General features: G+C 52.1%; 6 protein-coding genes across 10 annotated transcripts; 4 read left to right on the forward strand and 2 right to left on the reverse strand.

Annotated features, from left to right (window-relative positions):
- The first annotated feature begins 46,002 nt into the window (after positions 1-46,002).
- EFCAB6 (EF-hand calcium binding domain 6) lies at positions 46,003-56,279 on the forward strand. The gene is made up of 7 exons (XM_039914013.1): positions 46,003-46,023; positions 49,982-50,224; positions 51,070-51,288; positions 52,174-52,372; positions 53,170-53,354; positions 54,841-54,990; positions 56,042-56,279. Exons 1-7 carry the CDS (start codon positions 46,006-46,008, stop codon positions 56,162-56,164), a joined length of 1,137 nt encoding a protein of 378 aa, XP_039769947.1. The 5' UTR covers positions 46,003-46,005; the 3' UTR covers positions 56,165-56,279.
- Positions 56,280-63,854: 7,575 nt separating this feature from the next.
- MPPED1 (metallophosphoesterase domain containing 1) lies at positions 63,855-91,100 on the reverse strand. Of its 2 annotated transcripts, none has more exons than XM_029079106.2 (7): positions 91,026-91,100; positions 81,617-81,904; positions 78,895-79,076; positions 77,342-77,567; positions 71,260-71,375; positions 66,327-66,440; positions 63,855-64,654 (listed from the first exon to the last, which is right to left on the reverse strand). In XM_029079106.2, the coding sequence occupies exons 2-7, from the start codon at positions 81,766-81,768 to the stop codon at positions 64,536-64,538; spliced, it is 909 nt and encodes a 302-aa protein (XP_028934939.1). In that variant the 5' UTR covers positions 81,769-81,904; positions 91,026-91,100; the 3' UTR covers positions 63,855-64,535. The 2 variants fall into 2 exon arrangements, with proteins under 2 accessions (XP_028934939.1, XP_028934938.1); XM_029079105.2 differs by lacking the exon at positions 91,026-91,100 and adding an exon at positions 85,837-85,985.
- A 28,612-nt stretch (positions 91,101-119,712) lies between these two features.
- Positions 119,713-208,439, forward strand: SCUBE1 (signal peptide, CUB domain and EGF like domain containing 1). 4 transcript variants are annotated; one of them, XM_029079102.2, is made up of 23 exons: positions 119,713-119,911; positions 123,485-123,607; positions 133,481-133,609; positions 150,031-150,165; positions 171,283-171,345; positions 174,358-174,474; positions 178,422-178,511; positions 184,587-184,703; positions 190,208-190,330; positions 192,109-192,225; positions 192,943-193,065; positions 193,494-193,616; positions 193,946-194,041; positions 197,112-197,228; positions 197,930-198,067; positions 199,033-199,236; positions 199,615-199,776; positions 200,462-200,629; positions 201,926-202,087; positions 202,973-203,170; positions 204,019-204,171; positions 204,365-204,444; positions 205,763-208,439. In XM_029079102.2, exons 1-23 carry the CDS (start codon positions 119,821-119,823, stop codon positions 205,913-205,915), a joined length of 2,982 nt encoding a protein of 993 aa, XP_028934935.1. In that variant the 5' UTR covers positions 119,713-119,820; the 3' UTR covers positions 205,916-208,439. The 4 variants fall into 4 exon arrangements, with proteins under 4 accessions (XP_028934935.1, XP_028934934.1, XP_028934937.1 ...); XM_029079101.2 differs by having other exon boundaries at positions 119,714-119,911; positions 171,283-171,408; XM_029079103.2 differs by lacking the exon at positions 178,422-178,511 and having other exon boundaries at positions 119,719-119,911; positions 171,283-171,408.
- A 6,063-nt stretch (positions 208,440-214,502) lies between these two features.
- Positions 214,503-228,284, forward strand: TTLL12 (tubulin tyrosine ligase like 12). The gene is made up of 14 exons (XM_029079064.1): positions 214,503-214,720; positions 218,287-218,462; positions 219,533-219,731; positions 220,158-220,317; positions 220,544-220,677; positions 221,268-221,344; positions 222,260-222,376; positions 222,547-222,741; positions 223,865-223,976; positions 224,462-224,613; positions 226,220-226,301; positions 227,254-227,322; positions 227,466-227,604; positions 227,799-228,284. The coding sequence occupies exons 1-14, from the start codon at positions 214,598-214,600 to the stop codon at positions 227,948-227,950; spliced, it is 1,887 nt and encodes a 628-aa protein (XP_028934897.1). The 5' UTR covers positions 214,503-214,597; the 3' UTR covers positions 227,951-228,284.
- A 215-nt stretch (positions 228,285-228,499) lies between these two features.
- TSPO (translocator protein) lies at positions 228,500-234,818 on the reverse strand. The gene is made up of 4 exons (XM_029079065.2): positions 234,710-234,818; positions 230,065-230,254; positions 229,501-229,639; positions 228,500-229,045 (listed from the first exon to the last, which is right to left on the reverse strand). The coding sequence occupies exons 2-4, from the start codon at positions 230,244-230,246 to the stop codon at positions 228,863-228,865; spliced, it is 504 nt and encodes a 167-aa protein (XP_028934898.1). The 5' UTR covers positions 230,247-230,254; positions 234,710-234,818; the 3' UTR covers positions 228,500-228,862.
- Positions 234,819-238,274: 3,456 nt separating this feature from the next.
- MCAT (malonyl-CoA-acyl carrier protein transacylase) lies at positions 238,275-243,097 on the forward strand. The gene is made up of 4 exons (XM_029078541.2): positions 238,275-238,623; positions 238,733-238,820; positions 240,864-241,081; positions 242,459-243,097. Exons 1-4 carry the CDS (start codon positions 238,303-238,305, stop codon positions 242,906-242,908), a joined length of 1,077 nt encoding a protein of 358 aa, XP_028934374.1. The 5' UTR covers positions 238,275-238,302; the 3' UTR covers positions 242,909-243,097.
- Positions 243,098-243,793: the final 696 nt, after the last annotated feature.

Genomic DNA, 243,793 nt, shown 5'->3' on the forward strand with positions numbered 1-243,793 from the left:
AACCTCCTCCCTCTTCATATTTGACAGGCTATCACTCTTCCCATCTTCAAAGCCTTACTGAAGGCACAACTCCTCCAAGAGGCCTTCCCTGACCAGGCCCTCATTTCCTCTGCTCCCTCTCCCTTCTGTGTTGCCCTAATACTTCGATTTGCACCCTTTATTCATCCCTCCCTTAGCTCCACAGCACTTAGGTACATATCCATAATTTATTTATTTACATCAACGTCTGTCTCTCCCTTTAGGCTATAAGCTCATTGTGGGAATGTGCCTACCAACTCTATTATATTGTATTCTCCCAAGTACTTAGTTCAGTGCTCTGCAACAGTAAGTGCTCAATAAATGTGATTGATTGTTTGATTGGGGTAGATACAGATCACTGAGTCCCACACGGTGCTCATAGTCTAAGTAGGAGGGAGAACAGGTATTGAATCAACATTTTTCAGAAGAGGGAACTGAGGCACAGGGAAGGTAAGTGACTTGCCCAAGGTCACACAGCAGGTATGTACTGGAGCCTGGATTAGAACCCAGGCTCTAACCCATAGAAGTAGCAAGGCTTAGTGGAAAGAGCCTGGGTTTAAGAGTCAGAGGTTGTGGGTTCTAATCCTTGCTCCACCACTTATCAGCTGTGTGACCTTCGGCAATTCACTTAATTTCTCTATGCCTTAGTTCCCTCATCTGTAAAATGGAGATTAAGACTGTGAGGCCCACGTGGGACATCCCGATTACCTTGTATCTACCCCAGCGCTTAGAACAGTGCTTGGCACATAGTAAGTGCTTAACAATTACCATCATCATCATCAACCCAGGTCCTCTGACTCCCAGGCCCATACTCTTTCCACTAGGCCATGCTGCTTCCACTCCATTAAAGCATTCCTCTTCTCTCTCACTTGGAAATATGATCAAACATCTCCTTTTTGTTCTTGAATCAAGCCTCCTCACTTTCTTTCTCTCTGCTGCTCCCCGGTATTTTGGATCGATCCTGGCATGGAAGTCAGGAGATCAGACCCAGCCCCTGTCCCACTTGGGGCTCACAGTCTAAGGGGGAGGCAGGACAGGTATTGAATCCCCATTTTACAGATGAAGAAGCTGAGGCCCAGTGAAGTGAAATGGCATGCTTAAGGTCATACAGCAGGCAAGTGGTGGTGTAAGGATTAGAACTCAGGTCTTCTGACTGCCAATCCTGTGCTCTTTCCACTAGGCCATGCTGCTTCCCCTCCATCAAAGCATTCCTCTTCTCCTCCATTTGGAAGTAAGAACAAACATTTCCTCTGTGTTCTCGAGTCAAGCCTCCTCTCTTCCTCTCTGCTGCTCACTAGTATTTTGGATTGATCCCAGCGCAGAGGTCATGGAAGTTGGCCCAAAACCCCAGGACCAAGAAGGTCAAGAGAAAGGAACCGGCCACGACAGTGGCCCACCCTTGGAGTAATAGCATTTATCAAATGCTTTTTGTGTATGAAGCACTGTACTAAACTCTGGGAAAGAAAGGAGGTCCTTACACCCCAAAGGGCTCAGAATCTAAGAATGAGGAGGGGAGGAGAGGGGTTGGTGACAGACTCGTAAGGAAAGGGGAACAAAGACACAAAGAGGATGATGACAAATCCCAAAAGATTCTAATCCTGGCTCTGCCACTTTTCTACTGTGTGACTTTAGGCAAGTCACTTTACTTCTCTGTGCCTCAGTTACCTCATCTGTAAAATGGGGATTGAGACTGTGAGCCCCATATGGGACATGGACTATGTTAAACCCAATTAGCTTGTAACTACCCCAGCACTTAATACAGTACCTGGCCCATAGTAAGTGCTTAATAAGTACCATAAAAAAAGAGCAGCTGAATTTCAGGCTCCACAGGGCTCAGACCGGCGGCTGATATGGACCATCACAGAGGAGGACAGTGACCGATCCGAGAGCAGGCGGGCACTAAGAGTGGGAGTGGGAGATGGTACACATGGATGCCACAATGGGAAGGTGGTGAGGCTCTGGGTGGATCCGCTCAGCCATCTGGTGGAGGCAGAGTGAGGGCAGCATGGCCTACTAGAAAGAGCCTGGGCCTGGAGTCAGAGTACTTGGGTCCTAATCCTGGCTCTGCCACTTGTCTACTGTGTGACCTTGGGCAAGTCACTTCACTTCTCTGTGCCTTAGTTACCTCATCTGTAAAATGAGGATTAAGACTGTGAGCCCCATGTGGAACGTGGACTGTGTCTAACCTGATTAGCTTCTATCTACCTCAGTGCTTAATACAGTCTCTGGCACATAGTGCTTAACAAATACCATAAAAAAGGCAGATAATTCATCCACCAATCTTTGTTAAAACTAAGCAGAATCTGAGAGGCAGTGGTAGGGGTGGGATGTACTGAATGCCTACTGGGTGCCAGACATTGACTGGACTAAATGTGTGGGAAAGAAGGAGTTACGATGCTTACACTGGGTGGAGTTGGAGGAGGCAGGCACAAAATGAGTCACAAGGAAAGTAATTTTTTTCAATGGTATTTATAAAGAACTTATTATGTGCCAGGCATTGTACTAAGCGCTGGGGTAGCTACAAGCTAATCAGGTTGGACACAGTCCATATCCCACTTGGGGCTCACAATCTTAATACCTGTTTTACAGAAGGGGTAACTGAGGCACCATGAAGTGACTTGCCCAAAGTCACACAGTATATAAGTGGCAGAGGTGGGATTAGAGTCCTTCTGACTCCCAGGCCCGTGCCTTATCCTCTAAGCCATGCTGCTTCTCTAGAATTCATCAGGGTGCAATTCTTTCTGGAATCATCCCAAGCTTTTTCTCTTACTTTGGATCTACGACCCCGGAGTGGTTCAAGGGCTGTAGCTGGGGAGGTATCCTCTCCTACCTGGCACCCTGCCCCAGGCAGAGACCTCCCTCCCTCTCTTCCCAGGAACGGTCAAGCCCAGCAGCACCTCCAAGTTCTTTGTAGATGCTTTGCGCCTTGCAGATCTGTTTGTTATGAGAATAAATCACCAACAGAGAGTTTCAGGCTCAATCCCAATCCGGAGACCTTGACCTTCCTGGCCCAGTGCTCCACAGACTCCTCCTCCTCCCTCCCTCCCTCCCTCTTTCCAGACACGCTTGTTTCTTTTTTTTTGAGCTCAGGATGGTGAAGAGGTGCTCTCCCGCCTTTGTAAAGAAGTGTGGTCCCTGTGAACTAAGTGTCAGCTTGAACCTAAGCCCAATTAGGCAGGCAGGTCATTGCCTTCTCATGGACTTCTGGATAGTTGACTTCTCCGCATGGGAATGCCTGTTGGAATTAACCATTGCAAGTCTATTTTAAGGAATTTTGGAAGGCCATCCCAAGGGCCTCAGCTGTGCTGTACTCTACCAATCACTTAGTATAGAGCTTTGCACACAGTAAGTGCTCAGTAAGTATGACCGACTGACTGACTGAATGAATGAATCTAAATTTTGAGAAAGTCCACTGGGTTAAAGAAGATGGTTAACTTTCAAGGGGAAGGTTGGGAAAGTTGAGTTTTGAGGTGAAATGTGGGCTTGGATAGCAGTCAGATCTGCTTCCCACTTTCTCTGCCCTAAAGGAAAAGGGGCAAGGCCAAAGTGTGTGAATCTCCATAAAAATAAGTTGGCCCACGATGACCGGAAACTTGAAACCTGAAGGCACCATTTCTGCCTTATTTTTATTTTGTCTTTAGAAGGCTCTAAGGGGCTTTGATAGTAGTAATAATAATAATAATGATGTATTTGTTAAACACTTACTAAGTGCCAAGCACTCTGCTGAGTGCAGGAGTAGATACAATGCAATCGGATTGGACACAATCCCTTTTCCACCCAAGGATCACAGTCTAAGGGGTTGGGAGAACAGGTACCATATCCCCATTTTCCCGATGGAGTAACTGGGAAACAGAGAAGTTCAGTGACCTTCTGACTGTCACCCTAGAGGGAAAGCCACTTGTCTGTTGTGTGATCTTGGGCAAGTCACTTACCTTCTTGGTGCCTCAGTTCCTAAATGTAAAATGGGGATTAAGACTGTGAGCCCCAAGTGGGACATGGACTGTGTCCAACCTGATCATCTTATATCTACCCCAGTGCTTAGTACAGTGTCTGGCACATAGTAAGTGTTTAACAAATAACATTTTTAAAAAGTGAGAGTTCAAGCTCAAAATTCTATGGATTCCCAAGGAAAGTGTAAATTTCAAAAAGAAAAATCTGCTGAATTTTGAGTCGATTTTCCAGAAATGCTTGATCTTCACTGGAGCACTGACCACCATTTCATTAACTGGAGCACTGACATTCATTAGCCTGTGTCAGTCCACGCCTGGATTGTCCTTGGCTGAGTCAGACAGAAGGGCAGCACTGGGTTAGATGATACTATTTAGTGATGGCAAAGTTGACTGGGACCCTGCTCTGCTGGGGTTTTGATTGGTCCCTGGCCCGTTCACTGAAAATCCCTTGTTCTGGTGAGGAGAGAGTAGCTGTGACCGGTTGGGGGGCCACGGAGTCACCCCCTCTGAGACTCCTGGCTAAATTTGGGTTCTTGGTCTCCAGAAGAACTGGAGAAGCAGCACTGCCTAATGGAAAGAGCACAGGCTTGGGAGTCTGCCAACCTGGGTTCTAATCCCGGTTCTGCCATTTGTCTGCTGGGTGAACCTGGGCAAGTCACTTCACTTCTCTGGGCTTCAGTTCCCTCATCTGTAAAATGGGGATTAAGACTATGAGGGTCATGTCGGGTAGGGACTGTGTCCAACCTGATTAGTTGTATCTACCCCTTAGTAGTTAGTACTTACCGCTTAGTACTGTGCCTGGCACATAGTAAGTGCTTCACTCAATCAATGCTATTTATTGAGGACCAACAGCATGCAGACCTTGGGAGAGTACAATAGAATTAGCCAACACAACCCTTCCCTCAAGCAGCTCACAATCTACTGTGTGCAGAGCACTGTAATGAACACCTGGGAGAAAATAATAGAATTAGCAGACGCAGTCTCTTTCCTCAAGGATCTTAAATACTACTGTGTGTGGATCACTGAACTGAACACTTGGAAGAGTGTAATAGAATTAGTAGACACAATCCCTGCCCTCAAGGAGCTTACAGCATGTGTTGGGGTACCCAGGGAAGAGGCTTCAGTCTGAGCTAGAAGTCCTTGCTCCAAGCACCCTGACCACTCCCTCCCCAACTCCCCCAACACTCCCTTCTCTAGTTAGGAATGTGAAATGTGAAATGGAGGATGGAGACTGGCCCCTCACCAGCCCCCACCCCCAACCTGCTGAAGGGACCCGGGGAAGTGACTTGTCTCTTTGGGAGCAGGAAGCCTGGGGCAGCCAACTGACATGGGGAAGATCTTTCTTGGCACTGAGGCATCTGGAGGAAGGGGCCGAGGGTGGAAGGGAGGGAGGAAGGGAGGGAGAGAGAAAAGGTGGGGATCGTGAAGAGTTACTCTTTCTGAGAAAGGGAGATGGGCAGGAAGCAAAGTTATCTCTTTCTTCTCCCTCTGGAGGGATTACCGAGCCAAACAGAGGATTTGGATTTGAATTTCTAGGATTTTTGCAAATCCTTCTTGGGATTTGAGAATCTTTGGGGCGAAAAAGCAAATTGTTCAGCTGCACAGCTGACAATGTGCAGACCCGCTGGTGCCTGGGAGGGGCCACTGTACATTCTCTTAAGAAAAATAAGCAAATGAAAAATTTGAACAAGTACTACGGGCCTGGAGACAGCATCAAGGATGAAGTAAAACCAGACTAATGGTGTGAAACATTACCCGAAACGGACTAGTCAAGGAAAGAATTTGCGAGCAGAATCACTGTCAGACCGAATTGCAGATTCTTAGGATTTAGCATGGATTTCCCAATTCCATAACACTGGTCACTGGTTTGGAAAAGACTCTGAGATGGTAATCTTGATTTCTAATGATTCCATTGAATTAACTGCATTCAATTATTTGCTTCTAAATAAGCTTTATTCATAGTGATGGAGGCCTAAAACAAACTTGCCGAGTAAGTGATGAACACGGAACATTAGGGTGGAACACTGGGTTGTGGACTGGAACGTGGTCCCAAGCTGCCCCACATTCAATCTTGTGGCCTCACTGCTCCAAGTGTGATTAGCTCTACCCTAGTGCTTAGTACGGTACTTGGCACACAGGAAACACTAAACAAGTACTTCACGTCTTCACTTCTCTGGGCCTCGGTTACCCCATCTGTAAAATGGGGATTAAGAGTGTGAGCCCTATGTGGGACAAGTACCATGTCCAACCCGATTAACTTGTATCTACCCAGTGCTTGGCAGTGATTGGCACATAATAAGCACTTAACAAGTACCATCATTATTAAATACTATTATTATTATTATTATCATTATTAATCCACATTATTTGAGTGTTTACTGTGTACAGTCTCAAGACTGTAGGTAGAGAATGTGTCTACCAACTCTGTTATATTGTTATATTGTACTCTCCCGATAATAATAATAATAATGATAACAATAGTTGTGGTATTTGTTAAAAACTTACTGTGTGCCAGGAACTGTACTTAAATTCTGAGGTGGATACAAGCAAATCAGGTTGGACACATTGTCCATGTGGGGCCTCACAGTCTCAAAACCCATTTTACAGATGAGGTAACCGAGGTCCAGAGAAGTTAAGTGACTTACCCAAGGTCACACAGCAAAGTGGTGGCACCGGCATTTAGAACCCATGACCTTCCGACTCCAAGGCCCAAGCTCTATCCTCTATGCCCTGGTCTGCACACAGTAAGCGCTCAGTAAATATGATTCATTGATCGTCTTCCTCCAACATCCCAACTCCTTACTGCCTGACAGAGGCAGGGTCTGCTTGATTTGCTTTGTATGGAGGGATGAGACTGAAGTGGGTGGCCGTCCTGCCGGGCAGCAAATTTGACTATGGAAATCTAGCCACTGCCTCTGCTGCCAGGAAGCCCTCAGGCCTGCCAATTGGTCCGGGGTCAACCAGTCAGCAGGAAACCCAGCGGGACTGGATGGGTGCCGGATGCCGTCACGGATCCTGGAGCTCAGTTCATCAGACGGGACTGTGGTGAGTGACCTCTGAAGGAGAGTGTGTTGTCTGGTTTCTGCCAGCTGTCTTCCCCGGCAGATTGCAGGCTTCTCAGGGAGGGGTCTAGGTTTGTCACTCCTGAGCTCTGTTCCAAAGTGCTCCGTCCACAGTTATTGTTGCTATTATTGTTAGGGAGTGGCCGGGAGTCTAGGGATTGGCTCATGGGGGCATTGGCCAGGGCTCTTCATCTCTTGGTCAGCTGGGTCATAAGGTCCAGAATTGGAAGCTGGCAGTGAAAGGCCTGTGGTTGCCACTCAGATTTTTCATGCACTCAAAAACCAAGTCTACCTGGGAAATAGGTGAATTATGCCTCCTGTCCAAAGTTTAAGTTCCATCCTCTGTTCATCTTTGGGTACTTTTAGGTGGAAGTGTAGCCAGAATAGATGTCATGACATTAACTCAACCTGAAAACCTGCTCAAAGCAAAGGAGAAGCAACATGACCTTTGGAAAGAGCTCAGGCCTGGGAGTCAAGAGACTTGGGTTCTAATCCCACCATTCGCCTGCTGTGTTTGCTTGGGCCAGTTATTTAACTTCCTGATGTCTCAGTTTCCTCCTCTGTCAAATGGAAGTTCAGTGTCTGGTGGTTAGCCCTTGGAATGTTGTTGGTTTTTTCAAATGGTAAGAATCTCACGTTTCATGGCTGAAATACTTTCATGGGAAATGTGCAAATGAGAAAAGTCCAAATTTTTTGTCTCTGATTAGTTGTTCTAATACTTTAGCTAATTCCTAAATGTATACCAGATTTGAATCTATACAATATCTGTTTATAAAGCATCCCCAGGTGATTGCCAGAAGCCTCAGTCAATCAACCATATTTATCAATTGCTGTGGGCAGATCACTGTACTAAGTGCTTGCGAGAGTACAATAGGACAGAGTTGGGTAGATACATTCTCAGCCCGCAAGGAGATTAGAGTCTAGAGGACTGTACTGTCCTTTCAATCTACAGTCTTAATACCCGCATTTGATTACAACACTCTTTATACACTGTAAATGATTCAAGAGCCTCAGGAGGCCACCTGGGGTTTTGCCAAACCTTATGTTGGTCTAGTGGAAAGAACCTGGGCCTGGGAGTCAGGAAACCTGGGTTCTAGTCCTACCTGTGCCTCTGACTTGCTTGGTGACGTTATGAAATGGCTTCTCATCTGAAAAATGGGTAGCTGCTTCTCCCTTCTTCAAAGGAAGGTTCTGAGACTTCGTGAGATGACTGATGAACCAGCTCTTTGGAAAATAAAAAAAAAGGTTCTACAAATTTGAGGCACTATTATTATTTATCACAAATATTGACATTCTGGGGGCAGAGTGGGTTGCCTAGCATCAAAGCTAGGCTTATCTTAACCCAACCATGCTGGATGGGACATGCTAGGAGAATGAGCTCCAGCAGGAGACCCAAGTAGCCACTTTCTTGAGAGCTGAAATCGGGAAACCAAAAGCCAGGAGGGCAGAGGAAGTGTTTTAAGCATTTACATAAGATAATAATTATAATAATTCAGTGGAATTGCTATTGAAGGAAATATTTCTTTGTATTTGCTTTTTATCAACTCAGATAGAGTTTTTCAATGGAAAATGAATAGAGAGGAAAAGTGACTGTTTGTGGGAACAGCAGCACTGTGAAAATACTAGTTTTCATTGATGTTAATGATATTATTATCCACTGATCACACAGATCAACTCGGGATTTGGAGCCCTGCCATGGAGGATGGCCAACGAGGAAGTCCAGGATTGTAGATCACCAAGGGAGAAGGCAACTAGACAAGACAAGCTCTAGTGAACTACCACTCTGGACTTCCCCCATCCCCCTTTCCCTTTCTCCTTCCTTTCCTCCTCCCCGCCACCCCAGCCTCCTTTTCACTCACTTCCCCCCTCCCCCAGCCCCTTCTTCTCCTCCCTTGTCCTCCACTCCCAGCTCAAAGCTCATGGTCAAAGGAAGAAGGGGAACCCAAGCCTCAGGAAATGGCAGGCTCAGGCAGCCCTCGTCTGCGCACCACCCCAGATGAGGCTGCAATGGCTCCCCTAGGGCTTTGCCAAAAACTCATGGAGACAGTGACTCCACTGGGCCCCTGGTGGTTCTCTTGGCATATTTTCAGTCCCACTGGGAGACCCCTTCTCTCTCCATCCTGGCCCCTGTAATGGGATGCTGTCCCGGCTGGGTGGCTGTGCTCAGACTGGGGCCACTGAGCGGCCATGCGTCCCGCCGGCAGGATGTAGCAGGACTGTGTAAGTGGGAAATGGGTGAAAACGGAAACAGTGGAAGGCGCTGAAAATCACGGACCAGCAGGCTGGCAAAGGACTATGTGTTTGTCCATATGTGTATGCATGCTTGCATGTATGTATGCCTGCATGTGTATATGTGGATCTGGGTGTGCATCTTTTTGTGTTTCTATTTGTGCCTGTGTGTGTATTAATAGGTAATATTGAAGTGCTTACCATGTGCCAAGCACTGTTCTTAACATGAAGGTACATAGAAGGCGATCAGGTTAGACATAATCCCTGCCCCAAAATGGGGCTTTCAGTTGAACTAGGAAGGGGGACAGTGAAGGGGGACAGTACTATAAGGTCACTGTGGGTAGGGAATGTGCCTACCAACCCTACTATATTGTACTCTCCCAAGTGCCTAGTACAGTGGTCCTCACACAGTAAGCACTTAATAAATACCATTGAATGATTAACTATTGATTCCCCATTCTACAGAGGAAGAAACTGAGACACAGGGAAAGAAACTGAGACACAGAGAAGACACGTCACTTGTCCAAGGTCATCCTACAGGTAAGTGGCTTAGAATCCATGTCCTCTGTTTACTAGGCAAGGCTCTTTCCACTAGCCCACACTGTCTAGTATTTGTACATGTGCATGTGAACGGTGAAGGTGGGATGGTCCATGGCTGCCAGCCTAATCTGCTTCACTTGCACCTGTATGTATGCATCAACATGGGTCATGTCATCTTCAAAAGTGAAGGACCTTTCTCTCTCTCTCTCTCCATATATACATATATATGTAAAATATAGTAGACCTAAAAATGAGGAATGCAGAAAATGTTTCCAATTGCAACAAGAAATTAAAAACTCTGACCCTGCTCTTTCAATACTTCGCTACTTTTCCACTTTCCACACAACTGTTCATTACAGACACAAGGCAGCAGGATTTGCTGCCATCATTCCAGAAATAAACAGAAAAGAGGTTCAGCTACTAAGCAATTTTCTTTCCTGCTGGGTAGGGCACACTCATGAAAAATATTGAAATGTTTAACTTGGTGGGCAAAGCAAATTGAAAAGAAGCAATATAAAATATATACGGAAGGAATGGAAGGTTAACCATTACGCAAAACTATTTCTTAGACTGAAATCTATTCCTAAATTTCCAACCCAAGTGCCTGGGGAAAATGGTCTCTAGGATATAGCACCAGTAAAAAGAATGGAATGAAAGGCTGTGTTTACTCATCCAAAGGCCACGTCAAAGACCAAGAATTCACAATGAGGCTCTCACGGCATCAGTACCTTGGGCCACATCCAGAGCTGTCCCGACCTTCCTGGGTGAAGGTGACACCCATTATCACGCTCCCCATCTTCAACTCCCTCCTAAGATCACACCTCCTCCAGGAGGCATTCCCAGATTCATCTCTCAACTCCCATCCTATACCCCCGCCCCCCGCCCACCACCCCACTGCTAATGCAGCACTGCTGAGCCAACTGAGTACTTGAGAAGCAGAATGTCCTAGTGGGAAGAGCCTGGATCTGCGAGTCAGAGGACCTGGGTTCTAATTCAGACTCTATTACTTGCCTGCCATGTGACCTTGGCCGAGTCACTTCATCTCTCTGTACCTCAGTTTCTTCATCTGTAAAATGGGGATTCATTAAAGTTCTCCCTCCTGCTTAGGCCATGAACCTCAGATGGGACAGGGACTATGTCCAACCTGATGTTCTTGTATCTACTCCACTACTTAGTCCAGTACCTGGCCATTATTAGTAGTGTCAATTCATACTCTTCCAAAACACTCCTGCATGAATCTTACGCAGATAATAATAATAATAATGGTTTTTGTTAAGCACTGACTATGTGCCAAGCACTGTTCTAAGTGTTGAATCTTCCCTTAACCACTATCTCATGTTCCGATCCCCTTTTCCTTTTTCCTACTGTCTGCTAATCATTTTAGAGTCCATCTCCCTGGCCAGATTGTCACCTCTTTGACAGCAGGGATCGGGCCTACTAATTCTATTGCATAAGCTTTCAGTTCAGTACTCTGTACCAGAGTAGGTGTTCAGTAAATACCATTGTTCAGTTGAATGACACAGCTGGCAGAGAGCTCTTATTCAGATATACAGGCATGGCTGAAAAAAGCTAAGGTATGACTTTTTTATAGTATTTGTTAAGCACATACTATGTACCAGGCACTATTTTAAGTGCTGGGGTAGATACAAGCTATTCAGAATGAACACAGTCCCCCTCCCCCATGGGGCTCACAGTCATAATCCTCATTTTGCAGATGGGTAACTGAGGCATAGAGAAGTGAAATGACTCTCCCTAGGTCACACAGCAGACAAGTGGTGGAGCCAGGATTAGAAGCCAGGTCCTTCTGACTTCCAAGCCCTTACTCTATCTACTTGGTCCTTTATCCCAGGTTGGGTTTAACAAAGCCCATGAGACACATGCAGAGAGCAGTCTCCATTACACTGAGAGGCCCTTCAGGACAGGGATCATATCTCCCATCTGTCTCAACAAATATCACCCTCATTATCATTATTATTATTATTTCTATTGTTATTACTGAGAAGTAGCATGGCCTACTGGAAAGACCACAAGCCTCAGAGTCAGAGAACCTGGGTTCAGATTCCATGGTCTTAGCACAGCACCATGAACACAGTAAGCATCCAGTCAAGTATCACTGACTAACTGGCTGGGCTGGGTTGGCTCCGAACCAGTTGCTTGTCCCTCTGGTCCTTCTGACTCGGCTGAGATCTGTGTTTGGACATGGCCAGTGACCTATGGACATATCATGGTCCCTGGATCCTTGGGGATGGTGATTTCCACCCCCTTCCCACCCCACCCAGACAGTCTCCACTAGAGTATGCCTCTGCCGCCGACAGAACAAGCATCTCAGCATGTCTCCTCTCTCGTCGGAGGAAAATATTAACATATCACAGAGTTGTTAGGACAGATTGTATCCAAGGCATTTTTTCCTCACTGCAGAAAAGCCCATCAATCATAACTGAATCTAGTGATTAATAATGTCACAGCTTTTATTCATTTGCCGATACGCAGCTAACTGAAGAGTAACGTTTACATTGAGATGTTGAGTATCTCAGAGCACCAAAAAAAATCAGTTGTCGGTTTATAAAAAAATGATATTAAAAATACCTCCGCCCTCAAGGCCTGCATTTGCTTCCATTATTGTTAATTTGCTTATGAAGAAGAACCTTGTCACCAAATATGGAAGGAGGGTGAAATATAATTGATGCTGGATTGATAGTGTAGTCTACTGACTAAATTTGGGAAGCAGCATTGCCTAGTGGGAAGAGCAGAGACCTAGTGGAAAGGTTCTAATCTCAGCTCCTTCATGTACCTGTTATGTGACCTTGGGCAAATCACTTAACTTCTTTGTGCCTCAGTTCTCTCATCTGCAAAGTGAGGGATTCAATACCTGTTCTCCCTTCTACTTAGACTGTAAGCCGCATGTGGGACCTGATTAACTTGTATCTACCCCAGTGCATAGTACAGTGCTTGGCACACAGAAAGGACTTAACAATTACCACAATTGCTATGATGATTATCATGATCATGATGATGTTGATGATTATTATTACCATTAAGAAGTAGCCTAGCCTAATGGAAAGGGCACAGGCCTGGGAATCAGAAGACCTGAGTTCTAACCCTGACTCTGCCACTTGCCTGCTTGGACAAGTCTCTTCACTTTTCTTTGGCCCCATTCCCACTTCTGTAAAGGGAGATAAGATACCTGTTCTCCTGACCTCTTAGACTGAAAGCCCTGGGTGGGACAAGTATGGCAGCTGATTTGATTGTATTGAATCTAGTCCAGCGCTTAGTACAGTGCTTAGCACAGAGTAGGTGCTGAACAGATAACACAGTTATTGGTACTATTATTGTTATTTCTGTTTTCATTATCATTAATATGGGAACCACTGAGAAGGTGCCAATGCCTCTGCCATCCTCAAGGAGAAATGCGAAAGCACATTCGCGAGCAACAATAGTTGGACATCTTAACCTCTCCGATGCAGGCAAAACCTTAGCCAGAAGCCAGACTGGCTCCTAAGGAATATCCCTGACTGGTTCCTGTGGAATGTTGCTGACTGGCTCCTAAGGAGTATCCCTGACTGCTTCCCGAGCTATTAATGACCAGCTCCTGAGGAATCTTCCTGAAAGCTTCCTGAGGAATATCCCTGACTGGCTCCTGAAGAATATCCCTGACAGGCTCCTCAGGAATTTCAGTGACCAGCTCCTGAGGAATATTGCTGACTGGCTCCTGAGGGATAGCTCTGATTGGCTCCTAAGAGACTATCCCTGAGCAGCATCAGCCCCCAGCCAGGCCCAAGGCATGTGATCTCTAGAGGGATGTCAGAGACAGGAAGAGCCTGCCTGACACATACTAAGTGCTTAACAAATGCCATTATCATTATTATTATTATTGTTATCAGACCTTCTGACAGTTCTGACAGGAACTGGGCTCACCTGGGCTCAGGCGGTACCTTAGGTTGTGTGTCTGCCCTTGAGAGATCATTGAGAATCTGAAACTGCCTTGGGATGGTGTGACTGACTGTGACTGAGCTGGGGGTGCCCTATCTGAGCTGAGGGTGTCTTGTCCGAGCTTAAGGTGCCCCGTCTGAGCTGAGGATGCCCAGGGAATTCATTTCCCATCGCCTGTGGAGAAGAGGGAATCCATCCCTGGCCCACATCCTCCCGCTGTCCTGGAATGCCCTCCTTCCTTACCTCCGCCAAACTAACTCTCTTCCCCTCTTCAAATCCCTACTGAGAGCTCACCTCCTCCAAGAGGCCTTCCCAGACTGAGCTTCCCCTTTTCCCTCTGCTGCCTCTCTGCCCCCCCTTCACCTCCCCTCAATTAAGGCCCCTTCCCCCCCTCTTTCCCTCTGCTCCTCTCCCTCTCCCTTCCCCTCCCCTCAGCACTGTGCTCATCCGCTCATTTGTATATATTTTTATTACCCATTTATTTTGTTATTAAGATGCACATCCCCTTGATTCTATTTATTGCTATTGCTTTTGTCTGTCTTCCCCGATTAGACTGTAAGACCGTCAATGGGCAGGGATTGTCTCTATCTGTTGCCGAATTGTACATTCCAAGTGCTTAGTACAGTGCTCTGCACATAGTAAGCTCTCAATAAATATTATTGAATGAATGAATGAATTCCTGCTCCATTCATTCTACGGTGCTGCCACAATGTAAAATCTGAGAAAGATGTTACCAAGGACCCTAAATCCCAGTAACAACATGAACTCCCTCCAGATCCCAGCCCCTACTTTCACTACCCCTCACCTGACCCAGCACTGCCCTGCCAACTGCCTTCCTTATTCTGCCCCAGCCCGTCCCCCGCCCCCAACCCCTGATCTTAACCCTACTCACCTCAAGCTTCCCAGAACCCTCCCCCCAGGCCTGTGCTCTCTCCAGGACCTCAAGCGTTGATTCTGGCTCCAGAGAGGTAAGGGTCTCCCCCTCCCTCCTCATAGAGCACCTTTGGGGGTCCAAGGTCTTTGGACAAGCAGGAGAGGAAGGGGACAATGACAAGAGGTTGTCGACATCTGGATCTGACCAGGACGGCCACTTCCATTAGTGTGGATGGCCCAGTGGCTGCCTCCTGCCCAGAAAACATTCAAGACAGCCATGTAGCTCCCTTCTGCCTTGGAAGGTGCAGGCTCAGACTAGCCCTGCCACCCTGATCTAGCTCACAGGGCAGAGGGGAGGTCTGAGAACCAGCCCCTATCACTGTAGTGGTCCCAGAGAGGGGGGCTGTAGGGGCCTTAGGGCACAGCGAGCAGTGGGTGGTAACCACATTCCAGGCGAGGCCACAGGTGAATGGGGAGAGGCAGATACAGGGTTATTTAGGGGCTCTCAGTGTCACCGAGCCAGGTTTCCAAAAACAGAAGTTGTGGGAAATTCTGTTGCTCCTGAAAACTTGACTTTTCATTTTTATGGTATTTCCTAAGTGCTCACTCTGCACCAAGCGCTCTACTAAGAGCTGGGGAAGATAAAGTACTCAATCTCCTTGCTCCCTCCTACTTCATCTCACTACTCTCCTACCACAACCCAGCCCGCACTCTTTGCTCCTCTAATGCTTACCTCTTGCCCAGAGCCTGCCTTGGGCCTGGAACACCCTTCCTCTTCACATCTGACAGATAAACAATGTCCACACCTTCAAAGCCTTATTGAAGTCACATCTTCTCCAAGAGGTCTTCTCTGACTAAGCCCTCATTTCCTTTTCTCCTGCTCCTTCTGCGTCACCCTGACTTGCTCCCTTTATTCACCACCATTCCCCACCCCAACCCCTCAGCATTCATGCACATATTCATAATTTATTTATATTATTGTCCGTCTCCCCCACAGACAGTAAGTTCATTGTGGGCAGGGAATGTCTGCTCTGTTGTTATATTGTACTCTCCCAGGTGCTTAGTACAGTGCTGGACACAGCATTCAATAAATATAATTGATTGATTGGGTTGGACACAGTCCTTGTCCCAAATGAGGCTCAGTCTAAGTGTTGTCCTCATCATAAATGACCCCATTAGAGTGTGAAAACCTTGGGGCCAGCAAACGTGCCTGGTGCTTCTATTGTTCTTTCCTGAGTGCCCAGTACAGTGCCCGGCACCCAGCAGATGTTCAGTACATACCATTATTGCCACTGCTAGTACAGAAGCAAGAGGAAGATGGAGTATTTATTGCAGTTAATCTCTGGCCCCGATTACCCCAAACCTGCTCTGTTTCTCCCCCAGCCTGTTTCTCTCTGGCTGGATATGGCCGGCCTGCTCCACGTGTCGCTGGCTTGCCCCTCAGCCTTCTTCTTTCCTCGGGACACCCCCAGCCAGCTCCACTTCTCCAGTCCGATTCCCCCCACATGCTCTGCTTTTCCTCCAGCCTGCTTCTCTCCAGCCCACTCCACTTCTCTCCAGCTTCTCCCTGGGCCTGCTCCACTTCTCTCCTGGCCCTGGGCCCGGGTTCATTTTTCCTGGCTGCTTTGCACGTCTGACTCCTCTTTTCCGGAAGCGTGTGAGCGCTGGGTTGGCGGCAGCAAAAACCACCGGCGGGGAAAGGATGGCAAGGCGGCCGCTGAGGCCCGGAGGGGTCCAGGCAACAGTCGGCCGTGGGCATGGCAGCATCACAGAGAGGAGCAGGCGGAGGGAGAGATGCTTTAACAAGTTTCCAGCAGCCACCCCCTTACCCCCTCCTCACCGACTGGGTCTCCTGCCTCCCCCACCCCCTCCTGCATCTCCTGCCCCGGAGTATGTGTTGAAGAGGGTCTGAATGTCGCCTAATTTTTCCTATCTGCTTTGGCCCAGCTCTACCAGCTGGTAAATAGGAAATGTTCACGCTAGGAAGCCAATCCACGGCAGTGTGTAAACAGATGGAATCAATATAAAGTGACAAGTCAGACTGTGCTACCCAGAGCACAGAGCCAAAACTACCACCATAACAGTCAAGATACTTATTTCGTTCCAGTTCATTTAGTCCTGAATGGCGCTTCATATCTGCACAGCTGTGTTTTCCTTTTTTCCTTTTTTAACTTTCTTTCTTCTGGGTTGATAATGACAATTTCAAAGAAAAACTTTAATTAAAGATTTTATAGAAAATGGCCAAAAGTAGAATAATAAGGAAGATGAGCATTGATGTGTTTATTGTCAGAGAAAGCTCTTTTCCTGTTTTATTTAAGTTTTTATTTTACTTCTTAAGCTGGGAGAGGATTTACTGCACATGACAAAAAGGAGAAGGGATGAGATGGGATTACTGAGGGAGGGTGGGGTCCTCGCCTCTGAAGTCGGGCCCCAAGGACAGGCTGGAGGGTGGGTGGGTGGATCCGGGCTTGGCCGGTTGCCTGACCACTGGGTCCGCCGGGACCCCCAGGCAGTGTGAAAGCATTTCCCAGGAGGGACGATGCCCACCTCTCCAGTGGTGGGAGTTCTGTAGGATGCTGTCTCTCTAGGCAGAGGTGAGGGGATGATGGTGGCATTGTCTACAGTGACAGCTGGTCCAAGCATTCAGTTCAGTGCATCACATCCTATAGGTGCTCAGTAAATAGCATTGTCCCCACCTCCACCAACTCTACCTCCATGGCGGCTATCACCTCCATCACCACCACCTCCACCTTCATCACCATCTCCACTGATTCTTGGACCCTGAAGATGGAAAAGAAGATCCACAGGGCTTGAAGGACCCAACTGTCATTGAGCTTAAAGGCCACCACTAGACACACTAGACAAGAAGTTGGCTGTCGATCAAAAATCAGTAGGATTGATTGAGCACTTACTACATGCAGAGCACTGTACTAAGTACAAGGGAAAAGTACAGCACTGGGAGCAGACCTGATCCCAGTCCTCAAAGATCTGACATTCTAGAGAAACAAATAAATTACTCGTGTGTAGGGAACGGGTCTGCCGACTCTGTTATACAGTGGAAAGAGCCTGGGCCTGGGAGTCAGAAGACCTGGGTTCTAATCCTGACTCTGCCATTTACTTGCTTTGTGTGACCTTGGGCTAATCACTTAACTTCCCTGTGCCTCAGTTCCTTCATTTACAAAATGGGCATCTTATACCTCTTCTCTCTCCTACTTAGACCTTGAGCCCCATTTAGGACCTGATTATCTTGTACCCAACCTAGTGCTTCATACAATGCTTTGCACATAGTGAGCACTTAGCAAATGCAATTATTATTATTCTTACTCTCTCAAGGGCTTAGTACACTGTTCTGCACATGGTAAGTGCTCAGTAAATACCACTGATTGCTAGATGTGGAGAGGTAATAGAGCATAAAGATGTGGGTAATAGTACTCCTGAGAGTGAGGAGTCGGTGATGTGGAAGTGCTGAAGTGGTCACTGTGGGGATGGAAATAGTGGAGGGGATGAAGGATTAGTCAGGGAAGACCTTCCAGAGGAGATGGGATTTCAGAAGGGCCTTGGAGATGAGGAGTGCGGTGGTCTGTCGGACGGGGACGGGGAGGGAGCTCCAGGCAGGAGAGGATGGTGTGAACAAGTGGCGAGAGCTACAGACTGTCCCACCTTCAAGCCAGAATCATCACTGCCTATCCCTTAGTTATGCCGTGCCGGCCGAGTCATCATCTGGCTGCAAACTGGCATCCTTGGCACTGGACTGGGGAGGGTTATTCAGGGTTATGGTCCTGAGCACTGGGGGAGGAGGGACGCTCTGAAGCACCCAATGGCCTGAGCAGGGATGTGCTTACTGTGTGCAGAGGACTGCACTAAGAGCTTGGGAAAGTACGGGAAGCAGCAGGGTTTAGTGGCAAGACCATTGGGAGTCAGAGGCTAAGGGTTCTAATCCTCCGCCACTTGTCTGCTGTGTGACTTTGGGCAAGCCACTTCACTTCTCTGTGCCTCAGTTACCTCATCTGTAAAATGGAGATTGTGAGCCCCACGTGAGACAACCTGATTACCTTGTATCTACCCCAGCATTTAGAACAGTGCTTGGCACATAGTAAGAGCTTGATAAATTATTATTATTATTATTATTACAATACAACAGAGTTGGTAGACCTGTTCTTTGCCCACAAAGAACTCACAGTTTAGTGGAGGAGCTCACTGTCTAGTCTGCCCCTCCCTCTAAGACTGTGAGCCTTGTGTGGGACAGGGACTGTGTCCAAATTGATAATGCCATGCCTTCCCTGGGGCTAAGCACATAGCAAGCACTTGATAAATAGTATCGTTATTATTTTTATTAACAAAATTAAAAACTCCCCTAAATATTTTGTCTGAGTGGTGAGAGGGTTACATGTCCATCACCCTCCAGGTCAGCACATAATAGGAATCGTTTGCGCTTCTTCAGCACGTGCACTGTCCTGGGAAAAACAAATATTTGGCAAGAGAGGATTCATTCCTCAGAGTCCAATTCTTTAAGTTTCAATTAGCCAAAAGAAGGCTTTTATAGACCTGGGAAAAGAATGGATGGTGGAGAACACATTATTTACCTCGGGAAGAGTTTTTGGCTTCACCAATACTGTCTACGGAGAAAATTGCCTGAAAAACACTCAATCAATGCAAAGTGTTGGGTCTGCAGAGATGAATCACTTTGCGGTGCTCACCACGGAGCTCCTTCACAAAGCACTTCGCTTTCAAAAACCTCTGCATCCCATGTGGCCATTCTCCTCTGAATCCTTAGATTTGGATGGCTTCAGCCAAGCATCTGAACTCTCGGATTTTGCAAAATCTTAGTCATGGTTTAGGCCGTCCGGGGCCTCCTTGAGGCGGGAGTTGCAGCGGGGGCAGCTGGAAAGAGAGGAACAGAGCTGGGGCTGGGGGCTTTGAGGCCGGCCCCTTGCAGTCCTGGGATATAGGACACAGGTTCTGGGGGCCACCCCCACCATTAATTATAAGAATATTATTATTATTATTATGAATACAGTATTTGTTAAGTGCTTACTATGTGCCAGGCAAAGTACTAAGCACTGGGGTGGATACAGGCAAATCGGTCTTACAGATGAGGTCACTGAGGCCCAGAGAAGTGAAGTGACTTGCCCAAGGTCACACTGCAGACAAGTGGCGGGGCCAGGTTTAGAATCCATGACCTTCTGATTCTCAGGCCTGTGCTCTATCCACTATGTCGTGCTGCTTCGCTACACCATGCTGCTTCACCATGCCATGCTGCTTCATTAGTGTGACCTAGCAGAAAGAACACCGGCCTGGGAATCAGAGGACATGGGTTCTAATCCCAGCTCTGCCACCTGTCTTCTGTGGGACCTTGAACAAATCACTTCATATTATTCTCTGGGCCTCAGTGACCTCATCTGTAAAATGGGGATGAAGACTGTGAGTCCCATGTGGAACAAGGACTGTGTCCAATCTAATTAAATTGTATCTACCCCAGTGCTTAGAACAGTGCTTGACACATAATAAGCACATAACAAATACCTCAGTCACTAGGGCACCATGGAAGCCCAGTCAAGGGCTGGGGGCAGCCAGAGGTGGATGAGGGGAGCACGTGGTGCTCTTTGTGATGGTAAGAAGTGCCGGCCCCTCCGGTGGGCAGTCGGGGAAACTTCGGGGTGGGGAGTGGCTTGTGGGTATCGGACCAGTTCCGATGGAAACAGCTCACCTGCAGTTCCATGGATGGAGTCGGGGAGGGGTTGTCAAGGGGGTGGCCGAGTAGGCGGCGGAGGAGGCAGATGGTGGAGGGGGGTGTTGTCTGGAGGGGAGAAGGAGGAAGAAGGGGGCAAAGGACCAGTCCCCCGTCAGCCAGTAGAAATCTCTCTGAGGGATAGTTCCTCTGTTCTTCAAAAAATATCTTCTCTCTTTATAAGCCACCCCACAATATAAAAGACATAATAGATGTTTTAATTTTTACATCTTTTCTAACTGGGAAAGTGTCCAGAATAAGATCCAAACAAAACAAATTAAATAATTTTGCGCATGCAATTATAGAACAGAAGCAACACTCTTCTAAAACAGGCAATCAAAAAACAAAACAATGTTTTATTTGACAATAAACCTTGTGTTTGGCACTGCCGTCTCCAACCTAGTGAAACTATAAAAAAGTGGTCCTGTCTGGTTCTGTCTCATAAGTAGAGCAAACTAAAGAACTCTACAATTTTTCATTTGTGATTGAAACCCCCAAGCAGCGCCATTTCCCGTGTAAATCTTGGGGAGCTGGACTTGGCAGGGCTGTTTTTCTTTGGCACGAGGAAAGTAGGAACCTAGTGCTACCATGAACTTCAAATGGCTCTGCTGTTTTCCCTGCCGGAAAGGAAGACAAGGAAGCCTCTGTGAAGTACCTGGGTAGCTCTTCTGCCTCCCATGGCCTCTGAGCTGAAGACCCCCCTGGGCTGAGAGACCCCCACTTCGAGGTAGGGTTGCTTAGCCCAAGTGAGGTGGCAGACTGACTGAGCCACCATCTGTTTGAGCCTTACTGAAGATACATTGCCTCCAAGAGGCCTTCCCTAACTAGCCCTCCTTTCCTCTATTCCCACTCCATCTGCATCACCCTGACTTGCTCCCTTTATTCATCCCCACTCCCAGCCCCATAGCACTATTGTTCATATTTGTAATATATTTATTTATATTAATGTCTGGCTCCCCTTCTAGATTGCAAGCTTGTTGTGGGGAGGGACTATGTCGATTTATTTTTACACTGTACTCTTCCAAATCCCCTCTCAGGATTTCACCTGGAGAGTTTTCAGTACTCTGCCAGTCTGAGAGTCAAGCAGAGGCACACCCATTCTATCCCTAGTTTGGGCAGTGTCTAGTGAGTGGAAGGCAATCTGTTACAAGTCAAAACTCACCCGTGCTGGGCAGAAGCGGCATGGGAGAGAGTTGAGAGCAGAGGTTCAAGTTTACTGCGCGGAAGGAGGCAATGATAAACCACTTCTGTATTTTTACCAGGAAAACTCTAAGGATACACTAATAATAATAATAATAATGTTGGTATTTGTTAAGCGCTTACTATGTGCCGAGCACTGTTCTAAGCGCTGGGGTAGACATAGGGGAATCAGGTTGTCCCACGTGGGGCTCACAGTCTTAATCCCCATTTTACAGATGAGGGAACTGAGGCACCGAGAAGTTAAGTGACTTGCCCAAAGTCACACAGCTGGCAAGTGGCAGAGCCGGGGTTCGAACCCATGACCTCTGACTCCAAAGCCCGTGCTCTTTCCAGTGAGCCACGCTGCTTCTCTACCAGAACGATTGCAGGTGGAGGTGGGGTGTCTCGGGAGAGATGTGTCCTTGGAGTCGCTATGAGTCAGGGACAACTCGGCAGCATAAAACAGGACTCTCCCAAGCACTTAGTGTAGTACTTTGCACACAATAAGCACTGAATTAATGCAACTGAATTAATGAAAGTTGAGCTGATCCCTCCAGAGAGCCTGACTGGTTGATGTGGGGTCCCCAAATTGTGTTTTGGGGTCTAAAGGACCTGGTTGTGCTGCTCCAGGGGGGAAATCTCCTGGATAATTACGCCATCCTCCTCTCTGCTTGGATCAGGCCTGACTCAATCAGATTGTCCTCTGTGCTTCCACCTAATAAGAATTTAAAAAACAATAATTGTGTTATTTAGTAGGTACTTACTCTGTGACAACCACTCTACTGAGTGCTGGGGAAGATACAAAAGAATTAGGCCAGACGTAGTTCCTGTCCCACATGGGGCTCACAGTTTAAGGGGGAGGGAGAATGGGTATTTCATCCCCATTTTACTGACGAGGAAACTGAGACTCAGAGCTGATAAATTCAGTCCCATTTGGGGTAGGAACTGTGTCTGATTTGATTATTCTGTATTTTACCCCACTGTTTAACACGGTGCTTGGCACAGAGTAAGCGCTTAACAAATACCACTATTATTATTAATTAACCATGGGCTGACTACCACCCTGCTCATTATGCTAACTTAACTCCTCTGTGTCTCAGTTCCCTCATCTGTGAAATGGGACTATAAGCCCCATGTGGGACATGGACTGTGCCCATCATGATCAGCTTGTATCTACCCCGGTGCTTGTTATAGTGCCTGGCACATAGTAAGTGTACAGTGAATACCATAAAAAAAAAAATGAATACCATTGATTGCTTGATTGATTTAGGTACTTTCTGAAGAAGAGCAATAGGTGAGATTGTTCAAAGCGAAAGAGATAAGCATCACAATGAAAAACATGGCCCCACTGTTAGTTATAATTGGAAAACAGAAAAATAACAAGTTCCTCAAGTGATAATGACTGGATTTTGATGTTTATCGAGAGGAGTCCCAACACAGATCATTATAGAAACCAACACATATGGAGAGCATGCAGCTGAACTCTTTAAAAACAGTCATTTTTACATTATCTGAGGTGTCACACAATATAGGATTGATCTGGAAAGACATTTCTCTAGTTACAGATTTGAATAAAGAAGAAACTTGTTTCTTCCTAATTGCCATATTTGAGACAGGATTTAGTCCTTCTTTGTGACAAATCGAATGTGCTCATGTCTTGAAAGACTTGGGCCCCATGCCCACCTCCACTCCCCCATGTCCACAGCTGGGTCTGGACCGGTTCAATTCTCCCCTTTGGAGCCATGATAGGGCTCATTTTTGCTCTGCTAAGTCACAGTCTTTTCCTTCTCTAGGATTCCCCCTGCAGTCAGGTCTCTCAAGGGTTGGGGGCCCAAGGAGTTTGCCAGTGTGCAGGGTGCCTAACCCCTCCCCCCCATCCAGGAGGACCAGTCCGGAGGGCTCCCAAGGGGAGGGTCTCCCTCTGCCAGCCCCACGATAGCCAGGAGAAAACAGGGTCCCTGGGAGCCGGCGTCATTAGCAATCCAAAGCAGATGCAGGGATTTAACAGGTAAGGAATGGAGAAATGAGGAAAGATCCCAAATGTTTGTCCAAGCTCTGAACACCAATCCCTACCCCCAGGGCCTTATCATGCCAGCCTTCGCTGCAATCAATATTCTTCCGTCCTTTCTGGCTTCCAGTAGCATTTCTCAGCTTTCTGAGAAGAGACAGGAAGGGAGGTTTTTAGGTAAAAGAAATCGCAAGCTTGCCCGGCCCGGAAGTGTTAGGGTTTAAGGTGAAATCTTGGTAATTCTAAAGGAGAAGAAGAAGAAGAGAAAGAGGAGGGGGAGAAGGAGACTGCTACAGGTTCTGCTAAAGATAGAGCAGTGAGAGGTAGAAGGAGCATTTGCAGAGAATTGGTTCATTTTAGCTTGCTCAGGCCCCAGTTTGGGGTGGCTCCTGAGCATTTTAGAGTGATCTTCTCTTAAAAATTTAAACTTTAAATAATGGTATTTATTAAGTGCTTACTATGTGTCGAGCACTTAATACAAGTGCTAGTGTAGATACAAGTTAATCAGGTTGGACACAGTTCTTGTCTCCTTTGGGGCTCACGGTCTAAGTAGGAGAGATTTAATACTCATTTTACAGTTGAGAAAGCTGAGGAAAAGATAAGTCCAGCGACTTGCCCCAGGTCACCCAGCAAGCATTCGGCATAGCCAGGATTGAAACCCAGGTCTCCTGACTCCCAGGCCCATGCTCTATCCATTAGGCAACACCATTTGTCTTCCTCCTTCCCTTCTTGCCCTCTTCCTCCTCCTCCTTTCCCTTCTCCCCACTCTCCTTCTCTTCCTCATCTCCTTTTCTTTCTCTCATCCCACCCTCATTGTAGGGCCAGGGCTGCCATCCAAGAGGCTTTGGGCCTGGGGATCTTCACTGGATTGAGTGGGTGGTGGCAAGACAAAATCTGGGGTCACTTCAGGATGCAGCATCATGTTCTGCTTTGCCCCAGTAGTGATAATACCTGTTATTTTATTTATTAAGTCTGTAATTTTATTTATTTATATTGATGTCTATTTGTATTGATATCTGTCTCCCCCCCTCTAGACTGAGAGCTCATTTGAGCAGGGATTGTCTTTATTGCTGTATCGTACTTTCCCAAGTGCTTAGTACAGTGCTCTGCACACAGTAAGCTCTCAATAAATACGAATAAATTGAATTAAATTGAATAATGATATTAATAATAGCTATTATGGTACTTTTTAAGCACTTACTATGTGCCAAGCACTGTTCTAAGTGCTGGGGTAGATACAAGTTGATTAGGTTGGACACTGTCCCTGCCCCACATGGAACTCAAACTCTTAATCCCCATTTTACAGATGAGGTAACCGAGGCACAGAGAAGTTAAGTGACTTACTCAGGTTCACACAATAGAAGGATGGTGAAGTCAGGATTAGAACCTAGGTCCTTCTGACTCCCAGGCCTGGGTTCTATCCACTAAGCCATACTCACAGTGAGCAGGGACATCCTTCCAAGGGGCTTTCTGAGAGCGATTAGGTGCAGCCTAACATTCAAAGTCATCGACTAATTGAAAGGGAAACATTTACTTGGGTTTCACAGCTCAGGCAACACAAAAAATCCTTATCTATTTTCTTAAGAATCAGGCTTAAGGGCTGCGCGGATTTTGTAGATAGCAGTCGAACAGCTTCTGTCGCCGCATTTCTGAAGAAAAAGAATATTGCCGCATTTCTGAGGAATTAAGGATATTGCCGCATTTCTCTGGAAATGCCACCAGTTCTGGCTCTACTGTGGCTTGTGAGAAAGGGAGCCCTCCTGAGGGATTTAAATAGCTCTGGTCTTCCTGTTCCTCTCATCCCTGTGGGGTCCCCGCTTGCCTCGGTGGGCCTGGGGTGAGGTGGGGCTGGGTGAGGGAGGAGGGGTGCTGGCAAGAGCCCTGACCTGGCTCTGGAGGCTCGGTCAGACTCACTCTCTTGACCCATCATCCTTCTGGTGCCTCTGACTCTTGGGCTTGACTCTGCCTGCTTCTATATCCTGCTACCTCTTGCCTCCTGCCTTTCTCCTGCTTTCATCCTGCCTCCCTCCTGCCTCCCTTCTGCCTCCTCCTACTTCCATCCTAGGCCCTTCTTGCCTCCCTCTTGCCTCCATCCTGCCTCCTCCTGCCTCCCTCCCTCCTGCCGCTTCCTGCCTTCCAGTTGGTGCTCTTTCTTCCAGGGCACCAGGAAGCCTGGCAGAGTCTGGCATGAGGTGCGGATGGGATGCTGCCCAGCTGTTTCCTCACTGTCCAGAAGATTAGGTCTGGGGGCTTCAGAGGCACTAGTGGCTTCCTTTATTTCTGGACCCTGGAGAGTTTCTCTTTTCTCCTGGCCCTCTGAGTCTCTGGGACTGGCTCAGGGAGGATGGCAGGCAGATAGGTCCTCTAGCAGACCAAAAGGTCTTACTAAAAATCCAATCCCGCAGTGCCCGGCACATAGGAAACTCCCAATAGAAATTAATCAATCAGTCGATGGTATTTATTGAGCAGAGCACTATTTTAAGTGCTTGGGAGAGTACAGAGTTGATAGGCACATTCCTTGCCCTCAACGAGTTTTCAGTCTAAAAACTGTAGGAGTATTTGTTAAGCACTTACTATGTGCCAAGCATTGTACTAAGCACTGGGAAGATACAAGTTGAACGAGTTGGACTACCCATAGCTCCCAATCTAAGTAGAGAAGCCAGTGGTTGACTGGAGCACAGCCTCAAGGTGTTTCAGGCCAGGTTCTAAAACTGGTTCAGTCTCTTGCCTGCTGTAGTTTTGTCTGGATCCGCTCAGCCACACCACCTCCTTGGTTTGTGAGAAAACACAGCACAAACCCCAGTCCCCAACAGGATGTGACATTTTGGAGAAACAAGGAACGTGAGGAGGAAGACAATCAAAACACTTGAAAGTCATTTCAGTAAGACAGGAGAGCCAAGCCAAAATTAAAAAATTAAATTGAATAATGGTATTTTTTAAGTGTTTACTATGTGCCAAGCACTGTTCTAAGCAATGGGATAGATACAAAGTAATGAGTTTGTCTCATATGGGGCTCATAGTCTTAATCTCCATTTTACAGATGAGGCAACTGAGGCAAGGAGAAGTTTAATGGCTTGCCCAAGGTCACACAGCAGACAAGTAGGGGAACTGGGATTAGAACCCACATCCTCCAACTCCCAAGCCCATGCCCTTTCCACTCAACAATGCTGCTTCTCAAGGCAAGTTAGGGGGTGAAAGGATGGTCTTCTCCTTTTATCTTTCTTAATTTTGAAACCCCAAGAGTGAAATGGGTCCCTCGCTCTGCTCCTCTTGAATATTTTTCCACAGTTCAGATGTCTTACTTTATTTTATTACAGTTCTGAAAATGCTTCGGTTAAATTGTTTAGCTAGAAATTTTTAGTACAAGAATTAAAAATGATTAAGATTCTTGCCCAATTAGACTGCTGGTATAAAGCGGACTTAATGAATCTATAAAAAATATCAGGCTGGTGAATGAGCTGGCTTGTCTTCATTTTGAAAAATAGGGTTTTGGGCAAATGAGAAATAATTATTTTAAGTTACTTTTTCATGGGTTGCAATAAATCCATTAGGAGATGAAAAGGAGATGGAAGTAGGGCCTTTTAGAGAGGGGGTTGTGCTTCGTTTCCTCCCTATCCCAAAGTTGTTAAATTGAAAGCAGGGGTGAGTCGAATGGCTGATGGATGAAATTCAAGGACCTCAGTATCAAAGTATTCTTAAAATTGCAGCTAAAATTTTATCAAGCGAATAGGTTATATTTTCCAAATTTGGATCTTTTCCCTTAGCTCTAAGAGAAAAAGGATAAATTGCTCAATTAATGAAATATGATCCATGAAGGGGAGCAGGAGAGAAAGCTCATTCCCCTAACCCCACCTCCAAAACTCAAAATATAGAAGTTCTGATGCCTGGAAAATTCACTCCATCATATAAACCACATCAGTGCTATCTACAGAAGATACTTTTTTTTTCCTGTGCCACTTTCTTTTATGGTATTAAGTGCTTACTGTGTGCCAGGCACTGTACTAAGTGCTGGGGTAGATACAAGATAATCAGTTTGAACACACTTCCTGTCCCACATAAGTCTCTTGGTCTGAATCCCCATTTTCAGATGAGGTAACTGAGGTGCAGAAAAGTGAAATGACTAGCCCATGGTCACAAGGCAAACAAGGAGTGGAGCTGGAATTAGAACCCAGGTCCACTGACACCCTGGCCTGACCTCTTTCTACTAGACCACTATACTTCTCTAGGTCACCACTTGATCTTAAGTTAAATAATAATTTTAATAGTAATATTTAGAAAGTCATTCAGTTTTCCCCCTCCTAGCTTTCCTTGCTGATTTCTTATGACAACTCAGCCCTCACACTTCACTTCTCCAAGACCAGTTTACTCACTGTACCTTGATCTTGCCTATCTCATCACTGACCTCTTGTCCACATCCTCCCTCTGGCCTGGAATTCCTTACCCCTTCAAATTCAACAGACCACCAATCTGCCCACCTTCAAAGCCCTCCAAAAATCATATCTCCTCTAAGAGGCTTTCCCCATTTAAATCCTCATTTTCCCTACTCCCTCTCCTTCCTACATCGCCTATGTACTGGATCTGCACCCTTTAAGCACTTGATATTCACCCAGCCTCAGTCCCGCAGTTCCTATCCATATATCTGTACTGAGCGCTTAGGAGACTACATTACTTAGTAGACGTGATCCCTGTGCTCAAGGAGCTGATGGTCTCTTGTGTGCAGGGCCCTGTATTGAGAACTTGGGAGACTACATTACTTACTAGATATGATCCCTGCCCTCAAAAAGCTTACTGTCTACTATGTGCGAAGTATTATACTGAGTGCTTGGAAGACTTAATAATAATAATAATAATAATGTTGGTATTTGTTAAGCGCTTACTATGTGCAGAGCACTGTTCTAAGCGCTGGGGTAGACACAGGGGAATCAGGTTGTCCCGTGTGGGGCTCACAGTCTTCATCCCCATTTTACAGATGAGGGAACTGAGGCACAGAGAAGTTAAGTGACTTGCCCACAGTCACACAGCTGACAAGTGGCAGAGCTGGGATTCGAACTCATGACTTATAGACATGTTCCTTAGTAGATATGTTCCAGCATGTCTTAGTGGCTAGAGCATTGGCCCGTAAGTAAAAAGGACCGGGGTTCTAATACTGACTCTGCCACATGTCTTCTGTGTGACCTTGGGCAAGTCACTTCATTTCTCTGTGTCTCAGTTACCTCAACTATCAAATGGGGATTAAGAGAGTGAGCCCCTTGTGGGACAGGGACTGATTACAAGGTATCTTCCCCAGCATTTAGAACAGTGCTGGGCACATAGTAAGCATATAACATGTTCCATAATTATTATTATGGTAATGGAATAATAATATAGTAGTACTAATGATAATAATAAAAATGTTGCCTGTCCTCAAAGAGCTGACAGTCTACTGTGTCAGAATGCTGTACTGAGTGCTTGGAAAAGTATAAAGAATTTCCCTCAAGGAGGTATCAATCTAATGGGGGAAATAGACAGGTAGAGGAAGCAATCCAGTACAGAGAATGAAGACGGAAACAGATGTAGGATGGAAGGCCCCACACCCAGAGCCAGAAGGACCCATGCCTGGTGCCGGGAGGACCAGGAATGACAGAGGGAAGTCTGGGAAGTCTCGGAGGAGCCCTAGAACCAACATCTGGACTGCTGATCACTGTTTCTGCCCTGTGGAGATCAGTCATCAGTATTGCTGTTTCCTGAACCCAGACACCAAATCCAATTGTTTTCCAAGTGGATATTTTGGGAAGTTATCAGGGAGGAGATCATGGTTTTCTTTGAAGTTGTTTGCACTTAGGACCTGCCTCTAGGGGCAAATCCAGGAGCAGGGAGGCTTATGTCCTATAAGAAACACACTTATGTCCATATCTTTAGATTCACTCATATCTCCACACCTTTTATTTTATGTTAGTGTCTATCTCCATGGCCAAACTGTCAGCTCCTAAAGGCCAGGGACTGTAGCTACAAACTCCACTGTAGTCTCCCAAGTGCTCAGCATAGTGTCTGCACACGGTAAACTGTAAACTCCTTGCTGGCAGAGAATGTAGCCTCCCATCATCTTAGTTCAGTCTTCTGCACACGATAAGTGCTCAGGAAATACCACTAATTAGCTGATGTTGACTAATTCTATTGAACTCTTCTAAGCACTCGGTACAAGGCTTTAAACACAGTAGACAGAAAGCTCTTTGAGAGCAGGGATTGTGTCTACTGACTGCTATTGTACTCTCCCAATTGCTCAGTACAGTGCACTGCACAGAGGAAGGACTAGATAAATACCGTTGATTGATTGACTGATTGATTGAGCACGCAGGCTGCCCATCGGTCGACAGACTGTGGACAGGTGGAGCCAAGCCCGTCTGGAAGCAAACAGGACAGGAGATGGGGACGGGTGGGGGCGGGAGGCCTGGAGGTGGGGTCCGCCATGCAGCTGGGACAACGAGAATGGGTTTTGGGGATTAATTCAGACCAGATGTGCAATCACAGACTTTAACAGGGTCTTTGAAACAAACAAGAAAAAAAAAACCCAGGGGAGATTAATGATCCCATTAAATTTAAAACACAGTTATTTATTATTTTTTTTTCCCCCTTCAAGACCCAAACAGAAGATTACGGATGCAGAACTAGCTTGTGAACAGCTCATTACTATCTTGTTACCAAAGCACAAAACAGATGGCCCAGCCTTGTGGGGTAAGCGAAAGAGAGTTTTCTCGAAAGGGAAAGGAAATCCATTTTACTGTTTGGGAGCTTACTAATGCCCTATGATGATCAGACTTCAAAAGCGATTTAAAAATTGTTTGCACCAGAGGAAAGTAAGAGGCAGCTTCTATTTGTGGTTATTGACATTTTTATTATGAGGATTTTTCTATTTTAAAACTTCTCTTTACATATTCTTTTCAGTTGGACAGGAGGGCAGCTAGACTCATTTTTCACCAGACCATCTGATTCTTCAGCTATTTCTTGGGATTTGGCCCCATCGTTCTGGTGAATTGAAATTTAATAACTTCAGCAGCTGTAGCTGATGTGAAGGAGAGAATAATAATGATTATGGTACTTGTTAAGCACTTCATCGTGCCAAGCACTGGGGAAGATACAAGATAATCAGGTTGGACACAGTCCCTGCCTAAGGGTCTATGTAGGAAGGTATAGGATTTAATCTCCATTTTATAGATGAGAAAATTGAGGCCCAGAGAAGTTAGGTGACATGCCCAAGGTCATACAACCAACAGGAGGAAGAGACGGCATTAGAATCCAGGTCCTCCGAGTCCCAGGCCCATGCTCTTACCACTAGGCCACAACACTTCATTATTCTCTGTCGGGAGTGATGGAGGCCTTGTCTGATTATAGAGAGTAATGGGAAGCAGATTTCAGGTTCTCCCTTCTGATCGCTCTGTCCTCATAACCCCCACCCATGTTTGTGGCTGGTCAGCATCCTCTAGTGAGAGGTTTGAGAAGGACATTTTGTTACTTGGCTACGGTGTGGAGACCGCCCTCTCCTGGCTACTGGCCCTGGAATCGGCCCTCATGGGCTCCGTGGCTACCGGCAGGACCCACCTTTGGCCGAGAAGGAGGAGGCCAACCGGCATCCCATGCTCAAACCAGTGGGTGTAGGCAGAGACTCTGTCTGCTTATTGTTCTACTGTACTCTTCCAAGCCCTTAGTACAGTGCTCTGCACAAAGTAAGTGAGAGGGCCGTTCTGGGAGAGATGTATCCATGGAGTTGCTATGGGTCGGGCATAAGACAAAACAGTGAGCTCCATGTGGGACATGGACTGCATCCAATATCATTAGCTTGTATCTTCCCCAGTGCTTAGAACAATGCCTGGCACACAGTAAGCACTTAAGAATAGCATTAAAAAAATATTCACACAGACTCATGATGTCAAACAAATGTTCTCTAAATCCGTAACAGTGTTTCAGCCAAAATAGGTAATGGAAACATGCATTATGGGAGAACTGGGGGGAAGCATGCATTATGGGAGGGAGGTCATCTTCACTCCCATAGATGAGGTGTCTGTTTTGTGTGGAGCACTGCACTGAGTGTTTATTGAGCATAGAGCACTGCATTTTTTTAATGGTATTTGTTAAGGGCTTACAATGTGCCAAGCCCTATACTAAGCACTGGGGAATCTAAGTAGGTTGGACACAGTCCATGTCCCACATAAGGTTCCCAGTCTTAATCCCCATATTACAGATGAGTTAACCGAGACACAGAAAACTTAAGTGACTTGCCCAAGATCACACAGCAGTCAGCAGGTAGGACTGGAATTAAAATCCAGGTCCCTCTGACTCTGTGCTCTATCCACTAGGGCACATTGTACTGGATGTATACTTGTGTGCAGAGTACTAAATTGGGCATGCCTGAGTTCAGAACACTATACTGAAAGCCTGGTGTGGGCTGAGCACTGTGTTGGGTACCTACTCTGTGTAGAGCTCTATCCTGAATGCATGGGTACATATAACAGAGGTAGAAGACATGGTTCCTGCCACTGAAGAGTTGAAGTGGTGTTTAACTATTTCCTTTTTTTACTGTTTACATTTTGAGCTCAATTTTAGTCTGTTTTTCTGTTGATTGGATCAGATCCTTATTGTTGGATTATTTTCTCATTGCTTTGTGGGTCTCTCCTCTGCCATTCACCATGTGAACTTTTGGGAAGCAGGGTGGCCTAGTGGAAAAAGTTCAGACCTGGGAGTCAGAGGACCTGGGTTATAATCCCAGACTTGCCACTTATCTGCTATGTGACCTTGGCCAACTCACTTAACTTCTCTGAGCCTCATTTCCCTCATCTGCAAAATGGGGATTCAAAACTGTTCTCCCTCCTACTTAGATTGTAAACCCCATGTGGAACCTGATGATTTTGTATCTACTCCAGTACTTAGTATAATGCTTGGCACATAGTAAGTGCTTAACAAATAGCACAATTATTATCTAAACTGAGTTTCCCCAGCCCTCAGCACAGTGTCAACACTTGTGCTGAAAAACATTGTCTTACTGCCCTCAAATGGAGATGAGGAAAAATGGGGCTTAGTCTGGGAAGGCCTCTTGAAGGAGATGAGCCTTCAGTATGGCTATGAGGTCAGTCTGGCAGCAGCTGAATTAAGGAGCAATAGCTGCCGTGGGTGGTAAGAGGCTGACTGCAGCCCCAGATATCCTCCCCAGGATTCTGGGCACATATGTCTGTATAGTCTCTGGGCCCAAATTGCTCTTCCTCTTAGGGATTTGAAGAAATTCTGGGCTTCACAGTTGCTCTTTAACATAGCGGGTTTGGAACTTTCAGAGGCTTTAATAATAATGGTGGTATTTGTTTAAAGCTTAGTAAGTGCCAAGCACTGTTCTAAGCACTGGGGTAGATACAAGGTAATCAGGTTGTCCCACGTGGGGCTCACAGTCTTAATCCCCATTTTATAGATGAGGTAACTGAGGCCCAAAGAAGTTAAATGACTTGCCCAAAGTCACACAGCTGATTAGTGGCGGAGCCGGGATTAGAACCCACTACCTCTGACTCCCAAGCCCATGCCCTTTCCACTAAGCCATGCTGCTTCTGCTTTAGCGGTACCTGTGTGAGTTTAAAGTCCAGCTAGAGTGTCAGGAGAAACCTTCACCTTTATTTCTGCTTCCGCAAAGACACTTTGTCTTCTCCATGAGTTTCATTAAACGAGGTCCACTAATGTTCAGCGAATCTTGTAACGTTAGCCAGGGTGGAGACTGGATGGGCCTGTGCTTAGCCCTGATGAAGGACCAGAAAAAGAACTCGCTGCTGGGAACAGGGAGAACTGGATTCTTCCCCAGCTCCATCAACATCAATGGTTTTTATTGAGTGCTTACTCTGTGCAGAGCACCATACTAAGTGCTTGAGAGGGTATAGTACAACAGAGTTGGCAGGCACGTTCCCTGCCCAAAGCAAGCTTACAGTTTATAGAAGGAGACAGATATTACTAGAAATAAATAATTGATAATATAGAATTTAAAGATATGTAATAATAAAAATTGACAATTATGGAATTTGTTAAGCGCTAGCTATGTTCCAAACACTGTTCTAAGAGCAGGGATAGATAGAAGTTAATCAGACTGGTCACAGTCCCTGTCCCATATTGGGCTCAAACTCTTAATCTTTATTTTTTACAGATGAGGTAACTGAGGCATAGAGAAGTTAAGTGACTTGCCCAAGATCTCACAGTAGACATGTGGTGGAGACGGGATTAGAATCCAGGACCTTCTCACAGCCAGGCCTGCGCTCTGTCCACTAAGGGACGCTACTTAATGGAGAGAGCACATATACACATGTACAATAGGCGCTGGAGCCGGCTAACAGGGACTGAGACCACCCAGGCCCTTTGCCGGTCACTGTGCCTCTGCCCACCTATGTGTCCAGTGCCCTCCCCCGGACTCAAGTGGTGTCATGTTCAGATAAGGCTCTTGTAAACTTGTTCTTGTTGACATGCTAATCTGTTCCCCTATGAGGAACCTGGAAGGAACATGGCTGCTGAATGAAAAGTGTCACAGTTTTCAAAAGAATTCTTTCTGGAATTCTGTCCTGGTCGGAAAGTGGATCCGCCTCAACTCCTCCCCCACTCTTCTTTCCTGAATTGTGACTTTCCTGTCTCCCACTTCTGCAATCTTGGTGCATTATGGGATGCCGCTGCGACAGTTACACGCTGAAATCACTTAGAGTGATGGTGGGTGAAAATCTGCAGCCCTCACTTACTCGATAGATTGGGGAGGAGCGGTCCCCTGAATTTGTCTTATTCACGCGCTCTTAATAATCTTAATCACTCATTCTCTTAAGGCAACTTCTTAGACACCTTCGCAAAATCATTTCTTTCATATAACCTTCAGTCACTCTGGCTTCCGGATATTTCTCCAGCAAGGTTTTTCATCTTGGTTTCACCCCTCAATAATAACGAAAAGCTAAAGCACTATCGCTCCCTCCCTCCCCCAGCTCTCCCCTCCTCTCTCCTCCCCTACCCCTCAGCCCCCCTGCCCACATCCCACCAAGAAAACCTCATTTTTCCAGGAGCAATGAGGCAGGGAGGATGCCGGGGAGGTGGCCGGGTGTGTGTGTGTGTGTGTGTGTGTGTGTGTGTGTGTGTGAGAGAGAGAGAGAGAGAGAGAGAGAGAGAAACATATTTCTATCCTCATGGGAAAAGATGCCGATCGAACAGGTAAAGTACCAAAGGAGAGAATCTGGGAAGCCTGAAATTTTCATTCTTCTCCTGTGCCCACAAAATTAACTTGAAGTGGGGAGAGTCCTGCTTGACCTGAGCCAGGAGAGCCTTTAGAAAGACCACGAGGGTGAGACCCTTGTGCCAGCTTCCAGTGGCCAGAAAGAAGCAGCAGAGTCACTGGTCAGTTAGAACTGGTTCCAGCTTTGGCTGGCGACATCCAGTCATAGTTGGTCCAGCCCAGTCAGTGGCGGTCAGTACTGGCTCCGTCCCAGAGTGACAAGTCAGAGTTGGTCTGGCTCAGCCAATGACAGTTGAGGACTGGCCCTGGTCCCAGAATAAGACTGAGTTGGGGTTGATCCAGCCCAGCCAGTGGCAGGTCAGGACTGGCTCCGTCCCAGAATGCTGAGCCAGAGTTGGCCCAGCCCAGCCAACATCTCCGCAGGATGGGCTCTGGTCCTAGAGTGACCAGTCAGCAATGGTTCAGTCCAGGCAATGGACCTATCAGAACTGGCTGCGGCCTCAGAGTGACCAGTCGGAGGTGGAAATGGAAGAGAGCCCTCACCACCTGTTTCTCGAGCTGGGAGTTCCTGCTTGACTGACTGTGGTCTGGATGCCCCAACTGTCACCTTTGACCCCACAAAGTTCTCCGGGCACCAGCAGTCTGACCCGGTCCCAAGCTTTACAAAGGGATGGGGAAGGATTGCTGTGCACAACTGTTGAGGGCTGTGGACAGCAGCAGCAGCAGAAGCAGCAGGGGTGGTAATAATAATAATAATGTTGGCATTTGTCAAGCGCTTACTATGTGCCAAGCACTGTTCTAAGCGCTGGGCTAGACACAGGGGAATCGGGTTGTCCCACGTGGGGCTCACAGTCTTAATCCCCATTTTACAGATGAGGTAACTGAGGCACCGAGAAGTTAAGTGACTTGCCCAAAGTCACACAGCTGACAAGTGGCCGAGCCGGGATTCGAACCCATGACCTCTGACTCCAAAGCCCGTGCTCTTTCCACTGAGCCACGCTGTGGTATGCCCTGAGCTCCCGGTGATAGGAGTAGTAGCAGTGTAGAATAGACTAAGCACCCACTGGGTGCCAGGTTCTTTAGTACAGATGAATTAGAGAACCAGGACCCGCTCACAGAGGCTCCTCCAACCTGATATGGACCCATTCTAGAATTCGTACAATGGAATTCATTTTGCTCCTCGTAAAGAACAAGACAATCCCTTCAGCACCATTTCTGGGTGGGATTTAGGCCATGGAACTTGACAGCGGGGGTGGGGGTTGGGCTGAACCTCTAAAAGCCTTGGCAGGGTGCAGGTAGGGGCATACAGAGGAGGAGGTCATTCCTTCCCTGAGGAGAAGCGTGTCCTTGTGGTTATGTATATACCTGTAATTTTATTATATTGATTCTCTCTCCCCCCGTCTAGAGTGTGAGCTCTTTGTGGGCAGGGATTGTCACTCTTTATTGTTGTATTGTTCTTTCCCAAGTGCTTAGTATAGTGTTCTGCACACAGTAAGCGCTTAATAAATAAGAATGAATGAATGAATGAATGAATGAATGAATGAATGAAAAAGCACTGGGCCGTAAGTCAGAGGACCTGGGTTCTAATTCCAGCTCTACACTTGTCTGCTGCATGACCTTGGGCGAGTAATTCACTTTTCTATGCTTAGGTTTCATCATCTGTATAATGAGGATTAGGTACCTATTATCCCCCTCCCTTGGACTGTGAGCCCATGTGGAACAGGGATTGAGTCCAACATGATTATCGGTTGATGAATTAGATGTATTGAGCACTTTCTGGGTGCAGTGCACTGTACTAAGGGTATGGAAGTGTACGGTAAAACAGAATCCATAGACATATTCCCCACCCGTGTGTCGTATCTACTCTACCCCAGTGGTTAATGCAGCGGTTGATTAATTTACTTTAAGACATTTAACTCTGTCACCAAATCCACTGTTCTTCCTCCAGCCCCCGCTATCTCCTGACCTTAATGACCCGCCCAGGTCATTAAAATTGAATATCATTAGGCATGATCTCTTCAAAATCGCCCCTACTCCTCTCCAGTCCCTCCCTCCTCCTTTCCTTTCTTCAACTGTCCCATCTTTCCCAGCAGTACCTCCAGAGGAGATCTGCCTTCTCTCAAAATCCACCCCCTCCTACCATTCCTCTCCAAACTCCTTGAACCAGTTGTCTACACCTGCTTTCTCCACTTCCTCTCCTCCAATTTTATCCTTGACTTTTTAAGTCCCATCTGGTTTTTTAAAAATTGTATTTGTTCTGTTTTCGCTATGTTCCAGGCACTCTACTAAGTACTGGGGTAATAATAATGATGGCATTTGTTAAGCGCTTACTATGTGCAAAGCACTATTCTAAGTGCTGGAACCAATACAAGGTGAGCAGGATGTCCCTTGTGCGGCTCACAGTCTTAATCCCCATTTTACAGATGAGGTAACTGAGGCATAGAGAAGTTAAGTGACTTGCCCAAAGTCCCACAGCTGACAAGTGACAGAGCTGGGATTAGAACCCGTGACCTCTGACTCCCAAACCCATGCTCTATCTACTGAGCCACTCTTCTTCTCCAAAAAAAATTAAAAATAGAGGTTTACCCAAGATCACACAGCAGACAAGTGGTGGAGGTGGAATACAAGTTAATCAAGTTGGACACAGTAGTCCATGTCCCCGTTTTACAGATGAGGTAACTGAAGCACAGAGAAGTTGAATGATTTACCCAAAGTCACCCAGCAGACAAGGGTTGGAGCTGGGATTAGAACCCAGGTCCTTCTGACTCCTAGGCTGATGCTCTATTCATTAGACCACGCTGCTTCAACCCCATTTACTCCATTGAAAATACCCTTTCAGAGGTCACCAATGATTTCCTTCTTTCCAAATCCAAATCCTCTATTCCTTGACTTCTCAGCTGCCTTTGACAGTGGATCACCCCCTTCTCCTGGAAACATTATCTAACCTCTGCTTCACTGACATGGTCCTCTCCTGGTTCTCCTATCCCTCTGGCTGCTCTTTCTCAGTCTCTTTCGTGGGCTCCTTCTCTGCCTCCCACCCACTAACTGGGAGTCTCTCAAGGCTCAGTTCTGGGTCTGTTACACCTACTCTCTTGCAAAAATCATTCACTCCATGGCTTCAAGAATCATCTCTTTGTGGATGACTCCCCAGTCCACACCTCCAGTCTTGACTTCTCTCCTTCTCTGCTGTCCCTCATTTCCTCCTGCCTTCAGGACATCAGGAGGGTTTTTTAAGATTAGGGATAAGGAAATCATCCCACTCACACAGCCCCCACCCTCAGCCCCACAAGACATATCCAAATCCATTATTTATTTATTAATATTAATGTCTGTAACCCCCTTTAGATTGTAAGCTTCTCATGGGCAGGGAATGTGTCTACCAACTCTGTTGTACTGTACTCTTCCAAGAGCTTAGCACAGTGCTCTTCATACAGTAAGAGCTCAATAAGTACCATTGTTTGATTGATTGATTGATTGATTCATGTATTCATTGACCTCCACTCTGACCCAGTCTAGTAAGGTATCACATTCCCACTTTCCCCACCTTCAAGGCCTTATTGAAGGCACATCTCCTCCAATAGGCCTTCCCAGACTAAACCCCACTTTTCCTCAACTCCCCCACCCTTCTGAGTTGCCCTGATTTCCTCCCTTTTCTCTTCCCTCCTCCCATGCCCACAACACTTATGCTCATATCTGTAATTTTATTTATTTGCATTGATGTCTGTCTCTGTAGAGATGTTTGTAAGCTTGTTGTGGGCAGGCAATGTCACTGTTTATTGTACTGTACTTCTCCAAGAGCTTAGTGCAGTCCTCTGCACACAGTAAGCACTCAATGAATATAATTGAATGAATGAAGTGAATATCGAATGCATAAAGGGTTCATATCCAAGTGTATAGGTCACTCAGAAGGGAGTGAGAGAAGAGGAAATGAGGGCTTAATCAGGGAAGGCCTCTTGGAGGAGATGCGGTGTCAATTAGGCTTTGATAGTGGGGAGGGTAATTATCAGTTGCATTTGAAGGGCGAGGAGGTTCCAGGCCAGAGGTAGGTCACGGGTGAGGGGTCGACGGTGAGTTAGAGATCGAGGCAGGGTGAGTAGGTTGGCGTTGGAGGAGTGATGCGGGCCGGTCAGGTTGTAGTAGTAATGCGTCACATTTCCATTCTGACCCAGACTAACAACGTATCTGACCTTGACTCCTCCAGCTCCACCCGGAAGCACCAGCCCCTTTTGCCATAAAAGGGCCTGATTTGGCAAAGCAGCTCTAGCCAGACATCTCCCCCCCACCACCACCACCCATTTACTCAGTGCACATGTTTACTGCTGCGAGAGGGATAATTACTGCTTAGAAACCATTATTCCGTCCAAGAAATGCTGAATGCCTCAATTTTCTAAAAATATGATTCTCAAAAAATGTTTTGCTTTTGCATCTTCATTTGCTTTGATTTTGAAGGATTAAGTGGAGGATAATGACGGGTAATCGCTCTGCCGGGCACCTGTAACGGAGCTCAGACTCTTGTCATCCCCAGAATCTGGGGACAAGATCAATGCAGATTGATGCTTGCACGCAGTGAGTGCTTAGCACATATGATTGATTGATTGATTGATTGATTGATTGATGCAAAGGGCTGCTTTCCTGGAGCCCCAAACTGGGTGCTGCCCAGGGTGGGCACTTCTAACAACCTCTATCACCACTTGGACTTAGCCCTGCCCTCACCAGTCCCATTCAGTTACAGAGTGGAGGAAGGAGCAAGACACCTTTTCCTTTTCATTCTGAATCTCTCCGTTATCTCTCCAGACTTACCAACAGTAATTCCATATTAAACATGACCGATCTGTCACCAAATCCTGTCAGTTCTACCTTCACACCATCAGTAAAAATCTGCCCTCTCCTCTCCATCCAAACTGCTACTATTCTGATCCAAGCAGTCAGTCAGTCATATTTTTTGAGCACATACTGTGCGCAAGGCACTGTACTAAGCTCTTGGGACAGTATAATAGAGCAGTATAACAGACATTCCCTGCCCACAACGAGTTTACGGTCGAGAGGTGGAGACAGACATTAAAACAAATAAATCCTATCCCATCTTGACTACTACATCTGCCTCCCCACTGACCTTCCTACCTCTCCCCACTTCAGTCCATTCTTCATCCTGCTGCTCACATCATTTTCCTACAAAATGGTTCAGCCCACATTTCCCCAATTCTCAAGAACCTCTAGTGGCTGCCCATCTACCTCCACATCAGAGACTCCTCACCCTTGACTTTAAAGCACTCAGTCAGCTCTTCCCCTCTTACCTCTCCTTGCTGATTTCCTGCTACATCCCAGCCCGCACTTACTCAATATACCTCAATCTCGCTTATCTCAATGCTGACACCATGAGCATGTCCTCCTTGTGGCCCAGAACTCCCTCCCCCTTTATATAGAAACAGACCACCACTCTCCCTACCTTCAAAGCCCTGAAAATCACATCTTCTCTAAGAGGCTTTCCCCAGCTAAGCCCTCTTTTCCCCTATTCCCTCTCCTGTGTACATCACCTAGGTGCTGAGTTCTGTACCCTTTAACCACTTGATATTCACTCCTCCCTCAGTCCCATAGCACTTACATATACATATATGTAATTTATCTTAATGTCTGCCCATCTAGACTGTATGCTCCTTGTGGACAGGGACCATATGTACCAACTCTTTTGTACTCTCTCAAACATGTAGTTCTGCACAAAGTAAGCACTCAAAAAATACCATAGATTGATCGACTGATTGATTGGAGTCCATTGTCTCCACTATGTGGTGGTGGGCAGTGGACAATGGAAGTCATCAACTTGTGAGGCTTCTGGAGCGTTGGCCCACATGGTTCTTGTGGCTCCCAGCTGATGCTCCCTGGGTCCAAGACTCCACGTGGGGCCAGGTCTGCCCGAGTCTCATCTTAGATCAGGCTCACCTCGGGTCCTTTTTCCCAGCCTGCAGGCCGGCTCATACTCCTGCACTGTGGAGATCCGCATGGTTCCAGCCTCCCTGTCCCAGCTCAGCTCTGATGACGGCAATGGGGGCTAAAAATAAAGGAGCAGAGAGTCCCATGATTGGCACTATAAGCGCTCAGTAAATATAATTGATTGATTGATTGCCTTCCATAATACTTCTGGGGAGAGCCAATCAGGACCACTGCTCTGGGTCCAGCTCCTTAGGGAACCACATCCCCAGGCTTTCAGATCTGAGCCAATTGAACTCTGGAACCAAAGATTCTGGGAGCTGGGCCCCAAGGGGAAGCACTTTAAGGGCGGGCTAACCTATTCATTCAACCGTACTTATTGAGTGCTTACTGTGTGCAGAGCAATGTACTAAGCCCCCTCAAACCTTCCCTTTGCCCTGGACCTAACGCCTGCTTGACTCCTCCCAACCAACCCACCCACCAGGACAGGTTCAGCATCATCCCTTTCAACATGAAACAGTTGGTGTTGACGCCAGGGGTCTCTGCCTGGGCCCAGGCCTGAGGTTTCGGGCATGTGATCTGGGTCCGGGGCCGTTGGGACATGGAGTCAGGTCTATGAGCAAACCTGCCTCCAACCTCAAAGATGCAACAGTGACAGAAAATGAGCCCCTGGGCACCGGAAGGACTGGAAGGATGGTGGGTGATGGCAATACCTTCCTAGCCACACAGAGGCAGATGGACCCTGCCGGGCCTGAGTTTGTTTTCTACTCTTGGATTCATGGCTCCCCACTCCAGATTAGCAGGGACCCAGCTGGTGAGTACAGAGTCCCAGTCCCAGGTCTTAAGTTCTATTATTTCCTACCTTCCCTTCCTCGTGGGCAGTGATGGTCTTATATCCGGAATTGGAGGAATTGGCTGGAAGACTCTGATCACCAGGGTTGCCTGTGGACTAACATTAGCCTTAGAATGAAGCTTTGTACATGAAAGAAACGCTTGCTTTTACCTTACTCTCTCTGTAATAGTTTGGGCGATTCGTTTCCTGGTGCCAACTGGGACTCTTGAATAGGCTCTGTTCCAGGGAGAAGTTTAGGGAACGTTACCAAGCCTTCAGCAAGGACTTCGCGAGACTGGATAAAAATAAAAGTGGCTGGTGTGGCCATAAATGGGATTCAGGGGCTGTTGCGAGGATTTAATTATCCCTTAACAAAGAGCAGTTCATCCATCTTCTGAACAGGTTTTTATGATTCTGTCACAACTGATTCTGCCTCTCGTGCTCCGAAGTGGGGAGTTGTGTCTTGGTACATATGTCCACCCCGGAAAAAACAGTTGTGTCTTCCAAACGCGCTCCAATTCTTTCCTGTTTCAGAACTAGTGAAGTTGAAACGGAAACTCACTTAACTTGTTTCATTTGTCAGAGCAGAGCCAAGACAGGCAAATTTTAAGCAAAAATTAACAAATCCCCATGGCTCTGAGATGCAGGCATTGGGTGGGTACCAAAGAGCTCCCTCCTGGGTGATGTTCCTCTAACTAGTCATCTTGCCTGTCCCTCAGTGGTTCCTGGAAGGTGTTCCTTTTTTTTATGGAATTTGTTAAGCACTTACTACGTGCCAGGTACTGTATTAAGTGCTGGTGTAGATATAAGCTAATAGGGTTGGACCCAGTCCATGTCCCACATGTGGGCTCACAATATATCCTTATTTTACAGATGAGGTAACAGAGTCACAGAGAAGTTAAATGATTTGCCCAAGGTCACACAGCAAACAAGTGGAGGAGCCAGGATTAGAACCCAGGTTCTTCTGACTTCCAAGCCCAGGCTCTTGCCACTAGGCCATGCTGGGAAGTTTACATGGCTCCTCCAACCCCAGCCACTTGCGGCTTCTCTCCTGGTGGGGTTGGCAGGGCCGAGGGGGCAGTTGGGGCAGAGCTGAATGATTTCTTCCCTGGGAGAATCCTGCCTGTTCTTGGACAATCCTCCTGGCCGCTCTCCCCTCCTGCAATTTCAGCCCTGTTTGACTTATATTGACCTAGCTGCTGTCATTCATTCATTCATTCATTCATTCAATCATATTTCCTACGGCCAGCCCCCAGCCAGCCCCTGCTCAGCCTCCAGTCATCCCCCCTGCTCAGCTCCTGGTCAGCCCCTGCTCAACCCCCAGCCAGCCCCTGGCCAGTCCCTTGCTCAGCTCGGCTAGCCCCCAGCAAACCCCTGCTCAGGCCCTGGCCGGCTCCTGATCAGCCCCAGCCAGTCCCTGGCCTGGTCCTGCTCAGCCCCTGGTCAGCCCCAGGTCAACCCCCAATCAGCCCCTGTTCAGCCTCCTGTCAGTCCTGGCCAGGCCCTGCTCAGCCCCAATTCAGCCCAAGGGAAGCTCCTGGCCAGGCCCCCAATCAGTCCCCAGCCAGCCCCTGGCCAGCCCCTGTTAAGCCTTCCAGTCAGCCCCCAGTCAGCCCCTGCTCAGTGTCCTGCAAGTCCCTGCCCAGTCTGCTCAACCCCTGCTCTGCCCCCTGCCAACCTCCAGCTATACCACTGACCACTAGTAATCTTACTCTAGGCCATGCAAATTGGACTGTAGCCACTCACTTGGAGAATCACTGTCAACCAGAAATCAATCCAAAGACCGTACTGGGTACTTACAATGTGCAGAGTGGTGTACTGCGGACCTATTGTGTTCAGTGTGCTGTATTTGGTGTTTTAATGTGGTCAGAGTGCTATACTGGGCATCTACTGTGCTCAGAGTACTGTACTGGGCACTTAAGGGGTACAGAGTGCTTTATTGGACACCTACTGAGTACAGAGCACTGTACTGGGAACCTGCTTTTTGTAGAGCACGGAACTGGGAGCCTCCTGAGAGTAGAGCACTGTATAAGTGCTTGAGAGAGAACAGTCGCAGGAGAAGACTGGATGATCTGTGGCTCCCGAGGAGATTCCTTCCTGTCTACCTGAGAAGTGGTGTCAGGTGTCAGCCTCTGCCTCTGCCGCCATGCCATGGGGTTCCTGAGTGAGATGGACCCGAGGTCCAAGACCCGAGGCCCGAGGTCCGAAGCCCAAGGCCAGCCAACCCATTCCAGGATCAGTTCTGGATAACCAGGTCATGGAGCAACAGGATTTCAAAGGAGAGAAGAAGACAGACGGTGGGGCTCACCTTCCTCTTCTTCCTCATCCGCTGGCCCTTGGAGCCAATGGACTGACCACCAAGAGAGGATGCATGAAAAATGAGGGAAACTTTAAAAATAATGTGAGGTAAAGAGTGAGGTCGAGGCTGACAGGGAGGATGTGCTGGATGGCTAGATCCACCTCTCTCTTTCAAGCAGAAGAAGAAACAGCAGGATTTTCTGGTTCTCCCTTGCAAGGGGGAGAACAATTTGTTCATGAATTGGACCCGCAATAAGAACTCATTTTTTGCTCATTCCCCATAAGTCCATTCTCCTCAAAGCTCCCTTGATGATAAACATCTCCGTTGTTTGTAATTATATGCAGATTACTCTTTTCTGAGTTGGAAATACACTTTTCTGAATAATATGAAGTAGATTAGCACGTGCTTGTGGATTTACTACTACACTTTAATACCAAGTTGTCAATTTCTCTTTCTACTGAAGGGGTATTGTTGATTTCCTCTTTCAGTGTCGGGGGCTTCAGCGTGGCGAGCACCAGTGTGGGAGGCTCCAGTGAGAGGTTCCAGCGTGGGAGGCTCCAGTGTTGGGGGCTCCAATATGGCGGCTCCAGTGTGGGAGTCGGTTTGCTGCTCCAGCCCCGGGGGTTGTTCTGTGGCGGCAACCCTTTAGACTGTAAGTAAGTTGGGGGCAGGGAACATGTCTACCTATTCAGTTATACTGTAATCAATGAATCAGTTGTGTTTACTGAGCAGTGGTGAGGAAGATGAGATGGAGGTACAGTGAGTAGGTTTACATTAGGGGAGTGAAGTGTGCAGGCTGGGTTATAGTAGGAGAGCAGGAGGTGAGGTAGGAGGGGGCAAGGTGATTGAGTGCTTTACAACTTATGGTAAGGAGTTTCAGTTTGAGCAGAGGTGGATGGTCAACTACCGGAAGTCCTTGAGGAGTGAGGAAAAATGGACTGAACGGTTTTGTAGAAAAATGATCTGGGTAGCAGAGAGAAATATGGACTGGAATGGGAAAAACAGGAGGCAGGGAGGTCAGCAAGGAGGCTGACACAGTAATCAATTTTTTATGATATTCGTTAAGCACTTATTATGTGCCAGGAATTATTCTAAGCATTATGTGTAGATACAAGGTGATCAGGTTGGATACAGTCCAACATGCATGTCCCACATGGGGCTCACAGTCCTAATCCTCATTTTACAAGTGAGAAGTAAGTGGCTTGCCCAAAGTCATTCAGCAGACAAGTGACGGAGCTGGGGCTAGAAGTCAGGTCCTTCTGACTCCCAGGCCCGTGCTCTATCCACTAGGCCATGCTGCTTCTCAATTGTACTCTCCCAAGTCTTGCTATAGTGCTCTGCACACAGTTAATGTTCAATAAATATGATGGATTGATTGGTGGCAAGAGGGCAAAACAACACCCCCAGGGGTATTTTCCACAGAAATGCCAGTAGCACTGGCAGAGCTCTAGACTGATGGCCATTCCTTCCCATCCTACTAATTATTATTAACAATAATAATGACTGGGGTTTCTATGAAGTGCTTACTATGTGTCAAGCCCTGTGCTGAACACTGGGCTTGACACGATACATTCAGATCAGACCCAATCCCTGTCCTATACGGTCCCTGTCTCACAGTATATGGAGGAGGGAGGGCAGGTATTTCATCCCCATTTTATAGATGAGGAAACTGAGGCCCAGAGAAATCAAGTGAAGTCAAGGTCGCCCAACGAACAAGAAGCGGAGCTGGGATTTGAACCCCGGTTTCCTGACTCTGAGTCCTGTGCTTTTTCCAGTGGGCCATGAAGATTTTAAGCTACACAGATAGGTAAATCTACAATTCCAAGTCAAAGTTGGGGGGCACACTTCCTCAGTAGGGAACACAAACTCATGGTATTAGGAGCTCCTGCTTACACGTTTTCCAAGTTGGGCCTTAACGAACCAATCAATCAATCAGTAGTATTTATTGAGCTCTTGTGCTGTCCAGAGCACTTTACTAAGTGCTCAGAAGAGTACAATACTACAGAATTAGCATCGTGTTCCCACAGCAGCTTCCCCTGCAAATATAAAAACAATGCCTTCAGCATAAATAAATTGAAACCAAAAAAAAGTCATCACCCAGTAAAAAAATCACATCCGTTTTTCTGCTTTATTACCATGGCAATAATAGAATTTAGAACAAAACGCATCGGTACCGAACCATGGGGTAATTAAATATTATGTCACAGTCAGGCAGCCAGAGAACCAATGAGCTCTCTGGACTTGGTGAGTCTCCCAGCCCACGTTGAGCATTAAATAACTCTAGGGGCTTTTTTTCTCTGCGAGAGAGAGAGTTGGAGATTGCTGTTTTCAACTGAAGGCGGAACCACAATCTACAGCCAAATGTTTGTAATCCGTTTTGACTTTCTACATCTCTGTCTCCCGCACAGGGTTACCTAGCTGGGCTTTCCCTTCTATTAGACCCGTCCAGGTGATGGTGGACACTGAGTTACTGCAACAAGAAGCGTCAGATCTTCTTATCGAGGGAGGGACCGATTGGAACTCTTTTTATGGAAAGTGCTTAGGAAGTTTTAGCAGTGAAGCCTAGTAAATAGAGCACAGGCCTGGGAGTCAGAAAGAACTGGGTTCTAATCCCAGCTCTGTCACTTGTCTTCTCTGTGACATTGGGCAAGTCACTTCACTTCTCTGTGCCTCAGTTACCTCATCTGTAAAATGGGGAATAAGATTGTGTACCTTATGTGGGACAGGGACTGTGTCTAACCCAATTACCTGGTATCTACCCCAGTGCTCAGTACAATGTCTAGCACGTGGTAATCGCTTAACTAATACCACACCTATTATTATTATTATTTTTATCATTCCACCAAGGCCTCAGCCTCCTCAAATCAGCTGGGCCTTCCTGCCTCCCCCCACCATGGGTATCTACTGGGCCTTTCTGCCTTTCCCCGGGGCCAGGGTTGGGGGCTGTGGGGGTGGTTCTCTGCTCCCACCTGCAGGCTGTGGGTCGGTCAGTGCCTGTGTGACCTCTCCACACAGGGGACCAGCAGTAGTAGGAGGCAGGATGGGAAAGGGGCAGGGCTTGCAGCCTGGCAATCAAGCAGTAACACTAGGCACCAGGCACTGTACTGAGCACTTGGGAAAATGGAGAGGGAGCGGGGCTGTGCGGGAGGCTTCTACATTTACCTGCTGTGGTGGGGCGGGCCAGCCTCCTTGGGGGATCTCATCCTAGGTTATCTTTCCCAGCAGCAAGGGGTCCCCCCTTTTTGTTCCTCTCCCCCGTACTCCCACTCAAGGGCTCCTTTAACATCTAGTTCAGTGGTTCCCACAGGGGAAGAACTTTGGAATAATCAATTGATCAAACAATCAGAAGTATTTACGAAGTGCCTGGCTCATAGTTAAATGCTTAACAAATACCATAAAAAAGTGTGTGTAGAGAGCCACTGTACTGAGCACTTAGATTATGGGTTCAGTGGCACACTGTGTGTAAAGTGTTAGTGGGGTATGGAGGGAGGGTAAGTCTGGGATTTTGATCTTTATCAGGGTCTTCAAGAGCTCAGGTTATGATCTACATACAGTAGGTGTCCAGCACAGTGCTCTGCATATATAGTGACCTGCACTCAGTCAGTGTTTAGTACAACACTCTGCATATGGTAGGCTTCCAGTACAGAGTTCTGTACACTGTAGATGTCTCATGCAACACTCGTCATGCAGTAGGTGCCCAATACAGAATTCTGTACCCAATAGACAACCAACACAGCACTCTACACACAGTAGCCATCCAGCCTATTGCCTGCCTGTAATAGCCACCCAGCAAAATGCTCAGCACACAGTAGGCATACAGCACAGTGTTCTGCATCGAGTTGTCACCCAGTACAGAATTCTACATACAGTAAGCACCCACCACAGTGGTCTGTACACAGTAGATGGCCAGGACAGCACTCCACAAAAAATGGAGGCTCAGCAAATGCTGACTGGACAAGGTACCCAACCGCAGTGGGAGCACCGGGTCCTGCTGTGAGCACCCTGAGCCTGTTATATATGTGAATATGTCAGTTATATTGTTGGGTGGCACTCTCCCAAGTGCTTAGTGCCCTGCACACAGTAAGCACTCAATAAAAATGATTGATCAGTTGATTGATTAATTGACTGAATGAGCTGGCCCTGCCCAGGCATACGAGGTAAGCCAACGACTGTGAGGTGATACGTGTTCATCAGATCCTCCTGGGTCTGTCCGGGTTCGTCTGCATCCGTCTGTGTCCATCCGGGCAGAATCCGGGAGTCTGGCTTTGTGGGGTTTGGGCTGCAGAGCCCATTCTGGTTTTGCATTTGGTTGGAGAACAGCTTGATTTTTTTTCCCTGGCAAACCTTTCTCGCTGCTGCTGTTGTTTTCAGCGATCATCTTCTCTCCGTAAATACAAATGAAGATACAATTAATGTCTTTGCAAATCAAAATATTTGATCAAATGAAACAAGTTTTCCATCTTCAGAAGGCAATTACTTCGCCTTGAAAACGAGTGGAGGATTGAGTTCTGAAGGGTTGCGGGAGCCTGAGCTGCCCCAGCCTGGCCTGGAGGACCCCCCAGGAGACTTCTTCCCTAGCAAGGTCTCAGGGGGTTCAGGGGAGACTCATGGGGTCCAAGTGGGCAAAGCAGGTTTCCTGGCAGCAAATAGTCCGACCTCTGACCCATAGAGAGTGCCTCCAGCTGTGGGGCTGGAGGCGGAAGAAGGTTACTCTCCACCCAGAGACAAGGTCCCAGGGTAGAGAATCCTCAAAGGTTGAGAGGCCCTACAGAAGGAGTTAACAACTGTAGCATTTGTTGAGGACTTACTGTGTGCCAGGCACTGTGCTAAGCACTGGGGCAGATACAAGCAAATCAGGTTAGACACAGTCCCTGTACCACATGGGGTTCACAGTCTCTGTCCCCATTATACAGATGAGGGAACTGAGGCTCAGAGAAGTGAAATGATTTACCCAAGTGAAGTGACAACAGACAGGTGTGGAGCTGGGATTAGAATCCAGGTCCTTCTGACTCCCAGGCTCTGTTCCACCCATTAGGCCACACTTCTCTGCACACCAACCCACACCCAATCACAACCTGACTGGAGCTGAGAGAAGAAAAGGAGGGAGGCAGGGAAGAGGAGGGAAGGAGAGGAGGCAAAGGGGGAGGAACAAGAAGAAGAGGAAGCAGAGGAGAAGGAGAAGGAAGAGGGGGAAAAGGAAAAGGAAGAGGAAAAGGAGAGAGAGAAGGGAGAAGCGGAGGAGAAGAAGGGGGGAGAGGAAAAGGAGAAGGGGGTGGTGGAGGAAGAAGAGAAGGAGGGAAAAAAATGAGGAAGACAAAGAGGAGGAGGAGAGTATGGTGGAAGGGGAGGAGGAGGAAGAGGAGGAAGGAGAGGAGAATGAAGAGAAGGGGGAGAAGGAGAAGAAAGAAGCAGTGAAAGAGGAGGAAGTGAAAAAGGAGGAAGAGGAGAAAGAGGAAAATGAAGAGAAGGGGAGAAAGAGAAAGAGGAGGGCATGAAGGAGAAAGTGGAGGAGGAGGAAGAGGAAGAGGAAGAGGACCCACTTAATGCAATGCACTGTACTAGGCATTGGGAAAAATAGAAAAGCCAAGTGATCCATTCCCTGCCCACACACAGCTTCCACTTTAGTGGAAGAGACAAACATGGTAATATTTATAACTGTGTTAAGATTCAGTGAGGACCAGATGTGAGCACAGAAAATTTAGTCACCAGTCTAGCATTCTCAGGAGAGAATCCTGGCTCTGCCACTGGCTTGCTGAGTGATCTTGGGCAAGTCACTTACCTTTTCTCTGCCTCAATTTCCTGTTTGTCCAGGGGTGATTAAGTGCATGTTCTCTCTCCCCCTTAGAATGTGAGCCCCAGTCAGGCAGCCACTAGTCAAGTCTCAATCAATCGATCAATTAATCGATGGTATTTATTGAGACTTTGCTATATGCAAAGCACTGTATTAAACACTTGGGAGAGTACAATACAATAGAGTTGACAGACAGGTTCCCTTCCCACGACAAGTTTACAGTCTAGAGGGGTAGACTGATGTGAATATAAATAAATGATGTATAGTATATTATTGAAAGATATATATATAATTGCTTTGGGGTTCGTCCCCCCTCCACTCATCTCCTGCCCACCCCTGCCCTTCACCCCCAACCCATTGTTGCCAGCTTCTGGGGTCATCACGCTTTAACCAGACACTCTTTCTCTTCAGCCCAGGCAGATGACGGGCAGCAAGGTCAAGGAGAAGGGGATGCCGGGGTCTGCTGGCCGAACACCCCCCCAGGGTCAGTCCAAGCAGGACCTCCCCACCAAGCTCCGTGAGACGCTAAGGGCTCACTCCACCCCGCTGGCCCAAGCTCTGGCGGACGCCGACCCCCCGCAAGCGGGGACAGTGACCAAGGAGGATTTTAGAGGCATCTGCAGCCTTCGATTCCCACTCTGGAGTGATGAACAGGTCAGGACGGTGGGGTCTAGGGTCAGCACATGGTCGGCTTCTGGCATTAATATAAATGAATTTATATATATATATACATATATTACATATTTACATATATACACAAGTGCTGTGGGACGGGGAGGGTGGTTACAGCAAAGGGAGTGAGTCGGGACGAGGTGTGGGGAGGGGGGGAGCTCCAGGAATGATTCTGGATGAGCTCTGAAAGAGGTCGATCCCCACAATGTGCCTGGTTCTGGGGAAGCTGCCAGGGTACCTCTGTGAGTGGAGGAAGGAAGGCCCTCCGGGGAGGGGGTGGGGGAGGTGCTCCAGTCACATCCCTTTCCCTCAGCCAAACCCCCACCTTCCCAGCTCTGGATTGTGGAGCAGCAGCATCAGCAACAGCAGCACACAAGTAAATACACACACACACACACACACACACACACACACACACACACACACATATATCCCAGCATCCAAGTGAATAAAAACTCTTCTTTCCCAAGTGCCAGAGGTGTTTCCAGTGATGGTTGGTGATAGATGGAAGTGGTAGGCCCAGGGGCTGTCGAACTCTGTTAAGAGCCCTGCTGGGGGCCACTGCTGGGTACTGACCTCTGGTGAGGGTAGCTCCCATTTCTTCTACCTAAAGCACCCTCCCCTCTGCCTCCCTCCCCCTGCTACCCTCCTCTCTCCCATTCCAGGGACCCCTTTCCTGCTCAGACCCTCCCCTCCCCGATCCTGGCCTCCACTTTCCGACCCTGGAGCCCCCTCCCCTGGCCTCCTCTCTCCCGCCTCAGGCCCCCCTCCCTGACCCCGGGCCTTCCAACCCACCCCCTCACACAGACCCTCATGCTTCCCAACAGTTTGAGAACCTGTGGAGCCACATGCCACTCGACACCAGCGGGAAGCTGAAATACCGTGACTTTTTGGCCAAGTTCTGCAGGAAAACGGCGACCCCACCCCTAACCTCCACCGACCCTGCTGGGGTTCCTGAGAGAGGCTCCAAGCCTGCCTCTCTGTCGGGGGGCAGCACCAGATCTCCGCAGTCCAAAACTGCACCTGCTCCGACCAGCCATTCCCAGGTGGGTGCCCTGGCAGGGTGTCCGAGTGGCTGGATTCCCCAGGGCCTGGGTCAGTGCTTGGCCCACCCCAACCCACTCTCGGGAGACTGGGGAGAAGGGACCAGGCAGGGGTGGGGAGGGGCTGGGCCAGGGCCACGCCTCGGTGGGTAGGAAGGCATGGGGCAACCTGAATTGCCAAGGAGGGGCATGGTCTGGGTTGGGGGCTTAGACGGTGACTCTGAGTCAGTCAGCCAATCAGTCGATCATATTTATTGAGTGCTTACTGTGTGCAGAGCACTGTACTAAACACTTGGGAGAATACAATATAGCAATAAACAAACACATTCCTTGCCCACAACAATCTTACAATCTAGAGGGGAAGAAAGACATGAATAAAATTAAGTAAATTACAGATATGTACATAAGTGCTGTGCTGAAAATGGGGATGACTACAGAGTGACTCAGAAGGGAGTGGGAGAAGTGGAAAGGAGGGCTTAGTCAGGGAAGTCCCCGATTAGACTGTAAGCCCGTCAAACGGCAGGGACCGTCTCTATCTGTTGCCGACTTGTTCATCCCAAGCGCTTAGTACAGTTCTGCACATAGTAAGCGCTCAATAAATACTATTGAATGAATGAATGAATGGAAGGCCTCTTGGAGGAGGTGTGTCTTTGAGGTGTCTTTCTGTGGGCTGAAATGGCATGGATGAAGGTTCAGGGAGTGGAAAGTGAGAGACAGAGGGGGACCCTCCACCGAGTCACGGAGGGGGTCCTCCACTCTACCTGCCAAAGATTGAAGGGGAGGGTGGTCAGGGAGGGAGGCGGAATGGGAATACAGGGAACTAATGGTTAGAACGGCTCCGCTTCTCAGCATGACCATAAGCTCAGAACATCTGCTCTTGGCCCTCAGACGCCGGAGCGTCCAGTGTGTCCAGAGCGCCTGGTGCCTTTGTCAGCTGCCCAGACCCAGGTACCACCCCTGCTGGCCTGTAAGTCCAGCGAATGGAAGCTGAGAAATAAAATTCAAAGCTGCTGGAAGGCCCTGCTGAAAGAATGCTCAGGCAAAGATCTTGACCAACAAGGAGAAATGGCCACCGCAGATTTCTGGGGTTTGTCTTCTTTTCAGTCAAGGGTGGGTGTCTTGGTCCAACTGAGTCCGGATTTGCAAGCTGCTAGTTGCCTAGTTATGGTTTTTATTCAACATTAACTCTGTGCTGAGTGCTGGGCTGATGCGGGATTGGACAGTCCCACCCAACAAGGGACTCCCAAACTAATAATAATAACAATAATGATAATAAAGTATTCATTAATTGCTTACTATGTGCCAAGCATTGTACTAAGCACTGGGGTAGATATAAGATAATTAGGTCATACACGGTCATCTGGGGCTCCCAGTCTAAGCAGGAGGGAGAACAGGTATTCAGTCCCCACAGTACAAGTGAGGAAACTGAGGCACAGTAATGTTAAATGACTTGCCCAAGGTCATACAGCAGACCAGTGGCAGAGCTGGAATTAGAACCTAGGACCTTTGACTCCCAGACCCAAGCTCTTTCTACTAGTTCATGACGTGTGGAGGGAGAGCAGAGATCTTGTGCCCAATTTACAAAGGACGATACCGAGGCCTAGAGAGGAGAAGTGACTTGCCCCAGGCCACATGGTAGGCCGAAGGCAGATCTGAGATTAGAACCCAGGGCTCCTGATTCCCTGCCCTGGAATCTTTCCACTAAGCCATATTGCCCCCATACCTCCTTAAGTGGTACTCTGGGATCCAATCAGCCCAACCAGCTGGAGTAACTGGAGCTTTGGTCGAATGGCCTGACTTGTGTTTGCACGGACACAGGCCGGCTTGTCAGAGGTTGGTCTCCCCTGATGCCCCCGGCCCAACGGGGCCGTTCCTGTGTTTCAGCTGTAGCAGAGAAGTTTGGCCTAGACCTCAGTAAAGATGATCAGCAGCAGCTTACGGCCAAATACGACAAGAAGAGCAATGGCCGGTTCGCCTACTGTGACTTCCTCCAGGGCTATGTGCTGCTGTTCACGGCCAAGAAGCCTTCACTGCTCCGAAGGCTTAAGATCCAGAAGTTCCCCACGCTGGTATGTCAGCCATGAAACAGGTTACTTGGCGGGAGTGGGAGGGCCTGGTGAGATGGCAGGAGTCAGCCTGAAAACCCTATTGGCTTCTCCCTCCCCTCCTGCTAGTACCCAGGTCTATGGCCACACTGATCATCCCACCCTCGTCCCCTCTGCCACAATGGCACTACCAGAATCCCGGGCTCCAGTTCCTTGACTAAACCAGAAGAAAACCCTGGGGTCTTGAATCGTTTTAGCCAAGCTGTCTGATGGTGCAGTGGAGGGGAGGGTGGAGGTTTGGGGGCTAAGGAAGGGTCAGCTATGTTTGTTGCGAAGTAGAATAGGGAATCTGGGGGAGGGACCACAGCAGGAGGGTCAGGCCAGGCAGTGACTTGGGAGTCCACAGGGGAAGAAGCGGACAGGGAGGGTAGGGACGGGAGCAATAGGAGCCCTGAAAGGCAGTGAGAGCAGGGGCAGGAATGCCAGGATCAGGAGAAAAGAAATGGAGGGATAAGGCCAGAAATAGGGTGAACCAGGTGAGGAGAAAGGCTTTGGATTTCCAGCCCTGGGGAAGGCCAAAAGGGAGAGAGGTGCCTCAAGCCAAGTCGGGCCAGGCCTGGCCCTTTGGAGATTCTGGTCAGAGAGTCCCACCATCCAGGCTCTGGGGAGTGGGGGAGTCTTCCCTGGGTGACCCCAAGGGGGAGAGGGCAACCTGGGGGCAGAAACCTCCAGAACCTAGCACTGGGAGATCCCCCATGAGGGGCATCTAGACATGTGGTCCTCTTTTCACACTGGCTGTCTCGCTTCCAGACCCAGGCTGACCAGGTTGACAGGCCCCCAGGCGTCTCCCAGCTCCCAGGCATAGGAACCCAGGCCTTTTCCTTTCCCCCTCCCTTCCCCTTCACCCCCACCCCCCACTGCCAGGGTGCTCAGATTCAAAATTCATGTAGCTTCAGGATCATTCCCGGTTCAAATTTTGCCTCCCTAAAGAGTGTCTTATAGTGTGGTTCACCTTTGTGATATGCAGCCGGGTCTAGGGTGAAATCATGCTCAAATAACTTGTTTTCAATCTCACAACACCTAAATGAAATAATTACAGTGTAGCACGCTGTCTAATTATGAGATATAATTACAACCTTTGAATGGAAAAAAAATCCTGTTCATTTCTACTCATCCGTTGGAAGCCCCACTGAAATCTGTTCCTTCACTAAAACCATTCGATGGCATATGGATTCCACCTCCCTTCTTCCCTTTCCACTGCTCCTCCCCCACCCAGCCCTCCTCTTCCTCTTCCTCCTCCTCCCCCTCCTCCTCCTCCTCTTTCTCTTCTTCCTCCTCCTCGCTCTCCTCCAGCCCAGCAGGGCGAGCAGGGTTGTTGTGGGCAGTCATTGGGGAGGGTGTGGGGGAGAGGGTCAGGGTGGTCCAGAAGAGAGGACCCCTCTGTGTGACCCAGAACCCAGTCTGACGGCAGTTTACCCCCAACCCCTGTGTCCCTGCATCCCCTCTACAGGAGGGCCCCAGTCCCCAGAGTCCGAAGCTTTTCGCCGCCCTACTCCGGATCCAGCCCCAAATCCTGCACTGCTGGAGACCTCTGCGACGCACCTTTAAACACTATGACCAGGCCAGGACGGGGATGATGGACGTGGCAGATTTCAGAGAGGTAAATCTGGCCCATCAGTTCTCACAGCCACAACCTGCCTCATCCTGGTTGTCAGAAAGCTGGAGGTGGGAGGCTGGGTTTACCCCCTGTGTGCACAAGATAGTCAGGTGTCTCCCCGGCCCTGCAATGTTTACATCCCAGTCGTGTCCTGTCTGTGTCAGCATAGTGGACAAATACTGTTCTGTTCCTCCAACTTCCCCAGACCCCGGTCGACCCCTGCCAATGACCCTGCCGGTGTCCCCTGTCTCAGTCTATATGTCCTGTCTGCCTCCAGTGCCCACCCTGCATCCCCTTTTGCCTTTGCACCCTCTGTGGCCCAGCCACAGGCCTCGCTGGTCCCTGCTCCCCTTGAGACTCGCTCTAAGTCCCAAGGCTAAAATATCCACTGTACCTTGCTGGTCTGGAGCCAAGCACCACCACCACCCTCCAGGGCCTACAAAGCCACAGGGCCTGCTCAACAAACCCCCTTGGGCTTCCACAGTTCCTATGTGCACCGCTCATGCCCCAGCCAGCACGGTCCTCTCTGTCTGCACCTTCAGTCATCCTCACTTGCCAGTCAATCAGTCAATCGTATTTATTCAGCACTTACTGTGTGCAGAGCATTGCACTAAAGTCTTGGGAGAGTACAATATAACAGATGCATTCCCTGCCCAGAGTGAGCTTGCAGTCTAGAGGAGGAGACAGACATTAATAGAAATAAATAAATTAGAGATATGGACATAAGCGCTGTGGGGCTGGGAGTGGGGATGAATAAAGGGAGCAAGTCCAGGTGATGCAGAGGGAATGGGAGAAGAGGAAAGGAGGGCTTAAGTCAGGGAAGGCTTCTTGGAAGAGATGTGCCTTCAATAGGACTTTGAAGTGGAGAGAGCAACTCTCTGTTCCTCTCTGCTCTCCGAACGCCTCACTCCAAACTGCCATCAATCAGGATCATCAACAACCAAGACTTTCACTCCTGTGGCCGTGGGCCTTGTCCACCCATTTTCCTACATATGACCATGCTGGCCTGCCCCAAGGGGTCCTCCCTGACCCTAGACTCCCATCTTTTTTCCAGGTTCTGCAGCAGTATGGGATTAGCCTCTCCGAGGAGGAGTTCTTTCACGTTAAGGAATATTATGACAGAACCTTATCTTCCAAAATAGCTTATAATGACTTCTTGCGTGTGTTCCTTCAGTAGGTCATGATCTGAGACCAACTCAGGCATCCTTGGCCCCTTGGAACTGTGGGCAGTGGGCCTGGCTCCTGATTTATCTCTAAATTTATTTCGTGACAAATAAAATCAAGAAAATGCAGCCCCTGGCTTGGCCTCTGCTGCTGTCCGGTCAGTGGCTTTAATCACAAGGGATGTGCTCGGGCCTGGGGAACATTTGAAGGTAATAGAAGAGCTAGGCAGGGTACTAAGAGAGTTCTGCCAAGACCTTGGAGATGTTCGAAGCCCTGGACAGAAACCCCTTCCTTCCTCCCTCTTCCCTCCGTCCCTACCTCCTTCTCCCACCTTTCTCCCCTCCTCTCCTTCTCGTCCTCTCTGTCTCCATGCCACCTTCTCCTTCCTTTCTCCCCCCCTTCCTCCCTCCCCCTCTCTCTCCTCCTTCTGTGGGTCCATGTCCCAGGCTGCAGGGAAGGAAGAAGCCAGGTTGGGGGCTCTCAGCTAAAGCCAGGTGACTCTGACCCTGTGTCACTTTTTCAGAATAATAGTAATAATAATGTTGGTATTTGTTAAGCGCTTACTATGTACAGAGCACTGTTCCAAGCACTGGGGTAGACGCAGGGTGATCAGGTTGTCCCACATGAGGCTCAGTCTTAATCCCCATTTTACAGATGAGGGAACTGAGGCCCAGAGAAGTGAAGTGACTCGCCCAAAGTCACACGGCTGACAAGTGGCAGAGCCGGGATTAGAGCCCACGACCTCTGACTCCCAAGCCCGGGCTCTTTCCATTGAGCCATGCTGCTTTTCTGGATCTGGAGGGCTTCTTAGGGTCCAGACCTGGTGGCCCTGAGCAGACTGGCTGGCATGTGAAAGAAGGAGCAGACAGATCCAAGAGTGGGTCTGGGTGGAGTGAGAAGTCCTGGGCCCTGGGGGGAGCAGGGTCTCCAGAGGGGATGGAGTTCAACTGGACTCAGGGAGGCAGGAATTGAGGGCAATGCTAATCTCTCTCCAGAAAGCAGAGGATGGCCTTGGGAACTACCAGTGCAGGAGGGGAATTAGTGACCGCCGGCCTCTGACCGGCTGACAGGGACTAGTGGAAATAGCATGGGTCTGGGAATCAGAAGGACCTGGGTTCTAATCCCAGCTCTGTCACTTGTCTGCTGTGTGACCTTGGGCAAATCACTTAACTTCTCTGTGCCTCAGCTCCCTCATCTGTAAAATGAGCCCTGTGTGGTACAGAGACTGAGTTGATTAACTTGTATCTACCCCTGCACTGAGTACAGTGCCTGGAATATAGTAAGCACTGAACAAATACCACAGTTATTATTATCCCTCACCATGACATCTCTGAGTAATGTCTCTGGCTGCAGTAGCTCTATCTGTGATATCTCTGACCATAATATCTCTGAATGTATCATCACTAACCTTGATATATCTGTCTGTGATGTCTATGACCATGCTATCTCTGTATGGAATGTCTCTGACCCCAATATCTCTGTCTGCAGTGTCTCTGGCTATAACATCTCTAGTCCAACCATATCTCTGATTTTGACATCTCTGGCCTGGTGATATCTCTGACTACAGTGACTCTAAATGCAATATCTCTGACCATGGTGTTTCTGACCACGATTCCTGACCATGACATCTCTGACTGGGATATCTCTGACCGTGATATCTGACTGTGGCATCTCTGGCCCAACAGTATCTCTGACTGCGATGACTCTGACCACAGTATTTCTGACCACGATGTCTCTGATCAGAATGTCTGACCACGACATCTCTGACTGAGACATCTCTGACCAAAATGTCTCTTTCACAGTGGCAGAGATCCAAGTTCCTTTTCTTAGCAATTTTGACTTGAAATGTGTTTTTCTCTCAAGAGATAGCAAAGCATATGGACAGATATTTAAAATCCGCTTGAATTGTCTTCTGTTTTTCCTTCACGTGTTTTGGAGTTTTTCCCCCTGAATTTATTATAATGCCACGTGAGGCTGGCAGAGCCAATGTGAAACCCACCCTCTACCTCGACAGGTCCTGGGATCGGCACCCCCAGCGGGAACGCCAGAAGTCAGGATGATCTTCCCGTGGGAACAATGTGGCAAATGGGGTTCGGCCCCTGTACCAAGGTCGGGCTCCCTGGGTCTGCCAAAATGAACCAGGATTGTGCTCACTGCCAGTCATAGGTGAGGGAGATAGAGGAAGACACAAAGAGATGGACAGGATGACTGAGAGACACAGAGAGAGAGAGAGATAAAGACTCAGAGAGACCAACTGAGAGACAGAGACTGAGAGCCAGAAAGCTTCAGTCAATCAACAATCACATTTATTGAGTACTTACTATCTGCAAAGCACTGTGCTAAGTGCTTGAGAGAGTACAATATCACCAGATTTGGTAGACATGTTTCCTGCCCACTAGGAGCTTACAGCCTAGAGGGGGAGACAGGATTAAAGTAAATTATGGATATGTTCATAAATGGTGTGGGACTGAGAGTGGAGTGAATACAGAAGGCAAATTCAAGTGCAGGGCAGAAGGGACAGGGAGTAGGGGAAATGAAGGCTTAGTCAGGGAAGACTTCTATGAGGAGCTGTGATTTTAATTTTTTTAATGATATTTGTTAAGTGCTCGCTTTGTGGTAGGCACTTCACTAAGCGCTGGGGTAGATGCAAGCTAATCAGATTGGACACGGTCCATTTCCCACAGTTTTCATCCCCACTTTGCAAATGAGGTAACTGAGGCACGGAGAAGTGAAGTGATTTGCCCAAGGTCACACAAAAGACAAGTGGTGTGGCTGGGGTTAGAACTTGGGTCCTGCTGACTCCCAGTCCTGTGCTCTATCCGCTCGGTCACCCTGCTTTGCAGTAAGACTTGAATAAGGCTTTGAAAGTGGGAAGAGTGATCATTCGTCAGATATGAAGGGGGAGGGAGTTTCATTCCAGAGTGAGGATGTGGATGAGCGGTCAGCAGGGAGATAGACGAGATCGAGGTACAGTGAGTAGGTTGGCATTAGGAGAGAGAAGTGTGCGAGCTGGATCGTAGTAGGAAATCAGCAAGGTAAGGTAGGAGGAGGCAAGCTGATTAAGTGCTTTAAATTGTAAGGTAAGGAATCAAGGATTCCTTTTGTGTGCCCTGCTCACAGCAGATTGGAAGCTGGCTCTGCCCCATGAAATAGAGCAGGATTACGGGGGACTCACTGCACCCAGACCTCGGGCCGAGTGTGTTGAGAGGTGGCCACCGTGCTGAGAAATGCCACAACCTGGCCAGAGAAATCTCAAACCCAAGCCCACTTGCCGTGTTTCAACATTTCCTCCGCCTGAGTGACTGCTTGCTTCCAGAGAGCTGCCCGCTAACTCTGGGAGTTTTGCCGGGAAAAGGAAAGGGTCCCTAGACACCCCACGTAGGCGGCAGCTCTGACAGTCCATCAACACTGGGAATATGCAAGTCTCTCTTGGTCAACCAACCCCAGGCACCCATCTGGCTGGAGTCGCCCACGTGGGGTGGGAGCAGGATTGCAGGCTGCAGCAGAACAGAGGAGGGCAGTCACCCAGCTGCCCCCGGCTCCTGAGAGCGGGTCCCTGCAGGGCTCAGGTGGTTGAAAGGGAAGAGAGGGGGAGAAGTCGGTGGCAGGAGGAGGCCGAGGGGCTGGAGGGACTTGTCAGAAGGTGAGAGATCACATGCTCTGGCAGGGCCCCATGTGGTTAAGGACAGGGAGTGGAGAGGATCAGCTGCAGTGTGAGACAGCCACAAGACAGCCCAGCCTGACTGCTGAACCTGACAGGACCTGCTGAAAAAAGAGCCTGGCCCTAGTGGAAAGAGCCCAGGTCTGGGAGTCAGAACACCTGGACTCTGATTCCGGCTCCACCACATGTTTGCTGTGGGACTTTGGGCAAGCCACTTCATTTCTCTGGGCCTCAGTTACCGCCTCCCTCTGATTTAGATTGTGAGCCCTAAGTGGAACAAGGACTGTGTCCAACCTGATTGTCTTGTGTCTACCCCAGGGCTTAGAACAGTGCTTGGCACACAGTAAGCGCTTAACAAATACCATAAAAAAGGAAGAGAAAGTAGAGCCAAATGTTCAGTACAGCACTCTGCATAAAGCGATGATGATTATGATGATGATGATGGTATTTATTAAGCGCTTACTATGTGCCAGGCACTGTTCTAAGTGCTGGGGGGATACAAGGTGATCAGGTTGTCTCACGTGGGTCTCACAGTTTTAATCCCCATTTTACAGATGAGGTAACTGAGGCACAGAGAAGTCAAGTGACATGCCCAAAGTCACACAGTTGACAAGTTGCAGAGCTGGAATTAGAACCCATGACCTTCTGACTCCCAAGCCCAGCCTCCTGCCTCTAAACCACACTGCTCTGTACTGTGCTCTGCTCTGTGGTGCTCTGTACAGAGCTCCACACCAAGTAGGCACTTAATACAGCCTTTGTTCACAGTAGGTGCCCAGGACAGAGCTCTGCATCCCGTAGGTGCTCAATCAACAGCAGGGACCGATGGATGGGTTGGTTGATTGGCCCCTCAAATCTGGGCCAGAAGGCTTCAGTCTCCTCTGGGCTTTTGCTGACTTTTTTTGCTGACTGTGGGGAAGCAGCATGGCGTAGTGAATAGATCATGGGCCTGGAGTCAGAAGGTCATGGGTTCTAATCCTGGCTCCTCCACTTGTCTGCTTTGTGTTCTCGGGCAAGTTACTTCACTTCTCTGGGCCTCAGTAACTTCATCTGTAAAATGGGGATTGAGACTGTGAGCCCCATATGGGACAGGGACTGTATCTAACCTAATTGGCTTGTATCCACCCCAGTGCTTAGTATAGTGCCTGGCACATAGTAAGCACTTATCAAATGTCACAGTTATTAAACAGCACAGTTATTTCCTCTTAGGAGCCACCGACTCCCAGGACCCTCCTCCATTTTGTGGGGCCCAGGACTGTGCCTGGCTCAAGCGCAGCCCCAGGGCCTTCTGCAGTCATGGCAGAGCGGGGGTAGGATGGGAGTTCGGTCCACCAAAGTGGCGCTGGTTGCCGTGGCTCTCTGGACTCCAGAGCCCAGACACTGGGTGTTGGGGGATGATGACAGGGGGAGGGGTAAGCCCAGCTCCCCAGGACATCGGAGCCCAAATGAGCATCAGGACGCGCCCGGCTGGACATGGCAGCAGGTTTTGGAAAGGTTTTATTGGTCCAACAGCGCTACGGAAACGTACAGCAATGACCAAGTCACACCCAGGTGACTGAAAGAACGTCTCCATCCTCCACACCTCAAGGGCTTCTCATGAATTTCATTCTGAAGGAACAGCTGCTTTCATTGCTTTTTGCACATAAAAATACACACTATTTTGCAGATACCTTAGGAAAAACGATTTTTTAAAGAGAATACTTTAGGATTGGCATAGAAATTTAGAAGAGGACAATAAAAGTGCCTCTTTTTCATCCCCCTCCCCACCCCCCACCAACATGTCTAGACTCAGAAGTGCTCAAGGGATTGTGGAGGCAGCCGGCTTCTGGAGCCTGTGGCTTCTGGGTCCTGTAGCTTCTGGGTCCTGCAGCTTCTGGATCTTGCGGCTTCTGGGATCTGAGGCTTCCTCCTAGCTGGGCAGATACAGCTGTGCCAACCATCACCAGGGGCCCAGGGGCCTGGGGAAGACCCTCAAGTGAGACATCTATTTGCCCCCTTCAGTACATCAGACGAACTTAGGGCCCAATCCTCCCCAAGTCAGTCCAGAGACAGCCCAACCACCTACTGCCTCTTCCCGGAGGTCTTTTCTGATTAATCATCTGCTCCCCAGGTCACTTCTTGCCTACTGCCACCTCCACAGCCATCCCTCCCAGCTACCTCTAGCACCTCTGGGCTCATCGACTTACACACATTAGTGTTTGAGCATGCACTCACCACCCCCTATCTGATTTTCCATTCTCTTCTTCCCGCTTCCCATCCAAAGGTTGACTGAGTTCTGTCTCCCCTACCAGCATGTAAGCTTCTTGAAGGCTTCTGACTATATCATACTCTCCCAGATGCTTGGTGCACAGCCCCACACACAGTAATAATAATAATTATGATATTTGTTACTCTGTGCCAAGCACCTTTCTAAGCACTGGGGTAGATACAGGGTAATCAGGTTATCCCAAGTGGGGCTCACAATTTTAATCCCCATTTTCCAGATGAGGTAACTGAGGCACAGAGAAGTTAAGTGAGTTGCCCAGGGTCACATAAGAGATTAGTGGCAGAGGAGAGAGTAGAACCCATGTCCTCTGACTCCCAAGCCCGTGCTCTTGCCACTAAGCCACGCTGCTTCTCAAAGCACTCAAGCACTCTAAGCACAGTAGGCACTCCATAAATACAATTGATGGATTGATGTATTAATTGAAAGACCTTTGTCATGGTCAAGAAGCTAAAGCTATTGAGCTTGGGGAGAGGATGTCCAGGGAGAAGTCTCAGACTTGAGCCCCAAATGGGGGTATCACCAACTTCCACATATATAACATCATAAACAAGCCTTCAGCCTTTCAGGCCCCTTTCAAGTATTTGCCACCGAGAGACCATGGAGAGGCCAAAGATGGATCATGGAGACCAGGAAGGGACCAAGAAGAGACCACGGAGAAACTGTGGAAAGACATGGGGAGACCATGGGGAGACTCTGGAGATACCAGGAAGAAGTTATGGAGAGACCAGGGAGAGACCATTAAGGGACCAGCAGGAGACCAAGGAGAGACATCGAAGAGACCAAGGAGACATTATGGAGAGACCAGGGAGAGGTCAAGAAGGGAACATGCATAGACCAAAAAGAGGGCATGGAGAAAACCTAAGTGACCATGGAGCAACCAGGGAACATGAAGAGACTCTGGAGAGGCCAAGAAGTTATGAAGAGGCCAGGGAAAGGCCAAGGAGGGAACATGAAGGGGCCATGAAGGGACCAGGTTGTGATGGTGGAGTAAAACATGCAGGACCCATGAGAGGCCCATGGAAAGCCTATGGAGGGACCATGGTGGGGTCAAGAAGGCCCCAGCTAGAGCCTATGGAGTGGCTAGGGACAGGCAGGCATTCTGAGAATTCAGATTCTGGCTCTCCCCATTGATTCCATAAACACGAAAATAGAAACCGGGTTTTCAAGAGAACTGATCAAAGACCATTGTGATCCCGATCAGTAAATAATGAAGTAGAACACCGACCCATCCCTGGCAGGGGTTTTACCATAACTGGTGGGTTGGGCAAAGAGACCAAGCTGCCCATCTCCTAGTCATCTCCATGTGGCCAACCAGCTCTTTCCCCTGCTCCCTCTACCTCATGGCTTGGTCACCCCATGGCTACTTGGGCTTGGGAGACACCCACCCACTATGCCTACAACCCACCCCCCGTGTAGCTCCCCATCAACGGTGACCCCAATGAGGTTTCAACGTGGCTGCTGCCTTCTGACCACCCAGGATGGAGACCAGCTGTTTTGTCTAAATGGTGCTGGTCAGAGCAGAGCCAGGGCCCAGCAGGATAGCTCTCTGTCCCCTTCCCTCCCTCCTCTGCCCATCCCCACCTTCCTTCCCCCTTCCTTGTTCTCATCCCTGGTTCCCTTTCCCTTTCCCTCTCCTCTTCCCTCCCTCCTTGTTCTCTGTCCTCCCTCTTCCTCCCCTTCCCTCTCCTCTTCCTTCCCTCCTTGTTCCCTCCCTTCCTTCCCTTCTCATCTCCTTTCCTCCCTCCTCACATCCTCCCCACTTCTCCCCTCTCCTCCCTCCTCATCCCCTCCTTCCTTGACCCCTTCTCTTTCCTCCCTCCTCCTCATGCCCAGCACTTGGTGGGACATGCCCCCAGTTTGGCATGAGAGGGGATCTCGACTTTCTAACAGGAGACAGCCAGTCAGTAGGCGAGGAGTGGTTGTCCCATGGGCTCATAGTTGGTGGCTCCACTGCCCTGTGGCTGCGAGAGTGGGACAGGGAGCCGGAGCGGGGCCCCAGGCCAGACCGCCCCTTGCTCACACGTGGATTCTCCCTCGTGGTCACAAGGCAGCCCCTTAACCAGTTCAACACACACACGCGCACACACACGTGCTTGACACACACACATACGCAGACAGGCACACACAAACACATGCACACACACCCAGAAAATCTGCACACTTGTGCTAGATAGTGGCTCAGAGTGTGACTCCTGAGACCAGTTGGGCCACAGTGGGCCGGAAGGAAGGAGCGGCCGGTTCCTTGGTGCCTTCGGTCAGACCCCCGACCCCCGGGATGTCTTCCTCTGCCCGGTCTTCTGGAGGCCGAGGGGAGCATGACCCTGTTCGTGTGATGGGACCCCCTCACCCAAAAGCCTCCGGCCTTGTTGCGGGGACAGATTGGTCCGGAGCATGGGTGGAAGGGACGGGAAGGGAGGGAAGGACTGGGGAGTGGGGGGAGGGGAGCAAAGCCCTCCGGGATCAGGAGTTGCGGGGAGTGGGCAGGTCGATGACGATGGGGGGGTTGACGGGCTGGTAGTTGACAGTGCAGGCGGACGCATTCACGTAGGTGGTGGTCCCGTCTGCCATGACGCCGTAGCCTGCAGAGGAGGCAGATTCTCATCAGTGATGGCGATGGCGACTGCAGGGGATCACAGGGGTGGGCTGTGGGGGGGGGGGGGAGATCACAGAGGTGGGCTGGAGAGGGGTTGGGGAGGGGTCACAGGGGTTGACTGGAGTGGAGGGGATCACGGGGCAACTGCGGCCAGTAGCTGCAGGAAGCTGTGGGGGTAGATTGGCGATGGTTGGCTGCAGGTAGTCGTGGGGGCTGCAGGGGGTCCCCAGGAAGGCTGGTGCAGGTGTTGCAGGGTGTCACAGGGGCAGGCTAGCACAAGGGTTGCGGGTGTCATGGGATGGGCTGGTGAAGAGGCTGCGGGGAGTGGTGGGGATGGGCTGGCTGGAGGCTACAGAGGGTCCCCGGGGTGGGCTGGCTCAGAACTCAGCAGACAGGTGTCTCCTAACCCTGGCCTGGGCCTGGGTTACCAACTGCAGTGCCGGTGCAGCATTGGCTGTTCTGGGAGCAGGAATAGCCATAAGAGCACCTACTGCCCTGGGGGGCCTTGCACAGTACTGAAAACTGGGGATGGCTCACCACAGAGCAGTGACACATTCCCCACCTTCTATCAGGGGAAACAGACAGAAAAATATTTACAAAAAGAGAAATCAGAATCAATGATCAACTGCACAACGAAACAGATCTGTGTACATAAGGGCAGAGGACGCGAATAAAAGAGTCCCTGAGTGTTAACAGTGGTTGATGGAATTATACTACTCAAGGCACCAGTAATTCATCGGGGAGGACTCCCTGAGAGGCTGATTGGCTAGAGAGCCTGGGAACTTTGGGGGCTGGGGAGTGGGAGCGGAGGAGGAGAGGGGCTAGAAAGGGAGACCAAGGGAGAGGAAGAAGAGGAGGAAAGAGAGGTAGAACAGGAAGACAGAGGAGAAGAAAGAGGAGGAGAGAGATAGGACAGAAAGGAAGAGGAGGAAGCGACAGCTGACCACGAGGAAGATGGAGTCAAAGAAACCTCCCATTTTTAAGTCCATCCCCAAGTTTCTCTCATTTGCAGCAGATCACTGGTGATAAGCAGGAAGGACAAGGGACTTTGATGAGGGCCTGGCCCACTTTTGTTGCCAGCCCCGGTGAACTATCCCCACACAAATGATCCCACCAAACCACCCCCCAGTGGTATTCAGAGCTGCCAGTTTCCCAGCTCTCACCTTCCTTTTATATACTAGACTGAAAGCACCCTGAGGGCAGGAAACCAGGTCTTGCTTCTGCTGCGTTCCCTGGGCATTCAGTGGGCACTCAATAAATACCACTGATAGAGTGATGGACCGAATGATAGACAAGGCAGCAGTATGTGGAGGGCCAGAGTAATCTCCAGTTCTGGGTGCAGCCATCTAAGTCTTGGCCATGTGACTGTGGACCCAGGCCTGAGCTGTAGAAATAGAGGTGAAACTCAAGATGGAGGAATGTTGAGGCACTGGCACTCCCTGGGAGTTACCCAAAGTGCCTGGTTATGAATCCCTGACCTAAAGAGATGCAGGGTTGGAGCTGTCACTCCCATTCTCCAATTTATGGAATATGATTACCCAGCCTCCAGTTTGATTTTTCCAAGGCTCAGGCCTAGGGGCCTGTGGGCCGGTACTAATTTGCAACGCTGGGCCCACCAGCAAGTCCCCAACATGTGCCTGCCTGGCACAGTTCCCAACCTTCGTGGATGTGGCCAAAGACATGGAGCCTTGGGTGTATCCGCCTCTGGACTGTGTTCAGCAGTTCCACGCACCCCACTCTCTGCATCTTCTTGGGGACCCAGTCGAGAAAGCCTGAAGAAGGAAAGAAGGGTGAAATTCCAGCCAGGCCCGACTCTGGGCTGTCCTAAACAGCCAAAGTCCAGGTGGGCCCAGTGGAGTTTTAACTCTGGCTCTTCTTTGCCTTCTGCTGCTTGAGCACCTCTGACCATAGCCAGACTTCAGGATCCAAGCCAAGGAGCTCTCTGACTCCAGGTTCTCCAGGAAAGGGAGGGCAAGAAGGGACTCAGTGCTGCTTTTGAGAACCTGCAGAGACCATGACCCTAATGGAGCCACCCCCACCGGGCATGGAGGGACAACAATTTCAGATTCTATCCTCCCGCCTGGTTGCCTTTCAGCCTGGCCTAGTTGATAGAGCATGGGCCTGGGAGTCAGAAGGAACTGAGGTTCTAATCCCAGCTCCATCATCAGTCCTCTGGGTGACTTTGGGAAAGTCACTTAACTTCTCTTTACTTCAGTTACCTCATCTGTGAGCCCCACGTGGGACAGGGACTGTGTCTAACCCAATTGCTTATATCCATCCCAGCACTTAGTACAGTTTCTGGTTCATAGTAAGCGCTTAACAAATACTACAGTTATTATTATTATTACTATCCTCATTCTCTTGCTTCTGCTGACCTCCACCTCCAGCCAACCCTGGTGAGGGCAAGCCACGGTCCTCCGCTAGCGCGCTCCCCCTCTCCACCCGACCCAGGAAGTAGCCCCTCTCCTGGGGCTCTTGTGCCTGGAGCATCATCTGGGACCTGCTCCCCAGGGAGGAGCGAAAGGCAAATCAGAACAGGAAATCTGCCTTGGTTGGATCATGGCAACCAGGATGCTAAAATTACCCTGTCCAAGTTCCAAGGAGGCTCCACTCCAGCCTGTCCCTGCAGGATGGATTTAGAGAGTCTGGCAACTGGAAATGAAACTAAAATGTTCTTCTTTGAAAATAGCCAAAGTGTGAAAGGATGTTAAAATGAAATCTTCCTGGCTGCTTCCAACGGGCAGAGCTCAAGAGAGGGAGGCCGAGGGAGCCCGAGAGAGAGAGAAAGAGAGACAATGGGAGCCTGAGAGACATTGGTGTAGGATCCCGAAAGAGAGAGATCATGAGAGCACAGAAGAGAGGCTGGGAAGTTTGAGAGAGAGAGAGAGGCTGTGGAAGCCTAAAAGAGAGAGGCCGAGGAAGCCTGAGAAAGAGAATGGGGAGGGCGGTCATGGGAGCCCTAACAATAATAATAATAATTATGGTACTTGTTAAGTGCTTACTATGTTCCAGGCACTCTATTAACTGCTGGGATAGATACAAGTTAATCAGGTTGGATTCAGTCCCTGTCCCACATGGGGCTCACACCCTTAATCCCCATTTTACAGATGAGGTAACTGAGGCCCAGAGAAGTGAAGTGACTAGCCCAAGATCACATAGCAGACAAGTGGCGGAAGCAGGATTAGAACTCAGGTCCTTCTGACTTCCAGGCTCGTGCTCTATCCACTAAGCATGCTGCTTCTCAAAAGAGAGAGGCCATGGGATCCTGGGAGAGAGCCTCAGGGAGCCCAAGAGAGAGGCCATGGGAGCTCAAAAGTGAGAGGCTTAGGGAGCCTGAAAGAAAGGCCACAAGGGCCTGAGAGGCTGTCCAGTACAGTTGGTCATGCAGAGTCCAGCCCTGTGCTGGTAAGGGGTATACTCCTGCCCTCCTTCGTCAATCTGGGCAGAAAGAACCAAAGTCATATTGGGCTGAGCACACAATGGGATCAAAGATTGGCACGATGCCCAGGCTGTAACTCCCCCATAGCACTGACATAAAGGCACTAATCTCTGCCCCCACCCCCAGAGCCCACTGGGGAAAAGAGATGTCCCCCATTCTTCCACTGAGGGCGGGGGTGACTGGAGTGACTGCCCTTCCAGGACCACCAATGCATCAATGGAGATGCTGGTTTGAGGATAACTCTTCAGCTTAGGTTTCCAAAGTCAGAGGGACAGGGCCGGGGCAAGATCGAGAGAAGAGTGGAGAGCGGAAGAATGCTCACAATCACCTTCCTGCACGGTTCTGGGTTCATGAGCACTGGGGTTAGCTAAACTGGCCATGGGGAGAAAATGCCCAGTGAGAAATGGAGTCTTTCTGTGCCAGAATCACAACTGAGTTATTGGAGGCCCAATCTGAGTGGCCAAGACTGTCTCTGCAAAGGCCTCTGGTGCCAAGACTGATCCCCCAGAGACTACTGGGTCCAAAGTTGATTGATTCCCTATGACTGTGTGTGATCTCAAAAGAAGAGAGTTTCATTTCAGAAACTATACAAGCAAGCTAGGAAATCTTAAATTTAGCTCCTTCACTAAGCTGAGCATTATTTCTCTTGCACGTGACCGGGAGACTGTGCCACCTCCTTCCTCCTGAAGCCCCCAGCCCTGTGGCTGGAGTCTACATGCACGGACATGGATGCACAAAGTGAGAGTAGCTGGCCACTTTTTTATGTTCACTTAATCAAAATGGCTTTCTGCAACTGTAGGGAAAGAATGGGTCACTCTTCCTCCCCGACTGCAGACATCTGGTGGCACAGAGAGGGGAGAAGTGGCCTGGTGGGGGAGAGAGACCCTCGTCCCACCCTGGGCTCTGAGCACCACTGGATGCTGTGGCCGTAAGAGTGGCCGTGCCTACAAGGAGAGGTCAGCAAACACCCCAACAACCTCTCCAAAGGCATCTGGCTGGGCAGGCAGCCCCCATCCTTCTGGGAGGGTCTTCCCTGGAGAGGTCAGGGCAGGAGGGTATAACTCATGTCCAGGCCTTCGTAAGTTGTTTAGGTTTGGTCAGTTACAGCAGTGAAGCCCGGGGGGATGGGGAGAGGCCGATCTGACTGGGTAGAGGTTTTCCACTCCTTTCTTCCCTTGTCCATGCAACCACCCAACTGCACTTTGACCCCGACACCCCAGGCCCCTGCTCCCACCTTCTCCCACTGTCAGGAAGTGGTCTGAGTCTCCCCGTGGGATGGAGAGTCCCAGGAGGGCAGGGGTCACATATTGGGCTACAACTGCTACTGTTGCTGCACTCTCCCAGGTGCTTAGCACAGTGTCTGCACAAAGTAGGCTTCCAGGAAATACCACAGAGGATGCTTATCCTGTATCAACCCCAGTGCATATCCCCTAGTAAGCGCTGAATCAGTTCCATGACTCCTGCTACTTCTGTTATTGGTAGACCACAGTTCTCTGCTGTCCTTGCCAGCTGTCCACTGGCCAGTGGAAATGATTGTGTCTTTGTGGCCAACTAATAATAATAATAATAATTATGGTATTTGTTCAGCACTTACTATGTGGCAGGGGTGGGTACAAGAAAATCAGGTTGGACACAGTCCCTGTCATTCATTCAATAGTATTTATTGAGCACTTACTGTGTGCAGAGCACTGTACTAAGCACTTGGAATGTACAAATCGGCAACAGATAGAGACAGTCCCTGCCCATTGACGGGCTTACAGTCTAATCGGGGTTCACAGTCTTAATCCCCATTTTACATATGAGGTAACTGAGGCACAGAGAAGCAAAGTAACTTGCCCAAGGCCACACAGCAGACAGATGGGGGAGCCAGGATTGGAATCCATGACCTTCTGGCTCCCAGGCCCATGCTTTATCTACTATGCCTTGCTCCTGCCCATAACTGGTTAGTGGAGTTGGGAAATGAGGGTCTGCTGGAACTGATCCCAGTGAACGGGGAAAGCAGGATCTGGAGATCCAGAAGGGATGGAGGTCTGGTGGAGATGAGGGTCTGGCAGGGATGGGGGAAGGTCTGGCAGAGACAGATGTCCAGAAGTGATGGGGGTCCAGCTGGGATACTGATGTAGGGGACTGGGTCCTGGCAAGATTGGGTCTGAGGAAATGGGGATCCAACAGGGATCCAACAGGGCCCAGAGGAATGGAGGTCCACTTCCAGAATAAGGGTCTAGAGGAAAAGCAGTCCAGTGAGGATAGGGTCTGTCAGGGATGGGGAGGATCTGGCAGAGACAGGGGTCTGGAAGGGCCAGGGGCCCGGCTGGGCTGGAGGTCCAGAGGGATGTTGGCTGGGAGGAGGGGGATGCAGCAGGGATGGGGCCCCAGGGGGAAAGTGGTCCAGTGGGTGGTGATGTGGCAAGATGAAGATCTGGAGGGAAGAGGGTCCAGCACGGTTGGGGGTCCAGCAGGATGACGGTCTGAAGGAGTGGAGAACTGGGAGGGATTGGGGTCTCGTAGGATTATGGTCCTGGAGGAATGAATTTCCAGAAGGGTTGGGGTTTGCCAAAGACATATATCAGGCTCAGGAAAACACCAGGCAGTATTTGTTTTATGATGCTTGTTAAGTGCTTACCCTGTGCCAGGCACTGTACTAAGCACTGGGGAAGGTTCAAGATAATAATAATAATAATGTTGGTATTTGTTAAGCGCTTACTATGTGCCGAGCACTGTTCTAAGCGCTGGGGTAGACATAGGGGAATCAGGTTGTCCCACGTGGGGCTCACAGTCTTAATCCCCATTTTACAGATGAGGGAACTGAGGCCCAGAGAAGTTAAGTGACTTGCCCACAGTCACACAGCCGACAAGTGGCAGAGCTGGGATTCGAACTCATGAGCCCTGACTCCAAAGCCCATGCTCTTTCCACTGAGCCACGCTGCTTCTCTAATAATCAGGTTAGACACAGTTCCTGACCCACATGGGGCCCACAGTCTAAGTAAGAGGGAGTAGGATTTAGTACCCATTTTATAGATGAAGTAACTGAGGCACAGAGAAGTGAAGTGACTTGCCCAAAGTCACACAGCAGACAAGTGGCAGAGTCAGGATTAGAACCCAAGTCTTCTAAATCCCAAGCCCACTCCCAGTCTGAAAGAGTGGGGTCTTACCGAGCGGTGGGCCGTGTGTGATGAGAATATCTGTTCCCTCCGGAATGAGATTCCATTTCTCTAGCAGGGCTTGGCCTCGCGGGAGATTGAATCCCCAGCCATAAAACCAGGGCTGCCTGCAAAACAGCAAGAAGGAGGAGAGGGCAGAGGGGTGGAAGGGAAGGAGGAGAAGAGGGAAGATGAGAGGAAGAGGAAGGAGAGGAGGGTTAATATCACCAGAGCTGACCACTGACCGCTTGCTACAATCTGGTTCTGGTCAAGCACGCATCTCAGTCTTGATCTCAGTCTCTGACTTTGGAATCCCGTTGGTGGGCAGGAAATGTGTTGCTTCTTTCTGCTGTTCTTCCCAAGTACTGGGTACAGCGCACTGCACATGGAGTCGCTCAGCAAATACTGCTACTGCTAATGCAGTTCTCCATGGGCTAGCTTGCCTTCACTGCTGCCACTTCCACCTTCACCGCCACCATCATTACTTCATCATTAGCACATCACCACCTCCATTTCCATCACCACTATCACCACCAACCTCATCACCACCATCATCCTCCAAACAATCACTCTTCCTCTATTCAAAGCCCTACTGAAGGCTCACCTCCTCCAAGAGGCCTTCCCAGACTAAGCCCCCCTTTCCTCAGTTCCCCCTCCCTTCCGCGTCACCTTGACTGTCTCCCTTTGCCTTCCCTCCTCGCTCAGACGCAATTATGTATGTATGTATAAATCTATAATTCTACTGATTTATATTGATGCCTGTTTACTTGTTTTGTTGTCTGTCTCCCCCCCTTCTAGACTGTAAGCCCGTTCTGGGCAAGGATTGTCTCTCTTTATTCTTGAATTGTACTTTCCAAGCACTTAGTACAGTACTGTACACACAGTAAGCACTCAATAAATATGATTTTTAAAAAATTATCACCTCTACCACCACCATCACTAACACCTCCACCTCCATCACCACTATCACTATCACCACCATCACCACCACTAACCACCTTCATAATAATAATAATTTTGGTATTTGTTAAGTGCTAAGTGCCAAGCACTGTTCTAAGCACTGAGTAGATGCAAGGAAATCAGGCTGTCCCCCATGGGGCTCACTGTCTTAATCCTCATTTTACAGATGAGGTAATTTAGGCTGAGAGAAGTGAAGTGACTTGCTCAAAGTCACACAGCTGATAAGTGGCAGGGCCGGGATTAGAATCCACGACCTCTGACTCCCAAGCCCGGGCTCTTTCCACTAAGCCACACTGCTTCTTCATCATCACCACTGTCACCTCCATCACCACCACCACCATCTCCATCACCATCATCACCTCCATTACCACAACCACCACCACCACCACCACTTCCACCACCTCTACCACCTTCACCTCCATCACCTCCACTACCACCACACCTCTGCCACCTTCGTTACCGCTACTGCTGCGATCACTTCCATTGCCCACATTCCTGCTCGAGGCGACTGTGCAGGTGGAGGTTTTTGCCCCTCCCATTCTAGGTCCCCTAAATGAGCTATTCCTCCAGCCACTTTCCCTGAGTTCAGCTTTGCCTGTCTCCCTGGCAGAGACAAAGAAGTGAACCTACAAAGCAGTGACTCTCTCTCTTTTCTGCACAGATTCTGTGAACCAGTCTCCTGTTCTTTCTCAGAAGCCCTGGGAAGGGCAGCAGAGCTGAGCGCCTCTGGAACCTGGCCCGCCCAGGAAGGGGACCCCAGCCAGGGGGCAAGCAGACCAGCGGGTTGGCAGACCTGGCTGCCCCAACCTAACCTCCAACCTCCCCACCTCCTGCCCAATTGTCCCCACCCTCCTTCGACCCTGGCCGACGTCCATCCCTCGTCTCTCTACACCAACACCGTCCCTCCCCTTCAAATCAGCCCACTCCCAAGGACCATTCTTCCTCTGGCTTTAAGAGCAGGATCCTAGGGAGGTACAGGCTGCCTGCACCCCTGGATCCAGTGCCAGCCCATCCTCAGCACCAAATAGGCTTCCAGCCTCGATCTGATCCACAACACTCTGGGACTGAGACCCTACCTGGAGGACTTATTTCTAGTGCCAGTGGCTTGTGCTCACTGGTCCCTGCCCAGTGTGTTCTGCTGGGGTCCAGAGCACAGTGAATGAGGAGGGTGAGTGGTGGTGTGATGCCCAGCACTGGCCCCGATCCAGGGGGCTCGACGGCAGGAACCCTTCTTAAAAAATGGCATTTGTAAAGTGGTTACTATGAGACAAGTCCTGTTCTAAATGCTGGGGTAGATACAAATGAATCAGGTTGGGCAAAGTCTCTGTCCCAGATGGGGCTCACAGTCTTAGTAGGAAGGGGAACAGATATTGAATCCCTATTTTCCAGATGAGAAAACTGTGGCACAGAGAGGTTAAGTGGCTTGCCCTAGATCACACCTCAAGCAGTTGACAGAGCCTGGTTTAGAACCCAGGTCCTCTGACTCCCAGGCCCGCATGCTTTCCACTAGGCCATGATGCTTTTCCTCCGGGGTCGATGCCCTGTGGCAGGAAAGATGGATTTATGAGTCGCCAGTGAGGGGTCAGTGGAAAGTCCAGGGCCTGGTATCCGCTGGCCCAATTAGCACCCAGGGGGCTCTCAGTCTCCTTCTCCCAGCATCCTGACTCCAGCTAGGCATGGAGCTCCATTCAGCCTCGCCCGTCCTCCCAGGGACCTCGCTCCCCGCCACCTCCTACGTACCCATCCTTGCTCCCTGTGCCGGGGCCTGCAGGGCCGGGGGGTAAACGCTTGGACACCCCGGGTTCTGTCGGCAGGTAACAGACCAGCTTGGAGAGGTTCTGAGAACAATCCTGAAGGGGCCATTTTTAGGAAAGGCTTTAATTCTCTAACGTTAGCTTTCCTCAACAGTCCAGGTTAAAAAAAAAAAACTGTCAGAAAGAGGGCGCCTCAGTACGTCTCAAAAGTTCTGTAACTCGCCCATACAGTAGAGTGCAACTAGCCCTTTTGTGTTCTAATGATCATTTATGTTGTGTTTATTGTTATACTGTACTCTCCCAAGCGCTTAGTACAGTGTTCTGCCCACAGTAAGCGCTCAATAAATTCGGTTGAATGAACCCTGTTGCCTCGAAGCCACCGCAGCACATTTCTGGAAGAGGGAGGCGGGAAGAGAAGGGGGCCGAGGCACACAGAGAGTCAGATTAGAGGGGCGGGACGGAGAGAGTCACAAATAGGGGCAGAGGCACAGAGAGAGAAATGGAATGAGGAGAGAGGAAAGGGCGGAGAGGGGGGAGGGGGAGACTCATTTCGGCGCTCGCTGTGCCAAAGACAAGCCAATTTCGCAAGCACGCAGGGATTTTGTAAACCGGCTCCCTTCCAGTGAAATTTTCATGACAAAACAGTCATCAAAGTTTGCGCGCGGAAAAAAAAAAAGAGGCGATTCCTGAGACGGAGCCTGCCGCATCCATCAACGCCGCTGCGTCTGTGTGTGTGCGTGTGGGAGGGGGAATGGGCGGGGGGTCGAGAGAGTTGGGGGGGGGGGAATAGCGACAGCCGGGCCCTTCCCCTCCCACCTCTCTGACCCCTACACCCGGGCCGGATGCTTCGGGGCTGTCGGCCCCCCGAGGGGAGTCTCCTGTTGTCCGTTGTTGGGTAGAGATTGTCTCTGTTGCTGAATTGTACTTTCCAAACGCTTAGCACAGTGCTCTGCACACAGTAAGATCTCAATAAATACAAGTGAATGAATGAATGATGTCACCCCGGGGGCTGCCCTGAGACTCCTCACCCCCGGGGAGGGTGGGGAGGGGAGAACGGACTGCACTGAGACCCTACACTTTGCGCTGCGCTTTGCTGCGCTGCTTCTCCCGCGTGCCGCCCCTCAGCCCCCGCCGAGGTCTGAGCACCGTGAGCCTGAGCTAAACCGGGCAAGACCAGACCTCCGTGCCTGTCCGGTCTGAGCATTCCCTTGTGCCGGGTTAGGCCGCCCCCCATGCCGGGTCGAAGTCCCCTTTCCCTGTCCCCCGATCCACGGAGAGCTATAACAGAGAAGCAGCGTGGCTTAGTGGAAAGAGCACGGGGTTGGGAGTCAGAGGACTTGGGTTCTAATCCCCTTCCGCTACTTGTCTGCTGTGGGACCTTGAGCAAGCCACTTCACTTCTCTGTGCCTCAGTTATCTCATCTCTAAAATGGGGATTAAGACCGTGAGCCCCAAATGGGGCAACCTGATTACCTTGTATCTATCCCAGCGCTTAGAACAGTGCTTGGCACATAGTAAGAGCTTAACAAATACCATAGTCAATGTTATTATAGTTATTATTACTCACGGCGCACTGCAGTGCGGCCAGGCGAGACACAGGACGGGGAGACCCCCGAGCCAACTCTCCCGTTTCTGGGCGGGAAAAGCCAACGTCGACGGCCCCGACCTGATCCGGGAGCCAGCTGGACAACAGCAGCCTCTAGCGGGACGCCTCAGAGACAGAGAGACAGCGGAACGCTTCAGAGACAGGGGGACAACCCAGCGACAGCACGACAGTTCAGAGATAGCAGGACACCAGAGAGACGGCGGGACACCTCAGAGAAGGTGGGACATTTTCAGAGACCGAGAGACAGCGAGAGACCTCAGAGACAGACACCTCAAAGACAACAGGACAACTCAGAGGTAGTCAGGACATCCCAGAGGCAGCGAGACAACTCAAAGATGGTAGATACTTCAGAGGCAGAGAGACAGTGGGAGATCTCAGAGACAGAGAGATAGCAGGAGGACTCAGGGATGGAGAGACAGGGAGACAACAAGGAGCCCGTGTCCAGGACAGCTCTCTGTTGGTCTGTGCAGAGCCCTAGGCCCAGCCCTCCCCCAAGCCCGGGCTCCCACCCCCACCCATCAACGAGACGGAAGCTGCAGCACCTGTGCCCATCCAGTGCAGATTTTTGCACCAAATTCCCGTCTTTCTGTTCTAAAGTCACCATTGGAATAATTTTCTTACAGAATGATAGTTGCCATGACAACCGTAGCAAATTTTCCTTTTCTGAAACAGATGTCTCATTTAGTTGAAAATTAGAATGTGAAAAAACCCATGGGAAAAATTAATTCAAACTTTAACAGAACACTGACTACAATGTAATCTGTTATAGGTTAACCCTTCCTGCCTCCCCGTGCTCCCCGCGTTACCGACCAACGAAGTCCAATTAAGGTGGCTTAATCGATCACAGTGACCCTTGCCCTCGGGAAGTCCCCAGTTTCCACCCAGCACGGACTCCTGCTTTCTAATCCCAGGGGATTTCCTGCCCCCCATCTGGGCTTGCTCTGCACCCCCACCCCGAGCCAACCACCGCCCGGTGGGCAGGAGACTTGGTCAGTAGACCCACCTGGTTAGGGTCAGACCCTGTCAGTGCCAGGAGGGGAGGCTGGTCCTCTGTGCCAAGGGAGCTCAGGACGGGGGATGGCAGGAACATGGGGCTGTGCTCCACAGTGGCAGCGGACACTTCCTCTCTGTCCTAGAGAAGGTTCCAACCCTGAGCAGTGGCGATTTGATTTTACCCATGAAGAGGCAGGCAGCATCTCACTTTTCCACATAGACAAGCTGGCAGTGCCTCACTTTTCTCCGTAGACAAGCTGGTAGTGTCCAGCTTTTCACCCACAGACAAACAGGTAATGTCCCACCTTTCCCCACAGACAATGTTTCACTTTCCCCAATGACTAGCAGGCAGTATCTCAGTTTTCCCCAAATACAAGCAGACAGTGCTCCGCTTTCCCTACAGACAAGCCAGCCATGTCCCGCTTTTCTTCACAGACAAGCAGGTAGTGTCCCACTTTTCTGCACAGACAAGCAGGCAGTGTCCCACTTTTCCCCATGACAAGCAAGAAGCATCCCACTTTTTCATACTGACAAGCAGGGAGCTTGTTGGCCCAGGAAAACATACAGTGGGAAGGAAAAGCATGTATTTTCTTGTAAGTCTGCTCCCCACCAGCCCCTCAGAGTGCCCTTCCTTACCTCTCAGGTGTCCTTCTCTCTTCCCTCCCCATTCCTTTTGCCAGTGCCCCTGCCCCCAGGATCACAGTTGTGCCCAGACTGGCGTATGGACAGGCCAACAGATGCCCCAGGCAGAGGCTGCACTTGGTGCTGCCCAGGCTGCTTACCATGGGGACCCATACACCCTGAAGCCCCTCACGGACACTTCTGAGTCCTGAAGGTAGATGCAGTTGGTGAGCAGAGACTGAACGTTCTCATAATTCTCTGGTTTCAGCTTGGACACAGAGGGAAAATAGTAAAAGTCTTGTTTGATCAAGTCGGCCATGAACTCCTGATCGAAGGTCAGTTCGTGGTTCCCGGCGATCACAATCTTATATTCGTAGGGGAGGCTCCCTAGAGTGGAAGAAAGTGGAGTGCCGTCACCTCTCCGAAAGCTCGGGCCAGAACCCCCCACCCCCCACTCACCGCCTATCCCCCATCCAACTCATTCTTGTGACCAAGAGCAGTGTGCCCTCTGGATGCCAGAGGGGATTTGTAGACAGGCAGTGCTGGGTGTTCGTAGATTTTCACTGTGGCTGTTCCAGCTACAGAAACTCCCCATGGCATAGGGCACTCCTAACGTTTCTGGGCTCCCTTCACATTCCTCCTCTGCTCCATGGCTGAGGGCACCGACCAGCCAGTAATTTTCCCAGGTCCTGGGAATGGAGTAGGCAGGAACCTGGCAAATTCCAATAGGGATCATGTTTCTTCCGGAACAGGGGCAGTTGGACAGAATCAGAAAAAAATCCATCAATTTCTGGTATTTACTCAGCATCTACTGAGTGTTACTGAATTTAGCACTTGGGAGAGCATAACAGAATTAGAGATAGAGAAACAGCATGGCTTAGCAGAAAGAGCCCCGGCTTAGGAGTCAGATGTCATGGGTTCTAATCCTAGCTCCGCCACTTGTCTGCTGTGTGACCTTGGGTGAGACACTTCTCGGTGCCTCAGTTATCTCATCTGTAAAAGGGGGATGGAGACTGGGAGCCCCACGTGAGACAACCTGATTACCTTGTATCTACCCCAGCGATTAGAATAGTGCTTGGCACATAGTAAGCGCTTAACAAATGTTATCATTATTATTAGTAGTAAACACAGTCCCTGCCCTTAAGGAGTTTTAGAGTCTATGGTGTGCAGAGCACTGGACTGAGTGCTTGGTAGAGCACAATGGAATTGTACAGCATGATCCTTGCCCTCAAGGATCTTAAAGTCTACTCTTGAGCCCTCGGGAGAGAGTACAAAAAGGTTAGTAGGCAGGATCCCTGCCTTTGAAGATCTTATAGTTGGCCTGGGGCAGAGCACTGTTCTGAGCACTTGGGAGCATGTAATAGAAGACCTGATCCCTGCTAGGAGCTTCCAGTCCAGTATACTTCAAGCCAAAAAAAAAACCCTTCTGCTTTTGCTAGTTGAGGAACTGTGGGCCAGGTATTTTAGGGGACCAGAATTATCTGGAGAGCCTGCCCATGTAGACCTAGCTTCCCCAGCACTGGGCAAGTCACTTCACTTTTCTGTGTCTCAGTTTCCTCATCTGTAAAATGGGGATGTAGACTGAAAGCCCCATGTGGAACAGGGACTGTGTCCAACCTGATTTCCTCGTATTCACCCGAGTGCTTAGAATAGTGCCTGGCACTTAGTAAGCTCTTAACAAATGCCACAGTTATTATTATCACCCAGCACTCACCTAACCACTCATTGAATTTCTTCACTTCACTCGGCAAGCCCAGCTCTGTGAAGTCACCAGCATGGATTAAGACATCTCCATATGGCATCTGGATGGGATCTGTCCTCGAGTGAGTGTCAGATACACAGACAAAGCGTGTGTAGCCAGGAGGCTTGGGAGCATCATGGGGCACTGGGTCCACCCTAGGAGAGAAAGTGACTATCCGTCAATTGATCGGTTGCATGCATTAGGCACTTAGTGTCTGTGGAGCACTCTATTGAGCACTTGACAATATGATAAAGTAGGTAGACCTGGTTCCTGCCCTCAAGGAACTTAGAATCTACTATGAGGAAAAGACTGAAATAAGCACTTGGAGTGGACAATATAATGGAGTAGGTAGAGACAATTGCTGCCCTCAAGGAACTTGGAGTCTACTATGTGTGGAGCACTGCACTAGGTGCTTGGAGAGCACAGTACAATAAAATAGGTAGCCACAGTCCCTGCCCTCAAGAAGCTTACAATTTAGTGACAGAAACTGTGATTCACCAAAAGGCTGCAGAGCCCAGAATTCCCTCCATTTCCCTCACTCAGACCAGGCCCAGTCCAGACAGACAGCAGGTCTCTCAATACAGGTCCAGGTGCTTCCCAGTGCCCTGGCTTCAGTCTCATGATGGCACAGTCCCAGTAGCCCTTCATCCAGACCCTTCAGACTCTGCTGGTTTCCCAGACTCAGCAGGCCAGTGCAAGATCCCCTTGGGGGGTTGGGGAGGGATCACTTAGGGCTGACTTAGACTGTGAGCCCAAGGTGGGACAGGGGCTGGGTGCAACCTGGTAAACTTATATCTACTCCAGTGCTTAGAACAGTGTTTGAAACATAGTAAGCTCTTAACAAATACCGTTAACCAAAACAAACAATCAAGGGGCAGTGGCCACCAGTCCCTCTTGTACAGTGCTGGGCACAGAGTCAGTGCCTGATTTTCCCCTTCCTCCCTTTCCCATCTCTTCCTTTAATCACTGGTATTTATTGAGCACTTACTGTGTGCCCAGCTCTGAACTCAGTGTGGGGAGAGTGCTTCCTTTTCCTCCCTCTCTGCCCACTCCCCTTAATCCTCCCTGGGCCCCACCCACACTAAGACCCACCTCCCTTGGCCCTTTCCCAACCCATTTACACAAGTATTTTTATAGGACCATTCTCGTTACACTGCTTAATCTTCCGGGGATCATTTTCACCCACATTTATAAAGCGCTTCCGGTGAGTAAAATGCTGGACTAAGTACTGGAATCACTTATATGGAAATTAACATGGAAATCAATTCAGAAACATCCCTGCCCCCACATTCACCATTTAAGTGTATGTGTGTGTGTGCGCACATGCGCGTTGAAGAGGGAGGGGGGAGACGTATGGGCAGAGACACAGCCACTGGCTTGCTGTGTGACCAGAGGCAAGTCACCTAATTTCTCTGGGCCTCAGTCTCCCCCTCTGCAAAATGGGGATAAAATAGACTGAGAGCCCCTCTTGGGCCTGGCACTGTGTCCGATGGGCTTACCTCACCTCTGCCCCAGTCCTGAGCACAGTACTTGGCCCATAATAGGCACTTAGTTAATAGCAGCATTATTAGAAACAGTAGCACCCTAACCCAATCGGCAATGAAAACAAGTTAAAATTCAACAGCGAAAAATATCAACAGTGAAACATGTTCACTCCACTGGGAAACGCTTCCAACTCAACAGACTGTGAGCACCATCCGAAGCCCATGAATTGCTCACACAGGAGTCGCCTATGCTGATACTGTGCTGTGAAAGCACAGGCCCACCGAGTTCCAGCTGTGTGGGGGACAAAGTGACCTCAGGTTCCAGCCCTGTGAGTAGTGTGGACTGGCAATCTTGGGTTCCAGCAATGGAGGTGGTGGGGATGGGGGTCTCCAGATTCCAGTTGTGGGAGTGGCAAGGACCAGTGACCCTGGGTTCCAGTATTCCTTGATTCCAGCTGTGAGGGGATTGGTACCAGTGTTCCCTAATTTCAGCTGTGGGGGTGGTGGGGATGGATGACCCTTGGTTCCAGCTGTGTAGGTGGTGGGCACCAATGCCCGTGGGCTTCAGCTGAGGAGGTGGTAGGGACGAGTGACTCCGGGTTCCAGTTGTGGGGGTGATGGGGACCAGTCTCCTCCGGGGTTCCAGCTGGTTGATAGTGGGAATCAGTATCTCCTGATTCCAGCTGAGAGGGGATTGGGACCAGTATCTCCTATGTGGGTAGTTGGGACTGGTGACTCAGGTCCCAACGTCTGGGTGGTAGGGACTGGTGACCTCGGATTCTAGTTGTGGAGGTTGTGGGGACTGATGTCCCCAGGCTCCAACTGTGGGGATGATAGGGATGGGTGACCCCAGATTCCAAATCTGGGGATAAAGGGGGCTGGAATGCCCACAGTGGCCAACACTGAACTGGTGCCCAGACTCACTGCAGAATTATAGAACAGCTGGAATTAAGCTGAAACTGCACCCACCATGACTCAAACCCTCTGCCTTTGTTTTGTGCCACAGTCCATGCCGATGTGATCCCAGGGTGGACAGATGGCAGAGCACAGTGAGGGTCTTGTAGGCTGATGGCAGGGGATAGCAGAAGGTCATGTGGACAAACAGCAGGGGATGGGGGGATCGTATGGACAGACGATGGGAAGTGGCGGGGGCCTTGTGGACGGGACGATGGGGGCCAGTGGGGGGCCAGAACAGCAGGACACACACTTACATCTGGACGTGCGGTGGCTGGAAGCGGCCTTGGTTGATATTGTAGAAGGTGAAGGCCTGCGTGGGGTTCGAGCTGTACTCATCCACCTCGATGAGGAGCCGGCCGTGCTGCACCCTGCGAGCCGCCATGATGTGTGACTGGGAGAAGGCCATCCTGGCGGGAGCCAATGGACTGGTGGGCGGGCAGCCGGCCAGTGGCTCCTCCGACTCTCAGCGTCCCTTCCTCTCCAGAGCATCAACAGGAGCCCAGGCCATCCCCTCACTTCCCCGCATGCGTGACTTTCACCACCTGTGAGCAGAAGGCAGAGAAGGAAGACAACCTTCAGTCAACCTGCCCACCAATAGTATGTACTGGGCACCTGTGGGCAAAGCACTGTACTGGATGCCTCCTGTCCTCCCTCCTAGGTCTGGAGAGCTACACTGGGCACCTAAAGTGTGCAGAGTACTGTATTGGGAATCTCCTGTATGCAGAGCACTGAACAGAGGTGTGCTGGGAGCCTACTGTGTGCAGAGTGCTGTATTGGGTTTGTTCCATGTGCAGAGTGCTGAACTGGTTGTCTTCTGTATCCAGAGAGCTGTATTGGATGCCTACTGTGAGCAGAAAACTTTCTTAACCACTTGGGAAAATGCAATACAGTTGGCATTTTGGTAATGATGGTAAGTATTCAACACTTACTATGTACTGAACACTAGACTAAGATCTGGATATTTTAAAAACATACAAGATTTTTTTTTCCTTAGTCTTCTTGTGGGCCGAAGGCTAATTTCTTCACTGCGTGTACCGAAGGAGAAAATGAGCCTGTTTCAGTTCCTCTGCAGTCATATTCCAAAGACATGTGAAATGAGGAAAAAGCCCCTTTTGCTCTCTGCTTGGAAGACATAGTCAGAACACAAATTAGATTAAGAAAATGACAGAAATTAAAAACTGAAGAGCACTTTAATTGTTTTCCAAGACAAAAAGGCGATTTCCCCAGTCATCAGGATCAGGGGACCCAAGGAGCCAGGTCCAAAGCACCCCAAGACTTCACTCTCGGCTCAGGCTGACTGCCTGAGACCAACCATCTCTACAGGGTCATTCTGTCCTCTCCCTCGGGCCCAGCTGCTCTCTGGAGAGGAGCACGGTGCTATCAGCAAGGCAACCAGAGGCTGGGGGGCCCTGGATCCTTCTGCCCGTAGCCTCCCCTCCCCAGAGATGACCCTCTAAGCCAGCTGACCTTGGTGCTGTTTCCCTCATCTCCAGCTGAAACTGTCTCTGGAAGCGGAAAAACAGCAGTGTGGTGCAGGGGACAGAGAATGGGGCTGGGAGCCAGGATACTTGGGTTCTAGTCCTGGCTCTGCTTCTAGCCTGCTGGGTGACCCTGGGGAAGTTGAGGCAGTGTGGTCTAGTGAATAGAGCATGGGCCTGGGAGTCAGAAGGACCTGAGTTCTAATTCCAGTTCCATCACTTGTCTGTTGTATGACCTTGGGCAAGTCACAACTTCTCTGCGCCTCAGTTACCTCACCTGTACAATGGGGACTAATACTGTGAGCCCCATGTGGGCCATAGACTGTGTCCAACCTATCTTGTATCTAACCCCAGGACTTAATACGGTGTCTGGTACACAGTAAGTGCTTAACAAATGCCATAAAAAAGAAAGCATAACAGGACTGTGCTGAGACTCTTTATTCATCGTCATTGGAAGGGGCATGTATGAGGTCGAAAAGGAAGGCAGAAGGGGAATTTTTCACCTTTGCGGGGGGGGGGGGGATTTGTTTTTTCCACCTCCTTTTCCTTCCAATTATTGTGTGGACTAGTTATCATTTCTTGTTAAAAGCCATTCACAGTCCAGCTAGAGGGAAATTACCATGAAGAGAAAATCAACTAGGGATAAATGTTCAATTAAGGGAAAAAACAAGTATTTCACCCATTACCCATAAAGGGAGTATTGATTAAGAGCCATCTAGGGCCAAACACTGTGCTAAGCACTGGGATGGATACAGAACAATAACTAGTGGAAAGAGCACAGGCCTGGAAGGCAGAGGACCTGAGTCCTAATCCCAGCTCTAACCGGCCTGCTGTGTGACTCTGGGTAAGTCACTTCGTTTCTCTTTTTTTCTGTTTCCTTATTTGTAAAATATAGACTCAATGTCTATTCTCCCTCCTACCTAGAGTGTGAGCCCCAAGTGGGACAGAAACTGTATCCAACCTCATTATCCTGTATCTGTTCCAGTACTTGGCACAGTGTTTTGCATGTAATAAGTGCCTAGCTATTATTATTATCACTTATTATTATTATACCTAGTCTCTGCCACAGTGGGGCTCACGGTGAGATCAGGGAACCAATTTTTCTCCATCGTACAAGGGAGGAAACTGAGGCTACAGAGATCTAGTGACTTGCCCCCAGTCACACAACAGATGAGGGCCAAAGCTGGCACCAAAACCCAGGTTTCCTAACTCCCAGGCCTGTGCTCTCTCCACCAAGCCATTCACTGCCTTTCTAACTCCATCCCGCCCCCTATTATGGCCTGGTCCTGTTGGCAGATTACAGCCTTCATGGCCTTCTCCCAAGAGAAGCAGCATGGTGTAGTGGATAGTGCACAAGCCTGCGAGTCAGAAGGTCATGGATTCTAATCCCAGCTCTGCCACATGTCTACTGTGTGACCTTGGACAAGTCACTTCATTTCTCTGTGCCTCAGTTACCTCATCTGTAAAATGGGGATTGAGACTGTAAGTCCCACGTGAGACAGGGACTGTGCCATCCCCATTAGCTTGTATAGTACAGTGCCTGGCACATGCACTTAACAAATACCAACATTATTATTAACTAATACCACAATTACTATTATTATTATTATTACCTGTCCTTCTTACTTTTTATACTGTGAGCCCCATGTGGGTCCTGATGTTTAGACTGTGAGCTCCTTGTTGGGCAGGGATTGTCTCTATCTGTTGCCAAATTGTTCATTCCAAGTGCTTAATACAATGCTCTACACATAGTAAGCGCTTAATAAATGTGATTGAATGAATGAACGATCTTGTAGCTTCCCCACTGCTTAGTTCAGTGCTTGGCACATGTAGGCACTTAACAAATACCACAATTATTATAATTAGTAGTAGTGGTGGTAATAATAATAATTTTTAAAAATCCAAATCCACCCCAGCTGATGGAAAGATGTTTGCCACTTAAAAGCCATTTTTATCCAGGATAACCCTTTGCAACACGACTACCGAATTTTACATTACACTTTTTAATCTCCAACCCCCAAAATACCATGGCTGCTATGGCTTCCAATTCCATACTTCAATTCCAGGATGACAAAGTGACCCAACAATGTAAAGAATCATGGCCAGAGCCCACATACAGTCACTGCTGCTTACTCCTTTCATTTTAGAATTAGTGCAGCCCGGCTACATCCGGACGCCTTCCTTCCAGGCTCTGTAGCTCTGTAGTGAACCCTCTTCCAAGAGATATTAGCACCAAATGACTTTTTTTAAACCCGTATTTAAATACACAGAGACATTCAGCATAACCCTCTGCCTAAAGCCCTAAATGACTCTGAGGCTGGTTCTCACTTGGTTCATCTCTGATTTTACCAGGAAGCACCATGATAGATGGATGGATATTCTGCCAATTGCCTATCAGGTTCCTTTGTTGAGACAGTGAACGGTTTTATGCTGGTTTTACATCCAGAATGAAACGGAGATGCCTGGAATCTGCTTAACTCCATCAGAAACACAGAATGAAAGATAAAGCAGATGTGTAAAATCCGCACGGAAGAAATCTCCCTTTCCATCCAGGCGGCCTGATCGTGTAGGCCCCCAGGGTTTTGGCGCTCAGATAAAACTCGTGCAGAAAGTCAGCGAGAATCTGCAGTCCTCGTGAAAACCTATTCAGCGGGTGTCACTGGTGTGTAATCGAACGGGGTGATTCTGAGGGACTTGGCGTTTCTCTGAGCAGCTAGAGATGAAAATTCAATCGTCCGGGAGGCTATGGGTAAGGACTCATTCTCCAAAGCAGGAGCATTTTTCTAGAGACTCCGAGGCTAGATTTCATTCTCCTTCATGCAGTGATACCCAATCAATCAATCCATCAATCAATCAAGAAGTGAACAATCTAGCAGGGGCCTGGCCCTCAGAACCCAGCATTCAGGGATGACGATTCCGAGTGGGAGAGTGAGCTGCTAGCCTCGGCTCCACGGAAATCCCAGACCCCAAATTCCCGGGACGGAGTGACAACATACCAGGTGTGTGGTCAAAACTCCTGATTCCCTGACGCCGGAATACTGCCTGACAAGGCTCCGCATCAAAGGGAAGGAGATGCCGCGGCTTCCGATTTCTACACCTCTCGTCTTCTCCCTCCGCACGAGCAGCTGAAATGGTCGACGCCCAAACTCTTTGCTCACTGCCAGCTTCCTGGCTGCAATGGCTCTTACGGCATATATGCAGGTGGCCCAGGGAGCCCACGCACAAGCACAAATATCCCGAGCTGGACAAGATGGGCATGTATCCGTCTGAGTACTCCGACTAGTGTGAGGGTCTGTCTGGATGACCGAATTAGTTTAAGAGGCCTGATCTACGTGAGGCCCAGAAGCTGGATGAGGTCTGGAGGGGATCATGTGCCTGAGCCTTGGGCTGGGGGCGGGTGGGGGGGAGGCATGTCTAAAGTATAACTGCCACACCCCCGCCCCCACAAAAAAAAGGAAATGGGAAATCTCCCGCATTGGGCTAGCAAGTCAACAGTAGCTGGCCCACCTTATGGGAGGCCCAGAGTCCACAGGGGAAAAAAATTCAGTGAGCAATTGTCTCCTGGGCGACAGGGTCTACAGTATGTGGAGGAGAGGCCCAGAGACTCCATGACCTTGACCCTGACCATGACCCTGACCTGATCCTGACTCTGACTTGGCTCTGATCCTGATCCCGACCATAACCTGACATTACCCTGACCTGACTCTGATCCTGACCTTGACCTGATCTGATCCTGAACAGCCCCTGACCTGACCCTAAACAGACCCAACCTCCTTTCCTGACTCTGACCTGACCCTGATCTGGCCCTGACCTGACCCTAGCCCTGATCTGCCCCAGAGTTGGCCACCCTAATCCTAACCTTGACCTGGCCCTGATTTGACCTTGACCTGCTCCCACTCTGACCAGACCCTGACCCCCAGAGGTTTACCACAGACACAAAGAGATTGGAGCATTGTAAAGAAATGGCCTCTAGGTCCTGGATTGGATAAGGAGGGAAAGAAACAATATGGTGTTGGGTTTTTTTCCACTTTGGCCCCCAGTTATTTTTTTTTCTAATAATAATTGTTAAGTGCTTATTACGTGCCAGGCACTGTACTAACTGCTGAAAATGATAAAAGCTAATCAGGTTGGATGCCGTCCATGTCCCACTTGGGAGCTCACAATCTTAATACAGTGAGGTAACTGAGGCACAAAAAATAAGTGATTTGTCCAAAGTCACAAAGCAGACAGGTGGCAGAGCAGGGTTTAGAACCCAGGTCCTTCTGACCCGCAGGCCCATGCTTTATCCATGAGGCCACGTTGCTTCACTTGGCCCCAGCCAATCCTCCCTGGAGTCTCCCTGAGATACTACCCTCTCCCAGAAGCCACATCCCACCTGTTCCAGTGGCTAGAGCTTGTTGGGGGTGCTTGGCCGGGTGGATATAGGGGAAGAGAGAGAATGCTTTCCCAATGCTCACAATGTGGTTGCCCCGGGCCTGGGAATCCTGTCCAGCCTAGCCAGTGCCACCACCCCTAGCCCTGCCCCACCTGGGCCAGGAGCCACCACAGGTGAGAGAAATCCCCAGGTATCCCCACCGAAACCAAGCCAACAGGGCCTGGGATCAGTGTCACCGAGCAGCTCAGATTTTCCGTGGAAACAGCGAGGGAGATGTGAGGAAGCCAAGGCCATTTCTGGAAAAACTTGCATGATTTTCGCAGGGAGAAAACCCAGCAGTTCTCATGGGGGCCTTCAGCTTCAGCCACCTCTGGGGCCAGCCCATGCCAGGGACCACCTGGTCCTCATGCACTCACTGAGACAGCTGGACTGGACTGAGAAGGGGATCCTGCTCAGCCGGCCACCTCCTTGGCTCTCTGCCGACCCCCGACCCCACATCAGGCAGGGAGACCAGAGTTGTGCAGCTAGGCAGAAAGACCACTTGGTGGTCCAGGGGCTGGGCTAGAGACTTTCAGGCCCCATAGCCATGGGCTGTCCTTGAACCATGGCCAGGGTGGGTCTGGTCCATCACCCAGAAGGGTCAAGCAGACACTCCAGGCTCTCCAAAGCCATGACAGCACGGCCAGAGTGCCCAGACATGAAATCTTACTCCCGCCACCCTCAGGAGAGACCTTTCTCCTGCATACCCGGGTCGGGATAGTTTCAGAACGGGTGAGATTTTCAGCCTCGGAGCTGAGCCTTCTCACTCTGGAACGGCTGCAGCTGCCGCATCCATTTCAATTCTGGACTCCCCAAGGCAGCGTCCAAGGAAGTGCCCCAACCCTGCGGAGATCCGTGCACAAGGGTGGCTGGGAGAGGGCTCGGCTGGATGCAGGAAGTCATCTGGGACCGCTCTTTCATCCACAAAGAGATGGGGAAAGAGTATCCTAGGGCAGATCAGTCAGGATCTCTGGAATCTGGACAGAGCGAGAGCCGACAATGGGTGTCCACGGTCTCTTCTGCTGACGGTCCAAGCTCCGCAGCTGAATTAGTTCTGGAGGGAGAGACAGCCGGCTGATCCCTGAAGTTCGAGGAAGGAGGAGTTTGGACCCATCTTCACAGTTTCTTTGACTCCCATCCCCAGAGAAAAGAGTTTGCGAGCATGTGGCTGCTCCCCTGGATGGCCGGGCTGGGGCCAGGTCCCAGCTGGGCACCAAGAAAGGTAATTTTTAGTTCGGATGGAGTGCAGGCTGAACTGGGCAGAAGACCCTGGCCATCCAGCAGTCCTCAGGCACTTTGTTCCCTTGGGATCCATCTCCTCACTAATGCCAGGGCAAATCCCTGCCAAGCTCACAGCACTGCATCCACAGCATTGCGCCCATGGCGCTGCTCTCAAAATACTGCTCTTCATAGCATTCCATCCACAGCACTACCCATGGCACTGCACCCACGGCACTGCATCCACAGCACTGCATCTACAGAACTACCTCCACAGCGCTAAGCCTCCACCACTACATCCGTGGGCACTGTGGCCACAGCACCGTCCATGTCACTGCACCCATGGTATATACTCTCCACAGCACTACCTCCACGGCACTGCGTCCACAACGCTAAATCTACGGCACTGCCCACAACACCTCACCTACTGTACTGCATCCACAGTACTGTGCCCACAGCATTTCACCCACAGCACCGCACTCAAAACATACAGCAAAATTCATTTAGAAACACAGTTCTCGTCCAGCCCCTGCAGCCTTCTCCAAAGAATTATCCCCTTGAAGAGTTCCTGATTCGTTTGCAACTCTGAAAGCATTTAGGGGTGATTTCACAGGAGAGTAGCGGGGCAGATTTAATCAGCCTTTGGTCCAAGCTCAGGATGGAGCAGGAGGAGCAGCAATAGGGGTAGGGGTGGAGGAGGGTCGGACAAACAGGTTCTGCCCCTCTGATCACTTCTGGGCTTCTTTCATACAGAGTCCCCTCTGTCCTAAGCAGCCTGGCCACAGGAGTACACCCTTGGAATTGAGTAAGGACAGGCCCTGGGTTCAGATCGGAAACCTCCAGCCCTTATCCAAACTGACCAGTGAAAACAAAATGCTTGGAAGGAGCGGGGAAACTTCATTCATTCATTCATTCAATAGTATTTATTGAGCGCTTACTATGTTCAGAGCACTGTGCTGAGCGCTTGGAATGTACAATTTGGCAACAGATAGAGGCAATCCCTTCCTAATGATGGGCTCACAGTTCCAGGGTGCAGGTTTGGGAAGCACAGAGTGGGAGGACTGGAGGGGCCCGGGGGGGGGGGGGGGAGGGCACAGTCCCAGGGGGCGGGCTGGAGGGGACAGCCGCGCGGTGCAGATGGTGGCCCACAGCCCCAGAGTGCACAGTTGGGTTGGGAGGGAAGGGCACAGAAGGGGGACACAATCTCAGGGAATTTTTGGTTTTCAGTTGGATTGCCATAATCGTCCAGAGCGATGAGGGGGTTGTAGTCGGGGGAGCTGCTCCCTGGCCCGCCCCCCTTCACCTTCCAGCAGGACCGGCCAGGGGCCTCGGGGAAGGAAGGAAGGAAGGAAGGAAGGAAGGAAGGAAGGAAGGAAGGAAGGAAGGAAGGAAGGAAGGAAGGAAGGAAGGAAGGAAGGAAGGAAGGAAGGAAGGAAGGAAGGAAGGAAGGAAGGAAGGAAGGAAGGAAGGAAGGAAGGAAGGAAGGAAGGAAGGAAGGAAGGAAGGAAGGAGCCGCGGGAACTCGCGAAAATCATCAGGAAGTTTGGAAGGCGTCGAAGCCGGGGGCGGCCGGTGGGGAGGGAGACGGAGAAGAGCGGGCCATTAGGGGGCACGGAGGGCGGGCGGGAGGAAGGCCTGACGCCCCCGCCCCCCGGCCCCCTCGCCTCCCGCTCCCCGGTCCTCGGTCCTGGGAGTTTTTTCTCCTTTTTCCCGCTAGGGGGTCCCGGGGCCGGAGCCGGAGCCGGAGCCGGAGCCGGGGCCGGGGTCGGGGCCGGGGCCGGGGCCGGTCCCGTGGCCGGACCCTGCCCCGCCCCTCCTCCCCTCTCGGCCCCTCTCACCCGGGCCGGCGCACTCGCGCACGGAGGCGCGCAGGGGAGCGCGCGCGCGCGGACACCCGCACGTGCCCACGCACTCGGACTCCTACCTGGACAGACCCCTGCAGCTCCCGCAGCCCCGCGGCATCAAACCCAGCAAGGGGACAAGGGGCCGGGGACCGGCGGGAGGGGAGGGGGAGAGGGAGCTGGGGAGCTGGGGAGGGGACTGGGGGATGGGAGGGGATGGGGGCTGGCTCCCTCTCTGTCTCCCCGCCGCCGCCGCTTCGCTGCAAACGCTCCCAGGACCCGGGGGTCCGTCCGTCCGTCCGTCCGTCCGTCCCTCCACCCGCCGGCCCCGGGGCTCCGGGCCGCGAGGAGCAACGAAGAAGGACGAAGGAACCGCAAGGGCCGGGGTAAGGGAGCGATCCAGAAGCCCGAGGAAGGAAGGGACGAAAGGTCGAAGGGGGGGAGCTCCTCCTCCAAATGGGCCCCCCTCCCCCCTTGTCCTGCCCTGTCCTGCCCCCGAGGGTCGCGGCCTGGACCTGGTGGCCGGGCTGCCCCGGCGGGCTGCAGGAGGAGGAGGAGGAGGAGGAGGAGGAGGAATGGTTGGGATGGGGTGGGGGGAGGGGGGGAGGTGCTGCGCAAAAAAGGAGGGGGGTTAGCTCAGACCCCCCCCCCTCGGCCCGCAGGCTGGGGGGGTCCCCCGAGCTGGGGGTCGGAGGTCCCGCCCCGCACTCACCGCCCCGGGAGCCGCCGCCTCCGCCGCCACCCGAAGTGGAGACCCGGCCTCTTCTCCGGGCTTTCCACCAGCTCCCGGCCTCCCCTCCCCTCCCCTCCCTTCCCCTCCCCTCCCCACCCCCCGCTCGTTTGGGGGAGCCGGGACACCCCCTCCCCCGCCCGCCCGGCGCCCCGCCCCCCGAGGAAAGGGGGATCCTGGGCGCCGCGGCCCGCCCCTCCCCCTCCCGCCCCTCCCCCGGGTGGGTGGGGAGGGGGACGGGCGGGATGGGGGCGAGAAACTCTGGGGTCCCCCGCTCCACCCCCCGGGCCCGAGGGGAAAGGTGCAGGAGGGGAGACAATGAGGTCCTTTGCCGGCCCCAGGCCCAAAGGCGATAATAATAATAATAATGATGGCATTTGTTATGCGCTTACTATGTGCCAAGCACTGGTCTAAGCGCTGGGGGGAATACGAGCTGATCAGGTTGTCCCGCATGGGGCTCACAGTCTTCATCCCCATTTTACAGATGAGGTAACTGAGGCACGGGGAAGTTAAGTGACTTGCCCAAAGTCACACAGCTGACAAGTGGCGGAGCTGGGATTAGAACCCATGACCTCTGACTCCCAAGCCCGGGCTCTTTCCACTGAGCCACGCTGCTTCCCCCTCCTGTCTCAGCGTGGGTATCCCCGACCAGGGGGTCTCCGGACGAGGGCCTGGGGGAGGGGGGGGAGGGCGGGGGGGGGGCGATAGAGCCGTGCCTCCCCTCCCCGCCCTCCGCTCCCCCCGCCACCTGCCCCAACTAACTTGGTCCGGGCGCCCGGGCAGAACTGCGAGGCCGACCTCTTCCTCCTCCCTCCGCCCTCCTCTGCCCCCCACCCAACCCCCGAGGCCTTCACTAAAACACTTGTCGCCCCCGATTCTGGAATTCGAGTGGGAGCAGGAAGCTCCGGGAAGCCGAAAGATTCAGAAAAGGAACCGAGGATGGCGAGAAGAACGGGGAGCTGCAGGGAAACGGAGAGGGAATCTTCCCCCTCTTAGCCCCCTCTCCAAGGTCCTGAGCCCAGCCCCGCCCCGCGGTCAACAGGGACCCCTGACACCCCCTCCAGGGATGCCGGTGCCCCCTCTACTCGTCCCTCTCCCTCCCCTCCCCTTCTCCCTTCCCCTTCTCCCGCCTCTCCTGACCCCCTTCTCCGCTCCCCTTCCCCCTCCTATTTCCCTCCTCTCTCCTGCCGTTCATCCCACCCCTTCACCCCTCCCGATTCGCGTCTCCTGCTGTTCCTCCCTTCCCTCTCCTTCTCTCTTCCTTTTCCCCTTCTCTCTCCTCCCATTCTACCCTCCTCTTCTCTCCTCCTCTCCACCCTCCCCTCCTGTTCCCCCTCCCCCTCTCCCCTCATCCCCTCCCCACTACCTCACCAGCGCACAGCAACCATAATCGTGATTATCATATCAGTGATTTAGCCGCGTACTTTGTGCCAAGCACAGTGCTAAGCCCTGGGGAGAGAAGTGGGATAATCAGAGTGGATGTGGTTCTCGTTCCATGAGAAGCTCATAGTTTAGGAGGGAGGAAGAGCAGGGATCTTATCCCCGCTTTACAGATGGGGAGATTGAGGCCCAGCGAAGTTAAGCGACTTGCAAGGTCACACATCAGGCCAGGGAGAGAACTGGGCCGAGAACCCAGATCTCTTGAAGCAGAATCCTGGTTTCTAATCCTTGCTCAGCCGCTTGCCTGCCGTTTGGCCTTGGGCAAGTCCCTAAATTCTAGGTGCCTCAGCTTCTTCATCTGTAAAATACGGGCTAAATACCTATTCTCTCTCCCCCTTAGACTGGGACCTCCGTGTGGGCCAGGGACTGGGTCTGCTCTCGTTGCATTTTATCTACCCCAGTGATTAGGAAAGTCCTTGTCGCATAGAAAGTGCTTAATTAATGTCTCGGTGCCTATCATTAATGATTATTACCGACTCCCAGCCCTGTGCTCTTCCCGTAAAGCCAGCCACACTGCCCCTCACCGCCCAGACAGGAGGAAGAGTTGGGATGTGGGTGACTCGTTGTTCTGCTCCCACTCTGGGAGGCGGGTACAGAATTGGCTCCATCCAGAAGGTTAAGGTTGCCAGGGGCTGGGATGTCCCAGGTGAGCAGACTAGGGGCCAGAAGGGGTTGTCCAGGAGGGGCCCGATTAATAATAATAATGGTATTTGTTAAGCACTTACCATGTACCAGGCACTGTATGAAGCGCTAGGATGGATATGAGCAAATCGAGTTGGACACAGTTCCTTTGTCTCATGTGGGGCTCACAGTCTCAATCTTCATTTTACAGATGAGGTAACTGAGACAGAGAGACGTTAAGTGACTTGCTCAAGGTCACACAGCAGACAAGTGGTGGAGCCAGGATCAGAACCCATGACCTTCAGACTCCCAGGCCTGTGCTCTAGACCATGCTGCTTCTCGTGCTCTGTGGTTATTACCACTGACCACAGGCTCAACTGATCACATAGCTTCCCCTCCCCTTCCTTGGACCAGGCCTAACCAATGTCAGCAGTTCTGGCCCCCAGTCCCAAGAGGTCTTCCCTGACTAAGCCCTCCTTTCCTCTTCTCCCGCTCCATTCTGCATCACCCTGACTTGATCCCTTTATTCATCCCCAGCTCCCAGCCCCACAGCCCTTATGTCCATATCTGTAATTTATTTATGTCTATTAATGTCCGTCTCCCCACTCTAGATTGTAAGCTCATTGTGGGCGGGAAATGGGTCTGTTATATGGTAATATTGTACTCTCCCAAGCGCTCAGTAGAGTGCTCTGCACACAGTAAGTGCTCAGCAAATATGATAGATTTACTGGCTAACCAGAGGACCCTGCTCCATGGTTGCCCTCACTTGTCCCTCAGTGCCCGGGTCCATTCCCTGCTCTCGCAGTGACCAACTAGCAGTTGGGAAGTTTGTGGGGTCATCCATCTGTCCACTGGTCTGCTCGGGCCCATCTGCCTGTCCATCTGCCTGTGTCCGCCCACCTGTCCAATCCTCCTCTATCATTCTCCCTGTCCACCTGTCTATCCACATTTCCGTGCCTGTGTCTGTCCACCTGTCTGTCTGCCTGGGTCTATCTGCCTATATAGAGAAACAGCATGGCTTTGTGGATAGAGCATGGACCTGGGAGTCAGGAGGACCTGGGTTCTAATCCAGGTCTGTGTATGACCTTGGGCAAGTCACTTAATTTCTCTGAGCTTCAGTTACCTCATCTGTAAAATGAAGATTAAGAGTGTGAGCCGCAAGTGTCCAACCTGATTAACTTGTATCTACCCCAGTGCTTAGAACAGTGCTTGGCACATAGTAAGTGCTTAACAATACCATCATTATTAAATACCATTATTATTATTATTGTTTGTCTGCCTGTGTCTTTCCACCTGCTGGGCCTGTGTCTGTCCACCTGCCTTTCCTCCTATGTCTGTCCATCTGTCTTTCTGACTGTGTCTGTTCACCTATGTCTGTGCCTTTCTGCTTGCCTGTCCGCCTGTCTCCTGTCTGTCTGTCTGCCTATTTTGGTCTGCCTGCCTGTCCCGACTACCTATCTTTCTGCCTGTGTCTATCCACCTGTTTCGGTCCCTGTCTATCTGCCTGCCTTTGTCTATCCTCCTGCCTCTCTGCCTGTGTCTGCCTGCTGGCCTGTTCCTCCTCTGGTCTGGTTCTCTGTGTTCAGGGGCTCTGGGGCTGTGGAGAGTGGAAACACCCAGGGGATCTAGGATTGACTCAGAGCTGGCCTGGTGAGAGCCCTCGCCCGTGTCGGGGGTGGGGGTGGGGCGGGGGGAAGCAGACCCGGGGGTGGGGGGGAAGGAGGCAGAGCAGATTGGACAATGTGGGGAGGAGTCACATTAGGAGGAGAAAAAGGGCCTTTCTAGTCTGGCCTAGGGGAGCGAGCATAAGGCTGGGAACCAGGAGAGCAGGGTTCCAGTCCCAGGGTTCCAGGGTTCCAGTTCCATTGTGCGACCTTGGGCAAGTCATTGAACCTCTCTAGGCCCTCAGTTTCCTCCTCGTGAAATGAAGGGGGCGGGTGGGTAAATTCCCTGTCCTCCCTCTTTCTTAGACCGTGAGCCCCAAATGGGACAAGGATTGAATCTGATCTAGTGATCTTGTAACTGCCCCAGCATTTAGCGCACTGCTTGGCACTAAGTAGTTGCTGAATCAGTTCCATCTTTAACAAAAAAACAAACAAACCCAATAACAATTCTAGAAGTGATAGTGTTAATATTTCCTGAGCATCCTCTTGGTAGAAGACATTGTACCAAGCACTTGGGAAATTCCATACCAAGATATGACACATTTTCTGCCCAAAAGAAGTTTACAGTCCATAGGGGAGACAGTCAGTCGATCATTCATATTTATTAAGCACTTACTGTGTGCAGAACACTGTTCTAAGCACTTGGGAAAGTACAATACAACAGAACTGGGAGAGTTATTCCCTGCCTACAGCCAACTGTAATTTACTTGAGTCTGTTTCCCCTGCTAGACTGTAAACTCCTTGTGGTCAGGGATTGTGTCTACTCATTCTATTGTACTCTCCCAAGCACTCAGTCCAGTGCTCTGCACACAGTAGTCTGTAAGCTCTCAGTGGGCATGGATCATGCCTACTAACTCTATTGTACTCTTTCAGATGCTCAGTCCAGCACTCTGCACACTATAGACTGTAGGTTCCAGGAGGGCAAGGATCTTGCCTACTAACTCTACTGTACTCTCTCAAATGCTCAGTCCAGTTCTCTGCACATTATAGATTGCAGGTTCCAAAAGGGCAGGGATTGTGTCTTTTGTTTCCTTTGCCCAGCCCAGTACTTCGTAACAAAGAGGTACCTAGTACAGCAGGAGGCCCCAACAGGAGGCACCCACTACAGCCCTCTCTACACAAGAGATGCTCAGCACAACATTCTGCACACAGGTGATGTCCAGACAGTGTTCTGAACCCAGGTGATGCCCAGTACAGTAATCTGCACATAGGTGAGGTCCACCGCAGTGCTCTGCACACAGGAAATACCCAGTACGGCAGTCTGCAAACAGGTGATGCCCAGTCAGCAGTCTGCACACAGGAGACTCCCAGACCACAGCTCTGCACACAGGTGTTGCCCAGCACAATGTTCTGCATTCAGGAAACCCCAGTGCAGTGTTCCACGCACAGAAAACGTTTACTACAGTGTCCCGCTCCCGGGAGGTGCCCAGCAAATGCCACTGACTGGTTGAAACGGGTAACCCTGAAAGCCGTGAGGCCCTTTGAGTCTTGAGTGGGTCACTAAAGATGGATGAGCACCTTGCCCAAAGCAGCAGAGCCCAGAACCAGATTGGAGCCAGACAACACAGGCAAACAAGCAGAGACGGGAAGCAGGGAGAACAGACTGGAAGCAGAGAGAACTGGTGACCCACATATTTAAAGGGTGGTGCTTGTGAGTTATTGAATTATTAATAATAATAACTGTTGTATTTGTTAAGCAAGCAGCATCGCTTAGTGGGAAGAGCATGGGCTTGGGAGTCAGGGGATGTGGGTTCTAATTCCAGCTCCACCACTTGTCTGCTGTGTGACCTTGGGCAAACCACCTCACTTCTCTGTGTCTCAGTTACCTCTTCTGTAAAATGGGGATTAAAACTGTGAGTCCCATGTGGGGAAACGTGATTACCTTGTATCTACCCTGGTGCTTAGAACAGTGCTTGGCATATAGTAAGTGTTTAACAAATACCATCATTATTATTATTATTACTAAGAGCTGGGGTAATACAAGATCATGAGATCAATTAATCCCTATCAAGAAGGTACAAATGACTACTCTTCTTTGGATGCCCCATAGCCCAAACCCTATTACTGCATTGAGGAGGCCCCAGAGTGGCTTGGCAGCTGAAGGGCTGGTGCTGGAGCTGGAGGTGAGCCTGGTACCAGAGCTGGCACTGGAAGTGGAAGTGGAGCTGGAGGAGGGACTGGTGCTGGAGCTGGCACTGGAGGTGGGTCTGGTACTGAAGCTGGCACTGGAAGTAGAAATGGAGCTGGGTTTGGTGCTGGAACTGGAACTGGGGCCGGGGCTGGAACTGGAGCTGAAGCCGGGGTAGGGGCTGGAGCTAAATCTGCAGCTGAAGCCGGAGCTGGAAGTGGAGCTGGGACCTGGCACTGGATCAAGATAGTGTCAGTGGAGGAGTGAGGTCTTGGCTTGACACTAATTGCTCAAGACTGTGACTGCCAGAGGCAGGGGTGGGTGTGGGCCACCTGCCGGGGAAGGGCCATCTTTCCCCCAACTTCTCTCCCCAAATCCTTATCTTCCCTCACCGTCCTCTCACCTCTTTCCCTCTGTCCCCACTCCCCACAACCTTCCTTTCCACTCTTCCCCACCCAGCCCGGTCCCGGGTTTGGCCTGCCGCTGCTCCCCGGCTCAGGGAGACAGTCGTGGGAGAGAGAGAACCATCCTCCGAGAGAGAACCATCCTCACTATCCGTCCAGGCCTCCTCCACAGGACCAAGGAAACCCAGGAAACCCTCAGGTTACAAAAGATGGCTAATCTGGACATGGGTCTGCCTGGCTCAGATAGAACTAATCACCATTGCTTCTGCTGTGAGAAGTGTTCAGCCCTCCCTTCTGAACTGACTCCCTGCCCCAAGGAGCCCATCCCAACTTGAACAGCCCCCACCCTCCCATTTGGGACGATTCCTAGAAAGGGGAGGGTCTCACGGGGCCTCCCTCCTTCAACACCTCTGCGGCTCCTTGCCCGAGACGCCCCCCCCCAAAAAAAAAAATCAGGCCTGGCTTGCTATGATGCCCGCAGGGAGGGTGGATGGGTGGGACTGGACCCCTCGTACAGGATGTAAATCCGGGAGAAACAGGAGGGGCCCTGAGCCACGCCCGAACTGGGAAAGTCCGTGTTCACTGCAAACAGAGGGAAGGGAACGTTAGCTCCTCCTCCTCAACGCCCCCACCCACATGTACACCGCCATCGGGGTCGAGTTTCTGCAGGGAGGTTGGCAGAGGGTTATTTTACCGGCCAATGAGGTAGTGCACCTCCCCCACCCCCCCACCCCGGCCTCCCTAACCTCCTTCCCTCCTCCCCTTCTCTTCTCCCAAGCCTCTGTGAGAGAGTGGACGAGCTGGAAGGGCGGCCTCAGAAATTCCCCTCCTCCCAGTTGAAAGGAGTCGTTTAGCCAGGGTTAGAGGAAAAAGCCACAAAAGTCCAAGAGAAACCCAACACTGGCTCACCCAGTCCAGCGGAGGACTCCCTCTCCCACAGGGGCAGGACCTCCTGGACATTAAGTCTCACAGTTAGGAAGAACCACCCCACACTCCTAACTCCTTCCTCTCCATCTCCCCATCCCTGACTCACCCAGTGACCTAGTTTAGGCCACCCAACATCCCTGATTCCTCCTCCTCCTCTCTCTTCATCTCTCGATCCTTGATCTTTGATTGCCCAGTGACGCAATACAGACCACCTGACACTCCTGACTCTCCCCTCACTCCCACGGTGACCCAGCACAGACACCCAACACCCCTGACCGCCCCCTCGCACCCATCCCTGACTCTCCCTTAATGATCCATCACGGAACTCCAACATCTCTGACTCTCCCCTCTCAGGGAGCGGCCTTGGGTTTTTTTCTTTGCACTTTTCCCTATCTCCGCCAGACTACAGCAACCGCATCTGCTGAGCTGCTAGTCAACCTGACCCTGCTTTAGTAGTAATAGCTAATGGTATTTGCTAGGGTCGTGGTACGTGCAGAACACTAACTAAACACTGGGAAAGAGTATGCTATGATACAGGATAATCAGGTTGTCCCACATGAGGCTCACAGTCTTAATCCCCATTTTACAGATAAAAGATACCGACGGCATTTAACAGAGAAGTTAAGTGACTTGCCCACAGTCACACAGCTGACAAGTGGCAGATTCGGGAATCGAACCCATGACTTCTGACTCCCAAACCAGTGCTCTTTCCACTAAACCACGTTGCTAATCTACGAAGGTGGGAATTAGATTCAGCCCCTTGCCCTCAAGGGGCTCACAATCTAGGACTATAAAGAATGAGAAGGGACTGGTGATGATGTACTGGATAGAGCATGGGCCTGGGAGTCAGAAGGTCATGGGTTCTAATCCTGGCTCCACTATTTATCTGTTGTGTGACCTTGGGCAAGTTACTTTCTTCTCTTTGCCTCAGTTACCTCCTCTGTAAAATGGGGATCAAGACTGTGAGCCCCACGTGGGACAGGGATTGTGTCCAAACTGTTTCTGTCCTTCCCACTACAGAGACACCAAGCAGGATTCCAGCTGGCTACATTCTAAAGTGGCCAGTCCAGGAGGATTCTGGGTTGAATCTTGCCAGCCGTGGAGAGCAGGGAGATAATTATAATTATTGTATTTATAATCATTGTATAATTATTTGTTGTACGTGTTAAGCGCTTGCTATATTGCCAAGTACCGTTCATAGCACTGGAGCAGAAGGAAGATCATCAGGTCGGAGAACGTCCCTATCCCATGTGGGGCTCACAGACTAATCAGGAGGAAGAACAGATATTTAATCTTCATTATACAGATGAGGAAACTGAGGCACAGAGCGGTTTAGTGACCTGCTCAAGGTGACACAACAGGCAAGCGGTGTAGAAGAGATTAGAGCCTTGGTCACTCTCACTCTCTCCCCTTGCGGATGGACATTTGGGCACTTTTGACACTCTCTCTCTCTCTCTCTCTCTCTCTCTCTCTCTCTCTCTCTCTCTGTGTGTCGCTCGTGTGATGGGAGGCTGCGCCACCTGGTGGACCATTTGGGGGTGACACCCGAGCCCGCGTCAGGTGGGCTTCCTCGGAGCTGGCAAGGGGGGCTCCGGGACCAGGGGCCGCTACCTGGGCAGTCGGAAGCTGAGCGGGGATGATGATGATGATGGTATTTGTTAAACGCTTACTATGTGCCAAGCACTGTTCTAAGCGCTGGAGTAGATACAAGATAATCTTCTTAGCTGTGTGACTGTGAGCAAGTCACTTAACTTCTCTGTGCCTCAGTTACCTCATCTGTAGAGTGGGGATTAAGACTGTGAGCCCCAAGTGGGACAACCTGATTCCCCTGTGACTACCCCGGATCTTAGAACAGTGCTCTGCACATAGTAAGCGCTTAACAAATACCAACATTATTATTGTTATCAGGTTGTCCCACGTGGGGCTCACAGTGCTTTGGCGTAGTGGATAGAGCAAGGGCCGGGGAGTCAGAAGGGCATGGGTTCTAATCCCGCATCTGCCACATGTCTGCTACGTGACCTTGAGCAAGTCCCTTCACTTCTCCGGTCCTCAGTGACCCCGACTGTCAAATGGGGATTGAGACTGTGAGCCCCATGTGGGACAGGGACTGTCCAACCCGATTTGCTTGTATCCACTCAGGTGCTTAGTATATAGTACATAGGGTATGCTTAACTAATACCATAATTATTATTCCCCGTTTAGACTGTGAGCCTGTCATTGGACAGGGATTGTTTCTATCTGTTGCCGAATTGTACATTCCAAGTACTTAGTACAGTGCTCTGTATATAGTAAGCGCTCAATAAATACTATTGAACGAATTAATTTATCACCATTTTACATATGAGGGAACTGAGGCTCAGAGAAGTGAAGTGACTTGCCCAAAGTCACACAGATGATAAATGGCGGCGGCGGGATTATAACTCACAATCTCTGACTCCCAAGCTCTTGCTCTTTCCACTAGGACACGCTGCTTCTCTTCTGTAAGGCAATCTCGGGGTCTTTGTCCTCAGCGCGAGAGTGTTTCGGGGGCCCTGGCAGAGAAAGTCTGTGGGTTTGGGGGGTAAAGGAGGACCCAGGCCCCCCAGGCCCTAACGCTCCCTGCCTGCCCCGTAAAGCACTGCCCCTCCGAGACCTCCGAAGAACTAAGACGTGGGACCCGGCCCTGCCCATGGGATCGCACTGCTTCCTCTTAGACTTTTTCAAGCTGTGAGCCTTGGGAGAGGAGGTCTTCTTGGGAGAGAAGGTCTTCTCCCTTAGGTACTAAACTACTTTAGTTTTTTTAAAAAATTATCTGATTTGCCTCCATCCCTTTACAAGCTATTTCTTTTGGGAGAGGAGGTCTTCTCCCTCAGGAACTAAACTAATTTAGTTTTGTTTTTTAATTTATCTGAATCCCCTCCGTCCCTGATTCTCCCCCAGTGACCCAAGATGGACCATCCTCACCGCTGATTCTCCTCACTCTATCCCTGACTGTCCCCCAGTGACCCAGCACGGACCATCCCACACCCTTCACTCTCCCCCCTCTCCATCCCTGACCATCCAACGCTCCTGGCTCTTCCCTTCAGCCACCCAAAACGGACCCTTCTCCCGTGAAAGTTTTAAGCCCCTGATCCTCTTATTTTTCATGAAATCCCCAACCGTTCTGGGAAAAACTCTGGCACTAGAACAGGAAATCCAGCTGTTCGACTTCATGAGGTAACTGATGCACAGAGAAGGTAAGTGACCTGTAGCTCAGTGGAAAGAGCACGGGCTTGGGAGTCAGAGGTCATGGGTTCTAATCCCGGCTCCGCTGCTTGTCAGCTGAGTGACTGGGCAAGTCACTAAACTTTTCTGTGCCTCGATTTCCTCACCTGTAAAATGGGGATTAAGACTGTAAATCCCACGTGGGACAACCTGATCACCTTGTATCCCCCCCAGCTCTTAGAACAGTGCTTTGCCCATAGTAAGTGCTTAACAAATACCATAAAAAAGTCACACAGCTGACAAGTGGCAGACAAGTTAGAACCCATAACCTCTGACTCCCGAGCCTCTTTTCATTGAGCCACGCTACTTCTCTAGAAACGGCGCTTCCCCTGCGGGGCCGCACTAGCTACGGTCACTGCCAAGAGACCCCCCGCAGCGGCCTCCAGGACGGGAGCCGCGGTCTTCGAGTGGGCAGGGGACTGGTGGCCACCAGGAGCAGGAGCGGCTGGGCCCGCCCCGGACCGGTCCTCCCAACCACATGGAGGGCGGGAGAGGCGAGCCCGCAGCGGACTGTCCAGCCGCCCGCCCAGGGCCGGAGCTGTCCGCCTCGCCCACCCCCGCAGGACGGTCCGTGGGAGATCCTGGACGCGCGGGCCGGCCGCGGGAAGGAAGGAAGGAATAATAATGTTGGTATTTGTTAAGCGCTTACTATGTGCAGAGCACTGTTCTAAACGCTGGGATAGATACAGGGTGATCAGGTTGTCCCAAGAGGCTCACAGTTAATCCCCATTTTACAGATGAGGTCACTGAGGCACAGAGAAGTTAAGTGACTTGCCCACAGTCACCCAGCTGACAAGTAGCAGAGTCGGGATTCGAACTCATGACGTCTGACTCTCAAGCCCGGGCTCTTTCCACGGAGCCACGCTGCTTCTCAGACGGCCCCAGAGCCCACCGGCAGGGGGCAGCGGAGCCCAGCCCAACTCGCCCGACGGGTGGAACGGCTCCCGCTCCGACCCTCGCCCCTCCGCCCCCTGCCCCGCAGGGGTAGGCGCAGAGTTAATTCTCTGGAGAAGACGCTAATGCTAGAAAAAGTCCAGGGAAACCGCGGAAGAGGCAGGCCGGCAGCTATTGCTATTGTTCTTGTCTCTCCGTCTCCCCCGATTAGACTGTAAGCCCGTCCAAGGGCAGGGACTATCTCTATCTGTTACCGATTTGTACATTCCAAGCGCTTAGTACAATGCTCTGCACATAGTAAGTGCTCAATAAATACTATTGAATGAATGAGCAACGATAACGGAAGAACCATTAGAGAAGCAGCGTGGCTCAGTAGAAAGAGCGCGGGCTGGGGAGTCAGAGGTCCTGTGTTCGAATCGCCGCTCTGCCACTTGTCAGCTGTGTGACTGTGGGCAAGTCACTTCACTTCTCTGGGCCTCAGTTACCTCATCTGTAAAATGGGGATGAAGACTGTGAACCTCATGTGGGACAACCTGATTACCCTGTATCTCCCCCAGCGCTTAGAACGGTACTCTGCACATAGCAAGCGCTTAACAAATACCAACATTATTATTGGAAAGGTTGTGGATTGTGGAAGGGACAGGACGTTCTGGAGAAAGTATATCCATGGAGTCACTATGCATCGGAAACGACACGACGGCCCTTAGCAATAATAATAATGGGGTTATGATCATCGTCATCATAATAATGGTATTTGTTAAGCGTTTACTTTGTGCCAGGCACTGTACTAAGCGGTGGGGTGGATACAAGCAAATCGAGGTGGACGCAGTCCCTGACCCATGTGGGGATCACAGTCTCAATTTCCATTTTACAGATGAGGTAACTGAGGCCCAGAGAAGTGAAGTGACTTGCTCATCATCACACAGCAGACGAATGGCAGAGTAGGGATTAGGACCCACACCCTTCTGACTCCCAGGCCCGTACTCTATCCACTACACCCTGATCATAATCATTGTGGTATTTGTTAAGTACTTACTATGAGCCAAACACTGTGCTAAGGGCTGGGGTAGATACTATAAAATCAGATAATAATAAAGGCTGGGGTGGCTATACAATCATATGATAGAAACTATAATAATATTGTTATTATGGTATTTGATAGGTGCTTACGATGCGCCAAGTACTGTAGTAAACCATAAGAAAGACAAAAGTTAATCAGATCAGACACAGTCCCTGTTCTGCATGGGGTTCAAGGTTTAAGGGGAAGGGAAGAAAGATATTGACTCTCTGTTTTACAGATGAGGAAACCGAAGCACAGAGCAGTTAAGTGACTAGCTCAAGGCCACCCAGCAGGCAAATGGAGGAGCTACCACGACTCTCAAGCCCATGTTCTCTCCACTGGGACAGGTTGCTTCTCTGATTAAGATTAAGAGTTAGGGGTCAGGGTGAGTCAGAGTCAGGGGTTAGGGTTAGGGTCAGGGGTTGGGATTAGGAACAGGTTAGGGTCAGGTTAGGGTAAAGGTCAAGCTTAGGGTTTGGGTTCAGTTTAGCTCTTCCATTTCCTCCCTCCTGCCCCATGTCACCCATCTCCCTCTGGTCATTTCCCTGGCTAGTCCTAGGGGGTGGGGGAGCAGCTGGTCCAAACTACTGTCATCCCCCCACCCCTCCCTCCCGGGGCGAGGTGACCGTTCACCAATTGCAGCCAAACAGGGATGGCAGCCAGACCTGGCATTGGGTAAACTCCCCCTCATCCTCCACCCCTCTCCCAAACACACACACACAAAGAGGGGGTGCTGCCTGATATCTTGGCATTTTCTGGAATAAAAGTCTACTTGAGAAGCTGATACCCAGTGGGTAACAAATCCTCTGAGTCCCTTCCTGATCTGCCCCGTCCCCTCCCCCCAGTTTCCTGGTAATCAGATTGAACATAGTACCTGTCCCACACGAGGCTCACAATCTTGAACCCCATTTTACAGACGAGGTAACTGAGGCACAGAGACGTGAAGTGACTTTCCCAAGGTCACACAGCAGACATGTGGCAGAGCCGAGTTTAGAACCCACGTCTTCTGACTCCCAGGCCCATGATCTTTTCTTTAGATCACGTTCGTGACCCCAGCTCCACCCTTGATAGAGCATGGGCCTGAGAGTCAGAAGGACCTGAGTAAAATGGGGAATAAGACTGTGAGCCCCAAGTGGGACAGGGAGTGTGTCCAACCTGATTAACCCCAGCCCTCAAAACAGTGTTTGGCACATAGCAAAGTGTTTAACAAGTACCATAATTATTATTATTATTACTCACCCACCTGTCTTCCCATCCGCCCAACTGTCTGCCCACCCACCTGCCCATCCACCTGCCATCCCACCTGCCCTCTAACCCACCCACATCCCTGTCTGCCTACAGTTGTTAGTGGTTGCAGGAGGGCACAGGAAACTAGTGTGTCTCAAACACCCGCCCCACACCACCCTCCAACCCCCGCGCCGTGGAGACACGTCGGGACCAATGCGGAGTCACAGAAATAAAGCTGATGGTATCTTTGCTGGCATCCTGACACTATCCATGGAACTTCCTCGTGCCTGTGTGTCTGGGCTTGTGGCTGGCCTGGCAGCAGAGGGTGTCCCCGACTGATGGATAAGAAGTGAATGGGATCCATTGGGATTCATCTGAGGGTGCCGCTTGTCCCATTTGTCCAGGTTTGTTCTGCTGGAGGAGAAATTGGGATTGCTTACGAGCCTCAGCTAATCCAGGGAATACACGATAATAATAATAATAATGATAATAATGGTATTTGTTAAGAGCTTACTATGTGCCAAGCATTGTTCTAAGCACTGGGATAGATTCAAGGTTATCAGGTTGTCCCACGTGGGGCTCACAGTCTTAATCTCCATTTTGCAGATGAGGTAACTGAGGCACAGAGAAGTTAAGTGACTTGCCTAAAGTCACACAGTTGACAAGTGGTGGAGTCGGGATTAGAACCCACAACCTCTGACTCCCATACTCTTGCTCTTTCCACTAAGCACGCTGCTTCTCTAACGTGCACGATGCCCATGCAAAGTTGCTCCCAAGACTACTTCTATCGAGAGCCTTCAACGTCTTCTTCAGTACAGCAGTTAGGTTGTTAGAGGGGCAAGATGGCAGTGCTGGCTGCAAAGATAGATGAATGAAGGGGCTCTAGGGTCTGGAGTCCCTAGGCCCTGGGATTTGTCACTCAGAGTTGACAACTCAGGCTGCTGCCACTCCTGATGACCACCACCGGTCTCCAGACCCTTTTAAAGATACACCTGTACAGTCCACTCTAACATGACCGCTGCACATGGGCAATGTCAGAACAGGTGAGGCAGAGACGGAGTTGACCTGCACTCCCATTACCTGCCCCACCCATGCCCCGTTCCCTATGATTCTGGGCAGGTGTGTGGTGGCCATTTTAAATTTCTCAGCTCCATAAAGAAAACAGGGGGCTTGGTGTGAGGCAGTGTGGTCAGAACTCACCTCCAGCCTCCAGGCGCTGCCCTGGAGAGACCCCAGGCTCCACCACGGCCACCCCCACATAATCGATTAGACTGTAAACCCGACATTGAGCAGGGATTTTCTCTATCTGTTGCCCAATTGTACATTCCAAGCGCTTAGTACAGTGTTCTGCACATAGTAAGCGCTCAATAAATACTATTGAATGAATAATCCCAGCCAAGCACAGGCCTGGAGGTCAGGCAACTTGGTCTCCAACAGGGGCCCTAGTGGCCAGCTCTTAGAGGGGGTGTGCCCTTTAGAGGACTGCTCAACTCAGAGGGGCAGGGGCGTGTCGTGAAAGGAAGGGGTAGGGTGAGGTGGTCTCCAGCATGGAGGGGCAGAGTGAAGTGGTTTTTTAAGGGTATTTGTTAAGCGCTTGTTATGTTCCAGACACTGTTCTAAACACTGGGTTACTTACAAGATAATCAAATTGGACAAAGTCTCTGTCCCACGTGGGGCTCACAGTCTTAAACCCCATTTTACAGATGAGGTAACTGAGGCACAGAGAAGTTAAATGGCTTGCCCAAGGTCACACAGCAGACAAGTGGCAAATTCAGAGTTAGAACCCAGATCCTCTGATTCCCAGGCCCTGTGCTCTATCCACTAGGTCATGCTGCTTCTTCAGCCTGGAGGGACAGAGCGAATTTGTCTCCAGTCTGGAGGGGCAAGGGTAGCTTGGGTGGAGTTGGCCCGCTGTCAGGAAGCCACTTGTCTGCTATGTGACCTTCAGCAAGTCACTTCACTTCTCTGGGTCTCAGTTCCCTCATTTGTAAAATGGGGATTAAGACTGTGAGCCCCATGTGGGACAGGGACCGTGTTCTATCCGATCGACTTGTATCCACTCCAGCGATTAGAACAGGGCCTGGAACATAGTAGGTGCTTAAGAAATATCACAGTTATTATCAGGAAGCCAAGCTCTGGCTCTGGGCGACCCTGGCGGCCATTTGGCCAGAGGAGGACCGGCGATTCATGTCGTGGTGGGGATGGGCTCTCATCGGGCTCCGAAGCATTCGGAGGCTTCCTGCTCCTCTCCGCTTGGGCCTCGCCCCAAGCCCAGAGCAGACACGTCCCCTGCCAAAAACAACCAGGTCCTTGTAGACGGGAGATTCCTGCCGCCTTTTCCTCCCGCCCTGTCTTCACTCACCACCACGGAATCCCTGGCCCCAGGGAGGGAAAATGGGGCCGGGAGAAGGGGCTGCGGGGGGGGGGGGGGGGGAAGGATGCTTTATGGTGACTGGAGTGTTCTTCTTGTGGCCTCGGCCTCACCCTTACCCTCAACCTGAATCCTGGGACAGGGTGGGGCATTGAGGGCAGGGAATCTGAGTTTGCTTGTTGTGCTTCCACAACTATACTGCACTCTGCACTCAGGAGGGACTCTATACAGCTCTCTCCACACACTAGATGCCAGGACAGTGCTCTGCACCCAGTAAGTACCCAGTGCAGCACTCTGCACTCAGTAGGTGCCCAGTACAGGACAGTATACACACCGTGCCTTGTATAGTGCTCTGCACTTGCTAAGAGCCCAGTACAGTGCTCTGCACACAGTGGGTGCCCCACACAGCACACTATACATACTAAGATTCCCTTACAGCACTCTGCATATGCTGAGCCCAGTACAGTGCTCTGCACACAGTAGACTCTCAGCAGTGCACTCTGCACCCAGAGTAAATACTGATGAAGATGATGATGATGATAATGATGATTGTGGGGCTGCGGGGTGGGAGTGGGTATGCAGGCCCCCAGGTTCAATTAGCAGTGAGTAGAAATGGGAATTGGATCAGGCCTCAGTGGGTCACCTTTGACCGATGCCCACCCGTTTCGCCTAGTTGTCAGTACCTTAGCAGAGTTATCCGCGGCCCCTGGCACCCACACCCACACCGTCCCACTGCCCAGCCCTCCCTTCCCCAGCCTGGGAGGGTGCAAAAGTGCACAGAGCTGCATCCGGGGAACCTCCAGGCCCCAGATGGTTTATCCTGGCAGATTTTTAAATTGTCAGAAGTCTTTAATAACGGCCTCACTTCCGGCCCCAAGATCCCACTTCCAAACGACTCCAAGAGAGGCACGAGGCGGGGGTGAGAAATCTAAATCCTGGCACCGGTCAGAGCCACCCTGCAGGGTGGGGCAGACCAAAGGGGTCTCTCTCAGGGCGGACACGGTGATGGATGAGGTTGAGTGGTCATGACCCATCTGGGCCCACAGACCGCGGGGGATCGGGAAGGGTGGGGGTTTGGTAGGAAGGAAGGAACAGCCTAGCCCCAACTTCTCTGTTTTTCAATCCTTTCTCCACTGCGCCCCCACCCCCGCCCGAGGGAAAGAGCCCCCCACCTAGCAATTCATCTTCCTTAAGGGCTGTGGTTAGACGCTCCTTTTCACAACTAAGCTGTGTTTTGATCTAGATTCTGGCAAAAAGAAAAAAAACAGCACCAGAAACGGTGAGAATTTTATAGGTTTTGCCAAGCAAAACAATTTTCTTCGATGCACATCTGGACCGACAACCCAGAGGAAAATTGGTACTTGGCTTTTTTTTAACTTAAAACTCCCAAGACATAAAACCTTTGAAAATGAGGTTTCGGCTGGAGCCCCAGCGGCAGCCGTAACCCCGGGAGCAGTTCCGGAGAGCCGGCTTCCTGGGGCCGGGACGTTTCTAACTCCCCTTTTCCTCACCCCGAAGAGAGAGGTCGCAGTAAAACAATGGGGGCGTCTATAAGCGCCTGGGCCCATCTGGGCCTAGTTAGCGGCCACTGATCCTAGCGAGGACTATTTATTGACTTATTGATTCTGATTCTAAACGAGATCAGCCCCAGTGGCTGTCGCTGACGGCTCTCTCAGCCCCAGAGTTCCGGGGGTGCGGAGACACAATGGGTCACTTCTGGGCTTGGGTTGAGCACATGCAAAGCAAAGCCACTCTGGGGATGTGGATGACTGTCGACACAGAAACACACACACATACACACACCAGTACACACACACACATTGACACACACACACTGGCAGGCACACACAGCAAACACTCCCTGCCGCATGAACACTAGCAAACACACCCATACACCCACACCTTTCTCCAGCACAGAGACACAAATGGATACACTGCAGGCGAGTGAATTTCTCAGTAGCCCCACAACCGCTGTGGTAAGAAACGATGACAGCCCCTACCCCCAGCAAACCAGAACCCAGGGCCTGTCCATTTGGGGTGAGAAGTGGGAGGGGAATAGCAGGAAGTGGTCAAAGAAAAAGACAGTGGGGAGAAAGGAAATATGGAGGGAGGCTGGCAGGAAGTGGAGGAGAGAGTGTCAGAAAGCAGGGGAAAGAATGGCAGAAAATTGGGTGGGGAGGGAGAATGGCAGGCAGAAATGGGAAGAGAATGACAACTGAGAGTGAGACTGGTAGGAAGCAGGAGAGAGAATGGCAGGAAGCAGAGGGAATGACAGGAAGTGGGGGAGAAGAGCAGGAAGCAGGATGGAAAATGACAGGGAGTTGGGGGAAAATGACAGGAAGCAGTGGGAAGAATGAGAGAAAGCAGATGGGAAAGATGGCAGGAAGTGGAAGGGGGAAATCCAGTGCAGTAGAGTGTGAAATCTAGATGGGTTTGGCTCCATCTGTCTTTCCTTTGAGTCTTCCCACTGAGTGATCACCTCAACATGCCTTTCCACCAGAAATGGGTTTGGAGAATTGTTGGCCAGCTGTGTCACCCTAACTGGGGAAACACAATCGAATGGTTTCCCCTCCACCTCCCAGGAGGCCGTTTCTGATTTCCTACACCAGGATCCTGCTGATTCCCAATGGGAGCCTGGAATTTTGTGGTTCGTCATTCACTCAAAGTGGAACCAATGGCCATGGCAGTTTTTGTATCCTGATAATAATAATAATAATTGTGTAATTATTATTATTATTATTATGGTATTTGTTAAGCATATATTATGTGGCAAGCACTCACTAAGTGCTTCACCTTGCCCACATCATGGTTACAGTGCAAGCCATGAATGGGAGCTCTTGAGAGCCCCACCTCCACCCCAAGCCCAGCTTGAAAACAGTGAGATGAAGGACACCCCAAAAGGGGAGAGCCACCTGGTCAGCGACTCTCCTTTCTAGAGAGGGTGGGGAAAGACCCAGAGACTGATCTCCCTCCATCCTCGAATATGAGAGGTGGGTCACCTCCACATTGTTCAAATGTGCCCAAAGCCCTCTGAACGGTCTACTCTCCCCAGGCTGGGGAGTAGACTCAGATGTGGGGCTACTGGGAAGTTTTAACGAAAACTCCCCCAAAAGAGTTTTGTGAAGTTTAAACCTTGGCCGTTTGCGCTCCTTTCCCCAAACAAAGAATCGCTCAACTCTGCTCCCCGAGCCACCACGGGGGCTAATAAATGGAAAATGTGAACGCTTTGATCAGCGCACTGCCTTTCTTCCTGCACAAATTATGGCCGTTTATTAGAGTTAATTTGAGGGAGTTAAAGGGTAAATCGTCCTCATTAACTCAAAGCAGAGTCCTCGTGGCCCCGGGCAGGGCCTGGCTAGTAAATTTTGCACTCCGGCTTTATATCATCCCACTAACCTCCCCCGCACTGGCCCACATTAGCAGGGCATAAACAGCTCAGTTTGCGGGCGAGGAAAGAGGAGCAGCTCGGCTGCCGCCTCAACTCCGGAGGAATGTGGGCAGAAATGCATTTGCCGAGGGTCGTCTAGGCCTGGCACGTGTTGCCCAGCTCCACGGCCCTCGCCGGCCCAGGCCGGGGACTTACAGCCTGTCTCTTGCTAACGTGGTCTAACCAAGGAACAGCAGGGTCGTTCTGGCCCTTTTCCTCTAGACTGTAAGGTCACTATGGGCAGGAATCGGGTCTACCCTGATTGGATTGGATTCTCCCAAGTCTTTAGTGCAGTGTTCTGCACACAATGGGTGCTCAATAAATATGATCGGTTGATTGAAGACTGTAAGCTCACTATAGGCAGGGAATCAGGTCTACCCTGATTGGATTGGACTCTTCCAAGTCTTTAGTGCAGTGCTCTGCACACAGCGGGTGCTCAATAAATATGATCAGTTGATTGATTTCCACCTCGACTTGGCAGGATCAAGAAGGGTGTCACGTCGTGACACCCATATATTCATTCATTCATTCAATAGTATTTATTGAGCACTTACTATGTGCAGAGCACTGTACTAGGCGCTTGGAATGTACAATTCGGCAACAGATAGAGACGATCCCTGCCCACTGACGAGCTTACAGTCTAAGGTACATATCCATATATATATATAAATTTACACATACAAACACACACGGCGACCGATGAACTAAAAGCCGGGCCCACTTTGGGGGGGGGGGGCGGGGTTCAGGAGTAAGAAGGGGAAATCCGTCAAAGAAGAGGAGGGCAGAACAGAGGGAGGGAGAGAGAGGGGAGTTTAAGCCACTTACAATAGAAGGGGTCTGAAATAACCATGGTTTCTTCTTTGAATCGTGAGAATAGCTATTTTCTTGTTTAAAAGCTTAAAGAGCTATTAAGTTGGGCAAATCACTGGTAAAACAGCTGGAAATGTAAATAGCAATTTAAACAGCTCATTGCCCCTCAATTCAAATGTGGAATGTGCTCGGCCACTTCAGAAACTTCCCCCTGGTTTTATTATATTGTCAGCAGTCAGAGGATTGAATGAGGGCGCTTTCTGAGAGGCCTGAATGGAGTCGGTATGCTTTATTTAGCAAAGCCACAATTTTTTTTTTCTAAGTGAGCAGACGGGTCCCTAATTTTCACGCCATTCTCCCTCCGAGACCCCTTCAATCGCCCTATTCTTTCATTATGTGGAGTTAATCAGGTCTCTGCAACCTCAAGGTCCCCAAACACTCCGTGGCTGGGGGAATATAGTTCTTCAATAAAACATGTTTCATTGATCAACTTCAAAAACGATTCTGTGGGGGGAGGGGAAGAGAAAGAAGGGGAGGGGAAGAGAGGGGAAGAAAGGGGAGGGGGAGAGACGGTCCTGGGATCACTTTGTAGAAGGGAGGGAAACGAAATAGCATAATCTCTCTAAACTCCAAACCCAGCCCAAGAGGCATTTAATAATATCAGCTTTATTCGGGAGTGGGGGCCGGGGAGGCGGGGGGACACTGGAGCAGGGTGGGGTAGAGGGCTGGAGGGGGAGGGGGCGCCGTTCCCGACGATGCAGATGGTTTGAGCGGTATCCCGTTGGCTCCAGGGAGAAGATTTAGAATTAGGGGGGTGGGGGCGGATCGAGCCCACCTCTAGGTCCCCCAGCGGACAGGGAGAGGTAGACGACGCTCTGCCTTCCCCAAAACAACTCTCCCACTTCTCACGCCTTTCTCCCTGAACTGCTGCTTTCAACCCCAAACCGGCGATCCCCGCCCTGGGGGCCTCTGCGAGATGCGACCCTCCCCCGTGTCAGACCGTCCGAGCCAAGGGCAGACAAGTCAGCCCGGTCCTCTCCGGAGCTTTCAATGAACTGCCCTTTCCTCCCGGGAAGGCTTTCACTGGCTCTGCACAGAGTAAGCGCTCAATAAATACGATTGACTGGTCTGAGCTCCGCTTTCTCTCCCCACTTGCTTTCTCTACCCACCCGATTTCTCTCCCCCGTGCTGTGTGCCCTGCTGAGGGAGGACGCGCTCACCCCCCTTGGGTCCCCTCACCTGAGCCCCTTTCCCTCCCCACGCTCCCCTCCCCCTCTTTTCCCTTTCCCCATCCCCCAAGCCCCAGATCCTGTTTGGAAATTTAGAGGAAAGAAATGATACGTCTTCCCAGGCCCCCATATGAGTCAGAGAGTGAAATGAAATGACTCATTAGCACTCTACCTGGGCTACCTGGGCTCTGGTTCTGTTTGGCACACGTCGTTTTGGACCCCACCCGAGTCAGGCAGTGGTGACCATCTCTGCGACCTGAGTCTGTCAGAGCCTGGCAGAACTTGACCAAGTCAAGAGAGAATGAGCGGCCTTCTTGCCACTTTAGGGAAAGTGGCTATTATAGGGGTGGCCCCAAAATGGGCTTGGGTTTCCAGCTGTTTTCCAAGAACGGACCGGTCTGTGACCTTCAACTCTTCTCAACATTTTTGCAGAGTACAATTCCTTTTCTGGTTGGAATAGCAGGACACCACAGTATCCTTGGGGCACTTGAGGCAGGACTATCAATCCCAGCTCTGCCACTTGTCAGCTGTGTGACTGTGGGCAAGTCACTTAACTTCTCTGTGCCTCAGTTACCTCATCTGTAAAATGGGGATGAAGATTGTGAGCCTCACATGGAACGACCTGATTACCCTGTATCTATCCCAGTGCTTAGAACAGTGCTCTGCGCACAGTAAGTGCTTAACAAATACCAACATTATTATTATTATTATTGTTAATCAAACAATCAATGATATCAATGGACAGGAGCAAGAGTAGTGCATTTGGGGGTGGCTGGACCCCTGCTGACCCTGCTCCCACCACTGACCCATCAGTGAGGTCCCGAAGGTGCCCCTAAATTCGAACTCTGCCCCCAAATTCGAACTTGACCCCAAATACGGCTGTGTGAGACATGGAGGATTACTAGTAATTACAATTACTGTTCATAATAATAACAGTGGCATTTGTTAAGGGCTTACTATGTGTTAAGCGCTCGAGTATTCATTCAACTGTATTTCATTCAGTCGTATTTATTGAGCACTTACTGTGTGCAGAGCACTGTACTGTACAAGACAACCAGGTCGGGCACAGTTCCTATCCCACATGGAGCTCACAGTCTAAGTAGAAGAGGGAACAGTTACTATTAAGATATTGGTGAAGAATTTACTTAATAGATGTGCCAAGCCCCGGGGTGGAGACATGATAATTGGACTGGGCACAGCCCTTGTCCCATATAGGGCTTCCAGCCTAAGGGGGAGGGAGAAAGGGGATCTTATCCCCACTTTACAGAGGAGGAAGCTGAGGGCCAGAGAGACCAAGTGACTTGCCCAAGTTCCCACCACGGGCTGGAGCCAAGCTGGAACCAGAACCCAGGTCTCCTTCCTCCTGGATCTGCCCACCCTCCCTCCCCACCACTGGCCTAAAATGCATTCCATTACATAAAAGAACACAGAAAGTCTAATGTCTAATGGTGATTTCCCTCTCCAGTTTACCTTTGGGGACCAGGAAAGGTACCCCTTGACCCCACTAGATGGCCAGTCCATGGAGGCGAGGATCAGGGGTAAAGATAAGCTCCACGTCCAGAGACTTAGATGCAGGAATACTGACCAAAAGCTGGCTGGGCCCCCAGGGACTGACCCACCGGGCCCTGACCCACAGCAACCTGCAATGTGATATTCACCAGCTGCAGATTCTCGCCTCTCCTTCATTCTTGTTATCTGCTGTGAAGAGGGGGTAGGGACTCCAGTAAAAAGGGTTTTTCACATCAGCCAGTGAGAAGCCTGAGTCTGATGGGCCAAAAGCCGGTGAGCGCTCCGCAGGGCTCAATCCACTGTGCTTGTCCCACAGTGCACACCTGCAGTGCTCATCCCACAGTGCTTACCTACAGTGCTCATCCTATAGTGGGCATTAGAGGAGCAAAATGTGTGTGCTGGGTTGTAGTAGGAGTTGAGTGAGGCAAGGTAGGAGGAAGAAAGCTGATTGAGTGCTTTGAAGTTCTCTAGACTGTAAGCTCCTTGTGGGCAGACAACATGTCTACCAACTCTGTTATACTGTACTCTCCTAAGTGCTTAGTGTAGTGCTCTGCACACAGGAAAGCTCAATAAATATGATTTGTTGATTAAAGTAGGTGAAGAGTTTGTGTTTCAAGTGAAGGTGGTTGGACAACCATTGGAAGTTTTGGAAGAGGGGGGAGACATGGACTGAACGTTTTATTAGAAAAATGATCTGGGCAGCAGAGAGAAGCACGGGCTGGAGTGGGGAGAGGCAGGAAGCAGAGAGATCAGCCAGGAAGCTGATGGCAGTAATCAAGCTAGGTTAGGATAAGTGCCTGGTTTGCCATCATTGCAGTTTAGATGGAGAGGAAAGAGTGGATTTTAGCGATGCTGTGATGGTTGAATGGACAGGATTTAGTGACAGATTGAACATGTGGGTTGAATGACAGAGATGAGTGGAGGATAATGCCAAGGTTACAGGCTTGTAAGAAAGGGAGGATGGTGGTGCTATCTATAGTGATAAGAAAGTTATGGGGAGAACAGCGTTTGGGTGGGAAGATGAGGAGCTGTGGATTTGGACATGCTAAATTTGAAGAGTCAGCTGGACAACCAGGTTGAGATGTCCCAAAGGGAGGATGTGTTGCGAGACTGCAGAAAGGAGAGAGGTCAGGGCTGGAGAGTTAGATTTTGGAATCATCAATTAGAGATGGTGACTGAAGCCCTAGGAGAGAATGAGTTCTCCAAGGTGGGTGTAGATGGAGAATAAAAGGGGGCGTAGAACTGAGCCTAGAGGGACCCCCACAGTTGGGGAATTAGAGGCAGCGGAGGAGCCTGTGAAAGAGACCAAGAATGAGTGGCCAGAGAGAGAGGAGGAAACCAGGATAGGACTGTGTCAGTGAAGTCAAGGTTGGATAATGTTTCCAGGAGACAGGGTGATCCACAGTGTTGAACGCAGCTGAGAAGTCAAGTAGGATTACGCTGGCATAGAGGCTATTTTATTTGGCAAGAAAGAGGTCACTGGCAGTTTCCCTGGAGTGGAGGCGGCGGGAGCCAAGTTGGAGGGGGTCAAGGAGAGATTTGGAGGAGAGGAAGTGAAGGCAGCAGGTGTAAATGAGCCTTTCAAGGAGTTTGGAGTGGAATGGTAGGTGGGAGATGGGGCTTTAACTGGAGGGAGTCATGGGGTCATGGATAAAAGGAGCAAGTCAGAGTGACACAGAGGGACTGGGCGAAGAGGAAAAGAGGGCTTAGTCATAGAAGGTCCCTTGGAGGAGATGCACCTTCAATAAGGCTTTGAAGTGAGGAGAGTCACTGTCTGTAGGTTGTGAGGGGGGAGGGCATTCCAGCCAATAGACAGCAGTCCAAAGGAATAATAATAATGCTGGTATTTGTTAAACGCTTACTATGTGCCAAGCACTGTTCTAAGCACTGGGGTAGATACAGGGTAATCAGGTTGTCCCACATGGGGCTCACAGTCTCCATCCCTACTTTACAGATGAGGGAACTGAGGCCCAGAGAAGTTAAGTGACTTGCCCAGAGTCACAGAGCTGGCAGGTGGCGGAGCCGGGATTAGAACTCATGACCTCTGACCCCCAAGCCCGGGCTCTTTCCACTGAGCCACGCTGCTTCTCAGAAGCGTACTTAGATGGGAGCTGTGGCACTCCATGATCATTCAGTCATTTTTCAGGCTACGGACATCTTCAGTTGCTTACTGTTGCGGGACTGGGAGGGTAGACTGAACTGAACTGAGCCCAAGATTCAGTGGGCTCAATTAATTTTCAGCAAGCTGCTCTCCCTCTAACCTATCTACAAGGCTAAATTACAGGGTGGGGACTGTACATAATGACAGGAAACTCTTTTGTCTGTGTATGCAAATCATATGCAAATTTCATTAGCTTGTATTTTCCTCAGGCCAAGGAGGCCTACTAGTTTCATTGCATTTAGTGTGGTACTCTGCAAAAGGTAGACACCCGGTACAGTTGGCTGCATGCCATAAGCACACAGTAATCCATCAATCAACTGATCAATCATATTTATTGAACACTTACGGCGTGCAGAGGACTATACTAAATGCTTGGGCGAGTATAGTGCTCTACACAAGTAGACATCCAGGACAGAGCTCTGCATACAGTAGACACCCAATACACTGCTCTGCACCCAGTAGGCACCCAGTCGACACTGAAGATGAGGATGACAGGAACAACGTATCTTCATTTCTTTCGTAGTTTCAAGAATCATTGACGCCAATAGAAGTACTTGAAGTGGTGGACCTAAGTATCTTTCTGCCTTGATTCCTAATCATCCTGCTCCTTATCAATCAATCGGAGGTATTTGTCGAATGCTTACTGTGTGCAGAGCACTGTACTAAGCGCCTGGGAGAGTATAGTGCATTTAAGCTGATAGGTCCAATCCCTGCCTACAGGGACTTTACAGTCTACAGACTGCTCCATCCCTAAACGAGCCCATTCTGAACTGAATTTCAAGTCTGGGTGCCTAGAAGGGCAACTGGCCCTCAGCTTCTCCACAAGTTCTAAGATCCCCGGGTCAGAGATAGACCACAAGGATTCCCGGTTGCCAGGTCTGGCCCAGGGCAGCCCTTCCCACTGTCCTGCTTTCTCAATGTTCCTCGGAGGCAGCCCAGAGCTGTCCACAGAGGACTGAGGGACCGCTCCATCCACAGCCCACAGCGGCCTAAGGGACCGCTCCAGGCATAGTCCACAGAGGACTGAGGGACCACCCTGTCCACAGTCCACAGAGGACTGATTCCTTTTCAAATACAGAATTGGAGAGACAAAGACGTCCTCCTCCCACTCCTCCTCAATCAATCAATGGTATTTATTGAGTGCTTATAATTTGCAGAACACTGTACTGAGGGCTTGGGAGAGTACAATTCAACGGAATTAGCAGACACGTTCCCTGCCCATAACGAGCTTACAGTCTCCTCCTCCTCTTCCTTCTCCTTCCTTTCTCCTCCTGCTGCTCCTCCTCTTCCCTCTCCTCCTCAATCAATCAATCATTGGTATTTATTGAGCGCTTACTTGGTGCAGAGTATGGCAATAAGCATTCGGGAGAGTACAACGCAACAGAATTAGCAGATACGTTCCCTGCCCATAACGAGGTTCCAGTCTCCTCCTCCTCTTCTTCCTCCTCCTTCTTTTCCTCCTCCTCCTCCTCTCCCCCTGAATGGAAATGTTCGGAGAAGAATTCCTTGGGACGAAGGGAGTTCGCATTCTGCCCACTAAGTGGAGTGCGTGCGCCCAGTCTGTGCGCTGTCGGCCGTCTGGGTCGAAGGGCTGGAAGCTTGGGCCCAAAAGGACTCAAAATGGGTCAAGCGTCAGCTGGACTGTGTCTTCTGATCACCCGACCACTGTCACCTTGGAACGGGGCACATCGGGGGCCCGGAAAATACTGACCAGAGCTGCAGCAAGGAGTCGCAGCGACACTTCAATCAATCGATTGATCGATGGTGTTTATTGGGCACTTACCGTGTGCAGAACGCTGTACTAAGCGCTTGGGAAAAGCGGGCAGATGAACAGACTGCCGGAAGGGGGGGAATGTCTCCGAGAACATGGGAGAGAGTCAGGGCCCGCTACCCAGCCTAGGAACGGCCCCATTGAGTCTGCACCCGAGAAGATGCCCGGTACTGCTGTCAGGGGGGCACGGCTGTGGAAATGGACTGAACCAAAGGAGGGGTTCGAGAACCTCCACCGCAGCTGGAAGAGGCGGGCCCTCTGTCACCACTTGTGCCTTTGTTCTCCCTCCCCCTGAGACTGGGAGCCAGCTCTATGGGGGTCAGGAACTGGATCCCCCGGGATTAGCAGATCTTCACCCCAGGGCTTGGCAGAGACAGATCCTTGAGCAGGGTGGGGCCCTAAACTTTCGTTCTCCCCCTCCTGCTCTCCAACTAGTGAAGCTGAAGGGGGAACCAGAGCAGGCTAAGGTGACAAGAGACATTCCCCTGGAGTCTGGGGACTAGGCCGGAAGAGGCAGCCAGACAGACAAATAAAGACTGAATCAGACCGGAAGATACAGAGACACAGAGGAAAAGAGACAGTAGAGAGACAGGCAGAATGGCACAGGGATCAGAGACCAACTGAGAGACAGAGAAACAGAAAGAGATAGATATCCAGAAACAGACCGTGAGAGACCTAGATACAGAGGGTGATAGGCTAAGAGGTACAGAGAGAAAGGATGTATCCCGAGGCGTACAGAGACAGACAGACCAACAGCGGAGGCAGATAGACCGAGGAGCTCTCATTGGTGGTTGTCAAGGAGACCGTGTCAGTTTGAGCACTGTCTTCTTTGCCTTCTAGGCGAGAGCAGCCATTTTAGCCTGATGGTGTCCCATGGTGATGTCTTGTCTTGTAAATAGGATCAGCAACAGGGGAAGCAGAACGACTAGGGAAGTGTGTTTGTCCCCCTCTGCCTTCCCTCCCCTCCCCCCCAACCGAATGCCCTCTTCTTCAAGTGGCCAAGGGAAACTATTTGGATGACCTCAGTCAATCAAATGATAGAATTTATGTGTATGGAAGAGTACAATACACTAAGGGAACTCAATCCCTGACCTCAAGGAGCTTGCAGTTAAACAATAAAGACAGATACAAGATAATTCACAGAGGGGAGAAATCATTTGTATCTCAAACAAGTAAACAAAAGTGGTTGCTAGCAGAGAATGCAGAGGTGGTAGATGAGAAGAATGATTGGGGAAGGGAAGAATTAACCAGGGAAGGCCTCCTGAAGGAGGTGGGCTTCCCGGAGGCTTTGAGGCTCCGTTGCCACTGAAAGGATTCGAGCTCTTTGCCTCCCTTGAAACAGCAGCAACTCTTCATCCCAGGACTAGGAAACCCGCGGGGGTGTGCGAGCATACACACACACAAACACACACACACTCACACACATACAGAGAGAGAGAGAGTTAAATTGCAGCCCCTTTAGCGAGGGGTTGGGTGACCCCTTCCTCACCTGTTACATCGGGTGAGTAACCTAAAAGCAGTCAGGGGAGGGGGAGAGTTAGGGTTGAAATTTCCTCTTCCTCCTCCTCCTCCCTCCTCTCCCTTTCTCCTGCCTCTCTTCGCTCTCCCCTCCCTCCTTATTCCTCCTCCTCCTCCTCCTCCCTTTCTCCCCCTCCTTCCCTCCCTTCTCCTCTTCCCCCGTCCCCTGTCCTCCCCTCCCGAAAAGCGGCTGTCCTGGGCTTGCTAGGGGATTGGCCTTCCCGCTGGCGGTCCCTCCCCCTCTCCGGGGTCCTGGGCGAATCCGCAGGAGGCTGTCAGCTCGTCAGATTCCCGGCTCCCCGAGCCCCCGGAGCCCTCGCATCCAGGATCCAGGATCCAGGATCCAGCCGGCGGCTCTGGCCCTGCCGTTGCCATGGTCGCTGCGGGCTGCTCTTGGCGCTGCTGCTGCCTGGCGCTGGCCCTCGCCTACCTGGGCAGGCTGGCGGGAGGTGGTGGGCTTCCAGGTAAGCACCCTCCTGCTGGGGGTGGGGGCTTCGTTGGCAGGAGAGTGGCCGGGGCGGGGGGGGGGGGGGTGTCTCTGTAACGGAAAGGAGGAAGCAAGGGACCTCGGGGTAGTGAGGGGCGTTGGAGAGTCGTTCAGCCCCGGGCAGGGGTAGGGGGGCATGCGGTGGGGGGAACCGGGAGCCTAGAGGGCTCGAAAGTAACTTTCTTAGAGGGAGAGTGCGAAGGGCTGGACCGCGACTCTGTATGTGTGTGTGTGTGTGTGTGTGAGAGAGAGAGTATATGTGTCTGAGTGTGTGTGTGTGTGTGTGTGTGAGAGAGAGAGAGAGAGTGAGAGAGAGAGAGAGAGACTCGGGGTTCAGAAGGAGGGGGTAAAGAGGAAACGAGAACCGGGTTGAGACTTCTTGGTGATTCCCCCCCCACCTTAATCTTCGTTTCCACAAATTTCTCCTCCCCCCCCCCCACCCGCCAATCTCTCTCGTTCTTTTGATCACGGGGGGAACATATTTGGGGTAATTTTCAAACTCCCTCGAAAGAGTATTCCTTGTGTCTGAGAGAGGGACAGAGTCTTAAAACTCTGAAAGTTTTTTTATCTCAGTTTTTGTTTTTTGTTTTCTTATTTTTGCTGTTTTTGAGGGAACTGTTTTATTGGCCTCGTCCCCCAGGGAACCGGCTTCTTCCCTCAGCCCCCCGCAGCCCCCCAGGCGGCCCAGACGCCGGAGGGGTTAGACTCGTGCGGATAAATCGCCCGGTCTCCGAGGGCTCCGAGGGGCTGCGTCGTGAATTTCGCGGCGGGGCAAGCGGCGGTTGCGCTTGGTTTTCCCTTTTCTTTGGGTTTCTTGGGATTCACGGCTGGCTCGCAGTCACCCTCCGGTCGCGGGGCAAAGGGCCCGCCCCCTCCCCCCTTTTCCTCCCCTGGCCGCGGTGCACAGGATCCGCCCACCCCTCTGGGCCTTGAATCCGCCTCCCCCCACCCCTTGGCCTCCCCGGTCCGCGGTCTAGCCGGTCACCCCGCCCCCTCCCCTCCCCCCTCTCCCCACCGCCGTTCTGATTTTCGCCACGGGATTCACCGAAAACCCAGCTGTCACCGGGGAGCCCGGCGGGAGAGAGGTGGGACGGTCTCGGATGAGCTCAAAGTGGAAACCAAAGCTCCTTTATCCCCCGATGGGTACACTCGTTTGTGTGTGTATAAGTGCACGCACGTGTGGTTCTGTAATAATAATAATAATATTTGTTAAGTGCTTACTGTATGCCAGGCACTGTACTAAGCGCTGGGGTGGACAGAAGCAAATTGAGTTGGACCCAATCCCGGTCCCACGTGGGGTTCACAGTCTCAATCCCCATTTCACCGACGAGATAACTCGGTGAATTATAACAATGTTGGTATTTGTTAAGCGCTTACTTTGTGCCAAGCACTGTTCTAAGCGCTGGGGTAGATACAAGGTAATCAGGTTGTCCCACGTAGGACTCACAGTTTTCATCCCCATTTTACAGATGAGGTAACGGAGGCCCAGAGAAGTTAAGTGATTTGCCCAAAGTCACGCAGCTGACAGGCGGCAGAGTCGGGATTCGAACCCATGACCTGACTCCCAAGCCCGGGCTCTTGCCACTAAACCACGCTGCTTCTCTAAGTGAAGTGACTTGCCCAAGGTCACATAGCAGACAACTGGTGGAGCCGGGATGAGAACCCATGACCTTCTGACCCCCAGGCCCGGGATCTGTCCACTACGCCACGCCGCTTCCCCCATGCCGCCGTCTTGTATGGGTGTGTCTGCGTTGCTTATCTGCGTGGGTCGATGTGGGTGTGTTTACGCCTTTGAACGCAGGCGTGTGCAACGTGTATGTGAGCGGTTTTATCGGCTTCTCCGCTGCCTCGCCTCCGTATAACGTGTAAAGCCCGGCGAGGTCGCCCCCGGCTGGGCGGCTGCAAAAATAAACTCCAGCCAGAAAAGGAAAAGGGCGACTTGGGCCACTCCCGGCTACAGTCTGCGGGGTTGAGCGACTCGCTCGAAAGCCACTGAACCCCTCCAGCCCCCCCCCCCAAAGCCACGGGGTTTATTATTTTTAGGGGGGAAATTAAAAAAAATAAACATTTAATTTCGCCTGTCGGATTCCGCGCTCTCCTCCCCCTCCCCCTTTTGGGGAGGGCTGGAAGCATTTCTGAGCCTTTGTGTGTGTGCGAAGTTCTTCTGAAGTGTGTGCATTGCCACGATATCTGATGATTTCTCTCCCCCGTCCCCAGCCCCCAGCCCCCAGCCCCCAGCCCGCCCGGAGACTTTGAAGGCTCGCCTTGTTTTATCGCCGGCAATGCCTGAGTGACCATTTCTAAAACAATTAGCGTTGGGATCTCAAGCCAAGAAGAAAACTCTTTTCACTTTGCTGCACCTTTTCTCAAGATCTTTTAATCTAATTGGCCAGGAGCAAACTGCATGTGAATGTCAGACTCTCCCCAGCCCCCCCATTCCCCAGCTCCCTCACCCACCCCACTTCCCCCATCTTCCACCTCCTTCACGCCTCCCTCCCTGTCCCCCCATCCCCCTGTCCCCCACTTCCCTCTTTCCATCCCCCCCACCCTCTTCCCCTCCTCCCCTTGCCCATATCCTCCACCTCCTCCTCCTCCCATTCCCCCATCACCGCACCCCCAGGGCCCCCCACCCCTCCCCGCCCCGGGGATTTCAGACTTCGGGCCCCAGATGGGCTGAACCCCGCATGAGCTAATTGTGCGGCAGATCCAATCAATGAGAATCGGGCAGATGCGGAGCTGTCGATGCCTGCTGTCCTCAAGCCGCAGCTGGGGCCGCCGCCGTCACCGGCCGCGAGCCATTTAAACTCTCCCCGGCCGCCGGCTGGACTTCTCCTTATTGACATTAAGGCTTTTCCCGTCAATAGTCCGCGGCGGCTTCCTAGAGTGGCTCCCACGGGCCCGGACCCCGGCCGCCGCCCCCCACCTCTGACCCCCCGCCTTCTCTGACCACGCCCCCCCGACCCTTCCCCCCCATCCTCCGTCGGCCGCACCCCCCGCCCCTCCCCTAGGTCGTAGCCTCCCCTTCCCCCGGTCCCCCTCGGGGTTGACCGAGCGGGGGGGTGGGGACACTGGAAAGGGAAAGCGGCGAGTGGGAGGGGAGTGGGAGAGAGACGGAAATGGATGGCTCACACACGAACACACACACTCAGGCCTACCCCCAGCCAGCCCCAGGGGGACCCCCGGCCCCACCCTGGGGTTCAGGGAGGAAGTTTAGGTGGGTGGCGGTGGCCTAGGTAAAATGACCCGGGCAAAGTGTATTGGGAGTGCTTGGGGGAATGGGTCGCCTGAGAGATGGGCCAGAAAAGCCCCTGAATTTAGGGTTTTCCAAAGCTACTCATAGAGGTCAGACTTTGCGGCTGCCCCTTCCCTCCGCTGCACTCACCCGTTCATTAGTGAGTGAGGGTGGACAGCTGGGTACGGCTGGGCCCGAGATGAGGAACGCAGGCCTCAATCCAGACCCCTCCCCAGCTCGAGTACTGCCTCGGGTCTCACCTCCGGCTCCCCCTTCTCCTCTCCTCCTCCTCCTCTTGTCCCCCCCAACCCGTGACAGACACAGACGAGTGTGCAGAGGCCACAGACGACTGCCACATCGATGCCATCTGCCAGAACACCCCCAAGTCCTTCAAGTGTCTCTGCAAACCTGGCTACAAGGGCGAGGGAAAACAGTGTGAAGGTAAGGACCCCCGGCCTGCCCTTCACCACCAACCCACCGCCCTCCTCCCACCTCTCTGGGCCCATCTCATTCATCCCGGTCCAGCCTCTCACAGACAGAGAGGCAGCACGGCGAAATGGATAGAGCATGGGCCTTGGAGTTAGAAGGTCATATGAGTTCTAATCCTGGCTCCACCACGTCTGCTGTGTGGCCTTGGGAAAGTCTCTTCACTTTTCTTCACTCTGGGCCTCAGTTACCTCATCTGTAAAATGGGGATTAAGACTGAGCCCTATTTGGGACAGGGACTGTGTCCAACATTATTACCTTGTATCTACCCCAGCACTTAGTGTAGTGTCTGGAACAGAGTAAGTGCTTAACAAATACCACGGTTATTATTAATTATTATTAACAGCTGAACTCTGAGCCTGGGGTGGTACAGGGCCACCAGGAATTGGGACCCGGCTACTGCTGGCACCCCCCCTTTTGCTTCCTGGAGTGTCCACCCGCTAGCCTGGACCCCAGTAGGTCGCTGTGCCTCCCTGGGCGGAAGGAGCTACTGTTAGGGGCCAGGCAGTGCCACTGCTGGCCAAAGAGAGGTGTCTGACCTTGCCCCCTGAGCTCTGCCTGGTGCCCCTCCCAGGTGGGCCAGAATTGGGGGAGGGGCAGGAGTTAGAGATCCCACATGTAACTGAGCCAGTCTTTGCCTCAGCCTGCCCAGCCCAGGATTTCCTGGGGACCAAACGGGTCAGGGCTGGCCCTCATCCCCTCCGATCAATAAATCAATAAGCATTTATTGAGCGCTTACTGCATGCAGAGCTCTGTATTTTAGGCAAGGAGTACAGTTCAATAGAGATGGTAGACAGGATCCCTGTCCTCAAGGAACTTATAGTCTAGAAAGAGCGAGAGACATAAATTACAGCTAGAGGAATGATCCCAGCTAGACTCCGGAATCAGCCTCCTCCCTGGCCTCCCTGCTTCCGGCCTCTCCCCTCTTCCCAAAGTTGTATCTCCTAAAACACCATTCAGGGGACACTAGTCCCTCCTTGGAAACCTTCAGCGGGTGTCCATCTCACCCCACATCAGACAGAACTCCCGACCCCCAGCTCCAAGCTTTCCACCAACTCTCTCTTCCTCTTCCTCCCTTCTCCTCTTACTCCTCCTTAGTTGCGCTTCACTTGCTGTACTCAAGTTCACGCTTTTTGATTCTCTTCCCTTTCCTCGCTCTTGACTCTCCCTCTTTGACCCCTTACTGGAGCCCTTCTCCTACCTGGAACTCCCCATTAGGTCTCGCAAATCACATTGCCAGTCTGTGCCTTCAGAGCCAGTCACCTCTGCCAGGAGAACTTTCCCAATTACACCCTTCCCTCCTTCTTGATTAATCTTGATTTGCGGTCTGTTACCCTCCTGTGTGTCTACTTACCTGAAACTATAAATGCTGCCTTTTCTTCATTTGTATTTATGCTTTTACTCTTTTAACTGTTGGACATTTGGCAATTTATGTCTGCTTGCCTTTTTTATGGCATTGGTTAAGTGCTTATAGGTGCCTCGCACTGTACTGAGAGCTGGGGTAGCTACAAGCTTATCAGATTGGACACAGTCCATGTCCTACATGGGGTTCGTAGTCTTAGTCCTCGATAGGAAGGGTCAAACTGCTGCCAACCAAGGGCTATGGTGAGGGAGGAGAAAAGTCATATTTCACCTCCCTCTCCTCCCTATTCTCCTAGGAGTCACAGTATTTATTGAGCATCTACTTGGTGCAGTATCTTGTGCTAGGTGTTTGAGAAGTATCAGTCAATCAGTGGTACTTACTGAGCACTTAGCATAGGCAGAGCAACGTACTAAATACTCCATTCTAAGTACAGAATAAAAATGTGACATACTGCCCATAAAGAGCTTCCTTGCTAGAGAAGCCTGGTGGCCAATTGGATAGAGCACAGGACTGGGAATCAGGAGGATTGCGTTCATTCATTCAGTCACTCAATTTAATTTATTGGGTGCTTCCTGCATGCAGAACACTGTACTAAGTGCTTAGGAGAGCACAATATAACAGTAAACAGATACGTTCCCTGCCCACAAGGAAATGAGCTTACAGTATAAATGGCTCTTCCACTTGTCTGCTCTGTGACTTTGGGCAAGTCACTGAACTTTTCTGTGCATCAGTTACCTCATCTGTAAAGTGGGGATTAAGATGCTGAATGCTATGTGGGACAGGGAATGTGTCCACCCCAATTATTTTGTGTCTACCCTAGCACTTAATACAGTGCCTGGCATGTAGTAAGCACTTAGCAAATGTCATTATTAATGGAGGAGGCAAACAAAAATATTTATAACTATAGTGGTCAAAATAAATAACTGAATAAACCATGCTGAAGATGAGTATAAACAAGCTCCTAAGTGCTAGAGTTGGCTGATGGGTCATTATGGCTTAGGGTGCTGGGAAATAAACAGACGCTGCAGGAGGTGGGATTGTAGGAGGACTTGGAAGGTGTGGAAGCTGGGGTCTGTCTGATGATTGGAGGGAGGGAGTTCAAGGCCAGGGGAGCAACGTGAGTGAGGGAATAGAGTTGAAAGAGTGGAGAGTGAGGGAGGGTGAGAAGGTTGGTGTGGGAGGAATGAAGACAGCTGGGAGAATAATGGGAGAAGAGAGCAGATAGGAAAGTGGAGGCCAGATGGTGGAGAGCCTTGAAAGGACTTGTGAGGAGTTTATATTTGATGTGGAGGGTCAAAGAAGCCAGATGAAGGTTTGGAGGGCTGGGAAGATCGGGGCTGAGCAATGCTTCAGAAAAGTGATCCGGGCAGCTGTGTGTGGTAGATTAGCTGGGGGAGAGCCTGGAGGCAGGGGGACCAGAGAGGAGCCAGGTGATGTTAGACTAGCATCTGGGAGTCAGAAGGACCTCCTTCTGACCTGGGTTCTAATCCCAGCTCCGCCACTTGTCTGCTGGGTGACCTTGGGCAAGTCACTAAACTTCTCTGTGCCTCAGTTCCCTTATCTGTGAAATGGAGATTAAAACTATGAGCTCCATGTGGGATATGGACTGTGTCCAACCTGATTACCTAAGTATCTACCTTAGCGCCTAGCACAATGCCTAGTGCATAGTAAGCGCTTAACAAATGTCGTAAAATAAAATAAAATAAAATACAGCAGCATGGGGGATTCCAAGACACGTGGTGCCCCGGGTAGGGGATGCACAGATCAGACACCGGGACCACTAGGGAAGGACCGCTTTGGGATTTCGAACTCCGGTTGGGAATCTGGGAGGAGTGCAGCTCCCTTATTCACCACGAGGCGGCGATGCTGGGTGGAGGCTGCTGCTAGAGGCGGTGCTCCGACCATCCTCTGATAATAATAATGGTATTTGTTAAGCGCTTACCATGTGCCAAGCACTGACTTTGGAGTCAGGGCTCATCAGTTCGAATCCCAGCTCTGCCACTTGTCAGCTGTGTGACTGTGGGCAAGTCACTTAACTTCTCTGTGCCTCAGTTCCCTCATCTGTAAAATGGGGATTAAGACTGTGAGCCCCACGTGGGACGACCTGACTCCCCTGTGTCTACCCCAGCGCTTAGAACAGTGCTCTGCACATAGTAAGCGCTTAACAAATACCAACATTATTATCATTCTAAGCGCTGGGAGATACAAGGTGATCAGGTTGTCCCACGTGGGGCTCACAGTCTTAATCCCCATTTCACAGATGAGGTAACTGAGGCACAGAGAAGTGAAGTGACTTGCCCAAAGTCACACAGCTGGCAAGTGGCAGAAGGGGATTAGAACCCATGACCTCTGACTCCCAAGCCCGTGCTCTTTCCACTGAGCCACGCTGCTTCTCTAAGTGCTTCTCCTCCCCTGCACCCAGCTGCTTTCTCAGCCAAAGCTCTGGAGGAACTGGCCGAGCCAGAGACACCTGGATCATGAGTGACGGTTAATTCATCTCTACCTCCCCAGCAACCTAGTGGGAAGAGCAGGAGGACCTGGGTTCCGATCCGAACTCTGACACTTGTCTGTTGTGTGACCTTGGATAAGTCACTTTATTTCTAGGTGCCTCAGTTTCCACAAGTGTAAAATAGGGATTCAATACTCGTTACCCCTCCTACTTAGCTTGTGAGCCCCATGTGAGAGAAGGATCGTCCAGCTTGAATATCATATCTAACCCGTGCTTAGAACAGTGCTTGGCACATAGTAAGTCGTTAAGAAATACCATCATTAACACTTTTCTCCTCCCCCGCTCCCCCAACTACCACTTAAGCACATCCGCACCACTTGAGCACTGGAGTACTCACCCGCCTCCCCACTCTGCAACATTTACGTACTTATCTTTGAACTTGGTTACTTCCCCTTGTCTGTAAATTATTTTAGCAGCTGCTTCCCTCGCTAGACTCTAAACTCGAGGGTAGGGATCATGTCTACAACTTATATTGTAGTCCCCCAAGTGCTTAGTACAGTGCCCTGTGCACCGTAGGCTGTAAACTCCTTGAAGACAGAGATCATGTGTATTAACTATTGTATTTTTCCAAGCACTCAACACAGTGCTCTGCATCTAGGAAGTGCTCAGTAAACACTGTTGATTGATCCATGCTTGGGGGTAGTGGCGGGGGCGGGGGGGGGAGGGAAGAGAGAGACAGAGAGGGATGGAAGGAAAGAGTTGTATGTCCAGATATAGACACACTTCTGAAATTCTACAATCAGCACCCCTCTCCCCAACTCCCACCACAGTGAAGGTAACTGGGCAGACCTTTCATTCATTCAATAGTATTTATCGAGCGCTTACTGTATGCAAAGTACTGTACTAAGCATTTGGGAGAGTACAATAAAACAATTTCCAGCAGACTGGTGGGAATGAAGTGGTCAGTTTCTATGTCCAATCAGTAATATTTATTGGGCACTTACTGCATACTGAGCACCGTACTAAGTGCTCGGGAGAGTACAGTACAACAAAGTCAACAGGCACGATCCCTGCCCTCAAGAAAATTACAGTCTAGTGGAAGTCAGACACTGAAATAAATTATAGATAGGGGAAGCAGCAGAGTATAAGAATATGTCCATAAGTGTTGTGGGGATGAGGTATCAAAGTGCTTAAGGGTGCAAACCCAAGCACTTTAGTCAATATAGAAGGGCAGGAAATTAGGGTGGGGGATAGAGAGGTTAGCCATGGAAGGCTAAGAGATATGATTTTATGAAGCCCATGAAGATGAGGAAAGCAGTGGTCTGTTAGTTATGAAATGGGAGGGAAGGTGTTCCAGGCAGAAGGAAGGATGTTAGTGAATAGGATGGTGTTAGAGGAGCCGAGTATGCTGGCTGGGTTGTAGTAGGAAAGGAGAGAGGTGAAGTAGGAGAGAGAAAATGATAAATTGTTCCTTCTGTTGCTCTCATCCCAGAGGCGGCAGTGATTTTACCCTGGGGGAGAAGAAGGAGGTTGGGAGAGGGCAGCTTCAAGGAGTGAATAGGCCAGAGAACCACCATTTGGGTTATTTTCATGCCCTGGAAACCCTCTGGGATGAGTGAGGGTGGGTAGCTGTGAGGTCCCACAGGATCTCGGACCAGCACTCACTTCTGCCCCATGGGCACAGAGGCAAGTTTTTGTGCCGCTGGGCATCCGGGCCCACCCTGTTAGAGGGCAGGGGGTCTTCTGGTCTAAGTTAGGCTGGACCTGTTTGTGTCAGTGTGTAATTCGGGCCGGGGGGAGGGGTGGAGAGGACTGCCAGGGAGGCTTCAACTCATTGAACCATAATTACTTCATTTTCCTAGACATTTGCGAACTAACGAAACCCAATTACTGAACCAAATTACAGCTTGAATTAGGCCGTACTAATCTTAATTAAAAGCCCTCTTTTTTATAATCAGAACCAGCCTCTGAATGAAACAGCAAAGCCTCCCTTAAATGGTGTGTTTAAATAACGAAAGCTCTTTTGGTAATAGTTGTTTAGTCTGAACAAGGCTCCCTGTTACACTGCATGTATTACACTTGATTATTTTTTTCCATCTTCCTCTGGTGGCTTTCTTCCCTGAGTAGGGCCATATTTAGTGCTGCAATTAAACGTTTTGAGGGAAATAATGTTTTGCCACAGTATATAAAATGTATAACTGTATTGCCTTTTTTTGTTTGTTTAAAAACATTTTTGCGGGATGACAAAATTAACATGGGAATAAGCAGAAATGCCAGCTTCCTGTGTGTTATACCCACTAGGGATTCCACGTCAGTCATTTAAATAAGGGGGATTACCGGACATATTATTAGAAGTTATGGGTCCGCTTCAAATGGTATATACCCTCTCCCCTATGTATTTGAATGTCCAAACCATCTTGAAACCAATTCGCTTCCTCAGCGTGGAATGCCCAGGTCTCATTAAGTCCTTTTCATTCTGTCCTTCTCATGCTCTTTATTTGTGCTTCTGGTGGAATCCATTTTTCCCCAGGGGTTGATAGGCAGGCTGTGGAATTCCTCCTGTCTCGCTCTGAATGTGGGACAACCCCCAGCCCAGCCTTGCCGGTTTCGGGGGAGGGGGACCGAGGCGGGCCAGAGATGCCAGTCCTGGCCTAACAGCAGAGAACACCACAGGCTCCTGAGCTTCAGTGAGCACCCATTGGGACTGCCATAAAATCGCAAGGTTACCCTGCATAGCCCGGCCTGGGTGGACGGGTCAGCCAGGCCGCCGGGCCACAAGTCTGAAAGGGGGGAACAACATGGCCGGACCCATGGGTGGTGGGAGGGGCTGAGGGAGCCGGAAAGCCTCCGGGACCCCCAGAGACGATGTTTTCAGGTCAGCCCCAGGCTCTGGGAGCTCACCACCTCTGCCTGGACCTGGTCTCGGGCTTCCGCCCGCCCGCCTCACCCAGTCCCACAGCGGGCCTCTTATTTGTTTTTCCGGCAGAGAGTGTTGTCCAGATAAAACCATTACTTCTACAAAAATAAACGTCCGCCGGCTCAGCTCTGACCGCTACTGAGTTTGGGCTTGCGGCTTCTGGAAAGAGGTCGCTCTCCATGAAGAGCTGGCCAAGAACAGCATGGCAGGCGCGGTCCCCCGCCTCCATATCCTGGCAACCCCGCCTCAGGGTCCTGGCATCCCCACCTCTGGGTCTTGGTAACCCCTACCTCTGGATCCTCGTACCCCCACATCTGCGTTCTGGTACTCCCCCAACTCTGGCCCTGGCACCCCCACCTCCAGGTCCTGGTACCCCCACCCATGTGTCCTGGTACCCCAACCTCATCATGGATGACACCCTGGCCCCATCCTAGGGGTGGCCCTCTTCTGACCCACCCTTGTGACATTCCTTTCCCATCACCCCCTCGCTGTGGGGAAATTATCAAGGCTTGGACCTCAGGGGCCTGGCCTTTTCTTTTTTTTAAATGGTATTTGTTAAGCACTTACCATATTTCAAGCACCGTTTTAAGCACCTGGTTAGGTACAAGCTAATTAGGTCAGACACAGTCCCTGTCCCTCATGGGACTCAAAGTCTAAGAAGGAGGGAGAACAGGAATTTAATCCCCATTTTACAGTTGAGGAAACTGAGGCACAGAGCAGTTAAGTGACTTACCCAAGGTCACCCAGCAAGTAATTGGCAGCACCAGAATTAGAACCCAGGTACTGTGACTTCCAGACCTGAACTCTTTCCATTAAGCTATGCTGCTTCTCATGCCACGCTGCTTCCCTCGTGCCCATGCCCTATGGGCCATCCAACCTGTTTTCGGGCTGACATAGCCTGGCTACGTTTAACCTCCCCACCGTTTCTGAGTGTCTGCGCCCCGGGCTTCAGAAAAATTCTGCTTTGGCCCCTGTGTCGGGGCCCAACCTCTTTAGTAACTTTTTGAACCTTGTCCCCATCCACACCAGTCTCCTCTGGAAGAGACTCAGGTGTAGTGGGGTGTTTCTTGTGGCTCTCTGGTTTGGGCCAAAGTATTGGGAGCCCCTGGAGGGCTGGGTCCTATGTTCAGTTCTCACCCATGAATCTTTTTCCCAGTACTCAGGTCAGTGTTCTGACTCAGTAGGTGCCTAATAAATACCATTACAACAACAACAAACAACTACTACTGGTACTTGAGAAGCAGCATGGCCTAGTGGCAAGAACACGCACTTGGGAGTCAGAGGTCATGGGTTCTAATCCCAGCTCTGCCACTTATCAGCTGTGCGACTTTGGGCAAGTCATTTAACTTCTCTGTACTTCAGTTACTCCATCTGTAAAATGGGGATTAAGAGTGTAAGCCCCACGTGGAAGGGCCTGATTACCTTGTATCTACTCTGTGCTTAGAACAGTGCTCGGCACATAGTAAGTGCTTAACAAATACCAGAATAATTATTACTATCACTATTATTATGACAATAATACCAAACCCAAAGTCAGTGCTTCATCTCTGCTGTGGGTTCAAGGCTCTTGTCTGAGGTTCATGAACCAGTAGAGGCCACCCTAAAACTTGGGATGCCCTGTGGGACATACTCAAGTCACCGTAAAGGTGAAAACAGGGTCTCAGGCTGGGGAGAGCCAAGGTCCAGAGGCAATCCGGTCTTGATTCCCACCCCTCGGGTTTATGACACGGAAGTCTCCTGCTGGAGTCAGCTTGGGCAGGCGGACGCTAAACAAAGCCAGACTCGCTGGCCGCCCTGGGCTCGGCGGGGTCTCGGGGGCACCCGCTTGATTTAGGGGGCTGGCTGGCAGTTCAAAGAGCTGGGGCCAATCTGTTTAAATATCAATTAAGAGAGACGTCAAAACCAGTGAGGAAACCTTCCTTCGGGGTCCAGGCGAGGTGATGTGAGGCTTGATTCTCCGACAGGATGGAGCCCCGGGGGTATGGCCACTGCAGTTAGCAGCCTGGAGTCTGCTGGACCTGTCGGTTGCATATCTGCTGTCCATTCTCCTTCCTTGTCGCCGACCAGCTTTGCTGCCTTGTTGGTGATCAGAGACCTTTGCCCTTCTGGGATCCACTGGGGGCCCTGGAGATCCTGAGCCCTCCTCGGGGCCTATGGGGGATCCAGCCAGTCCTCCCTCCCTCCCTTCCTGTGGGAGTCCCACATGGGCAGGGGTTGGGTCCAAAATGAGTATCTTGAATCTCCTGCAGCATCCAGCACATTGCTTGGTACTGGGTAAGCCACTTAATAAGTACTGCCCCCATCATTATCATCAGAAGAGATCTTCACCAGTATACCTGGAGATCTGAGGATCAGCCGGGAGAGCTATTTGGGAAGGACCGTGGGTGGCATGCCCATGAGGGAGATGTTGAGGGGTCACCCCTGAGTTTAGTTAGGAACAAATGTCATATTGGCAGTTAGTCTTGCAGCTGGTTTAAGATTCCAGGGAAGCCTGCCTGCCACCCAAATAATCACTGGCATTTTGTTTATAGCCCAAGAGTGTGCCATGGTCATGGCATGGAGCCTGCCTGGGCCAGCATCCCACTCTCTTGGCCTCACAGTGAGGGGGGTGGGCACAGGAAGTGTTTGGCTCCAAACCTCAGCAGCCAGCCCACTGGGGGCAAAGCTGTCAAGCTGAACCCCAGACCCAATCCGGGTTTCCTGGGGGGCGTGAATCTGAGAAGTAAGGGGAAGTGACAGTAAGCTCTTGGAGCCGAGTCTGGTGCACCAGTGTGGAGCCCAGGAGAGGCAAGGGTGGTGACAGTGAACTGCTGGAGACAAGCTGCTGTGGGCAGAGAATGTGTCTGTTTATTGCTATATTGTACTATCCCAAGCATTAAAACAGTGCTCTGCACACATTAAGCGCTTAATAAATACGACGAATGAATGAATGAGTTTGGGGGCAATAATGTGGAGCCCAGGAGAGTCAAGGGATGGTGGTACCATGCTCCTGGAGCTGAGTCTGGGAGCTTTGAGTTGGATTTTGCGGGGAAGCTGCAGCCACAGAGCTGGTTTTCTCCTCTGCCCACAATGATGCCCATGCTGGACACTCTGTTTCAGATATTGATGAGTGTGAGAATGACCACTACAATGGGGGCTGTGTTCACGAATGCATCAACATCCCTGGGAACTACCGCTGCACGTGCTATGATGGCTTCATGCTGGCCCACGACGGGCACAACTGCCTGGGTAAGTCACCAGGGTGACCGGTCCCAAGGGCTGGGGCTGGTGCCACTCAGATCCACTGTCTTTCCTACCTCCCTCAGTGCCTGACTCTGACCCCCTCGTCCCCTGCTTCCCCTAGCAACTGCTGTCGTGGATGTGCAACTCTCTCCTGCCTTTCCTGGCAACACGGCCTTGGACATCAACCTCTGATCCCCTCGTCCCCTGCCCCTCCAGTGGCCATGGCCAAGGTCCTCTGACTCCGACCAGCTCGTCCCCTGCCTCCCCTGGCAGCGTGGCCAAATATGCCCAACTCTGACCCCCTCATCCCCTGCTTCTCCTGGTGGCCACCACCAGGGTGCCCGACTCTGAAACTTTTCCCATCAGTGTGGCTGGTCCTGCTTCTCCCCATCCTTGTTCCTCCCAAGCAATCACCCAAACTCCCGGGCGGTTCCACCCAGCACCCCTTGTTCTGGAGGTAGAGAGTCGAGGGGAAGGGAATAGCAGGGGAAACTTATTACATTTGCCAAGCTCCAGGCTGAAATAGGAAAGGGTTCCGGGATGCAAAGAGGCCAGTAGGTGAGGGGCAATGGAAGCCAAGGAGGCCAGCTGGGAAATGCACCTTGGGTGTCACTAACAGCAAGGAAATCAAGTCCCTATTTTAGCTTGATATTAGCATAGCCTTGCAGACCTAGACTAATATTTACCAGCCCAAAACAGTTTTCTGCTTACCACACCTCTCCACCGGAGGGAGGGGCTGACTGGCAGGATATTGAAAGACCCTGTGGATATCATTTCTGCAGGGGAAGAGTGATGGGGACCCTAGGGCCCATCCACTGAGCTGGCTTCATCCCAGGGTTAGGGAGCAGGAGACAATAGGAGTTGAGCAGTATGGGGCTGGCTGGCAAGGCAGAGGTGCTCACTGCCCCAGGGGGCTTGACTTAGTCCACCTGGGTCTTGGTTGGGGTGGGTGTCCAGCCTGCTGGCTTTTCACTGCTCTATACTTGACAAGTACCACTCCATGCTGAGGAGAGAGGCAGACAGACAGAGACATATTGTGTGTGTGTGTGTGTCAGAGTCTACTGTGGCAAATGGAGCCTCAAACATCCCAAATAACCAAGATCTGGTGCTGCTAATAGCATCTCGCTACTGTAAGGTTAACTGAGCTGACCACCTACCTCGCTGCCCAGGGGATTGAATATGGACCTGCTAGACTGGAAGCTCCTCTAGGCCAAGGATTGTGTCTACTCACTCTAATGTCCTCAACCCAAGCATTGCTCTGTACAACGTACAATACGCTGCACACAATAGACCATAAGCTCCTCAAAGGCAGGGATCATGTCCTTGGACTCTTCTGAACTGTCTCAAGTGTTCAATCCAGTGCTCTGCACACAGTAGGCACTCAATGAATGTTATCAATGGTTGGTTAGTTGGACCAATCACAGCCATGTGGACTGAGGCAGTGAATTTACTGAAAGAAATGGAGAATTCTAGCCAGGAAGACACAAGGATATGACTCTGTGAAGGCGACCCCAGGGAGAGCTGACCCCTGAGGCTGCGTCATTATGGTGCTCGGCCATCCCGTTTCCTCAGCAATAACTGCCCCGTTCACAACCACTCAAGGAGCCCAGACCAAAGTAGCTATTTCTTTTTTGTGCTTCTAATGCTCTCTGTGCCTTTTAGTGTCTTTTGTGCCTTCTGTGCCACCCTACCAAATTGCCCAGACAGCCGCAGAGGACTGCCCTGCTAGTCTGAGTTGTATGTTGCCCAGCCTGCAGAGCTGTAACTCCTGGGGCTTGCTGGGCTCAGCCCCCTCCCAGTCCACTAGAACTTTGTACCAGCCCCCACTCCAGGAGAAATGGCAACCTCTCCTAATGGGCTCTGTCAGCTGTAACAGAACCCTGGCCCACTGGGCCCCAGTTGCATGAAGGGCCCCACCTCTGCCCTGCCCTGGTACTTCATGGCTCAGTCGAATAGGGGGATGAAATCCTGTGGTTGTGACCTGCGACTGGCCCCTGGCCTGGTTAAATACTGCCGATTCTATTTTCATAACATCTCCAGCTTCCACCCCTTCCACTCCATCCAAAGGCCACCATGCAGTGCCAGGCATTCTCCATATCTTGGACTTGACTACTGCATCAGCCTCCTCACTGACCTCCCTGCCTCCGGCCTCTCCCTTCTCTGCTCTGCCCTCTACTCTGCTGCTCAGATTTATCTTTCTAAAGCATCGTTCTACACATGCCTCCCCACTTCTCATATGCTTCTAATAGCTGTCCATTCTCAGCTGCATCAAGCAGGAAGCCCTAACCATTGGCCTTAAGGCACTGAATCAGCTATCTCCTTCCTATCTATCCTCGCTCCCCTCCTATAACAACCCAACCCACACTTCACTCCTTTCAAGCCAACCTCCTGACTGGCCTCGTTCTCTCACTGCCCAACCCTTGTTCATGCTCCTCCCCCCAATCCCATATCCCTACCTGGAACTGCCTCACCACTCAAATAATAATAATAATTGAGGTATCTTTTAAGCATTTACCATGTGCCAGGCACTGTTCTAAACCCTAGGATAGATACCAGCTAATAGGGTTGGACACAATCCCTGTCCCACATAAGGTTTACAGTCTTAATCCCCATTTTATGGGTGAGGGAACTGAGGCACAGATAAGTGATGTGCCCATGGTCACATGGCAGACAAGTGGCAGAGCCGGAATTAGAACCCAGGTCCTTCTGACTCCCAAGACCGTGCTCTATCCACTAGGCCCCACTACTTCTCTACTAGTCCCCGCTGCTTCTCTATCAAGCCATAATTTTAAAGCCCTTCTGAAATTCCATCTCTTCCAGGCAGCCTTCACTGATTGACCTCCACTTTTCCAGCTTGCATTCATCCAACATTCCCCTGCAACCCTTGTGCTTACACCTCTTATGAGTAGAGAATTTCCACCTGTAGCAGGAAAAGCATTCAGTGAGAAAATCTGGATCTTCAGATTTTTCAACCCCTGCCAATGACCTGCTGTGTGATTGGGACTAGTTCCTTAACCTCTCTGGGTTTCTCTTTCCTCATCTCTAAAATGGGGATAAGAACCTTAGTCTCTCTCTGCTTTCTAGGGTTGTTGTGAGGGCAAAAACAGAGAGTTTTGGAAAAGCACTGTGGAAAATAAAAGTCGTTTCTGGGGTTCGAGGTGAGAGGGGCTGGAGAGTGGCGATTGTGGTTATTCTTTTTACCCCTGCATGTGTGATGACTGTAGTGCCCGGGAGGAAAACCTAACCCATCCCTGCCCCCCACAAGCCTTCCCTAAATGACCCTGTGCTCATGGCAGCAATAAAACGATTAGCGTCGTATAAATAAATAGCCACGACTGAAAAGTTTCTCAATTAGGAGAACCGGGTGGCTGGCTAAGTGGGTTTTCCTGCGTTTTCATCATTAAACATGTTTCCTTTCTTTCCAGTCAAGGGAACTTTTCTTTTGGAAATTTCGATCTCTTGCGTATGAATTTGTCCTGGAAGTTGTCCAAATCTGTCCTCAGGGGAACTAGACTCACTCTCTATTTGACATCTTTATTGAGGAATTTCTCAAATATAACAGAAAATGACACCGTAGGGAATTCAGGCCATGATGAGACCGTGGTTCAGTTAAAGATGATTGCTTTTAGCATCATAATTGCTTGAAATAGCAGTAGTTCCCTTTGAAAGTTTTTTTTTTTCATCTTGAGTTCCGAACAGTTGGACAGATGGACCACTGTTTAGATGGAAACCCAGAGGATTTCTTGATCTGAAATTAAAGCCAGCGAAGAGAAAGGCCCGCCCGTTTCCCCCCCTCCCCCGCCCTCGCCCACCGCAGCCAGCTCCTCTTTCGCCCTGCAGTTCTCTCTCTTACCCAGATGCTCCACTCGGCCTCTGTCCTCGCAGACACTTTCTCAATTTGCACCCTCCCTGGGGGACTGCTCCCTCTGGCCTCCAGCTCGCTATCTGGGGACTACTTCCTCTGGCCTCCTGTTCACTGTTTCGGAGACCTCTCTGCCCTTCACCTCATTGGCTGGGTGACCACTCTGCTCCCCAGCTTGCTGACTGGGGGCCGCTCCCTCTGCTCTCCTGTTCACTGTTTTGGGGACCTCTCTGTCCTTCACCTCACTGTTTTAGAGACCTCTCTGCCCCTTCATATCACTGACTGGGGGCCTGCTGTACCCCCAGGATCACTGTCTGGGGACCACTCTCTCTGCCCTCCTGCTCACTGTTTCAGGGACCTCTGCCCTCCTCCTCACTGTTATGGGGACCTCATTGCCCCCCAGCTCACTGTCTGGTTCATCACTCGGCCCTTCTTCTCAATGTCTTGGGATCGCTGTGCCCTCCAGCTCATTTGGCAGGCCACTTTGCCCCCCAGCTTGCTGTTTTGGGACCCACTGTCCTCCAGATTGCTGTTTTTCAGATGGAGCAAAGTAATCACTTCTTGCAAATTGGCTCGAAAATGGATCAGCTTGCAAAACTTTTTCCTGGTGTCCAGGGCCTCTCCCGGCCTCGAGCCCGGTCAGCCCGGCTGGGAACGTCACGAGTTTGACAGAGTCCAGCAGGAGGGGGGGAAGGGCAGGTCTCCCAGATTAATCCCAGTGCTTGCCGCCTCAGAGCCTGCTTCCCTCCTGCTTTCCTCCTGTTTGGGGAGCAAGGAGGATTGATTCTGGCTCAGGCTGGCCACTCCTTTCCCTCTGACAGCTCTCTCCTGTGGTCTTCCAGGGGCAGAGGCTGGTTGTGGGATGCCTCCAGATTCCATGCCCTTGACCCCTTTTCCTAGGGCCTGCCCCAGAGTCAGAGTACCAACCCACTTCTCCGCAGTCAGTCAGTTGCTATTTACTTAGTGCTGATGGGTGCAGAGCACTATCCTAAGCACTAGGGTAAGTACCACAAAAGCCAAAGATTCAGCCCCTGCACTCAATGGGCTTACAATCTAATGGAGGAGACTAGCAGATACAAATGATTTACCAGCAGTGGGAGCAAGGGTGGGAACAAGGATCCAGTTGGAGGAGGAAGAGTTTGGATATAGACTAGGTGAATAACTGAGCAACATGTGAAGACAGGTCTACCCGGCCACCGGTGATTGGATCCGTATCAACCAACAGGCCAAGGCCAGATGTAAATCCAGGAGTGTTCAGAAGCCTGTGGGAGTGAAGGAACTACTGAGGTCTTGGGGATGGAACTCACTGGGGTGTGGGATAGGGATGCGGGACACAGCTCAGATTCCATCTTGTCCAAAGTGAAATCCAGCAATCGTAGTCCAGGGGGACACCTGGAGATCTTGGCTCCAGGGAAGCTGCAGAGAAACGGGGGCACCAGGATAAGAGGTGGACATTATGGTCCTGTTCCCTATTGGGGAAATTTTTATTTGCCAGCTATGCCAAACTTGGGATTTGTCATGCTGGTGGCTGCCACACTCACCTGCACACATTCAGGGACCAGTCATCCTTGCCGAGTCACTGAGGAAGAGTCAGGGACAGAGAGGGGTGAGCCAGGGATTTGGGATGGTCCATGCTGGTTCACTAGGGGAGAATCAGAGATGGAGAAGGCAGAGTCAGGGCTGCAGGATGGTCAGTGCTGGGTCACTGGGGGACAGTCAAGGGATGGAGAAGTGAGTCAGAACTGTAAGAAGATCCACCCCAAAGCAAGAAAGTGAATGTCAAAAAAAGCAAAGCAGCCTACAGCTCCTCCAAGGGTCTGTGGTGCCCCATCAGAGATAGAGATCTGGGCTGGATGGACCACTGATCTGATATAGTAAGAATTCTGCTATCAGCTTGATGTTTTCTATGTGACAGAAAATGGGTCACCTCTCCCATGGGGCTGCCATTTTGCCCTTCCCTAATAATTATAATCATTATGGTATTTAAGTACTTACTATGTATCAAGCACTGTGCTGAACACTGGAGTAGATACAAGTTGACTGGGTTGGGCACAAGTCCATATTGCAAATTGATCCCATAGTAAAAGTGAGAGGGAGATTATGTAATGAGTCTCCACTTTACAGATAAGGGAACTGAGGCACAGAGAAGACACTTGCCTAAGGACAGACAGTAGGCGAGTGGAAGAGCTGAGATTAGAATCCAGGTCATTCAGTCAGTCAGTTATATTTATTGAGTGCTTATTGTGGGCAGAGCATTGTACTAAGTTCTTGGGAGAGTACAATATAATAGAATTGGTAAATACGTTTCATGCCCAAAAGGAGCTTCCGGTCCAGAGGAGAGGACCTCTCACTCCAAGGCCTGCACTTTTTCCATCAGGCGACACTGCTTCCTGCTCTGATGATTGGCTATCTGTATATTACTCTAACTTGTGAATGTACAAGGCTCCATGCTCCTCCACCCCTGGGGTTTAGATGAGTCCCACGTAGGCTGTAGAGGTCCAGGGTGACCCCCTCCATCTTCCAAGGGACCACAGCTAACTTGTCTTTTTGTGTCCTCCCTTCCCTTCCCCCTCCCTCTGCCCACTTCAAGCACTTAGTACAGTGCTCTGTTCAGTGTAAACCCTCAGTAAATACCAGTTAATACCCCTTCCCTCCCTCCCTCTCTGTGTACAAAGCACTGCACTAAGCACTTGGGAGAACCCCGTAGAGTAAGGGACATGATTCCTCCCTGTAAGGAGTTTACAGTCTAGCAGGGACGACAGACATTAAAACATCCTCCCCACCCTTTTTTTCTCCCCATCTATCTCCATCCCCCTCCCCATCTCTCTCCACCCCCTTCCCCTCTTCTTTTGTCCACCTCCCCGCTCCTCCCGGCCCCGACAGCTGGCCACAATGTGTGGCTCGGGGAGCTGTGGTACAGGCCCGCGGGTACTCCCTGTTTATTTTTCTTCATTCTCCCCACCACTTTGCGTGGGTTTTCTCTCTGGAAACATGGGACGATTTTAATGTAAAATTAAACAGTTTGGGCAGACCACATGCTCCATGAGCCCAGAGATATTTTTAGGATCAACATGAAAGATTCCTTCCTGTTTTCCTGTTGATCTCTCCCCTCTCCTCCCACCCATTCAGGTGATGGGTTGGTCACTGACAGATGGGGCCCTCAATAGATCAATCGTATTTCTAGAGTGCTTACCGTGTGTTGTACTAAGTCCTTGGAATAGAATATAACAGAATTGATAGGCAAAAGCCCTGCGTACAACAAGCTCACAGTCTAGAGAGAGAGACAGACATTAATGTAAATACATAAATGGCAGATATAGACAGAAGTGCTTTGAGGCTGAGGAGTGAAAAAAGGGTGAAAATCCAAGTGCAAGCGTGACACAGAAGGGAGTGGGAGAAGAGAAGATGAGGATCTACTCAGAGAAGACCTTTTGGAGGAGATGTGCCTTCAATAAGGCTTTGAGGAGTGGCCAGGCCCCTGGCCCAATCCCCTGACCATTAATGGAAAGGGGGGATGGGGAGAAAGAGAAAGGTGGGGGAAACCGGGTTGGTTTGAGCATCTTGTAATCAGTCCTGGGGGCTGCCAAGACATTACCTGACATAAAATTGGTCTCGGTTTTCCATCCATCCATCCATCCATCCATGAAATTCCTGGCAACCAAGAGAGAGGCATTTTCCATCCCCTTTTCATCTCTGAAATCTCCTGGGTCTAGCTGGGAATGCCCAAGGAAGCCTTTAATTCAAGGTGTCTCAGAGCACAGGGGGCCCCATGGGCAGGGGCTGGTGTATAAGCCCCTCAGGCTGCCTGTGGGTTGAGCTCCCTCCTGCTTGGCCGCCCATCACCAGGCAAGTCATTGGCCAGCAGCCCCAGAGTGAGGGCTACCCTGGTGAAGATTGACCTGGATGCTGACTCCAGCAGTCTCCTCTGGAGAGTACCCCTGGGACAGGGGGTGGAGGGATCCAGGGTGCTGACCGGGGTCCCCTCAGGTGTCAGAGCTTGGGGAGACCTAGGGTCCACACTCCCTGCTTGAACCCACCCAATCAGTACAGCATTCTCATGCCAGCCACCTCTGCTGCTCTGATGGTAATCTGCCAATCCATCTATCCATCAGTGGTATTTATTGAGCCCTAACTGTGCAGAGCACCGTACTAAGCACTTGGGAGAGTATAACACAATAGAGTTGGTAGACATGTTCCCTGCCCACAAGGACCTCACAGATTATGGAGGGAAACAGACATTAATACCAATTATGGATAGGCACATAAGTGCTGAGGGGCTGAAAGTGGGGTGAATATCAAGTGCTTAAAAAGTACACATCAAAGTGCACAAACAACACAGAAGAGGGAGGGAATAAGGGAAATGAGGACTTAGTCTAGGAAGGCTTCTTGGAGGAGATGTGATTTCAGGAGGGCTTCGAAGGTGGAGAGGGTTGGAGGTGTGTTGGATATGTAGAGGGAGGGAGTTTGAGGCCAGAGGGAGGATATGGACAAGAGGTAGGCGGTGAAAGAGAGGAGACTGAAGTACAGTGAATAAATAAATAAATAATAATGATGGCATTTGTTATGCGCTTACTAAGTACCAAGCACTTTTCTAAGTGCTGGGGTAGATACAAGGTAATCAGGTTGTCCCATGTGGGGCTCACAGTCTTCATCCCCATTTTACAGATGTGGTAACTGAAGCACCGAGAAGTTAAGCAACTTGCCCGAGGTCACACAGCAGGCCGGTGGTGGATCCAGGATTAGAACCCATGACCTCCGACTCCCAAGCCCGTGCTCTTTCCACTAGGCCATGAGTAGGTTGGCATTAGAAGAGTGAAGTGTGCAAGCTAGACTGTAGTAGGAAATCAGGAAGGTAAGGTAGAAGGGACCAAGGTGATTGAGTGCTTTACAGTTAATGGTAAGGAATTTCTGTTTTATATAGATTTGGAAGGGCAACTACTGGAAGTTCTTGAGGAGTGGGGAGACAAGGACTGAACTTTTTTTAGAAGGTTGATCTGGGCAGTAGAGTGAAGTATGGACTGGAGAGTCAGGAGGCAGGGAAATCAGTGAGGGGGCTGAGGCAGGAATCCGATGGATAAGGACTTCGATCATCAGGGTAGTAATTTGGGTAGAGAGAAAAGGGAGAATTTTAACGATGTTGAAAAGGTTGAACTGACAGGAATTGGTGACGATTTAATTCATTCATTCAATCATATTTATTGAGCACTTACTGTTTGCAGAGCACTGTACTAGTTGAATATGTGGGTTGAATGAGAGAGATGAGTTGAGGCTAATGCCAAAGTTATAGGCATGTGAGACCATGAGGATAATGGTATTTTCAACAGTAGTGACAAAGACAGGGAGATGATAGGGTGGACTGACGGGGTGGACATGAGCTGTCAAAAGAACGTTCCCCAATTCCCTAATGACAATTTGTCTGGAACCCACAGTCAAAACATTACTATGTTAGGCAAGGGTGTCCATCACTCAGTACACGTCAGGTTCCCCTCTCAGAGCTCTGCTCATGGTAGGCAACGGAAAGAGATCTCCAGGTGTGAGGGTCAGTGCAGCAGGTTTGAGATCCCTAGGGTTCAGAGCCAGTTTGCCGGGTACCAGATGTCATGGGGTGGGGGTCAGTTCAGTGGGGACAACATTTTCTTAGGAGATTTACCTTTTCTGCCGATCACAGCCACCCCTGGGCACAGCCACCATAAGCAGCCTTCCACAGGGTTGAACAGCATTGCCCAGATGTTTTCCAGGGGGCATGCATAACCCCGGAGGACATCCCCAACCCCGGGGGGACTTTGGTTGCAGGAAGGTTGGCTCCAGCTCAATTCCAGAGGGGAGAGCGTTGTGGCAGAGAGCAGGAAGCCCTGTTGAGGTGGGGGCAGAGGGGAGAGCAGGTTATACGATGACTAGATCCTAAGCCAAGGTGAGATTGTGCCTCCCTTCTGGGTGACCCCAAGGCACCCAGTACAGTGTTCTGCACATAGTAAAGCATTCAATAAATCCCACTGATGGATTGATTGGGTCCAAACCTGGGAATGTCCAGTTATCTGGGCTTATTGATGTCCAGACATCCCAGAACTAAGCTGGGCCACAGAGAGGTCCACTGGTTGGTTTTCTGGCCCACCATTGTTCCAGAGGCTTAGTAATTAATTTGAAATGCAACCCTATAAATCCTAGAAAATTCTCCCCTCCTTCTCCATCTTTCTTCTCTTCCTCTTCCTCCTCCTCCTCATCATCATCATAATTACAGTATTTGTGAAGCATTTGTTATGGTATTCGTTAAGTGCTTACTATTTGCCAAGCAATGAACCATGCGCTAGGGTAGATACAAGATCTTCAGGTCCCACATGAGACTAGCAGTCTAAGTAGGAGGGAAAACAGGCACTGAATCCACATTTTGCGAATGAGGGAACTGAGTCACAGAGAAATTAAGTGACTTGTCCAAGGCCACACAGAAGGTTAGTGGTGGAGTCAGAGTTAGAACCCAGGTCCTCTGACTCCCAGGATTGGGCTCTTTCCACTAGACCTTGGGTGCTTCACCTTAGTGGATAGAGTATGGACTTGGAAATCAGAGGGACCTGAATTATAATCCCGGCTCTGATACATGTCTACTGTGTGACCTTGGGCAAGTCACTTAACTTCTCTGGGCCTCTGTTACCTCATCTGTAAAATGGGGCCCCATTTGGGACAGGGACTGTGTCCAACCTGATTAACTTGTATCTACCTGAGTGCTTAGAACAGTGCTTGGCACATAATAAGCACTTAAGTTTTATTACTATTATCATTATCAAGAACATTGACTGAGTGCCTGCTGTGAGCAGAGCACTGTCCTGGGAGTCTGCTGATTGCTGAGCACTCTGTGGGAGTCTCCTGTGTGTGGAGCACTGGACACCCAGGACTTCCATAAAACGTTTTTACTGTGTTCTGGACAGACTCTGAGTGATGTAGGTGAAAAAGAAGAGAAAATCAAGTGTGTTTGATTAAAAAGAGATCTGTTTTCGTGTGTGTGCATGAGTGTGCGCATGTGTGCGTGAGAGGGTGCACATGTGTTTGCGTTTGCGCAGTGGAGGATTTGTCCTTAAAAGAGAGATTGTAAATAAGTAAGGATGCTGTACCAGGTGTCAATGAAACGTTGTTTCAGAGAGCTCCTTTGTTTATTGTGGAAATGCCGAGAGCCGCGAAAAGTGGTTTGGAGTCGCGGAGGACACACTGTGGTTCCTGATTGTTTACCCGACACTAATTAGCCCCTGACGTCAGGGTGGGGATCTGGGCGTGGGGTTGGCAAGGCACCGCTGGAGCTGTTTACTCTGCCCTGCGGGTCCGCGGGCAGCAGCCACCCTGGCCAGGAGCGGGCCGGATGGTCTTCCGTTGCCTTCTGCTGGGTGGCTCAGACTCAAAGTTGGGCCTTTCACAACAGAGGTTCACCGAGCCTGCTCCCTCTGCGCTGAGGGCTGTCCCTTAGTCAGTCAGTCAGTCAATTGCATTTATTGAGTGCTTCCTGAGTGCAGAGCACTGTACTAAGTGCTTGGGAGAGTACAGTATAACAATAAACAGATATATTCCCTGCCCGCAATGAGCTTACTGTCTAAAAAGGGAGACAGACATTAATATAAATAAATAAATTACAAATATGGACATAAGTGCTATGGGGCTGGGACTGGGGATGAATAAAGGGAGAAAACCAAAGTGATGCCTACCTTGTGCCCCTGCTCTGTCTCGTGAAAGGATCTGGCAGGTCGGTGGGGGGGGGCGGGTGGAGTTTACCTGTTTGACGGGCAGGGTTGGTGTAGGGTGGGGACCCAGGGGCCGTGGGGGCCAACTGCAAGGCCGGATGCCACATTATCAAGTGCCCTTCGCCTTGCTTCTGCTTGTTTGGGCAGTGTCTCCTGCCAGGCTCCTTCAGTGCCCACCGTCCCATGGGCGAGGGGCTGTGCGACATAGGTCTGTGTATCTGCCTCTGCCACCCATCCTTCTGGGGCCATACCTGCACCGGCCCCCCATTGGGCCCATCTGCCTCCTGCGGGTCCAGGCCTTGGGGCAGTGAGAGGCCCCTGCCCGGAAATCTAGGGACAGCTCATTGAGTCACTGCGACAGCATCTCTGTGGATGCCAGTCTGGTCACCTGCTGCATCTCTGCAGATGCTGACCGAGTCAGTCAGTCGATTGTGTTTATTGAGAGTTTAATGTGTACAGAGCACTGGACTAAGCGCTTGAGAGAGTACACTATAACAATAAATAGACACATTCCCTGCCCTCATTGAGTTTACAGTCTAGAGGTGGAGTGAGACAGACTGCGTATGTTGATGAGAGTCGTGCTGTGTCTCTGTGGATGCTGATCTGATCGACTGCCGCATCTCTGCAGATGTGCCGTGATCAGTTCCATTTCTTCAGAAGGCTTCTATTTTACCGAGGGAATGACTCCCCATTTTACCTTTCTCTCTTCTGCTTCCTCCTCTCCCACATCCTCTCTCTCTCTCTTTCTCTCTCTCTCTGCCCCTCTTCCCCGAGCCCTTTCTTCCTAGGTAATCAGAGCCAGCTGTAGATCTGCTTTATTTCGGGAAAGGTTCATTAAGAACTCTGTCAGGAACTCTTTTGGTCTTTCATTTCATCTATCTTTCTTCTTTGTTTTCATCTGACTTGTTTGTTTTTCTCTCTTCCTTCTCTAGTCGCCATTCTCCCTCGACCCCCAGCCCCCTCAGGCCACCCTCCCCCGCCCCTGGCAAGACCTCCCCAGCCCCCCAGCCCTTTCCAGATGTTCTCCCGTTCCCAGCCTCACAGTCGAGGTGTCTAGGGTCTAGACGCTGCTAGCTCTGCCTTGTGCGGACCCCCACCCTGACCCCTCTGGAAGGCAGTGCCTGGCCAGCCTCTTCCGGGAAGCCAGAAGGATTACCTCTTCTGAGAAAATGGTCGGGGGCTGCTTTTGTCGCTGTTGGCCTAGTTCTGCCTGGACACAGGTTCTCGGCCTGGTGCGACCCCACTGCACCAGGTCTCACTAGGTGCCTGGGCCTCAGTCTTCCCGCCTGTAAAATGGGGGTTACGTGAGGACAGAGGCCAGGGAAGAAGAGCCCCCGGACGGCTGCTGTCACCGGTCCCAGGTGAGCGCTGTGGGGCAGGGCAGTGACCCAGTCAGAGCAGGATGGTCAGGGGCATGGCTGCGTGGGTGGCCCGTGTGGGGAAATGGAACAGCCCGACCCCATCCACCCCCAGCCAGCTGCATCCTGAGCCCCCGACATGGGAGCCTGTCAGAGCTGTGGCAACCACCACCCCTGGGTCGCATGCACCCTTGAGCAACATAATGTGGTACCATCACACGCACACTGCTTAGCGGAGGAGCTGTCGTGCCCTGCTGGTCTCCCTGCCGGATCTTCCTTGCCTCCCCGCAACTGAGCAACCCGGGCAGCTCGGCTTTGGGTCTCGATCTGTGCCCGCTGAAGGATTGTTGACAGATTGCTGTGCAGCAAGGATCTGTGCATCTGGCTCATCTTGGGAGAGGACTTTGAGAGAGAGGTCATCGTGGGCCTCCCCTGCTGCCCCTCGGGGCCCTGGCTGACCTCGCTTACCTGGCTTACCACCGGGAGTAGCCCCACAGCCTCGCAGGGCTGGGTTTGATGCCTGGGCCACTCCCTGGAAGCTAGAGAGGAGTCCCAGTGTCCTTCTGCCCTGGCCCCGATCCCTGTACTTCCCTCCCCCGGGGGTGGCTCTTTCCTTTCTGAGCACTCTCCGGCTCCACACTCTATCCCTGTGCTGCTTGGGAGGTCCTGGAGAAAGAAGCCCGGGAAGCAAACGGCAGTTTCAGAAGCAAAGCTATGGACCCTGGCCTCTGCCTCAGTTCTGCCCCTCTCACTTCCGCCAGCCCGCTGGAGGGTGGTCGTCTTGGCACCAGGTGGTGAGTCGTCCGGTCCTGGTGCCTGAGGAAACAGTGGCTCAGCAACTGGGACTCTTCATGAAAGCAGTGCCGGCTAGATCAATCAGCCCACATCATTGACAGGTTATCTTGGGTGCCTGCTGAGCACTGAGTGCTGTCCTAAGCACCTGCGGAGCAGGCTAATAATAATAATAATGAAATGTGTTAAGTACTTACTATGTGTTGAGCACTGCTCTAACCACTGGAATAGATACAAGCTAAACAGAGTATTATACTGAGCCCCTGGGAGAGAACAGTTGAAACAAAGACCTGTTCCCGAGCTTCAGAGGACAGGGAAGGACAAGAGAAGAATAATATTAATAATGATGATGATGGCATTTGTTAAGCACTTACTATGTGTCAAGCAGTGTTCTAAATGCTGGGATAGATACAAGGTAATGACGTTGTCCCATGTGGGGCTCACAGTCTTAATCCCCATTTTATCAATGAGGTAACAGAGGTACAGAGAAGTTAAGTGACTTGTCCAAAGTCACACAGCTGACAAGTGGCAGAGGTGGGATTAGAACCCATGACCTCCGACTCCCAAGCCCATGCTCTTTCCACTAAGCCATGCTGCTTCTCCCAGAGGAAGAAGCCCAACCCACCTCTTCCCTGTAGTCCAGGGCCAGCCTGATGCCCTGGGAGTGAGAGTGCATTGCTGCCCCTTTCCGTGGATGGGTAAACTGAGGCTTAGGGGCTATCCTTAGTGGTACTTACTAAGCACTTACTATATGCCACGCACTGTTCTAAGCACTGGGGTAGATATAAGTTAATCAGGTTGGACACAGTCCCTGTCCCACATGGGGCTCACAGTCTTCATCTCTGACGGTAACTGAGGCACAGAGAAGTTAAGTGACATGCCCAAGGTTACACAGCAGATAAGGGATGGAGCTGGGATTCGAATCCAGGTCCTTCTGACTCCCAGGCCTATTCTCTATCCACTAGTGGTCAGGCAGAAAGCCAGGGGGACAACTCTGTAGCCTGAAGTCCAGTACTACCACCCATCTACTTTCCTGCTGCCCTCCAGGTGCCCAGTGACCACCCACCTTGCTGTGTCCACGACTCACTGACCACTGGGCCCCTCCCCGGCCAGTAAGTGGTCCAAAATGCCGGAGTAGTGCTATATGAAGCAACGATGCACTGGGGCAGTGCTATGTGGAGCAATGTTGCACTGGGACAGTGCTGCACTGGGGCAGGGTGACACTGAGTGTTGACCAGCTGTGAGCAGTTGGCCCAAATGAGCCAGTAGACAGTGGCAGATGGACCCTCTTTTAGTCAACAGCTGGCCAAGGTTCTGCAGCAAAAACAGACCCTAGAATGTTTGGACGCTCCCAGCTCCTGCACGGGTCCAGAGAAAGAACCTCTTGCCGTCGGAAAGATGCTCTGGAGCAAGGTGATCAGCGGCCAGGTGCTCTGGAATGCGGTGGTCAGTGGCCAGACTCTCTGGAGCACAATGTCAGTGGCCAAAGCTCTGGAGTGGAGTAGTCAATAACCAGACACTTTGAAGCAGGGTGGTCACCTGCCAGGTGCTCTGGAGCAGGGATGTCGGCAGCTGATGATCTGGAGAGGGGTGGCCAGTGGCTGGATACTCTGGATCGGGGAGGTCAAGACTAGACTCTCTGGAGCAGGATGATTGTCAGCTGACACTCTGGAGAGGGGTGGTCGGTGGTCAGTGTCCAGACACCGGGGAGTAGGGTGGTTGACAGCCAGGTGCCCTGGAGCAGGGAGGTCGGCGATTAGTTGCTCTGGAGTGAGGGGGTTAGCAACTGGCACTCTGGAGTGAGATAGCTGATGGTCAGACACTCTGGGCAAAGGAGGTCAGTGGCCAAAGCTCTATAGCAGGGTGGTCAGTGGCTGGACACTGGAGTAGGATGCTTGGTGGCCAGACACTCTGGAGCTGAGTGGTTGGTGACTGACACTCTGGAGTGGGGCGGTCAGTGGCTGGACACCCTGGAGCAGGGTGGTCAATGGCCGAAACTCTGCAGCAGGGAGGTCGGCCACCAGGGCTCTGGAGTGAGGAGGTCGGCAACCAGATGTCTCAGGCTGTTTTCTCGCTCATTCGGGGCGGGACCAGACCCTCCAGGAGCTCAGCCCTCTGGTCGTCCCCCACCCCTGGCCCTCCCTGAGGACGTGAAGCCCGGCCGGCCGGCTGTTGGAGCAATACAGTCCGGGAATCTTGTCTGTTTACACTGGACTCCTCTGGTGTCCTAGGGCTCTGGTCAGAAGGGTCCTTTCTCAGCTCGGCCAGGGGTCAGCGAGGGCACACTTCTCTCTCTAAGCCCAGAGCCAGGGCCCAGACTGCAAGTCCATGGGAGGTGAAAGGGGAAGGATGAGGTTGAGAGGCCTGGAGTGGAGTGGGGGCCCTCATTGGCTCACCCCTTTGCCTCAGGGCAGGCTCGGTTCCTTCTCTCCCTCTGGCTCCTCACAAATCCTAATTGTCATTTCGATAGGGCAAGGAGATCTCCCACAGTGGGTTGAGGGGTGGGGGAGACCCCAGGAGGGAGTGACTGGGGGAGGGATCCTCCCCAGGAGGAACACCCCAGTGATCCATTCAGGGCCTTTGTGGAGAGGGTCCTGGGGTCTGGTTGGTGGTGGAGAGGGCACCTGGTCTTCTGGAACGGGTCCAGCAGCTTGCTGAGGCATCATCTGTCCCCACCCCCCCTGTTCTCCGCAGACGTGGACGAGTGTCTGGACAACAATGGAGGGTGCCAGCAGATCTGTGTGAACGCGATGGGCAGCTATGAGTGCCAGTGCAAGGAGGGCTTTTTCCTGAGTGATAACCAGCACACGTGCATTCACCGCTCCAATGGTAAGTATTGCCCCCGCCGGCTGGGGCCCGGGCAGAGTGGGGCTGGAGGAAAGGTGGCCTAGAGTGCCAGCTCTTGAGTGGCAGAGGCATATGAACCACGGTGCCAACATTCCTCTCACTTATGATGGAGGGTCCGCCAGGGTTGGGGTATCCGCTGGGATGCCTGCTGGCATGTCTGTCAGCGCGGGGGTGTCCGTCAGGGTGTCTGCTGAAGTCTGCTGGGGCCAAGGTGTCCACTGGTGTGTCTGCTGGCATGTCCGCCAGGGCTGAGGTATCCTCCGGGGTGTCTGCTGATGGGTCTGCAAGAGCCACGATGTTCCCCGTGGTGTCCACCGGAGTGTCTGCTGGGGACAAGGCATCTGCTGGGATGTCTGTTGGGGTTGGGGTGTCCACCGGAGTTTCTGTTGGGACCAGGGTGTCTGCTAGGGTGCCTGCTAGGTTGTCTGCTGGGACCGGAGTATTTGCAAGGGTGTTTGCTTGGGCCAGGGTGTATGCTGGTTTTCTGCAGGAGTGTCCTTCAGGGTGTTTGACAGAGTTGGGGTGTCTTCTGGGCCCAGGATGTCTACTAGGGTGTCTTCTGGGGCCGGGGTGTCCACCGAGGTGGACATGGGTTATTTGTCTGCTGGGATATCCACTGGGGCCAAGGTATCCCCTGGGGTGTCCACTGGGGTTAGGGTGTCCCCCATGGATTCCATCAGAGCTAGGGTGTCTGTCAGGGCCAGGGTGTCTGCTGGAGCGAGGGTGTCTGCTGGTACTGCTGTATTTGAAGGGGTCATGGACTCTGCTGGGGTGTCCACTGGGGCAAGGATGTCCCCTAGGGTGACTGCTGGGGTTGGACTGTCCAATGGGGGCCAGCGTGACCATCAGGGTGTCCATCAGAGCTGCAGTGTCTGCCAAGGCTAGAGTGTCCACCAAGGTCGGGATGCCTGCCAAGGCTGGGCTGTCCGCCGGGATATTTGTAGGGGTCAGGATGTCTGCTGGGGTGTCTGCTGGGGTCGAGGTTTCCCCTGGGGTGCCACTGGGGTCAGTGTGACCACTGGGGTGATAGACCTGAGATGTCTGTCAGGCCTGGGGTGTCTGCCAGGTTGCCCACTAAAGCCAGGGTGTCTGGTGAGATGTCTGCCAGGGCCAGGTTGTCCAGCGGTGTGTCCCCTGGAGCCAGGATGACTGCTGGGGGCATTTGCCATGGCCAGGGTGTCTTCCAGGGTGATTCCTGGAGCTGGAGTGTCCACCAGAGTGTCTGTCCACCAGGATGTCTGTCCACCAGGGGTGGAAAGTAAACTTTTCCTATGGGGGATGAGGCATGTAATGAGCAGTCAACTCTCTATCAGTAGGATCTGCATTTAGTACAGGGAGCCCCCACCCCCGCTGCCCCGGTGAAGGAGTGGCCCCCACGTTGGGCCAAGGTCAAACACATAGAAACTGTGGTTGAGACAGAGGAAGGAGTTGGGCGGGGACCACCGATGGGATTGGGGCCGGGCTTGGGGTTGGGCTGGGACTGGGTTTGGGGTCATTGTTTTGGGCTGTTTGAACATAGGTGGAAGTCTTGCCCCTCTATGATGCCAACCATGAGTCTCAGGGGGTGGAATAATAATAATGATGATAATAATGATAATTGTGGTATCTGTTAAGTGCTTACTATGTGCTTGGGGCTGTACTAAGCTCTGAGGTAGATACAAGCTAATCAGGTTGGACACAGTCCCTGCATAGGGATTACAGTCTTAATCCCTTCTTTCCAGATGAGGGAACTGAGGCACAGAGAAGTTAAGTGACTTGCTCAAGGCCACAGAACAGACAAGTGGCAGAGCCAGGTTTAGGACCCAGGTCCTTCTGACTCCCAAGCCTGAGCTTCTGGTGGGTGGGTGGGGAGAATGGATCGTCAATCCATGGGATTTTTTGAGTGTTTACTGTGAGGAACACTGCAGTAAGAGCTCTGGAGAGTACAGTAGAGCAACTAGACAAGATCTCTGCCTCAAGGAGCTTACAGTCTAAAGGGGCAGATGAATATGAATAAATTACAGGTAAGGGCGTGTAAGGAAATGTCCATAAGTGCTGGCTGTGAGAGTGGACGGATAGATGAACGCTCAACCACCGGAACCCAGAGATTGGATTAACTTCCACTGGGGAAGGCCTATGGTGTTTCCTGGTTGGAGACAAACCATGGCTCTCCGGCCTTCCGATCCTTCAACCCAGTTCTCCTGACAGATGCTTGAGTAGCTGCTCTGATGCTGGGAGGCAAGCCCAGCCCCCAGGGCAGGAACCCCTCTCACCAATCCCAGAAAAAGACTCATTTCTTCAGGACCATCTGCCGCTGGAACAGGAACTCGAGATACATGACAGGGGCCACGGTTGCGCTTTCTGTACATCTCACTGGACCCCAAACGTGATGGGAAGGAACTCTTATCATCAGCCACGTTGTTCTTCCAAATGGCCCAGGATAAAGGCCGGGCCACAGAGAAGATGCACTCAGTCAGTTAGTCAGTCATATTTACTGAGTGCTTACTGTGTGCAGACCACTGGACTAAGCGCTTGGGGGAGTACACTGTAATCGACACTTTCCCGGCGCATAATGAGCTTACAGTTTAGAGTCTCACAAAGGACTCGGACACAATGGGCCACAGCAATGGGAAGCTAGGCTCGGGCCTTCATCTTCGGGAAGATGGAGACTGGCTGGCAGAAAAAGGAGGAGGCAAAGCCTCCCAGCCAGTCAGATGGACAAGCAAGCATCAGCCACATCCTCTCCTTAGAGCTCTAACGGGAATCAGTGGCTGAGGGCCTTTTGGTCTCAGAGCGGGGGAGCTTCCATGAAAGCAGCCATGGGGAGAGTCTGGATTCCTTCCAGCACAACCGGAGGGGAGGGGATGGGAGCGAAGCGCAGCGCACAGAGAAGAGCTGTGCCTCGTTCGTGCTCTGGATCACCCTGAGGGGAGAATTTCCCGGAACGGGCCTGTCAAGGTGCCAGCTGACCACGAACTCAGCCAGCCGCCCGCTGGGGTCCTGGCTCTTTGCCCCCAGTGGATCCAGACTTCTCTTGGGCCTCACTAGTTTACCCATTTGAGGCTTTTTATAATTAAAAAAAGGCCCCGTTGGGGTGCTGGAGTGAGTGGAATCTTTCCCTACTGGCTGGCAGTGGTTCGGGGTGGGGGCCGGGAGGAGGGAGGGCAGCCCGTAGAGGGGTTGGGGGTGGCCTGGCCTACAATATCACATCCCAGGGGATCTGCAATCCAGCAGACATTTGGACTGAAGGAATGAGCCTCGTGTGGCACTTGCGGCGGGAAAGGGTGGGAGGGGTGCCTGTGGGGAGCAGTACTGAAGGGTGGGAGGGAGGCCTGAAAATTAACTCGTGGGGTGGAAGATTTGGCCAGAATCAGCCTGAGCAAAGCTGGACAGGAACCTGGGCAGGAGCCTGTGCTGGGGAAGGAAAACCCAGTAGCATCCTGGCCAGCTGTGGAAGGGCCCTATCAAGGGAAATATAGGGCAGAAAAGGATCTGGGGGTCACAGTGCACAACAAGCTCCCATGAGCCTTAGAAATGTGCAGCAGCTGACAAGGGAGCACAATCCCCAGAAGGCTGGGGCTTGAGAGAGCAGGGGCTCGCAGAGGGAGAACATTTTCCCATTGCTTCCAACTGACCTGAACTATGCCAGCATCATGGGGAGAAATAACCTATCTGCAGGGGGAGTGATGACCCATCTGTGGAGGGGAGGTGACCGGTGAGGGGAACAATGACTCATCCATGGGGGCTAAAGTGACCCATCTGTGGTGACAGAGTAAGCCACATCTTCACATTAGAGTGTAGGCTCTCTGTGGGTGGTGTCTTGGGAAGTGTCTAGCCCAGTGCACTGTGCTAAATGAGCAGTAATAATGGTGATATTTGTTAAGCGCTTACTTTGTGTCGGGCACTGTAATAAGCGCTGGGTTGGATACAAGCAAATAGGGTTGGACACAGTCCCTGTCCCACATGGGGCTCACAGTCCTAACCTCAACTTTACCAGTGAGGGAACTGAGACCCAAAGAAGTGAACTGACTTGCCCAAGATCACACAGCAGACAAATGGGGGAGACAGGATTAGAACCCAGGTCCTTCTGACTCCCAGGCCTGTACTATATCCACAAGGCCATGCTGCTTCTCTCGGGTACCAGGTACCGCTGATGCAGCTACGACTATAACTCCTACTATTACCAACACCACCACGACCATTGCCACAGCGCTGGGATCTCAGAGCGTGCTGGGGGTTGGCTTCTGTGGGAGAAGAAGCAGCATGGCTTAGTGGTTAGAGTACAGGCCTGGGAATCAGAAGGACCTGGGTTCTAATCCCAGAGTGGCCACATATCTGCTGTGTATTGACTTGTATTTGTATTGATTTCTGTCCCCCTCCCTTCTAGACCATAAGCTCGTGTGGGGAGGGATAGTCTGTTTACTGTTGTATTGTACCCTTCCAAGTGCTTAGTACAGTGCTCTGCATACAGTAAGCGCTCAATAAATACAATTGAATGAATGACTCAGTGAATATCCTTGGGCAAATCACTTTTAACTTCTCTGTGCTTCAGTTACCTCATTTGTAAAATGGGGATAAGAGCGTGAGCCCCATGTGGGACAGGGACTGTGTCCAACCTGATTAGCTTGTATCTCCCTTGGTGCTTAGAACAGTGCTTGGCACATAGTAAATGTTTAACAAATACCATGATTATTATTACTATTATTATAAGAATAGGTGGCCATTCAGAGCAACATCAGACAGAAGCCCGAAAATTTAGAGAGCCCTTTTCAGTTGAGAGCATGAAGGTAGGGATGGGTCTGCCCGTCGGCAGGGCCCCCAGTGCCCCTCTGAGAAGGCGGCATCGTTAGAAGGCTTCCCAGCTCTGGGAACGGCCAATGGTCCTGGCCTGATGGAAAGGACACATTTTCAAATCAAATTGTCTCATCGCCGCTCTCTGTTGGCAGGTTTCCCCACTAAGCAAACAGGAGCTGGATGCCCTGTTCTGAGGAGCGGCTGACCACCCTCAGCCTAAGGTGTGGTCACTGACAGAATGTGAGACTTCTGCTCTTCGTAGCACAGTGAAGTCATGGGTGCCATTTTGTGGGTATACACAGAGTTCACCTGAGTCTAGAGCATTTCTCTGGGGGACCCCTGGACCCACCATTTGCTCCAGAGCACGGGCACTCCAGTCCTAGATCTGTGAATACAGGTATCTCACGAACTGGCAGAAGGAACCCAGGCGGAGGGAGGCTGGGTACTTGAAAATGAAAGGTACCAGACCCAGAGGCAGCCAGCTGAAGCCGTCTCCCTAGAGGACGGGGGCAGACTGGCTGGCGGTCTGTCGGATGATCGCCGCAGTGTCCTGGCTCTGGCCCTGGCTCTGGCCCTGGTTGGTTCACTTCAGCTATTAGTGCCTTGGAGAGGGCGGGATCCAATGCCACCACCGTCCCCTGCCAACTGTTGCTGAGGGAGCAGCATTCCTACTTCCCAACCAGTGATCTAAAAATAGAGACTTTTCCTAAACATAGTTTGATACCTGTTTTACTCCAGAACTGTGAGCCGGTGGAAGGGGAATGGGGAAGGGGGGAAGTGTCTCATAATCAATTAGTACAGTGGTCTACTCACAGTATAAGTGCTCAATAAATGCCACTGATGATTGGAATATCGCTCTTCCGGATCACTAGAAGGTAGTGTAGCATGTTTCCAGACACTAGAGCTGGTGCACCTTGCTTCCAGAACCCTAGGGGGTGGTGTACCAAGCCTCCAGGAATAATACTAATCAATCGTGTTTACTGAGTGCTTGCTGTGTGCAGAGCACTGTATTAAGACCTTGAGAGAGTACAATATGACACATTCCCTGCCCACAGCGAGCTTACAGTCTGTCGGTCAGTCAATGATATGTACTGATCACTTACTGTGTGCAGGACACTGGCCTAAGCGTTTGGAAAAGTACACTTGGATCTGTCCCCTTTAAGTACTTGATATCCACCCCACCCTCAGCTCCAGAGCCCTTACGCAGGTATCCATAATTTATTTGTGTATATTCACGTCTGCCTCCACCTCTAGACTGTCAGCTCGTTGTGGACAGGAAATGTATGTACCAACTCCGTTGGCCTGTACTCTCCCAAATACTTAGTACAGTGCTTTGCGCACAGTAGGTACTCAATAAATACCATTGATTGATTAGAGCAGTGTACTAAGCGCTGGCCCACTAGGGGACAGCGTAGCCTGCTATAGCAGTGCAGAGAAGACCCTGAGGCTTCTGACCGCCCCAAAGTGGTCTTACAGAGTGAGGGCCCCTCCCCAGCTGGACCATTCTCACTGACCGCATTTCCAGCACTCAGGGAATTCCAGACAAGACGCGGCAAGCTATGCCCGGAGCAGGGATTTGAAGTCGAAGCAGTGTGTTGCTCTTGGCTAGCCTGGAAACCATATCTGGGAATTTAACCAGGATCAGCTGCTGGGATGCAGCACTCTGTGCAGTGCTTTGCACACGGTAGGCACCTAGTAAATCCCCCTGCCCCTGCTCGCTGCTGCTTCAGGCAGTGGCTCCCAGCCCAGCCATCTGGCCGTCCCAGCAGGCCAGAGACCGTTGCAGAGACCCAGTGGTGACCCTGACCTTGTGGAATGCTTCCTCCTGATTTCTCTCCAAACCATCAGGGTGGCCCTCCTCAGAGAAGCAGAGCAGTCACCTCTAGCTCTCAGGCACCCTAGCCCTTCCCACACTACTTGGGAATAGCCCTTGATTTGATTATCTTTATTGCTCTGTTTGTAAACATGAGAAGCAGCATGGCTTAGTGGATAGAGCACTGGCCTGAGAGCCAGAAGCACCTGGGTTCTAATCCTATTTCCGCCACATGTCTGCTGTGTGACCTTGGGTAAGTCACTTCACTTCTCTGTGCCTCAACTACCTCATCTGTAAAATGGGGACTTCAGAGTGAGAGCCCCTCGTGGGACAGAGACATTATTCAACCTGATCAACTTGTATCTACCCCAGTGCTTGGTACATAGTAAGTGCTTAACAAGAACACTAATTATTTTTATGATTACTATAAACACTTTTATGCCCCATTGTGGGCAGGGAACCTGTCTGCCAATTCGGTTGAACTGTACTCTCCAAAGCTCTCAGCACAGTGGTCTGCACATAGTAAGCGCTCAGTAAATACCATTGGTTGATTTTAGGTCTGTCTCCCTCACTGGAATATATTCCCTTTATGGGCAGAGAATATATCACCTGCTTCTCTGGTACTTCCCAAGCGCTCAGTATGGTACATTCCACTTAGTAAATTAAATGCCATCATTACTGATCATTAATGATGGACTCTTCTGAGCAGCTGCTGGGAGCAGTGCACGGTACTGAGTGCTTGGGAAAGACAACAGATGTTGATCAAGGTGTGCTGTACTCTAGCACAGTGCAGTGCTCCGCCCCCAGTAAGCACCCAGTATGATGCTCTGCACACAGAAGGTACTCAGTATAGTACTCCTCTCCTAGTAATAGTAATAATAATTGTGGTATTTGTTAAGTGCTTCCTATGTGCCAGGCATTGTATCAAGTACTGGGATGGATACAAGTAAATCGGGTTGGACACAGTCCCTGTCCCACATGGGGCTCCCGGTCTTAATCCCCATTTTACAGATGAGGTAACTGAGGCCCGGAGAAGTGAAGTGACTTTCCCAACAAGTGGCGGAGCCGGAATTAGAACGCTTGACCCATGACCTTCTGACTCCCAGGCCCATGCTCTATCCACTACACATGCCGCTTCTCAGAAAGCACCCAGTAGGGTGCTCTGCACACAGAGGTGCTCAATAAATATCAGACTGATGGAGTCCTTGAATCTCTTCTCACCAGGGGAGAAGCATCAGTCCCTTACATGGCTTCTTTCTTCCCCTCCTTTCTGGGGCCTTCCTCACCTGGCTTCCTGCCTGACACCAGAGAATCATTCCCAGGACTCGATCAAACTGACAGACAGACACAGCCCCCACCCCTCCCAGTCAGCTTCCAGACCCAAAATTAGTTAGTCGGTCTGTCATATTTACTGAGCACTTACTGTGTACTGACCATTGTACTAACCACTTGGGAGAGTACACATTCTTTGCCCACAATGAGCTTACAGTATAGAGGGGGAGGTAGATATTAATATAAATAAATAAATGACACATATGTGCATAAGCACTGTGGGGATGGGACGGGGATGAATAAAGGGAGCAAGTCAGGGTGACGCAGGAGGGAATAGAAGAAGCGAAAGGAGGGCTTAGTCAGAGAAGGCCTCTTGGAGGACATGTGCCTTCAGTAAGACTTTGAAGGTGGGGAGAGTCTGTCAGGTATAATAATGATAATAATAATAATATTGGTATTATTGCAGAGCACTGTTCTATGTGCAGAGCACTGTTCTAAGCGCTGGGGTAGACACAGGGGAATCAGATTGTCCCACATGGGGCTCACAGTCTAAATCCCCATTTTTTACAGATGAGGGAACTGAGGCACAGAGAAGTGAAGTGACTCGCCCACAGTCACACAGCTGACAAGTGGCAGAGTCAGGATTCGAACCCATGACCTCTGACTCCAAAGCCCGTGCTCTTTCCACTGAGCCACGCTGCTTCTCATGAGCAGCATATGAGGAGGGAGGGTATTCCAGGCCAGAGGCAGGACATGGACAAGAGGTCAGCGGCGAGATAAGATCAAGGTACAGTTTGTAGGTTGGCCATTACAGTGAAGTGTGCAGGCTGTGTTGTAGTAAGAAATCAGGGAGATGAGGTTCATTCATTCAATAGTATTTATTGAACGCTTACTATGTGCAGAGCACTGTACTAAGCACTTGGAATGAACAAGTCGGCAACAGATACAGTCCCTGCTGTTTGACAGGCTTACAGTCTAATCGGGGGAGACAGACAGACAAGAACAATGGCAATAAATAGAGTCAAGGGGAAGAACATCTCGTAAAAACAATGGCATCTAAGTAGAATCAAGGCGATGTACATTTCATTAACAAAATAAATAGGGTAATGAAAATACATACAGTTGAGCAGACGAGTACAGTGCTGAGGGGATGGGAAGGGAGATGGGGAGGAGCAGAGGGAAATGGGGGGAAAAGAGGGTTAAGCTGCGGAGAGGTGGAGGGGGGGTGGTAGAGGGAGTAGAGGGAGAAGGGGAGCTCAGTCTGGGAAGGCCTCTTGGAGGAGGTGAGTTTTAAGTAGGGTTTTGAAGAGGGGAAGAGAATCAGTTTGGCGGAGGTGAGGAGGGAGAGCGTTCCAGGACCGTGGGAGGACGTGGCCCAGGGGTCGACGGCGGGATAGGCGAGACCGAGGGACGGTGAGGAGGTGGGCGGCAGAGGAGCGGAGCGTGCGGGGTGGGCAGTAGAGAGAGAGAAGGGAGGAGAGGTAGGAAGGGGCAAGGTGACGTAGAGCCTTGAAGCCTAGAGTGAGGAGTTTTTGTTTGGAGGTTGGAGGGGGCAAGGTGATTTAGTGCTTTAAAGCCAATAATGAGGAGGTTCTGTTTGATGTGGAGGTGGATGGGCAACCCCTGGAGGTTCTTGAGGTAGCCTGGAGGCCCAGAGGCTGGTCGCTCTGACCACGGGCTCTCCTCCCCTGGGGCCAGCAACCGCAAGTCATCTCAGTCCAAGGCTCTGAGGCTTTTGGGGTGGGGGGCTCACCCTTGAGGCTCTGGATAAGGGGGATTGGCCAGGCTTGAGTTGGGGGCCGGCCAGCCCCAGGATCCCACACCTTAGGTCATTTCTCCCCGCCCAGAGAGGGCCCTCTGGGGCAGGATAGGCAGCCCCTGGCAGGTCCCGTTAAGGGCAGGCTCCCCCGCTGGCAGTCCAGGAGCTGGCCGGAGATCACCGGAAGGTGGATGGTGGAGGGCCACTGTTTCCAGGGCAGCCAACAACTTTGCCTATGGGAGCACAAATATTTGCTTAGGATTTATAAACCGCCCTTCCGCCAAGTCTCCAGCAACCTAGGTGGTGCCGGGGACAGGGTCCCCACCAGAGGACTCCAGAGCTCCCCGAAACCAGCCGGATCTCAGGCTAGGCCCCTAGCATTCTCTGGGACCTCTCCTTTAGCGGACCCACTGACTGGCTCGGAGGAAGGCAAGAGGGACGTGTCCCCTTGGGGAGCACGAGGAGCCCCCTGCCTGCTGCTCCCGAGTCCCACCCACTGCTCGGAGGGATCCTAGGCCAGCTTCAGCCCGGGGCCTCCCACAGCCCGGGGCCCAGGCACAGGCCCCGCTCCTCACCACGTGGAAGCAAGCCCAGACGAACTGTAGCAGGCAGGCAACAGGGAAGGTTTACATGGCCATAAAGGGGCCAAGCCCCGCCTTGCCGCCCCCCACCCCGCCTCACCCCATCAAAGCAGTCCATGATATTTTACTGTTATCCCACCTCATAAACAACAGTGACGGCTCTGGCAAATGTCCTTCCACGTCTAGTCCCACCAGTGGAGCCGGATGGTCCCACTCTCGACAGGATCTCTGTGGGCCAAGGGGGGCTGGCTCATTATCAGGATGAGGGAAAGGGCAGAGGATGGGATCTCCCTGAAATAAAGCCACTCATGGGGGAAGTCTGCCAGTTGGATTGGACCGCCCGGTCGGCTTCGTCGTGCCCAGTGGGACCCCAGAGAAGGGAATGAACACGGAAAGGAAAGCAATGCTGTCTAGTGGTTAGAGCATGGACCCGGGAATCAGGAGGAACTGGCTTCTAAACCCAACTCTTCCCCAAGTCTGCTGTGTGACCTTAAGCAAATCACTTCACTTCTCTGTGCCTCAGTTATCTCATCTGTAAAATGAGGATTAAGATTGTGAGCCCCAGGTGGGACATGAACTGTATCCAACACGATTAGTTTGTTCCTTCACCAGTATTTAGTACAGCACCTGACACACAGTAAGTGCTTAACAAATGCTATTAAAAAAAAATGCACATCCTTCTGTGGGGTCATGGGGTCATCTGACTCATCAGTGGACAGACCATCCAAATGGCATCCAGCCTTTGTCTTAAAACTTCCTGGTCTTATTGAGCCTGGCTCACTTCTGGGTCGGCCACGGCTTTGGGGGCCCAGCTCGGGAGAGAAATGAAGAGCAGCCTGTTATCTGAGGAAGTTGGGGTATGGGTGGTCCCAAAGGCCCAGGGGTCAGAACCCCCCAAAAAGAGCGTGTCCGTCTGTCCGTCCATCTGTCTGACTCCTCCCTTATCACTATTGAAAGGTGACTCATCCCACCCACCTCCAATCCATGCGGGAGGGCAGAAGGTGGGGGCCAAGACTGTTTTGTTCCCCCCATGAGTCCCAACAAGAAACAAGGCAGTGGATGTGAGGACTTGACCCCCCGATCTCTCAGAAACCCACGCCTCAAGGGAGCAGTTCAGTGGAGGTTTGGGGGGGGGGGGGAAGGGGGAGGTTGCTCGGGCCAGAGAAGCAAGGGGGAAAGCAAGAATGTGCTGCTGGCCATAGAATTGTGGTGTCTGTTGAGCTCCTGGCAGGTGCTAATTGCCAATAGAAGACTGCTATCGCAGTGGGTGGCTGCTCCCAGGCTACTTCTCTGGGCACCAGGGGTGAATGTGCCCATAGAATCCTGTCTCTTTCATCTAAGGATAAAACCAAGTCCTGGAATCCATCAGGGAGGCAGTCAGGCCGAGGGTGGTACCTGGAGTTGCTGCCCTTAGTGCTTGCCAGTCCCGACTGCAGTCCTTAGGCTTTGCCGTTTTTCGGGACTCCCGGTTAGGGAACCCAGGCTTATATCCATTCCCTAGTTTCTGCTTTCAGGTCTCCTCCTCTTTAGAGAAGCAGCATGGCTCAGTGGAAAAAGCCCGGGCTTGGGAGTCAGAGGTCATGGGTTCGAATCCCAGCTCTGCCACTTGTTAGCTGTGACCGTGGGCAAGTCACTTAACTTCTCTGTGCCTCAGTTACCTCATCTGGAAAATGGGGATTAACTGTTAGCCTCATGTGAGACAACCTGATTACCCTGTATCTACCCCAGCGCTTAGAACAGTGCTCTGCACATAGTAAACGCTTAACAAATACCAACATTATTATTTATCTGCTTCTCCTTTCTGTTCCTGTCACTGCTTCATCTACTGCATGCTTTCTTCCCCTTGCCCTGTCTCTGCTTTCCTGTGTTTAGTCAATCCAAGCTAAGTACAACCCCTTCATTCTCTCTCTCTCTCTCTCCAACTATCTTTTTTGTTTTAATAGCGCTTGTTAAGAGCTTACTATGTGCCAGGCACTGTACAAGCTAATCAGGTTGGACACAGTCCATTGTCCCACATAGGGCTCACAGTCTTAATCCCCATTTTACAGATAAGATAACTGAGGCCCAGAGACTTGAAGTGACTGGCCAAGGTCACACGCAAACAAGTGGCGGATTAGAACCCGGGTCTTTCTGACTCTCCGGCCCGTGCTTTGTCCTCTAGGCCATGCTGCTTGCTGTCTCTTTCTCCCTGTCTTTCTAAGTCTCTCTCTCTCTCTTTCTATCTCTCTCTTTTTTTATGAGATTTGTTAAGTGCTGACTATGTGTCAGGCACTGTACTGAGCTCTGGTCTTCATTCTGCTGCCCGGATCATCTTTCTACAGAAACGCTCTGAGCATGTCACTCCCCTCCTCAAAAACCTCCAGTAGTTGCCTATCAACTGTTGCATGAAACAAAAACTCCTCACTCTTGGCTTCAAAGCTCTCCATTACCTAGCCCCCTCCTACCACACCCCCCTTCTCTCCTTCTACAGCCCACCCCGTATACTCTGTTCATCTGCCGCTGACCTCCTCACGGTCCCTCGTTGGCGCCTGTCCTGCCATCGACCCCTGGCCCACAACCTACCACTGACCTGGAATGCCCTCTCTTCTCATATTCACCAAACTAACTCTCTTCCCCTCTTCAAAGCCCTACCGAGAGCTCACCTCCTCCAGGAGGCCATCCTTGACTGAGCCCTCCCTTTCCCTCTGCTCCTCCTGCCTTCCCCATTCCCCCTTCTCTGCTCTTCCCCCTTCCCCTCCCCACAGCACTTATGCATATTTGTATATATTATTTATTACTCTATTTATTTTGTTAATGATGTGTATATATCTATGATTCTATTTATCTTGATGATATTGATGCCGGACTACTTGTTTTGTTTTGTTGTCTGTCTCCCCCATTTAGACTGTGAGCCCGTTGTTGGGCAGGGATGGTCTCTATCTCTTGCTGAATTGTACATTTCAAGCGCTTAGGACAGTGCTCTGCCCATAGTAAGCACTCAATAAATACGAATGATTGAATGAATAAATGAAAGAAAGATAATCAGGTTGGACACAATCCCTGTCCCATGTGGGGCTCAAAATCTTAATCCCCATTTTAAAGATGAGGAAAATGAGGCCCAGAGAAGTTAAGTGACTTGCCAAAGGTCACAGAGCAGATAAGTGTTAGAGCTAGAATTAGAACCCAAGTCCTTCTGACTTCCAGCCCCATGCTCTGTCTACTAGGCAACACCACTTCTCTTTCTGTCTTTCTCCAGGCTTACGGAGATGAGCATTGGGCCCAGAAGCTTGGGGAGAGGTGGGGTGAGAGATGATTAGGTTTCATCCTGAAGTGTTGGGTTGTTGGGGGAGGTCCCGTCCTGTAGTTTGAGTTTCCGAGCGAGGCGGGGAAATTGTTCTTCCCATTGGGTCTCTAACGCTGAACCCCGCTGTGGGTTAGGTATTGTCCTGACAGCTCTGAGGCCAATGGGGCAAAATCAAAGTCAGCACCAGTCCTGACCACCAGAAGGCTCCTGATCAAAGACGGGGTGGCAGCACCAAGCTCAGAGGACAGAAAAACCTGCACAGTGCAACGGAAGAATGGTTGACAGTCAGCTAAACGGAGCTTGGAGTGGGCATTCTTGGTCCCCCTCAGCCTCCTCGGTTCTCCAGGCCACAGCAGGCCCTGGGCTGGCCGAGAGCACCCCGGGGGCCAAGAGGCCGCAGTCATTCATTCATTCATTCAATAGTATTTATTGAGTGTTTACTATGCGCAGAGCACTGAACTAAGTGCTTGGAATGTACAGATCGGTAACAGATACAGTCCCTGCCCTTTGACGGGCTTACAGTCTAATCAGGGGAGAGGACACTCTCACCCAAATCGCAGTCTGGACACTGGGCTGCAAGAGACCCCACTGAGGTGCTTACAAGCCTAAGGGGTCTTCAGGGCCTCCATCCAAACCCAGCCCCTTCCCTCCGATCCTCTCCCCTCCCTCAGTGTCCTCCCCAGATCCTCTCATCTGATGCCAGCTCGGCTGCCCCAATCCCGGCTCTGGGATGCAGAGTTTGGCAGGAAGCAGTTTCCTTGGGCCTCAGGCTGCTGGAAATGAATGTGGTCCAAAACTCTGTCTGGCAGAGAACTGGAAGGGCCAAAGCCCACCTTCTCAACCCATGGCGGGAGCTAGATCAGGAGTTAGGCCAGGAGCTAGGCTGAGAGCTAGACTGGAAATTGGTCAGGTACAGAGTTGGGAGCTGGGACTAGAGTCAGACTGGGAGTGGGGTCAGGAGTCAGGCCGGGGGCTGGACTAGGCTGGCTGGAGCCTTGGAGTCTCTGTGGGACAGGCCTAGATGGGCCAACCTGGTTTTTTTTAGCTGCTTTTTAAATTTTGCTGCAGCACTGTCTGTGCCGGCGCCATCCAGAACCTGTCCCAGCTTTGCCCAGGGTTGGGCCATAGCCCTGGGAGTTCAGTAGGGGAGGGGAAGGAGGAGAAGGAGGAGAGGAAGGAGGAGACAAACAAAGAAGGAAAATGGTTCAACTCCATAGCAAAGACCTCGTCCACTGTGCAGACGCCAGCAGGATGGAAACTGAGGAGCCCGCAGTCAGTGAAGCAGCCCATAATAGCAGGGTTTCCACACAATAAACACCATGGTAACTCAGGGTTACTTCATCTCCTAAACCACAGGGCAGATGCCTGCTTAATACCGTGGAACCATCCAGGCATAATCACCAAGTAATCTGCCTCGGCCGTAATTACCATGCAGTCCCGGCCATCCCCCAGGGAAAGCCGGTGTAGTAGTCACCACATGAGGAAAATGGACTTAATGAGACCGAGGTATCTGGGCCTTTGGTACAAAGTGTTACCAGTTGTTCTTGTTACGTCTCTCCCTGAGGTCAGTCGGGGTCCACTGGCCAGGTCCTGTGGAGAGGGTGTTTCGCTTGTCTGGTCGAAGCGGGGAGCCCCACGTGAGCGCGCTCTTGTGAATGGGTATGGCCCACTACTGGGATGATAGACAGATGCGGTCAATCATTGTTTGATGGATCACCTGTTCTCCGAGGCAGGTCCAATTGATCAATTGTTAGACCTCCCCCTGTTGATGAGGCCAGTGGATCCAGTCAGTCAGTCGGTCAGTCCTATTTATTGAGCAGTTACTGTGTGCACAGCACTATACTAAGCATTTGGGAGTGCACAATATAACAATATAACAGACACATTCCCTTCCCACGGTGAATTTACATCCAGCTGACTCATCATTAGGTGGATCGCCAACTCTTCGAAACAGATCCAGTTGATCAGTCATTAGATCTCTCCCACCAGTGAGGCAGACAGATCGAGCTGCCCCATCATTAGATGGATTGCCCGCTATCCAGGAGACACATGGATGCAGTTGATCCATCGTTAGATGATCGCCTGCTGGCCAGGAGACAGATCCTATTGATCCGTCACAGCGTGGCTTAATGGAAAGAGCATGGGCTTGGGAGTCAGAGGTCTAATGCCTCCTCTGCCACTTTTCAGCTGTGTGACTTTGGGCAAGTCACTTCACTTCTCTGAGCCTCAGTTACCTCATCTGTAAAATGGGGAATAAGACTGTGAGTCTCACATGGGACAACCTGATTCCCTTGTATCTACCCCAGTGCTTACAACAGTGCTTAGCTCATAGTAAGAGCTTAACAAATACCATTATTACTATTATTAGACTGTAAGATCCCAGTAGGGTAGCAGGTATGTGATTTGCTTGCTCACCCCAGCTCACAGAACAGTGTGTGTAATCGTAATAATAATAACTGTGGTATTTGTTAAGCACTTCCCCTTGCTAAGTGTTGGGGTAGATACAAGAGAAAGAGGTTGGACACAGCCCCTGTCCCACATGGGACTTCCAGGCTAGGAGAGAAGGAGAACAAGTATTTAATCTCTATTTTAAATATGAGGCCCAGAAGTGTGAAGTGACTCACCCAAGGTCACATAGCAGGGAAGTGGTAGAGCCAGGATTAGGACCCTGATTTTCTGACTCCCAGGTCTGGGTTCTTATCATTAGGATCACCCTGCTTCCCGCCAGGGGCTCGGTAATCATTGGTTGATGGATCAGTGGATTGATCGGATCTGTCTGGCACCCAGACAGTGAGCCGCCCAATCAGTCAATCATTCACTGGTGATTGATCAGTCAATCAATCAGTGGTATTTATCGAGCATTTACTGTTTGAGGAGCACTGTATAAAGTATTTGGGAGGGTACAGTAAAATCAATATCAATAATAATGATAATAATAACAATAAATTGTGGTATTTGTTAAGCCCTTCTATGTCCCAAGCACTGAACTAAGCTCTGGGGTAGATACACAATCATCAGGTCCCACATGAGGCTCACAGTCTAAGTTGGAGGGAGAACAGGTATTAATCCCTATTTTGCAGACAAGGGAATTGAGGCACAGAACAATGAAGTGAGTTGCCCAAGGTCACAGAACAGGTAAGTGGAGGAGCTGGGATGAGACCCAGTTCTTCTGACTACCAGGCCTGTGCTCTTTCACTAGACCCTGCTACTTCCCGGTAGACATAATCCCTGCCCACACAAACTTTACAATCTATCAGAGGAAATGCTAAAAAAAAGCTATAGGTGGTGGCAGCAACTTAGTATAATGATATTTAAATATGTGCTGTGGGGATGGGGGGAATATTGAAGTTCTCAGGGTACGGATTTAGTGCGTAGGTAATGTAGGAAGGAGAATAAGATGAGGAGATGAGAGGTTAATCAGAGAAGGCTTCCTAGAGGAGATGTGATTTTAGTAGGGCCTTGAAGATGGGGAGAGCAGTGGTCTGTTGGATCTGATTAATAAAATAATAATAATGATGATAAATGTTAAGGGCTTACTATATGCCAAGCACTGTTCTAAGTGCTGGGGCAGATACAAAGTAATCAGATTGTCTCATGTGGGGCTCTCAGTCTTAATCCCCATTTGACAGATGAGGTAACTGAGGCCCAGAGAAGTTAAGTGGCTTGCCCAAGGTCACACAGCAGACAAGTGGCAGAGCCAGGATTAGAACCCACACCCTCTGACTCCCAAGCCCGTGCTCTTCCAGGCAGGAGAGAGGAAGCAGGCAAGGGGTTGATGGAGGGCAGGAGGAGGGGGGAGAGAGAGATGAGAGCACAGTACAGAGAGTGTTTTAGCTTTAGAGAAGCAAAGTGTGCAATTGGATCCGTCTGATCTTTGGAAAGCAAGTGATGAAATCAATCAATCACTGGTGATTGTTAGATTGATTAGGTCTGTTTGACTCTGAGGCAAGTGGCACAATAGATCAATCAATTCATCAATGCTATTTTTTGAGTGCTCGATGTGTGCAGAGCACTGTGCTAACTGCTTGGAGGAATACAATACAACAGCACTGATAGACGCATTCCCTGCCCACAAAGAGTTTACAGTCCAGAGCGGAATAACTGATGATTACTCGACAGATTAGATCTGTCTGATTCCAAGACAGCAAACAGTGCAATGGATGGATCGCTGAGCGTCCACGCTGGGAACGGCTCCCCAGAAGCAAGACCCAGACACCCTGCCCTCAGCGGGCCTACAGCCTACAGACCCCTTTCCAGAGGCTCCTGACTGGCTCCTCCCGAGTCCTCTCTCAAGTCATTCAGGTCCCAGCCTGACATGCAGCCACCTTATCCATCGGCTTCTGGGGCCACAGGGTCGCTTGGCTGTTCCTGTCCCCGGGAAGGCTTAGGCCAATCCCCTCTGTGGGAGCTTTGAACTCGTCCATGACCTGGTGTCCGGGGTGGAGAGGGAAGGGGGGCTTGGACAAGGGTGCTGAAGTGAAGAAAACTGAGATGAGGGCCCTGAGATAAAAGGACTTAGACAAGGGGGTGTAGAATGGGGATACAGAGATTGGGGTGTGGAAATGGGGGTGGAAGGCAGAAGCTTCTGGAAAAAAAGCAGTTTTACCTGCAGCGTTGAACGAGCTCACATCCTAGCCCTGCCATCCTGAGGGGAATTATCTGCGATCCCTAGCTCCTCTTTCCATCATTTGATTTCTGGGCATTCTGATGGAGCTACAGTGATGTCTTCCAGAGGGGGCCCCCCCGAGTACTTGGGCCCGCTTGGAGTTCTGACCGCCAAACCCCGTGAGGACAGCCAGGTGGAAACCGGAGAGGGAGGAGGCCAGAGCCGCCCGGGGGATGGAGCTGCAGCTAAGGTCGGGCATGCTCTCTGGCTGCCCAGTGGGAATCTGTCCCCATAGGAACCTGTCCCCATGGGAATCTGACCTGGAAAGAATCATCTGTCCCGTTGAGTGAGTCAGTCTGGCTCCGGGGTTGTCGCTGCTGTCTCACACACTCACATGTGCTCACACGCTCTCACATGCTCTCCCATGCTCTCACATGCTGTCATCAGCTCTCACACTCTTTCACTCTCTCACCCCTCTCGCACACACTCACATGGTCTTTCACACTCTCTCACACTTAATCCCCGAGCGGCTACCTGGTTGATTCCTCTGCTAGACAGCCCAGCCTTAGGTCAGGTGGCCCTGAGTCAGAGCCGAGTGGAGCGGGCCTTCAGCCTCTGGTTCCCCATCCAGGGCTCCCCACGATAGATGGTTCAGCGGGAGGCAGCACAGCCTGGTGGGGAGAGCATGGAGCTGGGAGTCAGGGAGTCTGGGTCCTGGCTGCCCCTGCCAGCTGGGTAACCCTGGGCAAGTGCCTGAACTTCTCGGGGCCTGTGTTTCTCAGTCTGTAACATGAGGGTGACATTCCTGCTCTCGCTCCCTCCTTCCTTCCTCCCTCCTAGATGATGAGTGCTCTATGGGCCAACGTTAGTTCAGGGATGGCTCAGCACTGGCTCTGGAATGGCTCAGAGTTAGTTCAGGGATGGTTCGGCGTTGGCTCTGCGGTGGCTCAGCTTTGGCTCAGGGATGCCTCAGCATTAGCTCTGGAAGGGCTCAGCGTTGGCTTTGCATTAGCTCAGTTCTGGCTGTGGGGTGGCTCAGAGTTAATGCAGCGACGGCTCAGCGTAGGCTGAGGGGTGGCTCAGCTTTGGCTCAGGGATGACTCGGTGTTGGCTCAGAGATGGCTCAGGGAAGACTCAGTGTGAGCTCATCAATGGCTCAGCCTTGGCTCAGCAGTGGCGCGGCAGGCCGGCACGGTGCCCGAGACCATGAAGGAACCCCCACCCTGGATTGCAGAATCACCCATCTGTGGTGGTACCGTTGCACTGGTTGCTGGGCAGATGATCCTGTTAGGTAGAAAAGTAAGAAATGTCACCGATCTAGCTGTGCCAGGCTGGCAAAAAGGGCACGAACTGGCTGGCCGCCCCCAAAACGCGTTCTCAAACCTTCCCGTCGGCCGGGAGCAGAACCCGATTCACTTGATTGTGGGGACGCCTAGTGGCTTCCATGAGACGTTCCAAAAGGCCCTGGAGGGAGAAGGTACCGGAAAGGGGAAGCTTTCCGAGCTCTACGCAAAATACTTTTAGGATTTTGACAACAAGACTTTCATTTGAAAGAGAGTCATTTGATTTGCAATACAAGTAGGGGTCGGGGACCTGGGAGAGGAACAGAAAGAAAAAAAGAAAGAAGTTGAAGTGGGGAGAGGGAGAGACAATCTGATACGGGAAGCAGCGCCGCCTAGTGGAAAGAATCAAGGTCTGGTAGTCAGAGGACCTGGGTTCTAATCCCCTCTCGGCCACTTTGCTGTGTGGTCTTGGGCAAGATTCTTAACTTCTCTGTGTCTCGATTATCTCATCTGTAAAATGGGGATTCAAACATAGTCCCTCCGACTCAGACTGTGAGCCCCATATGGGACAGGGACTCTGTCCAACCTGATTATCGTATTTCTCCCCCAGAATTCGGTACAGTGCCTGGCACATTGTGAGCACATAAGTACCATAGAAAAGTACGGTGGTGGCCGGAAACCAATCAATCAACCAATGGTCTTTATTGAGCCCTTATCATGTGCCGAGCACTGAACTGAGTGCTTGGGGCAAGACGATACTTCAGAGTTGGTAGACAAGACCCCTGAAGTGCTTGGGGGAGGACAATACAACAGTGTTGGTAAACAAGACCCCTGACCTCCAGGAGCTTCCAGTCTAGAGGGACAAATGGGAGACACTGCCACGTCTGGTATTGGTTACGTGGTTGAGGAAGACACAGCTGGAGGCCAAGACAAGAAGCGGGGAATCGTGGGCTGTGCCCAGCCCTGCCTTTGCTCCCAAATATGGTGCCCGACTCGTCCCATCTCACTGTTAGTGGACGAGTTTCAGCAGGCGGACTCAGGGCCAGCATCAACCATCTGCAGTGTGACTTAATGGATAGAGAACACACTTTGGAGTCAGAAGGACCTGGGTTCTAATTCTGGCTCTGCCACTTATCGGCTGTGTGACCTGGCCAAGTCACTTCCCTTCTCTGTGCCTCAGTTACCTCATCTGTAAAATGGGGATTTAAGAGTGTGAGTCCCATGTGGGACAAGGACTGTGTCCAACTTGATTAGTTTGTGTCTACTCCAGTGCTTAAAACAGTGCTTGGCACAGAGTAAGCGCTTACCAAGTACCATAATTCTTATCTACGACCTCCTCGTTGCACAGGAGGCAGAGGGTGGTACTGTGGGCCTGTTGTGCCATGAAGCGGCGTCAGGCAGCATTGTGGGTCACACGCTGCAGAGTCAGGAGCAGCCCCCAGAATGGTGCCACCCAGGCTTTTGCTTCACCTGCAACAGCACCGCAGGGCTGTATTGGGGCCTGCGAACGGGGGCCCCGGGCCAGCTGGGAATGGCAGAGGGAGTGACACCCCCATCCCTGGGAGACTGGGAGGAGACCCCGACATGCACGAGTGATTTCTCAGAAGTCAAGAATCCCCGAGGCGGGTCCAGGAGGGGAGGGGCGTTCATGCTGTGGGCCCCAGGCCCTGCCTCCCGATGTTCAGCTGTCCGTGTGTCTGTGTGTCTGTCCGTCCGTCTGTCTCCACAGAGGGTATGAACTGTATGAACAAAGAGCATGGCTGCACTCACATCTGCCGGGAGACGCCCAAAGGTGGGGTTGCCTGCGAATGTAGGCCGGGCTTTGAACTTGCCAAAAACCAGAGGGACTGCACATGTAGGTAGATGGACGCTGACGCTCGAGTGCCCCAACATGTCTTCTTTCCCAGGCACCTCTCTGTTTCCTTGCTCACCGCGGCTATTGCTTTCCAGAGACCCTTCCCTCCCCCCCCCCCCCCCCCCGTTCCCGCCGCCGCCCCCACCCCCGCCCCCCGGGACACCACTCCTGCCTCCAGCCCCGGGCCGACCCTAGTTTCGAGCTTGGGGGGTTGGGCGGGGCCCACTATGGGGGTGGGTCCTGGGCCTGGGGGGCACAGAAGGGCTGCCGTTCAGCCCTGGAAGAGTGTCTTGGGTAGGAAGGGGCTCACCCCATGGGTAAACTGCCTCCGTGCCCCTGATGGGAGACAGACCCGGGAGGGGCATGCTGCAGGGGGCGTTGCCCGAGACTCGGCGGCCCGCCCCCCTTCCCCAGGGTGCTAGGGAGGAAAGACGCCTCCAGGAAAAATCGCTCCCCGAGCCAAGCATCCAGCCAGATCCCAGGTTGTCTGTGCTGTCTACCCACCGTGCCCCAGTGCTCAGACTCCTCCCCAAAAACCTGTCCCCAAATCCCAAGCTCTGGAGCAGAGCCGGGAGGTGGGATGGGGGTGTGGCACCCATTCCCGAGCCTCATGCCTGCCCAGCTCCCAGTCGATCCCACAGCCAGCCACCGCACCACAAAGACCATACCACTTTCCGGAGTCGGGGAGCAAGACAACGACATGGAAGCAGAGGTGCCCTCACCACCCTGTGGCACCCACACCTCGGCGCCCGTGCCGCACCATGGCATGACCAGAAACTCGTTCCCCATGATGCTTTCCCCTTGACAGAACGCCCTCCATCCTTTTCCTAGTGCCCTGGCTCACACCCAACTCTTGCCCACCGGGCATCTGAGTGACTGCCTGGACCGCAGCTCCTCTTGAAGGGGCAAAAGGAATTTGAAAACTGGCCTGCAGGGACCCCAATCAGGAATTGGCCCCCTAGGGCCTCTGGGTTCTTTGCGTAGATTGGGAATCACCCAGCGGGCAGCATCTCAGGGAACCCCCAGGCCTCATACTGTCCCCCTAACCCATGACTGAGGCAACCTTCTGGTTTCCATTGCCTGGGATGCCCCCCCCCGCAGTCCAGGAGCCAGGCCCTGGCGGGGAAAAGGCACTGGCACGGATTCCAGCAAGAGTTGAGGCTAACCAATCCCTTTCTGCCCAGTGGGTTAGCAAGTGGCACCTGGGAGAGCAGGCACTTCCCAGGTGGCCACAGACGGATCTTCTCTAGCCCACGGCTCCACTTTCCTTCTGTTTCCACTCGGATTTCCCAGATTGGTGATGGCTTGGGTTTCGTCCATCTCTGAGACTGCAGATGACATTATCCCCAACCACATGGACTCCCTCTTGGATGAAACGAAGGTCAGCCTGAGGGGACGTTCTGGTCCCCGGCCTGGTCTGCCACACCCAGGGGGATGGAAGGGATGGAACTGGGCCATCACTGGTCATCAGATCCCATGATAGCCCTGCTGGATCATTGGCAATTGAAGTTGCCCATCCTGAACCAATCCGAGTGGGCAGAGCTCCAAATCCCCCCATGCCCACCCCTGCAGCCTCTTGTTGAGTTTAGGAATGTGGGGCCTGCAGGGGGTCAAGACAGCGAGAGAGCCAGCCTCACCTAACTCTGCTGCTGGGTCCAGGGCAGCCCCACTGCTTCGGTCTCAAGAGAGAGTAGGTGGAGTGGCCCACTCCACCAACCGGACAGCAGAGACCAATTCACTGAGAAGATGAGGATGGCAGCTACCATTGCTAGTTCTCAGAAAAAAAACTCTTCGCCTCTCTTGGGCCCACTTCTCCGACAGCTCCAGGAGCTCTTCCCCAGGAGGGCTCCTGGGGGAGCCAAGGGATCCCAGTTACCTGTTGCCCCAGCGAGAGCCAGCTGGTGAAAGGAAAGAACTGGAACCCTTCTGGTCTCCAGCCCAGACTGGAACGATTCTGGGGAGCCATGCTAGATAGCCTTGAGTAGCTGGATATCTTCTGTAGCGTCCTAAGAGAGAAACAGTGAACAGGGGCTTCTCACTCTCTCTCTTTTTCTCTCTCTCTCTCTCTTCCCTTCTGTCGGATGCCCCGGTGATGTTCCTTCGGCTCATGCTTCAGGAAAATCGCCCCTTCCTAAACTGGCAGAAGCAGGGAGGAAGAATTCATTTCCCCAGGAAGTGGCCCATCTGAAAGAGGGATTTCTTTCCCCACAGAAATGACATTAGTGATGTGGGAACCTGAAGAGTATATCTGGCAAAATTACATTGGTGGAAGATCTCTTGCCAACTGTTGGCCATCATCCGTGGCTCATCTGCCACCGGTCACCAAACTGGACCCGGAGGGTGACCAAGCTGAGACCGTAGGGCCGATGGAAACGAGGGTCACTGGAACTGTGGTTCTCTTTATATTTGCCATGGAGTGTCACTGAGGTGAAGTTCACCCAGAGAAATCTCCCTCTCCATCCTGGAATGACCATTTCTGGATACCAACACCAGGTTTCTTCTGCCCATTTTGGCCTTTTCAGTTGTCTCCTAACACGTGCTCACCAGGCTCTGGGCTGTTTGTAGGTCTGAGCCAGAAGATGTGGAGGCTGTGGCTGTGGTGGAAGCGTGGCCGCGGCTGCATGGCTGCGGTCACTACCCGGGTCGGTTCCTCTGGCTTCGCGGGCAGGTCTCTAGTCCTCCCTGCTCGTACTTTCCGGTACAGGATCCCCACAGAGGCAGGGTGGGAGCCGGGACGTGGCTTGGCTGTCCCACCCAGCTAATGGAGGGGTCCCCTGGGAAACTTCCCAAGGCCCTTCCCATCCTCCGCTTGGGTCGGGGCCAGAGGACCCTGAGCAAAAGCTGGGTCTTCGTGATGTGTTCGCCTCTGGGACTGACAGGAAAAAAAAAAACTAATCGTTTTTGTTGTCATTCTGTTCATATACATACACACACTTTGGGCATAACTAGTAACCTGTAACTATGGGAACGGAGGCTGCCAGCACACCTGCGATGACACAGATACAGGACCCGTGTGCGGCTGTCACCAGAAGTATGCCCTGCATGCCGACGGCCGGACCTGCATCGGTGAGTTCGCATCCTTCCTGGGGCCAGAGACTCGGCTGTGTGGGGGGGTAGGAAACGAGTGACTGACCTGAAATGAGCCTCATGAAAGCCAGGGACAAGCCCAGCATCGGTTGGCCGGGTCCCGGCTTCCAGAGTCAGAGGCGCTGAAGCCGAGTTGAGTTATCGTCGCGACAAGTTGCAGATCTTGTTTTCTGTGGCCAGGCTGGTGGGAGCGGGGAGAGGAACCTCTTGCTTGTTTGTGACCGCTATCACCAGGGAGGGTCTCATGGAAAGTCAGCCAAGGATTTGGGCATTTGGGGTTTGTTGCTTTTGTTCATTCTTTGAATGAAGAGCTGGTTTCATTTTCCTGATTTTCTAATACATTGCCTTTGCGTTGCTGCTGTTGTTCATCATTTTAGGGCTAACAATGCATTAGACCAGTGCAGGCTAGGGTCCCCAGAGGGGAATTCTTTGGTCACCGTGGTCAAGATGAAGGATAACCCAGTCCAGCCTCCCCTTCCCCGGCCCCAGGCCAAGATAGACACCTTCAATAGTTCCTGGCCTGTGCCTACGCTCCCCGCAGTGGCCCCAAGGGTGCCCCCTCCTGCTCCTTCTGAGCCAATGCTTCAGAGCTGAGATTTGGCTGGACAACACATGCACAGCCTAGGACTCGCTCATCCCGGAAAAAGCACCAACAGGCCCAGCTGAAAACCCACCATTTAAAACCCACCCACCCACCCTTTTCCAACCCAGTTTAGAACTGCTAAGTGAGCCACCTGGACACTGGAGCTGCATCCTAGAAATCCATGAGATTCTTTGGGGGAAAAATCTTTTGTCAAAGACATATGGTATGGCTGATTGGTGAGGCTGTGCCTAAAGTCCTAAAGATTGTTTATCATTTTCAAGCATATTAGAGGAGTCTGATGCCTTCATTGAGTCCCCCCTCAAGTGACCCTCCAATAAGCTCCTAGTGAACCTCCAGTGAACCCTCAATGAACTTTCTAATGAGCCCCCAGGGAGCCCCAGTGAGTCTCCAGTGAACTCCCTCATGAGCTCCCCAGGGATCCCCTCCAGTGATTCCCCCCAGTGAACTCCCAAATGAGCCCTCCAGTGAACCCCCCATGAGTCTCCAGTTGGCCTCTAATGAATTCCCATTTGAGCCCTCAATTAGCCCAACGAACCTCTAGCTTGCCCTCAATTGACCCCCGCTAGCGAGCCCTCTATTAATCCTCCAGTGAGCCCTCAATGACCCCAATGAACCCCCCCAGTTTTTCCTCCATTGACCTTTCCATGAACCCTCCAGTCGACCTCCAGGGAGTCCCCAAATAGTCACCCCCCGCCCAGTGAGCCCTCCTACTATATCAATGGGACTATACGTTCACTTTGCTTGGAAAAACATTTTTCCAGCTCATGAAATTCCTTTTTCTCCTTGTTGTTACTCCCAAATTAATGCCCTGAAGATTTGCCATGCTCTTCATCAGTGAGTTGACAGCTTTTTCTTTTAAATCGACTAGGCTTCATTTTTAAGCTGAGGAAAAGAGCGATTTTGAAGTCTGATCCCCAATCTGCCTCCGTGGCCTCTCTCTGCTCAGTGCTGGGAGACGTTCAGAGGTCAGAGACAGTTAGCTGGGGTCATGCCAGGCAGAACACCTGGTCCTCTAGAGTACTGGGGCAGCAGGCCTCGGGTTGGTCTGTAATAATGTTGGTATTTGTTAAGCGCTTACTATGTGCAGAGCACTGTTCTAAGTGCTGGGGTAGATACAGGCTAATCAGGTTGTCCCACGTGAGGCTCCCAGTTAATCCCCATTTTACAGATGAGGTAACTGAGTCACAGAGAAGTGAAGTGACTTGCCCACATTCACACAGCTGACAAGTGGCAGAGCCAGGAGTCGAACCCATGACCTCTGACTCCGAAGCCCAGGCTCTTTCCACTGAGCCATGCTGCTTTCCTGCCATAGGAAGCAGCCATAGACATATATTCATATATGTCTATGTCATAGACATATATGGCCTAGACATATGACATATAGCCATATGTCTCTAGCCATAGACTCGGTTGGCTCACTTGGGACAGGAAGAGAGAATGTTTCTGAAGCGATCAAAATGGCTCCCACCCAAGGCTTTGTCACCAAGATGTGTGTCCTCGGCCACTGGTTTGTTTCGCCCAACGGGGAAGGGTCTTCCTGAGGAGACCCGCGGGCCACTCTCATCCCTCTCTCGCTGAGCAATGATCAGAATGATAGTGATGATGTTGATGATGATAATGATGATACCAGAACCCCAGGGCCCAGTCGTTGGTCCAGGGATGGAAGTTATATTTCTTTGCTGCTTGTGTTCATTTCCTCCTCCTCGAAATTCTTTTCTTTCCTTTTCTTCCTTCCTCCCGCTTCCTGGTGATGGTTCCTGATTGCCTGTCTTGTCTGATTGCTGATGTCCTTTAAATATCCTCCCACCCCCCGAAAAAAAATGTACCTATAAAGATACATATGTATCTCAAGCCAAAGCCTCTATTGCAGCCTGACCCCATCTAGAACATCCTTCTTGCTCTTATTCCAACCGAGCCCAGGGTGAGGTCCCGAGCCGCCCAGTTGAGCTTCCCGCTGCCCCAACCCCTGTGTTTGCTGTTCTCCGCAGCTCATAGCAGCTGCACACGGCATCTCCCCTGCAGCGGTGACGCTCTGACCCCCTCTGCCGGGTTCTATCTCCATTTGCCCGACTTCACCTTGCCTCTGGTTCCTGTGGACCAAAGCTCCCACCCGCCGTTCAGATCTGTTTTCCAAAGCCTCTTGCCCTGTCTTGGAACGACGGTGTTGTTTACCCAGCTGCTGCTGCTGCTGCTTCCCCCATGGGTGCCCCAAACCAGAAGAAATGTTCCATTCGATTTTTCTCGCTGAACCCCCCTCTGCCCCGACTCCGTCCCTGGAATGCCATTTCCCCCTGTCCTGTCTGAGCCAAGATGGGTGATCAGACCAACTGCTCCACTTCCCCCTTGGGGTCTGCCTGCACCGTGACTCTGTCCACTTCCTGCCTGTGTCCCTTGGACACCCCCACTCCCTCCCCTCCTTCTGGACCTCCTTCCCATCTGGAACCCTTCCTTCCCTTGTAGACCACCCCCTTCCTTCCTTGGTGGACTCTCCACTCTTTCCTGTGTGAACACCCCTTCTCCTTCCCAGGTGGACCTCCCCCTCCTCCCTGTGTAGACACCCCCTCTCCTTTCCTTGTGGACACCCCCAGTCCTTCCAGTGTAGACAACCCTCTCCTTCCCGACAGGCTCCTCTTCTGCCCTGAAAGTGTAGTCCCCAGTATTCTCGAGACAAGCAGGCAACCAGCACTGCCCAAATTGGGGTTTTTCTTTGTGGTTTTGTTTTCCATTTTTAATTTGCATGCGTTTTTGATCCACTCCGCGTTGCTGTGGACTGGGCCTCCGGTCACCAATGACCACCTATCCATCACCAGATCCCTTAACGCTGTCTGTCCGTCTGTCTGTCTGTTTGTCTGTCCATCCATCCTCCTCCTCCCAAGCCTGCCGCTTTCAGACATCAGCACCAACCAGCCTGGACTGACATTGCCTTTAACACCTGGCTTCCCTAGAGTCCCCAAGCTTTAATTCCCGGGACAAATGTCTGTTGTTTTTTCCCACCCCTTCCCTCACGTGGCCTCTCCTGCTTGAAATTCCGCTTTGCATGTCTGTTTTTCCAGTTCATTCCCAGGTCTCTCTAACCTTGGTTCCCCCCACCCCGAGAGCCACCATTCTGGAATCATGGTCGTGGGCCTCAGTCTCGCAGTGCTCCCTCCTCCCTCCTCCTGCCCCACCACACACACACACCCACACACCCACACACACATTGGGATCAGCTGCTGGCCCAACGACTTCTGGGTTTGGGGGCTCGGTGAGAGCCTGCCATGGGCGGCGGAGGCCGGGGCTGTCGATTAACCGCTGCTGCGTCTTTGTCCTTCCTGTGTTCTAGAGCAGGGTGAGGCTGCAATTGAGGGCTCTCGGTTCAATGCCACGTCAGTAGCTGATGTGGACAAACGGGTGAAACGGCGGCTCCTTATGGGTAACGCTTTTCTTCCACTTCCTTTTTGTGCTGGCCCTTTGTCTGGGAGAGCGTGTGCTCGCGGGTGTGCACGTGTGAGCGAGTGCAAGCGGGAGGGCGGGCAGACGTGCAGGTGTGAGAGCAGGCCCGTGTGGGTGCGGGTACAATTTCAGTCTCGGGGAGCTCCAATTTGCCTCTTCGTCAGTCTCCTCCTTCCAGGCGACCCCATGGCATCTCTCCCTCTTCATGCAGGAGAGCGAGCACCGTGTCTTCATCCTGTCAGGAGACGTGTGTGGTTGGCAGTGTGCTGGTGACTCTCTGGCTCCCAACCAGCCCCCCACCCTCTCCAGAGTGGGTTCTGGAGGTTCACTACTCACTGTTCTTCTTCCATGTCTCCTAAATCCTTAGGGCGAGAACTTGGCCTCTGAGTGAGGAGGAGCCAGAGAGCAGCATCTGACTATCCCATCCATTCCCTCCCTTAAGTGTTACTTGTGTTTTCCGGAGCCTTCGTTGCCGGGTAGCCCGACTGACCTTCCCCCCGCCCCCCACTGAGGCCTCCTCCAGAGCTGATGCCCCTCCCCCAAACCCAACTGCGGGCTCTCAACTGAGCTGGGGTGGTGGGGGTGGGTGGCAGTGATGGTGGCTGTACTTGTTTGCTGTGGGGCTGAGGTCCCCGGGTTCCCTCCACCCACACTGGTGCAGACTGTGAAGCAGCTGGCCTTATTCCAGTGGAAGCTCTGGGGCGAGGCTCCTCCCGATCACGGTTTGGGGGTTCCTGATCAGCCACTCCCAGATGAGTGTCTCTGCCAGGCCCACCTTCTTCGAGCAGCCCCAGGCAGGCAGATGGTGTTGGCCTTTGCACTCAAACCTATGTGGGAATGCATGCATGAATGTAAGCATGATTGTATGAATGCATCCGCATTCTGGCAAGGATGTGTGTATTAGCATGGAGTGTGCTGAGATAAATGTTGGAGTGTCTACCAACTCTGTAGTATTGAATTCGCCCAAGCATTAAGTACAGCGCTCTGCACACAGTAAAGAGCGCAATAAATACTATCAATTGATCTACTGATTGAGTGGTCCACTCTGAGGAAGTGGTATTCAGGATATCTAAGATGATCATGACTTATTTTGTATCTCCATTCAACCCTGGGATAGGGTTTGATCCCTTGCCCCAGATTACAGCTGCCCCATTGTACCTGCAGCCCAAGACACTGCCATTTGGGATTGATTCCCGTTCCTCAGGTCACAGACACCCCACAGTACCTTCAGCCCAGAGATCCTGCTGTTTGAGGTCAATCCCCTTACCCCAGGTTACAGTCATCCTATAGTACCTACAGCCCAGGAATAGTGCCGTTCAGGATTGATCTTCTTTACCCCATATCACAGCCACCCCACCGTACCTTCAGCCCAAGAATACTGTCATTGGGGATCGAACGCTTTACCCCTGGTTACAGCTGCCCCACGGTACCTACAACCCAAGGATACAGCCCATTTGAGACTGATCTCCTCGCCCCAGGTCACAGATGCCCCAAGGTCCCCACTCCCAGGGACACAAGCACTGTTCTACACCTCAATCATCCAATGCGTCATGACAAAATGACAAAACAGATGAAGCAGTCCTGACTTCTCCACTAGAAGCTCAGATCTGGGAACTCAGAAGGACTGCATCAATTTTAAAGAAAGCAGAAGAATTGATGAAAATGACTGAAGAAGACTCTAGGGGGAAAGGAGTTGACACCTGTGTTCAGTGGGGTTCAGAAGGAGTTGGAAACAAAAAGAAGACTGCTGTTCAATTGGAGTTGTACGAACTTGGCACTAATGTTGAAAAATCACCCCCAATGTCAGCGGACCAAGCTTCCACTTCGGCAGCCTCCTGTAAAAGATTCATAGTCATACATCTCTTCACTTAGTTGGTGGAGTGATGTTGTGCTTTGAACCACTTCATCTGAGATTAAACAATAGTTTAGTGATGCCTAATCCAGGAGTACAGAGCATCTATACCAGTATAGAGAAGCAGAGTGGCCTGGTGGAAAGAGTCTGGGCCTGGGGAGTCGGAGAACCTGGGTTCAAATTCTGTTTTTTCCACTTAGCTGCTCTGTGACCTTGGACAAGCCACTTCACTTCTCTGTGCCTTAGTTTCCTCATCCGCAAAATGGGGATTCAATACTTGTTCTCTCTCCCTCCTTCTTAGACCGTGAGCCCCCTGGGGGACCTGATGATCTTGAATCTACCCCAGAGCTTAGTACAGTGCTTGGCACTTAGTAAGTGCTTAAAAAATTCCACTATGGTAATCATTACTGTCATCATTATCATCATCATCGTCTTCACCATCATATAAAAGAATTTCATATTAATATTCATAAGCATAGATTTTGGAACAGATCACAATTTATAATGTGTAAGACTATGGAAAATTCACCCCATGATATAGCCATATTTTCAAGGTACACATCACTGCTGTATTGTGAGGTGTGCCTGTGTGTGTGTGTGTGTGTGTGTGTGTGTAATTAATGTTGAGATAAGAAATTTGTAGTGATAGCAAAGAGACAAGGATAATTTTAGAGGGTAGGATGTTGTCCCGAGAGCCACCAGCCCTGTTGTCCTTGGTGGAAACAGTAGTTATACATAACTACAAGCTCTCAAACAACTACAAGCTCTCCTGTAGGCCGCCTGTGAGAAGGCTGATACAGCAGTATAGCCATAACCCAGTAGTTGCAGCCATAGGAGCAGATGAACTCCCCAAGGGAGTGAGTGTAAAGTAAGTCTAGAAGGGGATTCAGACCTGAGTTAGGGCATGGGAGGCAGAGGAAGAGCCAGAGAAAGAAATCGAGAAAGGGTGGCCAGAGAGATAGGAGGAGAACCAGAAAAGGAGAGGGTCTGTGAAACCAAGCTTAGATAGTGTTTCCAGGAGAAGAGGGTTGTCCAGCATTGAAGGCAGCTGAGAGGTCAAGGAGGCTCAGAACGGAGTACATTCCATTGGATTTGGTAAGAAGGGGGTCATTGGTGCCCTTGGAGAGAGCCAACTCGGTGGGGGTATCTAACTCAGGCCTGACAGCTGTACTCTCCCAAGTGCTTGGTACAGAGGGAGGCCTGCATGGAGCAAGAGCCCAGTACACACCATTCATCAATCAATTGGTTGAGTGAGTGAAGGGGTCAGAAACAGAATCATAGAGGATCAAGAAGGGAGGTGGAGACAAGAGGTTTCCTCGAGCTGCAACTTCCTTTGTCCCCGAGCACGTGGGTTGCTCGACAGCTTTGGGATTGATTGGGTCAGCAGCCAATAGCAGGTTCTGGCTGGGAGACAGTGGTCCCGGGTACTGAGAGCACTGACTGAGTGGTAGGGGGCATGGTCCTTGGCACTTAACTGGGTGCAAGGGGGCACGGTTACTGGGTACCTGACTGGGTGCAAGGGGGCACGGTTACTGGGTACCTGACTGGGTGCAAGGGGGCACGGTTACTGGGTACCTGACTGGGTGCTAGGGGGCACAGAACTGGGTACCTCCCTCTTTGTCCCAGAGGAGTGGGTGGCCTCAGGCCCTTGAGTGGGTATTAAAAAAGGCCTCTGTTCCCACGATGCCATCCTGGCAGTAGGCCCCGGACATGGGGGCCAAAGCAGATGCACCCCAGACCTCAAGAGGCTCGAGACATCTCCATTCCCCTGCCTCTGCCACCAGATAGACCTGGGCATCACCTGGTGTGACAGATTGGGTCCCAACACTGACCAAAACTGCTGCGGCAGCTTGGCATACACTGGACCATCCCCAATGGACAGAGGTGAATGGCTGGGCCCCCACACCACTTCTTGGAGAGCAGCAGGACTCAGTGTCTCACCCCATGTTCATGGCCTGACAGTCCTTGTCAACCACCCAGGGTGGTGGGGGCCGTTGCCTCTGGCAAGTGGGGCTATTGCTACTGGGGGAATGCCCCCCACTGCTGCCTGACAGTCAGGAGCCAGTCGCGGAGTCCTCATTAACAGGCAGCGCCAGACTGACAACCCAGCCGCCCCACCAGCTGACCTGATGGCTGGCATCTCTGGCACACTGTCGTGTTTCTGTGCCGGACTCTTAGTGCCGAAGAATTGCTCTTGGCTTTCGCCTTGGCCTCACGAAAAATTCAACAAACTTGGTAGGCCGAGAAGGGATGGGAGACTCGGCTGCTTCTGAGCCCCCTACACAGCTTCCCGGAAAGGCTAGGGGAATGGAGGTTGGGGAGAGGGAGCTGAGGTCACTGGAGTTGGGGAAAGGGAGCTTCCAGTGAAATGCCTTTCAAAGATGACTGGGGGTTTGGCCTCCGCAGTGGGGCCTCCTGCTGGCTCCACCTCCCTTGGATTTGCAGGAAGTACCCCCAGAGGCCTGTTGCGCAGCGTTCAGGTGAACCTTGACAATGGGGCTTCTGCAGTTCAAGCCCCTTTCACTCCTTTGTCACTTCTAGGGTGTTTTAATCACTGGATACAAATCTGGGGCTGAGCCCTGGCTTCCTGGCTTGGAAAAAGTTCCTGAGGTCTTCATGGCTCCTCTATCCTGGGACCCCTCCGCTCCCTTCTCCGGGATCCCCTCCTCTCCCCTCGGTTCCCTCCTCTCTTTACTTTCAGTGCCTCAAGGTATTGGCATGCTCCCTTGGCTTTACCCTCCCCAACTTCACAGACGATGCCCAAATCAACCTCCCAGGCCCAGTGTCTCTCCTAGTCTACAGTCCTTTGCCTCCTCCTGCCCCGGCGAACATTGCCCCTTGGTGGTCCCACTGACCCCTCCATCCCTTCACGTCCCAAAATGAACTTCCTATCTTTGCTCCCAAACCCACTCCCCATTCCACCTTTCCCATCGTGTCAACGACACCACCCCACTCCCTGCCCCTGAAGCTCACGACCTCGGTGTCATCCTTGACTCCTCTCCCATCTGGTCAGATGCCAAGTCCTGCCAGTTCTTCCTCTGCCATATCCTGGTAGGATTCTTGCCACAGTAGCAGCGGCTGTCTCCTCACCAGACACCCTGCCTCCAGCCTCTCCCCACCTCAGCCCATACTCGGTTCTGCTAATCTCCTCATCTTTTTGCAGCATCATCCAGCACTCAGTTCTTCACTCCTCACATCCCCCCTAAAGACTGCCCATCTTTCTCCACAGAGAGCAGAACTTCCTGGCCATCAGCTTCCAGGCCTTCCCCGTCTCCCACATCCACTCTCTCCTTCTGCTCCTCACTCCTTCTCTGTGGGATTTATTCTCAATTTTCCAGTCCCCAAGCCCTCCCTTACCCTCTTCCTCCAGCTTGGAACTCCCTCCCGCCACAAATACAGCCCTCCATAGCTTTGCTCCTCTCCTAAAACCTCACTTCCTCCAGGAAGCTCTCTCCCCAGTGAATTCACAACCCTCAGGCTGCACCCACCCAACCCTCACCCTTAGCACTTGTGGACTTCAATCAGAGCCGCGGCCCTCGTACACGTGGGTATTTTTTATTTATTTATATATTGGGCGGTACATTCAGTTATCTGTTCGCCTTTCTGCCTTTATACATCTGTGTTGCTTCCTCCTTTGTCCTGGTTCTTCCTCCTGCTTTCACTATTCATAAATTATGTCTGCCTGTCTGTCTCCCCCCGGCTGGACTGTGAGTTTCTTAAGGGTAGAGATTGTGTGATTTGCATCTATTGTTCTTTCCCAAGAACTAGCTCTCCGGAGGCACCTGGGGAAATACAACTGATTGATTGATTGCTTGACTGACTGGAACAATTTTGATGGGGCTTAGGGAGAGGCCCAGACTTTCAGCGTGGTTAGAGGCAAGCGACAGTTTCTATCTCCAAGCCACCAGGTCCCCAGGTACTGGGGCTGAACGTCTCCCAGGGGAGCTGCAAACAAGTGACCCAGCTCAGTGTGGGGAGGGAGGGAGAATGGGATGGATGGAGGGAAGAAAGGAAGGAAGGAGGAAGGGAGGACCAGAGGGAGGAGGAATTGCCTTCTGGCAGAGGTTTCATGCGAGCCACAAGGGAGGAGGCTTCACCATGCTCGCTGCAGAGACGTAGCTCTGTCTGCTACATCTGGGGGTGTCGCTGCAGTTGTCGATGGCTCGGGGTTCTCAGTGTCGTCCCCCCCCCGATCCCCTCCAGAGACGTGTGCAGTCAACAATGGCGGCTGTGACCGGACTTGCAAGGACACGGCGACGGGAGTGCGCTGCAGCTGCCCGGTTGGCTTCACCCTGCAACCCGATGGCAAGACATGCAAAGGTCAGTGTTGGGCCATGCCTGTCTCTCTGGGGTGCAGCCCAGAGACCATCCTCCCCAGCCCCTTGGAGCCCTGGGCAGCCAGCTCTAGGAAAGCACCCTTGTCTTGATTCATCCTTCCGGCTTGTCTGGGGTGACCCCTGGCCCCATACCAGGGGACTCTGGTCGGGTGGGCGGGGGGGGGGAGGTGTGGTGTGTGGGATGGCATGTGGGATGTTGGGTGGGAGGGGAGGAGGTACTTCAACAAAAGAGGAGGTAGCCTAGACTCAGACCAGGTCTCCCAGCTGGTCTCTAGGCTAATAATAATAATGATGATAATTGTGGTATGTGTTAAGCAATTACTACATGTAAGACACTGTACTAAGCGCTGGGGTGGACATAAGATAATCAGGTTGGACACAGTCCCTGTTCCATGCTGGATTCATAGTCTTAATCCCCATTTTACAGATGAGGTAACTAAAGCACAGGGAAGTGAAGTGATTTGCCCAAGGTCAGACAGCAGACAAGTGGTGGAGCAGGGATTCGAACCCAGGTCCTTCTGACTCCCAGGTCCTTGCTCTATCCACTAGGCCATGCTGCTTCTCTAAAAAGAGTAGCTGCAGGGAGAGCATGAACTGAGCACCTGTGGGGTGTAGGGCGCTGTACCTGGGGACCACAAAACAGAGAAGTGACATATTCCCTGCCCACAGGGAGTTTCTGTTCCATTGGAGGAGAAAGACATAAAATTACTTACTGTTAGCCAGGTCCCCAGCAACTCCTCCCCCGAGATGCTTGTGATTTTGGTCCCAGCCTGGAGCAGATCGAGTTAGTTCACATGCCCTCCTCTGTTCCCTGTCAACAAGGGAGATTTGCTGTGTGAACACAGCTGAGTTTATCACTGCAAGACCTCTGAGTAGGGGCCCCTTTGCAGGTGCCCCACCCACCGCAGATGTCTGTCTGCAGGCCACTGTCCCACAGCCAGGCTCCCTGTCTGAAAACCCGTGGTTCACATGAATGCCACCCCGAGGGCAGTGAAATGTTGCTCACTTCCCTTCCCACCCACTCAGTCTAGTGCACTAGCTTACCCTGCATTAGTTAAACAGTCATGCAGTTATACAGACACTCAATTATAGTACTTGTTAAGTGCTTATTATGTGCCAAGCACTGTTCCAAGCACAGGGTAGATACAAGTTAATCAGATTGAATAGTCCCTGTCCCACATGGGGCTCACATTCTAAGTAGGAAGGAGCAGGATTTTATCCCCATTTTATAAATGAGGTTTCTGAGGAACAAAGAAGTTAAAGGATTTGCCCAAGGTCATACAGCAGACACATGGAACAGGCAGGATTAGAACCCAGGTCCTCTGACTCAACCCAGGTCCTCTAACTCTGACTGTAAGTTCACTGTGGGCAGGGAATGTGTCTGTTTATTGTATTGTACTCTCCCGAGCACTTAGTACAGTGCTCTGCACACAGTAAGTGCTCATTAAATACGATTGCATGAATGAATGACTTCCAGGCCTGGGCTCCTTCCACTGGGCCATGCTGCTTTCATACATTTGTCATGATATTCGGATGAGTCTCTGAATATGTAAAAATTGTCAACTCTATTTTTGCACTTATACTCACCTAATGGTGAGGTCATCGGTCAATTTTACCTAGAGCTCAGCGGGTTCCTAATCAGTTTCCAACTGGGTCCTTGCCTTCTCTCACTGACTTCCCATTATCTTGGGGCGCTGGGTGCCTTAAGAGTGAAAGCCTCCCCATCAAGAACTGAATAAATACCATTAATTGATTGATTGATTGAGATCAATCAGGTGTATTTATTGAAGACCCATTCATTCATTCAATCATAGTTATTGAGCGCTTACTGTGTGCGGAGCACTGTACTAAGCACTTGGGAAAGTACTGTACAGCAATAGAGAGAGAAAATCCCTGTGCACAACGAGCTCACAGTCTGGAGGTCAGGGGGAGACAGACATCAATACAAGTAAAGAGACATAAATATAAATAAAATTACATGCTGTGTGCAGAGCACTGTACTAAGCACTTGAAGAGTACAATGTAACAGTTGCAAGACAAGTTCTCTGTCTGCAAGGATCTTATACTCTAGGGGGAGGGAGGGAAAGTTAACCCCTTCACCCCCCAAAACAGAGTAATTGAAATAAATAATTGAATGTACAGTTCATTCAGCCAATAGCACTGAATTATTCGGTGAGGACAAGAGAGTCAGTGGACAGTAGATGTGATCTTTGCCCTCAAGGACTTTTCAGTCTACTGAGTGCAGAGCACTGTACTGAGCACTTGAAAGAATACATTCATTCATTCATTCAATAGTATTTATTGAGCGCTTACTATGTGCAGAGCATTGTACAAAGCGCTTGGAATGAACAAGTCGGCAACAGATAGAGACAGTCCCTGCCGTTTGACGGGCTTACAGTCTAATCGGGGGAGACGGACAGACAAGAACAATGACAATAAATAGAGTCAAGATAAATAGAGTCAAGTTAGGAGAAACGATCCCTGACCTCAGGAATTTTACAGTCTGTCGAGTGCAGAGCACTGTACCAAGTACTGGGAAGAATACTATAGAGTAAGGAGATTTGGTCCCTGCCCTCAAGGAGCTCACAATCGAGCTGGAGAGACAGACACTAAAATATATTACATGGCTTGAGACTGGCTGTCCAACACCCCTGACTCTTCCCTCTCCAACCCTGATTCTCCCCTAAGAGACTCACCCTAGTGCCCTTGTCCATGCAGGATTGTATCTTTTACCTTTTTTATAGGTTCCCAGGGCCCTGTATGGTGCTCTACATGTAGCAAGCAGTCAATACAGTGCTCTGCACATAGTAGGAGCCCAGAACAGTGCTCTGCACTCAGTCAGTCCTCAGCTTTGTGGTCTGCGCTTAGTTGGTCATCAGTCCACTGGTGCTCTGCACACTGCAGATGCCTAAAACAGTTCTCCATGCTCAGCCAGTCCTTAGTCCAGCAGTATTCTGCACACAGCAGATGCCCAGAACAGTGCTCTGCCCTCAGCCAGCCCTCAATTTTGTTGTCTACACTTGATCGATCATCACTCTAGTGGAGTTCCACACAGAGTAGACAGCTGGAGAAAGGAGACGGGGTGAAGCGTGGGAGCGCCTCCCACGTCGGGACCGGGACAGCTTCCAGAGCTGACCCCACAGTTACCGATACCCTCCTGCCCTCCGCTGACCAGCGACCATTCCAAAGAAACTGACCCTTCTGCCTCCACCTGGAGTTTCATCCCCTGTGCCCCCTTCAGTCAGAGTGGATGGGCAAAGGCCCATGAATCCCTGATTGTGAAGGGGGTAAAGCAGCCCACCCTCCCCCCAAACTTGTGTGTGGTTCTCCGCTTGGCGGCGTCTGTTTGCTTTACCTTGGGAGCCCCCGGCCGGACTCCACGACGATGGCCTTTAGACAAACATGCCACGCTCAGCTGTCTGGTTGCCATGGTTCCTCCGGCGGCCACTCCCCCCACCCCCACCCCCAACACGCTCACACACACAAACCATGCCTGCCTCTTTGTCCCGGCCTGGTGGTCCTGTCCCGTGGGTCTGGAGTCACGTGACTCTGCCATCCTGCGGGTCCCCCTGCCCCTGGGAGTAGGGTGGTGGGGTCGGGGCCGAGGGGAGGGGAGATGAGGAAGTGGCCGGCAGCTTCAGTGGCCGAGGCCCAACCCCTGCCATACCAGCTCGTCCGCCGGAAGGGCAATGAGAAGGTGAGCTTGGCCGGAAGATTGACCAGAGAGTGGCAGGTGAGGAGGGCAGAGGAGGGAGGAGGAAGAGGGAGAGCTGAAAGACCACCTTCTAGCTGAAGGATGGGGGGTTCTGCTACTCACTAGGGGACATGCTTGCTTAGCTATGGGAGGGTTTCCCGGGAGCAGGGGTTGCAGAACAACATTTTTAGAAGATCTGGACAACAGAGTGAAGAAGCGTGGACTGGAGTGAGGAGAGGCTAAAGGCCGGGTTGTTGGAGAGGAGGCTGGTGCCCTAGGGGAACCCAGAAATGAGAAGAGCTTGAATCAGGGTGGCGGCCTGGGTTTGGGAGGAAAGGAAGGGGCAGAGCTGGGAATGCTATAGAGGAACGCTGTGACCAGCGTGATTCTTCCCTTGGTGGCCAGGGCTTAGTCAGGAGGGGAGAATTTCCCAGGGGTAGAGGAGGAAGGAGAGAGGGAAGAAGGCCCTGAGGCTGAGGAATGTAACCTGTCCATGAGGACCTATGGTCCAGTCTGTGTAGAGTTCTCCATCAGAAACCCTTTCGATCAATTGTTCAATCAATTGTGTTTATTGAATACTTTGGCAGATCCTGGCCCCTTAAGCTGTCCTTCCTATCCTCCCATTTAGATGCCAGCCCAGAGTCAGAGGCTACAGCCTAGGCCTAGCCCGCTTCCTCTGCTCCCCTCCAGAGACAAATAGCTCTGCATGTGTACATGGGTGCACACACGTGTGGGTGTGAGCATGTGTGAATGGGTGCAGGTGTGTGCGTGGTTGTGGGGATGGGGGGGGATGCTGCTGGGAGGACAGCTGGGGAGGGTTGGGGGAGTCAACCAGTTGCTCTAATCCTGATGCCATCTAGTTTGGGGTAATTCCCAACTATGCTTTCTAGATGGAGATTTAGGCTTGGAGAGGAAAGTGAAGGATTGTAGTTAGCTAAATTCATTTCTGAGGTTACTGTTAGGTGTTGAGCACTGACTTAGGGCATGGCTAGGCATATACTAGGTACTCAGGAGGAAATAGAAAACATAAAAATTGAAGAGCCTCTGCCCACAAGGAGCTTCTGGTCTCGGGGAGGTGGGGAAGACAATTTATTAAGTATTTCCTGTGGGCAGGGAAGTTCTAGGGAAGAATACACAGGTGGAAATTAGAATGGAACCTGGACCTTGGGGGCTCACAGTCTACGAATAAGCGGGAAGAGAGGACTGGTGACAGAAATCTAAGGAACGAAGAAACAGTCTAACATTAAACAACTTAAAAGGCAAGGAGAACTACACTAAATAAAACCCAAAATCAGTTAGGGTACTGAGAATAGAGGAGCAGAATTTCAGGCTCCTTGAGATTCTGAAAAACGATCGCCAGAAGTCAACTTTGGACAACAAATCTAACCAGTCTCGCCCCCAGCCCGGGGCCCAGTGCCCCACTAGGAGTCCAACATGTGCCCCCGAGGGGGTGGGAGTGGAGCTTGGACTTCGTGAGAAAGGGGTAGATTTGGGGTGCCAGAGAGGATGCGGCATAGGTGTTGGTGGGGTGCAGGGAGTGGGGGTGGGGCTTGGGCATGCGAGGGTGGGTGACCCCTGAGCATCCATACAGCCTGGTCCCTGGGGCTCCCTATCAGGAGGCGGGTGTCCAGGTGGGCCACCAGCACCCCATTCTTCCGGACATCCTGGAGCCCTCGGCCGGCCTTAGGAACTGGGACCAAGCTCGCCGCTGGTGGGATCCAGGCCCTGGGGGCTAGGATGGTGAGGGCAGGGGTGGCAACTGTGCCCGCTAACCTATCCCACGGCTCCCGCAGACATCGACGAATGCCTGGTGCACAGCGGTGGCTGCGACCACTTCTGCAGGAACACTGTGGGCAGTTTCGAGTGCAGCTGCCAGAAGGGCTACAAGCTGCTGACGGATGAGCGGACCTGCCAAGGTGACCCTCCCACCTTTTCCCTCCTCCCCCTTACTGGGGCCTAATGGGATGGGGACTGAGAAAGGGGGTGTGGCTGAGGGGCCGGGGACTGAACTGGGGGGTGTGGCTGAGAGGGGGGCTGAGTGGGGGCAGGGCTGGGGGGGTGAGCAAGGGGGTGGGGCTGAGAGGGTGGAGGCTGATCTGCGGGGGGACTAACCCGGGGGCTGGAGGTGGAGCTGAGGGGGCGGAGACTGAGCTGGGGGCGGGACCGGGGGGTGTCTGAGCGAGGGAGAGGGGCTGTGGCCGGGACAGAGCTAGGGGATGGGACTGAGAGGGCTGGGCCTGATCTGGGGGTGGAGCTGAGTGGGGACAGCTAGAGGTGGGGGCTTAGTTGGTGGGGGGGGACTAAGATGGGTTGGCCGCCCTCCTTGTTCCCACCTTATCCCACCTCAGTCCACCATACATAATGTCCTGTTCTCCTCCTCTGGAGGGGCTCTAAGTGTCCACTCGCCGCCTCGCCCACTGTAGTGCTGTGCCCACAGTAATCGCTTGATTTAGCCTGTCTCGAGGCTTGAAAGCCCGGTTGCTCAACTCCAGCTATCTCAGCCCGAGAGAACTGCAACAGCCTCTGCCCCGCCGGCAGACCCACGGAGCTTTATGGCATCTCAAATCTAATCAATCGATCGTATTTATTGAGTGCTTACTAAATTCAGAGCCTGGACTAAGTGCTTGGCAGAGTACAGCACAACAGACTTAGATGTCACGTTCCCTGCCCATAACGAGCTTACAGTCTAGAGGATAGACGTTAATATCAACAAATAAGTAATTTATAATATATAATTTAAAGGCACATACACAAGCTCTGTGTTTTAAACGCGCGTTTACAAAGCAGCTCACTGGGGCCGGTTTAAGCTTCCCCGGGCGACTTGCACGGGTCATTCATTCAGTCGTATTTACTGAGCTCTTACTGCGTGCAAAGCACTGTACTAAGCGCTTGGGAGGGTACGGTATAACATCACATTCCCTGCCCGGAACGAGCTCACAGTTTAGACGGGGAGATAGACATTAATATAAATAAATATATAAACAAATTACAGATAAATACAGACGTGCACATACGTGCTGTGGTGAAGGGAGGGAGGATGAATGAAGGAGCAAGTATGAGCGTCGCAGAAGGGAGTGAGAGAAGAGGAGAGGAAGGCTCAGTCAGGGAAGTCTTCCTGGAGGAGAATTGCCTTCAATAAAGCTTTCATTCAATCGTATTTATTATGCGCCAACTGTGTGCTTGGGGAAAGTACAATACGGCAATAAAGAGTGACAGTCCCTACCCACGATGAGCTCACAGTCTTGAGGAAGAGGGTCCCCTAGAAGCTGCTGCGGGTCCAGATCGTTAGCCGGGGGTGGGGACGGGGGGAGTCGTGAGCCAGGGAGAGAGGAGGAGATGTGGCCCTCGCCATCGGCTCCCGTGCAGGATGCGGGATGCGGGATGCGGGAGGAGGCTGCTCTAGGCCCGGCAATAGGGGGCGGGGGCTGCCTCCTGGTGGCCACGGCGCGCGTTACCGCTCCCGCACACCGACTGCTCTGGGCGGTGCGGTGCGGCGCGGCCCGCCCTCCACCCCGCTACCTGCGCGGGTAAGTCCTGAGCCCCTCCTGGGGGGCGGAGCACTGTGATGAGCGCTTGCGGGAATGCGGTGTGCGTGCACAGCCGTCCCTTGCCTTCGGGGAGCCAGTGGAGGGCTGCGATGCGGGGAGGGGAAGAAAGGACTAGCGGCCGGCCGCGCTCGGCTCTGTCCCCGCAGACATCGACGAATGCTCCTTCGAGCGCACGTGCGACCACACCTGCATCAACTACGCCGGCAGCTTCGAGTGCCGCTGCCGCCGAGGCTTCACCCTGTACGGCACCAGCCACTGCGGAGGTGGGAGAACCCGAGGCCCTAATAATAATGATAATAATTACGGGATTCGTTAGGGGCTTACTACGTGCCGGGCACTGTACTAAGCGGTGGGGCGTACACAAACAGATCGAGCTGGACGCAGTCCCCGGACCGTGTGGAGCTCACGGTCTCGATCCCCATTTTACAGACGAGGTAACGGAGGCACGGAGAAGTGAAGTAATTTACCCAAGGTCATAGAGAAAACAAGTGGTGGAGTCTCGATTAGAACCGTGACCTTCCGACTCCTAGGCCCGTGTTCTATAATAATGTTGGTATTTGTTAAGCGCTTACTATGTGCCGAGCACTGTTCTAAGCGCTGGGGGAGACACAGGGTAATCAGGTTGTCCCACGTGAGGCTCACAGTTAATCCCCATTTTACAGATGAGGGAACTGAGGCACAGAGAACTTAAGTGACTTGCCCACAGTCACACAGCTGACAAGTGGCAGAGCCGGGAGTCGAACTCATGACCTCTGACTCCGAAGCCCAGGCTCTTTTCCACTGAGCCACGCTGTTCTATGCTGCTTCTCCAAGCCAAGGCTGTGCACGGGGGCGGGGGCTGTGGGTCCCAGCGCTAGGGGCTGGTAGAACTCAGTCAGTGGCAGAAGTTGGGGTCAGGCAGAGACTAGGAGGGGGCGAGGGAGGGATGGGGGCGACCGCCGCTCACGGCAGACTTAACATGCTCACGCCTCTGCTTTCAGATGCCGACGAGTGCAGCGTCGGCCACGGGGCCTGCGGCTCTGGCTGCGTTAACACGGCGGGCAGCTACGAGTGCATCTGCCCACCAGGGAGGAAGCTGCACTGGAACAGGAAGGATTGTGTCGGTGAGTGGAGCGGAAGGGGCCGCCCCTGCCCCGCCAGGGGTCCCACGGTGACGGGGCACGGATCGGGTGCCTTGCCCCCAGGGGAGGGTGACGATGTGACCGCCCCGTCGTGGGATCCCTGAAGACTGGAGATGGGAAACAACACCACCATTCAGGTTTGGCTTAGCAGTCAATTCATCTAGCGCTGTGTGTGGAGTGCTTGAGAGAGTAGCTTAGAGTTAGTAGACACAATTCCTGCCCCCAACGAGTTTTCGGTCTTAGAGGGAAGACAGACACTAATCAATTTAAAGACCAGAGGTCCAAGCATGGATAGATGAACCCAGGTGGCAGGACGGGCATGGGGGCGGAGGGAGGGAGGGAGGACGCGAGCCGGGGAAGGAAGGTGACCAGGAGAGGGGAATTTCAGGATTCTCTTTGTTCTCCCTCAGAGACGGTGAGATGTCGCCCCAATAGCTCCCACTCGGCTCCCCAGGCCCAGCTCGCCTGCAGCAAATCGGGAGGGATCGAAAACTGCTTCTTCTCCTGCCGCTCCAACACACGCTTCACTCCAGGTGGCGACGGCGTGGATACCTTCGGGGTTGGCCCTGAGCAGGGCCCTCCCATATGTGCGCACACATACACATTCATGCACACCTCTCCCATATGCATACACTATCACCTGCCCACACACGCACATGCCCTCCCTTACGAATGCACCACTAGCATATGCACATGCATGCACACCTGCCCGTGTGCTGATTTCCCCTAGAGGGGCAATTGGTTGGCAGTACTCCAAGGGCAGGGATGCTGACTGAAGTCTTGGGAGGATAGAACTGCTGCCCATAGCCCGCCTACTGCTGGACCAGCCTCACCTCCCCGTCCCGGTCCTCTTTCCCGCCAGACTCAGAGAACAGTTACACCTTGAGCTGCGGCGTGCCAGTACAACCGGCCAGGTCTTCCCCGCAGAGACGGAACTCCACCCTTCCTGGCTGTGCAGGTACCGGGCGGGCGGACCCTCGCTGGCTCACGACTCCCTCGTGGGTGGCTGGAGGTCAGAGGTCAGGGAGGATTAACAGGCCGGCTATGGGCAGCTGTGCTGGGAGGTTCCCCCCATCTAGTGGCCAGGCTGGATTCAGAAACCAGAATGATGAGGAGACAGTGGTGGGGGTTGGCCAGTTTGGTTCAGTGTTGTCCCATTCCCACCAGCAGCCCATGGCCCCTCGGGGTTCAGGACGTGCCACTAGGCTGGAAGCTTCTGAAGGGCCGGGGTCGGGTCTACTAACTCTTGCCCCCACCCAATGTGCTCTGCACACTGTAGACTAAAAGCTCCTTGAGGGCAGAAATCATGATCATTAATTCTTATGCTACTCTCTTAAACCCTGAGCATATATTAGGCTCTAAGTAAATGCTACTGGTTTTAAGACTGATCAGCTCTCTCAGGGGTAGTCAAACAATCTATTTATTGAGCACTGACTGCATGCTGAGCCCCGTACTGAACACTTACTGTGACCAGAGCACTATACTGAATCCTTGGGATAGTAAAATGGAATGGAGCCAAGGGGGAGAGATAGTCTGGGCCCTCAAGAAGCTGACAGTCTAATGGGAAGGGGCAGAATTATGAGCAAGAGGGAAACTATAATGTTGGTATTTGTTAAGCACTTACTATGTGCCAAGCAATAATAATAATAATAATAATGTTGGTATTTGTTAAGCGCTTACTATGTGCCGAGCACTGTTCTAAGCGCTGGGGTAGACACAGGGGAATCAGGATGTCCCACGTGGGGCTCACAGTCTTAATCCCCATTTTACAGATGAGGTAACTGAGGCACAGAGAAGTTAAGTGACTTGCCCACAGTCACACAGCTGACAAGTGGCAGAGCTGGGATTTGAACTCATGACCTCTGACTCCAAAGCCCGTGCTCTTTCCACTGAGCCACGCTGCTTCACTGTTCTAAGCGCTGGGGTAGACACAAGGGAATCAGGTTGTCCCACATGGGGTTCACAGTCTTAATCCCCATTTTACAGATGAGGTAACTGAGGCACCGAGAAGTTAAGTGACTTGCCCAAAGTCACACAGCTGACAAATGGCCGAGCCGGGATTTGAACCCATGACCTCTGACTCCAAAGCCCATGCTCTTTCCACTGAGCCATGCTGCTTCTCTACAGATGCAGTAGGTGGTAGTGAGAGCTGGGAAAGTTGAAGGGGAGAGTCAGTGCTGCGGGGCTGAAGGAGGGGTGAATATCAAGTGTTTAAAGGGTACATGGAGCCAAGTACATAGGTGACACAGAAGAGAAAGGTGATAGAAGAAATGAAGGCTTAGTCAGGGAAGGCCTTTTGAAGGAGATGTGATTTTAATAAGGCTTTGGATTTGGGGCGAGTGGTGGTCTGTTGTATATCAAAGGGGGAGGGAGTTCCAGGCCAGAGGGAGGATGTAGGCAAGGGGTCAGCAGCAAGACAAGCAAAACCACAATACAGTGAATAGGTTGACATTGGAGGAGCAAATCATGTTAGGTGGGTTGTAGTAGGAGAGGTGAGGTAGGAGGGGGCAAGCTAATTGAGCGCTTTCAAACGGATGATAAGGAATTTCTGTTTGATGTGAAGGGGGACAGGCAGCTACTAGAGGTTCTTGAAGAGTAGAGCGATGTGGACTGAATATTTCTTTTTAAAAACATGATCCAGGTGGCAGAATGAAGTATGGAATGGAGTGGGGAGAGATAAGAGGCAGGGAGGTCAATGGGGTGGCTGATATAGTCATCAAGGAGGGTTGTGGTAAGTACTTGGATCAACATGGTAGCAGCTGGGATGAAGAGGAAAGGGTAGGTAGATGGTAGAAGTCACAGGATTTGGTGACAGACTGAATATGTGGGTTGGTATAGTGAATAGAGCACGGGTCTAGGAGTCAGAAGGTCATGGGTTCTAATCCGAATTCCATCGCTTGTCTGCTGTGTGGCCTTGGGCAAGTCACTTAACTTCTCTGGGCCTCAGTTACCTCATCAGTAAAATGGGGATTAAGACTGGGAGCTCCATGAGGGACAGGGACTGTGTCCAACTTGATTTGCTTGTATCCACCCCAGGGCTTAGTACAGTGCCTGGCACATAGTAAGCGCTTAACAAGTACTATTATTATTATTATTTATCATTATTATTATTATTATGAGAATGATGAGTCAAAGATAATGCCAAGATTACAGGCTTGTGAGACAGGGAAGATAGTGGTGCTGTCTTCAGTGATGGAAAAGACAGAGAAAGGTCAGAGTTTAGGTGGGAGAATGAGTTCTCTTTTGGACATGTTACATTTGTGTCGATGGGTCATCCAAGTAGAGATGTCCTGAAATGCTGGAAGAAGTGTGACACTGCAGAGAAGGAGAGAGATCAGGGCTGGAAAAGTAGATTTGGGAATCATATGCATAGGAAGGGTAGTTAAAGCCATGGTAGTGAATGAGTTCTCCAAGGGAATAGGGGTAGATGGAGAATAGAGGGGGACCCAGAACTGAGCCTTGCGAGACACCCACGGTTGGAGTGGAGACAGAGGAGGAGCCAGAGAAAGAGACAGAGAAGAAGCAGCCAGGGAGATAAGAAGAGAACCAGGAGAAGACAGTGCCAGTGAAACCAAAGTTGGATGGTGTTTCTGGTAGAAGGGGGTGGTCGACAGTGTCGAATGCAGCTGAGAGGTTGAGGAGGATTAGGAAAGAGGATTAGGTCGTTGGATTTGGCAAGAAGGAAGTCACTGGTGACTTTTGAGAGGGCAATTTCTGAGGAGTGAACAAAGGAGAAGCCAGATTGGAGGGGGCCAAAGAGAGATTTGGAGGAAAGGAAGTTAAGACAGAGGATGTAGACAATTTGTTCAAGGATTTTGGAAAGGAATGGTTAGAGGGAGATGGGGTAACAATTGGAGGGAGCCTTGGGGTCAAGAGTGGGTTTTTTTTTAGGATAGGGGAGACATGAGCATGTTTGAAAGCAGTGGGGAAAAAGCCACTGGGAAGTGAAGAAACAAGCCTCCCCAGGGCCCAATGTAGGAGTGGGAGGCTGGAAGCCCAAGGTGCTGTTTGAAGCTCTCTATCCACAGATGCCTTGGCCCTGCCTGCCAAGCAGAAAGCCCGCTTCAAGATCAAAGAGGCCAAGTGCCACCTGCGGCTCCGCAGCAAGGAGAAGTTGAAGGAGGTCCCGAAGCCAACAATCTTGGGTCGGTGTCCTCTCCCTGCCTGCGGAAGTCTATCAGGCACAATCAGGGGCTTGGGGCTAGAAGGCACTAGCAGGGGTGGCCTGGGATAGCTAGGAATGAACCAAAGATAGGACTGCATTTCGGCCCCCACCCCAGGATTCCCCGCTGGACTGAGAGGGGTTGGAAAGATGTCCACTTGGGCCGCTACCCCTCTGGGGATCCCCTCAGGCACTCCCACCACCCATACTCAATCAGCAGACCCAATTTTCCCAACCAAGATGTGAGCCAAAGGCTCATCCCCAGTATATAGGCATTCATGTCGCTGAGCCAGGAGGTCCACACCCCGCCTTGGGCACGGATCCCCTGCCCTCTATCCCACCATTCTCCAGTTTTGCCACTACAAGGCAAAATGGTTGCCTCACCTCACACTCCAAATCCCCAGTAGGACCACCACAGAAGTTGGAGGCCAATGAGTGGGTTGTAGGTCAAGGGTCTGGGGCTGGGGGAGGACTTTGAAGCCTTTGGTAGTCTAATAGTTGAAACGAGTGAACAGAGAAACACCCTTGATCTTTCTAGCCTGCTGGACTGATAGTCGGGCTCCATGTTGAGCACTGTCCCTCTGATTCAGGGGAAGTCCAGTCTGCCCCACACACTTACCCTTGCTACTGAGTCCCTTCCCGGCTCTCCCGCCTGCCATCCAAGGACACCCATTCCCTTTACAGATAGTTTCCCGGTCACCTTCTTGAGCCTCAAGTGCGACTCGTCCAAGAAGAAACGCCGAGGCCGCAAGTCCCCATCCAAGGAAGTGGCCCACATCACTGCTGAGTTTGAAGTGGAGATCAAGCCAGAAGATGTCTCAGGTTTGTGTGCCCTCACTGAGCCCCCAAATGTCATGCCACATGGACCCTGTGGGCTGCCTGTCTGTCCTGGTCCTGTCTGCCCTTGCCTGGCCAGGTACCAACAGCACTGAGTCCCTGCTGCAGGAGGCCTTGGTCCCAACTGCCGTGCCAGTTCCACAGGCTTGAACCCTGAGGCTACTTGGGTGGAACCCCACTCCTCTCAGTTGTCCCTGGTGTCCTGCATTTAGCACACTGAGGACAGGTATGGAGGGAGGAGAGGTGGAGTGGTGGGGGCAGGATGTCCTGGGGAAGGAGAGGTAGATGTCCTGGAGAGAGAGACTGGAGGGGAGATATTGGGGACTTGTCTGCAGTACCTGGAGACCACTTTGAGGGGTTTGGAGCTTGAGGGGCATATGGTGATGCAGGGGAGAACTGGGCCCACCAGGGTTGGGGAGCAGGCCTGGACTAAGGCTGAGGGGAGTGGAGGAGCAGAAGGCATTGGAGACTGATCTGGAATGCTTGGGAGCCCCTCTGAGGGACCCAGGTTGGGAAGAAGGGAAATGGGTAGGGAAATTAGGGGCAGGCCTGGGTCCAGGGATCTGGGGAATGGTGTGGGATTTGGGGGGAGACCCAGACCAGGGGCGATGGAAGCAGCAGAGGAAAAGGAGAAGACCAAGATTTCCAAATGCCCAAGAGCTTGGCCTTTTCCTGCATGAGGCCCAGTTCCCCACGGGGCCTGAAACCTAACCAGAGGGAGAGGCAAAGCACTCTGGGAAAGCTGCCCTCAGGGCAGAGAGGCTGGCTCTGTACTTTCAGCCATGATTCCACTCAAAAGAACATTGGCAGGGGTGGGCATTAAGACTTGGAATGGGACCCCCAAGTCACCACCCTGGGGAAGGATAGGACCTGGTCTGGAGGAAGGGGCTGGACGAGATGACCCGGTCTGACACCCATGATGAGCAGTTCTCCTGTTGTTTTGTACCCAGATGCCTGTAATCTTGACTGCATTCGGAAAAGGATGGAGCAGAAACTGCAAACTGCCATCAAAACGCTGCGAAAATCCATTAACAAGCAGCAGTTTCACATACAGGTTCCAGGGGCAGAGTATGAGGTGGCCCGGAAGGCGGCCAAGGCTGCTGAGGGACCGGAAGCTTGTGGGGCCGGGCAGGAACTACAGGATGGGGCTTGTGGTGAGTCTTGGCTGAGGCAGGGCTGCCCCTGAGAGACCCCTAGTGACCCATGAGAGAGAATTCCGGAGTCCCCTGAGAGGCCGACAGAAACCCCCGAGAGGCCCTCTGAACTCCCCAGCAGCTTGTGGGTGCTGCCCCCAGCCCTGTAGTGCTGGCTGCAGGCTGCAATAGACGTAAGGTCTGGATGCTGGCAGACGTTAGAGAAGTCAAAGCCCCCAGACCCTGGGAGAGTGTGGGATTGTGGGAAAGGGCGGGAGGGGAGGGGATGTTTCACTAGACACATAAGAAACCTAGCTGGCTGGGCTCCTCCTAGCTCAGACAGCTAACTCCAGCATGCCGGTGGAAGTCTTCATGGAGATGCAACATTCTTCTTTTCAGTCACCTGCAGCCCAGGCACCTACTACAGTGGAGAGCTCAGCCGGTGCCTACCCTGCTCGTCAGGCACATTCCAGGACGTCGAGGGCCAGCTCTCCTGTGAACCCTGCCCGAGCAATGATGGCCAGGGGCTGCTGGGGGCCCGGAATGTGTCTGAATGTGGAGGCAGGTTTAATCTGGCCCACTGTTGGGGAGGGTGGGGTGGGGTGGGGAAGGGAGTCCAGGGAGGAGGCCCAGAGGAAGAATGGTCTGCAGTGTCCTCCGGCTTGGAAAGGCTCTGGGCACTCGAGGCAGAGGTCAGGACACCAGGTTGCTCCCAGGAACCCCGAGCCCTAGCCTGGCCCTGGTCCGATTGAAGCTGGGCTGAGTTGTCTGAGCCATAGCCTGCTGGCGGAAGACAGGAATGCCCTGCTCCAGCCCCACCCAACCGCATGATGGAGCTGGCTGCCCGGGCTGGTTTGCAGCACCCCAGAGGCTCCTCCCAAAAGATCTGGTACAGAGTGATGCCCTTTCAGAGCGTGGTGCCAGGCACAACAGACCAGGGCTTGGGGACTGCCTAGCCAAACTATCTGCGCCCTCCAGAAGCTCCTCCCAAGGGTCTTAGAAAAAAGTTTCCTGGTGATTCCCCTCTGCCATTGGAGTGCATCCAAAAAGCCTTCAGAGCTCATCTGAAATGTTCCCACCCAAGGGCCATCACCCTCTTCCTCTTCCGCCGTCCATCCCTTTGTCCTTCCCTCCCTCCCTCCACCCCTTCCGGCCTCCCTCTGACCCTCCCTCCCTCTTCTCTCCCCAGTCCACAGCCATTACTCCCTACTGCATGACTCACAAGAGTAATATCCCTGCATTTCAGGTCAGTGTTCTCCTGGTCTCTACTCCTCTGATGGCTTTAAGCCCTGCAGACCGTGCCCAGTGGGCACCTACCAGCCAGAGCCAGGGCGGACCCTGTGCTTCCCCTGTGGAGGGGGGCTCGTGACCAAGTCCGAAGGATCTGTTTCGTTCCAGGACTGTGAGACGAAAGGTAGACTTCTGCTCCTTTGCTTCCTGGGCCGGGGGGCGGGGGGTTGTCAAATCCCTCTTTGAGATTAAGAACATTAGAACCACAGAATCTTGAACAATGGGACTGTGGGAGTCTCAAGCAACAACAGGTTGGAGCTCGGAGAAGCAGTGTGGCCTAGTTGGTTAGAGCTCCGGCCTGGAAGTCAGAAGGGCTTGGGTTCTAATCCCGGCTCTGCCGCATGTCTGCTGTGAGACCCTGGGCAAGTCACTTAACTTCTCTGGGCCTCAGTTTCCTTGTCTGTAAAATGGGGTTAAGACTGGACATAGGCTGTGTCCAATCTGATTAGCTTGTACCTACCCCAGGACTTAGGTCAGTGTCTGGCCTATAGTAAGCGCTTAATAAATACCATTAAAGAAAAGTTTATCCAGAAGATAGGGGATAAAAACATGAAAATGGCCAATGTTCCGAGGTCAACCCTAGGACATCCAATTCTTCCCAACCATAGCACAGTCGGCCCCAGCTGGCCAGGCAGGAGTTCGTCCTGGGAGGGGAAGACGATGCGAGGCCAAACAGTCTGAACCTCATGGAGTGAACCCCCTTCCACCCGCATCGGTGGGACAGCACAAGGGGCTGCGGAGTCCTGACACTGGGGCAAAACCCTGGTCTCAGAACGAGAATGCACAAGCCCTCACTGCTCAGTAGCAGGATGACACAAAAAAACACAAGAAGAGACTCACCCATTTTGCAACGACCTCCAAGAGAGTAGGCCCCAGGGGAAGTTAAAGCCCCAAGGCATCAGGCCCTGAAAGAGTCAAGGCACTGAGAAAGTCTGGTCCCCAAGAGAGCTGGGGCTCTGGGAGAGATGGTTCTGGGCCCTGCCCAATGAGGGCATTTGGCTTCAATTTCCATCAGCTGCCAGTGGCCGATGCCCACACCCAGGAAGGGAGCAGAAGCTGCCCAGGTAGCAGCGCTGTCCTGGCAACCAGAGGCCCAGGGAGAACAGCCACCTGTGACCCACGGGAAGCAGGTGGCTGGTCGCTCTCCAGCTGCGAAAGGGGATGGTGAATCTCAATTCCTTTGTCCTTGACCATGAATCTCAATTCTTTTGTCCTTGTCCAGTCTCCCCTCCACTCTCCAAGGGGGCTTCCTGTGGCCAGCCCAGACCATCAGCTGGCCAACCATTTGAGGCAGGCTGAACTGATGGGTGGGAAGACCAGCACTGCTATTGTCAGGGCTGTCCTCAGCAGCTCAGAAGGGTGGGTGGCTTCTGCCTCTCACTGCCCCCTGAACAGCTACCTGCCTTGTGTCTTCTCACAGTGCACTGTTCCCCTGGGCACCATTACAACGCCACCACCCACAGATGTATCCGATGTCCCCTGGGAACCTACCAGCCTGAGTTTGGGCAGAACTTCTGCGTCACCTGCCCCGGGAACACCAGCACAGATTTCGATGGCTCCACCAATGTCACCCATTGTAAAAGTAAGTCTCTCCCTCACTCTTCCCTGGTGGCAGGACCATGGAGAGATGTGGGAGGGGAAGGGCACCTAATGGCACCAGGCCGGGATTTCCAATCCTCCTAATTGCTGCCATGGCAGCTGCTGGTTCACCTGGAGCTGGTGGTGAGAGACCTCAGGACCTTCCAGCCCTGGATTCCAAAGCCTGCACCACCCTGTCCCCTTCCTGTCCATGCCCCTGCTCCTCCCCCTCACCCGGTCCTTGCCCTGTTTCTGCTCCAGGCGACCAATACCCAGTTGCAGGGAACTCAACAATCTGGGTCTTGTGTTTTCATTAGGGAATAAGAGTAGTCAGGTCCCTCAGCCAACTGTCCAAGCGATTAATCAGTCCTTGGTAATTATGGAGCACTTCCTCAGGGCTAAGCATCGATCTAAACATACATGAAGTCTAATGGGGGCCGGGAAAGCCACCTAAAAAAATCTTTCAATTTTAAGAGTTTGATGAAAGGCATCCCCCAGTCTGGGCTGGCAGGGAATGCTAAAAGGAGCTCCGTGAGGTACCTACAGGTGAATGACCCTGTGTTGTTGATCACTCGCATGGTGGTTCAGAGGGAAGATCCTGGGCATGGGAGCCAAGAGATCTGGGTCCTAGTCTCGGCTCAGCTCCTGTCCCGCTAGATGTCCTGGGAAAATTGCTAAAGATCGCTGAGCTTCAGCTTCCTCCTCTGTGCAGAGGGGGTGAATCGCTGCTCTGCCTCCTCCCAAGCCTGATGGGAGAGGGAAAAGAGAGAGGGAATAGGAAGCACTGTGGGAGATCAGGTGAAATGGGTGGGTGGGTCTCTGCCCGGAGTGGAATCTGTAGCAGTCAGGGCCCGCAGGGGTGCCAAGACTGGGCTGCTCTCCCCCACAGACCGGCACTGCGGCGGCGAGCTGGGTGACTACACAGGTTTCATCGAGTCCCCCAACTATCCTGGGGACTACCCGGCCAACGTGGACTGCGTCTGGAACATCAACCCCCCGCCCAAGAGGCGGGTGCTCATCGTGGTGCCCGAGATCTTCCTCCCCAGCGAGGATGAGTGTGGCGATGTTCTCGTCATGAGAAAGAGCGGTGAGACGCCCCCGAGGGAGGCAGCCTGGGGCCGGGGCAGGGGGCGGGGACAGACAGGTGGGGATCCTGGGGTTGGGAAACAGACAGATGGACAGACAGAAGGTTTGGAGGAGGATTAGGCAGACAGACTGGGGAGTCTGGTGAGAAGGATAGACAGACATATGCAGAGTGTAGGGAAGGGAGACAGATAAATGAGGGGTCCGGGTAGGGAAGAGGGGAGCAGACAAGGAAAATGCATCAGGCCTGGACAGGGACCTGTCTGTCTCCAGCTGAGGCCTGTAGGGGCAGGTGGGGCTCCCATCCCCATTTCTGGAATGCCCCAGTGGGGTCCACTTACCCCCTCGAATAGCTACTAGGTGCCTTGCCAGACCCAAGATGGCCCATGTCCACAGTCAGGTGGGCAGCTAGGCTGGGGCAGCTAGCTGGCCAGGGAGGAGGGGGAGGAGGGGAATCTGTTCCAGTTATCCCTTCACCCAAACCTTATGGGCTGCCGCACCAAATGGTCCCAGCCCACTGTCCCAACCCCTTAGGCACAGGGGTCCCTCTGCCCTTTGCCGCCCCTGACAGCATCTTAGCTCTTACCAAAGAAATTGAGCTTCAGGCCCTTGGTGAATCACTTGCCCCGTGGCAGGGAGACATGGGGCACTCGGGGACCCAGCCATCTAGGTACCAACAGGACAACAGAAATCTAAGTAGTAGTAGTAGTATTTATAATATCGGTGGTAGTAACATCTACTGAGCTCCATTATCATGGACAACAGCCCAACGCTAGGGTATGCATCTGCTCCCCTCCGGGGTTTAGAGCGATTCCAAAAGGGGCCATGTGCTCCATCCCCCTCGCCTCGTAGCCTCCCCGACGTCCATCACCACATACGAGACCTGCCAGACGTACGAGAGACCCATAGCCTTCACCTCCCGGTCCCGGAAACTCTGGATCCAGTTCAAGTCCAATGAAGGGAACAGTGGCAAAGGGTTCCAAGTCCCCTACGTGACCTATGACGGTAAGGCAGCGCCCGGTCGCATCTCCCACCACGCCGCTGACCCCGCCGACGGCCAAGAGGGTGAGGGAGGGGCGAAGGGCATCCTGGAGCATCACGCTCAGACTGGAACAGGAAGAGGGAGAGATGGCCCAGCCTCCCAAGGGGGCCGGGCCAGACCCACCTCCTCCTTGACTCTGGCTCGTGTCTCTCCCAGAGGACTACCAGCAGTTGATAGAGGACATTGTCCGGGATGGACGACTGTATGCATCTGAGAACCATCAGGAGATCTTAAAGGTGAGTCCTGCCGCTTGCTCCTGGCTCCAACCCCAGGGGACAGTGATACTGAGGGTCTTGCTCAGAGTCGGTCAACCCCAGACAGGAAACCGCCACAAGGGGAATTAGGAGAAAAGACTGAATTGTAGGAAGATTTTAGAACACAAGGCCACACTTGTCACCCTCTGTGTTTGAGGGGAGCAGCTGGATCCGTTAGTGGGTTTGCGTAAGCTCATTGTGGGCAGGAAACATATCTGTTTGCTGCTACATTGTACTCTTCCAAGCACTTGGCACAGTGCTCAGCACACAGTAAGCACCCAATAAATGCCATTAATTGATTGATTACTTAGCTTAGGCTTGGCTTTCCTTATCTGTGCTGGTCTTCCCTTTTTCTCTGACTGGCTCTTTGCCTCTGCTTAGACCAACTAGACACTCAAGTGGTCTTGCCCTCTCGCTGCCTCTTTATCTCCCCTGGCATTTGCTGCTCTACCTTCCCTTGATTAAATCAGTCAATCAGTGGTATGTATTGAACGCTTACTGTATACAGAGCTCTAAAATAAGCACTTGGAAGTGGTTGCCATATTCCCTGTCCAAAGGGAGTTTACGGTCTAGAGTAGTCATAGTAGCATTGTTGTACTGTCGAGTGGAGTAGCAATAGTAATACAGAGAAGCAGCGTGGATTAGCGGAAAGAGCCCAGGCTTGGGAGTCAGAGGTCATGGGTTCTAATTCCAGCTCTGCCACTCGTCAGCTATGTGGCTTTGGGCAAGTCACTTCACTTCTCTGTGCCTCAGTTCCCTCATCTGTAAAATGGGGATGAAGACTGACTGTGAGCCCCGCGTGGGACAAACTGAGTACTTTGTATCCCTCCCAACGCTTAGAACAGTAAGCGCTTAACAAATACCATCATTATTATTATTCCTGCTCACAATGAGCTCACAGTCTCGGAAGGGGAGACATACATCAATATAAATAAATAAATAGGTAAATTAATTAATTAATTAATAGTGTTGTCTTACTGTCATATCTATTGGAGTACTAGTAGTAGCAGTAATATTAGCAGCATTGTCCGTTCTACTGGATATGTGTGTCCAGTCGCTGGATCACTGGATGGACTCTAACTCGCTGCCTAGTGGGTGCAAAGCCTAAGGATACTCTGCAACATGTCTGTTTTGTCCCATCCCTCTGAGCAGCGGCCTGGGTGGCCCATCCCTTGCACCAGGGTCATGGGCACTGCCTCCCCGGGCCAAGGGGGAAGGTGACCTCAGGCCAGGGGAACTGAGCTCCCGGTAGTAGCCACGAACCTCTGACTCTGTGCCTCCACCCTCCTTGCTTCCGTAGGACAAGAAGCTGATCAAAGCCCTCTTTGATGTGCTGGCCCATCCCCAAAACTACTTCAAGTACACGGCACAGGAATCCAAGGAGATGTTCCCAAGGTCATTCATAAAGCTCCTGCGGTCCAAAGTGTCCAGATTCCTTCGGCCGTACAAATAACTCCCTGCGGGCTGTCAGCGGGGGCCGGTCAAATCCCTTCTCCCCTCCGCCGTAGGACATTTGCTCATCGAGTGGCTCTGCGGCAGCAGCCCCGATGCCCTGATGCCCCGATGTCTGCCCCGTGTATCCTGAAGAGTCACCGTGCTGTCTGATACTCTTTCGAAGCCAGTGTTGAGAGCAAATCCTCCCTTGGAAATGCCAGGCCCCGGAGAGACCAGATGGCACCTGCCAGCTCAGCCGGATGCGGGAGCACCAAGACTTCTCCTTTAGGGAAATCCCTTATCCAAACCTGGCCAAGTCCTAGGAGGGAAACAGGGAAACTGCCTTCCTAGGCCAGGAAAAGCCCAGTGAGCTTGGCACCAGGAGTCTCGCGGATTGGTGTGGGGTGGGGAGACAGACGTCTGAAGTTCAAATGTATCTGGAACTGGAATTGCACTTGGACTTGGGTTGGAAATGCTCGGTGAGGAGGAAGAAAGCGGTGCTGTCTCTTGGAGAGCTGGCCTGCGTGGGAGCCAGAGCAGAAACAGCAGAACTGATGAGTTGTTCTGCAGGCTAGGCCAGCTCCCAAGCTGCCGACTCCCACGGCCCCGACTCCCACAACGCTGACTCCCACGCTGCTGACTCTCACAGCACCGACTCCCATGGGCTTACTCCCACGGTGCCAACTCTCGCAGGACTGACTTCCACGGTGCCAACTCCCACAGTGCTAACTCCCATGCAAAGACTCCCATAGCACCAACTCCACTCTGCTGACTCCCACAGCACTGACACCTACAGTGCCGGCCCATACGCTGTCTCGTGCTTTCGCCCATATGGCACAGACTTCTGTGACACTGACTCCTGTGCCTTCATCCTGTCTTGTTCTGATGTTTTTCCAGGCTGGATCGCTTCGTCCCCCTGCCCTAAACCCAGGGATGATGAACGGGATCTGTCTTGGGTGGCCGTGGCGGGGGGAGAGGGGGCCCTCCGGGTGGTGAGGAGCTAAAAGAACAGCTGTACATATTTCTTTGCCCTGATAGAGCATCTAATTGTTACTTCTATTCATGGGTGAGGTAGTAACGTTATCTTTAGCTGCTGTAAATACTTCTCATCTCTCCTTGCCCCTCCCATGCGGTTCTTAATCTGTCTGTTTTTCATTTTTGCGGAGGGGACTAAATCACCACTCTAAGTACTCTCCCCAACCTGAAACCTCTCATGGTTGGGGTGGTGATGGAAGAAGGGCCCCCCCAAGATGACCCGTTGGTTCAGCGGGTTGGACCATCTCTGCAGTGGGAGTTGCCTGGGTCCCGGTTGCTGAGAGAGGATCGCCAGAGGGATGCACGGCCCTCAGCCCCACGAGACAAGACACGGACAGCTTCCTCCTGCCTGGGAGCCAGGGCCAACGAGGCATCAGCTCACGTCGGGCTGAGCAGTTTGTTTCATCCCTCCAGTGACCAGGATGGGCCTTGGAACTTTGACTGGATCTCAGTTCTTCTTGGGCTTTTCAACTCCTCACCCTTTCCCCTCTAATAACCCACCTTGGCTCTGTCCTTCATGAATGTATCCATATTTTCTTGAACCTACTGCTCTTGCCATTTCTGGCCTGCAAGACTTCCTTTGGATAGGGAATTCCAGGTTTACCCCACACAAGAAAAGCATTTCCTTCTGCTCGCTTGGTCCAGTCCGATTGGCCCAGCCCTGATGGAGCCCCTCACCCCCTTCCTATGTGAGGAGCACCTCCTTCAGCCTTCCTTTCCAGATTGGGGCTGCCCTTCAGAAAAACGATTTCACATCACTTTGGTTCCACTCTCTGATTCCTTTCTCAATCAGCTGGGTCCCCCTGCTGCAGGGTGGAATGACCAGAAGCCCGTACTGACTCAGGACAGGGAAAACTCTACTTTCTCTTGTTTTCTGCCCCAACCGTGGTGATGCTCTGCTCCTTGGAGGCTCCATTCAGTTCCAGGCAATGTCGGACTGTCGAAGGCACCTGAGAGTTCTTTGTCTCTCATGGGAACCGCCAACTCTAGGCTAGTCGCCTTAAAGCTGGCACGTGGATTTCCGTCCCACAGGGGCCATGGCCTTGTTCCTGCCCCCAAGAGCCTCATGCTTCCACCTCCCCTCCGCCCCTCAATCTACTTCAAAGACTATCCCTGCAGCTTCTCCCCACTGTTATCGGCAATGTGCTTTATCCCTACACTCCCGGCTTCCCACCCCACACAGCCAGCCCTTCAGCTGCCGGGAAGAGCTCGAGGCCACTGGCGACCCTGAGAGCTCTCACTGTGCACCCTCACACCCAGATCGTGGATGAAAATGTTGAGCAAATCAGACCCAGCAACCGGGGAGCTCAAAGCCTCTTTCCCCATCCAAAAAATTGGCCTTTCCCTCAACCCGGTCTCCAGTTCCCCCTTAACGTCCCCGTCGCTGATTTCTCTCCATGATAGGACATTCCCTCCGATCCCATGATTGTTCTGGGGTTCCCAAAGCTTTTGGGCTGGAACCTTGTCAAAGGCCGTTGGAAAATCGCAATACATTAGATCCATTGGTTCTTGCCTGTCTTCATGCTGACTAAGGAAACAGCACTGCTTTTCCCCTTTGGAAATCAATTTGTCTTTTTCCCACTGAGTTGTGCCTTTCTGATCCAAATTTGGTCTTAGAGTCTTTCTCCTACTTAGATTGTGAGCCCCATGTGGGACAGGAAATGGGACAGAAGTGGTGTGGCTCAGTGGAAAGAGCACGGGCTTTGGAGTCAGAGGTCATGAGTTCGAATCCCGGCTCTGCCACTTGTCAGCTGTGTGACTGTGGGCAAGTCACTTCACTTCTCGGTGCCTCAGTTACCTCATCTGTAAAATGGGGATGAAGACTGTGAGCCCCACATGGGACAACCTGATTCCCCTTTGTCTACCCCAGCGCTTAGAACAGTGCTCTGCACATAGTAAGCGCTTAACAAATACCAACATTATTATTATTATTACAGGAAATGTGTCTGACCTGATTAACTTGTATCTATCCCAGCGCTTAGAACAGTGCTTGGCACATTATAAGTACTTAACCAATATAATAAAATAATAATAATACCACTTTTCAAGGGAGAGAGCTAATAATCACATGTGTGGTCTGTGACCTCCAGGCCCAGCTCTGAAACCCATTTCTTTAGGGGATTTCCAGTGGCCAGTCACTTGTCTTTTGGCCCAGGGGCCATTTATAATGAAAGGTCTTTTGCCAGGAGTTCCTGGACAGCTCAACCAAGCCCTGTAGAAGTTTGGGGTACAGACCATGTGCTCCTGGGAATTTATTATGGGAGAAGAGAAGCAGTTCAATCTAGTGGAAAGAGCCTAGGCCTGGGAGTCAGAAGATCTGGGTTCTAATCCCAGCTCGGCTTCATGCCTACTGTGTGACATTGGGCAAATCACAGCTTTTCTATGCCCCGATTGTGTCATCTTTAAAATGGAGATTCAATGCCTGTTCTCCCTCCTTTGACTGTGAGCCCCATGTAATAATAGAAATAATAGTAATTACTGTGGTATCTAAGTGCCTACCATGTGACAAGCACTGTTATAAGTTCTGGGAAGATACAAGATAATCAGGTTGGACACAGTCCCTGACCCACATGGAGCTCACAATCTTAATCCCCATTTCCAGATGAGGTAACTGAGGCACAGAGATGTTAAGTGACTGCCCAAGGTCACAGAGCAGACATATGGCAGAGCCAGAATTAGAACCCATGCCCTCTGCTCTTTCCATTAGGCCATGCTGCTTCCCCGTGGGACAAGAACTGTGACTGACCAGATATTTTGTATCTACCCCAGGGCATAGTACAGCGCTTGGCATATAGTAAGTGCTTAACACATGGCATGGAGGGATGCCCCGTGGGTCCTCAGTTGTGCCCCAAGTGCTGCCTCCGGTGCCACCCTGGTGCCCCTGACAGTGAGTAACACCTCTGAGAGCAGGTGCCCTGCCCCCACACTGACCACCTGGGGAGGAGAATGGCCTGGTTAGGGCAGCAGCAGCTGCTCTGGGGGTCCTGGACAGTGGGAGTCTGGGGGAGATGAGGGACTGGCCAAAGTAAGTCCCCTCCCTGCCAGGGGCCGTTTTACCCCAGAATGGAGGCAGGGTTGAGGGGAGGGGAGAGGTTGCAAAGGGGCCAGAGGAGGAACCCTGGACAGTAGGTGCCAGCAGACCGGTGCCCAGGTTGGCCAAAGGTTAGAGCAAACCTGCAGCTCGAGGGAGGTAGAGTAGGTAATAGCAGAAGCATTATGAGTTTCCCTGCGCCGGGGAAGGGGTAATGTCTTGTGATAGCAACCCACTGTTTTCCTGAAGCAGGAAATAGTGCAACAAAACAGACCCCCACCCCCCCACCCCCAAATCACCGGGAGGATCCTCCAGGCCACAGGACCGGACCACAGAAACCAAATCTCCCAAGCCCCAAGGGCACACGATGGAAACCAAATCCTCCAGGCCATGAGACCAGACCACAGAAACCCAATCCTCCAGGGCACGAGACCAGACCACAGAAGTCAAGTCCTCCAGGTCACAGGATCAGGCTACTGAAACCAAATCCTCCAGGCCAGGGAAACCAAGTCCTCCAGCCAAGGGAAACCAAGTCCTCCAGGCCAGGGAAACCAAGTCCTCCAGCCAAGGGAAACCAAGTCCTCCAGGCCCTGGGACCAGACACAGAAACTGAGTTTTCCAGGACATGGGACCAGGCCATGGCAACCAAGTCCTGCAGGCCATGGGATCAGACCATGGGAATCAAGTCCTCCCGGCTTCAGGACCAGACCTTGGAAACCAACTCCTCCAGCCTCGTGACCAGATCTCAGAAACCAAGACCTCCCTGCCACAGGACCAGACCCCTTGTTAAACCCCGTCCCCACCCCCAACTATGCTCATGGGGGACAAGTTTCTATTTGTCTGGAAGGGTTGCATTTGACTTGCCAGGTCCTTTGACCCTTCTCTGGCCCCCAGAATCTCTGCTCAGTGCCATGTGCTCAAACCCAGAAGCAGCTGTGACCAGAGGATCAGGCAGGATCAAGCAGCCAGCCGGCGGCCTTTCCCAGTCTTCCGTAGGTGCTAGTTCTATGGGGGGAGCCGACCTGTGGACCCAAACCCAGGGAGAGGAAGAGGCCCCCACCGGCTGGCCTGGTTTGAGGCTAAAGGGGAGCACGGGGGTGTGCTCATGTTTGTGACTGGCCTGCGGTGGGGGGCTCAGGAAAGGGGGCGAGGATCATCTGCAGACCCCTGATTTGGGCTCTAATTGGCCAGGGTGGCAAACTCCACAGTGCGCCCCATTTCCAGTCCCAGGAGAGAGCACAGGGAGAGGGTCTCAGAAAGAACAGGGATCCAGCTGTCTTGGCACTCTGAGGAAACTGTGGTTGCCACCATTGGTTTCCCAGTCCTGGAATTGGTCGAAGCCTCCCAAACCCTGGATTCTGGGACCCTGCCTGGGGGCACCGCCCTGGACCAGCTCCCTGCCAAAGGGCCACATGGACCCAGCCCCACCCAGAGCCACTGCCACCGCTTCACTGCCTGTGACCCCTGGGCATTGGGCACATATGGCCCCTCTGTGGGCACACGTTTCCTCATGGTCAAGAGGGAGCAGCCAAATGCCACACGGCATCCCAGAGCAAGGTGAAAGGTCATCACCTCCGTGGGAGATGACACTGGATCTCCGACAACATTTCTGTCACTCCAGGCCTCCCCACGGTCCAGGAAGCCTCTAGTCTCACTCATGTTACAGAAATCCCAGCCCTAATAAACAGGCAATGCACCGGGCAGCTCTCATCCCTCGCTCTTCTCTGCTGGCGGGGCAGTGGGGGCAGAAACACACCAAGTCCCTCAGTTGTTCCTGTTGTCATAGCTGGATCTGTGGCCTCAAACTTTCAGTCGGAGTTGGGGGAGAGACTGGGGGAAGGGCCAGGATTTCCCATGAATCCCTCCAGGAAAAAGAGGGGAATTGTTACCCACTGCCCAACCCTCCCCCAGTGCATATTCTGGGGGACTGCTCTCTTCCCCCTCTAGACTGTAAGCTCACTGTGGGCAGGGAATGTTTCTACCAACTTTGTTGTATTGTACTCTCCCAAGCGCTTAGCACAGTGCTCTGCACACAGTAAGCACTCAATAAATACCATTGATGATGATGATGATGATGACAATGATGATGATGATGATACTGGGACTCCCTCGGCAACAGTCCAGGTGAGCAATAGGGTCCCTGGGTGCATGGCCGAGCTGAGAGGGGAGACCCTGCTGGGCAGGGAAAAGACCCAGAAGCTCTGGGGGCTCTGAGAAGCAGGGGACAGCAACTTTGAAGCAGACATCCAGCCTAGTAGATAGAGAATCGGGGTGGGAGCCAGGAGACCTCGGTTCTAATCTCAGCTCTGCCACTGACCTTCTACGTAGCCCTGGGGAAGCCCCGAAATTGCTCTGGGGCAGTTTCTTCCCTGTAAAATGAGGATAAATGCTTGTTCTCTCTACTTCTTAGATTGTGGGCCCCTGTGGGATAAGGACTGTGTCCAATCTGATTATTCTGTATCCATCCCAGAATACATATTTAGTAAACACCAATTATTTCCCCAAACCCAGAATTACACCTGTTCACAGCGCAACTGACCCAGCTTCATGCCAAAGCATTCTGTGTCACCTTGGGCAAATCTCTGAACTTCTCTGTCCCTCAGTTACCTCAACTGTAAAACGGGAATTGACCGTGAGCCCAATGTGAGACAGGGACTGTGTCCAACCTAATTATCTCGTATGTACTCCAGAGTTTAGTACAGTGCTTGGCACATAGTAAGTGCTTAACAAATACCATTTAAATAAAACAAAAACCTGGAAATGTCTCAGGAGGGGCCACAGAAGGAGGGGTGATCTGGGAGATGGATGGGCAATCCGCATCTCAGAAGAGGTGTTGGGGGCTAGTCTAGGCTCATGTAGACATCAGGGCAACCATCAGGGCAATCCACATCTTCAAAGCCTTCATCAGTCAATCAATCAGTGGGATTTATTGAGCACCATTTACTGCATGCAGAGCAGTGTATTAAGTGCTTGGGAGAGTACAGTACAACAGAGGTGGTAGAAATGATCCCTGTCCCCAGGGAACTAACAGTCTAGTGGATTTTACAGGCCTCCTAAAACCTCGGGCAGGCTCCCTGTTTGCGCTCCACTTTCCTGGCCCTGTGGCTCCATCTACCCCTTAAGACATGCCTGCAAAAGGACATTTCTCGATTTTCCCTGTACTTTGATCAAGTGTCTGCTCTTCCTCCTTTATGCACTGTGTGGGAGGCAATTTTTGTCTGCTTGCTATAACAAAGTCGGTAGGCACGTTTTCTGCCTACAAAGAGCTTACAGTCTAGAGCGGGAGACAGACATTAATAGAAATAAACTCCGGATATGCACATAAGTGCTGTGGAGGATGAACGAAGTAAATGTGATTGAATATAGACCAACAACGAAGGGACTCGGGTTAATTTGAGTTGTGCTTGTCCCAATCAAGATTTGGAGCCTGACTGAGGAGGGACGGGACCCTTTGCCCCTGACCCCCTGCTCGGTTTTCTGGACGAGCTTAGGGTGGTGGAGGCGGGGAGGCGGTCTGTCAGCGACTGCCCCGAAATCAGAGCGGGCCTGGAGGGGGATTAGGATTGCCTAAACCAATCCTACCCCCACCACCAAAAGGAGAAAACCCTACACGGCCCCCCGTCTCTGCAGAAGATGCTTCGTCGAGCGAGAAGGGGCGCGGAAAGGCTGTGGGGCCCAGGCAAGCACCGCGACAGGTCGACGGACCCGCCCCAGGCCCTTCGGGTCTTGAACCCCAAAGAAATGGGACAGATTTCGGGGAGGGGCGTGGCATGGGGCCCTGCGGAGGGTGGAGCTAGGAGGAGGATGGGGTTAGGGGAAGGGCTAGGAGCAGTGAGGGGGAGGAGCTAGGAGCAGTGCGGAGGGAGGAGCCAGAAGCAGTGAGGAGGGAGGAGCCAGAAGCAGTGAGGAGGGAGGAGCTAGGAGCTGTGAAGAGGGAGGAGCTAGGATCTGTGAAGAGGGAGGAGCTAGGAGCTGTGAGGGGGTGGAGATAGGAGCAGTGAGAAAGGTGAGCTAGGAGCAGTGAGGAGGGAGGAGCTAGGAGTAGGGAGGAGGGAAGAGCTAGGTGCAGTGAGGGGGGTGGAGATAGGAGCAGTGAACAGGGTGAGCTAGGAGCAGTGAGGAGGGAAGAGCTAGAAGGGAGGAGCTAGGTGCAGTGAGGGGGTGGAGATAGGAGCAGTGAACAGGGTGAGCTAGGAGCAGAGAGGAGGGAGGAGCTAGGTGCAGTGAGGAAGGTGGAGCTAGGAGCAGTGAGGAGGGTGAGCTAGGAGCAGTGAGGAGGGAGGAGCTAGGAACAGTGAGGAGGGTGAGCTAGGAGCAGGGAGAGGGGCGGAGCTGGGAGCAGTGAGGAGGGAGGAGCTAGGAGCAGGGAGGGGGCGGAGCCGGGAGCAGTGAGAGGGCGGAGCCGGGAGCAGTGAGAGGGCGGAGCTAGGAGCAGGGAGGAGGGTGGAGCTAGGAGCAGTGAAGAGGGTGGAGCTAGGAGCAGGGAGGGTAATGTGTGTGTAGGCGTAGGGGGTGCGGGGCTGGGGCGGGGCCGAAGGGAACGGAAGGCCTGGTGGCGGGGCGAAAGGAAAGGGGGCGGAACGAGCGTCTTGGGCGGAGGCCGAGGGCCGGTGGCGGCGTGGAGGCGGCGAGGCCATGGCGGGCGAGAGCGGCGGCGAGGACTACGAGGTGTGGGTGGCCCTGCACGGGCCGGCGCTGCGGGCCGCCGGGGTGCCCCCGCGCTACTGGACACGCCTCCTGCACAAGCTGGAGAACGAGGTGGGACCGGCACCCCGGGGGGTCGGGGGCGGTGGGTTCCCGCAACCCCCTTCCTCCTCCTCCGAGGAGCGGCCGCTTCTGGGCTCCCGAGTCCCTCAACCCGAATCCCGCCTCTTTGTCCCCAAAACATCCCCCTGGGGGTAGCGGACTGCGGGCTTTCCCTGGGAGAAGAACTGGGCGGAGCGCTTACTGTTTGCAAAGCACTGTACTCTTCATTCATTCAATCGTATTTATTGAGCGCTTACTATGTGCAGGGCCCTGTACCAAGCGCTTGGAATGGACAATTCGGTAACAGAGACGATCCCTGCCCAATAACGGGCCCACAGTCTAATCGGGGGAGACAGACAGTAAAGCAAAACAAGACAACATCATCAAGATAAATAGAATCCTGGAGGTATACACCTCATTCAACTATGTGCCTGGGAGAGTACAATATAACAACAGACATATTCCTGCCCACAACGAGCTCACAGTCTGGAGCGGGAGACAGATATGAATATAAAGAAATAAATAGATAAATCACAGGTAGTTACAGGAGGTGCCCGAAGCGGGGTCGAGAAGACCCAGGCCAACCCGGCCCAGCCGTGAGGAAGCCGTAAAGAAGCTGCAGGTGCGAATACTGAGCTCTGGAGGGAGAGGGGGCCCGCCCCGAAGGATTCATTCATTCAATAGTATTTATTGAGCGCTTACTATGTGCAGAGCACTGTACTAAGCGGAAGGATCCTCTCGGGGCCCCGCAGGCCTAGCCAGGCGCATGCGTGCTTGTCTTCTAAGGGAACGGGGCGAGGGCGGGGCACAACGGCTACGGGCCTTTCATTCATTCATTTATTCTTTCAATCCTATTTATTGAGCGCTTACTTACACCCTGGCCCACGTCCTACCACTGACCTGGAATGCCCTCGCACCTCACCTCAGCCAAACTAACTCTCTTCTCCTCTTCAAAGCCCTACTGAGAGTTCACCTCCTCTAGGAGGCCTTCCCAGACTGAGCCCTCCCTTTCCCTCCCCATTCCCCCTACTCCCTCCCTCTGCTCTACCCCCTTCCCCGCCCCACAGCACTTGTGTATATTTGTATATATTATTACTCTATTTTATTAATAGTGTGTATATATCTATGATTCTCTTTATCTGTTTTGTTGGTACTGATGCCTGACTACTTGTTTTGTTTTGCTGTCTGTCTCCCCCTTTTAGACTGTGAGCCCGTTGTTGGGCAGGGATTGTCTCTGTTGCCAAACTGTACATTCCAAGCGCTTAGCAGAGTGCTCTGCACACAGTAAGCGCTCAGTAAATACGACTGAATGCATGCAAGTGCAGAGCACTAGTAAGTGTGCATGCGCGCCCCCAGGAGCAATAAGCGGAGTTGGGGGGGTGCCCAGGAAGGGACAAGAAACAGGGTTGGGGGTGTGCCCAGGGCAGGGGCTATGTGCATGGGCCCAGGGCAGCAGGTCAGGTAGACAGGGGGTAAGGTAGACAGGGAAGGGGCTGGGTTTGGCACCCACCCACTGTCTCCCAGGCAGTGCTGGAGTCCTCAGTGGGAAGAGCACTGGAGAAAACCCAGTGCCCTTGCTTAGCAATGCAGCATCGCAGGGAGGGTCGCTTAGGTTGTGTTTTTTTGTTTTAATTAATTTTGCCAAAATGCAAGAACCCCAGGGGAATCCTGCCTCCGCATTCAGATGGTAAAACAGCACATGTGAAATTATGCCCAGATTTATGTATGGCGGGCCAGATTTCTGGTCCACACCCAGGAGATTGGGATGGCGAGGCTGGCAGGGTGGGCGGGGTGCCTGTGGTTTGTGGCGGGGGGAGAGCAGCAGGAGCCAAGCTGGGTTCAGATCAGATAGCCCAGTGGGTGGTGCTGGGCCAAGGTTCAGCAGATTTTCTGTCCGAGAGGCAGTGGGAGATTAGTGCTAGAGGTGCCCCTTCCCTCCCATTGAGTGATAATGGTATTAAGTGCAAACATTTCTTTCCTCCTTTCGTGGTTTCTGAGCTTACCTAGTATAGTGCCTGGCAAATAGTAAGTGCTTAAATACCATTTACTTATATTTATTAATTCTCAATCCAACCTTCCAACTGTTCCTTGCCCTCATGCTCCCAACCCAGAGAGTGCCAGGCCACACTCAGCAGCCATGCAGAACGCCTAGTCGTGCCGACAGCCTCTAGGGGGACAGTGCCCTGTACCACTGTGTTGTTTCTTTAAGTCTTAGTTGGCAGTGAGTTGGGCAAGGTGAGGGAAATTAAGAGTTTCCCAGCCCTGGAGGTTCACGTTAACAATCCTAAAAATCCATTGGCAGGTCCTGGGAGTTGGAATCCAGAAAACAGATTTCTAATTATAGTATTTATTAGGGCCCCCTCTAGGTGCCATGCACTGTGCTTAATGTTGGAGCAAATATCGGATACATCCCTCTCTTCCACGAGGTTCATAATCTAAACTGCGTGGCAGAGGAACAGGACTCTTATCTCCATTTTATGGATAAGAAAACTGGGACCCAGAAAGTATAGGCGACTTGCCCAATTTGGCCCAGAAGGCCAGGGGAGAGCCCAGACTAGAACCCAGCTCTCTCCCTCTGTGCCTTAGACCGCACCAGCTCAGTCAGTCAATCTTATTTATGGATTTATGGTGTGCAGAGACTGTACTCGGCACTTGGGAGAGTACAATGTAACAGATTTGGTAGGCATTATCCCTGCCCACAAGGAGCTTACACTCTGGGGCCTCCTGTAATGCCCTCCAGTTTCCATTTTTAGAACTTCACTAGTAGGGTGGCTTTCTCCGTGGCATGCAGTGCCCACGGTCTCTCCTCACTCGTTGCATGTCCTAGAAGTGCTGCCTGTACTGGGGGCTGGGGCAGGTTCTGCAGCAGGATACCTACATGCAAGACAGTCCTTGGTCAGTGTTGCCCCTCGGACCTTAGGTTGATTCTAATTCCTGCATGCCTCCAGCCTCACAGATGAATGTCATTAGATCTGAAGCTCCTTGCAGACAGGGATTATGCCTTTTGCTTCTGTTGTATGCTCCCCAAAATCCTGCACAGCCCCCAGAAGTCACCTGGGCATCCACAAACAGTCCCCTAGCAGGTGTCCGGCCCAGTATCCAACCCAGAGGGTGCCGGACATGGTGTCTGGTCCCCAGTGTTCCTCCCTAAAAGCTGTGGTGATGTCATAATGAGGAGCAGTTATGCTGAGGAGTCGGTCATTAGCCCACTACCCAGAAGCCTTGTTGCTGAAGATAATGAGTGGAGTTAGCACTGAGGATTCGGTCATGCTCAGTCATTGGTGGCTTAATTCCCTATCTTTTCCCATCTGTCCATCTTGACAAGGGGATTCGTGCACTGCTCTGGCTCACCCATCCTGGGCCTGGTTGGCTTGGCACCACTCTGTGCCAGTGGCAAGGCCCATGCCAGCACTTGGGGTCGGACGGGACTGTTGGGTCCGGGGCTGCTCTGGGGACAGGACCCAATTGGGGTGGGGTCAGGCAGGGTCTGGACCACCTCCGGGATAGGGTCAGGCAGGGCAAGGGCCTCAAGAGTCTGCGTGCCTGGCGATGATTACCCAGCCCCGCTCTGGCTGCAGGTGTTTGACGCTGGAGAGGTGTTTGGGATCATGCGAGTGGAGGAAGGTGAGGAAGAGGAGGACGGCATTGAAGAGGAGCAGGAGCAACTGAGGAAAAAGGCAAACCCAGGAACTGAACTCTGTTATAAGGTCATCGTGACGAGAGAGGATGGACTGCAGGCAGCTGATCCCAACAGGTGGGTCTGGCCTCTGCCCCTGCCCCTTCCCCACCTGCCAGGCCATCAGTCCTAGAAGCAGCGTGGCCTAGCAGAAAGAACCCAGGCCTGGGAGTCAGAAGGACCAGGGTTCTAATCCTGGCTCTGACACTTGTCTGCTGTGTGATCTTAAACAAGTCACTTCACTTCTCTGTGCCTCAGTTACCTCATCTGCAAAGTGGGGATTAAGACTGTAAGCCCCATTAGGGACATGGACTGTATCCAACCTATCTTTTATCTCCCCCATGACCTTTGACACAGATTGGCAGTGGTCAATCACTCGTGGTCTGTGGGGCTGCTTGTGGCATATGGAAACAGTGTTCAGCACTTAGAACAGTACCTAGCACTTAGAACATTAGTGATGATAATGGTATTTGTTAAGCACTTACTATATGTCAAGCACTTTTCTAAGCACTGAAGTAGATACAAGTTAATCAGTTTAAGAGGGAGGGAGAACAGGTATCGATTTATCACTTTACAGTTGAGGAAACTGGTGCCAGAGAAGTCAAGTGAGTTGCCCAAGGTCACACAGCAGGCAAGTGGCAGAGCCCAGATTAGAACCCAGGTTCTTCTGACTTCCAGCCCCATACTCTTTCCACTGGTCATGTTGCTTCCCAACAGTGCTTGACACCTAGTGTCTAGCAAATACCATTTAAAAAAAAACAAAAAACCACTTTATTGGGCAATGTAAAACCACTTTATTGGGCAATGTGACCTGGCCATCCTCCTCCCCCCGGTCGCTCATCCATCTCAGATGATGAAAACCCACGGCAACTGAATTTATTTGACCCAAAAAGGGCCAGGGGTGGAGTGGGATAGTCCATCGAGTCTTCTCACAACCTGTGCCTGTCTTATTCCTGGGGTCTATGTCATCAGCCGCAGAGCGATGAGTCCATGATGATTGGAGCAACAAGACCAAGGTGTTCCTAGTGAAGAGCCTACAGTGTTGGGAGCTCCTCCCCGCGCCAGGCCCTCCCTCCCTCCCTCCCTCTCGCAGTGGGTCAGCTGCACGTGCTGCAGCGAGTCCGGTTCCATCCTGCTCTGTATTGCAGCGTCTTCCTGGTAGACCACGCCTGGACGTACCGCGTGGAGCAAGCCCGCCCGCAGCTGCACCAGGTGCCCGGGTTGCTCCAGCGCATGGCTGGTCTCATGGGGGCCGAAGTGCACGGCGAGGTCCCGGACGAGGCAGCCGTGGAGCACGTACTAGAGGAGATGTGGAGGTTCAACCAGACGTACCAGCTGAACCAGGGGGTGAGGCCGCGGGGGAGTCCTTGGGGCCATTCATTCATTCATTTTCATTTATTGAGGGCTTACTGTGTGCAGAGCACTGTACTCAGTGCTTGGGAGAGCACAGTACATCAATAAACAGACACATTCCCTGTTCACAACAGCACAGGGCATTTGGGGCCCAGACTGTCTCAGGTCCAGGGTTGAGACCGCTTCTCAAGGGATTGTCTCCCTGGGCTGAGCGGAAGTCTGCCAGGCCCCAGGCCCTGGGCTGGGCCCCTGGGATCCTTCCTGCAGGGCTCATCCCCTTGATAGGCTGGGCGTCTGCAGTTGGAGTGGCCAATTCCCAGCCCAGTGTCTCAGTTCTTGGGGGGGTTGGGAAAAGCTGCCAGTGGCCCAAGCTGCCCTCTCAGCTTCATTCTGTCCTCCCGCTCCCTGCGCCGGCCACAGTCAGCCGAGGAGCAGGTTCCGGTCTGGTACGTCATGGACGAGTTTGGCTCCCGGATCCAGCACTGTGATGAACCGAGCTTCGCCACGGCCCCTTTGTTCTACGCCCCGCAGCAAGTGGCCTACACTGTGCTGTGGCCCTTGAGAGACCTGGAGACTGGTGGTGAGTGGCCCACCGGTTCGAGGCCGGCCCGGGACTGGCAGCTGCTCGGCAGAGGGGTTCCTCTGCCTGCTCCTTGGAGCTGTGACGGAGGGCAGGCTCCCTATGGGCTAAGTTCAGAGCTGACCGCTGAGGCAGTGAGTGACCATGGTGTGGCGGCTGCATGGCTAGAAGCCCACACCCTCCCTGACCACTCCCGTCCTGTCTAACCAATCCTTCTCTGCCACAGAGGAAGTGACCCGGGACTTTGCCTACGGAGAAAGGGATCGTCTGATTCGAAAATGCATGTTGATGCCATGGCTTCCCGCGGATGTGTCGGACATTGACGTGACCACGCCTGAGCCGCCCGAGGCACACTTCCAGGTCGGGCCACGGGTTGGGATGGACTCAGGCTGAGTGTCGTTAGCCCAGCCCCTGACCAACCCTGCCTGAATCTTGCCCCCCCTCCACCACACCCTGCCAGCTGTGTCGGCGAGCAGCCCCTTGGACACCCCAAACCAGGGGCCTTCATGGTGTGGGTTTAAATGTCAGGGCATCTCAGGGTCATCTTTCTAGGACTCCAGCCTTAGGTGTCAGCCGCGCCCACTACTCATAGCCCCCAACAGGAGTTGCATGTGCATGTGTGTTTATGCATGTTTGCTCACATGTGTGCACATGGGCGAACCAGGTAATAGGATTTTTGAGTCCATTTCCTGTCTGCCTGTTTGATCCAGCAGCCTTTGCTGGGTTTGTGTTCTTCCAGGCTCTAGTAGTTGCGGCAGTCCCGTTTAGTGACATTTGATGCTGGGCCTGCTGGTCAGCTCCCCCACTCCCTCCACCCCACCTCGCCCAGTTGTCTGCTCCCACTCCGAGCTCCCCAAAGAGGCCCGGGTGTACTCCTCTCCCCTCCCCCTGGCCCTGAGCCAGAACCACCGTGGGCGAGCTCTTGAGGGCCCGGTCCTGTGTCTTCCCAGGCGATTCTGGAGGAGAATCAAGAGACGCTCCCGACTGCCATCAGCCCGCCGGTGTATCCTGCCACCAAGGTCTTCAAGTACGTCCCTCCAACGTGGGACCGTCTCCCTACCCTGCTTGCCCACCCACCCCCCACGGAATGGCCTCATCGGGGCTGTTGCCACCTTGGCTGCAAAGAGCAGATTGCCCCTTGGGCTGCAGGCCTCCTGCTCTCTCTGCCTAGACCACTTATGGGCAATAGCCAAGGGGCTAGCCCGGCAGGCCAGGGAGCATTTGATAAATACCCAAACTAGGGGCCGAGCCCTGAGATAGATCTGGGGTAATTTAAGCAGTCCAGGTGTCCGTCCTCCGTGGGACTTGCCATTCTAAGCTGGGGAAGACTAGTAATGATTATGGTACTTATAAGTGCTTATTATGTTCCAACCACTGTTCTAAGCAGTAGGGTAGACACAAATTAATTGAGTGGGACACAGTCTCTGTCCCACACGGAGCTCACACTCTTAACTCCCATTTTACAGATGAGGTAACTGAGGGCCTGAGAAGCGAAGTGACCTGTCCAAGATCACACAGCAGATATATGGTGGATGCAGGATTAGAACCCAGGTCCTTTTGACTCTGAGGCCCGTGCTCTATCCACTAAACCATGTTGCTTCTCAAGGAGAAGTACAAGGGGAGGCAGCGTGGCCCAGTGGACAGAGTGTGGGACTGGGAATAGGAAGACCAGGAACTGAGTCCCAGCCCTGTCCGTGGCCTGCTGCATGACCTTGAGCAGATTTCTTACCCTTTCTGCCGGCTTCATTTTCCCCATATGTGCGGTGGGGATTAGATTAGACAGAGAACAAGGGACGGGACCTACGTCCGATCGGCTCGCCAGGGGTCCACCCCTACATAAGGGGCACCGAGTGATTGCCGCCACTCCCATCCTGGGGTGGGGGCAGTGGCGGTGACCTGCACCCGCCTCTCCCCTGCCCCGTGGTGGGGTCTCCCGATACAGGGTGTTCACCGATCTTCAGCAGGTGCGTGACAACTTGACCCACCCCCGTTTTCAGCTCACCAGCTCCAAGGCCGAAGCAGACATCCTCTACACCTTCTCCCACTTCAAGGATTACAGGTTTGGCCATCCATCCTTCTGTTCCCTCCCCCTTCTCCTTCCCCCCTGCTCCCAATTCCGTGCTGGTCTGGGCATCCCCAGTCCATCCATCTCCCCCCTGCCCCCCGCCCGGTGATTCCATGCCAAGTCCAGGCACCCCTTCCTACCCCTTCCACTTCACTCCTTGGCAGGGCGTTGAGCGAGGAGCGACCTGAGGTGATGCTGAACCAGTTTCCATGTGAAAGCCTCCTGACGGTGAAGGATTGTCTGGCTGCAGTGTCCAGGCGGGTTGGGGGGCCCGAGGGACCATTATGGCTACCCCGAACATTCAACCTCCGAACAGAGCTGCCCCAGTTCATCAGCTACTTCCAGCAGCGAGAAAGGCGGTAATCAGTCATTGAGTCAATCATTTGTATTTATTGAGCGTTTACTGTGTTCAGAGCACTGTACTAAGCACTTGGGAGAGTACAGTATAACAATAACAGGTAATCCCCCAGTGATGGATGGTGGGGGTGGGGTGGAGCAACGACACTGGACCACAGAGCCCCCGGGGAAGGCCAACTTAAGCCCATAGACAGTAACCAAATGGCACAGGACAGGACAGGGGAGGGCAAGAAGCCTGTAAAACCCTGTTCATCAGGTATCAGGGCAGGAGCAGCAACAGGGATAAAGCATGGGCCCGGAAGCCAGAGGACATGGGTTCTAATCCCGACTCTGCCAATTACTTGCTGTGTGACCGTGGTCAACTCACTTAACTTCTCTGTACCTCAATTTCCTCAACTGCAAAATGGGGATTCATCACTTGTTCTCCCTCCTACTTAGACTGTGAGCTCCATGTGGGTCAGGGACTGTCTATCTTTTATCTACCCCAGAGCTTAGAACAGTGTCTTACTCATAGTAAGCATTTAACAAATGCCATTAAGAAAAAAGGCATTTTACTGAATACAACTGTGGGCAGTTTGGACTGGGCGCCAGCTCTAGGCAGGGAGCAAGAGATGTAAACCACATGTTTTTTGCCCTCGAGGATCTTAGTTAAGTGAGGGAGACAGGCAGACCCACATGATCTCCCAGGAGTAGGAAGAAAGAGGAGGACATGAGTGACAGTGACACAGGCTGACATGTGATCCACCTGTTGGGAGCACATCCATGGTACTCCAGTCAGTGGGCTGACACCACTCCAGGGAAGGCTTCCTGGAGAAGACTGGCTGGTTCAGGAGGGCTAGGAAGATGAGGAGAATAGTATATGATAGATTGTATGTGTGTGTGTTTGTGTGTTGGTGGGGGCGAGGAGATTCGGGTAGCAGGGGGACTTGAAGGAGTGGGTGGGGAGGGTCGACAGAGGCATGAGACGGCTGGCCCCCTAGGGTCACCGAATCGGCAGGCTCTCCTGAGAAGCAGCCTGGGGCCCGGCTATGCAGGGCTGTGCCCCACTGAGCGAGCAGGAGGGTCGGGCGATGTTGGAGGGGCATCCCAAGATTACTCCAGGCAGCGCTGGTTTTCCCACCCCAGGGGGGATGATAACCACTGGATCTGCAAACCATGGAACCTGGCTCGGGGCCTGGACACCCACATCAGTCGCAGCCTCAACTGCATCCTCCGGCACCGGGAGAGCACGCCTAAGGTGAGGAGGCAGGTCCCTTTAGTGTTCAGGTCTCAGCCCCATTTGCCGGTGAGCAGAGTTGTGGGCTGGCGATGGGCAGAGCTTTGGTGGGTTTGAGAACATCATCAGCCTGCCCGCACTGAGCAAAACGAGAACTCAGGGTGCTGAACTGCAGCAGTGTTGTGGTGCAGGGTTGCAGCACAACAGTTGCAACCAAGGTGAGGGCTCACAGCCCATGCCACCATGTCACTTCCCCTAAGCCCCATCCTCCCTGGGGCCACTGTGAGCCAGTGGATGTCTGGGCCCGCCATGGGAAGCTACAAGTCAGGGCCAGTGGCAGGCGGGACCGAGAGGAGCTGCTCCTTGGGGCCCACTACTCAGAAAGCAACCTTTCCCAACCCTCAGCCTGTGGCGGCTTGTGGAGTCCCAGCAAGAGGGGTCCCGGGAGCCCCCTGAGTCCATTGGACGGTGACCGCCCCAGGCTGATGGCAAGTGGTGTGCCCCAGGTGGTGTGCAAGTACATCGAGAACCCCGTCCTTTTCCGCCGGGACGACGTGGGGCTGGTCAAGTTTGACATCCGCTACATCGTGCTCCTGCGCTCCGTGCAGCCCCTCCGCCTCTTCGCCTACGACGTCTTCTGGCTGCGTTTCGCCAATCGGTACTGGCCAATGGGGACTCACCCCTCCCAGTGGGGGTGCGGGTGGCGGCCGGGGAGGGGCCTACTGTGGCCCTGTGTCGACCGATCAGGCCGGGGAATTTGCCAGGTGCCTTCATCCTGTGCAGGGCTCTGTACCAAGTGCCTAGGAGAGGCCAATAGAGATCAAAGGCATGATCCCTAACCTCAAGGAACTAGCTGTCCATGGGGGGAGAGATAGGTCCTGAAATACATAACAGGAAGTTGGAAGAAAAGGAGTATAAAGAGAGCCTCCCCACTATAGGAGATAGGAGGGTCAAGTACCCAAGTGCTTAGATGATGAGGAAAAAGGATGGACAAATGAGAGAGAAATCAGGGAAGGCTGCTTGGAAGAGGACAGGTTTCCAAAGGATTTTGAAGATGCAGAGAGCAGGGGTCGGTTGAATTTAAGCAAACTGGGATTTCTAGGCAGGGAGGAGGGTAAGCTGGGGTGTAGTGGGAGAAAAGAGTGGATAAAGAGCAGCGTGAGAAGCAGCACAGCCTAGTGGAGAAAGCTCGAGCCTAGGAGTCAGAAGGACCCAGCTGTGCCACCGTGGCTGCTGTGTGACCTTGGGCAAGGCACTTCTCTGCGTCTTGGTTCCCTCATCTATAAAATGGGGATGAATGAGTGCCCCATGTGGGACAGGGACTGTGTTCAACCCGATTTGCTTGTAACCTCCCTGGTGCTTAATACAGTGCCTGGCACAAAGTAAGCACTTAACAAATACCACAGTCGTTAAAGAGGAAGGAAGGAGAGAACTGAGAGCCTTAAAATGAGTGGTCAAGAGATTCTGCTCAATGTGGAGAGAAATGTGCAACCACGTGGGGGTTCTGAGCAGGGGAGAGCCAGGTACAGAATAGTGTTTTAGAAAAATGATTTGGGCAGCAGATTGAAATATGAACTAGAGGGGAAGAAGCTGGAGGCGGGGAGGTGAGTGAGATGGCAGGTACCCAAGTGGAGATAGGATAGGACAGACATCAGGACCGGTACGGTGGGCGTTTGGATGGAGAAGAAAGGGTGGATTCGGGAGAGGCAGTGGGGGTCGAACCGACAGGATTCAGTGACTGACTTGAATATGCAAGTGGAAGGAGAGCGATGAGGTGTGAGGCTAAAGAAGCAGCGTGGCTCAGTGGAAAGAGCACGGGCTTTGGAGTCAGGGCTCATGAGTTCGAATCCCGGCTCTGCCACTTATAGGCTGTGTGACTGTGGGCAAGTCACTTAACTTCTCTGGGCCTCAGTTCCCTCATCTGTAAAATGGGGATTAAGACTGTGAGCCCCACGTGGGACAACCTGATTCCCCTATGTCTTCCCCAGCGCTTAGAACAGTGCTTGGCACATAGTAAGCGCTTAACAAATACCAACATTATTATTATTATTAAAGTCAGAGCTGTGGGTTCATGAGTCTAAGGGGTGGAGGCGGTGGTGCGGTCAACCAGTGTTGGGAAAGTCAGTGAGGGAGAGTTGGCGGGCACTCATGAGCTGGGTTGGTGGTCACCAGTGACGGGGAGGGAAAGGCGAGCAGGCCTAGGCGATCGAGGGGCTGATGGTGGTGTTGGTTCGGACGGAGTGAGCGGATTGGGTTGTCAGTAGAGCCTTCGCCCTGGACGACCTGGATGACTATGAGAAGCATTTCACCGTGATGAACTACACGGCTCCCGCGGCCTTGAAGCAGGTGAGCAGAGAAGGGATGCAGCTGTCGGGGCCCAGACCCCACAGGAACCCCCACGGCTCCTGGTTGGTACGGCGGGGAGTGACCCGGACCCATGGCTCCTGGTTGGTGTAGCAGGGGCAGGAGTCCCGGACCTACGGCTTCCGGTTGGCATGGTCGGGGTGGGAGGCTCAGAGCCACAGCTCCTGGTTGGCATGACGGGAGGAGGCCTGGACCCATGGCTTCCGTTTGGTAGAGGGGGATGGGGATGCCCAGACTCCCAACTCCTGGTTGGCATCGGTGGTGGGAGGCCTGGACCTGTGGCTCCCGCTTGGCATGGGGGAGACAGGGCTCAGACCGAATTGAATTTTGATTCTCTAGCAGGCCTTGGGGCCCCTGAGAATGGTTGGGGAGGGGGGAGAGGCCGACCTCTGGTCTAGGGGTCCCACGCCAGGGTCCACCTGGGACCCATACCACCATGAGTCTTGGTCAGTCCTCATGCAGGGAACCCAGTAGGCTGGCCTGCCGTCACAGCCTGGCTCAGTGTGTTTTCCTGACGGAGTTGGGGGTCAAGGTCCCAGTGTTGCCCTGAGAAAGCTGGCCTTCATTGGCCCTGGGCATGGTCATGGTGGTTTCTGGCTTCCTACAAGGCTGTCTGTGTGGTGGGGCCTCCTGTAGGCACGCTGAGCGAACAGCAGACCCGGGCTTGACCTGAATTGACCAGAAGCTGAATTTTAAACTTTAAATTTCCACAAAACCAAATCGGAGGTGGCCGCTGACTATCCCATCACGGGGGGCAGAGAAGTGGGGATTGATCTGCTCAGAGGCGCCCAGCCCACACTGCTAAAACTGCCTTTCCCCACTCACGCTCCTCAGTTTCCCATCCTCAGCCCACCCCGGGTGCCCACGCTGGCACAAGCTTCTTGCTTCCCACCCAAGTCCACAGGAGCCGGTGAGATTGGTTGTGTCATTCCAGGTGCACTATGACGAGTTCATCCCACTGTTTGAGGAACAGTTCCCAGACCATCCCTGGCCTGCTGTGCAAGTATGTCACTGGAGGCGGGCGGGATGCTGCGCCACCCACCCCTTGGGTGCAGAGGGGCTCCCCCACACAATCCCCACGCCTCTCAAACGGTGCACACCATCCGTCCCTTCCTGGACCTCCAACGGTCTCTTCCCGGTCCCCAGGCAGAGATCTTCCAGGCCTTTGCGGAACTGTTCCAAGCGGCTTCCTGCCGGCCGGCCCCCCTGGGCCTCGCTCCCTACCCCTCTTCCCGAGCTGCCTACGCCATCGACCTCATGCTCAAATGGGACGTTCGTGAAGATGGTGAGTGTCCCCTAGCACCCTTCAACTCTGCCCGTTGTTGCGCCCCGGCCCCCCAACTTCTCCGCCACCTACTTTTGCAATCCCTGACCCTGAACCTCTTCCCCCTCAAACTCCAACTGGGATGGGGGGGTAGGGGATGCAGGCAAGCAGCGTCTGTGGGAAAGTGACCTTGTGCTCCTGGCTCTGAACCCCAGGTGAACGGATTATGCAGCCTCAGATCTTGGAGGTGAACTTCAACCCCGACTGTGAGCGTGCCTGCCGCTACCATCCCACCTTTTTCAATGACGTCTTCAGCACCTTGTTTCTGGACGAAACCGAAGGGTCACACGTGACCCAAGTCATCTAGGCCTCGGGTCCACCGCACCCCATCCATCTGGGACCAATGGTTGCCCCATGGCTCCAGCTGGGGGAGCGAGCTGGTGGGTGGCTACAGTGCAGTTCCTCTGCTCCCTGCTTGCTCTGGGCTCCACGTCCTGCCTTGTGCTGACCAGAGTCTCATGCAGGACTTCCATGGTGAGAAAATGAACCCGAGTCCCGAGTCATGCGCTCTCGGGCTCGCTGTCCAGCAGTGGCTGGCACGGGCTGGCTCCGTGACACTCCGGGCCCACAGAGCGGCCCAGTTTCCCAAGGCGTTCTGTGATGAGAATCGCCCACCAAACACTAAAGCCCCTTGGCCACAATTCGGTGTGGAGCTGGTTGTTTCAGGGGCCAGTGGGTAGCTCAGCAGGAGGAGCTCTCTCAGGATGAGGTTGAGCATAAGTGGCCCGGGGTTTGGGGGTGAAGGGAAGACCAGTCACATTCCCAGCAGCCGCCACCTCGACCCGCTCCTTCCTTCACCTTTATCTCCTGTCGGATGCTGCCCCAGCTCCGTGGAAGTGAAAGTCCGACACCAGGATTGGACCCAGTTTTTGAAAATTATTTTATTCCTTTAACTACCGTGATTGCTAATGTCCCCCCACCCCCACTGCCCTTCTCCATTCTTTGGATGGGCCTCTCCTCTTCCCTCACTCCCTGTCTGGGAGGTCAGAGATCAGACCCCTCCATTAGCCCAACTAAAGCCAGACTATTGGCACAGTGGGCAGTGACAAGACTCTCCCCACCGCCACCCTCATTCCCATCCCAAGTCCCATCTGTCCCTGCCCTAGTTATGTAGAGAAGTACTTAGGGCTGACTGAGTCTAAACTGGGGCAAGGCACGCCCAGCCCCTCCCGCCATGATGTCAGCTCCAGGAGGCTTCCGGCCGTTGGCTCGGCCTGGTTCACTCGCCCCTCCGACGCCGGTCAGCTGGGTTGTCCCTCCAGATGCGGTAGTTGAGGGCCGTGGCCAGGGCCAGCCAAGCCAGGTATGGATACAATAATCGTGCGGCTGGCCGGCTGACCTGCTGCCAGGACACGGTGGTGGCCACGGCCATGCCTCCCACAGCCAGGATGTCCACCAGGGCCTAGGGGGTGGGAGCACAGGTCACTGTGAGGCAGCACCTGCCCCTTGAGGTCCATCCCCCCTTCCCCCTTGACATCCTCCTGCGGGAGAGTCCAGCCCAGAAATACAGTGCCAGGACCACCCACTGCTGTCCTCCCAGCCTCCATCTCCACCAGCTAAGGGAAGTGGTCCTGTCTACGCCAATGGCAGGGGGCACTGAGGGAAGAGGAATCAGAGCCAAGAGAGGGCAGGATGAAGCCACTGGAGAATAGTCTTATAATTCTGAGTCTCTGGTGACTTCATCTCTGAAGGAGAGCCCTGCCTCAAAGTTGGCTTGTGTCATCAATTTTTGCCTCTCTGGCACCTAGCTGCCCCTGCCTCCGCCCCCAACTCTGTGAGTTCTTTCCACACCCCGTCACTGGTGTCGGTCGGAGTCTCCCTCCCATGGCAGACTTTGTATGGCAGGCCAACACTTACCCAGCCCATCTGATGGGCTCCAAAGAAGATGGGCGACCAGGCCCAGTTGAGGGCCAGCTGGCCGGTGTAGAGTCCAAGGGGCAGTAGTGCCTTCTCTGTGAAGCCTCCCAGCTCCCGCCAGACCAAGTAGGAGCCATAGCTGAAACACCCAAGAGCCTCCCGGTTAGCCCCATGCCTGGCCTGGCAGAAGGGGTCCTCATCTGCCCCCAACCCCAGTGCCCTAATTGGAGAATGGGGTGGCAGGAGCCTGGGCCTTAGAACTCGGAAGGGATGTGGGCCTGGGAAGGCGCCAGCCCTCATCTACTGACCTGCCAAGAGACCATTTCTTTTTGGGGTAGCAGTGAGGGTGCCAGGGTCAAGGGAGGGTTCGGTTTTGGTGTCCTAATCCCAGATGGAATCCAGGGCCCAGGGTCAGGGAAGGGCTAGGGTTCAGAATCCCCCCCACAGATCCTCACCACAGGTAGTGCACAGGGCCCAGGGTGGTTTTGGGGGATCTTGATGGAGCCCCACCCCAGGCAATGCATAGATCCCAGGGGTGACGGGGTCCCCTATATGGGTGCTCACCCCATGGCAGTGTACAAGGTCCCCCACACTGGGCCGAACATCCAGTTAGGTGGGGTCCATGTGGGCTTGGCCAGCGTTGTGTACCACGTGGTCACTTCTCTCCTCGTGTTCCGGGACACAGCGAACAACCCGAGGCTGGGGAGGAGGGTGAATCCAGCGGCAGGGACCCAGGGCGGGGCCATGGCCAATGCTGAAATGGTATATAGGAGGGGATGTTAGGCGTTCACTGGAAGTCAGGCAGGCTAAGGTGTGTGTGTGGCCATAGTGACACTCCACTGGTGCCTCAACTAGGACTGTGGCACTACAGTAACTGGCTCCCTCATACCCCGCCCCCACCCCTGGCAGCTCATACTCTCCACTCTGGACAAGCCTTCCAACCCTTCCCTCATATTCAATTCACTAGTCTCCTACCCCTTATACTCAGTCTACTCCTCCAGGTGGGCTATTCTACTTCACCCCTACATCCATGGCAACTGCTTACAAGTCCTCTCACCCCACCTAATTTGAATTCTTGTCAGTCAAGCAGTAGCCTGCATTGACTACTTGGAGGGGTACCCTGTACTTGAGAAGCAGCATGGCTCAGTGGAAAGAGCATGGGCTTTGGAGTCAGGGCTCATGAGTTCGAATCCCAGCTCTGCCACTTGTTGGCTGTGTGACTGTGGGCAAGTCACTTAACTTCTCTGGGCCTCAGTTCCCTCATCTGTAAAATGGGGATTAAGACTGTGAGCCCCACGTGGGACAACCTGATTCCCCTATGTCTACCCCAGCGCTTAGAACAGTGCTCGGCACATAGTAAGCGCTTAACAAATACCAACATTATTATTATTATTACACCAAAACTGATATGATAGTTAAGATTGCAGGTCAGAAAATATGATCCCTGCCCTCAATGGGTGTAGCTTGTCTCATCTTCAGAGAAGCAATGTGGCCTAGTGGATGAAGAGTGGCCTGAAACTCAGAAGGACCTGGGTTCTAATTCCCACTACCATTTATCTGCTGTGTTACGTGGGGCAAGTCATTTCTCTGTGCCTCAGTTACTACATCTGTAAAATGGGGGTTGACTGACAGTCCCATGTGGGACAGGGATTGTGTCCAACCCAATTATCTTGTACCTACCCCAGCACTTAATACAGTGCCTGGAACACGTAAGCATTTAACAAATACTATAATAATTATTATTATTCATGACTGAAAGCCAAATGGAAGCGGGAATTGATCTTCTAAAGTTTTTGATGTTGCCCAAGCAGTGCTCTTCCCACAACAGGTGCTCAGTAAGCACTCATTCAATAATTTAATAATAATAAATAATTATGGTATTTGTTAAGCACTTACTATGTGCCAGCACTGAGCACTTACTGTGTGCAGAGCACTGTACTTGGGAGAGTACAATATAACAATACCCACAGTAGGCAGCATTGGCCAAGTGGAAAGAGCACAGGCCTGGGAGTCAGAGGACCTGGGTTCTAACCTCAGCTCCTACACTTAACTGCTATGTGACCTTGGACAAATCATTTGTCTGGGCCTCGGTTTCCTCATCTGAAAAATAGGGATTCATTACTTGTTCTCCCTCCTACTTAGATTATGAGCCCTCTATGGGACCTGATGCTCTCATCTACCCCAGTGCTTAGTACAGTGCTTGGCACATAGCAATTAATCAAAATCATAATTGTTATTAGGCACTCAGTACAACACTCTGCCCACAGTATATGCTCAGTACAGGTGATTGATGCTTGGGTCATCAGGTCGTGCCTTCTGCCAGTCCAGCCAGGGACAGTGGGAGAAGCAACGTGCCTGGTAGACAGAGCACAGTTCTGGGTTCTAAGGCTGGCTCCTCCACTTGTCTGCTGTGTGAACTTGGACAAGTCACTTAGTTCCTCTGTGCCTCAGTTACCTCATCTGTAAAATAGGGATTAAGACGGAGTCCCTATGTGGGACAGGGACTGTGTCCCTTACCTTGTATCTACCCCAGCACTTAGTACAGTGCTTGGCACAAAGTAAGTGCTCAACAAATACCTCAATTATTATTATTATTAAGGTTTCAAACCAAGTCCAGGAGTCAGGCATCCTGGTCTCTCAGCATCCATAGTACTAATAACACTGGAGCTCACTGTGGGCAGGGAATGTGTCTGTTATATTGCTGTGTTGTACTTTCCCAAGTGTTCAGTACAGTGGCCTGCACACAGTAAGCACTCAAATATGATTGATTGAACAGTAATAAGGATGACAGTGGTATTTGTCAAACTCTTATTAAGTGCTGGGATAGAGAATCAAGTCAGACACAATCCATGTGCCTCAACTTTGGGGTGCTACCTCCCTTATGATAGACTGAATTGTGGGGGCTGAGGTGCACCCCCATTCCATATGGCCACCCAATATGGCCAGAGGGTGAGGCAGGGCTGGATCCTGAATTGGGTGAGCTAATTTTTTCCCAAAGGCTGGTGGGAGGGGGGAAGGGAATTGAGAATTGAGCCCAAGAAACTATACAGGACACTGGCCAGGAAGGGCCTAGAGAGTAGCGAGGTCCAGTGGACGGAACACAGGGCTGGGAGTCAGGAGAGCCGGCTTCCAGCCCCGGACCTGCCCCTGCCTGCTGGGTGACCCTGGCCAAGACACTCAACTTCTCTGGGCCATGGCCTAGAAAACAAGGGATAAGATCCCTGTTCTCTCGCCCTAAACTGTGATCCCATTGGGCTGCAGGGACTCTGTCCGATCAACTTGTTACTACTCCCCACTCAGCCCTGCCTTAGCTGGGCGTCTTGGTGAGTCCTGAATCGATGCGGTTTCCCTTGGTATTATTCGTAACAGTAGAGGGGCTTCATCCTTCCCTCCTCCCCAGCTTCAGTTCCCAGGGCCCAGGCCGCCGGCTGTCTCTGAGGGGAGAACAAGGCTGGGGCTTCATTCATTCAATTGTATTTATTGAGTGCTTACTATGTGCAGAGCACTGTACTAAGCGCTTGGAATGCACAATTTGGCAACAGAGACAATTCCTGCCCGGCAACGAGCTCACAGTCTAAAAGGCTTGGCTTTTGTGGTAGCCCCGGGCCTCCACCCCACCGCTGCTCCACTAGGGCAGCCTGGGCTAGCCTCCAGCAGGCTTCCGTCAGCCCCTGAGATCAGGCGGTGGATGGGGGGGTGGAGAGAGGGGCTGTCCTGCCCTGCCTTGCCCTGCCCCTGGGGCCCTGGTGACTCAGCCCTAGCGGGGTGGGATGGAGGCCGGCCAGAAGTTGGGGGGAGGGCTCGGGCAGTAGCTGGAGGTTGGGAGGAGGCAGCACCTCCTCCAGGAGGCTTTCCCTGCTTACATACAAAAGGAGCTCTTTCTCCGGTAGGAGGCCCGGGGGAGGGGAGGGAGCGGCAGAGAGAGGCGTCCTTCCCGCCAGGTCGGGGAAAGGCTGGGGGTGAAGAAAGCGGTGGGCTGAAGCGGGGCGGGCCGTGAAGCAAGCAGGGATGGATGGGGGATGGGGCAGACTCGCAGCTTCCGCAGGACAGCGCAGCCTGTCCCCTTCTGGGAAGCAACTCGAGACTTAGGGCAAAGGCAAAGGGGGTTAAAAGCCCGTTGGGCCCCAACCCCCTGCCCCTGCCCCGGACCCCCCGGCTCGTATGGGCGCCCACTGACCAGCCGGGAAGGAAAGGCCTCGCTCGGACTCCTCGGAACCGAAACTCGAACAAATATCAGCCGGCTCCCACGACCCCCGTGCCCTGCCCTGCTGGGATCGCCCCCTCTCCCGCCCCCCGGCTCCAGCTCTGTCCCCAGAAGGGCATCACCGGATGGGCACCGCTGCCCGCTTCGTCCGGACCCCACCCTAGGCGGGGCTTTCCACCCCAGAACTTGCATAACCGGGAAGCTTTTACTGGGCGCTTACACAACTGCCCAGCGGGCAGCGGGCAGGGGAGGCCCTGCAGGACCAGCCGGACCCAGGGGAGAGTGAGGGGGGCGACGCCGGGCGGTCCGTCTAGGCAGGAGGAGGACCCAGGGGTCCAGACCCTCCGGAGGGGAAGGGCGGGGACAGGGAGAAGGGGGCGGGGGCCCGGCCGGGCAAACGAGGAACTGGAGAATTTGTTAAGCGCTTACTCTGTGCCAAGCACTGTTGTAAGCGCTGGGCTAGATAAAAGGTAATCGGGTTATCCCACGTGGGGCTCCCAATCTTCATCCCCATTTTACAGGTGAGGGAACTGAGGCCCAGAGAAGTGAAGTGACTTGCCCGAAGTCACACATCTTGACAGGTGGCGGAGGCGGGATTAGAACCCACGACCTCTGACTCCCAAGCCCGGGTTCTCTCCATTGAGCCTCGTTGCTTCTCAAGAAGAGGGGAGTCACAACGGGCCGCATCGAGCCGTGGCCCGAGGCACCGGGAGGAAGGGGTGGGCGTCGGCCGGCCGGGGCAGGCCGGAGCCCCTCAGGCCGTGGAGGCCAACGGGGACCCCCCATCGAATGGTCATTTCGGAATCTGCCCTATCCCTCCACCTCCGCTGTCTGGGGCGCAGGGCACCCACCCACGGCGCTCTAGAGGGTGTAGGGAGCGCCCTGGCAGCGGGGGTGCCCTCTGGGTCTTTAGCGCCGGGATGGGAAGGGGGGCTGCCCCCGTAAGGCGAGGAACGACCTCGGGCAAGACCTCGGGCAAGACCTGGGGCCGCGGGCGCTACCCACCTCCGGGCTAGAAAAGGCGAGGAGAGGCTCCAGGCACCTTCAAGGCCGCAGCTGCCTAACTCCACTGACGCTCCGGCCCTGCCTTGTGGGCCGCCAAAGCCGGCGCCGGTCCCGCCCTGGTCCCGCCCCCGGCCCTGGCCAGGAGGCCTGGAGGCCAGGCCGGGGCGGGGCTGGCCCGGGGAGAGCCCTGCTGCCGCCCGATAAGACCCCCGGGGAGCCCCGCCCGGGACCGTGCGGCCGCGGCGGACCAGCCCGGGCCCCGCGGGAGGCTTTATTTGGCAAACGGAAACCTTTGCTTTTGTCTCTTCTCCCCTGTCTTCATTCAGTCGTATTTATTGAGAGCTCACTGTGTGCAGAGCACTGGACTAAGTGCTCGGAAAGGACAGTACAGCCATAAAGAGGGACCATTCTTGCCCACAACGAGCTCACAGTCTAGAGGGGGGAGACAAACATCGATACAAATAAATAGAAATATAGGCATATACATGTATGCGAAGTGCTGTGGGGGTGAGAGGGGAAGAGCAAAGGGAGGGAGGCAGGGTGACGCGGGAGGGAGTGGGAACTGAGGAAAAGTGGGGCTTAGTCTGGGAAGGCCTCTTGGAGGAGGTGTGCCTTCAGTGTGGCTTTGAAGGAGGGGAAAGTGATTGTCTGGCGGTCTGTCTGTCTTCCCCTCTTCCTACCCGCCCCTTGGCAGTTCACACTTGAGGAGGAAGTGACCCGGAACCTGTAGGACTCCTTTTCTGTCCTCTCTCCCCCAGTCAGACCTCCCTGGGGAGGGAACGGAGGCACAGAGAAGTGAGGTGACTTATAATAATAATTATGGCATTTGTTAAGCGCTTAACTATGTGCCAGGCACTGTACTAAGCGCTGGGGTGGATACAAGCAGATCGGGTTGGACGCAGTCCCTGTCCCACGTGGGGCTCACAGTTTCAATCCCCATTTTAATAATGTTGGTATTTGTTAAGCGCTTACTATGTGCAGAGCACTGTTCTAAGCGCTGGGGTAGACACGGGGGAATCAGGTTGTCCCACGTGGGGCTCACAGTCTTAATCCCCATTTTACAGATGAGGTAACTGAGGCCCAGAGAAGTGAAGTGACTTGCCCACAGTCACACAGCTGACAAATGGCAGAGTTGGGATACGAACCCATGACCTCTGACTACAAAGCCCATGCTCTTTCCACTGAGCCACGCTGCTTCTCTACAGATGAGGTCACTGAAGCCCAGAGAAGCGAAGTGACTTGCCCACAGTCACACAGCTGACAAGTGGCGGAGCTGGGATTCGAACCCATGACCTCTGACTCCCAAGCCCGGTCTCTTTCCACTGAGCCACGCTGCTTCTCTAAGGAGAGAGGAGAAGCAGATAAATAATAATGTTGGTATTTGTTAAGCGCTTACTATGTGCAGAGCACCATTCTAAGCGCTGGGGTAGATACAGGGTAATCAGGTTGTCTCACGTGAGGCTTACAGTTAATCCCCATTTTCCAGATGAGGTAACTGAGGCACAGAGAAGTTAAGTGACTCGCCCCCAGTCACACAGCTGACAAATGTCAGGATTCAAACCCATGACCTCTGACTCCCAAGCCTGTGCTCATTTCACTGAGCCACGTTCCTTCTCATGCTGTGTGCGGAGTGTAGTACTAAGCACTTGGGGGGTACAATTCGGCAACCGATAGAGACCATCTCTTCCCAGTGACGGGCTCACAGTCTAAACGAATAATAATGGTATTTGTTAAATGCTTACTATGTGCCAAGTACTGTTCTAAGCGCTTGGGGTATGGATACAAGGTGATCAGGTTGTCCCACGTGGGGCTCACAGTCTTCATCCCCATTTTCTAGATGAGGGAACTGAAGCCCAGAGAAGTAAAGTGACTCACCCAAAGTCACACAGCTGACAAGTGGCAGAGCCAGGATTAATAATAATAATAATAATAATGATGGTATTTGTTAAGTGCTTACTATGTGCAAAGCACTGTTCTAAGTGCTGCGTGGGGGGACCTCCGGACCTCTGGACCAGCTGGACCTCTGTGCCTCCGTTCCCTCATCTGTAAAATGGGGATGAAGACTGCGAGCCCCACATGGGACAACCTGATGACCCTGTACCTACTCCTGTGCTTAGAACAGTGCTCTGCACATAGTAAGCACTTAACAAAGACCATCATCATTATGATTATTAATCCCGGCTCTGCCCCTTGTCAGCTGTGTGACTTTGGGGGAGTCACTTCACTTCTCTGGGCCTCAGTTCCCTCATCTGGAAAATGGGGACTCAGACTGTGAGCCCCACATGGGACAACCTGATGACCCTGTATCTACCTCCACACTTAGAACAGTGCTCTGCACATAGTAAGGGCTTAACAAAGACCATCATCATTATTATTATTATTATTATTATTAATCCCGGCTCTGCCCCTTGTCAACTGTGTGATTTTGGGCGAGTTACTTCACTTCCCTGTGCCTCAGTTCCCTCAACTGGAAAATGGCGACTCGGACTGTGAGCCCCACGTGGGACAACCTGAAGACCCTGTATCTACCCCAGCTCTCAGAACAGTGCTCTGCACGTAGTAAGCTCTTAACAAAAACCAACATTACTATTATTATTATGACCCTGTATCTACTGTGGGCAAGTCACTTAACTTCTCTGTGCCTCAGTTCCCTCATCTGGAAAATGGGGATTAAGACTGTGAGCCCCACGTGGGACAACCTGATTCCCCTGTGTTTACCCCGGCGCTTAGAACAGTGCTCTGCACATAGTAAGCGCTTAACAAATACCAACATTATTATTACCCCAGCGCTCAGAACAGTGCTCTGCACGTAGTAAGCGCTTAACAAAAACCAACATTATTATTATTATTATGACTCTGTATCTACCCCTGCGCTCAGAACAGTGCTCTGCACGTAGAAAGCGCTTAACAAATACCAACATTATTATTATTATTATGACCCTGTATCTACCCCCGCGCTCAGAACAGTGCTCTGCACATAGAAAGCACTTAACAAATACCAACATTATTATTATTATGACCCTGTATCTATCCCCGCGCTCAGAACAGTGCTCTGCACATAGTAAGCGCTTAACAAATACCAACATTACTATTATTATGACCCTGTATCTACCCCAGTGCTCAGAACAGTGCTCTGCACGTAGTAAGCGCTTAACAAATACCAACAGTACTATTATTATTATGACCCTGTATCTACCCCCGCGCTCAGAACAGTGCTCTGCCCATAACAAATACCAACATTACTATTATTATTATGACCCTGTATCTACCCCAGTGCTCAGAACAGTGCTCTGCACGTAGTAAACACTTAAAAACCAACATTGTTATTATGAGCCTGTAGCTACCCCCGCGCTCAGAACAGTGCCCTGCACGCAGTAAACGCTTAACAAAGACCAACATTATTATTAGTGAGCGCGCAATGAAATTGCCGGCACGAAGGAAGGAACGGGCCATGGTAGGCGCTCAGTACATAGGAGGCGGAACGTTGGTGTCCGGCTGTTGTCGGTGTGGCGGGCCGGGCGGCGGGAAGAGCGGGGCGGACTGGCTCCCGGGGGGTCAGAGGTGAGAGGTGGGCGGGGCGGCGTTGGGTGAGCATGGTGGGGCTGCGGCCTCCGCCGGTCCTGCGGGCCCCGCCAGGGGTGCGGGGGGTGCGGGGCGGCCCCCGGGGCGGGACGGGCTCGGTGCTGCTGTTCCCGGGCCAGGGCAGCCAGGCGGTGGGCATGGGGCGGGGGCTGCTGCGCTTCCCCGCCGCCCGGGAGCTCTACCGGGCCGCCGCCGCCGTACTGGGCTACGACCTGCTGGACCTCTGCCTGCGGGGGCCCCCGGCCCAGCTGGCCCGCACCGTCCACTGCCAGCCCGCCCTCTTCGTCGCCTCGCTGGCCGCCGTGGAGAAGCTCCGCCACCGGCAGCCCGAGGTGATCCGGGGGGACCGGGGGGGACCGGGGGGACCGGGGGGTGGGCTCCCGGGGGCCCCCCCCCCCCCCACCGTGCGACCACCCGCCCTCCCTGCTGGACCTTCGACAGGCCGTTGAGAACTGCGTGGCGGCGGCCGGGTTCAGCGTGGGAGAATTCGCGGCCCTCGTCTTTGCCGGAGCCATGGACTTTTCCGAAGGTGCGGGGTGAGGCACCCCAAGGGGACCCCCTTCCGTTCATTCATTCCGTTCGTTCAGTAGTATTTATTGAGCGCTTACTATGTGCAGAGCACTCTACTGAATCCCGGCTCTGCCACTTGTCAGCTGTGTGACGGTGGGCAAGTCACTTCACTTCTCTGGGCCTCAGTGACCTCATCTGGAAAATGGGGATTAAGGCCGTGAGCCTCACGTGGGACAAGCTGATGACCCTGTATCTCCCCCAGCGCTTAGAACGGTGCTCTGCACATAGTAAGCGCTTCACAAATACCGACCTTATTATTATTACTCGTTAGCTGTGTGACTGTGGGCAAGTCGCTTCACTTCTCTGTGCCCCAGTTACCCCATCTGTAAAATGGGGATGAAGATTGTGAGCCTCACGTGGGACAACCTGCTGACCCTGTATCTCCCCCAGCGCTTAGAACAGTGCTCTGCACATAGTAAGCGCATAACAAATACCAACATCATTACTAAGCGCTTGGAATGTGCAAATCGGCAACAGAGAGACACAGTTCCTGCCCATTGACGGGCTTACAGTCTAATCAATCTAATTCCAGGCCGGGGAGATTGAGGGTAAAGACTAATAATGGTACTTGTTAAGCCCTTACTATGTGCTAAGCGCTGTTCTAAGAGCTAGGGTGGATACAAGGTAGTCAGGTGGCCCCACACGAGGCTCACAGCGTTTTGCAGATGAGGTAACCGAGGCCCCCTTTCCCCCCTTTCCCTCTGCTCCTCCCCCTCTCCCTTCCCCTCAGCACTGTGCTCATATATATATATATATATATATATATATATATATATATATATATATAATAAATAAATACAAATAATAAATATATATATATATATTTATTATTTGTATTTATTTTTATTGTATATAGAGAGAGAAGCAGCGGGGCTCAGTGGAAGGAGCCCAGGCTTGCGAGTCAGGTCATGGGTTCGAAGCCCGGCTCTGCCCCTTGACAGCTGGGTGACTGTGGGCAAGTCACTTCACTTCTCTGTGACTCAGTTCCCTCATCTGTAAAATGGGGATTAACTGTGATCCTCACGTGGGGCAACCCAATTACCCTATTTATTTTGTTAATGAGTTGTACATCTCCTTTACTGCAATTAAGTTGTCTTGTTTTTGTCCATCTGTCTCCCCCGATTAGACTGTAAGCCCGTCAAGGGGTCAGGTTTTGTCTCTGATCCCTGTTCTGTTGCCAAATTGTACATTCCAAGCGCTTAGTACAGTGCTCTGCTCATAGTAAACGCTCAGTAAATACTATTGAATGAATGAATGAAAATAAAGTGTTGGTCCAAGTGCACACAGCAGACAAGTAGCGGAGCCGGGATTAGAACCCATGTCTTCAGACTCCCCAGCCCGGGCTTTTTCCACTAAGCCCCAGTGTTATGGTACTTGTGGACCGCTGCCTATGTGCACAGCACCGTTCTAGAGACAGGTTAGACACAGTCCCCTGTCCCACATGGGGCTCCCAGTCATAATCCCCATTTCCCAGGTAAGGTGACTGGGGCCCCCGGGAAGTGAAGTGACTTGCCCGGGATCACGTAGCAGACACGTAGCTGAGCCTGGATTGGAACCCAGGGCCTTCTGACTCCCAGGGCCGTGCTCTAGCCACTAAGCCTCATTGCCGTTGTCATTGTGGGAGCGACAAGGGAGTGGCCCCAGACAGGACTGTCGTTGAAGGACGTGGGGTTGGAGTTTGAGCTCTCACTGGGGAAATGGACAGAGTATAGCAGTAGACCGATCTGGAGCTCGGGGCCAGCAGTCCCTCCAATCCGAGAAGCTGCAGAGAGCCCTGACGGCTTCGGGGGAGGAGAGGGCCAGAGCTAAACACTGAAGGGGGATGGTTCTGCCACTACCTTGCAGACCGGACCCCGTCCCGACTGGGCCCGGTCCCAGAGAGAGGTAGGTCATTAGGGAGGCTGTGCTGGGAGCTCCTGGGCCAGAGGAGGAGGGATGGGGTGTTATAGTGTGGAAACAGCCCCCAGGAAAAGTTCTGGAACATCGCTCCCTCCCCCGGCAGGATTGTACGCCGTGAAAGTCCGTGCCGAAGCCATGCAGGCGGCCTCCCAGGCGGTGCCCAGCGGCATGCTGTCGGTCCTGGGCCGACACCAGACCAAGTACCACCTGGCCTGCTCGGAAGCCCGGGAGCACTGCCTCACCCTGGGCATCCAAGACCCCGTGTGCCAGGTGGCCAACTTCTTGTTTCCTGACTGCAGGGTCATCGCAGGTCACCTGGAGGTACGTGCACACTTGCCCACCTCCGCCCTGAGCCCCAGAGCCAGGCTGCGCTGGTGTCGTGCGGGTTGTCGACCAGCGGTCTGTGTGGGGCGTGTCTGCTTGCACTGGCCCGCTCGGGCGGTGGGGTGATTGTTGGGTTGTGGACGGGAGCTCTTCTGTGTGTGTGTGTGTGTGTGTGTGTGTGTGTGTGTGTCTGCGCACCCTGGCTCGGTTGGGGTGGTGGTTGAATTGTGGACTGGTGGTCCGTTCTGTGTTTATCTGCCTGCCCTGATCCAGTTGGGGGCAGTTGTTGGGTTGTAGACTGGTGGTCTGTGCTGTGCTGTGTATGTGTGTGCCCACCCTGACCTGGTTGGGGTGGTTGTTGGGTTGGGGTGGTTGTTGTGTTGTGGACTGGCGGTCTGGGCTGTGCGTGTGCGCCGGCCCGCCCCGGCAGAGCTGTTGCCGCAGGTCGGTGGCTCTGTGGAGTGGCAGCACCTGTTAGGGAGCCACAGCGAAGGAGACTCCTCCCCTCGGGCCTGGTGGTGGTGGTGGTGGTGGTGTGGCCCAGCCAGGGGTCAGCTGGCCAGGGCCGGGGCACCCGGCTGTCCCGTGGGAGGTTCCGCCTGGTCCAGGGGAAGCAGAGAAGGGAAGCGAGGAAGCTGCAGCGGCAGTGGAGACCGCAGTCCCCGCCGAGAGCTGAGGGTGAAGTTGAGGCGGCCTGCGAGGCGGTCGGCCTGTGGGGCGGCCGACCACTCAACCCTGAGGGGTGGCTCAGCACAGAGCCAGCCCGGGGGTCTCAGAGAGACTGTGAAGGGCCCGGAGGGTTTGCTGTGATCACCCTGTTGGCAGCAGAGCCCCTCTCTGCCCCCCACCCCCACATCGTGTCAGCACAGCCAGGGAACTCCAAGGAAAGTGCAAGCAGAGTCAGGCCCCACAGGTGCGGAGGCTTCCACTCATGACCTGGTGGGGAGCCAATCCACCCTCCTGTCCGCTAATAATAATTGGTATATTAATTAAGCACTTACTATGTCCCAAACACAGAACAAAGTGCCAAGGGAGAGACAAAATCATCATGTCCCGCACTGGGCTCCCAGTCTTAGAGGGAAAATGGGTATTGAATTCCCATCTTGCAGATGAGGGATCTGAGGCACCGAGAAGTGAAGTGACTTGCCCAAGGTCACACAGCAGACCCGTGATGGAGGTGGGATCAGAACCCAGGTCCTCTGACTCCCAGGCTCGTGTCCTTTCCCCTAGGCCACGCTATATGGAGATTGCCCCCTCCCGGGGAGGGGCTGGTCCATCCTCCCGCCAGGTAGCCACCAAATGTCCCCATGGGAAGGGACGAGGGGCCGGCCCACCGTCCGTCCGGTCCGCTCAGTGTGGTTTCCGCACTCCTAGGCCCTGCAGTTTCTCCAGAAGAACGCGTCCAGGTTCCACTTCAGGAGGACCAGGCCGCTGCCCGTCAGTGGCGCTTTCCACACACGCCTCATGGAACCAGCCCAGGAGCCGCTGGCCGACGTCTTGGCGAAAACGGAGATCCGGAAGCCGCTGATCGCGGTCCACTCAAATGTGGACGGCCAAAGGTACCATCAGCCGAAGCACGTGCGGCAGCTGCTGGTCAAGCAGGTGGTCGCGCCGGTGAAGTGGGAACAGATCATGCACGCCATCTACGAGCGCAGAAAGGGGACGGACTTCCCGCAGACCTTCGAGGTGGGGCCCGGGCAGCAGCTGGGGAGCATCCTGAGAAGCTGCAACCTGCAGGCCTGGAAGAGCTACGGCCATGTGGACGTGATGGAGGACGGAGAAGCTGAGGATGGGGTGGAGCACGGGGAGGGGGGCTCCCCATAGGAGGCGGAGAGGGGAAGCAGGGTGGTTGCGGGGGTTGGGCACGGCCTGGGCCGAGGACCAGGTTCGTGCTTGGTCCAGCTGGCCTTCCGGAAGCCCAGAACGGCCCCGGTCCCCACCACCCTTGTTGGGAGGTGGCAGCGGGTCCGAAGCCTGCTCTGCGTCACTGTATAAAAGATGTATTTTCTACCGGTTTGGCTCTGGCTTTCCTTCCCTTGAAAGCGGGGGCAAACCTTTGCTTAAGTCCAGTAATTCAGGCTCCCAGTCTGGGGTGAACCGAGGCTTTGGCACGCTCAGGCTCAGTTTCCCACCCAGCTTGGTGCCAGCCGACCGGTCCCAGTTCCCCAGTGGCGTCCCTCTCCACCCCATGCCCCCCTCCCCCCCCCCAGGTGCCCGAGATGGGACTGAGCCTAAAACAAAGGAGAAGGGGCCAACGGAGTCTCCAAAGCCAAGATTTTATTCCCTGTCCACCCCGGGTGCCCGAGATGGGACTGAGCCTAGAATGAAGGAGAAGGGGCCAACGGAGTCTCCAAAGCCAAGATTTTATTCAGCCGCACGCCCTTCCGTGTCCCCCCCACCCCCCCGCCTCAGCCCAAAGAAGGGTGACCCGCATTCCTTCCCCCAAGGCGGTGGAGAAAGCCTCTGTCCGGCACAGGCTCTCCCCGGCTTGAGCCCCATTCCTGTACGGGTCTGGTCCGGCCCGGCCCCACGCCAGCATGTCAGGAAGCTCCCCAGCAGGGGCCATGTCAGTTTCTAAACAATCTGTGAAACACCAGCCCCTCCCACCACCCTCCCATCAGGTAAGAAACATCAGCAGTGACCCAGCACTAGCTCACAACTTAAATAGAAAAGGGCCACATCGCCCCCAGGGAAGTTACACCGAGAGGA

Source organism: Ornithorhynchus anatinus, chromosome 14 (assembly GCF_004115215.2).
Source record: "Ornithorhynchus anatinus isolate Pmale09 chromosome 14, mOrnAna1.pri.v4, whole genome shotgun sequence".
Taxonomy (NCBI): domain Eukaryota; kingdom Metazoa; phylum Chordata; class Mammalia; order Monotremata; family Ornithorhynchidae; genus Ornithorhynchus; species Ornithorhynchus anatinus.

Bases quoted from the DNA above. Each gene is read 5' to 3' on its own strand.
- EFCAB6 (XM_039914013.1), top strand. The intron at 53,355-54,840 runs GTATGTCAGCCA...TCCCCTCTACAG, and splicing joins TCCAGAAGTTCCCCACGCTG to GAGGGCCCCAGTCCCCAGAG. The intron at 54,991-56,041 runs GTAAATCTGGCC...TCTTTTTTCCAG, and splicing joins ACGTGGCAGATTTCAGAGAG to GTTCTGCAGCAGTATGGGAT.
- MPPED1 (XM_029079106.2), bottom strand. From the start codon at position 81,768: ATGGCCTTCTCCCAGTCACACATCATGGCGGCTCGCAGGGTGCAGCAC. The intron at 77,568-78,894 runs GTGAGTGCTGGG...CTTCCACTCTAG, and splicing joins GAAATTCAATGAGTGGTTAG to GGAGCCTCCCCTACGAATAT. The intron at 66,441-71,259 runs GTAAGACCCCAC...TTCCTTCTTCAG, and splicing joins CACACACGGCCCACCGCTCG to GCTTTCTCGACTGGGTCCCC.
- SCUBE1 (XM_029079101.2), top strand. From the start codon at position 119,821: ATGGTCGCTGCGGGCTGCTCTTGGCGCTGCTGCTGCCTGGCGCTGGCC. The intron at 199,777-200,461 runs GCAGGTTTAATC...CCTGCATTTCAG, and splicing joins GAATGTGTCTGAATGTGGAG to GTCAGTGTTCTCCTGGTCTC. The intron at 203,171-204,018 runs GTGAGACGCCCC...CTCGCCTCGTAG, and splicing joins TCTCGTCATGAGAAAGAGCG to CCTCCCCGACGTCCATCACC.
- TTLL12 (XM_029079064.1), top strand. From the start codon at position 214,598: ATGGCGGGCGAGAGCGGCGGCGAGGACTACGAGGTGTGGGTGGCCCTG. The intron at 218,463-219,532 runs GTGGGTCTGGCC...TCTGTATTGCAG, and splicing joins CAGGCAGCTGATCCCAACAG to CGTCTTCCTGGTAGACCACG. The intron at 227,605-227,798 runs GTGAGTGTCCCC...TCTGAACCCCAG, and splicing joins ATGGGACGTTCGTGAAGATG to GTGAACGGATTATGCAGCCT.
- TSPO (XM_029079065.2), bottom strand. From the start codon at position 230,246: ATGGCCCCGCCCTGGGTCCCTGCCGCTGGATTCACCCTCCTCCCCAGC. The intron at 229,640-230,064 runs GTGAGCACCCAT...TGGGTGTTTCAG, and splicing joins ACCTTGTACACTGCCATGGG to CTATGGCTCCTACTTGGTCT. The intron at 229,046-229,500 runs GTAAGTGTTGGC...CCCACCCCCTAG, and splicing joins GAGCCCATCAGATGGGCTGG to GCCCTGGTGGACATCCTGGC.
- MCAT (XM_029078541.2), top strand. From the start codon at position 238,303: ATGGTGGGGCTGCGGCCTCCGCCGGTCCTGCGGGCCCCGCCAGGGGTG. The intron at 238,624-238,732 runs GTGATCCGGGGG...GACCTTCGACAG, and splicing joins TCCGCCACCGGCAGCCCGAG to GCCGTTGAGAACTGCGTGGC. The intron at 241,082-242,458 runs GTACGTGCACAC...CCGCACTCCTAG, and splicing joins TCATCGCAGGTCACCTGGAG to GCCCTGCAGTTTCTCCAGAA.